The sequence below is a fragment of the Erithacus rubecula genome (genome assembly GCF_903797595.1).
Source record: "Erithacus rubecula genome assembly, chromosome: 3".
In the NCBI taxonomy this organism is placed as follows: Eukaryota; Metazoa; Chordata; class Aves; order Passeriformes; family Muscicapidae; genus Erithacus; species Erithacus rubecula.
Window position 1 is genome coordinate 21023789 of NC_136689.1, and position 288358 is coordinate 21312146.

The 288358-nt window shown below is 37.4% G+C and overlaps 1 protein-coding gene across 1 annotated transcript; it reads left to right on the top strand.

Annotated features, from left to right (window-relative positions):
* The first annotated feature begins 18270 nt into the window (after positions 1 to 18270).
* On the top strand, positions 18271 to 238113 carry ZNF804B (zinc finger protein 804B). The gene is made up of 4 exons (XM_079302814.1): positions 18271 to 19009; positions 210911 to 211051; positions 231700 to 231830; positions 234379 to 238113. The coding sequence occupies exons 1-4, from the start codon at positions 18698 to 18700 to the stop codon at positions 238064 to 238066; spliced, it is 4272 nt and encodes a 1423-aa protein (XP_079158940.1). The 5' UTR covers positions 18271 to 18697; the 3' UTR covers positions 238067 to 238113.
* The last annotated feature ends 50245 nt before the right edge of the window (positions 238114 to 288358 follow it).

Below are 288358 nucleotides of genomic sequence, written 5' to 3' on the forward strand. Positions count from 1 at the left end.
CTGACCCCAACCAATCCAAGAGTGCCAACGTGTCACCCAACATGGATGACATGGAGAAGAAGGAGGAAAAGGTGTCCACCCCCCAAATTCTCCATCTTGGCCACGTGTCCCTTATCATAAACATTCAAGAAAACCTATTTATCTACGTTCTAACATTCTAATTTACACTCTACTCATCATTATTTTTTGTGTCTCTTCTCTCAATGTGGGCAGATTCTCCCAAGGAGCCAAAGCCAAATCCAGCCCCTGCAGCTCCTGGGCAGCACTCAGGGGTCTCTGAGGGGTCTGCCAGGAGGGTTTTTGCACCCCCAAAGGAGCCAGGAAAAAACCCTGGACTCCCACACTGTGCCAGCCATTTCCTTGTTATTTTTTTATTCAGGAGATTCTCTCTTTAATGTAATTCCTTTTCTGTGGGAGGAATCACAGACAGTGCTTCTAGTCTTGATTTCCCAGTTTTGCAAAGCATATATGAGAGCCACTTTAATCTCATTAATCTTCATATTCATATTTTTTACCTGACAGAATTGAAGAAAACAGACTAAAATGTTATTGGTTACCTTTGAGACCTCTACTTTATAAAAATGTATATTTTCCAACACTGCTTGAATATTTATAGAAACTCAAATAGTCTACTTTGGAAAAAAAAACTCAAACAACCTAAAGGCCTACTAGAGTTACAAGATGTAATGGTTTAACCCCAGCCAGCAGCCAAACCCTAGACAATCAGCACTGGTTTACACCCCCACCAGCGAGATTGTATAGAGATTTGGAAGAGTACACAGTAGAGAAAAATGTTGACATAAAGACAGTTTAGTAGGGAAAGCAAGAGCCACACACACAAACAAAACAAACCAAGGAATTCAGTCACTATTTCCCACAGGTAGGTAGGTGTTCAGCCATCCCCAGGAGAGCAGTTACTTGGGAAGACAAACATCATCACTCCAAATGTCCCCCACTTCCTCTTTCTTCCCTGCATTCTGTATCCTGCGCATGATGTCATATGGTCTGGAATATCCCTTTGGTCACTTTGGGTCACCTGTCCTGGCTGTCTTTCCTTGAACCTCCCATGCACTCCCAGCTCCATTGCCAGTGTGACTATGAAAGGCAGAAAAGGCCTTGGCTCTGTGTAAGCTCTGCAGCAACAAAAACATCTCTATATTATCAACCCTGTGCTCAGCACAAATCCAAAACACAGCCCATAGCAGCTAGTGTGAAGAAAATTAACTCTAGCCCAGCTGATACCACCATATTCTAATGATGTAACTCACAAATTAAAAAGCCTCCTGTGGTACTACTAATATTGCATTACTTCTTCAGGCAGAAGACTTCCTGACAGTGTTCCTTAATTTAAATCAGGATGGTATCTTGTAATTCAATAAGACAGAACTATTTCTGCAACAGAACTTCCATTTCAGGAAAAAAATCCCACCACTGTGTACAGCTCTCATCTTTATTAGCATACTGCCTTTTAAATCCTCAAAATACAAAATACTCCTGCATACTGTGAATAACCACTTAATTTTAAAAGCTCATTATGAAGTGTAAATAAATCCGTATCCACCACATAATGATGCTTTACTGTCAATTTGAGTAAAGCAGAAATTTAACCTGCACAATCAAATAACTATTGAGCAGCCTAACACAGTGGCATCCTGTTCTTGACAAGGGCTTTGGTCATCTTGATAATTGCATTAAGGCTTAGTGCATGTGCCAAAGCAGAACTGTAGCAATACACAGTTGTTTTTCTGCTGAAATATTTCTTTAACTAACAGTAAAATTATATAAGCTCTGGGTTCTTGGAATGGTATGTAGCGTTATTTTGCCAAATGAGTTGTGTAAATGAGAATTATATTAATTTTGCAGTAACTGGTCTTCAAAGAGAGTCTTGAGATTCCTTCATTTGCAGTAGGTGAGCTCAGGAGGCCCTTGGCACCTTCCCTTGGAGTGTATGTGCAACTCATCCATATGTTTTCACGGGGGCAGTGCCAGAGGTCTGTGCACTGCTTTTCTGGCTGCTCTCAGATGTAACTTTGGGACAAAAAGGTCTTGAGTTGTGTTCTGCATTATTCCTTTGTAACCTCATGCCCTTTGGATCTCATCTTGCTTCTTCAATAAGTAATTTTAATATCATGTCTCTATTTCAGACACAGAATTCTGAGTAACAAACTTTCAAAGAGTTTACTAAGTCAAAGTCATTATTGAATTGTCTCCCATTTTTACTTTGCACTGATACTTTTATTTATTTCATAGGAATGAACAGAATTTTCTGAAAACCAAAAGCTGGTCTCATGTTGACTCTGTTCTCATATTAATTCTAAGTGATATTTCTGTACTGTAACTGAAACAGAATTCAGACAAACGTACCAAATCTTTCTTATCCTGCTTAAGTAAAATGTAAGAGGGATGCCATATCTTTTTCAGAGATGCATCAGAATAAAAGGATGATACCTAAATCCTATTCTTTCAGAGATGTGGTAAAAAAGACTTTAAAACTATCTCCAGATGAAGACATAAATCTCTTGACCTTTAAAAACCAAGAAAAATACCAGTGGCATGGTATTTTAAACTGTGTCTCAAGTTACTATAAATGTGTAACAGTAATAAAAAAGAAATCAATAAAAGAAATCTACAGAATCTATAATTCCATTTTGGATTACAGCTGGTGAAATAACTTGAGCTGGAAAACACAGTACAAAAATTTGTGTGGAACATAACAAATATTTTTTCAGCAGAAAGGTTATGTAGGTTTAAAAAAAATAATAAATGTGCAATACATGTTATTGAAATTTGACCTCTCCTCCCTTTCCACTGTGCCATACACCCCCCCATCCCCCCACAAAAAAAAAGACAGAAAGACTAATTTTGCTTTGGAAAAAAAAATAATTTTAAGAAGATACAATATCCCCAAAAAAATAAAATATTTTGTTTAATTCACATTAAAGTCTGAGAATGAATTTATAGAGAGGCGGCTGTTTCAATTTCCTACCCTGTATTTTTTACTTTCCTAAAAGTGGACCAATGTTGATTCCTTCCGCTCCTTCTGCTTCATTCTTCCCTGAGCCCTTTTAGGATTAAGTTTATAGGAATGTCTGTTGAAATGGAATAAAAATGGGAAAGAATATTAGGATTTAGCTGACTTCTTCTAGCATCACAAATTGTAATTGTGTAACTTCTGTTGTTTGTTGCTCACCTATGGCTGCCAGGAGCTGCAATTTTCATTAGTGTGGGGGTTTTTTGATAGTGAAGGGAGGCAGTGCACTTTTTTTTTTTGTAGACAAGCAAGTTGTATAACTCATGAGAAACTGCTGATGCAGACAGCTTAGCAAGTTTCAAGGAAGTGATTGCATATTTATGTGGAATAGAAGAACCTTCACATTTGCATTAGGTAGGATATAAATAAATCTGAAGGGCTTGTCTTCCCCTAATTGTATAGCATTTTATCTTTATCAGTAGAATTTAAGTAATAGAGCCCTCAATTCAGAAATTACCCTCCATTTAGAATGAATAAAAATCTTGATGTAAAGAGCACATGGTATCTATTTAATGGGAATAATCAAAACCACAGTAGATTCTCAACTATATACCCGTGCCCACACTTAGGATCTAGGAATTTATAATTCTCAAGTGGCTCGATTAATGAACTACTTGCCATGTGTTTTTGTTAACGCCTCAGTTGCAGACCACAAGAGGGTTAACTTATTTTAGATCCTGATGCTGCTTGAGTGGTCTTCTTGAGCCTATTAAACATTTCAATGGTAAAGCACATCACGGTATACCAAGAAGAATTTTGGGGAGACAGAGAGGTTGTATTCAGCACCTGAACAAGAGTCATCTTTGCCTTTGCCACAGATTTCTTTTGACAAAAAACACGTCCTTCTTCACTACTATAAATATATTTATATGCAGCAGTTTCAGATTGGGAACTACAGCGAACATGTGCCCATCAAAAATCAGTGCTATGTTTTGTGCTTTCTTCTAAACAATATGGAAAGATCTCTGCCAAATACTTTCTTAAAAACAATACAATGTTGAAAATGTAGTGTGTAAAAATCAGCTATGATAAAGAATGTCCTCTTGTAATTAGACAATTGCATAGCATATAATGTTAATGTATTTTCAATATATACTCCTTTTTGCTGTTAACTGTAATTTTTAAGTTTAGAGACTCAAAGCACTTACAAACTTCTCTGGCTAAGTTTTGTTATTTTTTGGGAAATGTTTTAAAAAATAATAAATACAGATTCAGCTTGACTAAGTTATTTTACAAGTATTTGTAGACTGAAAAATTATTCAGTATGTCAGAACACAGAATCATAGGACATTTTGAGTTGCAAGCAACCTCTGGATATTTTCTAGTCCAACCCCAGGCATGCCCAGGCGGGACAAATTTTGATTTGAAATATTTTGTTCTGACAGCAATGAACTATGCAGAATTTTATTTAGAAACTCAGTTAATCTTTCTGGATTTAGTTTATTTTCTGGAATTTTTTGGGATTAGGAGAAATTAAATGAAGTATTTGTGGTATGAGTTAAGTCATAAGTTTGCTCACCACTCCTCTGTTGTTATACAATAGATTACAGCTGAAATCTCTGATACATTGTCATTGTCATTGTCATTAATTCCCTAAATATTAATTTTGTCAGCTATACATCTGGCAATTAACATCACATTTTAAAGAACTAATTGAAAATTAATATTATGTGGTCCTACAACAGCTCTATATTGATATATTAAATAGGATGTCAATTTCCTATATATACTTTTTTCCTACAGAAAAACAGCATCCATTATTTCATATACAACGAGAAGTACATTAAGAACTTCTAATTTAATTCACTTTCACTAGTGAAGACATGCAGTAGTTGTTCTGTCTTGAGATACTGTCTACAGTTGTGACCCAGTTCCTCCTCACTGTCTGGCTGTTCCTCTGGCTTCTCTTTTACATTAGGGATCTTTCTCTGTGTTTTCAAACCATGGGATCTGTTTAAGTAAATAAATAAACAAGTAAACAAATAAATAAATAGAGAAATAAATAAACCCAAGTAAACTGCAGTCACGCAAACCATGTAACCACTAGATGGTGGCTCCAAGCAGCAAGGGACTGATGTGCAGATGAAGTCAGTATTTGCAGAGTGGTCCTAAACAGGGTGTTTATCCATGGCTTAACAGTACATCTAAAGAGATTTTCACTTCTCTGTATTATCAAACTTGTTCAATGCAAACACAGCATCACTGAGTATCAATAGTATCAAGGTCTTCATAGTCTCTCCATTCTGATTACTTCTTTGTCTGTTTATTGTAAACCAGAGGTAAACCTAAAAAAAGCCTATTGTAAACCAAAAAGTTAACCAATTACACTTATGTTTCAAATTCTCCTTAAAACAGCAAAATAATCAGTAGCAAAGAAGATGTGAGGAAAAAAAAGAATCTGCAGGAAAAAAAATTAACTTTTTTCCTTTGAAATTTTTAAAAGAAGAAAGCACAGGATAAGAACCTGTCCATGCAGACTCAAGGGATAAAGTTTTTGAGCTTTTGGTAGAGAGGAAGAGCTCCTGTCCATGGTCTGTTGGCTCATGCAAAAAGCTCAAATGAGAGCTCCCTTATTTGTCTCTGTTTCTGCATCAAAAAAGTAAACAATACTATAAACATGACTTAATAATCAATTTTAAAGTTTTTGGTGGCAAATATCATCCTGTGTTTTCTGATGGAGGTCAGAGTGCATGTCTCTGAGAACAACCAGACCTGCATCTGTTTCAGATGAAAACCTGCTTTATTTTTGTTGGCAATAAATTCCAGAAGGCTTAATATAGGGAAAGATAATTTCAGGATATTATATCCAAGAAGGTGGCACCCATCTGACTCTGGCAGCCATCACTTTGTGTGCTTTTGCAGAATATTATCAGACATCTCCACTTCTAACAGATATGTGATTCAAAACAGTATCTGCAGCTTTCAGCAATTCAAATGCAAATGTGAAGCTGCTGCATTTTGAAATAATGTTGGTTCAAAGATGGTTGGCTATGTTATTACTCAGTTGAATTAAAATAAATTAATGATACAATATGTTACAGTTGCATACCATTATTTTTATTACTTTCTTAAATACATCCATAAAATTTTACAGTGCCTGTTGTAAGATACCCACCATTTTCCTGATTCCTAAATGAGTGATACTGAGTGACAGCACCTCCATCTTGTGGTAAACTGGAGAAACAGATCGTATTTAATGCTATCTGCCAGAAAGTCACCTCTGAAAACACTATGGTAATATAGATCTATCCAGACTGGATCATTTCTTCTCCTTCTCCTTCTTCTTCTCCTTCTTTGTGTGAGGTGGTAGTGATGATGATGATGATGATGATGGTGATGATGTTGATGATGATGCTATTAATGATGATGATGGTGGATGGTGGAGCATGCATTTTTCACCCCAATAGAGGGTTTTTATTTGTAAATCATCCAATGAGCTAAAAACACAGATCTAAAAATATTTCTTCTGAACTTGTTAGAATTCTAGTTCTAGAAAGTGTTCATTCTTATGCCTAATTTACACATATAGCTCTATCTATTCATGTAAATAGTTCTATCTGTTCTATCTAAAAAATGTAAGCAATGTTCTCACTATGTTTTCATTATGTCTAGAACTAATTTCCTGAAGGTTTAACTAGACCTAAACTTTACACTAGATTCTAGGGCTTTAAGCTCTCTTAAGGTATTTAAAGCATATCCTTACTTACTTAAAACTAAGACTTACACTTCTATTTCACTTCTATGTGGCTTAATATATTTTAATTTCTCTAAAAGCTTTAATTCAATCCCTGCATTTTTTTCCTCTCTCTGAGGGACTCAGAGATGCTTCTGTTTTACACACTCCAACAGCATGCCATGTGGGACAGACCTTCTTGTCCCTGAAAAAACCCTTTCTTTCAGGCAACAGCAGGGGAACTTGTCCTCCTAAGGGATGACGGAGGTACTGTCCCTCTGTGAAGGGAGAACTAATGCTTTCAATGAATATCTGTAATTAGGCATCAAGGATTTTAAATGTTTATAATTACCTGACACAGAGGAAACTTCTAATTACCATTCTGGTGCAGTTGTAAAGGGCTTGTTTCCTGAAGATATAATATCAAAGCAGCTTTCCACTGCCACAGTTGACTATGAGTGTGAATAAACATGTGTTTAGTGTCTGTATGTTGGGTTTAAAGTTAAATTTTATAATTTGGACAAATCTAATCTGAAAAGAGAAATGATTTTCAAGTTCAAGAAGAGATCCTTCATGATTGCCCAAAACTTAGCTAATCACTGGTCCTATCTGCACTTTTGAAAGCCACTGAACACACAGTTCAAATACCTGTACTGGGTTATCAGATGAAAGTCTAATTTACTCTTTCTGCTTTGTTTCCATTGTTTTTTCTGGTTTTCTATCACTTAGATACTGTGTGCTGTGAATACAGAAAGTGAAACACTTAGCAGGCAAGTCAGCTGGCTGCCAAAATGAAAATCCTCCCACTTTGTACTGAGCTATCCCAGCAGTGCCGTGTTTTACAAGACAGCTCCAGATAATTTGTGTTATCCTACTCAGTGCCCTCACCCCCTCATGGTGCCCTGTGTGCTACAGTGCCCTCTCTTGGATTTACCCCAGTATAATAAATTCTTGCTTATTTTGGGAAGTTCAAAACTAGGCACTTGTCTGTGTGTGTCTCAGAAGAGAAAAGTAGATGGAATTAATCACATCCATTGATCTGTTGCCCATAATCTTGCTTGGGGAGGACTATGCTGGCAGTCTTCACCACCACAGGGACACACTGCTGACTCAATTCAGCTTTCTTCCCTAGGACCTTTTCTGCAGAGCTCCTTTTCAGCATTTTGGTTTCCAGTCTGTGCTGTTGGATGGGATTACTGGCTGCTTTTGTTGCTGGTAAACTTCACGGGATTTCTGTCAGATTCTGTTTTCAGTCTGTCAAAGTCACTTAAATGGCAGTTTTAACCAGTACTCACAGAAGGAGTAGCACATAATTTGGACCAAAATTATAACTGTGTATTAACTGAAGAACTTTAAAACTTCTGTGCTGTGATGTCCAGTATTTTATCTCAGGCAATGGTTATCAGAGAAAACTACCATAAACCAAGAAAATTTAAAATTATTTGTGCTCTTCTATGAGCTACTGTCCCTAGCAAATCAGTAGTTTAGGAACCTCTTAATTTGGTATGTGCATTTCAACCTTTTCTCTTCAATAGCAGGAAAAGAACTGACTTAATTTATATTTTTTTGCTGACACACCTCATTAATTCATAATTGGGGATAATGATGGATTGAGTAAAGAAACTTTTTTATTCTTTAATTTAATCTTGCTTTCTCAAAATGGTTTTCCTATACTTCTTTGTACTGAGAAGTTGGAAAAATTAATCCACATTTCAGCTCATGCACCATTCATGCTTGTCCAGTCCCAGCATATTTTCCCATTGCTTTTAGAGAAGAGTGTGTTGAAATGTTTTCTGTTTCGCTCTTCAATGCTCTCCTTGCAGTTTCCAACATCAGACTGGCATTTTTGTATAACTCTATCCAGGGGCTTTAACATTTACTTGAGGTGTGGCAATAGGTGATCAACCAGCATCTTGGGTTGTACTTTATTTTCCCCTCTACCTGTTTTCTGTTTATTGGCACTGAGTTTAACCTGCCATTCTACTGCCCTGCAGGCAATGAATGGAAAACACAATATAACCTGCCTGTTTCTCCTGTTTTTCTGGAGGCTGAACCCTTCTTCCTTACCTGTATTCAACCTGTTTCCAGCAACTGCTGCTGGCTTTGGGCTGTTCCTATATCCATAAACACATGCATGGTCTTTTAACACAGCACCAACATCACTTGTGAGGCATCCGGACACCCACAGCTGCTCCCACAGCAGGAAAACTCCTGTTCTTCCCATCCTGCATTCCTATATTCCTGGTGCTGCAGCACACTGAAGGTCCTGTTCAACAGAACTGACTTGAAATCCAGTTTGTGCTCCTGCAGTAGTCCTCAACAACCATCCTTCATAATACACATTTCTTTAGCTCTGTGCTGAGATTAAAAAAAAAAAAAAAAAAAAAAAAAGGCGGTCATCACAGGCATCTGCTACTTATATTGAGTTACACACTAGTACCAGAGTTATTTACCTCCAGGAACTCCAGTCCAGCAAAATGTTACATAAACACATAAATATGTAAAATACTATATACATGTATAATATACATATAATATATACATACATTATACATATATATACATGTATAATATACATATACATGAATATATGTATAATGCTGTGTTTAAAAAACATTATATGCACACATATAGAAATGAACAATCAGATTCAAAAGAGCAGCTGCAAACAAAATGAAGAAAATGTGTGTGTGTGTGTAATGAGACAGTTTCAAAGCACTTTGGTTCTTGAGGTCCTTTAGTTTTAACAGGATGGAATGATAGAAAGCAGAAACTTCATCATAGAAGTTAATGGTGACAATGCAATACTTTCTCTGTTCAACATGGAGCCCTTTTGCTCAATTTGTTACTTCAGGTTAGCACTTGAATGATTAAATGTAAACTGGCCATATCTCCAGTTGGTTTTACACCAGTATTACCATTTGAAAATCCTAATTAAAAAATGGCACACAGTTGCTGAGTGGACTCTAATGGCTGGATCCCAATCTCCTTTTTCTGATATACACATCCAAAAATGTTTAGTCAATGCTTGGGCGGGAATTAATGATAAAATAAGACTCATATTCCATTTTATCTCTACCCTTCTTTTTTAAAGTCAAATTACCCAAAATAAGTTTTTATATGTATAAATCCTTAGTACATTTTGCATATCCTTCATAAAATATTTATGTGTTTTCAGAAAAATTGTATGCATCATTCAAAAATAAATTTATTCCCTGTCCGGATGGGTTTGACAAAGTATTTTATTCTCTTCCATTTTAACCACAGGTTCAATGTCTCTTTCACTTTTAATAAAAATAAATTAAAAATACTGGCATATCCTTTCAAATATAACTTAATCTTTCACAGATAAAATATATTTTCTCTTACAAAAGTTCAATTCTACCAAGGGGCATTAAAACATAGCACACAAAATTTCTTGTCTTGAATTAATTCATGCTTAAGCTCTGGGTTTGCATAAATTTATCTAGAAACCATACACCACCAAATCTTTGGAGTGTTAAGTATCTGTAATTTGTATGGAGGTCAATGGATGTTGTAACATCCCTGACTGCCCGAGAGAAGGATCAGGCTATCAGTTTGGAAAACCATGATGGCTTACTGCACTTTGTGCCATATTTCATATTTCTGCTCTGGGTTTACATATGTGTTTGCATTGTATTTCACTCTCAAAACCAGAAGGTGTGAAAGGAAGTGCATTGGTGAGGATCACAGGTGGAAAAGCAAAAATATTGATTGTTTTTCTCTCATTTACTTAAAAGGCAATACTTCTGGTATTATTCAGCAGTCTTTGGCTCACTTTCCTCTTATAATGGTGTCTGTTTCCCATTGTTAAAGATTCTTCATCCAGACTAGTCTGTTATTTCTGGAATTTGTAGAAAGGTTAGTGAGTCTCTAGAGTTATGATTACTTTTTCTCGCTGACATTTATTGATCTCATTACCTTCATGCTCATATTTCAAAAAATCTTTTTTTTACATTTTGCTACCATTTCAAAGATGACAGAAATGCTGCAGTGCTCACTGTATTAGAACTGTATGTAATTAAAATTTGTACTCTGTGTTTCATCAGAAATTCACTGCCAAACCTCAGCATGTGTTGTTTACAAATTAGATTGTTATAATTAGAACACCAAATGACTGCAAAAATAGAGATTCAATTTATATTTGAAACAAACATCTATTTTATTTCTGCACAGAAAACTCTGACATTTTTGGCCATAAGCAAGTTGCTAGACACCATACTGTGGAGAAATCAGGTGATATCCATACCTCTGCAGGTGCCAGCCCGTGAGACAGTTAAGGAGATACCATGGGGGAGATGTACAGTACTTGTGCTAGCTTTTTACTAAGGAGTGAACTTCACATTTTGATTTTAATGCAGATTTCCTTTCTCTATTATCATTTATCACTTAAATGCATATGATTACAACAATATTACCCATTTTCTTTAAGGTACATAGAATTTTGCTACTACTTGAGTGGATTTTACAGAATTCTTGAAATATTTAAACTACGCTCACAAACTTCTTAGTGTATTTGTCTATTTTAGAGAAAGTATGTAGCTGTCAGTCTCAAAATAGTCAGTACTATTGCTTCATAGATACCTAATAACATGAGTGACTCCTGAATTCCAGAGGATTCCAGCTGACAAATGCTACTGTCAGTTTGAAATTTCTCCCACACCTTTCATGCATTTTCTTAAAAGCCTCTTTAAAGGTTGCCTGCTGAAGTATTAATGTGGACAGATGATGGAATACTGACAATAGGATATATACAGAGCTAACAGGGTGATCTTGTGGTAGTGCATAATAAATACTTCCATGGAAACATGAGGATCTGAGATCCCTTAGGTAGTACAGTGGTTTAATGGGTGTGAACAGCTCAGACTCAGGTTCTGTACTGCTTTACTGAGGACTGCTAAATCACTTCCCTGTCACTAAGCTCCCTAAAATAATAGAATAAATTGTCACTTTGCTGAAGTGGGGAAAAAGAAAAGCAGCACAGGAAATAAATTGGTATAGGTGTTGACATTTAAAGCATTTAAATATTTGCATTACTCCATTAATATATGGACACTAGACACATTTATGTATATACAAAAATAATCCATATGTAATAAAGATATATATTTATATAAAATATATACAAATCTATAACAATGTATTTTATTGCTGACAGTTCTGCAGAACTTTTATCTGTTTATTTCTTCTCAAGTTATGCAAAAGAGTTGCTTTCTCCTTTTATTTTTTGCACCTGGAATAGCTTAGTGAACTCCCACACTAAGTGACCCTCTACATGGAGAATACAGTTTTAGTTGCTTGTCAGTTGCTTCTTATGAGCAGCATGTATAGAGTTCCCAGATCACTGATCTTTATCCAACTTGTGTGACATCTCCCAATTCTGCCTTGACCCTCTTTTCCCAAGAAAAAGGGGATCCTCTTTTACTTTGTAAAAAGCAATATGAGTTTTTCTCTTGACATATGTGACTTAAGAGTCCTTTGTTAACTCTACATGATCTTATGTCAAATGATAGTCTTCAAAGGCTGAAGATGCAGCCAGATTAAAATGTAATTAAAAAGTATATGCTGACAGTCTCTGAATGAATTATGGCAATGGCAGTGACAGACAAAAAGGATGATGGTAACTTGCCCAGCTGGAATTGTTTGTGGGTATCACTGAGGTGTTGTGTGTATTTGCACATAGCGGGTGCAAGCATGTAAGAATGTTACTTGTGGAAGTGTTAGATAAAATACTTTACAGACAGTAACTGGAGGTGAGGAGATGTGAATGGAAATAACCACATGATGGAAGCTGCCTCCATCATTCCCTTGCAATGAGCATCCTCTCCTGTTTCTAGGCTGCTTCATTCCAGTTGTCCTTGGAGCTCTCCTTGATGCAAATGAGTTGGAAAAGGGATTGACAGCTGTGGTTATGGTAGCTACTGAAACCAACTATGGCTGGTACACAGGCTGGCAGCCTCACTGGCTGTGGATATCATGAGCAACTATGGAGAATTTAGGCAGTATTTGCTATCACTTTATTTTAAAATAATTTCAATATATCTGTTTTTCAGTTAATATTCAATTCTGATCCCTAATAACAAAAATGCAGTAACTTTACTCATCTTCTAGATTTTAAGGCCACTAGCACATACAGTGCTAAACTCAGGAGATCAGTATGATGACCATCAACAAACAACAAAAAACATGAATCACCTGTATTGTGGATGTCTAGCATATAATTAAAGTTTTGATAAGATTTAGCAGAAAGAAAATCTAACAAAACTACAAGATTTGAAATGCAAACCATATTCTTCCTTTAGAAAGAGATTGATGTATTAAATATTTATGTAAACATAGTAAATTGGCAAGTGTATGAAAACACTGCTACATCTTCATCTCTTCCATATATCATCTTCCTGAAGAAAAGGATTTGCTATTAAAATAGCATTGGTGTTCTGCTATATAATTTTCATAACAGTAGCTACTTGTCATTATTCTTTCTATATCCATTCTAATATAGGTGAAGATTATATAGCTAACAATAAGAAGAAACCAATGGATACTATTTCTGAATAGACAATGGAACACATATTTACATCATTGGTCACATACTCTGGAAATACTGAGCTGTTGTTAATACAGGATTAATGTCTTATTTGCACTACTGAGCTACAAATTGGAGTGGATGGCATGTCCAGAAACCTTCTGAAAATAATAGATCTATTGCATATTTTTAACTGATTATGAAATCAGTAATTTTTCTGATATCCCTGTATTAGTACTGATATCAGTACTAGTAATACTTAAGATTCTTCTTTATGACTGTAGTGACAGCATTGAGTAATTCTCACAAGAACTCCAAAGGAAACATTATATTGTTTTTTAGTGATAAAGTAATGCAGAGGGGCTGCTGAATGTCACATAAAAGGTGTATCTAAGTAAAGTTAGAGTAAGGATGAATCATGAGTGAGAATGAGATCCTTGTTCAACTATATGGCTTTCTTAAAACCAGTGGTGCATGAGCCTACAGGGAAAGTAGGGCATGATTTACTGCTCTTCACTGATGTAGACACACACACTTTGGTTTGACCACCATGCTGTGTTTGCTGGCTGCACAATTAATAGCAAGCTATAGACTATAAAGTGACTGTTCAGCACTTAAGACATCCCAAAAAGCTCCATCCAAAGTAAAATGGTGTCATTGATTCTGCATGGACTAGAGACGAGAATAACTTAACCATCAATGCTTTAAGTGTATAAACTTTGACAGATTCAACTTTTGTGTAACAGCAAGTTGCTTGCATAAGCAATTTACAAGACAAATGTAGCTATTTAGATTAAAATAGTCAGCCTGGGATTAAAGATGCTTGGATAAGCAGTATTATGATTACTTTAAATGGCATAATATAGGGAAGGACTAAAATATCCTAAACTAATTAATGAAATAAAGACAGATACAATGAAGATGTTTTTTATTATTTATTTCAGGAAAAAATATAATTACTGTATTTTAAGATTCAGAGTTAAAAAGAATGGAGGTTTGAAGTTGCCATTTCAATGAAAACAAAACAGAGCTTTGTGCAGATCAGCGTACCTTGTATTTTTTGCATTCACCAGGATGAAACTTCATAAAACGTTCCCTAAAATATATGGTTCACTAAAAAACAAATAAAACATTCAGACTAAAATTTATTCATGAGATCCACAGAAATGTTGACTGTTTCTAATATATGGTTCTCACTTTCAAATAATTATTACTCTTTTGGGATATTAGATTATTTATTTAAGTAAAATAACAGGACAACTAATGTTTTAAGGCAACTAATACATTTAAGACTTGCTACCATCATCAATATACTTAACAGCTGGAAGTTTCTGAAGAAACTGATTCTGTTGACCTCAAAAAGTGTCACTGGTTTCAGTGGGGTAGGAGTTCACTTTTCATGTGAACCCAGAGGAATTAGCTGTAGCTATGGACCACTGGAATGGAGAGGAGTCAGAGTCCATTATAACCCTAAGATCTGCACATATATTTCCAGGACTTAATTGACAGCTTTAAAATCTCCTTTATGTCCGAATATACTGTAAGGCTACTAAGACCTTTCTGTTATGTGTCAGGAACCTCACTGTGTGTTTTTATACCTGAATTATCTTGCCAAGATATTGATTTCCCCCACTTCCTTCCCTCCCTCTCTAACATGGGGAAGACCTGTAAAAATCACATCAGTATTAGAGTATGTTTTTACTGTAGTGTGAATTTGGATTCTTCCACATTGGAAAACGTGTTAAATTAACATAAGTGAGAATAATCAGACTGTGAAACAGTACTCAAGCTGTGTGTCAACACACCTTCTGTCCTTGTTTGCTTGTGAAAGTAAAATTTCTAGAGGTGTAGTGCCAGAAGATGCTTTGCACTCTTTGAATTTTCTCATATCTGGGTGGGGAAAGATGTCTTTGTTCTTTCTAGGCACAGCAAAGGGATTGTGGAAAACATTTTAGAACTCAGGCCCTTAAGCAGATCTAGCCTGTATCCACAGTGAGGAATGCTTAGGTTAGCAGCTGGCAAATCATGCTAACTGTAGTTTTTACCTATACAGCAGAGAATATAAATATAACGGACTTTGTGTGGAACCTAGATCAGGAGCAACAATTGAATTACAATATAAGTAAAATTCACAAAGGAGACAAGGTTTTATGGGCATGTCAGTATTGTCTAATGCTGCAAAGAAACATATTAATTAGCTCAACCATTAAAATTAATATGGCTGTATTAATATAGTTCTAATATTCAGAGTATATTTATATCAGAACTAGAATCCTTAGATCTAGGCTGGGTATTTAATTTAGTCACCACATTGTGCAATAGAGACAATCACCACAAAGAATCATTAGGAAATGCTTACAGATGTTTTGGGGGGGACAATAAATGAGAAGTAATCTTTATTAATGATAAAATGTTTGTAAACTGAATCAATAGATGAACTGGAGAACCTTTCATTATTTCTAACCATCATCTCTTAGTGACAGCTGGCCTGCTTCTCTACTTCCTTGCATCTTGAAAAGTCACTAACACTTCTGCAAAGAAAGCATAATTTTCTGAAAGGTAGTATTTTACATTCACTGTGCTCAGCTGAAAATCGCTTTATGAAATCTAAGGTAGTGAAGGATTGGACCCAGATGAAAGTACTAATAGTTAAGGCTCATATTTCTACATGACCTGTGATGAAAGACAAGAAGGTGCTACTTCTCCAGAGACTTTGGGGAATGTTCAGGGAGTGATATAATTAATAACTAACCATTCCATTTGACAACTCTTAATCTCATTTTCTCAGGTTTGCGTCCTACAGATTATTTATAAATTAGATTGGTGGTCATAGTAACTATTCCCCTGAGCTTGCAAAGTGAAGGGAGCCCAAAATGACTTCTACTTTTCACAGCAGGGTCAATTGAGCACATCATCCTCCTCAGCAGGATAAAATGAATACTGTGCAGTCTACTCTGGGGAAAATAATTTCTGTTTCATACAGTACTAGTAAATGAACTGGGGAAGATTCTGTAAGTTTAAGGAGGAAAGTACTGTCTCTTAAATCCACAGCAAAGCACTTCACCATTTTAGCTTGTGTTGAACCTTCTCTGCAGGTGGCATGGCCAATCTGACCACACTGCAGCACAGCATCATGCATCCCCAGCCTATGCACAAAGCCTGGTCCTTTGCACCCTCTCCCTCACCTTGAAACAGAGCATCAGCAGCCTCATGGAGCAAAGGAATTTTCATGCCTCCACAACAGAATAGGAACAGAGACCTCTATGCAAGTTGTTGAGATGAGATGCAAATTCTCATTCTGTTTCTATTCTGAGAAACACCAGCTGCATCATAGAGAAGCAAAGTTTTTGGAAGTTCATTTCCTTGCCAAAGAGAAAAGGTGTTTGTCTTTACTTCCAGATACATATTCAATGTGGAGTCAGAAAGTTAAGATGCAGACCAAAATTCAAAGGGAAGACAATACTTTTATCTTTAACTGGCTTGCAGAGGAATTATTTCAGGAAGAACATGCAGTTAACAAAATATATATGCCAACAAATAAATTTCAAGTCATTCATGTAGATGTGACTTCTGTGACTTGTGGGAGGAAATCATAAAAGCTCCTTTGCATTACCAAATTAACAGTGAACTATTTTTTTCAGTAGGGCATCACAATTTCTCAAACTCCATTTTACAGTGTGATTTCTTCCTTCAGAAAAGTGCTCCAGAGGTCTTTTGCAGGCATTGTATTGCTACCAGGCTTCAAAGCCTGATCTGTACTGATTCATAGGACTGTTTAATCTATGATCCACAACACCCTTTGGTAAGGAGCCCCACAGCTCAACCACACATAATGCAAAGAGCCAAGTCCTTTCATTTATTTCATACCTCAGTTTTACCAGCTTAATTTGACCCCCCACCTAAAAGTATTTTACATTGTAAAACACTATATTATGGTTAACATATGGATGTTCTTAATACATTATTTACACCTCTGGTTATTCCAGATTCAGAATTATTATGGTTTCTTTATAATATGTATTTATTAATAAAACACATAATAATATATTTGATTATTTGTATATAGGTACATATACACACATAGTAAAACAATATGGTATGTGAAACACTGTACAATGCTGAATACTAGGACTGTAAAACACTATTTTACATATGCAATCAAACAATAACATTTGATGTGTCATTATCTCTTTATCAGTTTGGTGGATTGTGTGAGATTTTCCTTTTATTTACATTAGATTAATAGAAAAAAAGCTCTTGAGAATCTAAAATTAGAATAATCGCGGCTTATCAGTTTCATTCATTAAATAACTGAAAGCATATGCTTTTAGGAGATTTAGTGAATAAACTGAAACAATTCTTATCTACAGTTTAAACCAAACTTCTTCGAAGAAATGAATGATCTGCAGGTCACTACTAAGGTTGTGTGATTTATTGATTTATTTTATCGACTTAGCAAGCAGCAGAGCAGAGACAATACTTGTGACCTGATGAGAAGAAACTGAGTCTGCACAAGCGGGTCCGAGGTACCTCTGTCTTGCAGAAGGGGAGAGGAACAACCTGTTCCAGCTATTTAGTGGTGGAAGATTTTCATACCTGCGATTGTGTGTAAATCATTCAGGTGGCAAATGACGCCACGGACCTAAATTCACGCGCTTTCGGGGGGACGATGGAGACAAGCCCAGGCACAATGCGGGGGTGTGCGGGGCCAGCCCTTGCTTCCAGCCGTGCTTCCCGGCACCGCGCCTGGGTGCCGAGCGTCCGTGGCGTTCATGTCCCCTGCCCGGGACAGCGGAGGGAAGGGGGCTGAGGGGATGCCGGCGACAGGTGGCAGCGCGGCCAGAGGCAGGCGCGGAAGGGACGTTACCTGCCGGCATCCAGGACGGGAAAGTTGGGCGAAGAGAAGGAGGGCGGTCAGCGCATCCCGCTGCCTTCCCCCCACTCCCGGCCGCTCCGCCCGGGGTTGCCGGCATCGCTGCCCTCTCCGCGGCGGCGAGGGGCAATGTCCTCCCTCCCTCGCTCCCTGCGTACCTCCCGCCGCCCCCGCTCCGGCCCTACCCCTCCTACCCCTCCTCCGCCCCCTCGCACCGCCTCCCCCCCCCCTCGGCGGAGGTGAGGGAGGCGCAGCGCCGACTGCGGCGGCCGTACGGAGGAGCGGGGTGCGGGGACCGTGCCCGCGGCATCCACCGCCCAGCCCGGCACAGCTGGGCACAGCCATGGGGAGCAGCCGCCGCTCCAGCCGCCGCGGAGAAACTCCCCTCCGGATGTCGGCTGCGGGTGGCCTGCTCTGAGCAGCAGCAGCAGGAGGAGGAGGAGGAGGAGGAGGAGGAGGAGGAGGAAGGGCCGTAGCAGCGGCGGACTGTGCAAGTTGCGCTCTGCCCTTCTTCTCGGCGGCCCGTCTGCCACCCGCGGAGCAGCATGCGGACTGGCCTCCGCGCTCCCTCAGATGTGCTCTGGCTGCCGCCGCCTTCAGTGCATCCTGCTGCTGGCAGCGCTCACCCGGGCGCTGGATGAGACGGGAGCAGGGAGATCGCTGCTGCGGTTCCGCCCGCTCCTTCATGCGGGCTTCTGCTCCGGCGGAGCGAGCACCGCGGCCGCGGAGGAGCCGGGCTGCCCTGCCGCCCCGCGCCCGCCCGCCCGGGGGGCCCGCATGGCGTGCTACCTGGTCATCAGCTCCCGGCACCTCAGCAACGGGCACTACCGCGGCATCAAAGGCGTCTTCAGGGGACCGCTCTGCAAGAAGGGCGCTCGCTCGCCGGTAACTGCCTCCTCCTCGCCCCCTCCCTCACTTGCCCCCCGCACGGTAGGAGCGGCGGGCGATGCCCGCGCTGGGGCGGCCGGCGCGGCTGCGGGGGGCGCGGGGCGTGGGCACGGCTCGGTCCCGCTCTGCGGGGCCCCGCTGCGGGCGCTGCCTCTCCGGGAGCCTCCGAAAAGTTTCTCGGTCGGCGGCTGCCGGCGCGGGGCCGCGGGGACGGGGCTGGGGGCGGTGCTGGCGCTCGGCGGTGGGACGGGGGGCTGCGGCTTAGCCGGGGTTATCCCCGGACAGCGTGGCGAGCTCCTGCCCAGGGAGAGGTTAATTTCTGACGCTTTGGTGAGAACTTGGAGGCTGGTACAGAGGAAGGCGCCGTGTCGGCTCCAGGTGTCGCGGTTTAGTACCCTGTCCAAGGTTTTGCGCGGCGGAGGAGGGAAGCGATCGTTCTTGTGGTTTCGTCTGCCAAAAGAGGCACTTGCGAGTTTGTCTGCCGCGCGTTGGGAACTACCTGTCGAGACCGACTCCTAGATAGAACACCCGCGAAGTTTGAGGCAGTCCTGCGGGGACTGCAGACCCGTCGGGCTGCCCTAGACGGTGTCTAGGGTGGCTAAGGGCGTTTCGTAGGAGCGGCCGGGGGTCCTGCGCTGCGGGGGCAGCGGGGGCCGGGTAGCGCAGGTGCCCCGGCCGGGACCATGCCCCGCTGCCTCTCCTCCGCCTCTCCGCGGTGCCTGTGCGATCCTCACCGCCTCCGCAGGCGCGACAGAACTTTCCCTGTCCCTGTGCCGGGTGTCATCTGTGTGTGACATGGATTTCCTGGGCTTCGGCAAGGCCAGGTTGTGCCCCGTAACACACCTGCACTATGAATACCCTTCAGGAACTAAAGCCTGCTTTCCCTTTCTTGACTTTCCATGACCAAAACTGACAAATACTTCACTGTGCCTCCAAAATCCCTTCTGTGCTGTGCACCAGCGCTCTGATAGAGCATCTGCAGGTTCTTCCCTTGTACTGCCGTGCCTGCCGTGTGCAGTATAACACAACAACTGTGCCGCAGGTATCATTGATCAGTCATTGGCTCAGCTACTTTGTGTTCTTTGACCCGTGAAGCTGATCCACTTTCCACTTTCATGTGTGGAACCCCCTGAAATGCAGGCAACATTTATTGAGATCTGTGTTCAAAACTAGGTCAAAAGGAAAAGATCTCAAAGATCTAAAATGAGAACAACCTTGGCTGTAAATACTTCTGATTTAGTAGACCTTTAACAACTGATGCTCAAGTTGAGTAGTATTGGAAGCATGGGAAGATGTTACCCTCCAAATGTTATGTTCCAAATACTTCACTTTCCAATTTCTTTCCCCTTTTAACTGCCTAATGAGTATGCACACCACTCCTCTCCATCTAAATACTTCATGAAATAAATTTGTCTGACCCGACTAACAAATCATCACTTCAAACACAATTCCATTAACAAATAGTAATTTTAAACATAATTCTGCTACTGGGAGGGAGTAATTTTTTGCTTGCATATAAGTAACAGAGAAGAAGACCAATGAAAATTGATATTCCTAGTTCTTTAAAGATGAATGTTTTTAAAGGATTTTGTTTAAAATTGAAGCATCTTAGTCTTAAGCCAGCCATCTAGACTTTAGAGGAAAAGGAAAAAAGCTACCAAGTTTAAAATTAATCTCAAGTCTCTTTCACTATATAGAAATTCTCTTTTATGTGAGCTTTCCAGAGTTTGGAAAAAGTAGCAAGGGCACTTTGTGTTGCTTTTTCACCAAGACGGAACATCTTGTTTCCTATATTTGTATTGCCAGGAGCTGGTATGTTTAATATGTTTTGGGGCCATTTCTACAGAAAGGACTGAATTTTAGCAATCCTTAGCTTTCATTCTGAATTCTTGAGGGAAAACTTTTATTTCTCTCTATATTTTTCTTTTTTCAAAAAAAAGCTTTCTTTTCTTTTGCCTTCTTTCAGTGGCAACTCTTTGAAGCTAGTCAGGTTTTTGAGGTCATAGGCTAAGCCCTTTGGAAAAGGAGTGTTGGACAGCTCATGAGAGTAAAGTTTCATGACAGTTTGATTAATGCTGGGTAATTGTAGCTCTGTAACTTTTTCATGTATTTGGTATTTTGAATTTCTATTTTGAATTTTGAATTTGGTTTATAGATGCTATTTTCATATTTTGATATGGAAGTTCAGATTTTAAGAGGTAAATACAGGATGCTCACTTGGCACAGAGGGTAATAGTTTGCTATCAAATAATGAAAGCAGTGAGTAATTTGCATGTGCCTATAAATTTATAACTTTCCTTCATGTTTATCCGTGTGCATAAAGTTGGGAACAGTAAACAGCAAGCAACACCACCTGGATACATTTTATATTATGGATGTGGGAGTAATACACACTGAGATTTAGTATTGACTGAGATGCCCCACACAATGCAAACAAACTCTCCAACTATTGAGTTAAACTTGGGACCTCTTCTTATACTTAAGGTAATCTTAAGCAAGTGGCATTTATTTGTAATCCCTGTGCTGTGCTTTAATTTAATCCCTCCTGACTATAACTTTGAAAGATACAAGTTATGTGTTGGAGTAATTTTTAAAATGTTGAATTGGAAGCAGCCTTGAAGATTTGATTTCATCATTTTTACCATTAAACAATCTTCTGTTTGTACACTATGAGTGATCTTATGCATGAGTCTACATAGCCTTTAATGGATAATATGTACCTTTCTATATTTAAAGTGTTCAGTATTAACAGACCATGAAATGTCAGTAGACTTAAGGCTATGCTTTAAGAATAAGAACAGTGGTGAATATTTTAAATACCTTTATCAAATTTCATGGTTTTATGAATAAGGATTTTTTCAGTCTGCGTGTTTATGTAGTATTTATTTAGCATACTTTGCTATTATTGTGGCTGAAACAATTCTGGTCCTTCTTCCTAGTATGCAGAGAGACCTTTAGCTGTAGCAGTTCTAATGAGAACAAGATATGTAGAACTACAAAGATAACACACTTTGGGTGTCTAATGAATTTGTCATGATGTTGTCATAAAATTCTTTAAAAGTTTACCTTTCCTTTGGCCACTTTTCCATATTGGAGAAGGGACTAGCTATGAATATCATTAAGTTAGTGGTAAGGACTTCAGAAAGAGTGGAATTAGCAGCAGTAACCAGTGTATCCTTTATCAGTGGAGTCTGATGGAGTTACATGGGGAAGGAAATGCTGAGTTTGAACATGATGCCAGCATTACTAAGGATAATGGACAGTAAGCCAATGAAGGAAGCTGCTTATTTTAGAGACCTGATTCTCTGCTTTAAGCTTTTATATTTTATCTGAAAAATTATGTTCAGGAACATATTATGAGCAAATTTTCTGTCTGAAAATTGCTATTTAAGGAAAAGCATTATGATACCGAGATATTACTTACACTTCAGAGTGATGATATTGTCTACAGGAATTTTGAGTCTGAATAGATTACATTGATCAGTGTACTGGTTTTAAGTTGTGATAGATAATGCTGTCATACTCACCTGTAGCTCAGCCTGCTCAGAGGTTTATTGCCATGCTTCACAAGTCTGGGAAAGCTGACACTGAGACGGACTTGCCTGCAAAACTTTTAAAGGAACTTCCAGCAGAAAATGGTACTGGGAATTCAGCAGATGGCCCCCTTGCTTCTGAATCATTTCTAAGCCAAGGATGTTATTAAGGTGCACTGTTCTTCCTGTGGCTTTTTAAGATGAGATATAAACAAAGTCTCGTTTACTACTCAGTATTTAAAGATCCCTTTGTATTTTGAAGGAAATAGAAGGCTTAGAAGACCCAGTGCCTTAGCCAATTTCTGACTTGGCTAATTATTTTCCTTCCGTTGTTCCCTGCAGCTTCAGCTGAGTACAGTATTTTTCATGTACTACTCTAAGCTGTTCTCAAATAAAGCTGTCAAGCAGCTGCTCCATTGCACTTGGTGCTTGCCTGAATTCTTTGGGTTGTTGGGGGTGGGAAAGGCTTTTCTGTTACACAGAGTTACCTTTTAAAAAGCACAGTTCTCACCCCATGGGACATGTCCAGAGGCTCCAGTAATTCTAATTAAGTACATTGCAGGTACTTGAAAATAATGATGGTTTAGTTGATACTGAGCCACGTACAAGCTGTTTTAGCACTAAAGCAAATATAATCAGGACTGAGTAGTACCTTAGCACTCTCTACAGCAGATAACAACTCCAGACACTTGGAAACTTTGAAAACTTAAGTGAACCTGAGGACTGAATGACTGTAAACACGAGAGCCACAGCACGGGCAGCTGTCTGTTTGCCTGAGATCAAGGCTAGAAACACTGGCATAACCAAATCTGCCACAAAGTGACAGTGTTGTGTTTGCCACCAGCCAGTGGCAAACACGTGCCTAGCACAGTTGTCAGAAAGCAATTTAAAGGCTAGGCATGGTGGATGTGTACCATGTGAACTATGGTTTAGGTGACAGCAGGTTAAAGGAGGAGCCACCCTATACCTGGGTGATTACTGGAAGATCAAATAAACTTGGAGTTTCTGATTGTAAGCAAGTCATCCTTTAGCACTGTCACTGCACTCTCAACAGCACTGAAAGCAGAGAGGAAGGGTATGCTGGAGCATTACAAGGAAAATGCATAGGAAGTAAAATTTAAGTTAAGAAATAGAGTCTAGAGGGGCAGATAATAAACCAGTGACTCAAATAGTCTTTCTACAATAGGAAAAGGGGGGTGGGAAACCCCAACTGCACTAACAAAATTCTGTGGAAAGAAAAAAACGGAAAAATTGTACAGAAGATAGAAAACTGTACTTTCACTATTCTGTGCCAAAAGTCTCTGGCAGCTGCCTCCAGCAGAAGTGGCTGCCTGCCAGGGGGGATTCTGTGCACTCTTCTGAAAGCTTGGAGCTGGCTTACAGAGGTATCTGCCTCACACAAACCAAGGGCATGCACTCCTGCTTAACTGTTTCTGATCTCATTGATTCCTGGCACTTTGTGTCTCAGAGTGGGCTGAGTATGTTTCCTACCAACCCTTCTGCCTCCACTGTGCTGGAGAATATGAACATTCCTGCAGCCCACACTCCACCTTACAGTGACCTTATTTCCTGATTTCATGGTTCTTATTATGGTGTTTTTTGTGCAATTCTACAACATGTGAGAGACAGAAAGAATTTTCAGAAAATGGGAATATGCTTTTTGCCACATGTAGCCTTGCTGCTCATGCCTTGTATTAAACCTGGTTTTGTGGAATGTATCATTTCTGAGCATATTTTGATTCTAATTCAGTGAGTGGGTAGCACTTTGTATATAGCATTGCAATTAAATTTAATCATCTTCAAACAATTTCTGCTGGGGCCATTTCCTTCACCACAATTAGCAGTAATGTTAAACAGGTGCTTTATGTCTGACAGCACCTTTCCAGCAGTCTAATATTTTTATTGGTCCCTCAATTGAGTTCGTAAACTCAGATCAATTTCTCTGTTATTTTGCATTTGGCAATTTTGTTTGTCCATTAGTTCCAGAATTATTGCCATTACATCTATTTGCATTCTCTCTTTCAGTTCATATGCATTTTACTCACCCAGAGCAATTAGTGGGTTTTCTTTTTTTTTTTTTTTTTTTTTTTTTTTTAATTCTGCACAGTGTACAAATTTGGAGATGAATTTAGGGACCCAGTGTTTGTGAAACAGGTGCTCCCTTGGATGGTGGCTTGAGCTGTTACCCAGGCTCTAAGCATTAAAGGCTGTTCCTCTGCCTGTTCAGCCCTGTTTTCTGGACTCTTGCCCACATGTGCTGTCCATGGTAAGCACTTGCCTGGCTTTGCTGGGGAGGATGCTCCAGTTCCTTCCTCAATCTAAATGAATGTTTTGTTTTGGCCACTTTACAACTAAAGAAACTGAGTAACTTCATTTATGCAAATGCCTGCATGTGAGATTAGATTCCTTGAAAAGAAAATGGTGGTCCGAAAAATCTCATCATCTGAATCTACTTCTTCCCTACCAAAGCTTTGCAAAGGTCCCCTGCAAAAGGTACCTAAATGGGAAGGAAAAGAAAGCTTTTAAAGGCTGGCCAGAATGTAGGGATTTTTCCCTACTTGAGCTTTTCTAGTGGACTGTGTAGCCTTTGGCTGCAAGGCTTGGAGGTTTTTAGTTTGGGAGGGGTTTTTTTGTTTGTTTATTTTTTGTTTAGTTTTGGGTGTGTTTTTCTTTTTTGTTTTGTTTTGGTTTTAGTTTAGGGTTTTTTGTGGGGGAGTTGTGGTTTTATTTGCTTTGGTTTTTGTTGTTTTGTTTTTGGTGTTTTGTTTGTTTTTGGGGTGTGGGTGTTTTGGTTTTTTTTTCATTTAACATGAAGAACCTTTGATGTCTTTTTATTATGTCACAACTGATCACTTTAGAAGACTCAATCATTACTTGCAAACATAATTTTACTCACTTGTCCTGAGGAAAATATTGAATTCTCCATGGAAAAAAAAAGTTATTCAAAATATTTTTATCTACATGCTGAAATACTTTTCTTTTTAAATGCCACTGTGGTACACTGTGATAGCTTTAGTTAGACTGCATTTTGCGTCTATCCATGAAAAACTGTATCACATTTGTTACAAAATAGAACTTAAGCTGTAGACCCTCTTTAGAGTTAGGATCTTACTAAGTTTTGTACAGCTACCATGGTAAAAAAGTGATTAGGAATAATTTACATAGAAGGTCAAATTAAAATTATTACAACATCAAGTTAATGTTAAGGAGAATTTCAGGTGCATGCATGCAGTTGGAGGAACCAGAATTCCCAACATAACATGCAGTACCATTAAAATCCAGTTTGACCCTTACAAGAATTGAGCAGTCTTCACTGGACAATAAGTCATTTTGCAAACATATGTGCATGCAGCAGTCTATATATGTAAACATTTTGGAATAGCAATAAGAAGATCCTTTAAAACAACTTTTTAGCATTCACACTGGCAGTTGTAAGCATGGTTTTCTGAAAATTCAACCTGCTCTTAGCCTTTGAACCTTCCAAACTCTGAATTAACAGTGTTAAAATGATTTGATTTATGTTGATAATCTGCATAGGTGACATGGCTACTGCAATATTAGAGCCAGATATACAGAGTTCAGTCTTGCATTTCTGTATTTTGTATGGGCACATATCACTGCTTGTCTTGTACAATCAACTGCAGTGCTCAAGTGTCAAGGGTAGTCATGGGGTAGTTACACATACCTGAAAATGCACTTCACTGTGCACAACATATTGTTTTGTGCCTAGTTATAAGCACTTTAACAACAGCATTATTATTTTTTTTTTTTTAATACTAGACTAAATTTATGTGCATACTAGATAACATGTAAACATCATCAAAATTTTGTCCTAGTTCCATAGTTATGCATAATGATAATTGGCAAGCTGGTTCAAGTAAAGAAATAGAACTATTGCTGGGAGAATGCATGCTGCTCTGAAACAATTCATACATTAATCAACTCCAGTTGATATCAATTTTTCAATTGATGCTTTCCATGGAACACATTCTAAAACAGATTTAGTGCTTTTGTGTCAACAGAAATATTCTATCAATATTCTGCTCAGACTGAACTGGAGAGCTGTATTTAGTGTCTTTGAGAACATTCTCAGTTGTAATCAGTTATAAATCTGCAGTCCTCATTTCAAACTGAGACTGCAACATGTGAGGAATGCTTGTGAAACTAGATTAGAAAGTGTAAGAAGAGAGTTCCCTAAAATACATTGTTTGATAGCAAAATATTTGCTAGAATATATTTTGGGGTTAAAATGATAAATGAAATCTGTATGAATATTATGACCAGAAGGTCTGCTAGAAATACAAATTCTTATTAAGGTGTTCTGAGTATTTTTTCCAATAAAACTTTTCATATCCGGATATTTATAGCTCTAATTTTATTAGTTTTTGTGTGTTCAAGAAGTGACCAGTATAAATTATTCATCTGAACAAATCTTCATTTTTCTGTGCTAATCATCACATTTACAGTTTAAGTAACTTCTGTGAGGTGTGTAAACTCTGACCATGGATTTTATTGGGACATCTAAGAAGAAGCAGAATGTGTATATTTATGCCACCCTTTGTTAGACACTAAAAAAACGAGTTATGGTCTTGATGTATTGAGGCTGCTCTTGAGCCCTTGTCTTTAAATGTAAGGAGCTCCTGGTGGTGCATGACAGTCGACAGAAAAAGACTTTGCAGGATCCTCACATCGGTTCCTTGGTGAGTATCCTGGTCCAAATGCTGGCAGAGGCAAGGGGTTGGTGGACTGGATGATAACAAAGATTTCTCAGCATGGGAAAGGCAGCACTTATTTCCAGATGCTGCATTGATGGCTCCTCTGTGCTGGGAGGCATTACAGTGTAGGGACACAATATCCAGGATTCCCACAGCCCAGGTGGCCACAGATCTGTGCCAAAGAGGAGCTGAGAGCCACAGGAAGTGGCTGCCTGGTGTGATGGGCACAGATCAGAAACTCACACATCTACTGAGGGCGAGTTCAGGAAATGAAACTGAAAAAAAAATCGTGCAGGTCCCAGTAGGAAACAGACTCACAAGGTGATGTGCATGCAAGTAGTTTGTGTGTATCAAATAGTAAATAAATATCCCATCACTGAATGCATATGCAGCTTCTCTGAGCCGTCTGAATGCTCAACTTCTGTCCTTACAAAGCTGCACTACTGCTCTCCCTAGCAGAAATCCAAGGCTGCTTTGTTGTATACATCTACAGCATGGACATTTTTTCCCTCCTTTAAAAATGTTTCAATATACACTTACTTCACTTTAAAGAGAGGATGGCAAAACCCATATGAGAAAATAGTTTAGTCAGACAAATGAAGGAAAATCAGGTTGGTACTACACACAAAGGTTTAATTTTCATTTGAATGATAAATATATCCTTGGCTATTAAATATGGAAAAGAGGCAATATACTGAACAATGTTGGAGACACTGCTTATTCACAAATAAGCATCACTTTTTAAATGTTCTTATTCTGGGAGTGTGTGATAACTTCTTGTGATGACTAATAATGGAAAAACCACAGATTTGTGCTCTTTGATGCAGATGTATTCATATCCTAGAAACCAAAAAGTACATTGAAATAAGTATTGAATATGTAAACTTGCTGATTTTATACTTTGTTTATCTTTTGCTGAAGACCTATATATAACCAGTGTATTCTATAACATGTGAACAGGAGATTCTTATTGTGTATATATACTGCACAATAGATATGTTTTATTGCTCAGCATTATAATCATCTTTTATAAGTCAAAAAATACACATCCAATACTGTGGTTATTTATCTCAAAAGTAAACCCTTCCAAAAAATAAACAAAAAATGGCCTTCAAATTTATTCCCTAGAGGACATCTCTTATTTGAAAATGATAACACTTGGTGGAGAAAGATATGCCTTTCATTTTGGCTGGGTTAATAAATCTGTGGACTGGGATTTTTATTATATAAAGAAGATATGGTGACTTGAAAGAGAAGGTTGTATCCATATACCATGTTATTACTTTTAATGGGAAAGGGATAATAGAGAAAATAAATTCATTGTTTGGGGTTTTTTTTGGTTTTTTTTTTTTTTTGACAGCTATCTCCTGTTTATATTATTTCTCCACCTTAAAGAATCACTGATGTTGTACATGTTTGAATTTGATATCTCTGGGTTGTGGAATCAGCCTTTAAATATTTATGTTGATTTGCATACATGACAGCTTTCATCAGTAAAGATAATTATGAACAGCAAAGTGGAAGAAGTTAGAAAATTCCTTTCCTTAAAAGGGATTTAAACAAGTTAACAGAATGACTTAACAGAGCTTGCATAATCTTCACAGTCAATAAAAACCAAAGGCAGAGAGAAGTGCTTAAAATCTTCACCAAAAATGTTTTGTTTCCACTGTGTATTCTCAAAGACTTGCTCTTTAAGCTATGGCAAATGAGGTTTACTGAATACGTACACTTAGAAATATTCCAGTAGAAAAACAAATTTCAAGGCTTTTTTTTTTTTTTTTTAAATCTGGATTTCATCTGTAAACTTCACTAATAAGGACATTCAACACCTTTTTCCTCTACTGAAATACAGTTCCTTATCCCAAGCATTTCCTGAAATATTTTTCCTGATGTTCTGAGTAACACTGTCTGAAGAACAAAATCATGATTAAAAAAGTGCTTGAAATATGTAAATTTTAAAGCTGTTAAAAAAAAACCTGCTGTGATTTATTATTGCACCAGACAATACAATAACCTTCAATAATAACATTAAAAAAAAAAAAATCCTCGACTCAGCAACACCCCAAGACTCCCCAAACCATGTCCCCAAACATAGCAAAATCACCAGCATGTGAGATCACCACGAGTTGATGAATCACTGACAGCCTTTCTTCCTATGTCTGCTCAGGTAAAGTTCAGATCTTGACCTTCTGCTCACCTGGGAGCCATTATAGAAACCCTAATGAGCTTCCTGATGGCCTTTTAAGAGTAATAACTGATTAAGTAATTGTAGCACCTTATGCTGAAGTGTTTTACATACTTAAAGGCTTCTGAGCCTCCTCCTACAGAAAAAAAGGCATGTCTGCTCAAGTTATATGATACAAAAGAAAATGTTCCTTTTCATTATTGTTAGGGTACTTCTCTATGTTTATTCTTCTAACCTCTGGCTAATAAGGATGGTGACTGCAGGCATTCGGTGTTAGCCTTAAAAAGATTGATGCTTCTGATTACAGCATACTATAGGATAAATTGTAGGGTTCAAATCTCTCACAGAGTTAAGAGAATATGTGGTATCTGAAGAAACATAAAGGTATCAATTTTCTACTTGATGGTACTAATATATTTTGATAAGATCTGCATATTAAGAATGAGCTCTCAAATACAGTGATTTAGTACTGCAATTGTACACTACTTCACAGTGAGAACAAACAACAAAAAAGTGAATCCTTGCCTCTGCTCTGAAGGACAGTGAACAAAGGCTTGTAGGCATTACACCTGCATGGAGAGGACTTGGTTTTCAGAAGTGACTGGCAAGAGGAATGGAAGGGGGTAGTGAATGTGAACAGGGAGGTTAATTGCAAAGTAAATGAGTTTGCTACAGAAAGCACTGAGGCTCAGAACCTCAATGACAGTGTTAGTGTATTAGTAAACAACACCAGGGACTGTGCCAGGCATTGGAGCTTAATCAGCTAAACAATGGAATTGTGAGTGCTGTTTCCAGTATGTTTGTGCTGTTGAACAAGTACCACTACCCCAAACATTTCCTGGAGAGAGTTTGGGAACTAGGATAGGGCAGAAACATTAACATCAATGCAGTTTCAATTCCAAGAGAGTTTAACAGCATTGATAAACTGCTCAGTGACAGGTAAGAGCCTCCTTTTTTTAACTGGCTTTGAAATCCTGCCTGTCAATGGAACTGCAAACCACCTGCAGGGCAAACTGCTCAGACATTGTTGTTCCCAAAACTGTAACTGCATTGACAGAATAGTGGGTGTCATAGGTCAAAACTGTGTTGGGAAGCACTATGAAAAAATAGAATTGATGGTGCCACTAGTGCTTGAGCCTATGTCCAGGCTCTGTTCAGTTACTAGAATAAGGGCAGCCTGGGCTCCAGCTCCATCAAGCTCTACAGAAAGTAGTGCAGTATCTTGGGCTGTTGGGACTTCTGAAGATTGAAGGGTAGTGGCTGGATCTCCTGACAGCAGTCTCTTGGTTGGATCAGAGGAAGCGGCTGTCTTTCCTCACAAATCCCATTACAAATGTCTTGTGCTCCTGACAGGATAATTCCAAATAAAAATTATATGCGTATGCTGATGGGGGAAAAAGTTCAGCTTCACCATTCAGACAGCAAACTTCAAGGATAAAGAGCAGATGAGAGAGTATTGGTGAATCATAATGAGCTTCTTGGAGTACTTTCTATAGTTTCTTCAAGCATTCTTAAAATTCACAGGAAGCAGACATGCACAGTGACTGTTCAGGGCAGAATTTTAGTTTGTGTAAATCAATCTGTTAAACTGATTGCATTTTCTAAGGCTATTTTATGCCAGCAGGATTTGGTCCTCAGATTTTATTTAGATTTTGTTTAGTAAGTAATGTGGCTAAAGTTAGTGAATACTAGTTGCTACTTGCTGCCACAATCCTTATCCTCACAGCAGGTAGGTGTTCATTAAGAAGGACAATTATGTGTTATTCACTGTGGGATAGTGTTATACTAGATATTTTAGAGGCTCATCATAGCAACATTGAGGCTACTTTTAGGATCCAGATTTCAGGTTGAAATAAATCAGATCTTAATAAAAGACCATATATACCACTTTGTATCTTTCCAGAAGAGAAAAAGCTCCACAGTGGCACCCATGGTACATACAAGGCAGTGCTCTCTGCCCAAAAGTTCAGGAGGAAACCAGCATAAGAATAATGAGGATGGAGTGGTGAAGGGCTGGGTTGTTCATCCTGACATAGAGTTGGAGTTCATCACGGTTCAGCAGCCAGCAGGGATGTGAAGAACTGCCTTGGGAAGGTCAAAGGGAAAGGAAAGAAAAGGGGAAGCAAAATATGGAAAAATATTTTTTTCCCCATTGATTTAGTTTTCATAATGCTAGCAAGCTAGAGAAAAGGTATTCATCCGTGGCCAGGGGTCTGCAACATGTTAGCAGATCTAAAATAATTGACACAAAGAAGTAAAAGCTTTGGAAAGCAGAATTTTGGCAATTTTGAATGAGGATATTTTTGCTCTCCCTGGCTAATGAATTAGTCCACAACTGCAGCTGGAAATCAAGTCAGCCCTTTCACTGTGATATTTGGCCTTCTGGCACTCGTTTAATCCCACCTCCAAAGCAACTGAAACACAGATACAGATTACATAGAACTATTTATGTGTACTTTGTGTTTATGTACAGGTTACAGGCAGTGTGATGGAAGTAGGGTTTGTTTTAGTGTGCAGATGGCTGAACTGCCTCCCCTGCATGACTGTAATTCCAGTGTTTTATCAGTGTATGTAAACTATAAACTGGTGCTCTTTTATCACCATGAGTGTGTCTATCACAAGCTAAAAGTTGAAAAAAATGCAGATTTTGTCAGGGAAAAAAGAAGACTCCCCTCTTCAGGTATGGTGCTGGGAATGGTTTTGAGTAAAGGAGGGAATGAATCAGTATATTTTCTAGTTGCAGGACCACTTTTAGTGGTAGGTATGTCCCTAGGAAGCGTGGGCTTTAGGCAGGCATGTGCAATAATTTATGTCTGAGCCATTTGTTAATATTGGCAAAGTGTCACAGGTGCTCAACTGCTGGTGGCAGGCTGGGGACAAGGAGGCAGCAGCAGGTCACTTCATCCCTGCACCAAGAGCTGGCATTTTACACAGCAAGAGGTCAGAAAGACACATTATTTACCCATAACCAGTACAGAAATGAATCTGTGCTTCTCTGAGCTCTCTCAAAGAGTTTTACTGAGTTTGAATTTCATGATTTTCAGCAAAATCTCTTGAAAAAAATGTTTATAGAGAATCCTGGCTCCCATGCAATTACTCTGCCATATGCAGTGACACATCTGACTCATTCTATGAATGTTTTATGCTCCCAAGGGGATTTAGGAGTAAATACAACCACAAGTAAAAACTTAAAATATCAAATTAATTTTGTGTTATACACACGGAGTGATGGATAATGTCAGTTCAGGGCTTGATTCTGCATATGTTGAACTAGAGAAGATTTCTTGGTGTTATTTTGGTTTATGATTGGTGCATAAAGATCTAGATTTTTTTCTAGTTGTATAAGACCCCATGTTATTAAATAAATATAGGCATAACATAAAAAGCAATGGCAAATGAGGAATGCTTCAAGTTCCTCCATAAAGAATATAATACAAAATTTTAAGCAGCATATATTTTTATTTTCATGGAGAAAAAATACATTTGCAATCCTATAATTAGGAAACAGATATTCAGTTAGATTACTTTCGGGTCATTATATTATCTGTGTTAGAAAGTAGCAATTGGGGATTACTGAGTTTCTATCAGGTTTGGCTTAACAGCAAACAAGGTTAACATAAGTGGTTGTATAGCTGAGTTAATTTTAAATGATCTTTCAGGCTGAGATATTAAGGCTGAAATGCCTTTAAAGGAAGCTAAATGGGGCTTGTGTTTTGAATGTGATCTGATGTATAATTAGATTTCTCCTACAGAAAGGTTAGAAGCTGTAATTCAATGTTCAGAATCAACAGCAGAACTGTGTCTTTTTAAATTTAGAAATGTATAAAACTTAATAAAAGTTGATTTCAAAGGTTTGCATGTATGCAAATGTGAGGGTATTGGAAGGTTCTGGATTGAAAACATGGAAAATTTGGGATTACATAGGATATTGTAAGTGATGTGAGTTTTTACTCTGCATGGTTAGGCTATTAAAGAGTGTGTGTTTGGGCAGTTGGTGTCATTATACATTAAAAATAAATATGTAGGGAAAATTATTGGGGTGAAGGGCTGTGTGCAAGAGTTAGCACACCGAACAATATCCATTATAGCACATTTAAAACTGCTGTACCTTTGCTAATATTTCATCATTTTTCAAAACCAAACAAGCTTAACACATTGCAGAGGTTGGTAAATTAATTTATTGAGATTTTTTGTGACCAATGGCTGACTATTTCTCTCTATCCTTAATAAAGAAATTTTTGAAACTACTTTTATTTTTTTTCCTTTTTGTTCTCTCAAAAGAAGGAAGGCTCAAAATGATGGCAGTTTCAGCTAAAAATTGAGGCCAGCTTCTTTTGGCCAATTGTTGAAATAGGGTTGCTGTGTTCTCTCATGAAGAGAGAACAAAGTCTTTTTCACATGTACACTTCCCATGCTAAGTCAGTTTGAATTAAAGTTGCTGAATTTTCTATGGCAGAAAGAACTTTGAACCTAAATTAGATTTTTGCTTTCCTTACTGCAGCCTGAGGATAGGAGTAGGGCATGTAGTGTTTTCACAGAACACGAGAAATCTTATGGACATTTGGCCACTTTCTTTTCTCTCTGTATTTATGCAATAATATGGTAAAAATTCACAGAATCACAGAATGACTAGGTTGGAAGAGACCTTCAAGATTGAGTCCAACCTATGCCCTAACACCTCAACTAGACCATGGCACCAAGTGTCACATCCAGTCTTTTTTAAACACATCCAGGAATGGTGACTCCACCACCTCCCTGGGCAGACCATTCCAGTGCTTTATCAGTCTTTCCATGAAAAACTTTTTCCTAATGTCCAGCCTGTATTTCCCTTGGCACAGTTTGAGACTGTGTCCTCTCATTCTGTCATTTGCTGCCTGCAGTGAGAGACCAACGCCACCCAACTCCAAACACCTTTCAGGGAGTTGTAAAGAGTGGAAGAGCAGGCGTGGAAAAGGGAAAATCAGAAGAAAAGGAAGGTTCCAGTGAATGCTGTATGAAGGAATTGTTTCCCATGTCCATAAGTCCCCCAGTTGCTCCTGGGAAGCTTCACCACGCTTTGCTGTCGGCACTCACCGCAGGATGGCTCAGGGCAGAGTACACCCATGGAGAGTGGCTGAGAGAACAGGGAAAAGAGCAGAAGGTCAGGAAAGGAAGGCACAAGGAGGCAGAGATGGCCATGTCCCCTTCCTCCAAGAACATCTGTACAGACAGGATTGCACGATGCAGCAGCTGCAGTAATGGGGAAGCTCCTCCACCGATCTTGAAGGGAAGAAAGAGGAAAACAGAGGCTGTCCTTGGCTTCCTGTTCATGAACTGCTTGCAGAAAGTAAAGGGACACTCCCTGAAGTCAGGAGAGATTAATGTGCATGTGCATGTAGACACTTAACATGATCCAGTTTCTAAGCTACAATATCTAAATACTGCTGATATCTTTACAAGATTTAAAAATAGAAGGAAGTAAATTTTCTCTAAAGCTAGAGAAGATGTGATCTAATATTCTCCTGATAAAATGTGATGCCGTTACTGGAGAAGGAGGGAATATGTGGGGGAAAATTAATGTTTAAATTAAATATGTATATTACATTTCTATACATTCATTTTATGTTAATATTAAAAAGAATAAAAATTTATCACATTACTATTACGAAGACAATTTTTCCCTGGGTCCAGTGGTAGTATATCTGTACTTCACTTGAAACATCTTGGCTCTGAAAATTTTAATGAGATTTCTTCCTTTTCCAGTCAGAGAAACTTTCTCTGCACCTAAATGTCTAGCTGGTACTTGACTTTTAAAAAAAATATTAATACATCAACCTTAATGAAGGAGAAGATTCTGACAGAACTTCAGTGTTAGTCACCTGTATTAAGCTCAGGATAAACTAAAAATGGCAGTCCACTGATACAGTTATTTATTATTCAAAATAGTTATTGTGAACAGTCTGTCTTAAATCAACGGTTTTGAGTTTTCAAGGTGGGGTGCAGTTCCAGGCTGGGGCCTTTCAGCACAGGTCCCTCAGCCTGGGACTGTGCTTGAACTCAGAAACTGCAGTTGCAGGTGGGACTAATTTGTGCAGGTGCATTAAACAGGGACTGTCTTTGAGCAGCTTGCTGGGTGAGATCATAAGGAGGGGTAGCATGTGATTGTTCCTGACCATATAGGCATCATTTTATGTTATTAAAAAAAAAAATCTACTCCCTCTTAATCAGTGGGCAAAAGAGAAAGCAGCTAGATTATGTAGAGTTTGCATGAGAATAAGTGAACGGTTTTGTAAAATCTACCAGATTTTTTTTTTCTTTTTGTTGTTGTGATGTGCTATACTTTATTTCTTCTCCAAAACAGTAGAAAAAAAGAGTAAAATTTAATGGGCGTTACAACATGTAAATGGATTGTTCATGTAATGCTACATGGCACCTATCCTGGAAATGAAAGGACAGGGGTATATTTTCTAGCCTTCTATCCTTAATTCTGTCATTTATAATGATAGGAAAGGTAATGAAAACTACTTGTTGAAGACAGCTCACAAAAATGATAAGCGAGAGCAAATAGGTGACACATTGGAAAGAAGAATTCCTGGTAGTTAGAGATGACAGAGCAGGTCTTATGTGCACTATCTATTGTGGTTCTATGCCTGCCTCCTGGATAACTTTAGCAATTCAATTAACCGATATGAGCCTGTGTTTCATCATCTATAAAAGGTAGATTATACTTACCTACCTTGTAGCATCTTTGTAATTGATTTTTGTGAAGTGCTTTGGGATTCTCAGATGAAAGGCACTATACTAGTGTCAAGCATTATTATTATTGCTACTAGCAGTAGTAACAGTACTTGTCATTTATACTGCTCTTGTCTGTTCACGATGCTTTAAGTAATGCATTCCTGCAGTGCCTCTGTGAAGTAGGCACATGTGTGCTTTTAGAGATGAGGAAATTCAACAACCATCATCTAGCTTTCCTATTTTCAGTGTTCCTAAAATCTTGAAAAGAAAAAAGGTGAAAAAAGCCTAAAGTACAAACATCTGTTAGGGCACTTGTGGGAAGCTGTAGATTAGGTTTGGGATTTGGCCTGTTAGAAGGACACAAAACACACTGCTCACAATTTCTGGCAAGTTTCTTAACCATTGAAATCCATAAAAGCTTTCCTTCTCTTCCTGTGTTTCTGAATTCTAAAATGTAGCCACGTCTTTAGGGCAGGCTGGATGGAACTCTGAGCAACCTGATCTACTGAAAGGTGACCCTGTCCACAGCAGAGGCATTGGAACTAGATGACCTTTAATGTTCCTTCTGACCCAGGCTGTCCTGATTCTATGTCTTTGTGTGTTTATCCTGCTCCCACCAAGCCTGCCTTTCCAGGCACTTTCAAGCAATGATGCCTGGTTTGGCAAACATGGGGAGCTCAGCCAAAGGGTCAGTGCTGGCTAACAGGGAGCCCTGGGCATCTTCTTGGCAATGCTCTTAGACAATCTTGAAGGTCAAGTACATTTTTGGTATCTCCATCTTAAGACTGATTAGGAGAATTTGGACTGTCTTCTGGTCCAAAAGCTTAAAATCCACTAAATTCTCTTTTAGATACTTAATACTTTGTGTAGGGGTTGCGATATTTGTTTTGTTTTGTTCTAACTTCACTAAATCTGTCTTTTATATGAGATTTTAGATTTTTTTCCCCCTCAATGTACACATTTCTCTGGTCTCAGATAACTTGGAAAACTGGATAAAATACCACAGTAAAGAATACTTGCCCTTGGTTTCATTGCTGCCTTTGGTGTGGGCTCAACAGCTACAGATGTCAGTGCATCTGGACGTGCTGTCTTCAAAAGCAGCTAATTTCTGAGATGGCAAATGGTCTTTGATTCACAGCAGCAATGGGCTTTGAGGCTCAGGCATTCTTCCCATGTTCAGCAGGTGTCTAAATGTCACTTACTGGAATTGAGATGTATCTGTTGCTGCACACATAGGCAGAGATGATATGAATGCATGGTGTGGACTCGGGCAGCAAGCCACAGTTTTCATGTATTTCAGATATAGCTATAATCAAACATAAACTCTGTTCAGCTTATGTGGATATAGTATGATTATACTGACACACCATACAGGGTGCTGAGGTATTCTGCTCTGTACAGAGACTCTTTTAAGCAAAGAATTAGGATATGAGATCTGCTCTTCAAAAGCCTTTTCTTGAGGCTTCACAGGAGGAGAGCTGCAGTGTGATCACAGGCTATGGCTTATGGCTTTATCCCATGGTTTGCCTCTACGGACTGCACTGAACTGTCCCTACTATGGACATCCTCCAGTGAGTTTCTGATACAGAATGAGGTATAAATAGTTTTCAATGCAAATAGCTTTAAGGGATTTTTTTGGTTTTCTTGCAATCAAAAACTGAAATCAGATTTATCAGAGAGAACTTCCTGGCTGCTGTAATCCAGGAGACCAGTCACAGCCCAGGATCATGCATTTGGGATATATGTGGTTTGGGGAGTGGGGAAACCTTGGTTTTGAAAACAAAAGTGCAATAGTTATTTATATGCAGACAATCTCAATGAATCATTTATGTAGCTCATTTGTAAATAAGATCTAAAAGTGACTCAGCGGTTTCTGATGAAAAGCGGATACCCAGACACATCTCATTTTTTAAGTGTTACATTCCCAGGTCATCTCTAATTAGAGCTTTGGAAATCTGGAAGTAGATGTTTCTTCCTTGTGTCCTAAACATTAAAGATTATCAATAGCAGCAGACTGCTTAAGTCAGCTTGTATGGTAAGAATGTTTTTAATGGAAACAGTAATGGGTAAAAACAGACTGAGTTTGAAATTCAGTGCAGGCACATGCTTCAGGCTTGCCTGAGAGTTGAGCTGTTTAGAGACCTCTGTGCTACTCATGATGGTGAAAAACTGGAAAATGATGAATCACAGAGCTGGTTAAATGTGCAATACACAGGCTTGGGTTCTGTGTGTCTCTGACACAGCCTTTCTGCTTTCTGCAGGCTGGCAGGTGCAGGGTCCTGCTACCTCACACAGCAGAAGGAAGGGTACAAGAATTAATGAAGTATTATGCATAGAAATCATAATATAGCCAAAACCAGCAAGACTGCCTTGTGACCCATATGGGGTCTGCATCTTCCAGCTTCCTTTCTTCTGCTCACCAGTGGAGCAGCTCCATCCGCTTCCACTGCCACAGGATTTGACTTTGTGCTTCAGAAAAGGGCATTTCTGTAACAGGTGGTTATCATATATTCTCTGCCCCTCAGGATACTTTCTTACTGTAGTTTTTGAAAATAATATTCAGCCTTGAAAATATTACCTGAATCAATAGCTTTACTGGCACAAATAAAAGTTAAATTATTACTTAGAAGCACATAGTCAATGTATGAAATCATTAGTTTTGATATAATCCTAACTCCTACTTACAGCATTTTCCATAATTTCTTTTTAAGGACTAATTATCTCCTACTTTTAAATCAGGTATATGCAAATATGTTTTAAAACAAAGTCTGAAACATTTCTTTTTCATATAACTTATAATTAACCAATTTACAAAATTGCATGCATGTGTTACAACTTAAATTTCACTTTCAAACTTGTACAGTAAGTGATTTAAAAATCTCCCACGTGTATGGATGTGCAATGTCAAGGTGTGTCATTAAACTGCAGAAAATTGTATTTGATATTTTCTTGATGCCATGAAAGATGTTCTAAAACTTGTTTAATTATTTTAAACCTCCTTTCAGGTTTAAACTTTTGAGGACAATTGATGCATTAGATCCCATTTGATGAAGTTAGGTGAAATGGAGCTGCACCAGGAGATATTTCTGTGGCTATATTCTATGGTGGGTTTTATATTTTTATTTTTATTTTTTAATATGGTTTCTCCTCCATATTGCCTAAGGAAATTAAATTAAGGCACATATTTCTGAATGATTACTTTTTAAATGTATGCTATGAAAGGAACCTCATGCAGGCCATACTTTAATATATGAGTGTCAGTAATCTGGATGTTGAATTTTACATCTTTGTTTTAACTTGCATATGGTTTTAGGGCAGCTTTTTATTTGCTATATCATAAAAATAATTTGCATTTTGCTTGTGATACAATTCCTCAGTTCATCATTTTTCTATAGCCTAACCAGCAGTGTACCTGTCTTAATATTGATGATGTCTGAGTGATTCAGATGTGGTTGTGATGTTTTCTATCTTTTCTGTTTCCAGAGAGACTTGAAACAGGGACTCGCTCATCAATTTAAATCACAATTGCTGAATATACAGAATGTTTAATATTATGAATATGAAAAGTTCTTTGTGCCAAATGGTCTAGACATTTAAATATGTAATATTTGGCAGTCATTGGATTCTTAGAAATAAACTTATGTCCAGATAGAAAACACATGTCCAGAATCTCATCTTGCTTCTTCCACTTTTATAACCTTGTATCTCTGTGGATGCACAGCGATTTTTTAAGAATATTATGACTGTGTCTTAAGTTTGGAGAGTGTGACTTGCACCCTACTCATATAACTTATATCAGAGTATTATTACCTGTCTTTAGTCTGGCATACTGGTGCCTGTGTAGCATGTGAAAAATATGGAGTGCTGCTGCTGTGCCATCATTGTGGACATTTTTACATTTTTATACAGATAATCTGTATATGCAAAACATTCTGACTAGGCTGGTTTGGCTGGGGTAGTTTGTTTTCTTCACAGTGGCTAGTATGGGGAGGCATTTTGGGTTTGTGCTGAGAACAGTTGAGCATTCAGGGCTGTTTTAATTATTGATGAGTGAGGCTTGCACAGAACCAAGACTTTTTCTGTCTCTCACCCCACCCCACGAGTGAGTGGGCTGGGGGTTCATGGGAAGCTGGGAAGGGACACAGCCAGGACAGTTGACCCCAGCTGACCAGACAGATATCCCATAGCACATGGTGTCATGGCCAGCATAAAGCTGGGGGAGGAGGTAGGAGGGGGATGACATTTGGAGTTATGGCATTTGTCTTCCCAAGCCACCATTACGTGTGATGGAGCCTGGTTTCCCTGGAGATGGCTGAGCACCTGCCTGCCCGCGGGAAGAGTAAATTAATTCCTCATTCTGCTTTGTTTGTGTGTTTGGCTTTTGCTTTGCCTTTTCACCTGATTTTATTGCAACTGATGAGATTTCCCACTTTTACCCTCGCAATCCCTCCCCTGTCCCTGGCCTGGAGCGGCTGCGCGGGGTTAAACCGTGGCACTGTCAATAAAAAAACTTCCTCCAAACGTGTGTGAAGCTCCCAGGCAGGAGACGAGCAGTAGGAGATACTCTAAGGGATTTAGATACTCTGGAGTTGGGAAAGGAGCCTGCTTCTGCCTGAGGACATAAATTGGGAACTGTACAACGTCCTTTTATGGATTCTTTGCAAGGCCTTATATAGCAGAAACATATCCATCCTTTTAAGACAGAGTAAAATACCAGCAATCTTTTCAAGTCATTCAGAGAAATTTGTAAAGGTAAGAGCTACTCCTCATACCATTTACTGTCAAGGATTTATAGCAGATACAACAAAGCCTTTTGGTGTTTTCCAGATGTAAGTTCCCATTATTTACAAAAAAAACCTCATAAGAAGCAATAAAGTCATGCTCATAATTAAAAACTGAAGTGTGTGTATTAAATATGTTTTGCAATTAAAAGAAGCAGTTTCAGTTAAGTTTGCCATCATCTGCTAGATGCTGGTAGCTTACACAAAATGGTATAGTAATTGCAGGTTGATTCTTGAGGACAAAAGCTTAGAAGTCTAGATCATTGTGCAGCACTAATTGGTCCCCTGACTGGAATACTGTTGGGGAAGAAAATAAATGGGAAAGAGGAGTAAAATAATCTCTGATCTCTTAGGCAGTTCCTAATATTCACATATATATTGCTGTGTTTTCTGTGATGGGGTAGACAAATTTCCAGGCTGTTCTCCTGAATCATTTACATCCGCTTTAATGTTTACGTAGAGGAAATAAAAATGTTGAAGTTAGTTATTAGAATCCATATGCATAGTAAAAGAGAAATTTAATACTAAAATGCACATAGATATTTTTTCTTTTTTCTTTTCATCCAACTCAAGGGATGCTTATCTGACTTATTGCTTATTGACTGATATGAAAAGCTGCTGCAATTTAAGGCCAGTCTTTTTTTTTTTTTTTTTAATTCTGTGACTCATCTCTAGTTGTACAAAATCTCTCCAGTAACATACTTGAGAACAGGCTAACTAATCAGTGCTTTTAAGAACCTCCTCTAAGACATTTTGAGGGTCATTAGCAAACTGTTGAGTGAAACCTGTCCTTCCTCTCTCCCAAGTTTACTCTAAGCCAGACCCAACCTACCCCTTCCTAGTCTCCAATTCCTTTATGTTCACTGTAGGTCACTACACTCCATCCAACCCAATTCCTCCAGACAGGCAATAAATGGTGCCTGAGAAAGGTTGAGTTCCACCCTGGCTTGCTGAGGGCAGTAATTGTTTATTGTGAGTAGGATAGTTCCTACAGAAAGAGGAAAACAGATGCAGATGCTGCTGAGTGGAGAGGGAGGTGCTGTTTGCTTTAAACCCATAGGTTGGGGGTTTTAGGGATGTACAATCTCATAAGACCAAGCCATTAATTTTTCTAGGAGTCTTTTGAAAAATGCATTTTACAATGGAGGCAATAAATAGTCTTGTTTAGCAGCACTGAAAAAAAAAAAAAAAAAGTGAGACCTTTTTTCCGTGTCTTTCTGTGTTTTTCATGCCTGGTAAATCCCATTATCATTATGAAATGAGACATCCTTACAGTAAGGTATGTTGTGGGTTTTTTTTATTTTTAATTTTTTAAAAAATTTCTTCCAGGTGATTCTATTATGTACTTGTAGTGTACTTGTAGGCAGAGTTAAGCTTTTTGTTATATGACATCAAACCAAGAAATTGAAGTGGGATGAAATCAGAATAACATGAGTTTAAAGTTTATGTATTAAAATAAATAGGAAACATTTTTTTGTCTATTAGGCTGATGGCAGAAGTAAAATTGAATTCAGCCAGAGTGCAGAAGAGCAAGATTAAATCTGTGATGCACTGTGGTTGTGAGTGTAAAAGAATGATTCCTGCATATGTTTTACAACATCTGAGTGGAACCACTGATTCTGCAGCTTGGGATAGGAAATACAATCAGTGTAGCTGAAGTCAGGCATCTATTTATCTTAAATTAATCATTCTCCAAGTAGGCAGTTGATATCCTAGTGCTGTGTGCCATCCTTTTTTACATTCATGCAGCACACATTAAACCAAAGAGCTGTTATTGTAGGAGCTGAAATAGATTGCAGCACACAGATTGGAAATGTTTAAAACTACACTAACACTTCTGTATGTTCAGTTGGCAATTAAACTGTATTAATATTTTTCTTTTAATACCTAAAATTATTAGACACTTGGAAACAGATATACTTAAAAAATTCTAGCAGCATTCACAAGAATAAAAATTAGTTTTAGTATATTTAAATAGAAAAGAAAAGCTATGGGTACATTTCAAGCGAGACCATTTTTTGTTTGTGCCTTTTAGTTCAATGAAATTTAGTTTTGATTTTCTCCAATATGTTAACAAACAAAAATCTCAGACTTATTCCTAGTGTTTGAATTTGCAAGGAACAAATTGAATAACAGAAGGACTATTTTTTTTCTGTTTCAGTTTGGATACATATAGTTTAACTCAAGAAAAACATAATTCAGTCAGTAGCAATGCTGAAGAGAGATCTGCCCTTGAGGCACAGTTTCTCCAAAGCATTTAAATTTTAATTTCATTCTAGGACAGAGCCTGAGGTTTTGTTGGATTTGACCTCAAATGTCATAAGAGCAAATGAAATAATATGATAATTTACTGTGTCCTACTGCAGATGTAGTAATTAGGAGAAAGTAAATGGACTCATCATTAAGCAAAAGCAGGAAATTAAGGAGACATTTTCTCTTAAAATATTTTTTTCTCTTAAATAATTTTTTTCTCTTAAATATTGATGATATCTGACAGTAATTGCGTGCCAACAAAAGTATTGTAACTGAAGTCTTATTTTTGTTGATTCTTAAATCATCACACCTTTTTAAAATCTTCCTCCTCCAAGTTTTCTTTGTTTTTGGTTTTAAATCAAAGATACTTTGAAAAACAAAAAGAGATAATAAGATTTAGAAATCCTAAATGGCAATTTTTTAACATTGTTTTATCTTTTAATATTTTCAGCAGCTTTTTATCTATCCCATGCAGTAGGTATGCACACAAATTCTCATTTTACAGGAAGTTTGCATTTGAGCTATATAAGCTCTCACAGATATTCACTCTCTTCCAATCCTGTCCACTCTTTAGATATGCCACACTAACAGTTTTGAAGGACTTGCCACCCCCAGATTTTTAACCTTCCATGGGAGATTTTGACTGGGCATTTGGAAGCATCTCTTTACTGAGAGGGGTGTCATTCACTGGAACAGTCATCCTAGAAAGCTGGTCCATGCTTCCAGCCTGGGACTGCTTAAAGGGTATTTGGACAATACCCTTAGCAACATGCTTCAATTTGGTCAGCCCTTAAGTTGGGAGTACATGATTGCTGTCTATCCAACTGAAGAACATTCTATTCTATTCTATTCTATTCTATTCTATTCTATTCTATTCTATTCTATTCTATTCTATTCTATTCTATTCTATTCTATTCTATTCTATTCTATTCTATTCTATTCATCTTAGTACCCAGAGTTTGGAAGCAAGGAGAGTTATAAGTGGAACTACTCTATCTGCAAAGTATTTAAAAAAAAGGGTTGTTTAGAGTTTGATGAAAAACCCAATTAAGTGAGGGGGGCGAATGTCTTTATTTTGATTTCTGGATTTTTACATGTACAAGGATGTTGTCAAAAAAAAAAACCTGAATGTGGATTAAAAGAGTAAAAATTTCCATTTGTTAGAAGCACATGCCAAGGAAGTCACCCTTTGGAAGAGATAAAACCTACAATGGAATTTTATCATCCAGGTAATCAGGCAGGCCAATTGTGACTGAGTGTGCAAAGCCATTTAAAGTTTGTCATTCTGTAGCTGTTCACTGTGGTATTTCTTTTGCTTATGCTATAGGCTGCTGTCAGAAAAGGCAGCAAACTGCATCCCTCATTGGGCTGCTCTGATCTGGTTCTGGTGTCTATATATATATATATATATATATCATACAGCTGACTGAGGCAGAGCAGAAAATGAAGATGTACTCAAATTAGTATTGCAATAGCCAAGTACACTTAAAAGCAGATTAAGATACAAGAGGTCTGATTTATGAAGACCCATTTGCTTAAAAGAGGGAAATAATGAGAACCTTTTCACCAGACTTGAGACTTTTGAAAAAAGAGACTTAAATGGAAATGATGACAGAGTTAACTTTAGCACTCTTGAATGGACCTACCAAGACATAAAGGGTGTCAGAAGTCTGCAAAGCATTATTACTCACAGTGATGCAAAGAAAAAAACTTTTAGCATCCAGCTCAAGGAAACTCCCTGTCCATTTGTAGAATGAAAATCCCGTAGTTATTCATGTGTTTAGATCCAAACTTTGTTTTTGTGATGAAAATATAGATTGAATATGTTTTGCCTACCAATGATACTTTGAAAGTAAAGGTAGATATGTAGATGTACTTTTTAGTAGCAAGAATACCCTTGGTGAGTCTATTTGCTAGATTCTATTTGAGTCTTCTGTATATAATGAAAGATTTATACCTGCATGTTCTTTGGTGCATACAGGACATAAAGCACATAGAAGACTGCAGTATGTCAAAGCAAGACAAGGTTTTGGCAGACAAGGGAGCTTAGATAGTTCAGGCTAGAGTAACTTCATGGCCACAGTCAAGTCTTACATTTCCAGGGCAACTCCTTATAAAGTTTAAAATTCTTACACTTATTAAAGACCTTTTCCTTATGTCTGAAGTATAAGTAAAGGCCTGTTCTGTGAACAGATGGACATGAAAAGACAGCTTATATCAATTTACTTTCTAAAGTTTTCATTTCAGCTGTAATTTTGTAATTTGTAATTTTACACTCCAAGGGAAAGCAAGACAGGCTTTATTTTGAAAACACCATATTTACTTTTTGTCCTCTGCTATGTACCTTTCAGACAAGCACAAGGTAATGCTTTATATATCCACAACTAAATTTTCAGAATCAGTGAGTACCCTAGATTTCTATGACAACATCTGGAGCTGTGTGTCTTAAGATCTCTGAAAAATCAAGCCTTCAGACATTATTGCTTCATTTCCCCAGGCAAATCGTCTCAGAGTACCTCACCAAATGAATCAGAAACGCAGAGTGCTGCAGTTCAATTTGTACTAACATTTATGTCTTTAGAATGTCAGGATAGCTTTTTAAATGTTTCCTCATAAAACTAAGTCCACTGTCAACAGTATTCCTCACTCTGATTAGAGGAAGTACTTTACAGCTTAATAAAATCCTAAACCAAGCAGAGCTGCCAAAGTTTCAGAAGAAAATATGTGAATGCAGCCTTGCTTTTCTCTGAGCTATGGAAAAGTCATGATGTGGCTAAATGTGTCTATTGGGTTTGTGAGGCAAGTTTTTGGTAGCCAGGGGCTATTGGGATGTTTTGTGTGAGAAGCTGCCAGAAGCTTCCCCCATGTCCAGCAAAGCCAGACCCACTGCTGGCCAGGGCCAGACCCATCCAGAGTAGTGGAGGTGCCTTTGGTGTAACACAGGTAAGAAAAGGGGGAAAAATTGCTGCACAACAGCAACTGCAGCCAGATGAAAGAGGAGTGAGAATATGTGAGAAAAAAGCAACTCTTGAGCCCCCAAAATTAAGTGCAGAATGAGGGGCAGGACGTGCTGCAGGCTCCAGAGCAGGGGTTCTCCTGCAGTCTGGTGCAGACCATGGGCAGTCAGGCTGTGCCCTGTGTGAGGTCCATGGTGGAGCAGAGATCCACCTGCAGCCCACGGTGAGCCCCATGCCAGGCAGGTGGAAGGAGTTTGTCACCCCACAGGAAGCCCATGCTGGAGCAGGCTCCTGGCAGGACCTGGTGGACACACGGATAGAGGAGCCCACTCTGGAGCAGGTGTGCTGGCAGGACTTGTGTCCCCTTGGAAGGAACCCACCTGGAGCAGTTAATGAAGAACTTCAGTCTATGGAGGAGGGGAAGACTGCAAGGGGTCCCCTCCCTGAGGAGGAAGGAGCAGCAAAGATGCTTGTAATGAACTCACCAGAACCCCATTTCCTGTCCTCCAGTGCCACTGGAGGGAAGGAGGTAGAGAATACTGGGGGTGAAATTGAGCCTGTGAAGAAAGGAGAGGTGGGGAAAGTTATTTTCTGGATTTAGTTTTATTTCTAATTACTCTATTCTGATCTTATTGTTAATAAATTTGATTAATTTCTCCAAATCAAGTCTGTTTTTCCTGTGACAGTATTTGATGATGATCATAATCCCTGTGATATTCCATGGTGTTTCGTTTTTTTTTTGTTTTTTTTTTGTTTTTTTTTTTGTGGGATGTTGTTGCCTGTTTGTTATCGGAAAAAGAATAAATGGATTCTTTATGAATAATTGTTCCTGTGAAGTCTTCCTAAGCCACTGTTTTTTCAGAAGATCAGACTGTTTCCTCAGACGGTGTAAAATGTGTCAGGCTCTCCCAAATGTTGTGAAGTATGAGAAGTTATGACTTCTGCATCCTGCTCAACTGAGTGGCATCCACACAGTGGTGCATATATAAGCCCTTTATGCTTTCTGTTAAAGGAAAAAGAAGTCCCAAAATGCTTCAATAAATATTTTTGTGATATAGATTAGGGTTTGCCTATGCTAGACCAGTGACTGTACTGCACTGGAAACCTCTTGTAGGGTAGCATTTACATTCCCCTGTCTGGTAGCTCAGATTTACCCAGAACAATATGTGAAATAATGGCTCTGGTATGATTACATCAAGTGTGGCTTTCATCCCAAGTATGTCAAAGCCTTTGGCACAGAAACTTGAATGTCATGGTGTAAACATGCCTGTGTTCTGGAATGGTGCACAGTAATATTGTATTGTGTAGGTTAGAGCCAGTCTGCTGTTGGCTGAATGTTGTCCAGAAAACAACTTTCTCCATTAAATTATCAGTGTAATAGTTGTTTGCAAACTCTCCCTTGCTTTTAAATGAGCACTTTCTGCCATTGAAGGTCTTTCACTTCTCATTCTCCAATTTCCTTCTTCCAAAAGCTGCTGTCCAGAGCCCCTTTTGAGAATATTTCCAGTGCTGGTATGAGCACCAGTAATTCTGACAGTGCTTGTGGTATGGCTTCTATAGAGTTTCAGGGTATCCAAGGCATTAGACCTAAAAGGTCTACAAGGAATCAGGGACAGTTTGGTGCTGTACAAATAATAATTTCAATGGATACAGTCTCTTTGTTCTGTTAAGTGTGTTTGTTTATTCCTTTCCCAATATCATATAGTTGCTTGAGGTCATAACAAAATCCTTGTGGTCTGACACCTTCTGTAATATAATTAATATAATATAATATAATTAGAATAGAATAGAATAGAATAGAATAGAATAGAATAGAATAGAATAGAATAGAATAGAATAGAATAGAATAGAATAGAATAGAATAGAATAGAATAGAATAGAATGTCAGGCTTGAATCCATAAAAACATAGAATGTTTTTGTATGTGATACCAGTATTGTTGTATATGTAAGCATAGATTATATATTTACTAAGGGTAGAGAGGTCAGAGTGGATAAATTGAGTGGAGATGAATATGCAGCTCTTGTTTATATGACTGAGCATAATGCACCCAAAGATAGGAGTCTGCAATATTCTGCTTGTTGTGGAGAATGTGTAATGAATAAAATGCAAATATTTTGTGAAGGAAAAACTGTACAACAGCTCAATGCTACAACTGCTGTCCAACAGTAAGGAGCCACTGTATTGCAACAGAATAAAACAGACATAATTATTTACTGATATATCAGTGCCTGTGCAAGGATAAAATTCGCAGAGTTAGAAAAGAGGAGAAAGCTCACACCTCTTATGAGCTTCTCTGGCAAGATAAATACCAGAGGAAGATTTCTCTTGTCAAAAAGTACAAAGATTCAGTCTAAATTACCAAAAATATCATAAAAGATCACACAAATTCAGGAGAATTTAAAAAACTTGGTAAAGGTGCTATTAATCAGGTTATTTTGTTTGAAAAATCCAGATAATGTTTTTGGGTAGGGTCTTGGGGGGAGATCTGTCTGGAATATCTTCTGCTGACAAACCTAAGATATAATGTAGGTTTAGCCAATGAGACAACTATAAAAACCAAAATATCCATAATTTGGCCAATCAAGTGAATTCACCAGAGAATTACTTGTTTTCTTAGTTCTCCAACAAATGGTAAGAGCTCCTTTTGTGTGACCTGTGGTTACATAGGTGAGTATGTGCATGGCACTGAGTCCTTTAGGAGTCTCTGAGATTCTAGACACACATAAAAGAATAATTTATTTGTTCATGCAAATTCTAGCATGGCAGGTTTAAAAAGGTGGATGCAGCTGTTTTTCCAGATGCAGACTGTGTTCTGTTATCAGTAAATCTATGGTAACACTGAATTATAAAGAAAAAAGAATGAAAATTCATTCTACCTTTTGAAAGTATTATTTTAAGATATAATTGCTTGTACTACCAGAAAGCCCCATTTGAGGCAAAAATATTAACTTAGGGGATAGACACATAAAATTGGGATATCCACCTGTCAAATCTTATGAGGTGCAATGGTTATTGATAGTGCACAATGTGATGCCTTCAGTGTCAATGGCTCCACAGGAAGATTCAGTTCCATAATGTGAGCCTATGTCTGGATGCACCAATGATGCTCTTCTGCCCATATGATTTTTGGTTTTTTTCCTTCCATTAGTTCTGTTTATGGAGTTGAAATGTATCCTACAAAATTGAAAAATGGAAAAAAGGACAGCATTTAAAGAGGGATTTAGAAAGATTGTCTGGATATGCAGGAGGATTTTAGGAAGAGAAACACTCAAGTGATTGAGGCTTGTCAAGGTGTCAAGCAGAGCTTCTACCACTGTATTAGTAATACTAATGAGGACTAAATGAAGAAAGTGTGGCCTGTTGCTAAAAGGATGGGAAAATTAGTGTCAGCAGACAGAGATACAGCTGAGGTGCTCACTGCTGTCTTTGAGTCAGTCTCCATTGGCTTGGTGCTAGTGAAATACAACTAATCCACCTTTGATGACTGGAAGTTCAGGATGCAGCTCATGTGGAAGTGTTTTCTAATGTGAGGAAGCTCTTGCTTTCAGAAGATGGTGTCTCACACTCTTTAAGAGTGGTGGTCTGGTGGATTTTTGTTAAAAAGATGTTGGCAGACATGGGAATACCTTAATGTTTCAGAGCTGGTGCAGCTGTCAAGGAAGACCTTAAAGAAAAAAGATTTGATTGTTGAAATATACTGTGATGCACTAAACAGAGTATTAACATACAAAATACATTTAATTTGAATGTTTATTTTAATACTGACACAATGAAAGGGTCACAGCTGGGAGTTAACTCACTGCTGTGCTCTGTATGCCCAACCAGCCTGCAAAATACACTTCTTTCTGAAAACATTATCTTTTTTCCAATTAATACTGTTCCACTTCTTGCTCAGCCTAATGCCCTACCCGGAGTAATAGATTTCTGCAGTACACATGTGTTTTTTACAGAGCATGATAAGCAATGTAGTTGATGTTTCAGTTGAAGAAATCCTTCTTCAAGACACCCATGCCATGTGGAGTGTCTTCCAGAAGCCTAACTGAATCTAGCCTAAGGACCAAGACATTTGTCACAGGAATAGGTGTGGTGTTAACTCAGTTGAGAGACTTGTTACTCTCATTCTTTATTGGGGGTGTCTGATTCAGTTCCAAGTTTTCTAATCACAATGATTGCCTTTGCCAAAACACAGCAGAATAAACCCATGGAATCTGTGGGACTCAAATGCAAATGAATCAGCTTCAACAAATATGGCATATATATATAGATGGTTAACATCTAGTTTATACAAGTAGTGTGTTCTCAGAAAAGGCTGGGTTGAAAAGAGATCATTTACAGGAGAAAAATGAAGCATTTTCAAATAAAAGCAAAATACTGGAAAATAGTCATTAAAGTTAAAGCATAAGAAAGAAGAAAAGTGTTAAGAATTCGTGGGAATATAATAGAAAGAACACAAAAGAAAAAAGATTTTGGAAGATGCAAGGCTGCTGTAGGAAGTCAAGGCATTCACCTCATATACATGTGCATATCATTTTCTTATTTGAACAGCTTGATGTTAGGAATAGCAGCAAAGGAAAGTTTAATCTGTTCATATGGATAAGACTCTGAGGATCAATCGCTCAAAAAAGTCATCTGAAAGGTGAATGCAGATCTTTTACAAGATGTAGGTCAAAATCTGGCTTAGAACTTGAAATCCTGAGATCTGCTGTAAGACCCAAACAAACATGGCAAAACACAGGAAAAAAATACAGTATCTTTTTTCTTTTTTTTTCTTTTTTTTTCTTTTGTTTCATTTTTTCTTTTTTTTTGGGGGGGAGGGTTTTTTCTTTTTCTTTTTAATTTCTTTTTTTTTTTTTTTTTTTTTTGTAATGTGCTGCAAAATTTTCGATGTATTTTGTTTTTTTAAAAAATTTAAGAGAGCCTACTCTCATGATAGCTTTGTAGTTTGCATAAGAGTCATTAATAACTTATGCACCTTCCAGCCTAGCTCCTTTGTCTGACACCTATTCAGCCGTAACTATGAAAAATTACTTTCACACAAAGCCTTTTCAGTCCCTGGAAGCACAGACTGAAGTTGAAACCATTAATTTTTCAGGAAATTTAAACTGACTACTTGGCCAATCCCAGATTGTTTTGTAAGGAAGGCTTTTTTCATGAAAAGTCTTGTCTTGCTTTTTCCTTTTCTACTTTTAGAGTGCTTTTTAACACCTGCATTTGTGTGCCTATGCTAAGAAAAAGAAAAAAAAAAGAATATTTTTCCCCCTCCATAAAGTATTTAAACAAAATATCTTTTTCTGAGTATGTCTGATTCTTTCTCATGATATTATTTGGCAGCAGAAGGTAGAAGCTATCTCCAAGGTCTGAACATTATTCTGAATCTGTCTTGTCCTTAAGGTTGATCTAAACTATTACAAAAGATAAAATGGTAAAAATACAGTAGAATCAGCACCAATAAAATAATTTGCCCCATTCCTTTTTTCTCTGGAAAACAATTGAATGACAACACTACCCAGTTGTTCAGATCTTGAAAAGGTCTGAAGCCTTGTTTTTGTCTTCGAAATAATTTTCCTTGAAATGAATTTTGTTGGTCAAGAAAGCCTTAAATTTAGAATCTGAGGCTATAAAGCTAAAATATCTCTGAAAGGGCAAGCACAGCATCATTTCAAAACCTATTGACCATGAATAAGAAATACCTTAAGAAATAAACAAGGATATCTTTTCCCCTTTCTTTGATTTACAAAGGTCTCCAGAAAACCTTTTTATTGCTCTCTCAGTATATTAAAGAAATATTTTTTTAGTAGCAAAGTTCTTGTCATTTGATTTCACTTTTTTTCCACTTTTTAAATTTACTTCCTAGTTCATACATTTTCCCATGTTGCAATTAGCATTAGAATTAAGAAGTAAGATTAGGACAAATATTAATTTTTCAGAATTACTTCTTGAAAATTTTTCCTATATTACTGTTTTTTTAAAACCTTAGAAAAGGGATTAGTAAAAAGGGATTTAATGAACTTTGCAATGACTGTCTGTAAGACTTGCTTAACAAATTAATCTGTGTGGCATAATTTTACTTACTTATGTATTGATTTCAAAGTCTGTGAAGTTGAATGGACTTAAAATTCATGTTGATCTTTTGTAATACTCTGTTGAATAGCATTGTACAATGTGTTCAGGCAGTTTGGTTCATAAGAGCCTAGAAATAAAATACTGCAGTAATCTCAAAATTTAAGTCAGTGTTGAAGGACAGAGAGTGAGTTTTGCTTGAGCTGAGAAAGTGTTGAAGAGCAGTGCTTAAAAGTTTCTTCATATTGTTGATCTTCACCATGTTCTTAAGGAATGGATATCACTTTTTACAATATATTTTATTTTAGAGGACCCCCTTCCATTCTGAGTTTTTGCTGACTGGATGAAATGTTACAACCGTGTGTTGATAGTCAGAAGTAAAATAGCACATTTAATATTATAAATGGTAGATTATATATTCAAGAGCAAGCTGATGTGGAGGTGCCTATGTTGATTTTTTCCTTATTTATTTTCTTTTTTTTCCTTTTTTTTCTTTTTATAAAATATTCTGAATTTTATGGAGAACACAGGAAAACTTTTAATTTAAACATAGGGTACGGCTTGCACCCTTTTTCTAGTCTGTTGACCTTTCCCCCCAAGCTTCATAACCAAATCCTGTACTTTTTGTGTCAGCCTCTGCGCATATTGGATGGTGGCAGAGTCAGAGAGATGCCAGCTGAAGACAGCATAGATATACTTGTCTCACTGTCCCTTGGAAAGGCTTCTCCCACATGTTAAACCAGAAGAGCAGGCTCTGGGACTAATTGTGTTAAGCCAACTCAACTATCATCTTGACTTCATCAGGGATAGAGCTACTGAAGTGGTGCAGTGGTGCCACTCTCTGTGTCCTGCTGGGATCTGAAACTGTGTGAGGAAAAACCTGTGATGCAGGTTTCAAAAGCCAGGGAGAGTTCTGATAAATGGCCTGCATTAGTTCACTGCAAAAATGAGCCACTGATCCAAAGGAATCAGAATGGTCTTTGAACAGAGAGTTTCAAATCAGATCAGCTTGGGATCTGTGAAATATCAAAATTGTAACTTCCTCCGTGGTCCTCTCTCTGGAAGAGGGAGAAGAAAATCAGAAGTCCAGCCTCAGAAATATTTCTAAATTGCTAGCAAAGTTGGTGCTGTGGTCTTTCTACCCATAGCTGGGCCTCATCCCAGTTGGGCTCCCCATGGGCTGGAAACCTCATCGCCCCAGCCCCTAACAACTCTGCTGCCTGTCTGGATGGCAGGACCACAGAGTAAGAGAGGATGGCTTGCCCTTCAGTGCTTTCCATCACTTCTTACCCACATCTCTAAATATTGCAGAGGTACTTTAGATAGGGATCTTTAATATAAAAAATAATGAAACCCAGTTTCTAGCAGGAACACAAAGGCTGAAAAGGAAATGAACTCAAGTATTCAGAATTAATTATTTTGTCTGAGTGTTGTGATTTTTTCTTAGTATGAGGGAAGAAATAGAAGACCTGTTTAAACATTTAGAATGTAAAGCTTAAACAGAAACCTCAATTAGTTGGAGTAAACTTACTTTTAAAAATTATGAATACATGTAAATATAATGGAAGCTATAGTTCATGTGAAAAGTACTTGAAGCCTGCTGCATACATAAAACTGATTTGTCAAAATATTCAACCTGAAAAAAATGTCATGCTTATAATTTTATTTGTCTGATGCCTCCTTAATGTAATGGAATTATAAGAGGAAAATTCAACAATGAAACAAAAAAATTTCAGTAAGAATTTGTTTATATAAAAAGGCTTATGTTTATAAATATGAATTGTATGAATTTCAAGAAGTCTGAGGGACAATTTTTTGTCCTTTAAGAGACAAGAGTAAAAATGCATGTACTTTGTCCTTTTTGTATCAGTTGTGCAAACATACTTCAATTAGAAGTTTTTCTAGATATTTGAGTAAATAGAAACTTACATTTTTGACTTAGCTCTGTCAGCAGGGCTATCCATGCTATTAGGTAAATTCAACATCAGTTCACTAAATTATTTTCCTGGTTTAATAACATGACCTTATGCCTTATTTTTACAGAAGCAAAAAGGGAATAATTGAAATAAGAGGTCCAATATTAAAGGCTATAATGAATGAGGTAAAAAATAAGCTTCTGGCAATATGGAACTATTTAGTGTGTTTTGTTGCATAACAAGGATCTAATTTGTGGTGTTGACAAAATATGCAAAATCTGGAATCTTTATTAGTGAGTCAGAGTCATCCTACTAGCCAAAGTCTTTCATATGAAACACCTGTGAGTTCAAGGTACATTGGAAATTGGCAAAAACATCTTAAAATACTGAAATAAATTATATTTTGCCTGGGAAAATTTTGTCAAAATTAAGTGGTTGCAGTGGAATCTCAAGTGATTATTGTTATGGGTTACTTTAGGGTTACTTTAGTTACTTTATTGTTTACCGTGAAATAATTTTCTGCTCAACTGATTTATTATGAATTGATGGACATGGCATATCCTGTTACTCACACCTGTGTTGCATTATATTTAAAATTTATGTATGATTTTTTGTATTTTTATCTTATAAAACATTTATTTGAATTTAGTGCTTTAACTTGCTCAGTCCTTTCTGTTAGTACTTATTTTTGACAGTTTTTAAACATACAGAAAGAAAAGCATCTTTCACAGGTTTGGAAGTAAGTACTAAATAATGACAAAAATGCCCCCCAAACCTATAAATATTTCAGATTTGTGTACCTATTTTATAATTTTGTTAAGCATTCAAACTCATATCTAATGCTGTTTACTGGCTGGATGCATTTTCAAATTCTTGCATCAAGAAGGATAGTCATATTGTGTGTATTATACCAATTGTACTATGGATTTTGCCAAAACTAGGAGAACTTAATTTCTCACATAATGAAATGATCAGATAATTTTATATTGGGATACTGACCCCATTGTACATGTTGTTTATAACAGGTGTCATATACTGTCTATTTATGCTGAAGGAAGTCTCAGCCAGACTCTTTTCCTTCAAATGATTAAGTATTAATATGCTTGGCTTTTGCTTCTTTGTTTTTTTCATATCTGCTCTTATCCACTAAGCTCATAATATGCAGATACTATTCTTTTTAGAAGTACCAGCATAAAATCTGATCTCTTGCTAACTTGAGCCAGCAGAGCTGCAACAGTCATATGCTGTTTGTCATTCCTCACAAGCAGGTAGCAGTGTCATCACGTGTAGTTTATTACCTTGCTGATAGCACTGTATCATGCACTCAAAACTTGCATTAAAGCAAGTTTTTAAAATATAGGACAGCATAATACTAAAGGATTTTCCCTCTTCTAGCTTATTAATTAAGCTACCAAGGCCTTTTGTACTTCAGTTCAAATTTCAGCACAGACATAAAAGTAGTTTTCTCTTCAAAGCTGCTGAAATAGCACCTTCTTTGATTTTTAACTTTTTTACCTCTTCTCCCCATTAAAAAAAATTGGAAATTGTTTTTCATATTCTGGATGATGCTTTTCTTTCTCCTCCCTCCCTTTTCTTAGATGTTGTTTCTGGCTTACTTTGTTCCAAGTTCACAGTGACATGGTAACTAAGGCCAACAATAACTTGAAGTATATGAGACCATTAAACAGCTTAAGATTTGTTTGCAATTTAAGTTGGATAAAAAGCTTTCTGTACTTTCTGCACAATTAGCCCTCATACTTGGATACTGTGCTCATTAACCCTGCTTATACTGAAACCTAATTGTTGCATTCATTTAGATCTGGAATTATTCTTTCTTCATAGAATCACAGAATCAGCTAGGTTGGAAAAGACCTTGGAGATCATAGAGCAGCCTATGACCTTGTCAACTAGACCATGGCACTCAGTGCCACATCCAGTCCTTTCCTAAACGCTTCCAGGGATGGTGTCTCAGCCACCTCCCTGAGCAGCCCATTGCAGCCACCCTTTCTGTGATGAAATTCCTCCTATTGTCCAACCTAAACCTCCCCTGGCATAGCTTAAGGCTGTGTCCTCTTGTCCTATTGAAAGTTGCCTGGTAGAAGAGACCTACCCTCACCTGGCTACAGCCTTCTTTAAGGCTATTGTAATGAGTGGTGAGTTCTCCCTGAGCCTTCTTTTCTCCAGGCTAAACATCCCCAGCTCCCTCAGCTGCTCCTTGTAGGACTTGTGTTCCAGACCTTGCTTCCTTTCTCTGGACATGCTCCAGCAGCTCAACATCCTTCCTAGGTTGTGAGGAGCACAGTACTCAAGGTGCAGCCTCAGCAGTGCTGAGTAGAGGGGAAGAATGGCCTCCCTGCTGCTGCTGGCCACCCTTGCTGATACAGGCCAGGAGCCATTGGCCTTCCTGGCCAAGTGGGCTCAGGGTGGCTCATGTTCAGCCTGTCAGTCAGCACCCCAGGTCCCTTTCTGCCTGGCCATTGTCCCCGCTCTGTCCCCAGCCCATAGTGCTGCAGGGGGTTGTTGTGGCCAAGTGCAGGACCTGGCACTTGGTCTTGTTGAATCTCCTATCATTGGATTCAGCCCATCTTTCCAGCCTGTCCAGGTCCCTCTGCAGAGCCCTCCTTTCCTCCTGCAGATCAACACTCCCATCCCACTTGGTGTCATCTGCAAATTTTCTAATGGCAGATTTAATCCCCAGATCATCAGCAAAGGTATTAAACAGGACTGAGCCCAACACTGATTCCAGAGGGACATCACTGCTGACTTTCTGCCAAGTGGATGTTATGCCTTCTAATGTACTGTCATGTCAATAAACTACAAGGCTAGCTCACAGCATAATATTTCTCTCTTTCATAGGAAAAAATATGTCTTTCATCACTGACACCTTTCCACAATGCTTTTTATTCCTGACAGTATTACTCTAATATTTTTATTATGCTTACACTAGCTGCCTTGAGGTCTGTGTCAGTAATTTGAACACCTCCATTTTGTTGCTTTTCCCTTTCAGCAGTTCAGTTACTTCCTTTAGGAAGTAGCAAATCTACCTTCTTTTCAACTGTGCAGGCTAGGCCAGCTCATTCCTTTCGTTATCTATGTTGATTGCGTATTTACTGTTCTCATCAACATTAATAGTTTCCTTCTCCTTATTGCACTTTCAAATTTTCCCTGGTAATCATTTTTCTACTGTCATATTCTGACTTACTCATTTTCCTCTTTCTGTAAACTACAGCCGTGCACAGACCTTCATCTCCTTTTAGAGCTTCATGTGTTTTCCTTTTTCCTTCCACACTGAAAAACCAAGCTAATGCAAATAAGGCAAATCTCTTTCTAATTTCCCCCTGTACTCCTTAATTTAAAACTCAACTCATTAACCCTGCTATCATGCATTTCATCTTGATTCAACCTTCTCTATGGATTCACATCCATGGAGCAGATACCCATTCAATCAGTACTCATTCTAATGTTTTCTGATCTATTACTATCATTTTTCCACAGCACTAAATCTTGATCTTCATTATTTTGCTGTGCTTCTTCTTTCGTTTGAGAAAAACGACAAGAATTTAAATTAAAATTGCCCAGGATTCCCAGAGGCATAACGTGTAGCCCCTTTAACATGAGTTTTATTTTGTCAGCTTTGCTGACATGGTGGATAGTCAGTGGGTTTTTCTGACTCTCATGAGTGTTTTTCAGATTCCCATCCTCCTCTCATGGCCTTGTTTGTGTAGACAACATAGCCTTCTTTTTCCATGTGTGTTATAATGACAAAACCACTTCTCCCTCCTAATAAGAGCAACACTAACCAGATTAGGTAGCCGGAAAACTGATTCTTTTACTATATTTTTTTATCCAACCTCCTCATCTTTTCATAATACCATTCTTAACTTCCTGAAGCTCAGGGGTTCTAATTCATACACACACCTTGACCTTTCCAGTCCTATTTCCAAGGAAGGGATTGGTGCAGGAATGTGTAATAATGTCTGTTGGGTATAACATAAAAGTTGATGTTTTTAGTTGTTCTTCATGACAAGGAAAGGAGAGAGAAGCAATTTTATGAAGTTTGTTCATTCTGCAAACCCAATATGCTCCTGTTGGTGTCAAGGTCTTCCCTAGGAGCCCCAGAAACACTTTGTAGGAAATAGGCTGTTTTCTAAAGAAAAAACTGAGGAATTAAGAGACGTAAAATCCTCATCTTGATCACCTTTATGAAAGCTTCATATGCCACTGCAACTGCAACAGCAGCTAGTTGATTAAGATATTATTTGAAGTTAAATATTTTTCCATTTTAAGGACCTTTTAAAAAAATTTTTATTAGATAATTATTTTATTTATTGTTATTTTTATTTCTTGCACACTCATGATTGAACAAAAAGTAAACATGACTTTTTGTGCACCTAATAATCCAGTATGGTAAATTACAGTGAGCCAAGACCTTTTCTTTGGCATTTACCAAACATACAAATCATACTAGGTTTATTGGGAGGATTATATATATGAAAGGATCTTGGTGAAAACACACTCATAGGCAATCTGGGATTGTTGCATGAAATATTTTTAAACCAAATACAAACTCAAAGTTTTTTCCTTTATCAACTAAAAAATAAAAAAAATTAAAGCAGAATATTTTTTTTTCTGGTGAGGCAGACAGTGCAACAAGGCAGAGATGTTTGTATTTATACTCCAGCATTGGCACCAGTGAAATTCCCTCTCTGATGCTTTGTTACAGATGATGTTTAAATGTATGATTGCTTAAAAATTGTTCAGTTGATGGTGTTTTTTTCCGTTTTGATATAAAAGGAGGAGTCATAATTTTTTTTTTTTTTTTTTGTACATTCTTTTAACACCTTACATGTATTTGCTTAGAACTTGTAGCTACAGCACCTAACAATTTCAAGACCCAGAAGGTGCCACATAACATGTGCAGTACATGGCATTATTCACTACATTGGTGGCTGTAGAGTTTTCGGACTTCATATCTCAAGAAAAATCTAGCAACTGATGACCCTTTTGAGGGGTTGATTTAGAGGGAGAATACAGCTAATGTTGTATAAGTGTGATGAAGAGATTGTGGAGGAAGATTTCAAAGTGTCTGGCCAAGTTAAGTGAAACAAACTGCTGGAGTAGTGTCCCCTGATTCCTAATTTTCAGAAAAACTTTATTCCTCTAAGGTACAGAGAATTTCTGCCATTTCATGCTTGGAATATTGCTTTGGGCTTCTTCTTCTGAAGTGTAATCTTTTTTTTTATTTTTTCATTTTTATCTGGTTGACTAGGCAGAAAGCGCAAAAATCCAATTTTCAATGGATGAAAGTAATTCTGTACAAGTGGAGAGTTATACCTGCTTCATTGGAGGAGTAAGGACTAAGTTTTTTATCTGTATCCTTGGGGGGAGTCATTCACATAGAGGGTGTTTCTAGTCCCTGGTTAGGGTGCTGTTCCTATCCTGGCTCCATCCATCGGTCATCGAGGGAGAGGCTTGTCATTTGGGATGGAGAGGATGGTTGTCTCTGTCAGTGAGGCTGTGCCTCCCTTCAACAATCCCTCCCTCACACTTCTGAGCAGCCCCATGCTGCAGTGGTGGTTCTCAGATTTGGTGTCTAACTTAGTGACTGTCCCATATCTGCTCTAATTTAGTGACTGTCCCGTATCTGCTCTATGGTGTGACAGCCTTGTGTTTTCTGCTGTATGGTTCAAAATTACTTTTGAGGTGAAGATAATCTTGCAAATGTGCCATAATACCCATTTTAGGCTATATTTAACTTCATATAAGAAAAGCAATGTCATTATATATGCATACAGAGTTTTTTTTTACCTGAACACCAAGCAAATGCACAGTATTTGTTTTCTCAATTACTTATATATATATATATATATATATATTTACCTACTCCAAATCATCATCAAATCAACAACTATAATGACTCAAAAGATGTTCTCACCCCATAAGGAGTGGTAGCATCATTTACAGAAGGTACCAGATCACAAAGCTGGGATATTCTATAGAATGCTGGTGAGAAAAATGCTGGAATGTACATGTGCAGTTCCTTATCACTTACAGCTATTATTAAGAAGGTGGTCTGACAGAACTGAAAGAGAAAAGCAAAACCTGTGTATGCTGAAGACAACTTCACGAGGTTTAAGAAAGTGAAGTGCCAGGTCCTGCCCTTAGGTCACAACAACCCTCTGCAGGGCTACAGGCTTGGGGAGAAGAGGCTTGAGAGCTGCTCAGCAGAGTGGGGCTGGGGCTGCTGGTTGGCAGCAGCTGAACATCAACCAACAGTGTGCCCAGGTGGCCAACAAGGCCAATGGCATCTTGGTTTGTGTCAAGAATAGTGTGGCCGGCAGGACTAAGAACATTCTTGTCCTTTTGTGCTTGACACTGGTGAGGTCGCATTTTGAGTACTGGGTTTGATTTTGGGTCACTCTCTTCAAACAGCTCCAGAGGGCCTGGAGCATGTCCAGAGAAGGGCAGCTAAGCTGGAGAAAGGTCTAGGAAATACATCCCAGGAACAGATGAGTTAACTGGGGTTGTTTATTCTGGAATAGACTTAGGGAAGATCTTATCGGTCTTTACAACTACATTAAAAAGGTTGTAGTGAGGTGGGGCTTGGTCTGTTGTGCCATGTCTCAAAGTGAAAGAATGAGAGAACGTTTGTGAAAGGTTCAGATTAGATATTTAAAAATTTCCAGTGAAAGTGTGGTCACCTCAATGAGTTCCCCAGAGAGGGGGTAGAGTCACATTCTGGAAGTGTTCAAGAGGCATTGAGGTGTGACACTTTGGATTTGGTTTAGGGGTCATTATGGTGGTGCTGGATTTGACAGCTGGACTCTATGATCTTTACCAACATTGGTGATTCTGTGATTCTGTATAATTTGTCTAAATAGTGAATAAATGCACCTAGAAAAACAAGAATTATGTGAATACTGGGAGGCAGAAATAATGTGGTTAAATGCTTTGCATTTATTAGGATAAGATTGTCTCTGTACTTACTGCATGTAAAATGTGCCAAAAGGAACGTAACTTGATGTAATGGGATATATTTTAGTGAAGAAACAGTTTAGATCAATAACAAGAGAACTACCTGACATGGAGATCTATACAATTTTAGAAGAACTCTCTTAAAAAAATATAAAAATTAAAAGCTCCATCCTTTAAGACATTAAAAATTATAGTAGGAAACATCAGGGAAAAATTCTATTTTGACAGGCAATGTCTCTTTCTCCTACTTTCTTTCTAAAGCACCCACATGTGTTGCTGTAATACCTGGGTGCTTCAAGATGAACTAATGGGACTTTTGTCTGTAATTCATATAATTTTCTGATATGGTTAGGCTTTTGAGTGGCCTGAGTACTTTTGTGATATAGCCTACTGATAATGGTTTTTCTCCACTGAGATAAATGCTTCCTAAACGAACCCTATTTTGAAACTGTAACAGTATGTTTCCATAATGTTCAATCAATGTATTTTCTTGATAAAATTTTTAGCTCACGTTTAATTTTTTTTTGCCAGACATATTTTTTGTAAGCATATCAGTTTTGCACTTACAAGCACTGTGAAAAGCAGTAAAAACAGTCATCTTCCTTTCTTCTTTTTCCTTTTCTGTAGTTTTTTTTCTTTTTCTTTCTTTTTTTTTTCCTTTTTATATGTGTGAATCTAGAACATGTAAACTAGTAATGTGTAAATATCAGCATGAGCTAATTTTGATAGGAAGACCTGAAATGTTCACTTGTGTCTGTTAGTTTAATAGTTGGACCTGATGATTTTAAGGGGTTTTTTTAGCCTAAATGATACTGTGATTCTTTGGAGGAGTATGAGGAGGGATAATTTCTGTTTATTTCCACTAGACTTGAAGAAATTAATAAGTTTATATCTGGAGTCTGGTATTTGTGTGTTTTCATGCAATGGTGACAAGCTGCCTTGCTTTTAAGATAATTCTCATCTCCAGAAAACAGAAAGAAAAACAGAAGCAGACATAAGGATAACTTGGGTGTACAGAGGAATGAAAGTACAGAGAGAAAGCAATGGCAGCATGAAGTGAGTGGCTTGGGCTACCAAATGTATTAATGATCCATATACACAATCCAAATTGCTGCTTAATTACAGGATATTTTTAATATAAATGAAAACATGTTAGTAGTACAACTTTTGCAAACACGGGAAACTTTCACAGTACCAGGCTTAAACTGAGGATGAGCCATTCCAGGTTGGAAAACAAGAGCTGCATTTGCCCCAGGGATATCTCCATCACTCCACTTCAGCAGCCAGGAGGGCCACTGCCTCCCTGCCAGCACTCAGGTCTCACAGCCCAGCACTGCTCACTCTCACACCACACCCACTGCCATCCTCTAGTTGTTAATGCACTCCACGACTTTTCTCTCCAGCTACTCTTGCTCTTAGACCAGGTGGTTACCACAGCAAATTGTTCCTCTGCCTCTCCTCCTTCTGTTCAGTCCTTGTCCAGCCCCTTCAGCCTGTGAAAAGGGTGACTGTTTTGTTTTCTTCTTCCAAAATACATGTTGCTACTTCTTGTTTCTTAAGTCCTGCCTACATTATCAGAATAATGCAAGAATTCTTTATATGAATCATATATATATATATATATATATATATATATATACTTTATCAAGTATTCTTAAAAAGATTAGATTTAGTTTGGTAACTTTTATTAAAGCTCTGAAGGAAAGATGGAATGAGCTCACCAGTTCATTTCATGTACTGATTGTAAAATGTGCACTTCAGAAAAATACATGTTTAGAAAATTAAATTTCTGCATTTTGTTTTCTGTCTTTGTGAAAACATCTGGATTTTGCTGCTTGTTACTTGGTGTTTGCTGGGTTTTTTTGGGGAAGTTTTTTTTAAGTTGGGTTTTTGTTGTGGTTGTTGATTTTTCTTTATTGTGTAGTTTTTCTTCTAGTGTATGGATCACTTCAACTAATTTACTACTATCTCAAGAGTAAAAGGAGAACCTATCTGTAATTTCTGAGTCTTAACCTTGAGTCCTAATATTGTTTTGCCTGGTTTGTGCAGCATTATTTCAAACATTGTAATAATCTTGCTATGATGAGGTAATCAAAGAAATAGAGTGTACTTGACACACAATGTTATTACTTTATGCACTAACACTACCATATCTTCTGATTCACTACTTCTTCCTGTAGAATCCAATTTGCCTTTGCTTTTTCCTTTATTTCTTGTTCTCATCTAAATGTCCTAATGTTTTCTTCTAGCTGTATGAATGTGTATCTTCCTGGATTTAAGATATATAATTTTCTATTGTTTTCTGTGTTTCTTTTCTTTGGCTCAGGTTTTGTGTTCTGTCCTCCTTTAAGCTCTCTGCTGTGGGTTCCTTGTACCTTGCTTTGGATCTGAATGTGTTTCTCTTTCAGTAATATAACATTTTTTATTTTGATGCTAATGAAGTCTGCTGCAGATATTTTCTTCAAAATATTTAATCTGGCCCCCCTGATCTAAAAAGCTAACTCTGTCCTAGAATAAGATGTTAGAGAAAATCAGGATTTCCTAATTGTCATCTTGTTTAAATTTGGAATTATTAAGACAGAATGGTTTTTATATACTATTAGTAAATTGTGTTTGGTTTTCAGCTGATAATAAATTATCGATTGAATTAGAAGCACAAATTGGAGAAAGGAATTGAAACTTTATGACTCTTAATTGCAGGTCTGCAAATATTGATATTATACTTAGAAATGAAGAAATTACTAACTCATGGTAATGCAAGTCAGGCTTTGGTTTTGCATGTTTACTTTATAAACTTTTATAAAAGCCATGTCAGGGAGTACTTTGCTAACTCACAATTTTATATATGATTAAAACCCAAGGATTACTAAAGCATGGAGAAAAGCTTCTGTTCTTCTTTTCTGCCTGTGAAATCTGGTGTGTTATAAGACAAAGGCCTGTGGAAGGATATATGATAACCAGCAATGAACAAAGTTTTATATCTATTTATGAAGTTTAAACCTATCCAAATTTAATCATGAACAGCTTTTTGTGTTGTTGCTGAAAAGTTTTTTCTCTTGGTTTGTTGTTTTTATAAAAAGTAGTTTTAGTATATCACCACTGTAACTAGGCATCACTAATATTGGTTGTAAAACTTTCCACAGCATTGTGAAGGTTGGAGAGACTTAGTGATTTTAAGAGTTTCAGGGACTGTTGTGCAAGCAAAAATGCTTATTACACTCACCAAGTCTTTCAGTGGTATGGAAAACAATTTGTATCAATTTAGGCTAATTCATTGTCAGCTTTTTAAGTGTAAGGTACATGATTGCTTCATACAACTTTCTGTGCTGTTTTCAGTGGATGGCAAATTCAGCCCCTAATAAACTATCAAAACAGGTATTAATATCTCTAAGGACACTGTTGTTTATGTAGATAATTAGAGGATAGCTGAGCCAGTACTGGCATAGGTTTTTTAAGAAAGAAACCAGAAAAAACAAACCATGATCAAATTATAAAATTAATGGAGGGAAGGAGTATAATAAAGACAATATATTTACATTTTAATAAACATTTTATGGTGCCTTTCTCAAAAGCTTATTTTGCAGCAAAGAGCACATTTCAGGTTACTACCTGCATTTAAATATAGGTGTGTGGAAATACACTTGTTGCTTGTTGCTAATGAATTGAAGGGAAGTGGATGCTGGGGTCTCCTGGCTGCCACAGAGCTGCTGTCTTCTGACAAGCCAGGAGAGGAAAATAAAGGAAATCAGAGTGCTTCAAGTTATGTCAGAGCAGTGCTGTGTGTGAAGGTGAGTGGCAGGCTGAAATCATGAATCTTAGGGCAGGCTTTGAAGGAAGGACAGGTCAGTGGCAACCTGACCATTGTTTTTGGAGTCCTGGAAGCTCCTTCTACATGGAGCAGGCTATTGCTGGCAGCAGTGGAAGGAGGATGCTGGAGGTTCCTTGCCTATGGTTAGGCTCTGCTAGTGAGGCAGAGGAGGAAGGAGCTCTCTTGAGTACACTCTGTAAATGGGCCTGAGCTTAATGGAACAATAAATAAGCTATGTCAGAAGCTTTATACATGGAAGATTAGCCTGGGGAAAAAAACCCCAGTGTATTACCTGAATTAAAAAGTTAGTAAAGGCATATGTCATCAACCTAGCCCTCAGGGCATGGTTTGCAGTCTTGTTGCCTGTGGTGAGTGTCCAGCATGCAGGAATTGTTTCTTCCATATAGTCAGAGCAAGATGAGAAACATTGCATTGATGGCAAATTTATAGCTTAATTGGCCTCTAACTAGGGAAATGAGGGATCAGAAGAAGAAACAAGGTATTAGAAAAATAATGCCAGTTGGATATGAATGTCTGATAACTAGTGCTGTAAAATAGAATTGAAGAAATTCTGAGTTTGAATACACCATCAGGATCATTGAATCTAATTCCTGTCCCTGCACAGGACCTATCAAGAGTCACACCATGTGCCTGAGGACATTGTTCAAACACTTCTTGAACTCTGTCAGGTTTAGGGCTGTGACCCTTCCCTGGGGAGCTGTTCCAGTGCCCAACCACCCTCTGGGTGAAAAATCTGTCTCTGAAATACAACCTGAACCTCCCCTGATACAAATTCAGGGTGTTGCCTAGAGCCTTGTCACTGGTCATGAGAGTGAGGAGATCAGTATCTGTCCCTCCACTTTCCCTCATGAGGGTATTGAAGGCTGTCTGAGGTCTCCTCTCAGTCTTCTCCAGGCTGAGCAGCCCAAATGACCTCAGCCAGTCCTCACTCAGCTTCCCCTCAAGGACCTTCAGCACATTTGTGGCTTTCCTCTGGATGCTCTCTAATACCTTAGTGTCTTTCTTGCATTTGGCACCCAAAATTGCACACAGTATTCAAGGTGAGGCTGCCCCAGTGCAGAGCAGAGTGGGACAATCCCCTCCCTTGCCCAGTTTGGGATGCTGTGCCTGATGACCCCCCCTCCTGGCTGCCAGGGCTGACTCATGTCCAGCTTGCCATTGACAAGGACCCCAGGTCCTTTTCCACAATGCACTTTCCAGCTTCTCTTTTGCAGTTGCTTCAGTAATCTCTTCATATTTTCCCAGGTTGCACTTATCTCACATTTAAGTCTGAATCAATCTGTGTTGATTACTGGCAAAGATCAAAGTAGGTGAAACACTTTGAGACCTATTTAAGATCTGTGTGAAGTATCCCAGGCCTTTCCCACAAAACTTGAGGTCAACATCAGCACCTGTGAGGAGTAAAGGATAAAATTAGAGACTTAAAGCCAGAGGTGCCATACACAGCTGAATAAACAGCCAAGCAGCTTTGCTGTGTCTTGTGATTTGGCATGCAGTTGACAAATGACAGAAAGTAGAGAGGCTGTTTCAGAGACAATTTTTAAAGTAATGTTAAAATGAAACAGATACCTGCTATTTAATCTTCTTCTCTGAGTACCAGTAAAATCAAATGAGATTAAAAATCCCTGGAATATTTATTGATACACATGGCAGCTGGAATATGTGGTATGGATGTGAACTAATCATCATGTATGTGTTACTCCTTTCCTTTGTTCCATCAAAAAAGAGGAAGACTGGAAATGTCAAACTTCAGACACCTGGAGAACAAAATACACAGAGGGAAGCCAGGGTTTCCAGACAGCTATCTTTTCCTAGCTGAATTCAAGTTTAAAACTTTATAAGATTGAATGTGATAAAAGATTCTTTTCTAAAATTTGATTTCTCCTAGAGTCTATCACTTTGTAATTCTTGGCTATTTTTCAAAGATCCAGCTGCTGTGTGTTGTGTACATAGACTTTATAATTGCAACTGATTTGCTGATAAAACTTCAGGAGTGTTTTTTGACATCTGGACATGTGATTATTTTTGGAAAACTGAACTAAACTATATTGTCCATATTTTATGGAAGAAAGAAAATGCAGAATGTGACCTAAAGCAAAAAGTGGAATTGAAATGACAGCTATTTTATGAAAACGCCATGGAAAGACTGTATTGTTGAGGTTTTTAAAATTTATGTAAAAGCACAGAAGAAATATAATAATGAAAAACTCAAATTAACTGTATGTAACATCCATCAAGCATTTCTGAAGTAGTTTAATAGAAATAAACAGTTCAGAAAAATCTCCAAGTGCAAAGTGTGAAAGGAAAGAAAAAGAATTCAGAAATTCCTACAGGGCTTATTGTAAGGCATCGTAGATGTAGATATCTACCAACTGAACTCATCATCTTGGCTTCCCTTTTTGGTTACTGGAATGGAAGAACAAGGGCTGAAATTTACTTGTTTGACTTTTACATGAAATGCATTTCATCTTAGGTACCAGTTACTAGTATTTACTGGCCTTCAGTGACTGCAGTGGATCCCTTGGTGTGAAAGGGTAATATATATGTCTGGATTGTAGAAACCTTTTTTTATTTGGTGCATTCCACCCCAGTCTTTTCAGTCTTCTTTCTTTAAAATATGATGTATTGTTTCCTTAATCTGACTCCTTACCTGTCCCAGTTCTGAGGCTGGACTACAAGGAACCTGGTTCTTCAGTGACCCTGATCCTTTAAAAACCTGATGTTTAAAATAAATTGCAGCCTATGAAAGAAGAAAACAGATTCCTGGCAACCTGATTTACTTCACATCTGCAACTAAAAAGTTGCTGTTAAAGTCTAAAGAAACACAGGCATGTAAAAGTGGAATACATAGGCAGAGGCTCATGCATCATTCAATGAAGTAATCTGATTTTGAGTCCTAGTGTTTGTGGGTAGGAGTGTAGGTTCCTGATCATGCACTTCCTGGAAATGACAGCAGAAATAAACTTGAATACAGTAAAAAATAATTCATGTGGTCCCCAGTTCTCATGGTCGATGATAAAGCCTGAAAGTTTCCAGGAGAGCTACTCACTTGTTAATGCAAGTGTCATACAGATACTTCCCATTTCCCCCAGCATGTGTCTCAATGTACTTGATCAGCTGTACAGGTACACTGAGACTTCTATGGGGACTGTTTTCAGTGCTGTAAGAACAATATCAATAACATCCCTAATGTGTTGGGGTTTTTTCAGTGTTTTATTCTACATTGCTGAGGTTAGTATTAAAACACAGAAACTTGTTTGCAGCTGTGATTGCACATTAACATTGTAGATATCCTAAATATTTTCTGTAGTAAATTTAGGTAAGCAGAAGAGTTTCATTTATTGTGTTGCAATTTAAGGAAAAGACTTTGTGTTGTCATTACAGTATGCTTATGTTTTGGGATCTGCATACACAAATGTGCAAAATTGGTTAAATATTATTTTAATTATTTTTAAGTTTATTAGTTTCTACATTTAAAAACTGTATTATGTACATTTTTTGAGTGCTTCAACACCAAGTTTCAGCCAAAGGCCAGATTTTATGGTGAAGTTGTAATATGCTGAAATGAGACAATATAATGGAAATGCATATCCATTCTTATCAGTTTAGCTAGAGGATGCACACTTGATTAATTATTAACAAGCCATGTAAAAAATAAATAAGGTCACTGACTGAATGACATCTAATTTATCTGACTGAGCCCTGTTGCACGTTGCTGGCTGAGCTGCTCACTTGCTAAACTGATTATATTAGTCCTCAGATTGGGAATTGTACAGAATCCATTGGCTCCGTGGTTCAAAAAATGTATCTGGATGAGTTATCTTGTGGAAAGCACACACTTGATCAATATAGGTAGGGGAAATTAACCCTGATTTTCTAAATGTGGTTGGAAGTTAGTGATGAAGTTTGAACACTAATATTTATTTAGAATCTTTTTATTCAAAGACTGGTCAAATGTAGGATTTGAAAAGAATCTGTACTTTAAGTAGTAATTGCTACAAATTTGGTTCACTATCTTACAATATTTGTGTCTAAAATAATTTATGTAAAAGCCCTGACTGTCTTTTACATTTAAATACCATATTGCATGTGTCCACTTGCAAAACCAGGGCATGCAAAACAGCAGGCAGCAGATCTGTATAAGAATTTCTTATACAGAAATTTGAGATAGTCTAAGAGAAGTAATGGCTGGGTGCATTTTCCTGAGATCTCTTTCCCAACAGAACTCTCTTCCTCCATTCTCCTGCTTTTCTTTCCCTCTGTCCTGTCCTTCTCCTTCCCAATCCCCATTTCTCCACCCACAGCATCCCAGGTGAAAATACAGATGGAAAACTCTGAGCTGTATTTCTCCTGGCCATGAAGTGTGGAAATGCACAGATCCTGGAAAAGGCAGGATACCACTTTTGCTCACTGTCTTTCCCTCCAAGTGATGCCCACATTGAGCTTGCAGCACTAATTCCATGAGGGAAGGGGCTAGCAGTGCAGATGGGGCATTGACCATCCTGCCCTGTAGAGGACAGACCACTCCAAACTAATATCTGTTTTATCTGTTAGTGCTGCATGCTAAGTGCATATAAGAGTATTTCCTGGGGCCATGCTGCCACAGGAGTCCTTCCAGTAGAGGTGTGTATAATTGAGTCATATATCATGCTGAAATTATGCAGGGGTGGTATTTGTCCATGGGAAGATGCAGTGTTTTACCTTGAAAGAGCCCATCTGGTTACATCTCTGAGGATTTGTGGTAGGTGGACAATGGGTAAAAAATCAAGTGTACCACATTCTGTGTTACATGATTTCACAATATCACATACCAATATTCAGTGTTTCTCCAGAGCTCCAGCTATGAAATCAGATTATGTTCTGAGAAGCCAAGCTTCCCTAGAAAATAAATAACTTTTTCTATTGTGGAAAAGAAGAACTGTAAGCTCTTTCATGGGAAGATAAGGGATAGTGTTGATTCTTATCTTTAAATCTCATGATTTTTAGCCCTATATTTTAGGGGCTGGGGCGACTTGATAATATTATTGCATATGGGACTGGCAGTGTAGCAGTCCTTTGATTTTGGAGGGTCTCTTGAGGTCTGTAGAGAGATAATATTGTATTACTTCTGCAGAAGCTGTATGGGTTTTTAAGCCTTGTGTCATAATCCATGTTGATATTTGAGGTTTAGTGATATATATTGTTCTGTTGTTGTACAAGATTATTGATAGCTATTTTGTGAAGCCCATGTTTCCCCTGTCTAATGTGTAATACAAAATACAGTTACTTCAAATGTCACAAATGAACCTGTATGCTGTTCTGGGAATATTTGGCATTATATAGTCTTTGGGGGTTTTATTAATTGCCTATCAATAATATAGCATAAATAAGTAACATTTCTTCCTAAAATAGGAAGATTTTTCAAGAGAGTTAGAAATTTGTCACTTGTGGCATTAATAATGAGATTTTTTGCTGAGATGCTGTTCCATCAGCTAAAAAAAAATAAGAAAGAAAGTTCACTATTCTTCTTTTTGACTGCTTGAAATTTTTTATACTGTTTTCCAGATGTATTGGTAAAAGAAAAACTAAGGAGGTAATGCACTGGAATAAATGGTCTGACTATTTTCAAGTGTTCCAATGTCACAGAAGAGCCTACTTTTCTGTCTGCAATAACTGGCTGCTGATTGTGAAGTGTAAACTTCATATTTTCATACTCTGAAATAACAAAAAACTGTTCAAGTTAGCTTACTTTTACCTTGCTTTACCTCAGAGATGAAACTCTGACCAGCAGTGTGTTTCGTGATCAAATTACTAGTACCAATGATAATGTTAGGGCAAAATTAAGTATAAATTATCTATATAATTTCTAATTTGTTAGTTGTGCTAACAAATCTTAAATTTACTTTGACTGTCCTAAGAAGGAGGAGTAAATAGAAACAGGGTGGTATGAAAGACACGGTGGAGCAGAGGTTTGCACTAGAGTAAAGTGTTTCAACTTGTACTAGTGGAGACTTTAACCAGCATAACACTAGCATCATACATCAGTCTCACCAAAAATCTGCTGTATGCCCTCAGCTTTTTAAGGCTGGAATGACATGTGTATAATATAACTAAGTATGCATCCCTTTTGCAGCCTGGGCAGATAGTGGTGGTGTTCTGCTCAGCTCTTGGTGCAGTGGTGTATTTCTATATCCTGCTTTTGTGTAGGTTACTATATAAGAACTCAGCGATATTCTGATAACTTCATTTGGACTTCCTATGTTTCTTTCTCCAAGGTGGAAGGGAAATATATTTTTCTTGAAAAATTTGTGGAATTTAATCTGGAGTATTTAAGAGGGGTTCCCAATGCCAGTCTCTTTCCCTCTATTCTCTGTAGGTTTAAGCTACCTGCCCATACTAAACTCAGTCCATGCTGTTAGCTTCATGTTTGTTGTCTGAAATTTTTACTTTCCTTACCCATTTGACCCTCCAGAACTCTTGTGAGTGATTTGTACCAGAACCATGGTTAGGTCTTGGGAAAGGTAGAGAAGATGGTAGTCCCTCAGCAATGCTGTTTGTATTCCAAAGAGTAGCTGTTTTGCTGGCACAGGCATTCCTGTGGTTGAGTTGTTCTGTGATGTGGACTTCATATAAAGACTGATTGACCTCCCTAATGTTTCTTCCACTGCTGCTGCTAAAGTCACATTTATATTTCTACAAGACTGGTGACTAACTTCCACAGATTCTGTCCAATTTCTGTTCTGCTGCTTCCTGGGCAAGGTTGTACAATCCCTAGAACAATGATTTTTGAAGGTTTGCACACCTTTTTAGAGAACCAGAGCTGAAATCAAGATTGTGTTGGACCTGCCCCTGAGCAGCACTGACATATGTCAGTGTATTAATTTTTCCACCCAGGTAGATATAGCAAGTCAGCTGTACATTTTTGGAATGTTTCAACCTTATTTTTATACTCTGGCCTACTGGTTATTTAACTGTGTATTTTTGCTGAACTTTTGCAGCCTTTTGAATCCCTTTGTCCCTGATCATTTTGTGTATCAGCAAAAACATTCACCTGTGTGTGAGCCAAATCCTGCCAGGTGAGCACTAAATATACTTAAACTAGTATTGAGCAAGCTTCAGTTATTAAGATTCTACCCCAGTACCTAATGATCATGTACATGATATATAAATCACAGTAAAAATAGGCCTGATATTTAAAATGTCAGACATGCAAGCATGAATGCAAAAATGTATGCGAATTTGCTTTTGTAACTTAATGATATTTTGCTAAGGACCTCCTGTACCAATGATCAATGTGATAAATTAATGGTTGGTTGACTGTAATCATGGTCATTGTGTATGCAGAGTAAATATGTAAATATGTACAGAGTTTCTCTCTGTGCATTTTCTGCCAAAACTCACGGAAACCAGACAGTTTTATTTCTCTCATATTCGGATTTCTATTTCTGGTCTTGAAGCAGTTTCTCCTTTGCAATTCAAGACACTTATAAAGGAAGTTATAAAATTTTAAAGAGCATGAAACTCCTAATAGAATGATATGAAATAGAATTAGAACAATTGATTGAAAAAGCTATTTTCTTATGTTTTCTACTTCACCATTAACAGCATTATTTGAATTCTTCATTAAAAAGGGACAAAGATTGTTATGCATCTTTAAACAGTGGAAAAGAATTTTGAATCTTACTCATTTTTATTGTCAAGAGAAGGTTTGACTACAGATCAGTGTGTACATTTCTCTGAACTATCTTTCTTCTTTTTGTAGTAGCATAGGTAAGTGAATAAAGCAAATTCTAAGAGACTAGCAAAGTTTAATGTTCTGTAGCCTGCAATAAGAATATTTTTATTAAAAATCATGATCAAGTACAATTGATATCTCAGCAATGGTATTTCTGTTGGACTACAAGTGTTTCCTACTTTCCTGATTCCATGTTTCTTTTTCATTTGGACAGAATATACATCAGATGTAGATCATAAGAGAATTTTTAGAATAATACAGCTCAAACTCTAGGCACTGTATGTGTTCCAAGAGTGTATTTTGAAGAATGAATCAGATTTGCATATTTACTCAAATATTGTTTCCAGTAGCTAGTGATCCTGTAGGAATATGTCTAGACTTCCTGAAGTATAAGAATTATTTGCATAATACATATATTTGAATATATTTGCATATTGTCAAAGCACATTGGGTCATGCTATCTGGCACAATTTTTCATACAGTACATCTGTGTAAATGAAGTCAGTAAAAAGAAATGGGGATAAAGTCCTTATTTTTTTCCTATTTCACAATCTAAAGAAAAAAGTGTGATTAAAACTGGAGAGATTTTTTCAGTGATGAGGAAACGCAAACAAACAAAAATCGCATAATTTCCTAGATTGTCTAAACATGAAACAAGACTCTTTACCCACATCAAATGACGTAGGTTTACTACTAAATGAGGTAGGTTTACTACTAAATATTTTTTGCAGAATGGAGAATATTTTAGTTCAAAAGCTTGAGAGATATATATTGTTGATTAAACACAAACTAAATTTTACCTATTTTTTTCACAAGTGAATGAGAATAATATTGTTTACCATTGCCATTTTTTGCCATTTTCTTTTCCTCTTCTAGTTACTGCAGATAAACTGGATCAGATAACCCTCATGAAATGCTTAACAAAGTTTTATGATATTCAAAAACATTTTCACTTTTTTTGCCTAGCCAAGATGTGTCACTCTACAACATGAGGTTGTTGTGACCCAAGAGCAGGACTTGGCACTTGGCTTTGTTGAGTCCCTGTCCTTGATCCCTCTGCAAAGGGAGGTGGATCTATCCTCACATTCTCACCCAACCTGGTGTGTCTGCACAATGGCTGAGGGCACACTGGGTCCCCTTATCAAAACCATTGGTAATGATGTTGAACAGGACTGGCCCCAGTACTGAGCCTTGGGGACCCCACTAGTGACCAGCCACCAACTGGATGTAGCACCACTCACCCCCACTCTCTGGGGCTGGGCATCCAGGCACTCTGTAGCCCACTGAGGAGTGCACCTGTCCCAGCCTCAGGCTGCAGCTTCACCAGGAAAGTGGCAAGCAGTATTGAAGACCTTACTCAAGTCCAGGTAGATGCATCCACAGTTTCCTTTGTCCACTAGGCAGGTTACCTGGTTGTAAAAGGAGATCAGCTGGTGAAGCAGGACCTGCTTTTCCTAAACCCCTGCTGGCTGAGCCTTATCCCATTGTTTTCAACCCTGGAAGTCCAAGGTAGAGATTTTGTTGAGGTTTTGTAGAGGTTTTCCTTACTTCACCGAGAACTGAAAACTCATTTTGTGGTGGCTATGGCCAAGACAGCCTCCCACCACCACCTCTCCCATGAGCTCTTCTCTGTTCATAAACAGCAGGTCTGGCAGTCAGCCACTCCGGGAAGGTTCCTTTGTCAGCTGTGTCAGGGGTTGTATGCAATATGCTGTGCTGGAATACACCATCAGGATCATTGGGTCCAAATCATGGTCCTGCACAGGATCCCCCAAGAATCACACCATGTGCCTGAGAGTGCTGTCCAAACACTTCTTGGACTCTGCCAGGCTGGTGCTGTGACCACTGCCCTGGGTGTCTGCTCAAACACCCTCTGGTTTTTCAAACCTTTTCCTGATACCCAAGCTAAACCTCCCCTGACTCAGCTTCATGCCATTCCCTCAAGTTTCATCACTGGAGTGATGAAATCAGTGCCTGCCCCTCCTCTTGCCCTCATGATGAAATTACAGACTACAATGAGGTCTCTCCTCAGTGTCCTCCAGGCTGAACAGACCAAGTGACTTCATCTGCTCCTCTTAAGGCTCCTCCTCCAGGCCCTTCATAGCTCTCCTTTGTACACTCTTTAATAACTTCATGTCTTTTTTATGTTGCAGTGCCCAGAACTGCAAACAGGGCTCATGGTGATCTTCCACAAACTAATAGGAGCTGTTTGCATAGTTTGACATAATGTGGCAATTTCCCTTTCTTCTTCATGTTCATATTTTTTGTTTGTGGGCTTATGAACAATTGAAGTCGCTTTGAAAAGTCAGGAGATAGGAACAGATGGTGAGCATCACTGGAGAGGTCGTCCAGATCATATAAAGCACAGAGTCTTGCCATTTGAAGTGAAGAAATAATAAGCATTTGAAAACAATTGTCTTAAATCTTGTGAAGTATGCATAGGAATTTAACCTGAGTGAGCAGTGAAGTTCTCAGATTTCTACAACAGATGATGAAAAGGTTTTTATAATTTAAGTCAAGCTCCTTTGAGCTGTCTGTATTTGCAGCTTTGATCAACAGAATTATAATTGTTCTTCTGTAATAAAGGTAATTATGTATGCAGCTGTCCTGATTTACTCTGAACACTAAATCCCACTGGGCTGGGCCTCACAGATGGTCTGACTGAGGGAAAACTGGATCTTCAGGAAGTACTGTGTGATCAGTCCACAGATGCCAATCTTTATGTGTAAGCATGCAAGACAAGGACAGAACACAGTTGTGTAAATGAAGCAGGCAGTGAAGAATTCAGTTTTTGGATGCATTGATGATTGTGCTTATATGATTACATTATTCACTGGGTATATTTTATAGGTATATATAGACACCACAAATAAAATTGACCTAGAATTTGAGCTTCCTTTTCTTCAGACCTCCTTGGCTTTTGGCACATGACATTTTCAAATTTTCAGAATTTTTTCTGAAAATAATATTAAGCATTTGACTGCTAAAGTTGTCTTTAAATTTTTTCAATTTGTTATGATTGTTTGTTTATTTGGTTTGAAAATTATTGCAATAATAAAGATTGTCTTCATTGTTTGCTGTATTTAGGTATGCTCTTATGTGATAAACACATACCTCAAGGGCCTTTCTAGTTTTGCCCTGATCACCAAGTGGGTGAAACTGTAACTTACAACTTCTGAGAAGATTGACAAAGAAAGTAACTGGCTCTTTTTCAGATCCTGGTATTCACTCGTGACTTAAAATTAATCCCCTGCTATAATCAATTGCTTTATCAAGCTGCAAATCTTGTAATTACATACTCTAATCTAGATGCAGTTTCCCAGGATGCTTCTTCCTCTTTAATTTGTTGTTTGCTGTCTGCTCAGATATTCTTCTGTTTTGTTTGCTTTTGAAGCTTTTAACATTGTCTGCTCTCTGCACCTTGATTTGATTTTTCTAATCAGTTTTCATGAGGGTATTTATCTCTAAGGCATATTTCCTCTTGCTACTCATTCATGCAATCCTTGTTTACTTATATTGTGTATATTAAATTAATAAATAAAGGTAATATAGTCATCCATTCCTCATTGCTGTTTCTGGATCTTTTCTGCTATGTTTCTCACGTGCTTGGTTCTCAGCAGTTTCACTGATTGCAAAAATAAATATTCAAGTGTATTTTCTCTCTGTCTGCAGACCAGTGAATGTAAATAACATTTTTCCTTTGTCAGTTTATAAGTTACCTATCAATTTTTTCAGTTAATTGGAAAAAAAGTCTAAAAAACCAGTAGTTAACAATTAAGCCATTCTTAACAAGTTCATCAAAACATAAAAAATCCCTGATATTATAATATAATTAAAGTCTGTTAAAATTTCTTAATATTGTGGAGTATATAAAATAACTTTTTTTATCTTTATGAGGTAATAGCACAAACATTGGAGAATTATCCTTTCAGAGTTAAGGAAAAGAATTTATCAGTTCATAAGCTGTAAAATGCTTGGTGCTCTTTCTTCAATGTGAATGAAAAGGTATCAACTGTCAGGGCTCAGTTCACCTTCTTTGCTTTCAAGTTTTACTTCCATGTGAAAAAATTATGCTCAGTCCTTTGCTCTGAAAGCCAGCTACAAAGGGATAGAGTAACTCTTTTACTTTGTGGTCCTCTTCTCCAAATCAAACTAGCTCAAAATGTCAGTGCCTCCAAAGTAAGCCAGTCTGTTCCTCATTCTTAAAAAGACATCCTATTCAAGGGATGATCAATTCACCTGAATCCTCAAGATAAGAAGATGTTTCAGGAATTTGAGATTTAGCATTTAATATTTATATGAGAACCAGCCTTAAAAAGTCCCAGAAAACCACCAATAATATTGGAAAGTGATGTACTCCTCATATATTTTGAATTACAACGCTTTAATTCTAGATTATAGCAAACAAACTGTTTAAGACAGTTTTTCCATATACTCTCTACTCAAGGTTAGATTGAATTACAACTGTTTCTGCATAGGAACTATTTTTTTTTTTCCTGCTCAATATTAGATTTTCCTGAGTGTAAAATATCTGAGCCTAGGATAATTGGATTGTACTACTGCCACCCGTGAACAGCAAAAATTTCCTGACAGAAAACTCTATTCATGTGGAGCTTGGAATGTTTGCTTTACATATATAATATACTAAAACTGCAAACAGAATGATACTGTATGGTACTTGCAGTGATTTGAAAATGTGAAGTACCTATGTTCAATGAGGGTTTTATGGAACGTTAATTTTTAGGCCTGTCTGCACCTCAGCAAGAGAAAACACTAAAACAACCTGTTCAAATATCCTTTGCCCCATCAGGAGACCATGAAATAGCACCAGTCTATGGTGATTATCCTTTTTTAAGTTTACAGTTGTGTTACTGTCTCTGAGCATCATCACTCTGTCCAAAGGGAGAAGTGCAGTCCCTGAGCCCCTAGGGGCTGTTCTTGTGCAGCAGGGGGGAGTGGTGCCCTGCCAAGCCCTGCCCTGGTGCCTTTGGACCCCACATCAAACACAATCAAACTGTTCACATAGTGCAGTGGAGAGAGTGGCTGGAAGAACATCTCTGTGGAAGAAGATGAGTGAGATTTCCTTGATTCTCTGTGGCTCTGCTTAAAGCATCTGAAGTGCTGTAGTGCATTGTGTCTACATACAGTAATTCTTAATAATCTGATTTATTTGGGGTCTAATATCTTCATACAGAGTCTCTTAAATTTCAATTAATACAAACACACAGTTATAACTGCATTGCTACAATAGTAATGGCTGGCATGTGCTGGAAAATGTGTATATTTCCATTACAGTGATATTGTTCTTATATTTTCTCCTTCCACATCTCTTTTCATGACATTATAGGAAGTTTTGGCACCTTTACCATGGTGCCAATTTTTTTTAAGCTTGATCTGTGAGCTCAAATTTATTGTTAAGAGACAAAAAGTGATATTAGATATGACAGGGTAAGTTTGTCTCCTGTGGTAAATCAAACTAAAAATCTATCTTGAAAATACATTTGGGCTGTAAAAAGATGTGCTCAGAGCAAGGACACAGTGGTGTTCCAACACTAAGGTTGTTGGGGAATCTGCAGAAAGAGCTGAGTATTTTCTTAAGCCATTCAAATCTGTCCTCTTAATGTAATAATAGGATAAAGAAATTGGGTGCCTCACCAAAAGTCTTTCAAAAAAATGTCATAAAAAGAGCTGTTTCAAACACAGTTCTGTGTCATTACTCCATCATATCTTTCCATAACTAAAATCCTTAAATGTGTAGAAAGATTCTGAATTATGACTGTGTTTCCCTGCAATTATTGTCTTTTCAATATCAATATTTTAGTAAATTTTTTGGAAGAAAAATATATACATTCAACAATGTATGTGGAAATTAATTTTATTATTTGGTGGATAATTTCCATGAACATTTTAGCAAAACTCATACTAGAAACTGGATATTCAGAGACCATGTATTTAGTTGCCCATATTTAATAGATTGTTCTAATTTTTGCTAAATGTAAGGCAAAAATGAAGAAGCATAAAATGAAAAATACTGCTTTCTTTTCAGTTTTTGCCTTGCATGGATTTCACCCCCTTTGAAGAGGCCAAAGTCTTCCCCTGGGAGGCTTGGAAAATAGAATGAGAAATGCTGTTTATTAACTGCAGCCTTCTGTCTTTTACATATGGCACAAAAATAATAATTGAATTTAGAACAGTTTTAGGAAAGACTTCAGCTAAAAATTAACCTGTTCGCTTCAGAATGGATTTTTCTGTTTCACTGTAAAACTGTAATTTGCACTGAAATTTATTTTATTTTGACAGAGCATTTCTCCTAACATTAGACTGGATCCCCAGCACCACAAACTCTTGGCTGATATTTGATTTCACACATAAGTCCCATTGTTTTTGAGGTCATCTGTGTGTGTGAACTTAGGCATGCATAATTGTTTGCACTTTTATGTGAATAATTCCCTGCTATGCAGGATGGAGGCCTGGGTTGTCTGGCTTGATCTGCTATCTGGAGAGTTTGCTGCATGCTTGGAACTCAAATCCAGGATGAAAAGAGACTTCTGAGACTTTTCTGTTCCTAGGACTCTGGCAGAAGAGATCTGGAGTGTATAAAGTGTGACTGCAGGGTTCTGGGTGATTTTCAAGGGCAGGGAGGCACAGATGGTCTCTCCTTGATCCTGCTACTGAGAGGCACGAGCTCCAGGAAATGCTGGAATCTAAAAACTGGCTGCACAACTGCAGCTGACACCAGATATTTGGGGGTGTATGACAATGGGACCATCTTTGAGGATCATGGACTGCTAGGAAAATTAAAAACTGATAATCTCAGGTTGTGACAGGCAACAAGAAGGATTTGGGGCCCACAATATATTCAGCCTCACCTGGCCTCTGGGAAGCTAATGGAGCTGATGGAAGCTGGAAAACCATGTCCAAACATATGAAAAAGGGCAAGTGACTGGAAGTAGTGGGCTAAGGTTTGTGAAGGGCAAATCAAGCTTAACCAACCTGACAGTCTTCTATGATGGGGTGATGGATGAGGAAAGAGTAGGGGATGTTTTTTATCTTTATCACTTCAGCTAGATTTTTCTCATCCTCATAGACAAGCTGGTGAAGTACAGACAAAAAGATGGTGTTTCTAGATACTTATAGTTTGGGTAAATACAAGCAAGTATAAACACTGAGATACTTTGAAACATTGAAATTGTATGGGTATAACCTGGATTTTCAGTGATCTTTCTGAGGATCTTGGAGGATTTTATGTTATAGTCTATTATCCAAGATGTTCCCTGCCTCAATATGTGCCTGTGGCATATTGCTGAGTTTGGGTCTCACACAGGTGCAAGCATGGAGCAAATTTCTGCCCATATCTGAAGACACACATTTGATGACATGTGACAGCTTTGCCTACCTTATTTATGCTCTGCATCCTAAATTTAACTGAAATGCTGACACTAGCTTTGATATTTCTGTCTGTATCTTAATAATTTATGACTAGAAGAGACATGCTTCATCTTAATGGTCAGCTGTGGAAATAAGTTTCCTTAACTATCCCATCCTGGTAAGATATCAGGATTTATGGTTTGGAGGACCTGAGATCCTCAGGTTATCTGGAGACAGGTCACAGTGATATTCCAAGAAATGCCTTTTGTTCATCCATAAGAGATTGCATTACATTCTCATTGCTGGAGATAGGATGTTATTTTGCAAGTCTTTGCAGAGAATAGCAATTTTGAATTCTCTTCAAAGGTAAGGGAGTTTTCTATTATTATTACTATAATTTTACTGAAACTAGATTGACAATCACATTAGTCATGCTTGAAACCCTTATGTTTTAGATATGATGGATTCAGCCATAGTATTTCAGCAAAAAAGCTCTTAATTCACACTCCAACACCTTCCCTTAGCTATTTTTCCTTTTTGTTACCATTGAAAATTGAAAACTATAGTCTAAATTACAAAATACATTTCCTTCTTAGCCTGGTTTTGCTCATTTAAATTAACCCATCATCAGCTGGGACAGGGATCTCTGCTTTTTGCTGCATATTGGCAGAGGGCAGTGAAGATACACATTTATTAGTTTTCACAAAACATGGAATTAACTTACCCCTAATTTGCCATGATCCTAGTTGCTTTTTCTTTACAGACATTTGCTCCTTCAGATATGTATGTTGTTCAGATGTTATACTGAAGGAATTTGTTGAATTCTTCAGAGGGAATATGGAGAGTCTTAGGTGGCCTCATTGAATCTCATTGATCTGCAAGACAGCCAGCACTTCCCCTCTCAGCTGGGCTGGAATATTGTGATACCAGTCTTGCTGGTGGCACCTGCAGGGTTTTGAGTTCTCTGAGGTTTATTTTTCCGCTGCTCCTTTTTTTTTTTTCTTTAATCATCTTGTTACATGAAATCATAAAAGGCTTCATTGTCATATACTATAATTTAAAATCTACTGCTATTTTACTTAATAATAAGTCAAGACTCTTTTCCCAAAAGTATTCTGATGGATTGGCTTCTTTTGAGCTGACTTGAGTCCCTTGTGCATTTACATGTGTTCAAGTCTTGGTACCTGAGTGTGCTGGATTTTTTCAGAACTATCAAAATGATGCTTTTCTTTTGATTTTGCTACTTTCAGAGCCATAAATAATGTTGTAGTGCTTATTAAATATATATTATTAAATATAATCAATATTTAATTAATATAATTATATATACTATTAAATTATTATAAGTATATTATTAAATATGTATTAGATATATTAAATGCATAATTTTTATTATTTGATTCCTTGTATTTTTAATTTCCTTCCCAACACTGGCTAACCACAGAAAGTTGTTTTGACAAAATAAGGAGGTTGCCTGCCTCTGCTCCAGGTTCCACATGCTAGTGATTTGGTAATGGTGGATAATTTCATCAGCAGCTGTTGAGTGTCCTACCCACTTGTGGATGTTACAATTTGCAGTGGGTGGTATCCTCAATAATATTAACACTGAGATCCTGTTCTGAGTTTATTGTTGTGGAGGACACTGAAATCTGCCCTTTGTTGGTCTGCCTTCAAATACAAGCTTCCAATTCCTTTTGTTGTCACTGTGTACCTGCAGCAGTCAGAAGATGCAAGAGAGTCTTCAGTTTCTTTACACTGCTAGTGCCAGACTGGGCCACACCACACTTCCCTGGCATTGGATTGCTGTCAGCTCTGTGTGAGCATCTGTGAGGAGATCCAGCTCCACCTTGTACTTTTGGTGAAAAAGCAGAGCTTCTTTAACCCAAATCTGTGCTCTGCCTGTCTTCTGCCTCCGAATAGGATTATCCACTTAAACCTACTTTTAGGCTGGTCACTTGCCAAAGCAAAAGGACTCAGATATGAGCTTAAACTGCTTGTCTGATTATTTTTAATTTAGTGCCTTTGTGAGCAAACCTCTAAATTGTGGGGGTCTCCATATCCACATATGGATAACCAGTCAGAAAGTTTGATGTCCTAGCCAGGCTTTGAAGATATCTTTGATCTCTTCAACATGCTCTTCATGTTTTAGCATTTCTAAATCCCTCTACTGACTTTGAACTTCAGCTTTTTTCTTGTCCCTGTTTACAGACAGTTTCTTACTTTCATCCAAGAGCAACCAGCTTTGACTATCTGGTCACAGAATTGCTCCCTTTGTTGGAGGCCAGATGTTCAGGGATCTCCTCCTTTTCCTCTGGAGAAAACATGAGAGGCTAGATGTTCTGTGGCTAAAAAACATGGTTCTTAACCTGAAGGTCTCCAGAAACCTTCACAACCAACATGCCTGATGGCATGAGGATGTGTAGCATATGGTCATACTTTATAGTTTCCTTTATTTGTTTGGTTTTGGGTTTTTTTAGAGTCCAAAATCCTAGTTTTGAAAAAAAACCCTAAAATTTATCACTCCCAGTCATAGTGGGAAATGTCTTACTGGGTGGATGATTAGACTAATTTTAGACTCTGTTCCTTGGGTATATTTAGAAATTATTTCAGGGCTGGACTCTCTGACTTATAGTATGAAAGACAGCAGCCAGAGGATCATTCAGTGGCCTTAATTAATCAGAATGTCAACCTAGATTATCTAAGAATGCCTTCTGCATTTAAAATGAAAGAAGAGATTAACCTCTAGTAAAATGTAAAGACTTTATTTTGGACACATCTTAAACCATTCTGTTTCCTCTGATACTTCTTTAATGCCACTGCAGTGTCATACAATGCTGGTGTAGTTTGAGAGAGCAAAATTTGACCTCCCATTTATTGCTTATAACTCAATTGTGATTCAATTACCACCCTTTGTGTATGGTCTCTGTCATGTTTAATGCTTTAGAGCTGCGTGTGTTAAATTGGTATTCTAGAAATAATGCAATTCTTGTTAGGTTTTTGAGCTAACCCCTTGCAGTAGAGCTCATTTTATATCAACAGGGCAGCAGATTTAATAAGTAGTTCTGACATTGACTAATACATTTTTTCTTTTTTTCCCTCACTAATTTGATGGAGAAAACTACCACAGCCTTTAAAATCTTGCTCAGCTTTAGCTGGCTTTAAAGGTATGAGTAAACTGTCAAGTCTGGAACCAGAAGAGGGTAAAGAGTTTTCATATTTGACTTGCAAATCAGGAAGACTGAAGAGTGCTTTGAATAAGTATCCAGAATATCTGTGCAACAAAGAAATGGATAGGCAAGATAAAAAATTAGTATCTACTCACAGCTGTGTCTAGATTTCATGGCTGGAAGCTGCAGAGAACTGGGATTGTAAAGTCTAATGCAAGTGGAGGAGAGTCATTGAAGCAGAGAGGGTTGTAAGCCTAGTTTCCTACTCAGCACCTACAGTCTTGTTTTTCCTAGACAGGCTCCTTGGAGTCTAGTGAGAGTCAACTGGCAAGAGTGCAAGTTTACTGTAGGACTCCAGTCCTTTTAGAGGAAAAGCATTCTGTAGAGCAGAGCACCACCTCTGAGTGAGGCTGATGGTCCCACAGTGCTGAATAATGATCCAAATGTGCACAGAATCATAGAATGGTTTTGGTTGGAAAGGACCTTAGTGATCATCTCATTCCAACCCCCTCACCATGGGCAAGGACATCACTAGATCAGGATGCTCAAGGCCCCATCCAACCTGTCTTTGAATGTTTCCAGGGATGGGGGAATATGGAATAGATGTTAAATTACAAAGTTTCATAAAATGCCCACGTTTATGTTAAGTTGTGGCTTTGGTGGCAAGATGAAGCTTTTGAGTCTTACTGTAAGGATTTTCTTTTGACAGATAATTTCAATATTTTAAAAAAGACTCTAAATAGCAAGAGAACTTGTTAGCTGATTTAATTGGTAATGACTTCCACTGGCTATTTAGAGTCCTAGTGCATTTTGGGTGGAGTTATAACTCAAGGTTACCTTTTTCTTTCTAATAAGTAGATAAGATATTGCATTAGTGGGATAGTGTTGATTCTCCTATGACTGCATTATCAATAAGTAGTTTTGGGAGCTTGTCAGAGCATTGTATCTTGGGCATTGTGATCTGGAGAATCCATCAGCTTTGTCCTTCCTCTAGCTCATGTGTTCACCTTTTTAAGAATTCTAATGTTAGTGTCCAAAAAAATCAGCAACTTGATTCAGGTTAAAACCAACTTTTTTTCTGACCAGATCGAATTTTTTTTCTGGCCATGCCTAATTCTACTAAGATTCACTCCTTGATGGCAGCACAGCTTCACAATTGCTTGTGTCAGCACAAAAAGGTGGAAAAACTAGGGATGAGGACATAGGATCCTTGCAAGGGTTTTCTGGGCTTTGGAACCTCCAGAAATCCTTCTCATGTAAACCTCAAGTCACAAACAGCTGGAAAAATGCTTTACTGGACTGGCTTGTTTCTATATAGCCATAGACTTGTCCAGAATCCTCACAGAAAGGGGAGTGCTTTTCCATCCTTTCACAGGATGTGTCACAGAACTTTTTCTTACACCCTCAAGTGAGGGAATTCTCACTGCCCAGCTCTGAAGGCTCTGGAAATCACCTAGGTATCTAGAAAAGCCTAGAATCTATGATGTGTGGTGTCTCAAAGAACAATTTACATTAAAAATAATATTGAGAGATACCCACAAACATTACAAGCATGATAAAGGAAATGGTAACAAAATTGTTGTTATTGTCATGCTTCCATACATCAGAACAGAACTGAGACTATATTCAGCTTTAGTCTGAATATTTTCTGGCTGTGGGATTAAACTGTGTATGCAGCAATGTGATGTTCTACAGAACTTGGTGTGCTACAGTCTGATTCATTACTGTAGAAAAATACCCAGGAGAAAGGATCAAATTAGTTTCTATTTTAATATCTATTTGCATTTCCCTGGAATGGAAATGAATACTAGTAGATTCACTGCCTTGATTGTAATAAGCTATTTTTTCATTAGAACTTATACTGTCAGGAAATTGGTGTTATTGATTCCTGGGTATTGTCTTCAACAGCAGGTAAAATTGAATATATTTAAAACAAGATGTTTTCAATTATTAATCCATGAAAAACTAAAAAAAAAAATTAAACATTATGATAATTTGTATTATTAAAGCCCTTTCATTTCTAATTGTCTATGCAAGTATAGAATAGATATATTAAAAAAGTCAATATGAAAGCTTTTTTCCAGATCTTTTGCTATTCAGCCACGGTACAATAGTTCTTAAGCTGAATTATTGCATATAAATTTTAGATAACTTTGGGATTTTATCAACAGTATCTGTTTATATCTAAGCTTTTTATTGTACCTTGAAATTCTGAGCACGTGTAGGTCCTGTTGCAAACATAAGACTTCTTAACAATGCATTTGACATAAAAATTTCCATTCATATTATGGTTCTCATGGTCTAACATCTGGCTGAAACAATAGTGTGAAACTCTTTTTAGGGATTAAGAAGTAGCTGATTGTACTAGTGAGTGACAGGTGAAATCAACCAGCCATAGCAAAAAGCAAGTATAATTTCAGTTTGCAATAGGATTTCTTATGTGGCTTGAGTGGATAGGAGATTCCCTGTGAAATGCAGCCATGATTAGAAATGCTCTTTTAAAAGAAAGCAATAGCATGTGTGTTTCAGGTTGTGCTTTCTCTGATGCATCAACTTTTGGTATAAAATCTTATGTATTTTAACATGGTGATTTGACAGGATTGCAGCTGTGGTACACAGGAAATGACTGAGTCGCCAAACCCTTGAAAATTAAGACATTATATACAAATTATTAAAGCATTTTAAGGTAGACCTCATGAAATAAAAATTGTTGCTAAACTTTTTCTTCACTGATTGAAATATATCTATTTAAAGAAGAATGATATTAAGCCATATAGCATCTTAGGACATGTTGACCTGATTATTAACCAAGATACTGTAAAACTATAAATGTGTACTATGAATTTATGATATAGAACACTTATTCTGGTTATGGACAGAAATTCTGTGAGTTTAAAGTTAAATTTTTCAACACTGAAATGAATACACTATCTAAAGGAAATAAGTGGTGGCGAACATGGTAATTTATAATACAATCAACCCTTTAAATCTGCATATGCAAGAACTAAAAAGCTTCCCATTAAAAAGGAATAAGCAACTATATGCAATTAACCATACTCACAATCTAGTTAAGAAAACCCTGTAGGCCCATGTTTACCTTTAATAGGTGTTTAGTTTCATAGTTATTTAGCAGAGAACATAAATGTTCTTTAAAGTATGCCTGTGGATAGTTTTTGTGGGTAGTTTTCTCTTTGCAGGCTGAAAAATTCTTCTGTAGTGCAGCTTCTAGGGAATGGGTGCCATGACTGGACCTGCAAAGATCATGCACTGATGGAGTTGGGGATTATGAGAGATATGGGTCAGGTAAGGAGCAAAATTAGACCCTGAACTTTAAGAATGCAATCTTTCAGCTCTTCAATGAGATGATCAGTAGGATTCCCTGGGAGACTTCCTTCAGGGACAAGGAATCAGAACAGAGCTGGCAGACCTTTAAGGAAGTCTTCCAAAGTGTATAAGAGCTGGCAAACCCCAGGAACAAGAAATCAGGTGAGGAAGGCAAGAGATGGGCAAGGCTGAGTAGGGACCTGCTGGTCAAAGCAAAGGGAAAGCAGCAAATGCACAGGCAGTTCAAGGTGGCCTGAGGAGAGTATAGAAGTTGGGTTGTGTAAGGATGAGGTAAGAGGACACAAAGAATAAAAGGAAAGGCCTACAGATATGTTAACCAGAAAAGGAAGGTTGGAGAAGATTTACCTCCTGGTAGTGGGTGCTAGTAAACTGATAATGAGTGAGAAGTCTGCCTCAGTATCCATTGGCAAGCTCTCTTTCCACATCTCTTGAATGGATGGACAGAGTGGATGGACAGCAGGATGGGGAATGTGGGAACAAAGTTCCCCACACCATACATAAAAATCAGGTTCATGACCACCTGAACAGTCAGAACAAACCATGGGAACCTGTGAGATGCATTCCAAAGTCCTGAGATAATTGGTTGATGGAGTTGTCAAGCCATTTTCCATGGTACTTGAAAAGTCATGGCAGTCAGGTGAAGTCCCAGGTGACTTTAAAAGGGAAAAGTTTCCACCTTCAGAAAGGGTAGAAAGGAGGACCCTGGGAACTACTAACTTGTCAACTTCACTTTTGTACCTGGTGAAATCATGCAACAAATCCTCCAAGAAGCTATGCTCAGGCACATGGGACAAGGAGATTATCCAAAACAGCAACTCTTGTGGTCCAAAACAATGCTGTGCTCTCATGGGATCCCACCTGGAGCACTGCACCCAGGTCTGGGACGCCCAGCACAGGAAGGACATGGACCTGTTGGAGCAAGTCCATGGGAGGCCACCAAGATGGTCACAGGGATAAAGCACCTCTCATGAAAAAGAACTGAGAGAATTGGGATTGTTTAGCCTGGAAAAGAGAAGGCTATGGGGTGGTCTGATTGTGGCCTTCCAGGACCTGAAGGGAGCTTACAAGAGAGATGGAGAAAGACTATGTACAAGAGGGAGTGATGGGACAAGGGGGAGAGGATTTAAACTGCAAGAAAATAGGTTTAAATTAGATGTTAGGAAGAAATTCTTTATAATGAGGGTGGTGAGGCACTGGATCAGAGGAGTTGGAACTTTTGAATTTCCTTGCAACCCAAAACATTCTGTTATTCTATGATTAAAAATTATCTGGTCCAATCCCCCTTCCATGACCAGGGACATCTTTCACTTGACCAGGTTGCTCAGACCCCCATCCCACCTGGCATTGAACACTTACAGAAATTACTTCTCTGGGCAACCTGATCCAGTGTCTCATCACCTTCATTGTACAGAATTTCTTCTCTATGTCTAACATAAACCTATGCTCTTTTGGTTCAAAACCACTGCCCATTGTCACAGCATTTTTTGATGCTTCATTTTATTCTTCTGGTTGGACTTAAAAAGGGCTCTAGTCATGAAGGAGTGCACTATCTTGCTTGCATGTACTTTACTTCTGTACAAGTTCCCCATATCTTGTGGATTCTGCTTTTCCAAGTCTAGGTTAAAACACCTGCCTGCTTTTGAAAAGGGTTTTAAACCTTGTGGGTTTCAATCACTGGGATCAAATTTGGACAAATCTAACCTCAGTTACAAAGTGATCATGTTAGTGTCTTAAGCTATTCCCATTTGAATGGATAATCATTAATATTTAACAGACTTCCCTGATCCCAACCCTTGAAGATATATGACACTGACATGTGACTGACATGTGCAATGAGGGACTAAGTGGCACAATTTCTTTGTGAGAACAACTAGAATTTAGAAGGTGTATAAAGAAAGTGTTTAAAATCGTGATAGAAAGCTGAGAACTAATATTTCAGGAAGAAAAATTTCTAATAGGAATAAAACACATAAATAATTAGGTCAAATTAAAAATGGCTTTTTTTTCCAGTGTAGCTGTTAATGAGAAATTAAAGAGGAGGCATTAGATGTAGGGCATATTAAATTCCAATTTAGACATCTATGTTATGGTGTATATGATGAAAAAACTGGTTAAATGAAAACTAGGAAAAAACATATGCCAGGACCAAATAGGTTCATAAAAAGCAGAAGACACATAGAACAGCTACTTATTACTTGTGTCAGGGTATTTGAGATAAATGCTAAATCCTCAGCTAGTGATGAACACTAAATGAAATAATGAACAAAAATAATTTAAGTCTTCAGATATTTATATCTGCTGTTTTCCAGTGTGTCTCAGTCATCGCTCTTCCATGTGACTGATACCTTACTGCACATCTTCTTTTTGTCACAGTTCTCTGGTTGTTCAGCTATATATGGGAATATAGCAGAATCACATATAAGCACTTACATATATATATATATATATATATATATATATACACATATATACATATATATATATTTGTATGCATGTGGAACAGAATATTTCTAGTGTTTGAAGGGAAAAAACCTTTAAGGAGAAAGAAAATATGGGGACTAAAGAACAGCTACTGATGAGGTAGAGGAACCTGAAACACAGAATAGAGACAGTTAAAATTTAAAAGAATATAAACTTTACTTGGAAAACACAAATTTTACTTACTGTAGACCAAGTGCTTCTGTTTACCAATTTTTAAACTGGAAATATTTAGTGACAACTTTGGAACAGTTCTTTGAATATTACTTACTAAAAAAAAAGGAACAAGTTCTTAATGTCTTGTTCATAAAAAGCATTTCTCCAAGAGGAGAAATTGTCAGAGCACAGGGCATGAAGGAAGATGGCTAATGAGTCAGGTGAGTAAGAATATAGAAGTGCTATTAGAGAGACATAGAGAACAAGATCATAAAACAGGCAAAAGGAGAAAATAAGAAAAGTAAAAGAAAGTGAGATAAGAGAAACTGGGAAATATAAACAGATAAATGATGCAGAAAAGGAGATTGAACATGGAAAATGAAGGAAGGATTAGGGAAAGGTCAAAACTTATCTTCTTAGCTGGTTTATTTTATTTAGACTATTCACAATTTTTCTAAGCTGCCTTCCTAGTTTGCTTTCAGGAACTGATTTATTGTAGAGTGTGGTACTTTCAACATTCTTTCTATTCACTCTCCCAACAGCAAATGCTTCTAAAAATGCTTCACCTCTAAAGATCCACTGCACTAAAGGTTAGGCTTTTCCTCTGAAATGTGCCATGATATCAGGACTGAATAAAAGGACTGTAGAGAAAAGTGCTCACCCCTGTGGCCTGCTTTGAGGCATGTTAGCTTGTAAAATTTGCATGTAGCACAGAAACTGCAAGAATTTAATGTTCTTCTGTAATAGGAATAAGGTTGTCAAGAGAAATAAAGCAGAGTAAGTGAAAATTGTTTTGTTTCCTCCTGTGAAAATGTTAGGTCAGTCAACAATATTTGCCATTTATAAAAACTTCTTCACACTTCCATTAGTTCAAACTTCATGTTGGGTTGCACAGGATCTACCCTGTGGCATTTACACTCTGTTAAATATGAAGAAATGTCTCACCCTCAGCCTCCCACTGTGCTGTCACTTAGTCTTTACAAGGTTAACAAATTCAGTATTTCTGAATTATAAAGTAATCCTCCTGGCTCTGTGAGGTCCTCTGGATGCTTATTGTCAACAACTTTCTTAGAAGGGCATATTCAGTTCCTGCCTTGCCACTTCATCTTCCCTGCCTTAAAAGCTTTCTTTGGAGTGACATCATGTTTCAGATTTAAATCTGAATCAATTTGATACTGCTTGATCTGTGTATTGCATGGTTGCCTGTACACTGTCATGGTCCCCTGTACCTCCCCTTTGGCTTTGTCTTTATGAAGTCTTTAAATTTTGACTACCATCAGAATAGGCTTTTTCAAAGCTCTACTCTTGAAAATGGGGATTTTTTATTCGGTGTTACTTCTTATTCCCCTCGTCACTTTTGGCCTCTCATCTTTTGACTTTTTCCTGAATCCCATTTTTTTTTTATTCAGCTGCAAGGCCCTCAAGCCTTCCCTCTTTTTATCACAGACATATATTATCTCATTTATCATGCACAGATATCAAAATTCCTGTAAATTGCAGCCCTGTATTTAATCTGCTGCCTTTAATTTGTGCATGAAAGCCAGCTTGAAGTGTGTCAGGCAGTGTGTTGTCTGCTCTCAGTTTGTAGTTCATTAAGGCTCTCCCTCGTTCTTTAGATATGCTACTGCCACATCTCTTTTCACTGGACAGAAATGCCAGATTCATTTGTCTTTTCCTAATGAATTCTCAGTGTATTTTCATTGCAAATTTTTGGATCCCAGAGCTTTATGTATCTTGAGCAGCCAGGCCAACTGGTCAAGAGCCAGAAAGTCTCTTAGAAAGGGTCTAGCTCTGCAAGGGAGCTGAGCATTTTTAGGATGTGCCTATTGATGGTACTGGGAGCTATGGTTCTCAGGACATGTGGACATGTGTGTCAACCTGTCAAGTGTTGCAGAATGTTGGTCTGAGTTTCTAAACCACTTTTGATCATATAAATCAAATGATCTACAAGGTATTTTGCTTAGCTGGAACATTGTTGATAGGTCAGAACTCAGTAGCTTGAGGCACAGCAGAAACCCTGCTTGGATATCTGACATGTGAAGATGGGGGTAAATAAATCTATGAAAAGCACCAGGAGACAAGAGAGGATGGTGAGCAACATGAGAAACAGCAGTATGGGGAGGAAATCTCAACAGAAGTAAAATATGCATACATAACAAAGGGCAAACTAAACTACTGAGCTTTCATCAGGCAAAACTCTTCTGAGAAACACCTGATGCAAATAAGATACAGATCTCTCACAGGCAACTATTTTTTTTAACATAATATCTAGAATACCATGAAAACATATAAACTGTAAAATCTATTAAAAAAAAAAAAGCCTTACATTTTTTTCCACATTAGTGGAGAGAAAAGATACATGAGCAGGGAACACTTGGATGCCCTTGCAGCTAGACAGTCAGAAGGAAGGAGCAGACAGGGACTGCCTCTCTGGTGTCTCTGACAGACACAGACCTGTCTCATATAAAGTTAATACACCCAAAATTTCATAAGGACATTGCTGATTTAGATAGATTGCTGATTTCGGGTGAAAGAGCTTTTGTATATCTTTCCCAGACATACAATTATTCTAAAGGCCAGATGTGAGAAGGGATGTATGCTGCCACACATGTAAAAGAAGTAATTAATATTCTTGAGAAATAGTATATTGATGGCCAATGGGATATTATGTAGTCACTTACCCATTGCCTTTTACAAGTGCTGCAGGAAATTCCAGATTTTTTCCCTTTGTTCACCTAGAAATTTAATTTTGTATTGCAAGCCTACAATCATGTTATAGTTCTCTATTTGCAAATGTTTCAAATTAGGGGAAAAGAAGCATGATCAGGGATCTGCATTTTTTAAGGTCACCTTTTCTGTTCCAGACCTGTAATTGTTCATCATTCCTAATTATAGACTGTAAATTATATGAGTAACTGCCTATTTTATTCACAAAAACACATGTTCCGTTCAATTGAATTGCACATTTTTGGGACTGTAACCCCAAAACGATAAATGAATGTTAATTTTTCATGCTCAATAACTTATTGAGCTTTTGATTCTCTTAAATAAATATTGGTGCAGTCTATACTGAAGCTTTTACTTCAGTGTGAGACATTCTCTATTAACTGTGTAGAAGATTGAGAAGATACATTCATTGAAAGACCTTTACCTTAAGCTCCTGTGTTTTAAGCTGTATGTAGGAATGAGAGAATTTTTTCTTCCAAAACTTCATCTAATATTGCAGCATTTTGAGATTTCTTATGGCACTTCAGATCAACAAGATATAGGTTTTAATAAAAAATTTCAGAGCAACAAGATTACCCTGAAAATTTGCTTTAGGTTTAAAGCTATAGCTTTTCCTTTGATCTCTTCTAAGTATCTGAGACTCAGTGTATGAGGAAGCACAGATGCTGCTTGAATGTTTTTGAAGTTAAATACTGAGTGGATGAAGAAACAAACCAAGTTGTGGCACTAAAATTAACAGTGTAATATACTTTTAAATAAACTGAGCTATCAAACTGCTTTCTTGTTAAATTGGGCTAGTCTGGAAAAAATGAAACATCATACAAATTTCATCAGGGAGCAATGAGGGAAAAGACACATATCTTTCCCTGAAAGTAGCTGTTAATTATTTTGCCTCTTTATAGCATGTTTATAAAATGTACTCTGGGCAAATGCAAGCTCTCTTTGAGCTGACCTGAAATTGTGCAATTGCCAAGATAAATCTAATAATTATTGGCAGAAGAGTTTATCTCAGTTTGTTAGCTTGAATTTGGAGTTGCACTACAGTGGTTGCATGGACAAGAAATACACTGCATTGATGACACTTATGTCCAACATGTAAATACATCTAAATGTGTGCTTAAACACTGCCCAACATGTAGGAAACTAGGATACACAAGATGTGGTTAAGGTCAAAGTTTTGACTGCGTTATAAAGAAAAGCATCACAATTCTTCAAATTAGATATAACTTTTGTCTGGAATTCGTTGCACAAATCTGTCATATTTAACATTATCATAAGAGATGGATAGAATTAATGAGTTTGGGTAATAAATGTTAAAAGGTATTGCTCTAATTGTACTTGTAATTAGTGCTAAAGTATTTATTAAATAAATCCAGTAACATAATGTTGATAAAACTTAAGAAAAATAATCTAGATTGTTTTCATTTGTGTGACCTCATTTGCTTTCTCTAATGCTGAGGTCTAGAGAATGATACAGTGAATCTCACCAAAAAACCTACACAGAAATGATGACAGAATTTTGTGTGTCTTTATATTGCGATTATTTCATTTTTGAAGCCCTGAATCCCCAGCAGTGAGAAAATAATATAAAATTTAGCACTCTGCCATTATTTGCTATGGCAAGCAGCCACAGTTCCACATTTGTATGTCTGTAATATTGAAATGTCAGCTTAGATGTTTTCTCTTCTGCCCTATGTTCCTTGAATATTAAAAATATTGGTATTAATATACTGGCCTCACTAAATGTGCCATATCTTTCAGTTAAAATGAGTCACTGACTTTTATACACTGGACATCATATAGCTCTAGAGATCAATTTATATGACAAATTAGCTGTCATTCAAGTAAAATAAATCTTGCCAGAAATGCCTTCCATGCTCTTGTCCATGTTGACAAGTAATATGATAGAGATGACAGATAATGTGGGTTCCCATTAGATTTGGGTGATGTAGTTGTATCTTATCTTTCAACTTTCTTCCATAATTTTATCCTGTATTCAAATCAGGTTATACTGTCTCCTCTATATCCACAGCTGCCTGGCTTCAGTCCCTGAAGGCCAAGAGTTACTGTCTGAAGTCAAGAATTACTGGCAACTCTAAGCCAAAACCAAACCTTCATGGTAAAATTGCACCTGGCTTTACTCAAGGCATGGGAAGAGCAGCCCTGAACTCCCATGGATTAAAAAGGCACTTTGTGAGGGAAAATTGCAGTAAAACAGTATTGCTCTTGGTGAAAGAAATGGTGTGTGGCTACAGCTGCCCCATGGCTTCCAGACTCTTTTCAGGCTTTGCTGAACATCCTTGCTTGGATTATGTTTCTCTTTTCATAGTGAATTTCACTCAACAATGTTAAATGGTGTCAGAGTGAGAGCACTGGGGAAATATGTCCTTTTACAGGCAGAAATCATTGGTCAGATAGAAAGATACCTTCTCTGTCAGCATGGTACAGGAATCAGCAGAGAACAGACTTGTCTCTAGCAGTGGTAGGCAATCTGATGTCAGAGATTTCCATTATGATGATACAATTGAAGCATGGCCAGAAATTTCTCAAACCTGGCTTTGATCCATCTGGTTTACCTGGATAGTAGAAGAAATGGCCAGGACTCAATTTGAAGATAAACAGCTTTTCTGAAGTGGGACAAAACATTAATTAAAACTATTTATCTTCAGGAAAGATGAATAAAATATCAAATCTTGTAAGGCATAGGCCAAAAGAAGTAGTTGAAATACTAGAACAAACAATGAAGTGGATGGTCTGCAAGTTTTTAAAGGAGATTAATGCAGAAAGGCAGTATGGATTCATAAAAATAAATCATGTCAAGCTAACTTGATTTCTGCCTTTGATGAGATAATAAGCTTCATAGAAAAGAGGAATAAAGAGGACATATCTCTTGACTTCAGCAGAGCATTTGACATTACTCCACATCAGAAAAAAGCAATGTAGTTAATGCTTTTGAAATTGTTAGACAGATGGCTGACTAACCACAATTGAAGAGTAATTATTAATGCAGTTCAGGCAAACTGCAAAGTGCATTCAAGGATTGGTGCTTTACCTAGCATTAAACAGATACAGATGTTCACCACATCCACACAGAAATGGCTGTAGAATGTGCTGGTACCAGCAAGAGATTTTATGTCACACTGTGTGTCCAGTTTCAATCTGTCCAGCACCATGCCACTCGAGATGGCAGATTACAGCAGAGATAGTGGCAGGCAGGTTGGTGAGGCAGAACTGATTAATTATTAATGTAATTGCTAAGCAATCTTTTCTAGGCTGCAGGAGACTACAGTACACTTTATTGTAGTTTTCCTAGCAGAAGCTTTAAATCAGTCTTCTGTTTTGCCTAGCTCACTTTAGTCTGCCCTTCTGCCTTGTCCATTATCTCAGACCCATGTGTTCCCATGAATCCTTTTCTTGCTGTACCACCTATTATTGTACTTCATTCCTGATTTTTCAATTATGTACTGTATTAATCTGTCCTGACTTTGTTTTCACTTGGGCCCCTCAAAGTTCTTTTTCTGTCCTATGAATTGATGCCATTAGTGGTATGGAGCCTCCCACTGCTTCAGCATGCCTTGTGCTCATGCTTTTTCAGCTGCTTTCCCTGCACCATCTGTGGTACTCCTGAACCTTCTCCAGGGGTTCAGTCCCCATGAAGCTCCAGCAAGTCTCCCAAGTCAGCTCCACTGCAATGCTTTGGGTTAGGGGACGAGATGCTCAGATGTGCTGTTCTGCTTGTTCAGCTGCTGTATCTCTCATCTGAGCCTGGTCCATGGCTTGAAAAATGCATTGTCCAGCTAAATAGAAACATAAAAGTGTTTTTGTTGCTATATTGGATTACTTTGTAGAGGATGTTAAAGGATATAGAGCTGGTTTCCACAACCGAGTCGTGGGTCAGTGCCTTGCACTGTCCAACAAAGTTTCTTTTTCATTTCAGTGTGATCACTTTAGGTTGTGACCTCCACTGTTACCTCTCACTGTTACCAAGCCTTTAGGTCCAGGACAATTATTCCTCTGGTACCCCATGTATTTTTCATTTTAAGTCATTTTGCCATTTTCTTCTCATATGACTTACTATTTATGCACTGTCACTCATAAAACATCTCAGTCAATTAAAGGATAGGAAGTTTTAATCCTCATCAATGGATACTTTTCTCTAGAAAAACACATTTAATAAGGTCAAACATCAAAGGTTGGTGTCATAAGCCTCTCTTTATTGTTCATTTTTATGTTTTTAATGTAGTTAAACATTCTTCCTCAGTAATACCACACTGCAGTATTGCTTTACTTTTCATGCTCTCCTTCAACTTTTGTTATTTCCTGTATCTCAGCTGTAAACTCATTAAAATGACTGGGTATACAGAGAAATAATTTTGTCCTTTTTTTCCCCTAAGGAGTCTTTTTTGTGTTATTACCCTCCTAAAGATCCAATTTACATGCATAAGGTACAGCATTTGATTTTGATTGGAACAATTGATTCACATGAATTCTGATATAAACAGCTGACTACCCGAGTTGGAGAAAGGCATTGAGGAATTCAAGTTCAATAAACCCCAGTGTACTTTTACATGTATGCAGATATCAGAGATGTCTGCAGGAATGATGTGATGCTCAGCTGCTGCTCTGCAGACGTGAAGGGGGCAAATACTTTGTGTCTGTGAACTGAACACAGATATTAAAACATAATCTATACATTGAAGACAAGCCTCTAGGCATAATATCCTTCTGGTACAGGACCAGAACTTACTTGTATTCTGATTACATGTCAAATATGGATTTTGTATTCTGGGTATCACTTGAAGAAATATTTATCTCTTGGATAAGATTTGAGGAGAATAATTTTTTATATGAGTTAAAAATCAAAAGTCTTCCAATGTTATGTTAAAATATTGTCTTATAATCAGCATGATGATGTTTATATAATGAATTATTTAATGGTTTTTATTTCAAGATTATTTCCAGTACTCTGTGCAAGAGTATTTTCATTGATTGATGGAATTTCATTATGTTTTGTCAAGAAATTCTCATTGCTGAATGTTTATTCTTCTGCCTGCAATGCCTTTGAGATTCTGAGATTTATGAAATTGCATTAAACTATAAAACTGGGTTTGTGCACCAGCTAGTTTAAACTATTTTAAACTGAATTTTGGCATTGAAAAGGGGTTAAAATTTCATATAGTATTATTGTGTTCATTCTTTCCCTTCACTTTTCCAGAATTTACAGGCCTCTATTCTCTTGCCTGAAGCACACACCTTCTATCTGGTATTTACTGTATCATTCTGTTTAGCAGTATCCTTAAACAAGCATTCGATAAAACTCACAATTTTTTGTCTTTTGATGATGAAGTCTTTCCCAAATAAGAAAATCTCGTTAAGGGAAAATGCTTAATATTCCACCAGCTGTGCTGGCATCACTCAAGAAAAGGTTTTATTACCTAAACTAAATTCAACTATCTAGATGAAATGCTAAAGTAAACAATTGCTTCCTGGGATGTTGTTATATTACCACTTTGAGAATTTGTCACTTGTCAAAGTAGTTTGATTGACAAACCTGATACTTAAATAGTGCTTAAACATCTTCTGTCCAAAATTCTGCAATGCTCACATATCAAATTGCCCTATACCAAAGTATCAATTTATGTCTTCACTTTGCACTTAAGATCATATTGTTGATTTTTATTCAATTTCTCACTGACTGTCTAGTAACAAATAAAGAATGGGAGTTTTAATGTAGTAAGAACTGTGTTTTAAATGCTTCTTGAAAGTTCAATTCACCTTAACTCAAATTCATTTATCGAAAAGTCTGGGAATGCTCAGACCTTTTAAATAGATTGAACTGTCATTCATGTGGTAGTTGGAATTGAGCTTCACATTTTCTGCTCACATGCAAGTAACCACTGAATGAACAACATTATTTTGTGATGTAGTAGTGCCTTTATTACAAAGGAAAATGAAATTATTGTTATATTAAATATTAAAATATATATTAAAATAATCTTTAGTTTCAAAGATGCAAGCTAAAAGTTGAAATTTTTTTGGTATCAGGATAAATAAGAACATGGAAACTTAGATGAAGTTATTACTTAGATTAATACAACCAATTTGATAATGTGTGCTTGATAAATTCTGGTGAGAAAGACATTATTAAGGGCTCTTTGCAAAATAGACCATATAGGACCATTTCTATTAGGAAAGTTCATAAAATTTTCTCTTTAATTGTTATAGTTTATTTTAAACTTAGTCTTATATATAATTTTTTTTTGCATTTGACAACTAAGTAAAACATACTAAGAAAGGGACAGCAAAAAAGTAGTTTGTGTTTCATCTCAGAAAAAGGAGAGGTGCTCAATATCTGGCCTTTTTCTGTAATCCATTTATCCAGCTAGTGACAATACTGTAGTATTTCCAATATTCCTGTGAGCTAGTTCTCTGTGTGTTTGAAATGAGAAATTAAAGGAGCAGAACATGTAATCCAGGTGCCACATCCAGGAGAGCTTAGGGAAGGGTGAGAGTCAGGGATGTGGAGACTCCCTCTGAGTCATCCCCCCAAACCACAGTGAAACAGGAGCAGGGCAGCCACCTGCAACTTCAGACAGGGATTGCACTTTGCCTGCTGCACCACACACAGAAACTGATGGCAGGGACATCTGGGGATGCTGAAAGAGAAGCCTGGACAGAGAGAAGACTGAAGTGGTGGCCAAGGTGGCTGAGGGAGTTGCCCAAGAGAGGAGTGGGTTTGCTGACCACAGATGGCAGCTAGTGGGACCAGAGCCAGAGTTTGAACATCTTCTCACAGTGCCTCCTTTCTATACCAATCTCTCCTCTACACACTTCTCCAGAATCCTCTTCCTGCCTGGACTTTCCATCCTTGCTTCTTCTGTTGTAGACAGGACAAATTAAGGACTGTTGGACCACTTGAGAAGCATGATTTTTATTTCTATTATGCTACATTTCCCTATTCTATCTTAAAGAAAACCTTCATGGCTGTCACTGGCTATAATCTGAGCCTCTCCTTCTCTCTCAGTAGTAGAGAAATGGAAGAAACTTCCTAGGGAACGTTTGGGTTGTTGTTTTTTTTTTTCCCCTTTTCATCTGTGACGATGTTAATTTTACATTTTCATCTGATTTAGTTTCATGCTTCTCAATGTCAAACTACACTGCCTGACCTGTACTGAGAAGTTGATCTCTTCCTGGATTTTATAAACTACACTCTGTATCATCCTTTTTGCAACATTCAATTTTGTTTGGTGACTGGTGCCTTTCCATCTTAGTCGTAGTACCTGTACTGTCATTTATTTTTATCACTTTTTTTTTTTTTTTTACAGAATGATGTATGTGGGTGATTTTGTTTTAATATCAAGTCAGAACACTGCAGTCACTGTTCCACCTACAAGTACCTTGCTTCCCTTTCTTTGAAGAAATGAAAGGTGCTGAATGCAGACATATGAGTTTGATAACATCTTTGCTGTCTGTACATACAGTTAGAAAAATCTGTTGTCTATGTTATTGTAATTTTTTATTTTCCAGTAATTGCATTCCAGATGTATGTATTATGACCACAACCAAAGCTGGAACCATTTTCATTAATCTCTCTTTTAACTTTACATTATCTTAGCCTGGAGTACATATATACAGGTTTCCCTAAAGCTTTCAAGAAATGAGATCTTCGCTTCCAGTTTTTCAGTTCTGCACTACAGTTTGCAGCACAGACAAGAGGAGAACATTTAAATTATTAATACAGTCAAAGCCATGAATATAAGGATTCGGGAGCAAAAAATATATATTTTTTAATATTTTAATGAAAATGGCAATGTGTGGTCCAGTTTCCATATATTGGGAAATAAAACAGAAATATATAATCTTACAATTTCATCTGTCTGAATTTCTAATTCCACAAGTGCACCCATTCCTGGTTTCCAAAGGCACCTCACATTCTGGCAATTTATTCTCTTGGTAGAACACAGCCACTGCTGCAGAAAAAGTACAGGAAGTGAGAACATTGGGTCATGAATGTTTGAGAGCCAAGTCAAACACACAATGTCAGATATTGCTAAGGTTACCTGCTCTCTGTGAATCCTGTTTTCCAATAGGGGTTTGAGGGTCTTATCTAACATCTGCACAGCTGTACACTGTCTACATCAGCAAGTAGTGAAACCAATGGGAGTGGGTTAGTGGAGTAAAGCTACTGGTACTACAGACACAATATCCACACTACAAAAATATCAGGAATTTTAAAGGAAGAAAACCGTGGTCTGGTCGAGTGGGCATGTTCATCCACCAGAGGCTGGAGTACAATACAGGCACTCCTGCAGTGTGTCTTCAAGTCCATGTGCTTTGAGACTATCAGTGAACCTAAGCTCATTCCGTGACCAGACCTGTTTCAAAAGTGCATTCCTGAACAGAATGAAAACTTGAATGCAGATGCACAGTATGAAATCTTCTACTAGGTCATGAACCTCATGAAGTTTGAGGGCTAATGACATCCTACTATTTGAGGTCGAAGGTGTAGTCTATAATATAGAAGAAATTGAGACTATACCTTAAATCATGCTACCTCTTGAATTTCAAGAGCACTTTAGAAGCTGTACAGTTTATAAGATGCATTTTGTATTGTGCTATATTTTAAGGCCTCATCCATTTCTCCATGGGTGATTTTTAAGCAGGAGTAGTAATTATGCTAAAGTGCTACAAGTATTTGAATCACACAGTAGACATTTTCATGTTTTTATGCAAATACAGATCACAGCCTATCTCTATAATTTAGAAAACTGTTTTCTTTGCCAAAGTGGTTTGGAAATCTGCGACTCCTAATGGTACATTTTTTCTGTAATTTGCATTGAGTGTGTATGGCATCTTCAAACTGTAGAAAAAAGGTAACACAATACTGGGGGCTACCTGAAAAGCTGCTCGTTTGTGGATATATTCACATCAGAAGTGTGCCCATCCCCTTGTCTCTGGTAGGGGAAGGCATAGACCTCATTCCTCTCACACAGGAACTAACACTATTGTTGCTCTAGTATTGTTTTGTTTACAGTGCAAATGTGTTGTATTTACAGGTGATCTCTCACCAGCCATTCATACCAAGTAGCTTTAATTTCCAAAGTGTTCTATAAGAAACTGGCAGGGAACTACCTCTCTTTCCTTCTACCTCAGTCACTCTCACAGGCAGTATTTGGATTTTCTTTTATTCCTACTAAAGGGGTGAGGATAGTGGAAGGTCAATCATCTAGCTCAGTCTGCAAAATGCACAATTTAAAGGCTGGAGCAAGGTTGGCAGGGCATAGGGTTTTTCAGAGCTGTAAAGCACACGGAGGGGATGTGTCAGTTCACACATTGAGAAGCCACAGCAAGTGCTGGCTCCTGTGGCCAGTGCTCAGTGCTAGCTCAGATACTAGCTTGAATCCCTGTGCCAAAGAGAAATTGGGTAGGGTCCTGGAAGAAAATCTGGGGGGCAGATGTGACAGGTATTAGGAAGAGTTCTGCCTTGGACTCATTTAATCTAAAATGTTTGGGATGAACCATGTGATTTTTTGGGAAGCTGGTGAGCCTGGATCTGCAGGGGTCCAGTTTGGTTCTGCACCTCAAATGCACATGATGAAGATGAGGAACATGAAGCATCCTTTGAGAAGACATATTAGTTTCATGGTAGATGTTTGAGACTTGCTAATGAATAGTCTTTGAGCCCATGTCAATTTTAAGAATTCTCTTCTGGCCAGTGTCAGATTTAGATGAGTTTAGGAGGTGTTTCCCCCTACTCATCAGTGAGTTGGTATTGTGATGTATTTGCTTTTACTTCAGAGCATTTTTATCCCTGCTATGAAAAGTTTGAGTGGAGGAGGGCTTCTTGTACCCTATTCCAGTTTCATATCCAATTATGGACATTTGCACTTGAGTTGCAGGGTGAGCTATGGTCCTTTATATTTCAGCCTTGTGATTGTTGGTGAAAATGCATTCTACCTTACCCTTCGGATTCCTGTCTTTCCTCATACTGCTACCCAGTGCTGCTGTATGTATGCTGCCTTTTAAAATTTATATCTAAAAAAAATAATAATGTGAGTGTTTTCTGTCAAATATTAACATTGCACAATTCCATCCAATAACTGCAAATTTAGATATGGTTGAATGCTAATGTGGTTGATTTAGATATTCAGATCCTTTAACCTCAAAAGTTGTGGGATTTTTTTCCACCCATGATCTTGAAGCTTGAAAGGACATTGAGAATATTTTTCATGCTGTTAGGAGAAGGTTTTCTGAAGATTTTTGAAGTTTTTTCATTTTCAAGTTTTTTATGCCAGATTACTTTTTGCAAGTCTTGTCTACATTGACCAGTCTGATGTTTATTTCCAGTGCTGATCTGTTACAGAGTAAGGCACAGACAAACTTGATAAGTTCTTCCAGCTTTAAAGTTTTATTTTCCAACCTGTGTCTTAATCTTCTGCATGATTGGTTGATTTCACATGTCTTGACCAGTATTTCCAGCCACTTCAGAAGTAGAATAATTGAAACAGGACTGAATAATTTTAATTCATACACACCTTTGCTAAATAGAGTTTTGGTTTGTATCTGGTACACTTTGGATAATGTTGACTAATTTTTAGTTTGTTTAGCTATGTGGAGCAGATTAAGGCTTGGTAAAATGTATGTACAATATAACAGGCTTCTAAATTCTTAGGCTAAAATCTGCAAAACTCTTTTATTCTGTAAAAGAGTAACCTACTGTGGTGATAAAAGTGACTTGGAGATAGCTCCAGATTCTTTTACAATTTTATTGCCAAAGATGATTTTTTTAGCTTCTAAGGTGACTAAATAATGTTGGAAAACTCTTAAGAAAATTATTTTGGAATTTTCTCTTTTGTGACCACATTATGCAGTGAAAAGGCAAGGCTCTTTTTTTCTCTCTTCTGGAGAAATAATAATGATAATTGATGGTTCTTAATTATATCTCTTCATTCTGGCAATGTAGCTTTTAAACAGAGAAAACAATCCTATTCTGGTTCATTTGATTTTCAGTCTTTTCAGATTCAGTCCTGAAATATATGAAAAGGATGATGTAGTGAATAGGACTGTGTACAGTGAACATAACTAGACATTTTTTCAGATGTGGGTCATGAGAAATGTTTTTAAAATGTACACTTTTGCAAATTATTTGAAAACCCCATGTATTTTTAAAAAATATTTTCTAATTTAAATGCTTGACTTACATTGTTAAGAAATAATTTATATTTTAAAAATAGCTGCTGAATAATGTTGACATGCACCAGAAAGTATAAACATCCAAAATGGTGTGATTTGGGTAGAGCAAAATATTTCCTTTGGACTGGTTATGTTTAAACATTATCAGCTAATCCAAACTGTACTCATTTGTCAACCAGAAACAATATTTTGTTATTTTTCTCTGTTATTCAAAGGGCTGTTAAATTCCTGTTTAAAGAATATACCAGGGTGCCTTTGAACAAGACATATAATTTATTTTCATTGCTTTTTCCTTTCTTTTTTAAGAGGGAAAATATCAAAAATCTGTAACTGCCAAGATTCATGAACACAATAATCTGTTAATTCTGTTAGTATTTTGATTCTTATATAGTAAATCAAGCAAATTTTACTCTGCAAAAATTGCAATCTATGTTATCTAAGTGGGGCAAGGAAAATAATGAAATGCACTTGCTTATTTGGTTTCCAGTCAGATAACATTACCTGTAGGAGAAATGGAGTTGCAGACTGATATGTGAAGAGAAGAAAGGTGGTAGCAAGGCACAGGTACATTGTTTTAATGTCAGTGAGCTACACTATGCTCTTCCTCCTAGAGCAGATTTTCAAGTGCTTCCATTCACAGCCAGTACAGGGCCTGATATTGCTCTTCTTTGAACTACTTTTTATTGGATGAGAAGATTTTAATCTGATGACTCCTGTTCACCCTTTGATATCAGTGCACTGCCATTTCTTCTGCCCTTCCTTTCCCAGTACCTGGAAGAGGCACTGAAATCACCTGACAAAGAAAGTACTGGAAGTTGTGATCATGGTGAGAAGTGTCCTAGGAGGCTGCCATTCATCCTTGGTTATGTCTCAGACGCTTCAGCAGAATCCTCAAAACATGTCAGTTTTTCTCTGGCTTTTGTAGAATGTTAATATGCTTCCAAAGGGCCTCTTTTGTTAATGTATTCAGGGAATACACATGACATATCTTCCTTGAAGAGGATTTTTCTTTTGGTTTTAGTTGTGTCAAGCACTAAAGTCAATGAGCCTTCTTGCTCCCAAAATCAATGGATGCTGGCTTCCTACTGCTTTTTGGGACCCTAATGTTGTTGCTGTTATTGCTGCCCTTGTGACTTCAGGAGCTCTCTACCAGCAGGTAATTGACTGCCCTTCTTAGTGTCAAGGGCAGGAGAGCCTTCCTAATTAGATCTGGAAGTTTATTCTGGAAGTTTATCTGGAAAATATTGTATTGGTGTAAAACATATATATATATATATAAAAGTTTTTTTAGTTTCTCCCTCTAGTTTTTTTTCATTGGAAGAAGCATTGTCTTTAAAGTTCTTCTCTCTTCCACCACCCTTGTTTTGCCACACTTTCATTAAATAAAACAAAAATATATTTTTTTGAGGTGAAGGTTTTGTTTTCATGAAGCCTTCTTTTTAACTGTTTCATTCTCAGGGTTTCTTTGCAACTGGAAAAATAACAGAAATAAGACTTTTAACACGTTGTATTTTAATTGGCATCAAGTTCTCAGCACTGAGGAATTCTTTTGAGTTGGTAACATAGCAATTGAGGGAGATGGGTCCATCATAGGTAACTGTACAAGAGGTGTCTAGTCCAGAAGGGTTTCTGGGCATGTGCCATCTCCACTGTGTTTGAAAGGAGTGATGGTTATATCATCCTATAAACACATTGTCCAGTTTTTTCCTCACTTTCAGTAAAGTGACGCAAAAAAAAGATCTCACAGTTTCCATGAAGAAAAAATATTTTGAGATTTATTTCCTAAATAATTTAAAAGGAATAAGATGGGGGTTTTTTTTCTTGCTGTCAGGCTTCTGTGGAATTTGCTTTTGGTTTTCTTCAAAGTTACCATGATCTAGCTTGAGCTGCAGCAGCACTGTGCAAACTGAGCAGGGTTTAAAGCACTTTGAGTCTCATGTAAGGGCCTTTCCCACGTGTACCATAAGAATAGGAGGTCTGGGTAAACAGCTGGATTATTTGGGCAGTGAGGATAGCAGAGCAGTTCCAGCCCTTCCAAGGCTGAGTGGTGACAGCAGGGAAGGGAATAAGGATTCTGTGCCCATTAGTCAGAAGGCAGAAATTGTAAGATAAATTATGACTGCAAGGAAAAAATGTGTACTTGCAATGTAAACTGCAGAGACTGTATCCTGGTGGGAAATGTAAAAGCCATTATAATGCCACCTCCTGTACATAATACATAAATTAATGGATTAATTTAATTATTTATCTTTCAACATTTTCTCACCTGCCAGAATGGAAATGCTCGTAGTACCTCTGATAAGCACAAAAAAATCTATGCCATTCTTCCTTTATTAATGACTTTTAGTCACTGTAAAGTCTCAGACTATTAAGATATACAGTTATCTTAGTAGGAGACATGAAAAAAGCAGATGGGATTGTTATACATTCACTGATTCAGTCCAAGGCTGATACACAGCCTCACTTTAAAGTGCTTCTAATAGTCTAATTCTTGTAAGCTCTTCTAAGCTTTCTAGAAATGCTGCTACTTTTTTTTTTTCTTCATACTGTTTTGGATTTTTTTTAATTGCCTAGTACCAGAAATAACCAATACCTGAAGAAAATGTCCTGAGAAAGACCTTATAGTTCTGTTCATGTTTTGGAGGTTTTGGTGGCTGTTTTTCAGTTACCCATTCTCTTGGAGTCTTGGAGTCATCATTCCACCCTTCACTTCTCCATGGAATCCTAATGGGATAATTATCTGGTGTAAAGAATCTGAGCACAAACTAACCTGAGTGAGGAGCTGGAACATGTGTGGCCACATTGTGTGGAACTCATAGTGCTCTGTTGTCACTTCTCAGGTCTACTTTGAATGTTTCAACAGCAGCTAAAATCTAGAGGGTATTTTTTTCTTCACTTTTTATGCATGACTATGATTTTGCTAATATTCTGTGCAGTATGCAATATCCTATAACTGTCTGGGACTGTATAAATAATAGAAGGAATTTGCATGCTGACCTGCAGTTGTGTCTGTTTAGAGCAGACAGTGAACTTGTTTGGCTTGTTAATATTCTAGTTCCCATGCAATCAATCTGCATTGATATTTATGTGACCCAATAAAGTTTATTTTCCTTGGGTTTTAAATTATGTTGTTGCATCTCACTTTATATCTCTAAAATGCAATCTGGCTTGATTTCCATTTGGATCATAAAATGTGGATATCATGCCTCTACCTTGCCCCTGTTGTCACTTGTCTGTGTGGGCAGGGAGGCCTTACTTTGCTTGCCTGGGCACCTTGGACATGGTTAATCATTTTACAGTTGCAATCTGTTGACCTCCATGTATCCCTTATGCTTGTCTTTCTCAGAATGCTTCCTCCCTTCTTTGTGTTTATGCAATTTAAAGCTCAGATCCTATGTATGGAAATTAACATTTTGGTATAAAAATGTTGCTGCTATAAACAAATACCTTAGTTACTATAAAACAAGCAGATAAAAAAAATAAACATACTGAGTCAGTGGAAGCTGATAAAGTGCAGACACTGCCTTAGGCTATCTCTGCACAGTGCAGGCTTAACCCACCCATCATATTTATCTCTTTTTTCTTTTTTTTCTGTGAGGTCACTAATGACATTCTCAGTTTCTAAAAGTAATTTTCAGTGACTGGTGATAAGCAGAGTAATTTTTCCCAATATTTCTGTTAGTTTGGAAATGTAACTGGAGGTGGTGGGATGTGAGTAGACCAGACCTGCTCCTGCTCCCAGAGAAGCAAGCTGCTGACTCTGCATCACGTGCAAGCTGATGAGCAGGAGAAGGGGGTCCCTTTCCAGACCCTGAACTTTTAATGGCTCTGGGAGGTGCTTGAGTAACTGTCTTCTTGTCTATTAGGTGAGATAAATGCTGTGTTTATCTCACTGAAATGTTATATAAGTTTATAATACATATTTAAACATGCCAACAATTCCAAAGAATAGTTGGAAAGATCTACTGTCTGTGATGCAAGAAAAACACTTGAATCATGCAAAACAGCCTCTTATTAAGTGTTTTAGAGGATGATAACAGGTTGCAAATTGTCCTCCTCTGCCAGTCTGAGGCCTGTAAAATGCTCCTCTTGCACTTTCCTTGCAGTGACAGACCCAGCCTTCTCAAGGATGGCAGCAGCAGCCACACTGGGACTTGGAAGGGGAAGGTCCTGGCTGTGGTCCAGCCTCAGACTTTTTCTCTTATTCTCTTTGTTCATTACTCTGTAGCAGCAGGTTAAGTGCCAGTAGAGACACCTGTGCAACAGGGCTGTGGTGGGAACACACCTGGGCTGGGCACCCCTTGGAGCTCCTGCCTCAGTGAACCAGCAGCTGCTATTCTGTGTGCCTGGCAGGGCTGGGCACCGACTGAGAGGCAGCTCCCCTGAAAAGGTGTGAGGCTGAGGAGCTGCTGACCCAGAGGTGGAACCAAAATGAGCATCGCACCAGCATGAGGAAAGTGCATTGTGCAAGGGACACTGTTGGAGTTAGTTTCAGGGAGAAATCAGAGTGCAGGGATTGATTTAAAGCCTTTGGAGGGATTGAAGTATATTAAGCCACTCATACATAAAGTAGAGGTGTAAGTTTAAGTTTTAGGATAAGTGAGTCAGTAAGTAAGTTTTAGTAGGAGCTCTAGTGCTTTTAGCAAGTGAAAGGTTCAAATGCCAGAGTAGCAGTGCGAGTCCTAGTGAAGGTTGAAATACATACTAGTGTTATCAGTGGAGGCTCCAGGAATATAGTTTTAGACAGCTTAGACATAATAGAGCTGTAATGAGAATATTGCTTACGTTTTTTCAGATAGAACAAGATAGGTCGTATTCATAGTTTATAGGTAACCTGGTGTGTTAAGAAACCAGAATTCTAATAGGTTAGGGAGTGGTGGTCTGAGTTTGTGTCTTAGCTTGTTGGGAAGATTCTATATAAGAGCATGCATTGGGTAGAGCTGGTGCTTTTGCTTTTTGGCACTGCTCTTTGGCACTGCCATTTGCTTTTGTTTTGCTTTGCTCTCCTGCCACCATCATCAACACCTGAGAAGTAGACAGGAGCTGCCACAGCAGCATCAGCTTCCCGGGACCCTGACAGGAGCAGTTTCTGCTTCTGTTTGGGGCTCTCTACCGAAACTTATCATGGACTTTAATGTCTGTGACTGTGCTTTTGACACTGATGTGCTACTGAAATAACTTTTCAGTTATTTAGTGCTACTAAATAACCTTTTAGCATCTATTAGCAGTTTCATTCATCTAAGAAGATAACCTGAAGAAGTTAGTGCCCAGAGCACTGGGGGTCTTAACCTCACAGGACACAACAGGTCTGCAGCACTTCACAATGCTTATGGTATTTTACAGGGCCCTCCCAATTTTCCCTGTACTAGCCCCTATGGGTCTACCTGTGAAACTTCAGCAGGAAAACAATTACAGCCTCTCTGGATCATGCTCTCCCCTTTTCCAGGCATGTGTTGCAAACTGGAAATATGAAAGGCATTGGCTTACTGTTACTGTTTTAACTTCAAAAGAAAAAGAATTTTCTAAAGCTATTTTGATCTTCTTGGGGCAGCATCAGGACAATTTATTCATCCAGAGGTATGCATCACAGTTTGTCTCAGGGAATTTATTCTTCCCACACGTTTTAACCCCTTTTTTAGCTGTAGAATGATGGAACTGTCATCTAAATTAATGGAAAGTTCTCAAAGCAGTTCACTAGAGCAGGGTACAATCCTTAACATTTATTCAAAGACCACAGAAATCACTGATGTCAATAAAAATCCTCTTACTTGCTTTGCTGAACTTCTAAACGCCCACTGGAGAGGAAGGACAGGACATTCAGCTAATGTGTATGTAACCTGTTAGGGAAGGAAAGCTTGTAATGGCATTGCAGTTTCTCCTTTTTTCCATGCAGACTCATTAATTTGCTAAACCAGATGTTTCTGAGCCTGGCAGATCTATTAATCTGTATATTTTCCAGTTTGCCAAACATTAAATTACCAGAAAAGTAAATGGAAGCACTCATTTACTTCTAGTGCTTAAAATCTCCTAACATGATCTAAAAGTGCTTCAAGCAAGAAATAAAAGGGAATAACCAAAGCCTACAACATCCTTGAGGTTCCATTCATCTCCCCATAAGGGAGTAGCCTTCCTCTTCTGGAGGAGCTCTGTGCACATGTATTAGAGTAATTTCCTCTGACAGTTCTCCTGATAGAGAGGAATATTCCTCCAGCAAGCCTATCTCCAGAGGCATCCCTGCATAAAAAGCCTGTCTGCACTACTAGAGGAATCACATTAATGGGTCTAAAATGTTTCAGTCAGAAAACTGAAAAATTTAGTGAGGAAGTATAGAAGCATTTTGTTGTTGGGATATGTCCACATGTGAGCTATTGACTCATCTGTATTTAACTTCTCACAGCCTTTGACTTGAACTTTCACTTGACCCTCTCTCCTGTCATTTTCTTGGAATGAAAAATTTTAGCCTTTCACTTGACTTGTGTGAACTCATAAATTCTGGCTGCTCACACATGTAATCACAGAGCAAACAAAGCATCTGGGAAAAAGCTCCTGCAGTAGGAAGTGAGATTTTACAGTGCAGAGGGAAAAGACCATGCAACATCCTGCTCCCCTCCAGCCAACTTCGGTTTCTCTCACAAACACCCTTCCACATCTCAGCCTGTGTGTTGTGTTAGGTGTAGCTTGAAACAGGCCATGATCTCCCAGTAACCTTGTCAACACATGAGTATATCCCAGTTTAGCCACCTCAGCCTGAAGTATTTTTTTCCTGGGCATTCATTCAACTTGTGGCCACTCTTCTGGACCACACTCTAAATAAAACTCAGGAGCATCACCCTTTAAGACATTAGTGTATGTGGTATCTCCTTATTGCTTAAATTGAAAGATGTCCTTTTATTCTGAATTAATTTTTCCCACCTAAAGAATTTTTATACATTCAGGAGTAAAAAAACCCAAAAATGTGAGAAAAGGATTCGCAAAATTTTGGAAACAACTGTTAGAAAAGCTGTTTGGGTTTTCTTCTGATTGGGAAATTCAGCTGGATAGGGCTTTTTCAGTCACTCTTGTCTTACAGACAAGGAGGGGTTTAAAATTCAAGACTGTAATTGCAGCACCTCTATGGCCACTGAACTTACTGGAAATATAGATAAAAGGAAATTCCAAGAAGTATTTGTAGCTATCTGTCTAATATCTAAGGGTTTTTATGATCCTTTTAACTGACAGTTTGAGACCTGTTACTTCTGCACTTGCCAATGTGATTATTTTTAAATTAACACCTCAGACAAGTTCAAAGGGAAGGGTTGGTACATTCAGACTATAAAATAGCTCTTATCCAAAAATTAAAAAACAAAATCTTAAAAAAAATTAAAAAGGCTTACTAATTCACTCTACATTGTTTTATCTTTGCTGTCCAAAGTAATAACTAAAATCACACCAAGCTTTGTGCATTGATTGTCCTAAACTTGCTTGGCAAGGATGGAAACTTGGGATTCATATAAGAAGAGTACAACTTCTTGGTCAATCATTTATATTATGTGGTTGATGTTTGTTCTATAAAAGCAGAAGTCTCATGAACTCTGCAATTTTTGTCTGAAAAATTATGACAGGACTGCCTTGAGTGCCTAAGGGTAGTGAAGTGAATGAGGAGATGGAGAAATTCAGTTTAGCATGCGCCTTGCTCTTTTTCTGAATGAGGCTGCTGGTAAGGACAAGAACATTAATCTTTGGCTGTCACTGTCTAAAATATGCAGATGTAGAGGCCTTTACTTACAATGGGCATTACTAGTTAATTAAGGGGATTCATTGATTTATTTTTGGCAAAGGACTGTTAGCCAATGTTCACTGTTAGGGAATTATTGAATTCAGATAGAACATAAGATAGGTGAGAAGAAATACTTTTCTTCCCTGGAATAATGTTTTTGTCTGGTACTCAAAATAGCAATTATATATCCTTAAAATTTTTTAATTATTATAATTACTAAATTGTTTTAATCTTTAAATAACTCCCTGTAATTTTATAACAAAATATTAATTAACATATTTAATAAAGTATTTATCATAGTTCAACAAGATGTTAGTGGGTTGGAAATAAGAAGTACAAAGACACAAGCCATCTTGCCTCAGGAACACTTGACACACATTTGACAGCTCCCAATTTAATGTATGCTTTTGAGTGATCTGTTGATGTTTTCAGATTTCATTGTAGCAATGTATGTGCCTGTAACCCTAACCCCCATGATGCAAAGATTCAAAAACAGAACTGGTGCTATTTGCACTGCCTATTTGGCTATGCATGAAATTGTATTGAATAAAAGGTTTATGTAGAAATCTCTTTCATATTTTCATAGCAAATAATGAGCATACATTAAGAACAAATTATACATATCTGAACTTAATGGTGAGTTGACTCAGGCTTTTACAAATGAATACTAATGGAAGGAAGCTGTAATATATATTAAACATTTAATTAACTTTTTGAGCAGGACTGTCAGTGCATGACAGAATAGGAGCCCATGTAAGAAAAGCAAACAAACAAATGAGACCCAAGCCTGCATTTACAGGTAAAAATCCAGAATGGGAAGGATGACACATTTTAACAGCTATTTTTCTGCAGAAAATCCTGATACCTCCCTGCTGCAACAGCTGGTACTTATACATGGAAGACATCCAAGTGGGATTGTTTTCCTTTGGCCTCAGTGAGTCTTCTCTTTTTCACTGGCATTGGAGCCTATGACTGAATGGTCACAGGTTTACTATGCTGTGTCACAGCAAGATTGAAATGTCTGTCATGGTGTCAGAGGATGGAGCCATAAGGTGCCTGGTTGGGGTTTCTATGTGTATAAATGTAAAACCTGAGTCAGCCTACTGCAGTGGCCTGAAGTTTTGTAAACTTGCAATGACTGCTGACGTGTAGCTGATATTTTCATTCTGTGCAAGTTGGTGTCACATGGAAATGGCAGAGAACTGAAGATCTGTGTTTGCAATCGCTCTAAATCATTGTGAATATATTACATAATCACAGTAGGAAACATATATCAAATACAACTCTGGCTAAAGCATTTGACCTTCTGTAAAACCAGCCAGTATCTCAGTGAAAGCAGGTGAACACCAGGAAACTAGGATATTTTCCCATGACTAGGCTAATTCTTTGTCCTTCAAGTAGTCCATAGCAATGTTGACTATTTCACACTATGGCAGTTCAGCCTAAGAAACTTCTTTGTGTTGTGAGCAGCACATTAAAATGTCATTAACTAGTATATCTATGACTTGTGATGCTAGAGATCCTTATGGTCTCTAATCCAGGGCAAATGAACAGTTCTTAGCCAGCTCATTACCAAATAGAATATTGTTTGCTATTCAAGAGAGTTTCTTTCACAGTCCATCCAATATTTTGGCTTAAATTCCATTTTTAGAGTTTGTTGGTGCAATAGTGAAATAATACCATGTGTTTCTAAGGAATTGTGATTATGTGAGAGGCAGCTCAAAGACCAAATAGACTGATTACTCCATATCAAAGCTGAGTTAATTCCCTGGTGTTTAGTTGGTGTACAGCTGAGAGTTGATCAGCTGGGGAACTGCAAACAAATGATAAATAGCAGCTATTCCTAAGAGCTAAATTTCCTCTCTGTGTTGAATTTTGTGAGAAGGATTGCATTCTCCATTAGTAGCTGTCAATTCCGTCTTGGCTCATTTTTGTTACTGATTTGTGTCTTGGGAAAACGGTTACATTACATTGACTATTTCTGAGTGTATGGAATTTTGGTATAGAGTTTGATCTTTGAATATAGGGTAAACTTCCCATTAAGGGTGAGGACAGTGTTTGTTGTTACTGAATATTCATTTTTGCATAAAGAAATGTTGGTCTTTTTGATCAAACCCTGTCATGTTTTGGTTGTGATGATTGCTTTTTTATTTTTTACTTTTTGTACTTTTACTTTTTCACTTTACTTTTACTGCTAATTCAACTGTAAGGTAAGTATGTCTGCCTGGCTCCACTCCATGTCCTCTAGAAAAGCTGTGGTGGTGTAGAGACTCTCCAGCCCCAGAGGTCCTGTGTCCTCTGAGGTCCCCTGGGACTTGGAGGACTTGCAGCTTTTGGACTTCCAAAAGCTGAGGAGAGGCAAGTACATCTTCCTGCACTTACCCCACTTTGCAAACACAAGCACAAATCCATGTGCACATAAATGGACACCACCTTTCTTTCCAGCTGCTGCACAATAATTGTACCACAGACAAATTCCTCTTAACAATTTGCTTTAACAGCTGTATAAACCCTACCTACCCTTCTTTTGTGCACTAAGTGCAGTGACTTGTGTTTACTTTGTGATGTCTGGAGCTTGAACTAAATCTCAGGAAATGTTCACATTTGCTGTTCACATACTCCAGACACAGCAGGTGCTGTAGTCACTGTGGGATGCAACCTCCACCCCAAGGCAGAACTTTCAGCCAGAAATGTGGGTTTGGTTTTGACACATTTGTAAGCTGAGGCACTTCCTGGTTCCCTGTTCTCTTAACTCAGAAAAGGAAAAAAGGTTTTACTTTCTTGCATTAAGTAGAACAAGTCAGAGATGAGATAAAACTCCTCAATATTTTCCTGGGGCAGGGAAAAGATCTGGCAATTTGCTGAAAACAGTGCTATTCTCAACATCAGTAGAAAGTTTCTAGATAATCATATGGGAATTGGCCCTCAACATTTTCCCATTAGCACATGAGTGTTTGGAGTGAGGCAGAGGGGCAGATTCAGTGATTGCAATGGAAATGTTACAGTTGAAGGAGATCACAGCCTCACCACTTGAAATGTGGATTGCATCTTATCAGACTGGCAGAAAAGCCAGGAAATAATAAATTGCATCCCATTTTGTTTAGCTGGCAGGCAATAAGCAGTGGTCAGCCCACTGCCTCATAGCAGTCACTTTCTGCAGAATCTGTGGTTTCACTGTCTTTTATTACCACTGGCTTTTCTGCTGGTTTCATAAAATATGATTTTAAGAGCTTGTGTGACCTCTTTAATTCATCTTGCAGTGCCTGTGTGTTTCAGGGACTTCACTATGTATATGTGATCTAACTTGATCAAATACAATGAACTGTAGATGCTGTGACACTTGTGAAGTGGGAAGAAAGACAAATATTGAATGGAAAAAAGAAAGTAAATCAAGTCCCTGCTAAACTGACAAGGGAATACAGAAAGGAGAGAGAAGAAAAACAGTAAAAGGTTGTTTAAAGGGCAAAACTTGCATTTGTGAGACACCATGGAGGTCAAAAGGGCAATGATATTTCAATGTGTGAAAAATACACATAAAATTATAGTAGAAGAGCTTATTTCTTTTGGAAAGCCTCATGTTACATTGGCCAACACAGAGGCTGGAGGAAGATTTCTGTGAGCAAATCTGACACTGCTGTCTGCATGCAGAAGTCAGCACTGGGCTATGGAAGAGACAAGTCCTGCTGGACTGTGTGTGATGCTGGAAATGATGAGGGGTAGAGCCCAAAGCATATAAATAAATATAAATATACAAATAAACCCAAGGTTGTACTCCATTTGTCTTCTCTGGGAATTATAACTACTTTTGCTGCTAGGTTCAGTTGTATCAGGACTGGATTTTCATTCTCAATTTAAGTATTTTCCATCTATAGGTATGCTAGATACTGGCTTAAAAATGTTACAAATGAGAAAACAGGCAGGATAGATTAGAGGAGAAAGTATTACAGTACTGAGGAAAAAAAAAAATAAAGTAATTGAGCTTTTCCTGTGTATTGAAAGCTGTTTTTCTTCCAATTTATCTTGGTTAATCTATAATGAGATGCTTTTGTTTTCCTCCTTCACTGTGGGTGTAGGATCCAGTAATTTTTCTCTTTCATATAAAAACATGCATTCAGATTAATTTCTGTGTGGCTTTGCAGCATGACTTGAGACTTCCATGGGATAGCCCTTAATTTGTGTCATCAGGGATGTTTTTACAAAGCATTTGCTTAAAATGGTTATGTCAGAAACATTAAAAAAACTTCATTTAATTCCTGGCAAAATATAAACCCAAACCAAACAATATCAAATCCAGAATGTTTTTACCTTAATGTGTTGAATCATTTAATGCAATGTAACTAACTACACTGTGTATTGGTCTCCCATAATCTTTACATTCTAATAGGAAAATTTGTTATGAACGTAGTGGAAGTTGATAATGTCTATTATTTCAATTAGCATATTATAGAACCATAGAATAGTTTGAATTGGAAGGGACCTTGAGACATGATCAAGTTACAAACCCCTGCATCAGCAAGGACACCTTGAGCATCTTGTTTCATGTTGGGTTTTTTTGAGGTTTTTGCTTGGGATTTATTCTACTGTGTGAAAGTTTGGCATCAAATGACATAATTATAAAATTGATCAGGTGTAATTCTCCATATTTGAAGACTCTTTTCAGCTGCACTAATAAAATGCCCTAGCCAATAGGAGCTATGGTGGAGTGTAGTGAAGAGTCTTGGGAAACAAGTGTTGATTTAGGATGTAAATGGTGGTGGAAATCTGGTTAAATGAAAGAATCATCAGGAGGAAGCTATTGCTGTCACTGACAAGGTCCCATCCATGGAACAGAGCTTTTTCATAGCACACTACCCCTGTCACTGACAGCCATATAAATCATGGAAATAATGATGGATTGGGCACCATCAAAACAGCCTTCACAAACTGGACTTCAAAAGCTTTGCTCTAGAAAGGCAGTGCAGCCTGGCACTCAGTGGAGCAGCAGCAGAACAAGGGTGGCTTTGTTCCCCAAACCAAAGGGTGCCTGGTGATCCCCAAGCCCCTGCCCTTCCTATGGCTCAAGGTGCTCTGAGCTCCCCAAGAGACTCTTCCACAGTGTTAGGTGCTCACCCTGCATCCTCAGGCACTACACATGCTGCCACTTGTGCTGCTCTCTATGTCTCTGATTCAGCCACTTAATCTATCGGCTTGAAATAGAGTTGTGCATGTCCAATCTTAAAATTTCCACTTCAATAGTGGAGTTAAAGTCAGAGTTACAACCTGATAAGCGATGAAGATGAGATTCTCACAAGTGCTTGGTATCAGTTCATCCATAACTATGGAAATCAATATGCCCTTAATGTTTTCTCTAAACAGTGAGGTAGAGTTAGGCTAACCCTAAACATCTTTGAAAATATCAGACATTTTCTGGGAGACAACATGTTTACAGCTTATACTTATATTCCAAACCATCTTTGAAGAATATGGCAATAAAATAGTAAAAAATAATTCTGGCCACTAGGTTAAATTCTGTACAATAATTTAAACTGGGCAGACTATCATTCGATAAAATGGTGCAAAAATTAATGTCAAATTAATAGAGGGTATATCTTGAAAATTCTTTCTCACAGCTTTCTCAAAACTTGTTTGCAGGTTAACAAACCATAACAGTAGGGCCCTTCTGCAAAATGTGGCTCTTCTGCACCACATTTTGAACAAATTAAGTTGCTGCAGAATGCCTGAGAGTTTGCAAGACACTGTGTGGTGTAGCTAAGTTTTCAAATGTGTAGAAAGTAACTCCTAGATTTAAAATGCTAATCTATAGTGTTTTATATCTGTCACAGGGTATCAAATTTACCATATAAAAGACACTCGAGTCCTTAACAAGTTTTACCCTCATTTTGACAAATGCTCTTCTACCTGCTGCTATTTCTGTGTGAAGAGGAAGGTGACAAAATGCTTCAAGTTAGATGACAAAAATATCTTTCCTACTGTTCAGTAACCTCCATGCACCTGGTCTCCATGGTGCTGTAGGATGGGGAGCCCAAGAAGTAGGCAGCTCAGTTATCAGCCTTCAGCATCCCTCCCTGTGTGGAGACAGGGCACGCACAGGTGAAGCAGCAACTTTCCTGCTGCTAGATCAGCATAATTTCCACTAATTCTCTTGTGTGCAGGTATGACTGAAGAAAAGAATAATGGAAAAACCCCCAGCAAAATTGTAAAGGCCTTGTCATTCACTTGCAAAGACAGCAAAAGAATCTTTGCAATTTGTTTTGCAAAATGTTTATAAGAAGAGAAAATTTCCTTTTTTTCATCCCTGTTTGTAGATTGACTGGAGGACAGAGAACAGTGCTTTTTCTCCTTTTGGACAAACACTTTGTCTGTACACTCCCACACCACACACTGTGGTGACAGACCCTTGTTCTCTCTCCTCCATGTCCCAGGGTCCAGAGCAATACTTCAGGAGCAGCTGGAGCAGAGACTGGACTTAAAACCACCTTGGAGGAAGCTGTCTGTATCAAGTGTGGGTACATGGCAGAAGCTGCTTAAACAGAGCTTTCAGCTCACCATAAGCCACACTGTTCCACCTCATCCCCAGTTCTCTGCAGCCAGAGACCTCAGAAAGGTCTGTGAGCTGCAGCTGGCCCTGGTCCCATGTCTGTGGCTGTCTTGCATTGTGACCACTCTCAGTGCTGGTCAAGCTGGCAATGACAGAATTTATCTGCTCCCAGTTGGTTTCTGCATTAAAGTTCTGTTTATTTTTCTGATAAGGTTGGGGCTTTTCCCCCCAGGGCCCTAATGGCCTGTTGTTAATGTAAAATGAAAAGCCATTCACCATGCTGGGGGGAGCAGACAGGGCTTCTATGGAAGTCACTGTTCTTCAGAGGTGTTGGTGGCCATGGATGGTGCAGGGTCTCCAGCTCTGATGGAGCACAGCAGATGCATCAGCAGATAATGCAGCTCTGCCAGAGCTAACCACTGCTTTACTTCCCAAATCTAGACAGTGGCTTGGTAAATCAACCATGATGCTTATAATTCAGTAGAGTCTGTTCTCTGCTGAGCCACTATATCAGGCAGATTTAACTTGCCTTTTTTTTCTTTCTTTTTTTAAGAAAGACAGCTGTCTTTATTCTGTAAACTACATCTACAAGATGAAGGACTCCCAACAGAAGTTGTTTCCCTTATTACATGGGTTATGCTACAAAGTTATTCCTGTCGTCTCAAATTAAACAGAAGGATTGTATGGCAGTTTTAGGGAGTATAGAAAAACATAATTCTCTTTTGTGTGGGTGAACTTCCATGGAAAGCAGCTTACTTTGCTTTGGGCAGCATTTGGCAGCATGTCAGTGTCTGTATGGGGAACTTGGCATATATTGCCTCTTTATATACTGGATCTCATTTATAAAGGGAAAGGCAAGTCCAAAAGATGATTAAGTCAGACTGAAGTCACAGAGATTGTTTAAATTATTTTAGAGAAGATTCTGTTACAAACTCACATTCCAGTTTGGGTTGACATAACATAGTTATATGTTTTCACCATATGTTTATAATTTCAAACAGCTTGGAGGAAAACAAACAAAAACTATGCCTCCTGCTAGAGGGACCTATTGGCAATATAATCCTGGGCAGAAAATTCAGATGGTGAATTGTGCTTCTCAGAACATCAATCAAACCTTTTCCTTAAAGAATGAGCAAACAATTATTTTATTAACCTGAGTTCAGTCAGTGATAGTCTTTCTTTCCTAAAAAGAAGAATTCATGAAGCAAATTACCAGTTAAATTGCAATTTTTTTTTTCTCTAATGACACACTTTCTTACTATGCTTTACACTTCTAGTGAGGTTCTTGTTTTGGTTTTTCTTTAATGCATCATTTTTTATACTCCACACTTTTTAAGCAGTCCATAATGGAGAACTTATTTTAATTTTAAAATCTTTATGGTATGTCCCATCTGCCCAAGGACAACAATGAAAATAATTTGTATCAGTATTTAGTAAGGGAAATACAATGATCAACCTTTTCATCCTCAAACTCTGAATTATCACGTGAGCTTGGTCAGTTTAGAAATTATTATCCTGAGAAACACTGAGCTATTTTTCAGCTGCATCCCCTCTGTAGTCCTTCAGGTGGGATTCTTGGCCAGTTCATCTTACCCCATGTGTCACTGCCTCTAACTTGTGAAGATGCTGTGCCTGGTCCTCACAGAAGTCATTGTGCTGTTCTACACCTGGAATAACCAGGCAGCTAAACTTCACCTCTTCATTACTTTAAGAAAGCATTTCCTGTTTGAAGCCTTTGTGGTTTTGTTCTGATAGTTTTAATGAAAAACTTGTTTGATTGAAATACACTTGCAATTTTCCATCAGCTCAGAAGGATAAGGATAAGTTGCAAGGATCTACAGAGCCCATTCTTGTGAAGCTTCTGTTTCCAAGGATAATGTTTGCATCCCTCTATTCACACAAGAGCACAAAAATTTAGAGAATTTTTTCATTTTTAATGTCATCTAAATCTTGACTTGGTGCTAGAATAAGTAATGGAAGTTGCTTATTTTTGCACTATTCCACTTCCTGATGGATGTTTCCTACAGTGGCAAAAGAGAGCTTTGAATGCAATGTTAGTGCAGTGGGATCTGAGGCAGTGGGAACAGAGAAAACCTTCTTGCAGGAGGGTTTCTATTAAGCTCAGATTAAATTTTATTTCAGAGAGAGTGGGCTTAGTATCAGTTTCTCAGCATCCCAATTTGACATTATTCCCATTGCCTTAGCATCTAGAAAATATGTCTAGAAAAAAAGCACACAGAATTAGGCTTTAGCTAGGAAAGCACCAAAGGTCTGAGGCAGGAGTTAAATGCTTTGAAAAGAACTGGGTCCTTACAACAAAGTGAAAATATATATAATATATACACACATATATATACATATTAAAGAGCTGTAACTCTGGTACCTGGCACAACACACTAATTAGCTACAATTACATACACCTATATTTGGAAAACATACAAATATGAGATGTATAACATAAGATGGTCTGACCCATTGGCAGACTTCAAATCATATTAGCTGCTCATATTAATGGAAATCAAATGTAATAATTAGTGATTCAGAGAAAATTGTGGGAAAAATCAGAGTTACTCAGAGCATTTGTAGGGAAAGAATAAAGAACTAAGATGGGCAAATTGCATTTGATGAATGCCACACTTTTCAATACACCTTTGCTGGGCTAATGGCAATAAATGAGGCTCTGAGCTCAGTGAGCGGCGCCACGCACTCTTTTAATAACAGTAATTCCAAAATAGTAGGTGAGAATGAGCTTAGAAATAAAAATGGAGAATCAAAATACTGTCTCACTCTTGTTAAAAAGAAGTCTTTAATTTTTTTTTTTTTTTTTTACATTTCTAATAAAAATGCCCTCCAAACGAATCCTGAAGAACTTTTTGCTGTATGACTTACCATTCCAAAAATGTGATAAATTTATTACCAAACCAAGCTTTGGAGGATTGCAGACTTTGAATCATACCTCTTGGTATGATTCAAAGATCTCAGGGTAATAAAGAAGAAGAAGATTTCAGGGTAATAAATCACTGACAAAGGTAAGGATCACAGAGGTAGCATCCTTGTGAGTAGCAAAGAGGATTAAAAGCATTAGGAGCATTTGGTGGTAATCAGCAATGTTCTGGTTCTTTGGAATATTTACATCTATAGCTACATGACCTGTACTATCTATGTGCTGAGATTTAACAAATTTTTTCCCCCCCCATTTGGGGGAATTTACAGACAGGTTCATCCAGATTAAGAACTCCTAGCTGAATATTTATGTTCTGCCGTTGTACAACAACTAATTTATCAGAAACTTTTGCACAGGTAATAAAGAGATGAGGAGGACAGTAACATGTTTCAACTAGCAATATGGTAAATAACTCATCTGCTTTTAGATACTGTGGATCACTATATTTCTTCCTTAGGTATCTAGTAATTTAAATTGATGAGCATATAACATCTGTTCTGCTAGTAAAGGCAAACTTTCATTTGGCTGAAGATATTTAGTATCATCACATATTTGAAACAGATAAAGGGGTGAAAAGCTGTGGATTTGAGCAGTGGGAATGTGTGGCAGTTGCTGCTCTTCAGCTGCAGATGCAGCACAGGACTGCCCAGACTCCCCCTGTGACAAGACAACAAGGAGTTGTTATTTTGATCATCTCCTCTGCCTTTCTGCCTACTCCAGGCTTCTGAATTTCACATTTTGTTCTTTCAGCAACCCCACAATTTCCCATGGGGTCTGGGGAATTCAGACTTCAGGCTCACCCGGGGTTACCCAGTTTCTCTCATGCTACTCACTTGGGGAATGCTGCTGCTCCCAGTTTGTGTCAGCTGGGGGAACAGAGTTTGTTCTGTGTGGAAAATTGTCAACAGAACCTGCACCAATACATACAGCTTATTCACTTTACAGATTTTGCTTTTGCTGAGTGCAGTATCCTCTCTCTGACTCTTCTTCAGTGAAATTGTGCAGGATTCTTTAAAAAATACATTTCTTTTGTCCTTGTAAAAATCAACTATTTCATGAAAGTAAGTACACCATCTTTAGAAGATGCTTCTTCAATTCTTTGTTTCTCCAACAGTTATAAAGCAATGATTTAGAAAGCCATAGTGGAATGGCAAATAGAGATAAGGAAACCAGCCTGCAGGCACTTGCCATCTGCATTTAACTGTAATATAAATGCCAATTAATGCAAATGATGACAATTTGTTAGATCTTAATGCCTATCTGAACAATAACCCAAAAAAGTCGGATGGAACCACATTAAAACTACATTTTATGTAAGATATAGTTAATTGCTTGCACAGAAGGATTTTCCTTCAATAGCCTGGATGCCCTCCAGGTTATGGTTCAGAGGGCTTTGCAACTGCATTGAGAAGAGGTGGTTGTGAAGAAATAACAGGAGCTGCCAAGTGTGAAAATCTCACAGGTGGAAGGTATTGGTGGACGTTTTCCAGCTTGTCCCTCTTTGCTGTCTCTTGGGATACAGCACACCTTCTGAAAATATATGGCTGGTGTCAAGAGGAGAATGGATGTACTGCCTCAGATTTGATTTTTGTAGCAGCAGGTCACAGTCCATCTGGCTAGCTCTCTGCAATAACTTTACTCACTCTTCTCTCAGTGCTTTTCCCTGCAAGAACACTGCTGATCCAGTAGCCTGAGAATGATGGAGAATATCTGGACTTGGGCTGCTGCAAACTCCCTCAGAAAAATACCTATATTATATTATGTATTATACGTGTAATAGAAGTGCCTACATGGTTCAGCACTTCCTGGTCATGTCAGCAGGGCTCTCCCAAATCAGTGGTGCTTCATCCAAAGGCAGCTGAGAGGGATCTGTCTCTGCAGCAGTGTGGCTGCTGCTGGGTACGTTCCACTTTGGTCTAGTTGGTAATTTGAAAAGACAGCAAATGAGAAATCTAGATACTGTCCTCTCTGCTCTCAAAGATATTTTAGGTGTAATCTAGAAGCTCTGAGTATATGGTGTTGTCTCAGATACACAGGAAGGACAGGTAATTTAGATTACGAAAGAAAAATGAGTTTATTGAATTAATTTGTTTAGGTCATAGGTGCTTTGTCTCAGCTAAGCTTTATTTCCAAAAAAAAAATGAGCAAACCAGAAGTTTTAAACTTCTTGTTCCTTGCTTGAGCATGAAGCTATTCTTCTTAGCTGGAAAATACTCTCATTAAAAACTTGCTTTCTTCCAATCAGAAATCTGAAGCAGAACATCAGTCATGGGTATATCTCCCATATCTTCTGTGTCTTTTAAGGACTGTGGTCACCTTTTGACAGCTCAGCCTGTATAGTGCATATAGTGTCAAAATTGTTTCAGCTTATTAACTCCAAAAACATCAGAGCATATAGTTAAATGTACCCATTTAGAGATGCTGGTTTAATTACAACCTAAGTGCATCACAGAAGTGAATACAAATGGATGTTGCAGCAGGAGGCTACAGCAGCAGCAGAGACAGTTCATCTCCCTCACTTGGCAGCTTTGAGAGGTGTCTCCAGGGACAGCAGAGTATTGTCACCAGAGTGTGCTGTGCTGCTGCTAACCCTTAGCCAGCAGGGCTTTGTTGACATGGTGCAGAGCCATGGTGTACTAGTGAGCAACCCCCTCTCTGCAGGAACCTGGGGCAGCTCCCAAAATCACTGCAGGATAAAAAGCAAATTCAATTGTTTTACCCGGAGTCTGAGGAGAGGATGTGAAAGATCAAAGAAAAAAACGTTGCCTTGAAGTTGTGCTTTCCTTGTAGATTTCCCTGACTTGCAGCTGAAGTTACTCCCATCCTAGATCTGCAAGGAATCTCAGAAAAGGGGAGCTGCATCTGACTTCCCAATACTGGGGAGACAAAATTTGCTGAAACTTGTGGGTGTTCTTGGCACCAAGGCACAGGCAAAACTGCTCTTCCTCACTCACAGGTAGAGGCAGAAGATACCTGGCATGTCTTTCTGAGTTGGTGTGCTGGAGCTGGGGACCCCAAGCCAGCAAAGCAGCCCAGGGCCAGCTGCCCTCACCCACAGTGGCCATGGGGACACAGCTCTCACCTGCTGTCCCTGTGGTGTGAGCTGCCACCACTGCCCAAGGCTGACAGAAAGCAGTGACACGTGCCATGAAAAAGACAGCAGATTTAGGCATTTGCTTTACACAGACATGGCAAAGTCAGTTAGCAATCACAACCTTGCAATAAGTTAGATTTTTGCAAGAGATAAATCAAACAGCAAACAATTCACAGGTGTACAATAAAAAGGAGCAGTGAGTCTCTACAGAACATTTTAAGATGGCAATAGATATCATGCACTTGTGGTTATTTTCTCGCTTTTTTCAGTAACTAATATGTTTTGGAGACAACATGTATAACGTGGCTTCCTATTGCCTCAACACATTAATGAAATCTTTTTTTTTTGCAAAACCTAGCTGCAAAAGATTAATACACTAATGACTGTAATTTGCATACATCTTCTTTGAAGTTTGTATTTGATACTGAACCTTGACACAAAAGCAAAATTTGTCAGCATTATGCATTAATAAACATTTCAAATATTTGTATTAAAGAAATCTGAGAGTTAATAGCATTGCAATAGGTTTATTTATGAGAATATGCTTTTTAATTACAATAAGCCTGTATTTTATCTTGGGATGATGAGTGGAGATAATTTCCATGAGCCCTATCACCGTTAAGAGTTCCTTTCTTTGTTCTGCATTATCAGGGAGAAAATTGCAGGTTTTTTGCCTCTCTTTGAGAATATATGCAAAAAAAAAAAAAAAAAAAAAAAAGGAGGTTTTCATAATAGTATCATGCTCAGCCCATAACAAGCATTTGTGTTATGTTACCAACTTATTTATGAAGGGAATCTTGGACAAATGTTCTGAATATAATTTTCTGTTTTTCTATGCAACCTATATTTTTAAATAGCACTGTTATCTTGGTCTGAAGATAAAACTCTTCTTTTCTGCTGCACAAACACAAGAACACAGGTAGATTAACCTTTTCAATGGATAATAGCATGCTTTTTAATCTAGCAAGCTTCACAAAGTAAGCCAGTACCTGGAAGCTGTGGCTTGTGAAATTCAAACTTTAAATTAGTATTCTTAACACTTTTAAAGAGTCAAGCACTGGTTCCTCAGAGAAGTCTAGATTTTTAACTGAAAATATGCCCCCAATACAAAGAAATGTAATTCCAAGCATTGGACTGTAGGTAGAGAACATAAGTTCTCTATGATCACAGTGCTATGCCTACAGTTATGTGAAGGGAGCAGATGACAAATTACTGCAGTTATTTCTTTTGCCCTCAAATCTATTTATTTTGAATTCTCAATATACCACAATATCCTGGTGATTGTTGGTTCTGCTCTCCATTCTTCTTTCGTATGAGCTCTCTAAAGTTAGTTGATCTTTCTTTCTGAAATTTTCAGGATGCAGTGGACTAGACAGTATTCCCAGCAGAGCCAGACTGGGGATTTTTGTAAGGCAGCTGCTCTTCAGTAGTCAGTGGTTCTTCTATTTGTCTTACGACTTCATGTTGCTGTTTTATATTCTATAGGAATAGGTCTACTCAAAGTTGAAGAACAGCTAGTACTTTTTCTTCAAAGCAGTCTAAATGCCATTCTCTAGTGTGATCAGTGACAGTCTGAATGTCTGTGACTTGTTACATCAGGGGTGCCCAAGCACATACAGAAGGCAAGGGAGCTGATCATGGCTACTTTGAGCTTGGCAGATAAACACAAACCAGAAAAAACAACTGTTACTTGAATAGCTGGGAAATTTACTATCTGGTCTGACATCCTTCAGCTCATTAAACATCTCAGAGTCTAGTGTTGTATGCGAGATAAATAGTGTGCAGGCTCCTAATTTTTTTTTTCCCACACATGGACAATTTTATCATATGGATCATAACAAGAAAGAATATGAATCACCAATAAATAAAACCCTATGATATAATGTAGGAATAAAAGATGCAGTGAAAGCTTAGCATAGCTAAACTGGCATAACAACATTATAGAATTTGTTGCTTTCATTACATATCAAATTTAGTTGTTCTTGTGTTATTGCAGAGAATAACTGATTGCTCTTGAAAAGTTGAAGAATTTTGAATCTCCTCATTGAGACATAAAGTACACATGCACAGGTTAAAAAGGTAAGATTGATTACTCTGCAATTGAACCTTTACCATAAATTATAGCCCTTCTCTCTAGCAGCTGCTTTCTCCAGGCCTGAATTGTGCCTGGGATTTGTGGGTGTGACTTCTGGGCACATCTAGGAGTCTGAAACCAATATTTCTAAGGAAAATTATCTCAATTTTTTCTGGGAAAAGAAAAAAAAATTTTTCTTCTGCTAGCAAACTTTAAAGGTGCATGTAATAACCAGGTAGGGAAAAACTTCTAATAAGCAAAACCTGTGGCTGGTTCTGATGGTCTATTAGAATGGGCTACTTATATGCTTTAAGAAATTTCAGAAGGTAATTCAATAGATCAGGTCTTGGCTGTGTGTGATTCCTTCTTATGCCATTATATTCCTTCCTGTTATTCTTTTATGCAATATAGATTGCCAGTAAATCACTTCATTTTCAGTGCCTGGGATTTCATGTGTGTGGAAATGTCAGATTCATAAAACACCGTGATAAACCTGCTTTCATAGATCAATTACAAAAGAGTTTCATTAAGCTCACAGAATTAAAGGAAGGCAAAAGCTAAAGAAGATCCATAAATAATGAAAAATTAATTGGAAAATATTTATATAAAAAGTAATTAAAAGTCACCAACATTTCTTCAAAACACCCCAAATACATTTTTAGAAAGCTGAGAAGTCTATAATTTCTTTTAAAATCCTCACCTAGAAAGCATCTAGTTCTGTGTGCAGCAGCACTCTTCATTTTCCAGAGTAGACTGGGATAGATGTTGGCAGAACTGGAAAAGTTCAGAAAAAGGAGTTCAGGAAGAAAGTAGTGTGGTATTTTCTAGATTGTCATGGCTGCTGAAGTGAGAATATTTCATTCTCCATTTGTACCACCTAAGCAAAGGATGCTACAGATCCATACACAGCTCTGTGTAGCTCCCCAGGTGAAAAATCATCTTCAGAGACAAGGTTGTGCTTGAGCATGTGCCAAGCTGTAGCCTGGACTCTGGGAACATCTCAGGTCACTGTTTTCTTTTTGCCAGTTCCTGTTGCTGTGTGGGAGCAGAGGGACCTGGCTGGTGCTGGCCTCTGTGTGAGCCCGTGGGGCAGCAGATGAGGTGTAGATGCCTGTGGTGTCTGAGGTTCAAGTTGCTTCTCTCAGCTTTGCTGAGGGCTTTCCCCCACCTAGCACCCCTAGGCATTTGGATGAGTACCAGCACCTCTTTGGAAGCTGTATCCTAGGCAGAGCTGTCTTGGGGACCACAGTAGATTTTGAAAACTGCTGCCATGCTGAGCCAGGGAAGACTTCTCAGGAGGTGCTGCCCTTGAGCTGGGGAGACCATTACAGGAGAGAGAAAATGCATGATAGTCCAGTGCCTGTGTGCATAGTCAACTGCTCTTCATACCACATCTGTCCTGCTCTGGGTGTGTGTCTGAATTTGGCCCTGTAAAGGTCTCTTTCTATATAACATATTTAATTCAGACTAATGCACTGTGATAATTTTTGCAGCTGTACAGGTAGAACCTGAAAATATGAATTTGTAGTTAAAAATGATGCAAGTTGTTCACTGTGCAGGATATACCAAATGCCACAGATGTCTCTTCTCTTAGGAAGATACAGACTAGCTGACCTGGTGTTCTGGCTCTGTTATACCTGAGTTACATGGTTCTATTTTACTGCACCAAGGGGAGTAAGTTAGGGTCAGGTTGTTATCTTGGCCATGTCATCTACCTTCACTTACACAAAAGTAAGCAGGTCCAAGAAATTTTCTCACGATATTATTATTCTGTATTTCATGCCATTCCACTGTAAGCAGCTCTGAATGCAGCAGTGACCCCTTTACTACTTTCAAAATGAAAGATCTCTCAAGCCACAGGTTTTTTAAAAAGGTGCAGAGCTGAAATGAAATTCCCTAAGCACAGCCAGTGTCTCCAGTGCTCCTTTGCACTATTTTCCATTTGGGGCACAAAATAAAAAGTGTATCTTGGCTGTGTATAATTAATGTCATGGAACTGTGATCCTGGCATGACACGAGCTGTATCACTGAGAGCAGAAGGTAAGAAGAATTCATGATTGCTCAGCAATTTACACGGGAGGATGAAGGGGAAAGGCATTTTAAATTAATGGTTCTAAGGCCTTGATGTTGCTCTGCCACATTTCATAAATCTTTTCTGAGCAATATCTCCTGTGAAAAGGACTTCGCAGTCGCTTAGGGAATACCAAGCAGGTACCCATTTCAGGAGGATACTGTTTTTATATTTTGCTTCAAAATGCAACCTATGGAAAGAAGAAGCATCTTATAGAGTAGTACAAAATGTCTGCTGACTGCAAAGGAGAGTCCTGCTTCTCAAAGCCATTTATCTTTGAAACACCTGTACCCTTTGATAAAAGGTCCTCCCTGCCAGGCTTGAGTACCACAGCAGAGAGTTCTCTGAAAGCTGGTCCCATGCCAACAAGGTGGAAATGTCCCTTGCCATCTCTCAGCCCAGCTGTGAGCTCAGACCCCAGCACTCCATGACCCTCACTCGAAACATGGGTGGCTTTTGGCTCTGCCTTTACAGCCAGCTCTGAAGCTGTGTGTGTCCTGTAAAGTCAGTTCCCTCATGCAAGCACTACAGCACATCTCAGCCTTCCTTTGAGACAGCTGGGGAGCAGATATGTGCACTTCTAAGGTTTGAGGAACATAGCAGGGGTGGAAAATCCCAATGTATGGGGTATATTCAATACAGAGCTTATATTTGGATTGTTTCAGAAGCAGCACTGTTTTACAGTGGGAAGTGCTTCTCTGTGGCATTCCTCATCCACCCAGACCCCTGCTCCAAAATCCCCTTCCCCTGCCCAGCCCAAAGATTTCTTTGTCTTCTATCTGGAGTAGATAAACTCACTTGTTATATATGTTCCTCTCAAAGACTTCAGTGGTGTAGATCAGTCTGTATGTGAACTGATCACACTAATTGGCATGTTTAACACAGTAGTTAGTAGATTGTGAGAGAAGGATAGAGCACATACCTTAATATATTCAGTAACTGTTCTGTCCCCCATAGTATTGCATCCCATGCAAAGAAAAGCTTTTACCTCATGAAGCCTGCTCCTAAGGACTAAAAACACTTGAGCAATAGCACAAGAGATTCCCTTATGAGAGTTACTTCCCAAAAATAATTTCTTACCCCTCCCTCATGACTGTCATTTGCTACAAAATCATTTCCACTATGATCTGTACAGAGTCACTAATGCATTTTGTGACTAAAACAACCACTGCTTAGCGCTGAAATCCTGAAAAATTCTGGAGGAAAAACAAATGGGAAAAAAGGGCACCATGTGTCCACCAGCAAAGACACAGTGAAGGGGTTGGAATTGGAGGACAAACTTTCCCCTGAGCTGGCAGGGCTGGCAGCAGCTGTGAAGAGGGTCACAGTGCAGGCACCAGGGTCTGCTGTGCCCTGATGCTCACAGCAGCCACAGCAGCCACTGCTCCTCTGGGATGTTCATGGGAGCAGCAGTATCATGCCCAGGGAGGGGAAGGGATGCTTAGAGGTTTAATTCATGTTTCCTGATAAGCCTGGGTGGAAATGGCATCTACCTAACCCTGTACAGCACACTTGAGGGAGGGCACAGCCTGTGTATAGGTCAGTGCTGCCTCCAGCCATGCCCAGCAACTTCATTTCACCTTCCCACCCTGCTAGCTGAGCAGCTGGTACAGGCTCTCCAAATGTTTTCAGACACAAGGGAAAAAATATTAATTCTCACTTTATTTAATTGCAGATAAATAAAAATAAGATCTTGGTTGAATGGTGGTCAATTTGCTCAGTGAATGTTTAATGCTTTCTATTGGATTGAATCTCTATATTATTTACTGCCTCCTGTTTTTGTTCTTGTCAGGCAGCTTTCAGCAATGGCTACCAATCTTTCTGCATTTCAGCAGCCTGTTTAATAACAGTTTTAAGTAGAGTGATCTGTTACTTGAATAATATACTAATTAAGGGTGAAAACTGAGAAGCTTATTTGAGAAATGTGAAGACTATTAAAATAAAATGAACTACCAAATGAGAACTCGATTACACATAAAAAATACTCTTTCTTTTAAAGTCAGAATTTACAAAGATATAGGAACTATGGAAATTTGATACTAGAAGTGTGACTTTTACAAGTGTGTGAAATCAGCAGGACTAATAGGGGATGACTGATTGAGAATGCACTAATACATGGAAAAAAAATATGGGCAAAACTCCTAGTGCAGGGGATCCCAGGATTATTTTTCTTAAGTGCAAGGGACAATTTGAACTTATGTTGTCTCTAGTAATAATTTCAATGACAGCAGATAAAAATAAGCACTGTGCAAACACAGTGAAATTCATCAGTGTAAGAAGGTATTTGATGTAGCATGGTCCCTGTAAATTGGAATTCTGATCTGCTACCAAAATAACTCCCCTCTCCAGTTAGAAATGCTGCCCCATGCTGTAAAACTCAAATAAATCCAGGGGGCCAATAACTGCCTCTTCCTGAATTTTAACAGGAATGGTCTTAGCAATAAAGGGTCTGCAAGGCTGTATAGTCAGATTTTAAGATCCTTCATTGGATTTGTAGACTTTGCCATCAGTATGAAGTTAAGATTTAAATTTTTTTTTGCTTAAAGTTGAAATTGAACATGATTTGGGGATAGTGCAAAAATGGGACAAGAAACATCTTGTGGGAAATACTGTCCAAAATCATAGCCATCTAGTTGAGATAGTGACTGTGCCAACACATCATGTGATGATGGTTTTTAACCTATGACAACACTGTGCAAAGGGAAAGTTTTAACAGAATCTCCATGAAGCTGCTGATGAGGCAACATGGAGTTATTCCAAAAGTTGCATTTGAAAGACAAACCTGGATGATGATACAGATTTGGCTAATCTAATTCCAGCTTCCTTTTCCCTGTTCAGTGCTGATTTTGCTGTTCTGTATCACTCTTCTGAAGCCTCTGCAGGTTCATTTGAGCTACTCTTGGAGCTGGAGTGCATAAACTGTGTCACTTGGATCTGGTTCCAGGGGTGCTTGTGACAGTGCAAGTCTAGTGAGCAGGGCTCAAAAAGGTGTGTGACCACAGCCAAAAATGTCCTGCCTGTGCATGGGACTGGCTTTGGAAAGGAGCTCTGAAACCCCATCAGGGTGTACAACAATCAGCCTTGTGCAGAGGTGAGGGTGAATATTCCTCATAGATCTGGAATGAAGTTTTTAAAAAAGTGACCTCTAGAGGAAGCAATATAATTTTGCAGAATTTTATTCAATGCCTGTGATTTCAAGAACTTTCTCAAGAAAAGATGAAATGGATCTTTACTATAAAACATATTAGGAAAATGGAATCTGTCTACATACACCTTTTTAATAATTAGAAGACTTGGTTAGATCTTTAGATCTACCACCATGCTACCTAAAAACATGGTAATGGTCAATTTTTAAAATGTTTTCTTTTACCGTCAGTAAAATGGGAATAATAATATTCGTGTCATCTTATATTTAGTTGGTTTTATTTACTGCCTCAGCAGGAGAAGTATTTTTCTTAACTAATTGCTAGTAGCAGAAGAACAGAAGCCTCAGCACTACCACTGTGTTCAAATAATACATAAAAATAATAGATCAGATGCTTCCTAACTTGTGCGAAGTGAGTTAGTACAGTCTAACATGAAAAATAATAATGTTGAAAGCCAAATCTGCAGAAAGAGTTGGCTGAATAATTAATACTTAAATTGAATCTGATACATTTTGCTTTTATCTCCATTGACAGAAAGCCTATATAAGTTGACTATTTCTGCAGATTTTTTCTGTTATTCTATGATTCATTTGGTCTACAGACCACTTTTGGAATATTGTCTGTATTGTTTAACTGTGATGGTTGCACAAGACACATAGTGCTGTTTCTCATTCATGATGGTGAAGCACAAACATTAACAACAAGGACTCTACTAATGTTTATAGAAAACAAACATAAAATCCACTTTCTATAAATATTTGAGCATAAAAACTTAGTGCTTGCTTTACATGAATATTGATAATAGTAAAATATGGTGTTATGGGTTATCCAAACGTTTATGCAAAGTTAAACAAGGTCAAAAGCAGATTGCTTGAAAATATGACTCAACATTCATGCTGTTTTTCCTAGCTCTGACAAAACTCTAAGCTGTGTCATTGTCAGCAAGAACTTTTTCTTCTTTCCTTACCTTAATGTACGTTTCTTCTATGTGCATTTCTTCTATTAGCATTGATGGTGTAAAGTGTGTGCTAAGGGCACCCAAAACACTGCAGCATTAGTTTAGATCCCTCAGAGCTTATTTTAAGGAATGGCATGATATCCCTGATGGCAAACTTGCTTCCATGTATTCCTAGAACAAGCCTGCTGGCATGTCATCTTCCCAGTTGGAAGTGGTCCCATAACCTTATTGGTATTTAGAGATAACCACTGGAACACCAGCAGTGAGTCACTGGAAAACACATTATGCCTGAGTTCACTCTATCACAGGCCCAGGAAGCCCAGCTAAGCTCTTTTTAAAATACCTCCATTAAACCAAATTTTTCTAAGTCCCCAAATAGCAAAGCAATTTCAGGAATACAACAAGATAAATAAGGAGAAAAATATGAAAGCAAAACAGTAAGTGTAGGCTGGGTATTCTCTGAAAACACCATGTGTTAATCATAGACTGCAGCAAGGAAAGGGAAACATGGGAAAAATTCTGAATAGTGACATTTGGTAATTGTAAATGGTACAGTGAGTACCAACACCCTTCATCATACTCAGAAACCTTAGAAACACTGTCTCTGAGTGATGCTTGAGAAAATGAGAAAAAATTATTTTCCTGCAAAATACAGTGCTTTTCCCTCATGGTACTCAGCTTGAGTATGAACAGGCTGATGGAGTAGAAGATGATTTTGTGAATTTATTTCAGCTCCTGTGTTGCTGATATCATGGAGCAACATGGTCCAGCTGGCAGCTTCACCCTCTCATCTGATGTGCAGAGCTCTGATGTCTCCCTTCTCAGCAGGGCACGCAGAGAGCAGCATTTCATCCGGTTTAACAGCTGCCCTCACCTGCAGATGGTGCCCAGAGCATGGGCTGGTGTCTTTGTGGCTGTCTGTGTGTGCATGGGAGTGGTGCAGGGGTCACAGGAGCTTGGGACACACATGTTTGTTCACACATGTTTGTTCACACATGTTTGTTCACACATGTTTGTTCACACATTTTTGTTCACACGTGTCTGCCTGGCACCACTAGGGCAACTGCCTCCCCTGCATCAGTCTAGCCAAAACTGGGGTCTCCTCTCTCTAGATGCAAAGGTTAGGGCACATTTGTTCACAAGCACTATTTCCCCTTAGATATTTTCTTAAAGAGAAAAAAAAGGTCTCTCTAGGTTCTTAGAAAAATGAAATTAACCTGCGGCTTTATGTTTTGACCGAGGTTATTGGATCAGTGGAGTTTTTGAGAGGTAGTTTGTGGAAACAGAATTAGAAGCTGGAGGAGCTGACATTTCAAGGATGTCTTCTGTACACATAAGAAATCAACACTAAATACATTTTGGACTCATGAATATGGAGATATCGTTGTGATATAAATGTGAGGACAGCAGCTGTATGGATCCTATGCTGAAATTCAAGACAAAGTTTCTGTTGGTGAAGAGCAGGTACTTTATCCTGTTAAAACACCTACAGCTTTAGTATGTATTAAATTATTTTCATATTCTGCTCTTAGGGATTTTTTTTGTGCAAAAGCAGTATGCATTTAAATTAGCATTCTATTTTAATGAAATAATTCCCTGTTAATAATGACAGGGTTACAGGCTCCCTTCTGTAGTTATGGGAATCCTTCCACACTGAAGATAGAAGCTTTCCTCCTCGATATTAATACATCAATCTAATTATAAAAGCCTTGGATAAATGGGCAGAACAAATTGATTTAATTCTGCCCTGCCTTATAGTCACAAGAACGTTTCTTTTCTGTTCACATATCTTTGCATTGCAGGTCATATATCTCATAAACTTTTCAAATAAATCCTGCTTATTAGTAATTACATTTGCTCTCTCAGTGCCATCCAATTCATTTTTCACTACAGTGCTGTTACAAATATTCCATTTTGTTGCTAGCACTGAATATCCTGAAGAAGTCTTTGTTAACTTGTTATTACAGTAACATGTGGCTTATAACAAGATGTCCTATATTCATTTTTGCCATGTTTAAATATCAAGTTGCTTTTACTTTGCCCTGTGTAAGAAACCACTGAATGTAAAGGAGAAGGTTAATGTAATAGGAAAAAGAAATCAATTTCACATTTCAACTAATAGCTTTAATATTTGGCTAAATCTCATCAAAGTTTACTGTTTAAGGCTAAGATTATGGTGGACCTAACATCAAGAAACAATTATTGGCTTGAAAGCAGCTCTTGTCTTTATGTCTAATTTTAATATACATCAAATGAAAATTAGAAGTAAGTGAGATGATAATATAGTTCACAGTAAACTCCTAAGCATGTGAATCAAGTTCAATATGCTTGAATGGCTTGAGAGGTCAATGAAATGTAAGAGATAATATCTGCCCTTATTGCACTGGTTTTTAGTAATTACAATTTGTTGAAATTCATATGATTGTTTAGAGCAAGAATTCTGTTGGATCTCTATGTGAGTGGATTTCTTTGTGCAACCATATCTGCCAGCTCATGTGTTCTTAAATGGAGACTTGAAGCAAGAAGCTTGTCTAAAATGAGATATAAGGATATACCATTTTTGGCTTCGTCAAAAGGTTTGCTAGTGCTTCCTCCTGATGAGCATGGACACCAATCCATGGATGCAGAGAATATTAATTATTTCAGAAATTAACAGATAAGTGTATGAGAGGTATTGATTTTAAACAGGGTCGTGTGTCTCTTCAGACAGTCAGGTGACAGTCCCAGATCCCACTGCTAGGTGTTCTCTAATGATTTTTTAACTTGGTGTTAATTTTCCGCTAAAATGGGTTTTGGGATCTGAATAATGCATAAACAGGAAGATAAACATAGCTATTTCTGGTGTGCATTCCCTGTAATGATAAACATCTAGCTGTGCCTGTGAAGTTAGGCACATCAAAATGCCCTTGTGCTGTCTTAAATTCTTAAATTCAAACTAAAATAATTCAAAACTTTTATTCAAAAGTTCAAAGCTTGGCCTCAGTTTGTTGACTACATGTATGGTGTACTGTATCACTTGCCATGCTCTGGGTAGATAGCAAATATGTCCACTTGATGCAGATTTCAAAAAAGCATGGTTAGAGCTTTCCTTGATCCCAGGACTTGGATGGATAGTTTATACAGTGCTGTCCCTAGAGTATATGCTTTTACTGGCACCAATGAACAATGTGATATTCTTGCAATAAATTTAACTGATGTGATTTGGCCTTGATGAGATACATTTGTGAGTACTGAGAGACTTGGTGGACACCATGGTGAGACAGCCACAATCATGACAAGTGCCTGAGGACTGGCAAAGAGCAAAAGTCACCTCAGTCTTCAAAAAGGGGCAAAAAAGGATGACTCATGGAACTACCATCCAGTCAGCTTCACCTAATTTCCTGGAAAAGTGAGGGAGCACCTCATTCTGGTGGTCATCTCTGCCCACGTGGGTCACAAGAAGGTGATCAGAAGTCAGCACAGCTCCACTAATGGGAATTCATGCTTGACCAACCCAATCATCTTCTGCAATGGAACAACTACCTGGACGCATGAGGGAGGAGCAGTGGATATTGTTTACCTCTACTTCAGTGAGATTTTATACACTCTCTCACAATATCCTTCTGCAGACAAATTCATTGCTTCCCATAGGAAAGCTCAGGAAGCGTGGACTGGGTGAGTTGATGCTGAGGTGATTGAGAACTGGCTGAATGGCAGATCCCAGAGTGTTGAAATTGGTGGCACAGAGTCTAGTTGGAGGCCTTGCATGGGTGGTGTCTCCCAAGGTTTGATACTGGGCCCGGAACTGCTTAAACACCTGTTTAATATCCACTTACCTGGATAAAGGGACAGATGCCTCCTCAGCAAGTTCACTGATGACACAAAGCTGAGGAGTGGCTGATGCCCCGGAGCGCTGTACAGCCCTTCAGAGGGACCTTGACTGGCTGGAGGGATTGGCAGAGCAGAGCCTTTTGAAATTCAGCAAAGACAAATGCAGGGTCCTGTACCTGGGGAAGAATAACCCCACACACCAATACTGGCCTAGAACTGACCTGCTGAGAGGTAGCTCTGAGGAGAAGGACCTGGGGGTCCTGGTGGACAACAAGGTGTCCACGAGCCAGCAGTGCCCTTGTGGCCGTGCAGGCCAATGGTATCCTGGGGGCTTTAGGAAGAGCATTGCCAGCAGGTCCAGGGAGATGATCCTGCCCCTCTACTCAGCCCTGGTGAAACCTTACCTGGAGTGCTGTGTCCAGTTCTGGGTTCATCAGTACAAGGGAAAAATGAGCTGCTGGGGTGGGTCCATCAGAGGAGAATACAGATTAAGGGACAGGAGGATCTTTGTTAGGATGAAAAACTGGGAGAACTGGGCCTGTTCATCCCTGAGAAGAGACAATGGAGAGGATACTTCACCAGTGTCTATCAGTATCTGAAATGCGAGTGCCAAGAGGATGGACCAGGCTCTTCTCAGTGGTTCCAAACAATAGGACAAGAGGCAAAGGGCAGAAACTGATGCACAGGAAATTGCACCTAAGTATGAGGAAAAGCTTTTTTATGTGCAGGTGACCAAGCACTGGAACAGATTGTCCAGAGAGGGTGTGGAGTCTTTCTCACTGGAGATATTCAAGAATCATCTGAATTCAGGCTTGTACCATGTGCTCTAGGATGATCCTGCTTGAGCAGGCAGGATGGACCAGATGATCCCTTCCAACCTAAACCATTCTGTGATTCTGTGACCTGGGCAAAGCATTTGACACTGTCCCAAACATCTTCATCTCTAACTTGGAGATGGATGGAATTCATGGAAGGACCACTTGGACTTCAAAGGGTTTCACTCAACAGATCAATGTTCAAGTGGAGACCAGTGACAAGTGTCTTTCCTCAGGGGTTAGTACTCGGACTAGTGCTGTTTAACATTCTTGTTGGCAGCATGGACAGTGGGATCAATGCACCCTCATCGAGTTTGCCAGTGACACCAAGCTGTGCAGTGCATCTGGCATGCTCGAGGGGAGGAAGGGATGTCATCAAGAGCAGCCTTGACAGGCTGGAGAGGTGGCAATGGGAACCTCATGAAGTTCAACAAGGCCAAGTACAAGGTGCCACACCTGGGTCAGGACAAATCCAAGTGCAAGTATGGGCTAGGTGGAGAATGGACTGAAAGCAGCCTTGCAGAGAACCATTTTGGGCTGTTGGACAAAAAGCTTGGCATGACCCACCAAAGTGATCTTGTAACCCAGAAAATCTACTGTATCCTGGGCTGCATCCAAAGCATGGCCAGCAAGGTGAGGGAGGGGAATCTGCTCCTCTGCTCTGTTCCCCTCTGATCTGCTCTGCCCTGCTCTGGTGAGACCCCACCTGGAGTGCTGCATCCAGCTCTGGGGTCTCAACACAAGAACATGTTGGAGCAAGTCCAGAGGAGGATCATAAAGATGATCAGAAGGCTGGAACACCTCTGCTATGAAGACGGGATGAGAGAGTTAAGGCTGTTCAGCATGCTTAGAAGAGAAAGCTCTGGAGTGACATTACTTAAACTTTTCAGTTCCTAAAGGGTCCCCATAAGATTGATGGAGAGGGACTTTTCATCAAGGCCTCTAGGGAGAGGATAAGGGCAAATGTCTTTAGACAGAAAAAGAGTAGATTTAGATTGGGTATTAAGAATAAAAATTTTACTGTGAGAGTGGTAAGATGCTGGAACAATTTGCCCAGAGAAGTTATGGATGCCTCATCCCTGGAAATGTTCAGTGTCAGGTTGGATGGGGCCCTGAGCAACCTGGTCTAGAGGAAAGTGTCCCTGCTCATGGCAAGGCAGCTAGGAATAGAAAATATTTAAGGTCCCTTCCAATTCCAAGTGTTCTATGATTCTGTGTTTTAACTCCATGTATATAAAGTCTGGAACTTCTGGACAACAGCATGTCACTTTTTTGGACTTGAATTGTTCCATAACAGATGGGATGAGCCACTGACATTCTTTTGAGATTTTGAAAAATACTTTATTCTTATTATGATAACCAAATTTGTAATCAGAGTAGCCTTTAAATCTAAGACTATTCAGCCCCTAATTAAGACCTTGAAAAAAGTTGGAAGGATACAAATGAGGAAAAGGAAAAAGTAGTCTAACTGTTGATCTTGGAAGTACAGAGAGAAATAGCATACTAAGTAGAAGGATCAAAATGAAAATGAGAATAACACATAACAAAGACAGAAGCTGACTAGAAATTGGTGACGAGTATAATGGAGTCCTACTAATATTGATAATTTTTTCCCAAAACCAGTAAAGTTTTATTTCAGTTTCTATAGGAAAAGGATAGCATCAAGATACCACTTTAAGTAACATCCTTTGAAAGTTTCTCTGGCATGAGTTAAGCAACATATCACACTGGATGATGAATCTGTTTGACCTTAAAATCTACAATAGATAAAAAAGTGTAGTTAAAAGAATAACTGAGGAAATATGTATAAAGCAGTATTACTACACAGTTTTGCACATTTTTCTTCAGTTTAATTTTTAATGATCTCTATTTCACCTCCATAACTGTCCCTCTAGGAGCATGATTCTAAAATTTAGATAATTAAACTTCTCACCATTTTACCTTAGAAGTGCCTCTATGAATAGTGGTCTGTAACCCAGTACATGTGCAGTACTGCCCTGAAAGCAGTCACACTCATGTGGAAACTGCATTTCACCTGAACTAAACAGACTGCAGGCGTTTTACAGTTGGCTTTATCAGCCCTGTCTCAAGGATTTCTACACCATCTGTGCTACAGGTACTCATGAAATAAGATTTACCTGTTATTGTTTTGGTACTGCAGATGTGTGTGACTAAATCAGAAAAAGTTTAGAAGCATGAAAGAATTTCAACATTTCCTATTTATTTTTATTTTTTCTTTAGCTATTGCTGTTTTTGTGGTTGTTCATTACCATTATTCATGGTGTACATCATCAAGGCCCATTCATTAATTTTTGTAATAAAATTTGTAGGGCTTTAATTCTTACACCTGGATTTCAAGAGAAAGATTTGACAGTTGGAAACATTAAAAAAAATATATAAAAATGAAAACTACTTTTCCATTCAGGACAGCTCAACTGTTGAAACCTATTGTAAAGTATTTTTATATAGACATATACTTTCTGAGTTTGGATAAACAGAGAAATCTGGTGCATATTAACAATAACTTTGAAAGCTCAGTAATTATCACTAGAAATCATCATTAAGCCTCCAGATAAACAATGAAATGTCACTTGGCTTTATCATACAATAGGAATAATTTCTGCTAATTATTCCTGTGATGAATTTTGCTCATTATCTTTTACTAGAGGAAAAGAAAACTGAAAAATCAATATTTCAGCTCACTTTTTTTTTTGTGGGAATGCCAGTTATGTATTTTGCACGGTTATAAAGGGAACCAGAGGGCAGTCAAGGAGACTAAGAAATATTAAACTTGGAACCAATGGTAATTAACAATAAATGCAGCTGTCATCAGCATGCAAACAACTGCTGATTCAGAGGGAATTTCTGTCCCTTAGTCTTTCTTTAGAGACTCAGTTTTTCCTTTCCCTTAAAAAGATCATCTTGATGTCTCTTTTGGGTGGATTATCTAGATTAATTTCTGTGTGCATTCAGAACTTCTTTTTTCTTCCTTTACTCATATAATGTCTAACTGTAACACTTGTTTCTTTCCACATTTTCTATTTCGTTTTGCCTTTTTCAGTATCATCACTCAATCCGACCCCTGCTGATGTGAGATCTTTGCTGTCTGAACACAGCTAAAAAAGCCAATGAGCAGTTCATACACAGACATCTTAACTGGGGAATCACTTCTGTTGGGAATGTTGGTCAACCAAGTTTTCAGCTTGAAATTCAATTAATTGTGATGCAAGAGATGTCAGGATTGTCATTAGCTGTTTTATGGTCTTTAGGGCACCTATAAGACTCAATCAAAACATTTAATCTATCTAGGATGCCTTGCAATTAATGAACAAAAAGAATCTGTGCTGTTGAAGACTAGAACTGATCAGAAATTTTCTGCTGGAATGTTTTGCTCTCCATAATCCCGATCTATCAGAAGAAATGCTCCTGTGGAGCTCCTGGGGGAAATGCTCCTGGGGGAAGGTCAGCTTGTTCACCACTGGGCACCTATCCCAACTTCAACCCCCCTGATGCTGCCTAGAATCACACCTTTGAGCACATGAAGCTCTGAAGTTTTGACCTTGAGGGGAAATTAGAGAAAGTCAAAGAACAGGATTGATTTCAGAGTGTTTTCCTTGTCTAAAGAAAGTTGACTTAAAGTTATGTATAGCACTCTTTGTAGTTTTTGCAGAAAATAGGTGTGCCAGAGAATGGTTTCATTTTTTCTTTTTTAGGGTACTTTTCTTCAGGAATTCTTTGGGAATGACTGCATCCTTCCATTTTTAAAAAAGCCTAAATTAGATATAAATATAAAACTTTTAGACAGAAAAGCTGGAACAGAAGAATTCTTTCCAAAATGACATGCAAAGTCTTATATATGTTTATACTTATTATTACAGTTACATTTGGGTATATGTTGGGAGATTTTGGTCATTGATTTTCCTTTTTTTTAAGGATATAGTTTTTTCTCAATTTCTTGCAAGTGAGAGTTACAATTTTCATAGACTTCTGTGTGAAACAAATATGTTGCTTTGTCTTTTCTGTAGATGAAGGAGTCTGAAGTCTGCTGACCACAGATGTGAATAATGTAGCATTCCAACAGAGTTTCAGGGAAAATAGAGCATGAAATTCAGAGTATTTCTGCAGATTTGATAGAAAATCAAAACAATTTTTTTTCAATGCTGAAAAATAATATTTTCAAGAGTCATACCTCACTGACCATATTCAGATGCTTTTCATCAAGACTGGACATACATAGAATAAAATTATCTAAATGCAATGCATGTATTTCAGTCTCCCAGTGTGACTATGACATTAGGAGACAAGATGTACACTAATTTACTGCTGCTAGTTGAGCTGTTTTGGTGTGACAATGAGTAATTGACCAATAGGTTTGGAAACAGATGTAAAGTGGCAGCGCAATGTTTCCAGTGGGTTATTATAAAACATTTGCTTTCTTAGTTTCCAGTATAGACAGCTTTGGACCATATAATCCATCAATGAAATTGTTAACTAAATTAAATCCTGACTCAATTTAGAAATAAAATTTGATTTATATATTTAGAAGGCCCTTTTAGTGTACTAGCTAAACACCTCACAAACCTCACAGTAGCCTCATTTGCATATAAGTTGTGAACTGAAACCTCCTGAGTGAGTTTTCCACACTCATCAGAGGGTTCTGTGTCAGCATGGTGCTCAGCTCTGAAGTCTACCTTCACCCTAATGATCTAACTACAAGCTCCTTTGTCTTTATTCCCAGTGGAGCAAGTATAGCTGCATGCAACTTAAATTATAAAGAAATTTGGTATAGAAAAGTGTAGGAGAGATAAAAGAATCGGTAAATTCAAAAGCTGAGGTTGTATCTAGGCTGAATATCTCTATGACAGCAAAGAAAATAACTGGCTGTGAGCAGCTGAAGGACATTCTGCAGTTTAAGATATGCATGCTGCTCCAGCTCCCATTCCCCAGGTTGTTTACTATTATGGCACCATGGCTTGTGATATCAAGTCATCTCATATAATGCTACTGACATTTCAGTGCATGTCAAATACATTTTAGGGCTGGATGAAAGTGTGAGATTTTTAAAAAACTTATGTCTCAATGTATTCCATTGCATTTCAAGCATTGAGCTGGAGCAGCTTTGAAAATGTATCTTTGCTGCCTTTTAAGAAACAGAAGGCTGAATTCCATGGTTACACCCTGGCATCTGCAGAGTTTTCTCTGCAATTCTGAGCAATACTGGAGCAAAATATTTTAAATAATTTATTGATAACTGGACTATTGTAAGCATTTGTTCCTATTACTGGAGCATACAGAATGTTTAATTGTGTGAGTGTCATTGGTTGCAATCTCTGCCTATTTGTATGATTATGGTGAAAATATATGGCTAGATAGGAAAAAGCATGTATATGTCTGGTACTATTGGATTTGCACTTTTGTGCTTACTTACTTGGTTACAAGTTATCCAATATATAACAATAAATTATGTACACATGACCCATAAATCCATTTCCAATATTTTAAGTTATGAAGATCAGGTTAATGAAATTAAATTGTATTTTAAGTTACTATCACAGAATCTCTGAAGTAAAAATCTATGTAAAGATGATTTTAATTTACCTGATATATAAAGAGAAGTGAGAACAAGTGTTGTCTTTTGTTGCAATGGCAATGGAAAATCTATGTTTTCAATTGTCTGCATTGTATCCACCAGCAGTACTCAGAAAAATGCACAAAATGCAGAGTTAGCATTAGATCCCAAAGAACATGGGTTACATATTTTATTTCAGAACTGAAAGGAGGATATTGAAGTTACCAGCTTATCAGAAAATTATCCATAATTTAACCTTTTAGGAGAATTTAGTCTCAGCCTTCCTAGTTAGTTGCTCAGTCACTAAATTTTTAGATGGTTGCCCTGAGTTTGGTGCCTAGTTTCAGAGCAGTGCTTTAGTAGACCACTACCAAATGAGATTTGCAAAGTGTGCTGAGCTACTCAAGCTAGCCAGCAGGAACTGCTAGGAAAAAAGGTGGGCTTAAGCTGTCTACCAATACTTACAACTTTAGTGCCAATGGGACTCACAAAACTGAAACTCTCCTACACAGGGAGCTATTATTCATTTCTCATGAAATGCACCTGGAAAAGCCAATGGTGATCCTCCCCTAACCTTTTATTCAATAAGTTGTGATTAAAGTACTCACCCAGGTCGCAGGAAGTGCAGATTCAATTGTCTCCTCTACTTAATAGGATTCAACCCACTCCCCCATGTCCCAAAAGAACATCATAATGGCCACACTATAGACTATTCTGAGTAAAGGCTTTCTCAGTCCCATGAAAGCTGTTTCATGCTGTCTGAAATAATTGAAACTAGTTCTAGTGCTTTTGCAGTGGTGGTGTTCTAAGAATAATAATGGAAGAAAAGCTTGGTGGGGAAAGGCAATATCCCCTATAAGACCATCCAGTGTAGCTGTAAGAAAAGGACAAGCTCAGGGTCATCTAAGACATTCCCCAGATCTACAGTAGAAATTTAATTTCAAAAGAATACTTTTAATGTAAAAAATGTAAGGCTAAAGAGAGAATTATTATGACACCTGGAAATGTGGACTTAGATAAGTACTTAACACCCATCACTTATTCATGGACGAGGGCTTGGCATTTAGATAGCTGAGATAGATGGCTCCAGCTCCATTGTTACATCCATTCACTGAGTAAAAATGGACAAAACAGGACAAGCAGCTGGGAGCAGTAAACTATTATATTTTTTTCTAGCACAATTATTAAATACTCTTCATCCCTGTCAGTGCACATGGCTTTATGTCCTGTAGCTTGGGAAAGATGTCCTCATCAAAGGCAATATGTCAGGTTTGTCATATGTGTTTCAGTGAATTATTTCAGATCGTCTCACCTTTATTTCATGTGGAACACTGTCTCTTTTGTGAAATTTCTCACACCAAGTGGCATCTTCCAGCAGAAAACACTTGCTTTTCACATGAGCTGCTTGAAAATCAAAAATAGTAATTCACATTCTGGGTTAATCAGTACAAAAGTTTGGTTAAAAAATAAGGTTATAGGGGAAACCTTTGGCTGGAAATTCTGTGCTGTAGACCTTTAGTAATACACAGATAGCATAAAATTCAATCTCATCAAGCCTTAAGTCTAATTTGAAAAAGAGTTAGCCTTGTAGTCTCGATTTTATTGTTGCAACAATGTTTATTAGTCAAACGCTTGTCATTAATGGGAAACATTAAAATCAGAATTCAGACTCCATGGATTGGTTGAAAGTCAGGTAATGTGTATTTATACAAAGTCCGAGGAAGCAAGGAATGCATTTCTGCTTGGCATTGTGGTGTCATGAGCAAGGTCAAGGTTTTGCACAGACCCCTGCCACTGCTGCTACAGGGCAGCAGTAAAGGAAGAACCTGTTGGTTGGCACTTAACAGCTGTTCCTGGAGCTGGAAACACTTACACCACTGGAATTCTTGTTCCATTCACTTCTCAAAATAATGATGCTTCATAACAGGGTGTGATTTCCTGCTTATAGTGATGGCAGATGCAGAAGTATTGCCACAGTTTGTGGGAGCAGTTAGAGCTGAAACATGCACCAAAAATGGAGTTTTTCTATGCAGGCAGCTGCCATCCACACAGCAAAGAGCCTTCTATGAGCTATAACCAAAACTTACTGTGAAATAGGGTAGCTTTGCACTTGAAAACACAGTTTTGTTTGCTTTGGTTTTTTTATTTCTTTATTGATAAAATTTTCAAACAAGTTTTGCAACTAATGCTCTTTGTACTTCAAAATGTGTAATAGAAAAAAGACAATTTTGCTATCATTCTTCAAACCAATATAGTTTTATTCTAGTTGCTATATTAGAAATGCTGTATCATATATTTAGAGATGATTTCACATTGAGAGACCACATTGTTCATCTCTAGTAATTTATATTAATTTTTATTTTTCCAGTGCTATTTAAATGCTTTTAACTTTCTGAGATGCTTTAAAATTAGCAAAGTGTGACAATTTGACATGATCAAAACAAACAGTTCAATATTTCTGATTCTATATTTCTTGTAGCTCTCACGCTGTGAAAACTGATGACACTTTGACATTTCTTTCTGATTTGGAGTGAAAACATATTTTTATTTGTAAAATTTTTTCATCTAAAGTAAATTCCATTTATGGATTGGACCCTGTTGTGACTCTGATACTATTGGGAAGCAGCTGGCCATCACTTAGAAGCATCAGACACCTCCAGAAAATGTTTCTGAAATAGATTTTTCACACCGTTGTGATAAATCATCAGCCAGAGATAATAACTCCCCTGCACTGATTAGGAAATGTGTTACAGCAACTAGTTTAGACTTTGACAGAATATTTAGTTGTCTGAAGTCTCATCCACTATGGACCCAAATTCAGAAATAATTTATTTATTACTTCTGCAAGTGAGTGACTCTAAGTAGTTACAATCAAAAAACTATTCATGAGATTGTTTGGATTTGAGTAGATGGTGGGAAGGGAGCACTATTTTAATTAATATTTAAATAGTGTAAATTAAAATAGTGAGAAGGCTTTATTTTGTTTATTTTCCTTCTATATTCCTTCTATTGCATTCCTTTTGTGCGCTTATATTTTAAAAAATCTAAAACACTTTTGATTTTGTCCTAATGTCTTTAGGCACATAAATCCAAGCAATTGTCTGATCTTCAGCAAACACAGTACTAAGAATCCTGATGAGCTGATGAGGATGTTGGCTTTCCTTCTTTCTGGTTGTTCTTTAAGAGTGAATTATGTTTCAAAAATAAACAAAGTCATGGGGAGACTAAGCTTTAGAAAAACATGTTTTCTGATCAATTACTCTTTTCCCAGGAGCCATATATGATAGATGTAATTTTTCTTGAACTGTAAAATTTAAATACCCTTAACCTTGTTCTACCGCTTCCTCTCTAATTCCATTCAGAAAACTCTCTGAGTATAATTGGCACCCCTGATGCCCCATTATACTCCAGAGAATTACAGCAAGAACTAAACTTCTGATTTGTATTATTCTGCATAAAGACCACATTTTGCAGTGCTATTGTCAGACTGTGACAGCAAAACTTGGGGATTTTGCCAATTATTTTCTTTCCCAGTTAAGACTTGAGTGATCTGAGCTCTGCTGAATTAAATAGAAGATTCCTGGTGGTGGTAGCAACTCAGTGACATGGAAAACAGTCCATTCTGGCTTTTTCATATAAGCAAAACCTCACACCTCCATATGTCACACGATTTTGAACACTTGCTTCAGGATACCACTAAAATATTCTTCTTGATTCAGGCATGCCAACAGAAGTCTCTGCTTCATGAGAAAAGTACATCCAGTATTTCATGTCTTTTGACTGAGAACACTCAGGGAGAGCAGGAAATTTCTTTTATCTGTGTTTTCACCAATGTCAATTGATGTACAGAAAAGGCTAAAGCTTCCCTATAAGTTAATACAGCAAAAGCAGATATACAGATGCTCCAAACCCAGCCCTGAGCCAGGCACAGTCCCAAATCTGTACAGCTGCATTCCTGTGGCTGGGAGCCATCAGCAGGGCCCAGCTGAGAAAAGGATGTGCCTGGTAAAAGCTTGGTTTCCTGATGGCCAGATTGCAGCTGTGCCATGGCCCTCAGGGATGAAATATGGACAGAAAAAGACCTGCACTGGTTGATCTTGGGTCAGCAGCATGCCCATCTGGGATTTCCCATCCATCCATGCAGTCTGTGGAGGATCTGGACCAACTCAGGCAAACCTTGTAATTTGGAGGAGCAGAATGCCCATCTGTGTTCATTGATAGTCTAGGGAAAATTACTTTAGAAAGTACTCAGCAGCTGTACAAGCCCTGAGAGTTGTTGCAGAGTGCATTTCTGAAATATTCTGTAGATGCCCTGACTTATTATGTAAAGCTATAAAAAACCAGCAATTTCAGACACGTGTCAAAGCTTTTAGGCATTATACAGTCCAAATAGAAATGTTTAGCACTACCCATTAGTGGAGTTACCTGATAAGGAAAAGGCAATCCTGGGGTTTCTTCCTCTGTTTGCTTGCCTATAATAGCTTGCAAAATTGTTGCTTAAGTAAGCAATTAACTCGTGTTTCCTAAGATGTGCTTCTAAAATTGAGGGTGTACCTACAGAACAGTCAATCTCCTGCAAATAGTTGAAACTCTTGAGTTTTTAAGTGGTACTGGTGCCTTGTTGATTTGAATAGCTTCAGTGTTTTGCCTCTTGTTTTTCCTTCCAAGACTTGCATTATGTGGGGATCTAACAGCTTTTCAGTGCAGTGGGTGACAGGACCATTGTGTTGTGATGGGGTGTGTATGTGTGTGTAACCATGGCTACTACCATCTTTCAGACCAGTTTTTTCTTTTACATCACTGCAGTCATACTTTTGGGGTTATGCTATTTGGGGTTTGTTTCTGAACAGGAGCCTTTGAAGTAGAAGTCTTCTCTGATACAGAGTTTTCCACCATCTCCTGTCTTCCTGCCTTTGTGAAAAGAGGTTAGAGTTGAATTTTTTACGATTTGACTGAACCTTTTAAAAGTTGATCACTTCTAGGCAATTCTCCAAGCTCGTGTCTACTATTGACATTGAGAGCTGCTGTTTGTGACAGCCTTCAGGAAAAGCATCCTTGCTCTGGATAAAGCCCAGCAAAGCAACCTTCACCCCTTTTATCACAGTGTGCAGTGGGAGCAGGTCCTGAGCCAAAGTCTGCCAACATCCGTTGAATCTTTTCATCTACTTCAGTGTTATTGCTCAAGCTCTAAAGTAAGTGAGTCTTTCCCACTGTTAAGCAGCAAGCAGGAGGATCTGAGTTGTGGTAAAGCAGAAGTATAGGGATAGAGTGCAGTGCTGTGAGGTCTGTCAGTACCTTCAGAGGGAATGTCACTTGGGAGACCCTATCTTAGAGTTAGAATTGGTCTCTTAAAACATGTTTTTCTTCCTTGGATGTAAAAGACACTGTCACTTATCTTCACAAAAAAAAAAAAAAAAAAAAAAAAAGCAAAACCAGTTCTTACAACTCAGTCAAGCAGCAAAGCTATCTAACCTCTGACAGAAAAATACTGAAAGCACTAAAGAAAATTCTGCTGGTTTAATGACTGCCACTGCTTCCTTCAGATCATTTAAATCAGAATGAGACTTCATGTAAACATCAGAGCAAAGCAGTATAAGCCTACAAAAAATCAGCAGAGCTCTTCCAACTGTGAATCTGGCCCCAAAGGCATACTTTGAAACCAATAACTAATTTTTTTCAGGCTAGCTATTAAGAACAATCCATGACAACAATGGCTAATGGAAATAGCCAGTTTCAAAGTGTAGAGCGATTTCCTTCTAAAGAAATTGAGTTAATCAGTTATTACCATTAGCTGCCCTGATTGGGCACAGCTTCTCCTGAAATGTGCTGTATGTATGAATTCATAAAGCATACCCTGTAAACTAAAGTGCTAAATAGATTGTAGCTTCAATTTTCATTCTGCTTTTATAGAGAACTAGTATTTACTTTATTTATACATATGTATGATTTATCGATCCCACTTTTTGACAGAACAGATGTCAGTAACCAACAGCTAGAAAAACACCATTAAAGTATTAGACCAATATGAGGTGATAATGTAGCTTATATTGGCTGGCTCTAATACCAGCTTCCTGGCCAGGGAGGTGGAAGGATTTGTTGAAGAATAATAATTCTAAATTTGCCATACTCATGAGTGCAATTAGCTGAGAACAGACTTCAGGGAATAAGGAGTCTGCTGCTCCTGGCTAAGAAGTGATTAGTAACTGGCATAAAACTTCACTGTTCGGGTAAATACAAGAGTGAGACATTAAAATGCCAGAACCATCTAAGCTCTGCTTATCACTACTTATGACTGCTGACAACAGGCATGTTTGTGATATGACACGAAGCCAGAATTAACTTTACATATAGAATTTTCTATTCTGCTCACACACTATGGAGACAGTATTGCTGTCTGAGTGATTGGTTATCAGCGCAGCTTTTTGCTTTGATGCACTCTTCTCAAGTCACATTTGCTTTTCACACAGTCTGTTTTCTCACAATTCATGCTACCTTCATTAGTATTTTAATCAATGCTCAGAAGAAGTGTAGAGAAAACCGCTGGTTAGTTAAAGCTAACTTTCAAGCATCCTGACCCTGGGGCCATGGTGAATTTGTTGCTGCTGTCCCTTGAGACCTGCTCTGACATTTGAGTCCCAGCTGTACAGACACCTCAGGCAGCAGCCCAGCTGCCTGGCCCTGATGGGCAATGTCCCTGTGTGGGGGTGCCATGTGCACACACACTACAGCACCCCAGACCCCACCACATCACAACCTCAGAGGCTGTTGAAGGCAGTCTGTGAAGTTGCTGTGGGGTGGGAGGTGAAGGAGCATTCTCTGCCCTTGCCTCATGTCTAGACTGCTCTTTAGCAGTGGTGTGGATAGAGCCAAGTAGTCTTCTAACTGTAGGTCTGTGTCTCTTTTCTGCCACAACCAAAACAATCCTTCATTTAATGCATATTATCAGTCCCAGAATGATGTGCCACTCAAGATGTTATTTTATGTGATTTTCTTTTTATTCATGCTATTGGGGAACCTTCTTTTAGTTCCACTTTCCATACAAAATCATCCCTAAATGTGTTCCTTTCACCCATAATTCCCCCTTTTTTTTCTGTCTTTGTGAGTATCCCATAATTGGCTCTTGCATTCCATATTTTTTTCTCAAGTATCTTTGTCTCCCTCCTTCTCAGAACAAAGTTTTGACTTTTCAGGCACTCGAGATGTCCCCCCTTCCCAGGTATTTCTCAGTATTTTTACTACCATCAATTTTTCTTTCAACTTTCTTTTCCGCTAGAGAAACTGTGTCTGATTTTTTTCTCCCAAAACTTTTTTCCCATCTGAGGCTGACTAGACTTTATGATTCAAGGGAAGACTAGTAAATGTTGTGATATCAGAGGGTGGATTGTAATATAAGTTTTGAGACACATGTATCTTGCAAGCACACTCTGAGTGGTAAACATATAAGTGAATAAGCACCAAATTGCTCAGTTTCCTTAAGTACAAGTTCAAAATGTTTTTGCCCAGGTATATGGAAGAGTTGTTGAGAGAAACCATGCCAAAGTTGACTCATGGCATGACAAATTACCATTTATGGAGATCCAGGGACACTAAGGTAAGAGTGCAAAGGCAGGCCAGCTGAACCTACTCTGTCCATTCATGCACAATTTCTAACTAGAAAGCATCCAGGTAGAGCTTGTAGTGCTGAATGGGCAATTCATTTAGAGCATGACTAATCTAGAGATTTGTGCAAAGGCTTTGGAGAGCATAATTCATTCAGAGCCCAGGTGGATTTGGACACTTGCCAGCTGCATAAATAAGTATGTCCTTATGATTGATTCAAGAGTGTATCTGCTTTTCAGTCTTTTCCCCTGCCACCCTTCCCAGACACAGAAAGTGATTTCCTAAGCTGTCAGGCTGAGTATTAGTTCTGCTCAGACTACCAGCTACTCCAAAGGGAGACAATATTTACCCAGGTCAAGCTGCCCCTCTACCTCAGAGATGTGCAGAAACCTTTCAGGAGGTAGAAAATTCCTTTGGTAAACTATGATGAGAGGTCAAGTTCTAAGCTTTAATGACAATGGCAGGTCACAAATCTTTGCCATTTCCACCAGAGCATGACCAAGGTGAGAGTAGACAGCAGGGACAAGGTGACCAGACAAGAAATTGCAGAGCTGGGGCATGGTGGGAGGTTTTCTGCTCATGAGAGGTGGTGGAAGCTCAAGGGGAAAAGGAGCACTGGGCTCAGTGTGAGAGCCACCACCCACACAAACCACTCCTGAAATGTTCATCAGTAGACTACCTAAGCTCAAGGTATTTCTCAGTGGCAACCATCTTTTTGTTTCATAAGTCATTAACTATTTAACTATTTTTGATGCTCTGCAGTTTGCTTAAAAAGGCATCAGTTTCAGAACACTACTACATGTGTTAAATATCAGCTTATGTCATTTTATTTCCCCTATTCATATAAATTGGGGGCTAAAGAAAAGACCAAAATACTACAGTCCTTTCTCTAGAAATCAATAGCATGTATTATTTTCAATCAATTAATTCCACTGCTCTCTTACTATAGGAAAAAAATTTTTTTCCTAGTATTTCCTGTTTTTTAAAGAGAAAAGTCCACGTAAGATTAAAAGTGATTGAAATTCCACTGAAATCAATAGAGCCATAAAAGAACTTCCTGCTTCTTTCAGGTGTACAGAATGTCATCAAAAAACTTTTTGGGAATACCTGGATGGTAACAGATTTTTTTTATACGGGAAGACACAAAGTATGTTCAAAAATATTGTCACACATAAGTCTGACCTAAAACAGTGGGGTAAGGTGTCAAAGCATTTTTTGGATCTAGGCTGTAGAGTCAGATCCTGAAATTGTTCCTGGGCTGTTTTCCTCCTTTCTTAAGATGACATTATTTTCTCAGAATATAAATTAAATTAAAAAAAAAAAAACACTCAAAAATTTAGGTGTTTGTACAAACTGGAAATTCATTTTCATGGCTCAAATTCCTTTTAATTCCTACTGACTTTATGGGAGATGTAATAGGAAAAGATGTCTATATTAAGCACTCAAAAATATGTCTTTGCATTTAGATATGAGTCACAATTTGTTTTGTCTTGCACAGGTAAAAGTATTCATTGTCCTCACTAAATCCTACTGAAGTCTTCTAAATTTCAACTTTGTATAATGAGACTCATTTTCACAAGTTAGTTTGGTTTCCTTAAAATTGCTTTCCTTGAAAAAAAGCCTCTTATTATTCAGGGAGAAAAAAAAATTACAGATTTTTTTTTTTAAAGAACCTATAGAACCTATAGAAATTTTTCAAGTAGGTGTTTGTACAATTTGGTTTATTTATTAAATAAAATATTATTAAATAAATAAATAAAACATTATTAAAGGGTTTTGTTCATAGAATTTTTTAAAAGGGCTAACCACACTTCCTGAAGAAATTTAGACTCATCTTGCTGAAAATGGGGGAATGTGTGTTATTCCTGCTTTTCATCATCACAGAAAAATCAGGAATCATGGAATCAGTACAGGTTTATTTCCTGTAGCTCTTTGATCAGTGAATGTAGATGTAATATAAATTATTACAGTTGGATATACCCTGAGAGTATATGTGTTTGTAAAGAAAAATATTAATATTTCAGTATGTCTCATGACTTGACCCTTTAGATCTATACCTGGGTAACTGAGAGCTTGTGTAATACCAAATAATAAAGATGAATCTTGCTACAGATATTAGAAGGGAAAAAATCAAAGTCAGCAAATGCCTTTTATATGGATTTTCTTGATCGGAGGATCCTGCTGCTGCAGTGCAAAATGTGACAGCACACTCATCTGTGGCTGATGGAGCAAAGGCAGTGACACTATGGATCTGTGAACTCAAACAGCCACACAGGTGCTTTTAACAGGGTTTGGTTACAACTGGTTTGTATGAAATGCTTGTCTCAGGCATGTGACATTGCTGCAGCTGAGGCCAAACACCCTAAAATGCCATAGAGCAGTCAATATGTAGTAAAGACACGCTGGACCTTAACACTATTTTCTCCAAAAAATTGACATTATGCAAGGTGACTCTGAAGTGACAGAGATAATCAGCTCTGAGGGGTAATAATAGGTGGGGTTTCCCTACAGAAAAGGTCTTTGTATAACTATCTGTTTCTTTTGGGGATCTTAACAACATGAAGAAGACAACATGAAGCAGATGTGTTATGCTCAGTTCCATAAACTCAGGGGTTTTATAACTCTGCATTCCACAGTGAACTTACTGAACTTAATAAACTTAATAAACTTACTGGTCAATAAACAATGGGCCTAAACCATAGAATCCCTGTTTTTCCTGTTTTTTGTGCTGTGCTGCAGTCTTCTGGACACTGACACCAAGAGGGGCTGGCAGGAAATCAGCACTCTTGGTCCTGACACGCAGAGCCCCTCTGCCTCTAGTGAGTGAACCAAAGCTTGGGATACCACAAACAAATCCTGAGGCTTATTAAGAATATGTGAAGATAAGTGCTATGAATGCTATGTCTCTGTACACAGACACAAAAAAGTACTTGGTGTGTGTGGCAGAGATAAGGAGATATTTCCTTCAAGATATTTCTAACCCTGGCAGTACCACACATCAGCAGCTCTTTCTTTTTGATAGGAGGAGCTGTGATAAGCAGAAAAGCTGAATATAATATAGCATTTTTGTTCAAATAACACCCAGAAAGATGACAACTATTTCATTCTGTCATCCTGAAGAAAAAGTGTGCAAGTCCATCAAAGCCAAGTGTTGCAATCTGCTGCTGCTGGAGCCTTCAGTCTTGCTTACACTAAGGAGCACTATGATTTTCATGAAAATGAGTGCTTGTACATTGCTGAAATCTCAGAAATGGCTATAAAATAGGAATGACAAGAGTTTTAGTGCCAAATCCTCTCTAAGTTTCAAACTCGCTAATTTTCATAGTTATCATGTAGTTTTCCATCTCCCATTAGAATCCAGGCTCCTCACAATAACTGGAAAGAGCTGGATGACTGGAAAGGAGATTCTTAGAAGTGAGTTCAGCTCACCAACAGAAAACTCTTTTCAGAGGGGTGTTACTTGTGTACTGGCCTCTTTAGGGAGACAAGATTGTACCTGAGTGATATTCATGGGGGTAAAATCTCCTCCATCTAAGATCACTGTTCTGTCCTCTAACTTGAGTTAGGTGCTAAAGTAATTTCTTTTTAAAAGAAACCTAAAAGAGCATATTTTTATCCCATGTAACTTGATTAGTACTTTTCCTTGAAGAGGAGTCACAGGATCAGGTCCTCACTTAGTCTGATTTAGAGAATGACTTTGACCCCAGATGTCTCATTCCACTTTGATCACACTCTCTGATACCTTTGCCTTCATTATTTGAGGACAGGCCTTACCTGTTCTACATTACAAATGCAGAATTAAAATATAGTGGAAATATTTGCTCACCAGCTGAGGCTGGACTTTCTACTGTCTACTGTTTCTACCTCTTATTGGTTTGTGTAAATGTTTCCCATTTCCATGGATGTTCTGCTGAGGGTGTAAATGGGAGCAGTGTGTTTAACTTAGGGCTATTAATTACACTGCATCAGAGTACAGGATTTTGAAATTAAGGTCCTTTGTGGATCTTTATCTCTTTAACAGGGTCAGGGAACAAAGCTATTAAGTTCAGGCTTCATATTAGTGAGAAACATGCAATTAAACAACACTGATTTTTGTGTAACTGCACAAATGCCAATAAAATCCCCTGCCTGCAGCTCGATGTGAATCTTCTAATTCTGTCCTCATAAAAATTTGAATTAATCTCTTCTTGCTTAATTCTGCCTTTCAGACAGACAGCTCTGAAACAGTCCATTTTGAGAGCAAAGTTTCAAAAAGACTAAACTTACCTTTTGCTAAAGATCTGAAACATGGTTTAGAAAAAAGTTAATAAATTCTGCAACTGCATGCCAATATACTATTCAGAAGAAGATAATAGCTATGGTTACAGTAAGTAAATTGTGTCTTCCTAAGTTTTTAAATGGCAAACTTTTGCTGCCAAGCACTTATATTCACCTATTCATGTCTCCTCTCATTTGTTTTGATCACCAGCCTTTTTCTAAGTATGGCACAGCATGTGCAAAGCAGCACCAAATTATGATTTTGATATCAAATCCTATATCAAGCGATCAAATTTAAGGACTGAACATGTGCAGTAATTTTCCATTTAATCATCTACCATAAAGGGGACACATAATTTCTTTTATGTCACTCAGTATATGGGTGTCAGATTATTTTGAAGAAGTGTTTTTCAGCTTCTGACATGCAGACTGACAGGTCTAAGGACTATTTCCAGATACTATGTGGAGAACATAAGAAAGAAACAGACCTATTAAACTTGTGTTCTCCACTCAACAGCCTCTTTATTACAATATTCTTGGAAATGTATATCAATTTTTTTGGAAGTCCAGTGTCCAGTCACTTAATCCATATACACTGTCAAAACTAAAAGACCTTATACCAATTTCCACAGGAGCCCTGAGAAACATAAACCAGACATTTTGTCTGTGTTTATACACATACAGAAAGTAGTGTCAGGAAACAGCCATAGGCACTGGATCACAATTATCTCTGCTATTAAATTTTAGAATTATTCCTGGAACCCACTTGGGCCCAGGCCAGCTTACATTTTCCTGTGCAGTTCCTGAGCACATTTGGAGAGTTATTAAAAGGAGGAGACCACATTTTTTCTGTCTTGGAGAAAAAGGTATTTGTTAGTATGAGTATGGGTGGATTCAAGCTAGTTTTGAGGGACAGAGAATGTTCCTACCACACAGGATGCCATAAATACAGGTAGTCCTTCTGCCCTACTTTACTCCAATTTGAGTAAAGTATCCAGTTCCCATCCTGTCTTATTTATGAGTATTTGTGCATGTGATTGAACACCTCTCTGGTTTTTGCCCTGAGGTAGCTTTCTCCAAAAAGCAGCAAAGATTGCAGTTAGGATAGAGATGTAAATGTCATAGATGTTTTTAAGTTTCCATCTCCTTCAGCAAAAAGATCTTGCTAGCATGGGTCAAGTCTCATATTTATATTGCATATGTTATTTTGGTTCAGACTTTTGTTCTGAGGACACTGTTTTCCCATTCTTTCAGAACTGAGTCATAAATAAATTTCAATTTATAAGTAGACATTTTTACAGTTCTCACATGTTTGTCTATCTTCAGTATTCATGCAATTTGTGCTCAGGTCTTAAAGATACCTTCATATCACCCATCACTTCTGAGCTGTTTTTCCTCTGTAAAACATCAAGAAAACACCATCTTGTGTTCCCAATAAATAATACAATCCCTATATGAAAGATGCCACACATTGCTGCATTTAGTTAGACAATCTGCTTTTTAAAATACTTTTAATACAACATTCAATTTGAAAATAACATACCAAGTTTTAATAATCAATACTGTAAATCATAATTTGAAAAATTACAGTGACAAGAAATTGTTATTCCTGAAAGGCCACAGGGAGAGGAGGGGGAGCAGGAGTGGAGGAGGGAAGGGAAGGGAAGGGAAGGGAAGGGAAGGGAAGGGAAGGGAAGGGAAGGGAAGGGAAGGGAAGGGAAGGGAAGGGAAGGGAAGGGAAGGGAAGGGAAGGGAAGGGAAGGGAAGGGAAGGGAAGGGAAGGGAAGGGAAGGGAAGGGAAGGGAAGGGAAGGGAAGGGAAGGGAAGGGAAGGGAAGGGAAGGGAAGGGAAGGGAAGGGAAGGGAAGGGAAGGGAAGGGAAGGGAAGGGAAGGGAAGGGAAGGGAAGGGAAGGGAAGGGAAGGGAAGGGAAGGGAAGGGAAGGGAAGGGAAGGGAAGGGAAGGGAAGGGAAGGGAAGGGAAGGGAAGGGAAGGGAAGGGAAGGGAAGGGAAGGGAAGGGAAGGGAAGGGAAGGGAAGGGAAGGAGAGCTCTTTGCCCAGTATAACAGGATAGCTGTTGCTCCTAAGGCTGTCCCTCAAGATTGCAGCTTGCACAAAGCTCTCCTGCCATTTCCCTTCCTCACTCCAAGCTATGGATGTGTACATTGATCAACCTAACAAGGAAAAAAATGAGACTGTCTCCTTTCTTATTTTTGATGGATTTGTTCTCAAAGATTGACATGTATTATATTACATATGTTGTTTAGCAGTTAGCAAGGAATTGCTGGGTAGTTGAAATGCAGATTTGTACATGCCCAAACCAAAACCAAAACATAATAGAGCAGACTTTTGTGTGACTAAAGTTGCTACAATCTATGCCACAAAAATGAGAGACATTAAATATCATTTGAACAAGATAAAATTTATGTAATGAGTTAATAAAATTAATTTGGTGTGAAATTCAGTCCATATAAAGGAGCTAAAATAAATCTCTGTTAGTGGTGTGCAAGCAGCACATGGGACTTCTGTAGAGAGCAACCTTCGTGCCTTGGCAGAAGTCAAAGTCCTTCATAAAGGTCAGTATTACTCATTTTTATTGGTGTTACAAAAGATTGCAAAGGGTGTTGAAATATGAAAAGACATTGTCCTGAGAAGTCTAACCCAGGAAACAACATTATGTGCTATCAAGAGTAAACTGTCAGTAAACAGTGAAAGTGCAGCTTAAAAAACTCAGTACAAACTGAACTATAGAATTCCACACAATGGAAACACGTAACAACAAATAGCAAAACCAAAAATAATGCACAAAAATGCTTTTCTAAAAATGTTTGCAGTTTATACTTCACTTGTTTTGGTAGCGAGCTTCGTCTGCAGTGTAACAAACTTGTGATACATTTTTAATATTTTTAATTCTGGAGGGATGAAAAATAATTGTAAGATGTATACGTACTGGATTGCAGATGTAATTATTCAAAAATAATTCTTCTTCTTCTTCTTCTCCTTTCTTCTTTCTTTTCTTCTTTTTTTTCTTCTTTTTAGCCTGAAAACACAAGGCCATTCTAAGCAATTTGATTTTCTTATAAGGTTGTCTGGGAAAATGTTGTTTCCTTCTAAACAGCTTATTGCACATCTAGAAAATTTTGGAGTTCTTTAGTTCAGAGGTTTTTCTGTTCTTATAGTAGTACAGTGTTTCTGAAAGAAACATCTCAGCTTTGGTTGTGTTGTGGAAATTTCCATTCCACAAACTCCTTCCTAAGAACTGGTAAACCAGGTTTGCCTTGGTATAGTAGTTTCTTTAATATATTTGTAATTACAAAAATCTAAACACCATTATTTTTCTAGACTAGTGGGCAGATTATGCACTGCAAAAGGAGATTCAGATACATTATGTAATATAGTTGTTTTCCAGAGTAGTGACTTAGGGTAAATTTTAAGGTGTAAATTTAAAAGTTCCTTACCTACAAGACTAACTCAGTATCTTCTTTTCATATTGGAAAAAGGATAGTAAACTCTATAGATTCCTCAGAGGTGACCTTTTACTTTTGCTTTTTTCTTTGCTGAAGTACACCAGATACTTGGCTAATTTTTGAAGCAAATTAATTTAATCTAGAGAAGAGACTCCTGTTTTTCTTTATGTCTGCAAATATCAAATGATTACTGCATTTCTCCTGTCCTGTTACATAAAGGATTTTGTGTGAAAAATTCATATTATGTGTCACAGTGATAACAGTAGAATCATTTTACCAGAATTGGTTTGTCAGTCTCAGAACATAAAGCAAAAAGTACATTTGAAAGAAAAATCTCAATATTATTTAAGTATAAAAGTTGGAAATACAGATCAGCTTTGGAAGAATGAGCCCTTCTTCAGAAATCCTTCATGCTTATACAGATAATACATTAAGAGGTCAACTATCAAGAAATAGGGTGTGCTATTCCTCTCTCATTAGAAAAACTTTTTGTGCCTTACCAGAGGGAGCACAATATGTGATGATTAGCAAAAATGTGCTCTGTCATAAATAGTTATTATTAATTATTTCTATAATGCCATAGGTGTGTTTACCACTGTACAGACAAATAAAATCTGACAGATTCTTACCTCAAGCAGCATGCAATCTAAATTGCACATAGCACAGTAAGGGATGGCAATAAACAAGAACAACAGGTTGGGGAATACAGAAGGCAAAACTTCCATGATTGTGAGACATGCATTTCATGAGATACCTTGTTTGTTCAAGGTGTCTTGTTTGCTCCTATTTCTTCTTTGCTGTCATTTAAAATGAGTGCATGAGTCACAGGAAAATGTGTAAACAGTGTCTGGAATGGCAGCATATTGGAATCATTTGTGTTTGAGCTGGAGAACTCTGGAAGAAGAGATATGAGATGGCCTTTGTGGTAAAAAATGGCAGAAAAATTCTGCCCTGGATGACCTGCTCTCTCAGCACAGTGGAGAGGTGTGTTCCTCATGAGATCATGTGTTTGCAACATCACCTACACAAGCCTTCCTGCCATATGCTTGGGAATTGCTTTGGGGTTAAGGGATAGGAAAAGACAATCTAAGACCAAGAACAATCAAGAAGGAAGTCTAGCACAGGTGCAGAGAGTCTGCAGGTTTGAATAAGAAGCTCTTGATTAAACTGAAACAAAAATAATCATACAACAGTGGCAGTAGGATCAAAGCAGTCAGAAGGAAACATAGACACTGTCAGAGCATGCAGGAAGGGAGTTAGGAAGGTAAAGCCCACCTGGAGCTGAATCTTGGCAAGGGTTGTCACAGACACGATCCAGTTATGCTGGAAGAAAAAGGAAGGCTGGAAAACAGAAAATAGAGGATTCTGTGAGTGGGCATGGGTCCTAGTGACAGAGGCTGAGATCCTCAGTGTCCTCCTTTAGCTCAGTGCTGGTGAAGCCACAATAGAAGTACAGTGTCCAGTTCTGGATTCCTCAGTACAAAAGAGATGTGGAAAGAGTCCAACAAAGGGACACAAAAATGTTGCAAGGACTGGAGCATCTTTCTGAAGAGGAAAAGCTGAGGGAGCTGGGACTGGCCAGCCTGGAGAAGAAAAGGCTCAGAGGGAATCTGATCAATGTGTACAAGTATCTGAAGAGAGGTTGTGAAGATAATGAAATCAGGGTCTTCTCAGTTCGTGCTCAGTGACAGAACAAAGGCAATGGGCACAAACTAAAACACAGGAAGTTCTCTCTCAACATTAGGAAAATCTTTTTCTATGTGTGGATTACTGAGTACTGGCACAGGTTGCTCAGTTGTGTCCATCCCTGGGCACACTGAAAACCTGACTAAGCACTGCCCTGAGTGTCCTGCTCCAGCTGACCCTGTCCAGAGCAGAGCACTGAACTGGATGGGCTTCGTGGGCTCTCCTGGCTTCAGCCCCTCTGTGATACACCAGGCAGTGGCAATGCAGGTAAAATCAGAGTTTTATTTCACACCATTTTGGGAACAGACTCACCTGTGAAAAGAAAAAACCCAGCATAAGTATGATTACAGTTGTAATTATCCATAGAGATAAGATATTATACTATTTGCATAATTAATTTTATGTACAGACGCATCAAAGGCAATTTAGTGTGAAGCATTTTATTAGGTTCTGTCAATAGCAATGAAGGGAATTTTATTTCATTTCACTGTAGTTCAAAAATACTCCTAAGGGTGCTGTTTCTAATTTCCTGTTTGGGAAACCAATTGTGCTATTAGCAAAACAAAATCCTCTATTGTTTTTAGCAGCAATAGTCAGTTTTTATAATGCTTATGTCTTGGGAGATATATGCAGACTTTGAAATGCAAGAGATCAGTCAAGTGACATATAAATCTTCAGAATTAAATCCTGAAAGCATGTTTAATGTGATGTTTGCTGTGACACATGGTTTACTGGTGTTTCTAACCTTGTGACACCCTTTTAGTTACATTTACAAGTAATTTGATTTCAGCCATATTCCTAGCAGAATTTTAGAAACTAACCAATGAAAATAGTGTTTCATTGGAAAATGCAACAGCTCTTCTCTCAAAATAGATACTGAAATAATATAAATATAATTATTTTTGTAAATTAAATGCTAAGGTTGAGAGAGAGAATGACTAAGACATTCTCAGGATTGATGTAATTGCCTAGATCACAAAAAAAAATTGAATTGAACCCAATATTTCATCAAAGTGAAAAATTGTTTCTTCTGCACATTTTCTACTGTGTAGATTAAATGAGTGCACTAAAATAACACATTAACATTTGCATACAAGGTAAACAGGACATATATTATATGTATGATGCAGCCAATTTAACAGTGCAGCACACATATACTAGATATCTATCTGATTAGATATTTAAATAATGTTTGTTTTTATTTCTAGTGCAGTTCTTGAGAGCTAAGTGCACTCAACTGAAGTTTATTTGCTGCTTGAGTCTCTCTAAACAGAATAATTTCTTAGAGCGTGCCTATGAGCTACCCATGCAAAAAAGAAAACATTAGTCAGTGTCAGAAAATATTACATGGTAGAGTATTATTTGTCTAAAAACATTGGTGTTTATTCTGGACATTTTGTTTGTCTTTAGCTTATGCTTTGTGTTTATTAGGAGATTTTGTCCTTGTGATAGTCTTCCTTTATAATTGCTTCAGATAAGAATCTTTCTCAGATCATTATGAAAGCTACTGATTTACTTCCACATAATTTCATTCATAAAAATTTCTCATTCTACAATGTCTCTTGAGTATCCTCTAAAAATTGCTGAATTTTATTGACTTCATGATTATAAAGTTGTGTATACTTTTGATTTTTTCATACTAGTTTAGAAAGTGTCCTTTTATGGGGGGAGGAAATGTACAGTAATTTTTCTCCTTCTCCCTTTTACTACTTTTGTTTTGTTTTCCAATTTGACTTTTTAGGGCAGCAATAAAGAACATATTTAAATACATGCCAGTGTCCTGTAGAATCCATTACCTGTGTGTGTCTGGGTGCTTGCCTAACCACAATTAATGTAAAAAGATCAAAAAAACCCCACCAAAATCTGATCTTACAAAAAATACCCCTAAAAATTATTGATAAATTATTAATATTTGCATCCTTTAAATGCACATGCTACCAGTGAACGATGAATTTGATCCTCAGAGCTTTCTAAGAGATCTGAACTCGTGGCACTGAGTCATCTCAGAAATTTATCTTACACTTAAGGGGTCTGTTTTGCTTGAACACTATTGTAAAATCAGTAAAATTGCATAATGTTTTGCACAATAGTTCTGTCCATTTTTTTCTGCTTCTTGCATTACTAATGTTTCTCATTTGGGAATCAATTTTATAAAGGAAAAGTTACTTGAAAAAAAAGTTTTGCTTTGAGTTTCTGAAGACTTATGAGATTGAATCCTGAAAGGAATTCTTGGGAGAAGTGAAAATGTTTTGAGCTACTTTCAGTTTTATTATGGGTATGTTGCATACCTTGTGTAATTGAAAAAATATTGTGGCTCTTTTCCTATCAAATTGATTAGGACTTTCTCAGGAACCATCTGTTTTATCACAGTCCTTAGCCACCAAGAAGGAAAAAAACCCAGAGAATAAAGAAACTAAAAAAAGATGTCAGAAATATTCCCGGTCTTCACTGAGCAAAGATTAAGAAACACTCTCATGAGACTAGCAGTGTTCAAAGCTCAAATTTGACAGATATGGAAGATTCCTAATGACAGCAAATAAAAACAGTTTCAAGGAGGAGATGACAAGTCTAAAGACCAAAGAAGAGATAACACAAGAAACAATAGTCTTAGGATAAGTGTCTTATGGCAGGACCCTGAGGATGCTCATAGAGAAAGTCTAAAGAGATGTTCAGCTGATGGATGTTGAAGGGTCTTGCCCATTGGGAAAACTCAACAAAACAATCAAAAATATCTTTTATTTTGCATATTCCAAAGTTGGAGCTCAGAGATCCTAACTTCCAATATTACTCTCCAAACTCTCACTTTATTTTTTTGCTCCAGAGTCACATAGGTATAATAGCATAGAAGAAAAAGTAGTAGAAATAGGAATAATTGAGCAAAAGAGATATGATCTATCTCAGCTCATTTAGAAAAATGAATTATTTTAATTGTGAGTCTGACACATCTTTATAGAGTGCATGAAAATATCGGCCTGGGGATTTTTTTTAAGGTTGGCCTACAGAGGTTCATTCAAATCTTTGCTGAACAGCTCGCTGAAGCTCTAATTGAAACATTTAATTTAGTACTCCATAAAAATACCTTGAAATACATTTTATCACAGATCCAGCAAATATTAAGTGTTACTTATTACAAGGAGGGAAAAATGATCCTGTGAAAAATTGATTTTTGCTTCAGAGGTGCCAGAAGGAAGCTAATTAACAAAATGCACACTGCATACATGAAGTAAGTCAGTTTTGATTATACAGTGAGATTTTCAGTGTGAAAGAACAGTGTATTTTGTCATTGTTTTATAATTCTCTTTTAAGCAGCATGTGGGAGGATCTGTAGCTATTTGCATGTACATAATATTGTGCACTCTTTAAATAGCAGGTATTCATTTAAAACTCAAACAAAGGAATCAAGGACAACTGTACCATAAATCAAGGACACATTGAAGAAAACTGAAGCTATATAAAATATCAATTTCTTTTTTTTTTCTTTTCTCTCTGTCTGTGTGTAATAAAAAATGGCTTTTGAAGAAATTCTCAGTTATGTCTGACATTTCTAGTGATGAATGCTTGTGTTCACTGGGGCATACTAATAGGAAAAACAAGGAACAACTGAATGTCTTGAAGTAAAATGAGGGTCATTTTAAAGATATGCATAGAGGAGTCTTATAAACTAATAAATGCAGCCTGTGTAACTCAAGGTTGATAAGGAGATGAAGAGCTACATGTCTGTGAAAGAATGTGCAGAAGTTAAATCCTTCTCCTGCATGAAAATCTCTGGCTACTTTAACTTTCCTCTAATACTACCACAAAAAAAATCTAGTACTGTTCATTCTCAAACTGCTCTGCAGTTTGCTATGAGCCCAAGAAGGAAATTTAAAGAAGATTTTTGTTCTGCAAGTGGGGGGAATGTGGGGCTCTGCAAGCCCTTCATGAAGGTGGAAAATAGCAAAGTCACCATTAAAGGTGCCAAGGAGATCTCCTGGAGATGGCCTGGGAGCAATGAGTGCACCTCATTCAGCCATTTACTACACCAAAACCTTTTATTGGCAGCATTGTCCTGTGAAGTGGTTGTGACTCAGTTATGGTGGTGGCTCAGTTATTATTGGGGAAAATACATCTTAATTATTTTTTCATTATAGCAAATTATTAATATGCTTTTTCTAGAATAAAGAGGTAATTAATGACTGAGATATTTTCATTCTACTGTTGCACTTATGAAGATTTACTTAAATAAAGTGTGAAATTCCTGTGAATTTTAATGAAATCAAATAATAATGTTTGACCAATGAATGAGCCATTATTTATGAAAAACAAGAAAGAAACCTTACCCGAAATTGCTTGCTAAAACTCATCAGCTTAATCAGAAGGAAGCTGCAATTGTATATTTTATCAGTATTTCAAAACTGCTTGGGTTAAAATAAGCCTGATGAAAGTTTCCAGAAAATTTTGACTTATGACCTTAGAATTGCTTTTGTATAAATAGTTACATTTATTTATATGGTCAGGAATACTCCTGACACTTCAAAACCCATAATCTTGCTATTACTCTGCTTAAATGTATCTCAGGTTTTCTAGTGAGAGCACTGTTTATTCTCTGCTCTAATATAAGAAAAAAAATTAAGCAGAAAGACCAGATTATGATCAAAAGACATAATTAATTTATGCTTGAAAAACAAATAGGATTAGAATGGCAGGTTTTTTGTTATTTTTCAATAGTTTCTTTTAGACAAAACCAAAGAAGTGAACCTTAATATGCAAATTACTGAAGCAGGTATAAAAGGTAGTGTATTAGTTGAACAAAGATGTTCTGTGGGCAACAGAATCATAGAGAAATAGACAGATAGATAGGTAGATAGATAGATAGATAGATAGATAGATAGATAGATAGATAGATAGATAGATAGATATTGATAAATAAGGTTGAGACAACCTAGTCTTGAACAATTTGAATGTACTGAAATAGCTCCTAAAATTCAAACAGTAAGAGGACTTAGCAACACCACAATAGTAAAAAGCAGAACAAGAAGCAGAAATTGTCAGACACCTAAAATCAAAGGGAGGTGGCTATTTTTAACAAAATAAAAGATCATTTAGTCATGGGGTGTTGCAGAAAGAAAGAAAAGTAGAACTACAACCTGCCCTGGTCAGATCAAACCCTGACCCTGCTCAGATCATACCATCCATTTTTGTGCTCAGCTCATGCCAAGATAATAGATCAAGATAAAGGCATGAATTTTGAGAGTGCCTTTTAGATGTTCTTTCACTTTTTTTAGGATTCCAGTATGAAAAGTTATATGTCTTTATACTAATGAAAATATTTTACAGTACTCTTTTATTAGAATTTTAATATTCCTGAAATTAATCAAAATGATGGAAAGAAGCATCTACTATTAATATTTCTTTGAAATATTAATAATTTTTTCCAGTTGATGTCAAAGTGATTCTATTTTCATAGAGAAATATTTACTTTGAAACAACCATAACAATTTTAAATACTTAGTACAATAATGAGCAATGCTTAATGATTTCAGCTTTTTATTTTAAGTTCAGTAATAAAATTACAAGCAGAGGATGCTACACAGGACCACAAACCATAACAAGTAAAAATATGTGCTTCAGTAAGTCAATATAGCAACTCTGAAACAAATGTATTTCTCTAAGTATTTTGAATAGTGGGACAATCTTTTAGAGGCTGCAGTGGAGAGTAAAGTGGCAAACTTATTTGTTCGTGTTTTAATCTAAAAGATAAGCTTAAATTACCACAAAATAAAATACAAAGGAAAAGCATTTTAAAATGAGTAACCATTTGGAATAAACTTGCTGAAAGACATGCAATGAGCAATATTGACAGTTTTTGCAATTGCAATAGGGGAAAAAAAATAATTTCAGGCATAGCTGCCCTTGTCCTTGAAAAACAGATGTGGACAAGATAATTTATTTTTTTTTTTTTTGTTCAGGTACGTGTCTTATTCCTTCTTTATGGGATACCTAAAACATTACAAAGTTCCAGTGTAATTTAAGTATATTAATAACCCTTTTCATGTCAGGCACAATGTTACTAATTTCTTATTTTTCAGATATTGTCTGAAAGTGTATTCTGCTAATACTGATGCCAAAGCAATTTGAGAACTATTTAAACTTCTCAGAAAGCCAACATGAGGAAAAACTGTGTTCTGGTATTGCTTTCTATAACATCAATTTTTAAATTAGGCCACCAAAACCTGTGGGCAAAAAGTAGGAAATTTATAGTATTCTGAAAAACTTCTAATGTTTCTTTTTAAAATATAGACAAAAGCTTCAAGATATGAAAATGTTATTTTGTTGGTATTCATCCCATAGATGCCATATATCATCTTATGACTTATAGTTTCATCTGTTCAAGAGCTGAATGACTTATCTACCAGCCTGTTAATCTTTTTTTAAAGGCAATATATTTCTTTCTGAAAAATGCACATAAATGTTTTCTCTCATCTTACAATTGGCAATTTAATGTACTCCTGCACAAATTAACAGTTCCAACTTCATATGTTTAAGTGCTTCTTAAAGAAAGGCATGTTTTGAATTTCCTCACTTTAAGTTCTAGTTATTCTAGTAATCATTGTGTTTGGGATAGATTTTTTAACTTATAAAAGAGTTGAATTTTGTTTTGCCACTACTATTAGTTAATTTCTCCATCATTTTTTCTCATTCTAAAGTATTTTAACATCAATATCTAACTTTCTTTTTCCCCACAAAAACTTTATTAGGCATTGGGCCTTTATTAGTCCACACATTTGGAAGTCTTCTAGCATTGCCCTTCAATTCAAATAGTTCTTATCTTCCCTTAAGGATATGAAACAGAAAAAAGTCATAATGACTCTCATTTTCTTCCTTGTGGCAACTGAAATGTCAAACTTTAATTCTGTCATTTCAATGAGGTGTCTTGAGGCAAGTAGAGCCTGCCTTTGGGTCCAGGTGGGCTAACCATTGTAGCTATTCATATAATACTTGACTAGGCCAGATGAAAATTTGAAAATTTTTCTCTGTTCCATTTTTATGTTATCATATCCAAACTGATGACAAACATAATTTATGACTGTGGCCTTTTTCTTCTGCCACAGGTTCCAAACTGTTTTGTGTAACATAGCAGCTTTTGTTTTTCATCCTGGTTCCAGCTTTCCTATCCTCAGGATAGTCCAACTGTACCATTTGGATATATATTTCACATGTCATGCACATATGTTTTTTACCTGTAATATATGAATGATAAGCTTCCAAATTTCCTTATCACATTGTTGGGCTTAATCTTCAAGTGAAGATATCTAACAAGGTCAGGTTTTCAACTGGTCCATGCTGTCCCAGTCTGGAGGGCATCAAGAGTCCTGATGTTCCTGCCCAGCTCCTGCTGGGGCTCATTTCACTCCAGGAACATCAGCCCCTGTCAGAGCCACCCTGTGGGAGCTCTGGGCTCCCTTTCCTCACAGCTCTGCCTGTGAGCTCATATCCCAGCTCAGCCAGTCCCAGCTCAGTGCCCAAAGCCTGGGGCTGCCCCACTGTCCCGAATCCTGGGGATGGGACGGGCCCAAGCTGTGGGATCCTGTTTTGCCCCTTCAGGAAAACCCTCATGGCTGCTGATCCCCATCACTCCCAGCCCATGAACACCCTGAGATTTCCCTAACACCCCCCTCCAGCCACATCAATAATTTTGGTACAACCATAATGACCAGCTTCCCTCCCACTCATGTCTGGTTTTGCTAAATATTTCTATAAACAACTGCAAAGGTATGAGCTTTAAAATGCAGTTGAACTTCAACTTTACCTCGGTATAAAACAGTGTGCCTCCTTTCTCTCCTCTGGAAATAAATTCTAGTCACCAGTTTTACCTTGGCTATGAACCACAGAGGAGGAGGAGCTGATGCAAGTGAACCTACAGAGAGACATAAGGAGTAAAACTTTTTATGCCAAAGAGCTGCCAGAAACTCTTCCTGTCAACAAAACAACAAGGCAACATTATGTTAGTTAAAAATATGATCTTGATGCATTTAGTTCCTTAGTCTCTTTCAAAGTTTGGACCAAAATTGCTGAAGTGATTGGCATTTGACAGGCCATTGCTGAACCTTTTGTTATGTCTCGTCACCCTTCTGTGTTATATCACTGCGTCTGATGGGAGCTGAGAAAGCTAACCTCCTTATCCTGAAATAAGACTTGATATCAGACATCCAGCAAGAATATTTGGGTTTTGTGCATTCTGGGAAATGGGCAGCAATTCTATGTGCACAACTTAAAAAATGCAAGATGAGATGTAAAAGTCAGTGTTGGAATGTTCACATGCTGCAACAGTTATTCCAGCCAGAAAATATTCAGTGTTTCAAAAGTTGTTAAAATCATTATCAGAAAGTTCAGAGAATACAGTTCAGTAAGCATGGTCAAACTAAGTAGAAAATTTATCTATGGAAGGCCAGCAAATTGGAGCTTGAAAAATTTGAACATGGTTTCTGCCAGATTAAAACTCAGATCTTTCCAATAAGTTAACTGATCAGTATACCTGAAATAATTCATAGGCAATCAGAAAGTGTTAGGCAACATAATTTTATTGTTAACTTTCAAATGTGACATGAAAGTTCTTCCACTGCAAAGTACATGTCTAGAGAGATGCATGCATGTAGGGAAGGATTTATGTAATATGAATTTAACCATCTAAAATTTGTCTTTAGGCATCTCTTCTGCCATGCATATAATGGTAAGAGAGCATTAAAGGGATTCTTATTACTAATGGTATTCAAAATCAGTCTTAGCACTCAAGTAAATGAGTTAACTGTAAAGGGGACCCTAATAAATAATAGTCTGGGTATTTACACTTTCATGGAGTAATATTATGTCAGAAAAATCATGCATCTTGCTGAACATGAAGCTTATCCTCATTCCCTGTTATGTGCTGACCCTTCCATCACTATCACAGTTTATGGGATTCTGATAGTGACAACAGGACAAGTGTGTTTTATGGAAAGGAACATAAGGAATAGCTGAATTACACAAAATGTATGGGTAAAGATATGTCAGCCCTTAATAGTGCATGACAGAAGTGAAATGGTGTGCAAAGTGTTTCATTTGCTTGCGAATGACTCATCTGTCCAAAAAATTGCAAGAGAGACAAATCTCAACTCCAAACCTGAAAAGGTTCATCTATTACAGAATGCTATGGGCCATATACAATGAACATGTTGCTGTGTTGGGACCTCAGTCATCTCATGCTCACTACATGTTGCACTATGTAGTTCAGCAAGGAACTTGGATATACTGAAATATTTTTCTCTGTGGAGTTGTGTGATAAAATTAAACATAGGAGCTGCATTGAGACTTTAAGACAGACAATATTTCTGACTGTCATGACAAGCTAAAATAGCTCCTCTTGCCTGTATCTGTGTTAGTTTCTGTCTTGTATTTGGGGTATGGTGACTGCATTTCAATATTGTCTTGCAGTGTGTTCTTGGTAGGTCACAGGAAGTCAAAAGCTCTGTAGGAATATTTAAATTAAAGAATAGAAAAGGAAAGAAGCCCAAATCGCACTTCAATTTCTTCAAGAAGAGTCAGGAGTATCCTCACTCACAATTTTTCCTGTTTGATGTGAAGATTAAATATTTAAAAACATTACAGGCACACTTCAGACACCTAGCTAGGTATTGAATGGATTTTTAGAGGTGTTTGCTTCTGTGTCAACTGTGTCTGGACCTTGGGCACCTGTTTCATGTTGAGTTTCAGTGAAATGGTGGGAAAAATATCTTCTCAAGCAAAGTTGGGCACTTTAAAATTTTTGAAAGACAGGTAGAGGTTTAATTTCTCACCTGTATAAAAATTACGACATTTCTGAATAAAAGAGTCTGAGCAGTGGATGACAATTTCATTGTCAGGTGATTTGGCAGGAGGTGGTAAAGGTGCTCTAGGTACAGGATCTCATTCTGTTATCCACAGAGTCCAGCCATCAAGCCACAGTTTCATCTGTGTGAGGGTCTGCTGGCTGCAGGGTCCTCACTCTCTGGAAGAAAACAGGTTCTGCAGCATGCAGCAAACTTGTCTAGTGTGGGGAAATCATCCAAAATCCTGATTGCTTGTGGTGTCCCCAGCTCCTTTCCCAACAGCAGGTGGTGGAAAGTAAGAGCAAGTCCCTTTCACAGAAGTTCAACTTAATAATTCAAAGCACTTCTTGCAGGAGTGTACATGTAGACTGGGTACAACCTGATTGCTGTTAGTGATGAACACCCTTCAGCACTTTACATGCAGATTGTTCTGTAGATTGCCTTGCTGAGCAGAATAAGGATGTTTGTCTTTGTATTTAAGATGTGTTTGAAGGGCCTAAGAAGGGCAATTTGAGTTGACAATGATGCAGGAATGAATAATTATTGATCCAGATTTTCAAACCTTTCATTATATTTATAAAACCTCAGATAAATGTCAAGCTTTTTTCCTCTGTTACTGCATGCCCTTTTTTTTTTTTTTTTCTGCCAGAGAAAGGGAAAATGTGTTGAAATACACAAAGGATGGCCACCCAGTAAATATAATGTGGTAGTGTCTGAAGACACTTTGATTTGGATTGGCCTGAATTTGTTCTTAAGAGACCAGATTTCTCAAAGAGGTCAGTTAGGACTGAGTAGGCATCTGACCTACAAAATGGTACACAAATTTAATCAGTAAGAAAAAACATAATCTATAAAAGCCCCTGTATAAATAGAAACTTTAATCCTTCTGAAGAAAAACAAAGATGGGAAGAAAACCGTCTGTAAAAAAAAAAAACCAACAAAAAAAACCAAAACAAAACAAAAAAAAAAAATCTGGCACAGTGAATCTAAAAAGATCTGTCACAGATATTTATCAGATTTCTGGTAGGGGAAAAATGTCATGCAACTCTATATTAAAACAATAGAACATGCTTTGGTGCATGAAAACTGATGTGATGGAAGATCAACAAATCCATCCATATTAGGTGATGGTTGTTAAGAGAATTCTAGAAAAAAGTAAAGGAAAAAATTATGCATGAGATAATGGAGAAATTGAATTATAAACACCCAGGATCTTTCTAGACATGTTCAAATCAAATTTTGCTCCTTGTGAGACTGAACCTTTACTAATGCCATTTGAAATAATTTCCAATTCTTCAGGATTCATAGAAAATTATTTACAGCTATGGTCTGATCTTACTGCCATTGCAATTGTGGCAAAAACCAAGTAACTTCCATCACTGGAAGGCTGGATCTATAAATCCTCTTTGCCCTCAGTTTTTAGATATTCCTCTTGTCCAGATGCTATTCTAACAGTTTCTTGTAGGATTAGGAATGAGAAATTGCAGATGAAGTAGTGCAAAATATTCTGATATGAATAACTTTGGAACTGCTAGCAAAACTGGTCCTACAAAATGGAAAATAATGTCAATATTTTTGCAGCAACTAGGCATAGTTAGACTTTATTCATATTCCTGTTATTCATATTCTCACATTATATGCCACACTTTAGTACAATTACACATTATTTTATAACTGTCATAGGGCACTTATCCTTGCCATTGTTTTGAGAGGAAATGGGATATACTAGGGAAAGTTGTCATACCTAGATCCCAGGAAGAGTTTCATTCTACAAAAGCATCTCCAGATGCTCCTGGAACACACATCTTTGATACTGTCCTATCTACTTGCTCTGTGTAGTGCATGGAAAACTCTCTGCAGTATTTGTCTGTGGAACATGTCACACAGCTAAGAGATGTGCTCCTCACCAGAACTGTGTTGTGTTTGTCTCCAGATGTTTGAACACTGATGAACAAGCTCCTCTGGGCAGTTTGAAAAGACTATGAACAGATCTCTCCAAAGCAGCTGTGAGAATACACTCAAAGCGGGGAAAAAATATTTCCAAAGGTCGTGGCATTATATGGTAAAACCAGTGAGCCACAGAAAACAACTCCTGTCCAAGAACAGAGCAAGCAGAACACTTTAAACAACCCAGGAAAGGAGAATTTGGAAGACAATGTATAGGAAAACGGGAAAAAATATAACATTGCCTACTGACAGTATTAGACACACATGATGTGATTAAAGTGAGAATAAAAGACAGAACTCCCTTTGGAATCTTACTTGAATTTATATCATTCCTTCATTCCCTTTGCTTCTTAGGTGAAGTGGAAGAAAATAATAACTCATATAAATGTTTTATTTTTTTCTTTTTGCTTGCAGGGAGATGATAATGATTAAAAAAACTTTTTTTTTTTCCTATGATGTCATAGAAAATATTTTTATTAATTGTTTCCAAAAAAATATATAATTTCTTATATCATGCAGATATTTTGTCCTATAATTCTGAGCTGACAAATTCCCACCCTGGATTAAAATACTATGTAAAGAAGTAGGATTCCATCACCTGCTTCACTGCAATACACACTTCCTTCCAATGGTTTTAAATTTTAATAACACAAGACAAATAAATTATCTGAGCAATCAATATACCTAAAATTCAATCTTGTGACTCACTGATAATCTGAAACATATTGATAGGATTTAAGTAAGGATAGTAAGAAAATATAAGGTTCTTACTTGTACTGGGTCTCAGAAACACAGTTTTTAATGCAGAAAACATGGTATTTCTTAGGTAATGCTGTTTGACCAAGAAAAAAACATCTCTGGATTATGTAAATGCCATTGCTTTCTTCCTTATAGTAAGACACTTTGCATCAAATGAAAATATTTGCTTTTTCAGATGCCTCTCACAGGAGCAACTATCAGTCTTGCAATTGATGTGATTATGCATAATTCTGAATGTAGTTTATCAGCCCTCGAGAAACTTGTGCTCTTTGATAAGTACTGGGAGAACAAAGTATCCTGACATTTATTTAGAGAGTGCAGATGGGGACTGGGGTGATGTTTTGTTCATGATTACTCTTGTTTCATCAGGGCAGATTGAAGTGGATGTAATTGAAAAGTTACAGTGTCTTAATTTTCTCTCTTAGTCACTACAGAACATTGCAAAGTCTTTTGCTTGTTTCAGAAATGCAGAATTAGTAGAAGATGAATCAGTTTGGCCATTCATTCATCTATTTAAAGTTGTAATGGTGAAAAAAATCTAGATGAATGGCAAAAAACTGCCATAATCTGTCTGAGGAAAGGACATATGTGTTTAAACATGGAACTACAACACAATTTTTCCCATTCTGAAAGCAGTTAGAGCAATTTGGAAGGAGTGTAAAGTAAAGGCAATTTGATAAAGAGGATGGAAACAACACAGAGGATGGCCACATATTATAAACACATAAGAAAGAAGAACAGCATTTTTACTGTGACCTCTTCTTTGACCTCATCTGCTAACATTATTAGTGTTAATAATTGTATTAATTGTCTAATATTAATTATAAAATACTTTGTAATGAATTTTTTTATGTTTATAACCATAAAAATCTGTGTGGACCAGGGGATGACATTTTCTTTTTCCAAGCAAAGATGCAAATTGATCTGTTGTGTTCAAGAATTTTATTTCCTCTTAATTTTTTTTTAGTTTTATTTCTTACTGTTAATTATTTTCAAGGTTAATGAACACCAAATTAATTTGCCTCTGCAATTTTCAAAATCCAGCATTGGTGGAATGTCCTGCCATGTGAAGCATTGTGGCAAAGTGTAGACAAAATAATGTCAAGGAATGAAAAACAGAGCATTTCTGCATGTGTATGCTTCTAATATTTTATGCAAATTAAAGGCATTGATTAATACACTTGCAGTTTATTCCATTTGTAATTGCTTTCTTTCTTCAGTATGATTCAGTTTTAAGGGCAATAATAACACAGAATCAGAATGCTGTGGTTAATTGCATGTTATGGCTTCTAAAATTATGTACATGATTCATTTGGAGATCTTGCAATGTACTTGCACAAGCCAAATAAATAAAAATAAAGGCTTCCTATTAATAATAATAATTTTTTGACACTTGGCATAGTCTTTTGTGCTGCCTGAAAAAATAGACACACAGCTGTTAATTGACAAGAAAAGTAATAATCCTTTGATTACAGTAGCTAAAGGCTATCCTTTAATGGATTTTACTTGTCACTTTTAATTCTTTTTAATCTTAGTCTGCATTTCATTAGGATGGCTTTATCATTCTGATGGCCCTCCTGTCGTTATGATGATTGAGTTAATGGGTTGTCGTCATACCACAGAGCTCTGGTATAAAATATAGTAGTGTTTTATTTATAGTCTTTAGGGACATTTTAAACATGATTGCTTTGCCAATCAGCTTTTCTGGTTTTACATGGTACATTATTGTAAATGGAGTGCTGCATTTTGCTTTCTCTTGCCTGGTAGGTACTCTGAGCAAAGCTTCTGTCTTAATCTTCCATGACTTAATCTACCTATAAAATTCAACAGCCAGTTGGTGAGGGAGCCAGAAAGGGACTGTTATCATTTTCTGTCCTGCTCTTCAGCTGCGATTTTGGCTTTCTGTTTAAAAGCTACATGCCTGCACTGCAGTTTTCCTAACAGATGATACAGGTACTCAAATATTATTCAAAAATTACCTGCAGTCTCATAATACCTCTATTAAATCAGATTTATTACTGTCTTGTGTTCTCAATTACAACTCTACAGCTGTAGAATGTGTGATATTTAGGCCTTTATGCTTAATTTACTTGTCTTATAAAAATCTAGTGTTTGAGATACTGTATTTTTTCTAAGATATTGAGGAGTCTGATAAACTGTTAATTTTAAAGCTAAGACCATTTAGTAATTGTGGGACATGGATTGGGGAGCTCATGATTACATTTTTAATTGCAACCTATAAAGGTTGCACATAGAATAATGTTTGGATGGACAAGAGTATTTTTCTTCTTTTTAGGTCAAGAGAAGCAATATCAGCAAATTATCACAGAAAATCCATTAATAAATTACTGATGATTATATTAACGAAACAAATCCAGCTGTGACACCAAGCCATGCTGTTGATATTAACCTAAATAATACTCTGCTGCAGAACAGATGTCACAATTAAAACAGGCAACATTTTATGATTTATTTTTGTAAAGTTACTAGAGCATGGCTTATATGGAAATCTTGCCAACAAGTTAGGAAATAAGGAAGAAATGTGGAAAATAGCTACCTAAACTCATATATTTCTATTTCAATTTCTGTGTAACCATTTCAATTTTCCCATCTCTGTAGAGACTTTCTAAAATGAGGTGAGATTTTCCAAGAACATTCGTATTTATATTTATTGTCAAAAAAATGTTGATGAAGAAACAGACATATGCTAACAATATGCTGTATCCACAGGTCAGGTTTTCAGGACAAGAAATAGAAATGCAGAGGATTTTTAAAACCTGCTTTCTAGAAAGAAAAAATGTAGATTATATTTCAGGTAGAGTTTGTAGTGTTAAACAGCATTTTCTTGGAGAGGGCTTCTTATATATCTTGAGTTTCTCAAATCTATTTCTAAGTGTAGTGTAAGAAAAGTGTCTTGTCACTCAATATGTATATATTCATATCTACATATTGATATATGGTTTTTATGCTCACTGCTCTTGCAATTAACTGTTTAATCAGAGAGGGGGAATGAAACATTTATTTTATTTTAATCAATTAAGGTTTCCTTTAAGGCACAATTTCACATGCTACATTATTGACAGACTTTCAACATATAACAGATATGGGACTGTGATCTTGATTCTTTTTCTTTCCAATGCTTTAAATTGCAGATGTTAAGAGCTTAACAAATCATGTGCTGCTGCTGGTGCTTTGCAAGTTCCAGGTACAACTATATTTAACTGTTCTAACCAGTCACTGAATCCCCAGAAGAATCACCTCTATGTTAGGTAGGCATTGCATTTGAGTTATTGGGTAACAGTAGCAGTGTCCAAATCAGCATTAGGATATTGCACAGAAGTTCATTTAAGAGCACTGTGATGAATCAAAACATTCTTTTGGTTCACAGGCATTCCTGTTCTCTTGTAATTTTTAATGATTTCTAATCTTGCACCAATTACCTAAGTTATTTTCTAAGCCATCATATGCCATCAGTTACATAGATTACTGCTTGACTTGGATGGAATCAGCCTGTCCTGTTTTCTATACCTACTTGCTTCAGAATAGCTGTCTTTATAGCTTGCCTAAAGATTGGCACATAGATCTGTATGTGTTTGCATTTCTCTCCTCTATAAACTCATGGATGTTGCCAGACTAACTCATTAAATTTACTATTTTTCTAGTCTGAGTTAAATGATGGACAAGAGCAGATGATGGTTTCATATGGGAACTATTAAAATACACTGGCCATTGAACCACTGTCATTTACCAGAAGCGTACAAAGAAATAAAATGTCTCCCAGAAATGTTTTCCTGTAGATTCACTCTGCTGAGCTGAATCAGCAGAGAAAAATTATTAAATTTAGAAGTTCTTTATGAAGGATTCACTTGCTCTCAAGAGGCCTGCTGGACTACCCTTAATCTATATCTAAAATGAGGGCGTGTTGACAAGGTTAGGTGAAATACAAAAGACACAGGAAAGACAGAATAGACATTTAGGGAAAATAGGAGGCAAAAATTGGCAGAAGGCAGGGAGGAGGGGCAAAAAAGGAGAAAGAGACTAAATCAAAAATACTTAAAAGTGACAATAGCAAATATATGCAAGCTGGAAATATCAGGATTTTTATTTCAGCTTAGATGGATGATATTTAATGCCCTAAGTCTCTAAGCATCCTAGCAATAGATGGGCTTATCTTTTTTCATCTCTCTTTGCTTCAGCACTGCACTGTGGGTTATAATTAAAGCTGGTCTAAGATAGCAACAAAACTGAATAAATTATTCATTGAAAACCAGCAACATTTTCTAAATAATGTATTCAATGAATAATATTCAACTAAAAATAGGTAAAATATACACAGTATTCTGTGCAGACTCAGAGCTGGTCCTTGGCCCACATTTTATCAAAACGAGTATGATGAAATTGAATTGGTTCTTTTTTAGAGGAGACAAGCAAGAAAAAATATTTTTCTTTCTAGCCTCACAAGATAAGCTATATTAGTGCACTTTGCTGTTCAAATTTTTTACAAGTTCATTTCAGTATCCTAATGGGCAAAAAATTAACTAATCCCTGCATGGAACTTAGTGGCAGCCTAGACATTGATGATAATGATATGATTATGGTAGGAAGAAGAAAATAAAGATCATTCTAGCCAGGTAAAGGTATATTTGGTACTTCAGAAAAGATTCCAACACCCAAAGAAAATGGAGAAAAAATTGTGAATACCAACAAAATGGTATATGGAAAATTTTGAGTGCAAGTGGGTATGAAAAAGGATTTGTCTGATAGATAGAAAACTGCATTGTCTTACTGAGATATCTTTTTCTAAAAGTCCTTTGCAGCCCAGTGGCAATAGAAAAGACAGTAATCATCAATGAAAAGCAATAGGGGAAAAAATGAGAAAAAGAGGACATAAAAATTAACAAATAAGTATGGGAATATAAATTACAGAGGCTTTTAAGGAAGATGAAAGAAGCAGAAAAAAAGGCAGCCTGTTGATCAAAGGCCTATGAGCTTTGAAATATACATTATAAGTAAAATACATTTTGTTAATGTTGTATAACATGTAAGTATACAAAAAACACATTTTGAATGTATTTTAAATTTCTATATTAAAAAATGATGCAAAGAAGACAAATATAATAAACATCTATTTGAGTAAAACAAATAAGTTGAGTATGAGGCAAGTGACAGTGAGATAAGAAAGTCTATCTGTTCTTTTACCAGTCATTAATCTAAACAACAAGATGTAATCTACAAAACAAAAGGGTATTTTTTAAAAACACCAGACCTAGCCCACTCATTGTTAAAATTCTTCAGTCTTGCTGAAGCTGTGAAATATGTAAATGACTATTGGGTGATGAGGGATATTCCAGAAAGCTGAAGGAGTCCAGACATTGTATCAGAATTCAACAAGGCTGATAAACCTAAAACCATAAAGCCAACTTCACTTCTTAGCAAATTAATGCAAAAGCCAGCGTGCAAAGATGTTCATCTCAGCTTTTCTTCTATTTTTCCTTGGTTTCTTTCCAAGAGCAAACATCACTTTGTCCAGTTTATGCTGTCACTACAGATTAACATTCCCTCTTTGTGGTTATCAGAGCAGAGGAAGAAGGAGTGGTGGAATATATTTTTTTCTAGGTTCTCCTATCCATAGGATGTTTCTGGTGGACTCCATCTAACTCCCTTTGCTACAGCTCTGGTTAGAGAAGACAATTAATTTGACACAGTACCTTGGTTAATTATTTTTTTATCAAGATTTTTAGGAAAGCAGGTCAAGTCTACCACAAGCTTCTTAGCTAAGGACAGATTTTTGCATGTGTGGACATGGAAAACATGCAAAGAAAAATTTTTTCCCCTGATAGTTTCCTCATCTTAATTCTTAAAAAAACTTCTATTTTTTTACTACATAAGCATGGAAATACACATGGAGCTCATTGTCAGTTCTGAACCCCGAGAATAATGAGGCTGAGATACATAAAGTCATGTTTCATATTATATTCTGATAATTTAGGACTTTTTTAAAGTACAAAGCCAAATGTTAAATATATTTAGAACTGCCCCTTTCCCACTGTTTGATAAAAGTTGGGCATATAGTTATAGTTAGTTTTACAGTAATATTTATAGTTTAATTACATTATAAAAATATGTGGTTTAGTGCTACCTTAAATAAATCCATATTTTTAAAGATGCTATCAAAATAATCTTGTTGAAATGTGGGATGGTGAAGGAGTTATTGAAAGAATACTGAATTTTATTCTCAATTAAATTGAATACATTGTTTGTAGCTTTATCACACAAAAACATAGTTACCATTCTGTACAGAAGTCATCACCACTCTACTTGTCAGAACTTTCTGAAATAGAATCTATTAAAAACAAGAACACTGAAAGTAATTTAGGGAAAATACCTGTGTTTTGGCTCATTCAAATTGCTTTTGTTAAAGCATTTGAACTAAATAGAACCACTCAAAAGTTTCTTGTTCAACAGCAATCACTGTAATCTGCATCCATTATAATACTGTGCAGTGTACTCCTTTGACAGCAGAGCTAAGCAATCAATATGCTCTTTTTCAGCAATCTCTGCTGAACCAATCTCATATGGTTAATAGCTGAGACAGATGCATTCTATAAGAATTTCACAATAGTACCAAATGCATGTTGGCCTCTTACAGCCTTCTGTTAGCAAGCAAATGCTTAAAGCAATACTGCAATAATGTCTTCCTTAGCTCTTAGAATAATTTAAATGGAAGAGCTAAAATCCATATTTTAAATCTAGAAGAAACAGTAGTATAGAGACGCAGTTTAAAATACATAAAAAGAAATTATTATATAGAACCAGCACTTTCAAAAATCTAAAATGTTTGTATATGCAAATACTTAGCTATGATGCCCAAACAGACTGAACTTTATGTAGGCCATAAAGAACACAAACAGCCCTATTATATACAGCCATGCTTCTAAGTGATATAGACTTTCTTTTACTAATCCATATATCTCACTAACTGTATTTGTTCCTCTTTTGTAAATAATTTTCTTTGAAGCTTAATTGCCTTTTGTATTTATAATAATGTCTCACAGAATGTATAAAAATGTCAGATAATAGTTAAGTCTACATAATATATCTGCTCAGTGCCATAGCCATGTGGGATTCAAATAGGATTGAAGGATTTATCTCAGTTTTAAGTTGCTTGATAAATTTCCTGTAGTTTCTGATATCTGCATGTGAAGGCTGGCACCACAGAATCATAGAACCACAAGATCATTCAGTCTGGAAGGGACCTCAGGAGGTGTCTGGTCCAATCTCCTGCTCAAGCAGGGTCAGATATAAGTTCAGACCAGGTTGCTCAGTGCTTGTCCATTCTGGTATTGAAAATATCAAAGATATATAACTTTCAACCTCTCTGGGTAGCTTGTGCCACAGTTTTATCCCTTTCATTGGGAAAAAGTTTTTCATTACGTTCAGTTTAAACTTCCCTTCTTTCAGTTTGTGCCCCACTGCCTTTCAGCCTCCCACCACACACCTCTGTAAGCAGCCAAATCCATCCTCTCCATCAGCCCTTTGTAAAGAACTGCAGCCAGGTACCTCCAGGGTACCAAGCCAAGGTCCTTCACCTCTCCCTACAGGGAAAGAGATCCATCTTGACCATCCTGGATGCCCTCACCCAGCAAGGAGATCTCTTGAAATTAGGTAGTGAAAATCTCTGGAATTGCCCTGGTAGTGGGATAAGCCACCTTGCTAAGGTACTTCAGCTTTATTACACAAGGACATTTTGAGAACATAGCAGTTCTTCCTATCACTTCTAGTCCCTCTCCATTGGGTGATGGCTCTATTTGTGATCCTATTTTTAATTTTGAAATTCTGAGAAAGAGAAGATTTGAACTGGTTTCAGCAATAATTGGAAAAGTATTTAAGAGATCTTTGGTTTACATTTTGGGCTAAAGAAATCACTAAGGGTGTTATGAATTACATAGATTTTTATAGCAAGTGCAATGTACAAAAATATTGAGTTGCTTAGTGTACGGTCTACTAATCCATTTTCATAAGTGAATGACTTATTTAACTAGTTATAAACTTAGTTTATAACTAATTAAATTTATCTTAGTTAGAGATACATTCAAAAAGTTTATTTTCAATGAAAAATAAAACTTTGCCAAGTATTTTAAGACTGAGCTGTACCTTATACTAAAATGATTATCAATTAAGATCATATCTTCTAGTCTAAGAGTAAAATCAATTTCTTGGTTTGACAGATGAGACAAAATCATTCCATTCATCTCACAAAATAATTCACTTCAGTGCTCAATGTCTTCTAGAATTATTCAGTAAAGGTAGCAATAATTATCATATAATATTTCTGCTATGTCAAATTTCATTGAAATTTACTCTTTGCATAGACCAAATTTATCTTCCCTTACTTATCCTAGAAAATATTATTTGCCTGGATGAACAGAAGATAGAATTTTCTCATCTACCACAGAATCCAAATTTTTAAAGATCTTTCAGTTAACTTTGATGTTTGCTGTTATCATTTTAATCCTGGATTTGCCAAAGGTAGTCTTTGCAAGACAAACAAGGAAGAATGATAAACTGGACTGAACTTCAGCTGACTGCACTTGGACACAAGTTTAAGTCTAGAGAAAATCCCAGAAAGTCATTGTGTTTCTCAAATTCCTGGAAAAAGATTCCATAGTTCTTATTCTTTCTTCAAAAATTTACCTAAGATTTCTTAGGCAAGAACACTCTGCTCATCTGTGTTTATGTCAGATTTTGATAAAGACTCTTGAGTACTGCTGCAATATAAACAATTAAATAATTAATGAGTTTAATTATGCTAATAGTAGAGTTTTGAATGTACAGGGAAGGGAACACTGATATTCAATTTACTGTCAATCCAATTAGCAATCATGCCTTCTGGAAAAAACTGTAAAATGAAAAGTATAATCAATATCATTCTTTTGGCAAAAGAGTTTGTGGTTTTTTTTTCTGCCCTTGGGGGAAAAAATCCTCCCAAAATACTAATTTCTTAAAAAGTTGCATATTTTTTTTTTTGATACGGCAACGGCATGCAGGATGAGCAATAGGTTTATGATGTCATTAAAGTCAGGCACCACAAACTGGCTAAAAATGTCTATTTTTATTTACTGTTTGACTTGCACTTCATGTGTCATGTGGTGCTTAGAACCAAAATATTTGCACATCTAATTTGATTTGGCAGTTGCAGACAGCACAGATTATGAAAGGAAATAGAAAGTTAGAGTATTGCCAGTTTGGTAAATACTCTTAACGGAAAGTCTCAAAACCTAAATCAATTAATAATGTCAGAAACACAGCAGATTCTAAATCCAAAAACATGAAATTGAAACTTCAGGCTATGGCAATTGACAAACTACACTTCATAATAAATAAGAGAATCAATGTAGCATTTTTCTCCTTTGAGAATTTCTACAGAGAAAAAATATCTGCAGTTATTGTCATGGATTAAATATTTATTTGAAAGAATGCACTGGTATTAGTCTCTTTTCAAATTTTCCTAAAACCACTGGGTATACTGAGCTATTAAAAATTGTAACAGTGGGTTTTAGTTGATTTCAGAGAAGGTATTAATCCTGCTAGAGATCTTATTGCTTTCCTGACATATTGAAGTTACATTTCTGGCCAACTTGCTCATTAATTTCTAGGCTTTCATGCACCTTTTTTTTTTAAAATATGCAAATATTGATTAGAATTTTCAGTAGAAAAAGTGCATTTACATTTAATTGCTGCAGATTACCCAGATGACAAGCTCATTATTGGTGGAAATAAATATTACTGCAATCTTGGAGGTCACAAATGAGTTTGTCATTGCTACGTTCTTCTGTTTGCCCCAGAATGATAAAGGATAATTAGACAGCCTATTTTGAACAACTTCAACAACAACAACAAGAACAACAAAGAGCTGTATTTCTGTCATTATGAATAATCTTCTTCATATCATACAGGCCATTTAAAGGAATCCCTTTACAACCACTGCTTAATGTTACCTCTCAGAGGTACTTTTACCATTTAATCAATGACTAGAACTCATATACCTATCTTCCAAAAAAATGTCCACTTCTTTATGATTGAATTTAAAACAAATTCAATCACAGAAAGTTGAATTCTCTAATTCAGGTTGGTGCTTATACTGATATCCAGTCCAAAGCCATGTTCTCCTGGATGATTTGGTCCTTCCTCACCACTGCAATCTATGAATATGTCTGTGAAGGTGCTGGTAAAGTACCAGAATAAATGGGGACAGTCAGTGTGCTTTGTCTCAGTCTCAACCTACAGAGGCCATTAAGTTTCCAAATTATGTGTTTCAACCTGCTATCCATGAAGTATTAAAGTATTACCCATTACTAACATTTTTCCAGCCCTGACATTCAACATTTATGGACATCAAGGTGTGGACAGAAATGCTGAGATGATCTATGTTTTACAACATAAGTTTTACAACATAACCATCCAGAAAGAGAGGTAGAAAATTTGAGGGTAAAAATTAATTTTTTTTCACATTTGTTATCACAGAAGGAGATATAATTCCTTACAGAGGATCAAAATTAAATACTTGTTAGATTGCAAAACTTGTTGTAAGAGTATTAGGAATTTGAAGGTTTACTGAGCTCTAGGGATAAGATATAATTAAAAGACTCTACTAGGATAAAAAAAAATAAAATAAACTGACTGAGAAGGCAGGTTTGATAACCATGTACAAAACCTAGCCGTGCAGTGATAAACAAAAAGTCACAATTTCCCTATAGAGCACAGTAAACAAAAAGTCATAATCTCCCCACAGGCCACCCTCACAACTTGACATTCAGGAACAGCACTGAAATAATGGCACACATCTTCAGGGGAGAGACCAACCCAGACAAACAACAATCCCAGAAATGATCAATCTCATTTAATTGTAGTTACCTAGAATCAAGCATTTAATTTTTTTTCATCCCAGGCCCCACACATTAAGAACAGTTTATCTCATCTATTTAAGGACGCCTATTTCACAAGGACCCATGTTTAGGGGAGAACTGTTTATTCATGTAAAGGGAGTCTAAAGTGAGTATCCACTTAGTGACAGTCTACAGCCAAATGTGCTTTTGGATGGTTGAATCAGGATGAGTAGATGTATCCATTAATTGCAATTCCCTTATAGTGGAGCAATATGTTGAATTAATTTTCACCCTGGATCTGTAGGTGTAGCATTGAGGATTACCTTCAGGACTCAGCAGTTTTCTATGAGATATGCAACTAGTAGGTAGGCATTTGTAGGGATTTGTATAGGGAAATGTCTGAAATAGTGCAGAAGTTGAACACCTCTGCTAGAGCAGTAAATTCTCATAACACCCAAGGCTCAGAAAATGTGCATATATGTAGCTCTGTGTGTGTGTACGTAAATTTTTGGATAGCCCCCCTTGTCTGTCACTTACTATGCACAGGTTCAGGAAGAGGCATAAAAACATTGAAAATTCCTGGTCTCCTCAGAGAATTAGTCTTGACAGAAAAGTCTGATCAATGCCGAGGAAGAGAGTACATCCTGCTTGTGGAATCTGTGGCTGATGCCCTGGGGAATTATGAGATTATCTTTATTGTTTTTATTACAGTACCATCTGGGACTACCAGGCTTGGAGCTGGAGCCTTCTGAGGCAAATTACATGCAAACAGCCACAAGGTGTCTGCCCTGCATTTGCTATAATTTTAATTAAAATAAAAAGGATAGCATATATATATATATATGTGCGTGTGTGTGTGTGTGCATGTAGAGACAGACAGACAGAAAAAGGAAAACAATTTTTAAAAAAGGGAGCAGGGAAAGGATAGTGAGGTAATACCTCATCTGTAGCCAAAACATCTATTTCTGCATTACAGCAAAGGAGAGGCTTCCTGAGGCAAGGTTGCTGATGCTACATGCTTAGAGGTAACCATCTCCCAACATATGGGAGATCCTGAAAGTAAGTGTGAAAGAGGTTGAAATCCAAGTAACTAAGAGATACACATTGATAAGGTCAGAATGTGGCTTAAAGCAAAGAAGAATGAGATCTCTTGAGAAACAATACCTAACAGGAGCATAAGTTGTGCTGAGCATTGACAGTAACAACTGATATTTCATGAGTTTCATTCAACTGGACAGATGTGTTCAAACACATGCAAACAAATGTCTTATTGCCACATAGTTATAAATATTTACTTTCTTTCAATTACTGAAAGAGGAATTCTACCAAACCAATACCCTGAAAGCACTTCAGCTTGTTTGCCACTTGTATAATCACAGTGAGTTATCATGCTCTGAAATTTTTTTTTGTTTTGGTTTAGGGCAAATTTGGGAGGAAACTTCCAAAGGGAGGAAACTTCCCTCTAGAAAGCAGATTCAAACAGCCCCTCCACCAGTTGGTTCGGAAAAAGATTTCCTTGGAGAACAGTGGAAAAAATCTGTTTATTTAACAAGCAAAGTATTCACAAGCATTAAAAAATGAATTACATTAAGCAATAAAACCTCTCACTGTTCTGAAGAGATGGCAAATGCAGAAAGCCCTTGCCATGGGATGTAGCTCAGTTCACTCAGACTCTCTCAGTCCCTCCTGCTCTGCAAAATGCCACATCCCAGCCCTGGTGAGACACAGGTGTGAGCTGCCAGTGATCTTCTGGGTTTTCAGTCCAGAGCAGGGCCAGTCAGTTCCAAGAAAAAGCCACAGTCCAGGGAACTAAAAAAAAACTAGATAAAAGCAAAGGAGAGCTCTCTCTCTTGATGTCCATGCTGCAGACAACACAGCCCATGACCAGAAGAAAAAATGCTGAAGCTCTTATCTCTATGTTTTTAATACAGCCATCTCAGACATTCCACTGCTTCTCCTTCTTCCGTCTTCACTCTCAGATCTACTTTTAAAGGTTCAAAACTTATTTCTGTGCTAAACAGACAAATGGGGATACAATTCAGCATCATAAAGTCACCCCAGGACAGGCAAATAAAGAAAAAGTTATATAATTGAAGGATGATTAAATGGGCCAACTTCAATAGCTTCATTATAAACCAAGAGTTTTTTTTAAAACTTACTGAAAATCTGTTCTGGTCTTCAGAGTTTCTTTAGAGAAATCCTGACAGCACGAGAATCCATTTAATGGCCTTGCATTGGAAGCTGCTCCATCACTGTTAGATTTTGTGTCATTTAATCAGTTATACCCTCAAGAACATCCTGTGACACAAATGACACAAGGTAATTCAAAGCTGTTAGATAAGGGGACCCGAGGCACTAAAAGCTTGGGGCTGAATTTTTAAAACACGCCTCTCCTATGTTGGACAATTTTGACACACAAAAGCCTTGCACATCTGAAAAAAAGGAATACAATAGAGGCCCTTCAGAAAATTATAAGCATTGCTCCTGCAGGGTGAGCTTCTGATTTTGTCTCTGTAAGTAAAGTGGTATATTAGGATGGAATGTCTAATGTGAAATAGAATATAAGGAATTACCTGTTTTACTAACAATGGCTTTAGTCCAACAGAGGCAGACCATTGTACTCTAATAAAGTTATAAACAGAAGGCATTCTGTTGCATTTCTTCTTTTTATTTTTCTCTGAATCCTTTATCTTTATTAATGACAGAGGGAAAATAGAGGTATAAGATTAGATGCCTGTAAAATATTAAAACAGAATAATTTTTTTTTTTTATATTTCTGTGTTAAAATTCTTCTCTGATTGTTAACATTGTACAAACAATGTGCAATTGAACAAACATGTAAATTAAGCAGCAGTGGTTGAAACAGCACTGCCCATTTTGCAGATTGCTATTCTCAGTCTGAACTTCCATGGCTTTTTAGAGTACTGTGTGCTACTGAAATCTGTAAAGTATGATGAAATATTATTTAATTGACAAGACTTTGATTATTAGAAATGAAATGTCAAGTTATTTAAGATTAATAAGTGACTTTCCTTCCACTGGCATTATCAACAGTAGTTCAAACAGTGAAAACACTGGAACTTGATTTAGGTAGTGTTTGTCCTCATTTTAAAAAGGAAAGCAAATGAAATTAATATTATCTTATGCAGTGTAGTTATTTTTCACATCTGAGCAGGGAAGGAAGGTGAAATGAGGAATTCAACAAAGGTGATGAAGAGATACTTGGCTCTGGCATGAACAGAATATGTAACTTTACCTTAGTTTGCTGTGTCTGAGGTTCTAGGAAAAAAAGCAGGTGAAGTCTGTGGACTTGCTGTTCATCATAGAGCAGAATAAAATACACCTTTTGGAGGCCTGGTGTGGCTCACTGTATGTTCACAATTGCAAGCAGCTGTGTTAGTCAAGTGAAGAACCCTCTGCCTGCCAACACAGGTGCAGCACCAGACATGATCCAGCCCATCCAAAGAGTGTCCCTGTGGTTTGCATCTGCTAGAAGAGCCAGAATTACAGACTGGCAGGAGGGAATTGCTACACATAAAGGTTCCATTCAGGACTGGATGGATTTCAAGAAGAGGACTCCATATTTAGGATCATGATCAGGTTCTCCCTGCTTAGCTCTTTGTAGAGACTGTGGAGTCCAGAAGAGCTGCACAGGGAGCCCTCCTTGGTGCCTTGCCATCATCTGGCTGTCGTGGTGCTGGGGGGCTTGGGTGTACACTAAGTGACAATGGCTGTGGTATTGAGGGGACCAGAAGTGGGCATGAGCAGTGGCATGGAGAATCAACTACTATTGTTTAATATTTACTTGTACTTTTACCTTGTATTTATAGGTTTAATGTTACATCTCCAGAAGTAAAAGGAAGCAATGAAATGCAGGCAAAATAACAGAAGACTGTGCTAGACTAAAATCTCACATTTTAGTTCATTAATAATATTGAATTACACAAACAACAAATGCTGGAATAATCAATTTGATTATATAGTCATATAGGTCAATGTCTTACTTGCCATTTAGCATCACTTATTGATTTGACATCATTGTCTTCATAGGCAGTTCTGAACATTCATCTAATTATAAACAAACACAAACTGTGGTAAAAGTATAGACTTCTGCATATTCTTTGCTATATTAGTATGGAAAATTTCTGGGTAGTGGATTGCTAAGGCAACAAAAAAAGATGGTTTCTATGGCAGCATTTTTTTGGTTCTGGTAGATACTTGAACAAGATTTGGCTGTGAAGTAACAACAGTTATATGAATTACAAGACCTGTATAATTTTCTGTACTGTCACCTGAATGGGTAAGTATTGCAATGGTGAAAACAAAAAGTATCAAAGAGCCAACATGGCCATATCATCACAAGGTTTCACCCATTTCTGAACACAGCTTTGTGCCTTGTATCTTTTAACTGGCTGTAAAAAAGACATTGGACTGCTGATGGTTTGACTTTGTAATTACACAGCAGCAGCATCACATAATGTTGTCCAATGTTTTCACATGTAGGAACTTCCACTGTGCCATTTTGATTATATTGATGTGTTTGATGTGCACCTAGAGCAGACTAGACATGCTAATGAAGTGATGTTTATTAATGAGTATTTTCCAAGTACTGACTCAACTGAGGTTCCTTAAATCTCTAAAAGTTTCTGACAAACTATAATTGCATTGCTAGGGTGTGTATTAGCAGTGGAGCATTGTGACCTGCTTGATTATTGATGCTAGAGGAAAAAATGCTAAAATAGATCTCACTTTTTGCAGCCCAAAAAATGTAGGTGACACAAACACATTAGAAGCTTGATAGGACCATTCCGAATGTGTGTGCTCATCCACTCTTTGTTCTTCTCCAGAAGTATTAAGAGCTGGTTCCTCTGGCATGCTGTCAACTGCTCTATGGAGCACTGTTGTAGGTCACATTTCAGTTTTAGAAATTACTTTATTGTTAAAGCTCTCATGCTTGGTCATTCATGAAAGTTCAGACATGTCTCTTGTAAGTTTGGTGGGCATTGTGGAACACATGGGGAAAAAATGTGCTTTGGGAATGTATTTTTTAGAAGCAAATATTGCTGCTTAGAAGAAAAGAAGATGGAGTTATAAAAAGCTATGAGTTTTGCAAACTGTATCACTTCAAACACTGTCTAATCTGTATGAGAGAAGTACTTCCATGTCTCTGTATGTGCTGATTCAAGCACTTTTAGTATTTTCTAAGGTACTGAAGAAAGAAATAATAGTAATCACTGCATGTTATCATGTATTCTATACTAAAACCAACAGAAATCAGCTAGTGTGTAGAATGGGAAGACTTATTTTGAAAAATATAGCAACATGGAATCATTCAGTTTATTGATCCTGTCTCTCCATTACCCTTTCTCATCAGTCCTTCTTTCTCTGCATCATAAGCAGTGAAGCAGATAGACAGTGGCAGAAACATTCATAGTAACTCTGAGACCAAATCCTGTGCAACAGAAGAGATATTGCCAGTGGAGGTTTTATTTTGGTTGGAATCTTTCCGTGTTCTGAAATGCAGATTTTTAAATTGTAATCTTTATATTAAAATGACCTTAATTTTAGTAACTGCATTCTATAAGTAAAAAGACTTTTACCAGCAAGACCAGTGAGTTTTTCTCTCTCTCTACCTCCCACCAGTGTAATGCTCAATTCAGTGATGTAAGGGAGATAGGACAGACTCTGTGAGCAGTCTAGATAAATTCTCCTTGCATGTTTTTACAATTAAGTCTACTTTGCTGGATTTATGAACCTGAAAACAGAATGGGTTCTTTATAGGGCTCTCACTAGCTGCATGCTAGTTTTGCAGTCTGCTGTTGGAAATAAACCTATGCTTACACCAAGTTGTTTGCCAGTTGTACTAAAGAGAGCAGAGAAAGTATAAAAATTGGAACCTAATAGTAAGGAAATGCTAATAAAAAACATCTGAAGAACTATCCCAGTCATGATGTAGAAGCAGAATATTCCTGTCTTGGAATCATCTGGAAGATAAGATACTTTCCTCATGAGGAAAGTAGAAAAAAATGCTTGAAAGAGCCAGAATCACAAAGGATTAAGTTTAAAAGCATGATAATATTCAGAAGTTTAAGAAAATTACTGAGTCAGTAACATCCCATTCCTTTGGTCTTTTCAGTACACTTCAGTCACTCCCTTTTTAGAATTAGATCATTTGCATTCTCTCCAGATTTATCAAATATCTAGCTATTATATGATTGAATTAACCACTACTAACTGTATTTTTTGTCCCGGGATGTGTTACTTACCCTTTTTTTTTTTCTTTTCTGTTGTTGTTGTTCCAAATAGAATTTTTACATTGTAATTTTGCTCCTGCCTCCTGGTATTAATTTGTGGTGTTTTACACACTCCTAATGTTCTACAAATGTGTATATGTAGTATTTCTGAATATATGAGAAATTAATGGGGCACAACAAATTAACACGATTATTGAATTATTGTAAAAGTTAGGTAGAGCTCCATTTGCCACAGACCACTGAAAGGCTGAGACAAAAGATTTGTCAGTGTTTAAAGCTTTTGTAGAACCAATTTTGGAAATGCTGAAGCCATTGCTACTTCACAGCTTGGAAGCCTGAATTCTGAATATACGCCCCTATTGAAACATGGGATGAAGAAATCTTCAAGTTCTCAGACAGTTTTCAACTCCATGTAATAATATTTGATTTAGGGTAAAGGTTCTAGGAAGCAGAGGTTATTTTTCATTCAGAACACAGTCACATAAAGAACACTAAAGATAGGATTTTGAGTATTAATCTCTAAATCTATCTATCTATCAATCTATTTTCTTAACATTTTACATTTTCAAAAGTAGTCTCATCATCTTTTGTTGTGTGTCAGTCTTTATGAAAAAAGAGAAAGAGTTTTCAGAGAAAATGTTTTTAGAATGTATTTGAAGAAAATATTACACACCAAGTGAGGGAAGAATTTTTAAAAAATTAAGCTGTCATACTTCTTTCTTGTTATTAAAAAAGGAAATTTGACAATGTCGTTTTGAGCAGTCAAGGTGGCTAAGACTTTAGCTGTCCATGCAGACTTCTTACAGAGTAATGCATATGAAATTGATTTTATCTGGGCTATTGTACATAGTAACTTAAAATTACCTGCCCAAAGCGTAATCACTCTCTTCATTTCTGCTCTGCTTGCAAGTATTCATAGGGGAAAATTGCAGGTATGCTGTGTGATTATATAGCACACACTGAACTCTGGCATCCCTCAAACAGTTCAACAGACCTTCATGAAATATCAGTAAAACCTGTAATTTGTTAAAAGTCCATTAGCTTCTTTTCACCAAAAAGACCCATGGATAGAATATAGCCACATCAACAAATTTATCCTTACAAACAAAAAATTCTGAAGAGTCCCTTTTTATTATCATTTACTTTACCACAATAGTGATAGCAAATTACAAGTACCTACTCCCCCTCTATTAACAGCAGGAGTTCTGGACTTTCTGATGAAAAATAACTTGCAGAACCAGCTTTCCACATTATTTGAACACTGATGGGGTCACACTGGTCATTCTCTTTTTAATCTAACATAAAAGAGAATTACATGTGCAGGACCAGCTGCAGAATAAGTGTCGTCCCTCACCCATTGTTGGGTTGACAGTTCCATTGTCCCTAGAGAAAAAGTCTGTCAAGGGACATCCCACCTGGGAAGAGATGCTTGGTCTCTACTGATGTTAGAAAATTCAAAGTAATAAATGACCTAGAAATTAGGAGTAAAAAAAAAAATAAAAAAAATAAAGAAGGTGGGGTTTTTTCTCTATTCACTGGATAGTCTGAGAAGTTAAAAGGGTAGTGCAAAAAAAAGTTTTCACTAACATGCTTTACTAGAAATACCAGCACCTGCAACCTAACACAGAAGAGGGTTTCAAATTATTAAAGTTTGGGAGTGAAAAAATGAAAAGGTCTCCAAATTCTTGTCCTAATCTGATGGGGTTGACCTCTTTCCCTTGTCAGCTACAATTGCCAGCAGAAAAGATTTGAAAAGGTCTCAGTTTTTCCCTTTGCAGTAAGCACCGGACCCACATTTCCAAATTATATTCATCTCCAGACTGAAACATCTAGAAATATCTGTTCCCTAGAACTGGGCACTAGGCAGGATTCAGTTGCCTGAGCTTCCTCATCTGGTGACATTTTCCAATGCCCAAAGATATTCCATCTGCTTCCCAGGCAACTCTTCTAGAAAATTGTCTTGAGTGGAGTCCAGTGCATCAAACAACCCTGTAGGGATGCACTGATACCACAGGATTCTCAAAAGAAACTAAAAATCTCACATTAAGCCTTTGGCCAACACAGGCCATGTAGTCTAGAGAACAGCTCTTGGTGCTCTGAAGTGGATCCTGAGTGCAGGGCTTCCCACAGTCCATGCTCTGCTGACAAGATGTTAGATGCACTCACCCTTGAGAGCATCTAAGGTAAAAGCTACTGCTCAGGTGGGAGAGAGGATCTGAAACACACTGATGCTGTGACAGAGCAGGACTAAGCACACAGCAGGTAGCTGTGAAGGTGTGTGGGCAGCAGAACCCAGTCCCAGCAGTTGACTCAGTGCAACAGGAGAGTCTGGACAGGGCACATTCAGACACCTGCCCTTGGGTGTCATAGTCAGCAAGTTAATACCTTCCCAAAGGCCTGCACTAATGACTACACAAGTTTGTGCTCAGTAGGACTATCTTGTTAAAGTCATCTTCTCTTACTCAGCTGCAAGTAATTCTTTGGCAGTCTATGGGAACAATCATTCTTACAGTGCTCTATGTCACTGCTCTTAGGAAACTTTTTTTTGGAGCTGATAATGAGAACACCCTCCAGGATAATGGGAAACTGAGTGTGGAAATGTTCTGTGGGTGCCAGAGGTCAGCATCTGTTTTCTAGCTTTTCTTGCCCTGGTATTGAATCTGCAGTTGGATCTTTTTGTGCCTAAACTGAGCAAGCTAATGGAACCATGCAAGCTTACTGCTGTGCAAATAGCAGGTGACTACAGACTGATAATGTACTGCAGCATGATTCTCTGTGGCCTTAGAAAAATCTAAAGATACAATTCAAAACTGATGATGGCATTTTATTGGTAGAAGCTTTTATAAAGAGGTAGGTGTTCTTATAACTAAATTAAGTCTGTGCTGTATCCCCTATCCATGGTACACCATTATTTACATCAGAATTCACCCCAGGCAAAACTACATCTAATGAAAATTCATTCCTATAACTAGGGTAAAACTAGTGTTATACTACCAATCAAATGTCTACTGCAGCACTGCTCCAAGCAAGAAAACACTACAGGAATGAATGGGAAACCTAAAAAAATTTCTCATTTACTATAGGCTGATGTTGTATATAGGGTATATAAGGACAGGGACTGTAAGAATAGGTCCAGGGGAGGGACACAGGAATGGTCAGAGCACTGCACACTTCTGTGAAAACAGTGAGGGAGTTGGGATTGTTCAGTTTGGAGAAGGTTCCAGGGACACGTTATAGCACCTTCCAGTACCTAAAGGGGGCTACAAGAAAGCATGTGATGTTTAGAAAAGGGGCAATGGCTTTAACTGAGAGAGGATAGGTTTGAGTTAGATTTAGACAATAGGAGGAAATTCTTCAAAGTGAGGGTGGTGAGACACTGGAACAAGTTGTCTTGGAAGTTGTGGATGCCTTATCCCTGACAGTATCAAGGTTGGATGAGACTTTGAGCAGCCTGGTCTAGTGGAAGGTGTCCCTGCCCATAGCAGGGAGTTGGAATGTGTGATCTCTAGGGTCACTTCCAACCCAAAAACATTCTGTGATACAATGAGTCTTGTATATAGCATATCTAGCTTATACTTTGTATGCTGTGAAACTAACTAAGGACAGAAAGCATAATTTGGTTAAGAAGGATTCTGCCTCTAAATGGTTCTTTGTATTGAATAATTTCAAAATCCACCTGAATCACTTCAAAATCCACCTGGCAGTACAAATTTCCTGTCTGCCTCCAAGCCAGGTTGCCAGCTTTGGACTGCAGGAAACCACTTGCCCATAGCAAGCCAAAGTGTCCTCCTGCATAAAGACATCCTGTGCTGGAGAGATTAAACCCTGAGGAAAATCTTTTGAACATTTCTAAAAATAACATCTCACTTCTTATTCTTCTCTGCCAAAACAAATTACTAGTCTTTTCCCTATGTAAAGACTTCAATAGCATTGCTATTGGGAACTCAGCTGCTCTGAATCTGAAAATCCACCCAATAAATCCAATAAAGAAAACCACAGAGGAGCAAAATGAGGGTGTTATTCTACTATACTTCAGGCACATGGCCAGGCAACTTCCATGTAGTTGCAGGGAGATGGACAAGATGACCTAGACTATATGTCTTTTCTTCTCTATCAAAAATTGTTATGGTTCTATAATTGCATCAAACAAAATCGTGGTTTTTTTCATAGTGCAAGTGGTGCCAAATGTTATCAGTATGGAAAGTCAGGACATTTAAACCACTCAACCAGGTGAAGTCAGTCACTGATATTATTTTCCTGAGTGCTGATAGCTGCTGTTCAGCTAATCCAGTTCATAGACTGCTTTGCTATATTGTAATGATATTTGCACCCCTGGAAGACAGCCACACACTATTGAAATGATGCTTGATAATGTTTCTGTACTAGTTCCACTTCAATTGACCTGACTGCAGTGCTATCAAAATGTACAGTTTATAGAACCTAAGCTATATTTGTGTCTCCTTGATGGAAAAGAAAAATCAGTCCCTAAACACAGAGACTTATTGTGTAAGTTAGAGATTACTCTTCTCTTGAGTACAAGGGGGGAAAAATTTGCTTTGGGGGCTCACATTCTTTTCAGTGCTATTTTAAAGCTACAGGCTGTTATTGGACTGTCCTTCACTTCTACACAGAGCAGCCCTAGTGTTTCACCCCATCTTCTTGATGACAGGCTGAATGTAGGGTGCACTATGGAGTGAGCTTTTTTAACATAACTCAGCAAGCTATTGTTCCTATTTTTAACATAAAACCCTGAAATCTAGAAAGGTAGGGAGAAGTCTAACAATTCAACTGTCACTCAAGGAAGAAGTGTACAATACAATATGTTCACAAATGCCCCATTTGTATGGGTGTATTTGTATGTAGCAAAACCTTTGTGCTCTACTGAGATCAGGTGAATCAGGGCCAAACATGGTAGAGAATGTGGTGGGGGAAGTTACAAAGGGGGATCTGTTCTGACTGCCATGGAGCCAGGACTTGTCTTCATGAACAAGTAATTCCATTTAGTAGGAGTGGATCTGTGCACTGAAAGGGTTGGTTTTGAGACACCTACACCAATCTTTTGCAGGCATATTGCTTTGGACAAGATTTAGGATGCTCACTAGGATCATGGTCCCCACTACACACGTGGCTCGAGGGTGTTTGCAGCATAAGATGTTAGTCTGCACCTTTATGTTCCCATTGTGGCTGAGTTACATTTAGCATGTACCCTGAGCAGTTCTTTTGCTGCAGTTTTCCTTGAAAGAAAGCCAGCTGCACACAAAGCTGCTTTGTGAACCAAGCCAACCTGCAGGAAAGGAGAAGGTTTTTGAGTTTGCTTCAGAAGATTGTTAATGCTCTGATTCAAAATATTAAGGAAGAGGTGGCCACATTCTCTAAAGAGCCCCTGCATGGCTCCTCATTGTTTTTTTATTTTGATTTTTAGTATAAATAGGTTTTAAAAATAAATAAAACACGTAGCCTCAAATTTAGATATTTTAAGTTTCTCAAGCCTGCACAGCAATTAATTTCATTTTGCTTTCAGAATCTCAAATCTTTTGTATGAAGTGCCCTGGCTGAACTACAGATGGTGTTATACCAGAGCAATGATTACTGTACTTAAACACAAGGTTCCAGAATCTGTTAAGAGCATGTGAGCAGCTTTTCTGTTCCTAGAGTCCAACCAACCCCATATGTGCTCAACAGCTGAAGGGACTAGAAGAAAGAAGCCTTATTTCAATGAAACCAAGGGGAATGCAAACATGGAAGCCACTGATGTGCATGAGATTTCAGAATTCCCTTCAGATTGTTTTGCATGAGTTTGCAAACAAAAGAGTTTAAACTCCACTTAGAGCTGTGGCTAATTCAGACAAGTTCCAGCCTTTGCCTTTCCTCCAATAGCTTTTAATATTTTTTTTTAAATCTGCACACTGACACTCATTGTAATTGGAATTCAACCCAGTGCAGAACACTAGTCAAGCTCCTAAATTTTGCTCAAGGCAGGGCAGAGAATCATAAGTAGGTTTTCTCTGCAGGGTAGAATTTATTCCAAAATTAGATCCCAGTGTCACATCACTACATTTCAGGGCTATGCAGATAATTACCAAAAGCTGGATCAGAACAGAAATGAAGTAACTTCAGAAAATGTCTTGGTGGACAATTAGTGTTTAAAAAAAAAAAAAAATCCAGGTTTTTTTTTTTTTTTTTTTTTTTTTTAATAGTTTGATATACAATAAATTTTCTAGGCAGGAGTATAATTTCTGAATTAAATAATGCCTGAAGTGGGCTGGGTTTATGCCTGCTGTATGACTATCTTGTTTGCTTTGTCACTTTAATTTTCCATTATTTTATTGTATGCTGACTACTTTTTTTGTTTATTGAAAATATAAGCATGACATTAATTTCATTATCCTATTCTGCATGCAGGCATGTACTACTTTTGCAAATGAAGAAGTGGCAAGGAGAAGCAAATTCAGTAAGAGGGTTTATTATGCATGCATAACCAAGCAATTGCTTGTTTTAGAACAGTACATCTTGAACAGTTGTGATAAGGATTGCCAGGATTTAACTATGACTTTTATGAATAGAAATTTTAAAGAAGTATCTACTGAAGAAAATACTTTAGCTCATGGACCTCTGCTTGCTTTATCTTAAGTAGCAGCCAAAATTGTTATATTTATTATTAGACAAAGTTAAAATCTGGAACAGAGAAACTAGGGAAAAATGTATTATTAAAATATTAACTTGTCATAAGCTCTCATTATTGTATGTAGCCTCTCTTTTATGACATCATCAGTAAAAATGAAACAAACTGAAAAAAGACATTTCTCAACATTACCCATAAAATCAAAAATTATGAAAACCATATTTTTTACATTTAAAATAATATCAAATACTCATTTCCATTAAATTTGCACTCTGCTGTAAATTTCAAGATATTAAAACTATACAGGAGCCATGGCACCATATGTTTACTTGGAGTGATTTGTGAAAATGCACACATTTAATTTGCACACACATTTATTAGGAGAGCCAAATTGGTAGCAGGGAGAGTAGTAACACTATTTCTAATAATGAAAGAATATAATGTTGAACTATTATTTAAATTTAGTGATGCCAAGTTCTTATCACTTATATACAATAATATCCTATAACAATTAAAAATATTACTAACATAGTAAAAAAATCTAGTAATGTAATATTAACATTAATTTGATATTATATAGAGCATATTTACATCATTATTTTACTACTGTTGCAATAGTATAATAATAGTAAAAAAATCTAGTAATGTAATATTAACATTAATTTGATATTATATAGAGCATATTTACATCATTATTTTACTACTGTTGCAATAGTATAATAATATGATGTATGTACCACATACATTAGATGGAACTATAAAATAGTTTTGTAGTTATGTTATACATACTATACTACAGACACTAAACAGAAAAATGTTGAAGAATGTATATCAACATGCTGAGGTTTCTTTTCAGTTAGATAATTAGCATGAAGGCTTTCTTTCCATCATCTTCCATTGCTATATTTTTGCCTTGTACATTTCCTCCAGTGCTTGGTCATTTGTTCCTTTATTTTCCAATCCTTGTCACATTTTCCCATGCTTTCTAGATATCTTCACTCACTAAAATTAATGAAGATGTAGTCATGCAGTTCGCTGGGCTAAGGCTGGAATATGGGGTGCTATTTCTGGCACAGCCACAAACCCACAGGCAAATCTTATTCCTATCATTCAGTGCTTGCTTTCACTTTCTCCATGGTGCTGGAAGCATATAGTGTTGTACTGAACTCCTTTGTCCTCCTGGTGATTAGAAAAGGAACATGGATAAGTGTAGTACCACATTCCCAAATTGAGCAAAAAATTCACCTTTTAGTAGGTGAGGCATGAAAGGGAGGACAAGTTTGCAAGGAACTGCTTAGCTACTTTGGAAAGGCACCCCAATTCCTGAGGAAGGACACATAAAGGCCCATTTTTTCTCATGTTGTTTCCAAATGATATCTCATTCAACATGCTGGATTTACTCTGGGCTCACAAGAGGCAGCTGTGAGGGTTAATGTAGCCCTACAGGTTCCAGGAAGGTACATACAATCCAGGTATACAAGTATAAATTGCAGGTATACAAGTAAAGGTGAGCATGATGAGGCCAAAGTTCTGGCACTGTACTCATTGTGGAATGCAGCCAAGCTTCAGAATGATGTGCTAAATAATAAATATAAGTTTATGCAACTGTATGACAAATTGTCATAAAGATGAAGACACAGATGACCATATATATCACATATGGATATAACTGGATTTTTTTTATTTCTCTCTGTTAAGCATATAGAGCAAAATTAAGGCAAAACTTGAGTTATTCTTCTAGAACAGGATAAGTATTTTGGATGTATGGAAATATCTTGTACTGAATTCATAACTGTAATTTTCTATATAGAGGTCACTGAATATGGCTAAGTGCCTAGCATTTAGGAGCTGTGTTCCTCTCAAATGGGGAAAAAGTAAATTTTCAGGCTAGCAGCAAGTGCTATGAAGTTTGAATCTTACTTGATCACACCTGTCATAATGCAAATGAAGTCCTGATTGCTTTTAAATTACTACAGACAACTTCCTGAATAAACTAGTCAAAGCCCTAATGAATAGAGTCAGAACTTTTGCTTTTAGAAATTTCCCTTGGTATAGTATTTATATTAAAAAAGGTGGAGACTATCTGCAAATACAGGCAATGAGACCTGACAAAAATATTATTCCCTGTAGAGTCCTACAGTGCACTTATGTCATTCCCCACATCTGTGGGACAGGGTTGTGAATACTTGTGCTAGTGAGAGGACGTGTCCCATCAGAAAGCTTTTGATATTAGTGTGAGCCAGCTCAGAACAATCCAGCTACACATTAATACATCACATCCCATAATGCCTGATTTTCTGTTGGGTCTTCCAGACAGTCTATTGACAGTGTAGTGAGAAGCTGTTCAGGGATGAAAGTTAAGTGCACTAAACCCAAACCACCAGACATGAAAATGCACTAGAGTAGGTTGATTTGAACCAAAATGTAAGCACTGAAGTGTCAATGGAGGAATGGATATAAAATAACAAGGTTTAAAAACTGTGGCAATAGAAAATTTGTGCTGAAGGCAAGTAATTATAAGAAAAACACCATATAAAATAATTCCCCCAGGCTTATTAATATAATTGCTATTCCAAGTTGTTGCAGGTTTTTTTTGCCCATCCACATTAATTCTTTGTTAAACTTTTCATTCATATTCTAAGCACCAACTCATTCACAGTTACCCAGTAGTTTATTAATTGCATTCAGACTGATTATGGGTTCATGCATGACTTTACACAAACCACTGAGTGTGGTCCCCAGACCCTCTTGTGCAATTCAGTGAATTCTCAGTGTACTAGAGAACTGTGTTTCTGCAAGAATCATAGAGACATATAATACCTCGAGTTTGAAGGGGCCCAGAAGAATGATGACGTCTGACTCCCTGCCCTTTTCAGGACTATGAGAAAATAAACCATATGACTGAGAGTTCAGATGAAAATGCTGCTCCTTTGCTTCTGCTTTCATACATACAGTTATGTAACCAAGTATCATTCCAGTGAAGCCAGTGGCAAACAACTGAGATTAAATTCAGGTTTTTGGTTTGTTGCATATTAGTTAAGAACAGACAGTTTAGTATGTAGGTTTCAAACACTGAAAGGAAATATCTCATCGTTAATTCATTGAGCCATCTATTTTAATTAGATCAAGAGTTAGAGAATTTACACCCCTTTATTCATATTCATTAAGGAAATTCACCACTACCTAATAAGATTGTGCATTGTTTCATGATACAAATGGTTGGACTGCCAGGTTATAAAAATCAAAGTTAGGAACTACTTCTATTCACTTATGTTGCATTAAAACCATTAAAGATTCAACACAGAATCACAGTTTAAAGAAGAATCCAGAGATTCTGTAATAGATATAATTCAGTCATTTCTTCTTCAAGACTTATTCATTGGAAACATGACACAGTAAGGCAAAAAATTTAATGATGGTACATTTAGAGCTGGAAACTCCTGATTTGTATTTATAGTAGGTGATGACGAAGCCAGAAATATTCTTTCAAGTTGAGACATGCCAGCCTGGCTCATTTTTCTGAAATCAAGCACCTCTACATTGCCCTGTGTTCAGTAAATTCGTGGGATTAATGGGCAACCCAGGAGAGCTCATTTTACAGCATCAAGCAGCAATCAGCTGCTCGAGTTGTTGTCTCAGGAAGCCTCAAGTCTCCACAGCAGCACTAGAAGTGCTCATTACATCTGGGTAACATATTCCCAACCAAGTACTTGTGACAGGATTAGCTCTATGTTATATAGTTTATTCATTTGAGGGAAGATGAGGATGGATCATCTTTTATTTGTTCAATTAAGTATCTGTTTAAGATCTTTTGAGTCCCAGAAACTGACATTTTATTTTAAATTGCATGTTGCATATATAGTTCTGTTCCTAATACCAACTATCATACATGATGAATTCAACAGCACCATAGATGTCTGCTATCAATTTTGTAATATATTAGTATTTTACTCACAAAATACCACAGCAGGAAAAGAAATGCAGTTTGTTTGGGTTTTTTTTCAAATCTGTCTCTATAAGAATGTGCTCACCCTCTCTCCTATTAATTTTAATAGTATCAGTATATGCCCCTTGTTCATAATTGTATCTTCCTTTTTGTTTGTTTTCCCATTTATTATGCTTGCTGTAACTGGATATTACAGTCTCATTAGAATCAGTTTCAAAGCTTCCATTGAGTCCAGCCATGCTGGGCCATGCTAGAGCCTGGCTGGAGATGGAGGCAGCTGCAGCTGGGGTTTGTTGTACCCTCTGGAAAGGGACTTCACCAAGACATGAGGATAGGGTAGAGCATTTTAGGCCAACGTTTTCTGATAGCCTTTCATGCTCCTTTTGCAACATGTCCTTAACCTGGGTGACAGCATAGAAAGAGGAGCTGGTAAATAGCACAACATGCCACAACTGATTGTGAGCATGGGGGTTTCTCCACATCCTCATGAAGGCCAGGAATTTACTCTAAAGCTATATTCTGGCCAGTTATGTTTTCTATGAACAAATAATCAAAACTATTGCAGAATTACAGAATATTTATGAAGATCACTAACAATTACACAGCCTGGTAAACACAGAAACTGGCAGGAAGGCCCAAAATTCAGTCTCTGTTATGGGTTGTAATATAAAGGAAAGGAAGGACTAGAAGAAAAAAATAAAGCAAGAGAAGAAAGATGTGAAGTCATGCAGGATCATCTGTAAATTGAACAGGATACCATGGGATGTAGATTCTGTTGTGTACCCCTGGAGTGATTGTACACTGAGCATGAAAACTGAAGAAAATCACTTGGCACGTGGATACCGGCGCTCCTTCCAGGCAGTTATTTCCTGCATCGTGCTTGAAGAATATGGGATGACAGAGAGTTTAACTTTAGAAATTGCTATAAGGATGCCATTAATTTACAAACTGAGTGTCCGGTTGTGTTTAAAATTCCATTAATTTTAATTGCCTTGTGTGCTCCAGGGTGAATTTCAAGCCATAGGTACTTGGCTAAAACAGAGATAGAAAAAGTATTCCTTCCTTCCTTCCTTCCTTCCTTCCTTCCTTCCTTCCTTCCTTCCTTCCTTCCTTCCTTCCTTCCTTCCTTCCTTCCTTCCTTCCTTCCTTCCTTCCTTCCTTCCTTCCTTCCTTCCTTCCTTCCTTCCTTCCTTCCTTCCTTCCTTCCTTCCTTCCTTCCTTCCTTCCTTCCTTCCTTCCTTCCTTCCTTCCTTCCTTCCTTCCTTCCTTCCTTCCTTCCTTCCTTCCTTCCTTCCTTCCTTCCTTCCTTCCTTCCTTCCTTCCTTCCTTCCTTCCTTCCTTCCTTCCTTCCTTCCTTCCTTCCTTCCTTCCTTCCTTCCTTCCTTCCTTCCTTCCTTCCTTCCTTCCTTCCTTCCTTCCTTCCTTCCTTCCTTCCTTCCTTCCTTCCTTCCTTCCTTCCTTCCTTCCTTCCTTCCTTCCTTCCTTCCTTCCTTCCTTCCTTCCTTCCTTCCTTCCTTCCTTCCTTCCTTCCTTCCTTCCTTCCTTCCTTCCTTCCTTCCTTCCTTCCTTCCTTCCTTCCTTCCTTCCTTCCTTCCTTCCTTCCTTCCTTCCTTCCTTCCTTCCCTTCCTTCCTTCCTTCCTTCCTTCCTTCCTTCCTTCCTTCCTTCCTTCCTTCCTTCCTTCCTTCCTTCCTTCCTTCCTTCCTTCCTTCCTTCCTTCCTTCCTTCCTTCCTTCCTTCCTTCCTTCCTTCCTTCCTTCCTTCCTTCCTTCCTTCCTTCCTTCCTTCCTTCCTTCCTTCCTTCCTTCCTTCCTTCCTTCCTTCCTTCCTTCCTTCCTTCCTTCCTTCCTTCCTTCCTTCCTTCCTTCCTTCCTTCCTTCCTTCCTTCCTTCCTTCCTTCCTTCCTTCCTTCCTTCCTTCCTTCCTTCCTTCCTTCCTTCCTTCCTTCCTTCCTTCCTTCCTTCCTTCCTTCCTTCCTTCCTTCCTTCCTTCCTTCCTTCCTTCCTTCCTTCCTTCCTTCCTTCCTTCCTTCCTTCCTTCCTTCCTTCCTTCCTTCCTTCCTTCCTTCCTTCCTTCCTTCCTTCCTTCCTTCCTTCCTTCCTTCCTTCCTTCCTTCCTTCCTTCCTTCCTTCCTTCCTTCCTTCCTTCCTTCCTTCCTTCCTTCCTTCCTTCCTTCCTCCTTCCTTCCTTCCTTCCTTCCTTCCTTCCTTCCTTCCTTCCTTCCTTCCTTCCTTCCTTCCTTCCTTCCCTCCCTCCTTCCCTCCCTCCCTCCTTCCCTCCCTCTGTTCCTGCCACAACCACATCATTCCCATCTCACTCTCTCTCCCTCCCATGCATTTTTTCCCAATCAGAATGCAAAAATCATACCTTCATCTTAAATGAAAATATTCTTGATGACTTTAGGTCAAGTAATGTAATTGTAGATTATATAAAATTGCAGAATTAGCAAAAAAAAGTCTATTTTAAAAATAAGGAAAGTAAGAATTTTATAATTCACATGAATACATTTGGGGAGCTGCAGAGGAAGAATATATGCAGGTGTAAATAAATCTTGTTTCTCTATTTGGACTTCATAGAGGAATTTGGAATTATTTTTCCCTTGGATAACCTCACGTGCTGAGAAAAGCCAAAGCTTTCATGAATCAGTGTTCTGGGCTTCTGTTTTAAAACAAAAAACATGAAAAACTAATGTCCAGAAATACCCTGATTTCTGCTTAAAAACTTGTCATCAAATGCTACAAAATGCAACAATGATGCAGTATCTTATAGATGAGTTTTAAGTGAGGGTGAACAATATAATATAATGATTATGATTAATGATTACACTGTAAGACATTTTCTGAAGTGGATTGCAAATACACATAATATAAGAAATAAATTGACCAATCTAGATATAATAATAGTATATTAATATTTAATCATAAATTAAAAATTATTCTCTGTTGCTATGAGCAAAGAAGTCCACTGATATTAGACATATTGCATCATTTATGATGTTGAATAAGTCTACAGGAACTGGTTTTAATGCTGCAGTATTTGGAAAGAAAGAGTCCAACAATATTAAAAGAGAGAGATTTAAATGTTTAATGCTATTGTTATTAAAGACTATAAAATGATATCTGATATGGTTAGCCTGTATTTTGTGAAAAAACACTGACTAAAAATGATTGTAACAGCCATATATGAGTTGTGTGGTAACTATTATTATGCTCACATCAAATACTTGTTTCCTACACAATTTCCTAAACAATTATCAAAATCATCATTGAAAAGTGCTTTTAGCTAGCTCAAATATGAAAGACACTACATATAAGTTATATATACATGTGTTTTATAGAGAAGCATTTAGGTCAAAATGTATAAAGATCTTTAAAAAATGTCAAGTACATTTAATCTGAAAAGAGGTGACAGACAAAGAAACACATCACATCACTCCATTAAATGCAGTGCTAGAACACACTCATTGTAGTCTGAAGATCACAAGTGGAAAAGCATGAATGGTAAGACATAAATGGAGGACTAACTCTTCAGATTAATTGATAATACCTCACTCATGAGAAAAAGAGTAAAAGAAATGATCACCTGAGAGGAGGAGAGAGAAAGTAGTATGAATCAGTGGAAAAATTGAAGGAATTGACTTTGAATAGAGGCAGAAAAAAGTGTCACAATCAGATTCACTGAAGGACTCACATTGGTGCAGAAAAGCAGGACTATAAAGAAAAAATGATTTTTTTCTTCTTCTCCATAGCAGGAACAGTTCTGTCCAACTTTAAAAAGCCATTTCTATTCTATCTACATTTTTCCACAGTCATATTGATATGTAAGATCAGTGAACCATATCTGCAGAGGAGTTGGAGATATATTGAGATCTTCTATAATTTTTACCTTTTTAATCTTACCCATAAAGCTCTTAAAATTTTCTTTTAAATGCCTGTAATATAATTCTAACTGTATGAAACCCACATCTGTTTCCAGTTACCCCAGAAATCATATCAGCCTCTACCACCAGTAATGTTGACAGTTCTGATGCCCTTTGTGTTCTCAGGCTGTCCTTGAGTCATATTTCTTCATCTTAGGGCTGTTGCTCTAGTTACTGAATTGAAAAGATTTTTTTTTTTGTTCTTTAATGGCAGTGTTTGTATTTTGAAATTGTTCTTTAATGACTTTAGGCTTGAAAACTCTTTCAAAGCCATAAGTCAAATGTTAATGCTAGCATTAATATAAGGCATAGATTAGCAATTGGGCCCAGAGATAAAAATCAAGCAGCAAGACATTAATCATTTAGCAGATTTAGTGTATCTCTAGATTTTCCTAGATCTTCAAATCAAATTTAGTCAATCAAATCACATCATATATTCCTCCTCATAAATATATCATGCTTCATCTTAAAATGGCACCTGCAACTTCAATGTGAAAATTATCCTTAAGCCTTTTCCACTGATAATGAGTAACCTTATGGATTTCAGCCTAAATATATTGCAGCATTTATAGATATCATTTATGCCTGAGTGTATTTCCCAGTGTACTTGGAAATTGTGTATTTGTTGTATTCAATTTAATTTATTTTTTTAATCTGCATTTTAGCAGTTGGCTAATACAGAGGAGGAAGATGCTTTGTCACCTTCTTTTACAGGTGGGGTTGTCCTCACTCAGGTGCAGGACCTTCCATTTGGCATTATTGGATCTCATGAGGTTCACATGCATCCCCTTGTTGAGGAATGGCATCCCATCCCCCAGGCATGTCAACCCCACCCCTGAACTTCCTGTCATCTGCAAACCTTCTGCAGGTGATTTGATCCCACTATGTCCTCTGTGATGTTCATCAGCAGAATTGGTCCTAATATGGACCTGTGGGGACATTACTCATCTCTGATCTTCATTTTCCCCTTGATTTTCTCAAACTGAACTTTCTTTCCATGTATGTTATTTCCACTCCATTTTTAATATCCTCTTTAAGCTGGCTTTATCCTAGAACTCTTATTTCTGCACTGCATGCAATTCCAGGCAGTTTTTTTCTCAGATAAATAAATTATATATTGATAATTATTCTGTCATGTTTTAACCCCAGTTGAAAACTAAACTACCATGAAGAAAATTAACTCTATCCCAGCCAAAACTAGTACATACTTCCTTTTAGATATTTCCCTCTGCAATATAAAATAATGTAAATGCCCAAATTTTATTAATTGTATATTTTTCCAAAAATTAAACTGAATACATATAATTTTGTATGCAACTCACAGTTAGGTACCAAGTTACCTTTTCAGGTCAACTCTTGATCACATTTTCAGAAAAATGCATGCAGCTCCCTCAATTCCACTGGTTTCTGAAAATGAGGAGAAAAATGTTGAATCACATTGGGATGTCTGAAAAATGCCCTATTATATCCACAACAAAGAGTTTTAGCAGTTGTATGCTCCACTTACAATGAGTTGAAAATGAGTATAGAAAATCTCAAACTTCAATTCCTTTAGAAAGTTGCCAGAAGAAACCATGTGTCTTAGAAAATATAAGATTTTCTGAAGATCTGACTAAATCTGCTCATCTTCTTCTTTTCAATTCTTCTGTCTGATAAGGTTTGTTCCAATCAGCAGTGATGATTTTGATAGTAAATAGATTAGTAATTGCTTTACATGTCCTATTATTCCCAGCAGGACTGTACTCTGAGAGACATATAGGACCTGCTAAAAGCATTGCACTTCTCAGCATTCTAGTAGCAAATGGATGTGCATATGATTGAAAATGTTACAGTAATTGGCTGAGTGTGAAAAATACGAAGATGTATTTATTTGCAGAAGTTAGGTGTTGCCCTCTGTGAGTCAGCTGAGAATGGCAGCATTTACTGCCTCTGAAAAAAAAAAATCCTGTGTACTAGATAGCTCTGTAAATCCTCAATGTAGATCCTGCAGTGGCAGAAACTATGCAATGAGTCTTCAAGGTGCAGAGTGGCAGAACCCGTGTGAGATAAATGAAAATGTTCTGTACTGCTAGCTATTGCAGCTGAACAAATCACTTGCTTTTTATTCTATCTCCACAGCTAAACTTCCATAGGAAAGTCTTCATGTAAGATAACAGCCTTCTCTAGGGAGGAAAAAAAAAATAGAGAGTTTTCAGGGAAAAGTTCATTAATTTTAGCCAGCCTGTTGTTCAGTTACATATCTTAATAACAGGACATTTTTGTGGTACTCAAATCTCATACTGCACACAAGTACTTTGATTACTTCCTGCATTCTATCACCTGCCTGCTGAGTTTTAAAGATCTTTTAAAATCTAGCTCACTCTAGCTGCAGAAGAAAATATATAAGGACATAAAAATTATGTGCAGATATCCCTAAAACTGATGAATTTGGAAGATGTGCTGAACAACCACTCAAAATGAAGGTTCTACAACTGCTGTTTCTACACATCTATGCACAACATTTGAACACCCAGAGATGTTCTCTGCCAGCCTGAGCAGTTCTATATATTTCCTTCAAAAACATTATTTACAAGTGCTCAGAGTAATGATCCAAGAAAAATATGAATTACAGATTGAGGTCTAGTTTGCCTAAGTTAGACATGTAACTTACTTTTAAACCCCTTATCCCTACACTTCTGCTCAAAGATCTCTCAAGTACCTCTATGTCTTTCTTGAATTGTGGGAAGCAAACTGTCCCAAAGGGTCCATCTACACTTCGGTCTTCCCCAAAAAGCACATACACCCCAGAGCAAACTGTCCATATAGCCCTAAGTATCCTGAAATCTGTCTGGTACTATTAGGTGTAATTATTAAATTTGTTTTTGTTTCAGTCTGTATGAAGAAGTGTAAGTGCTGTGTTAAACCACTGCTGGGGTAGTTGTTGTGTGACATGATGCTGCATGTTTTTTTATGGCATGCAAGGGTTGCTTTCTTAGAGAAAAATCATTTGGGTTTTCATAAGGCTATGCAGGGCATGGAGAGGTTGGTGGTGTCTCATCTTTGCTGCCTGTAGAGTGTGGTCCTTGCACTGAATGTTATTCTGGAACTGCAATCATTTTCATCTCAAAGGGAACTATGAAATTAAAAAGCCTGAGAATGAGCTATCACACATGGACTGGGAATGATAGAGGGCCAGATTCTAGAAGCCAAGTTATTTGCTAGTGTAGATGTACCAAATAGTATTTTACAGCTGACATTTCACCAATACTGAATCAAGTGGAATAATTACCCTCAGCATCTTACTTATAGCAGTACTATTAACATGTCAGAATGTGATTTGCCTTGACTTTCATTGTTGACTTTCATTTGATTTTCTTCTACTCCTTCTCTTGGACCTTTTTCCTTGCATTTGCATTTAGTCAGCTATTCCCAGTCTTGTATTGATGAATGTGATTTTCCCCTCCAAAGTCAGCACTTGACACACATCTTGCTGAATTTTATCTTGCTGATTTAAGATCATATCTGAAAAATATTACAGTAATTTTGAATCTTGATCCTGGTCCCTAAAGCATTTGTATGCCCTATGCTGTTAATTAGTATCATAGATTTCGTACATAATCACAATTCGTTTTGTCACCTAAATCACTAATAAAATATGTTTGAAATAATTCATGTTCTAATTCATGTGCTTGTATTTGTCCAATTTTTCCTTTAACCTCTAGCCTGAGTATCCCCAAGAGGCACTTTGGTAGTTGCTTAAGTATTTAAAACTTGCATTCATATCTAATCTGATTCACAAAATTATATTTAAGCTACCAAACTCTGATTGCTTATGTCCCTGAAGAGGGACAAGTCTGCTACTTACTGAGCTCTGCATTAGTTATTCTGTCACTAATTTTGCATTCCAATTTAGAAATAGGTAATCAAAAGCAGGCTAATGATGCTGTGTTTTTCTCATATTCTATTACAAGCACCATGCATTTGCTCCACTATATTTATAGAAATCCAGGGGTTTGTAGAAAATTGCATCTGTAATTTTTATTGTATCAAGTGACCTACTTTTCACCTTAGTCCATTTGAACACAGCAGATATATTTACTGTCAGTTACTGAGACAAGAAATGTGGTATTGTTTTGTCTAGATCAGCATCCTTTAATGGCCGTGCAGTCTATTAAATATCTATTACAGACTCTGCATTTAATAAATGGTTTTTAATTGACTAGATGTCAGTGGCAACATTCAAGAAAACTCAGTTACATGGGATTTTTCATTGATTTTCCCTATATTAGAAAATGAAATGTCAGCTACCATTAATTGCATTTTCACAATACGAATCATACTGCAAAAGTAGCTGCTAAGTGAAAGCATTTCTAGCCTAACGTGCTAGAAAAGTATTTTTTTTAAATTAACCCAATATATAAACAATTGTTACAGTTATGTGTCTCTGTGGGTCAAACTGATGTGAATACAATTGCAATCTATAATATGGAACCATTTTGGAGCTTCTAGAAAAAATGCATTCAGAGACATATTTTGATCTTGTTTATCCTCATACACTGCACTGTCTGCACCCAGCACCACAGAAGTTGGTTCATCTATGGTTTCTAGGAGTTCTTAACTACAAGGATGTTGTCCATGACTCAAGTACAGAACTGTTAACTTATATTGTGTTATAAGTGTATACATGTCTACCCAGGCCATGTGCCATTACTTAGGAGGGCATGATCCAGAATAAAGTTTATGAGACCATGACACACATATTCTTTACCACTGAAGATCCACAGTTCAATAAGTGTTGGTGCATCTTTCCTGTCTGCCTGCCTGTGTCTGCATTTGTGTGATCAGACCATCATAATCATGTTTGCTTTCTACAGGTATAATTCCATGGATTTTATTTCATGTGATCACATCTATAATGCAGGACCATCACTCTATACAATCCTAGTGAGATGAATTGGAAGTCTGGATGTGAAAATTCATTTGACTATGCACAATTTACCGTAGTGCTAGAAGTTCTTATGTCTTTGTAGGGAAAGAAAAATCCATGACCTTTCTAAAGTATGTGATGTGGCATTCAATTTCCCTGCATCTGACTGATAAGCAAGCAGGAAGTTACATCTTTTGCCATGGTAGACAAGCATAATTAAGCAATAAGGCAATGGAGGTAGTCATGATTATCTTAGGATGCACCTGGGAGCTGCCTTGTTGCTATTTTAAAACATCTTTATGTGAAGGGAACTGTATTAATTTCTGCTGAGAAAGATAAACTTGCAGTTTGGAATGCTCATGAGCAGCAGTTCCAGTTGTGCTTCACACAGTGGTGTGTTCACCCCAAACAATTAGGCTTCTCCTTCTGCAGAAGGAGACATGGAGCAGGTTGTAAACATTTTATTGACAGTTCAGAGAGAAAAAAAAAAAAAAAAAAAAAAAAGGAAAAAAAAAGAAAAAGAAAAAAGAAGGGGGAAAAAAAAAGCCAACACAGCCTCTCCTCCAAAGTAATTATGCTTTTGCTGGCTTGCAGTGAGTGCAAAACTTACATTTTTACAAGTTTAGAATAAAAATATGTTGCCTCCAACACTTGATTTTCAGGGAAGATGTCTCTGCATAATTAATACTATTGCACCCACATTCTAATTTATGCATTTTAATTATATCAAAGGCCTGGTGAATAATTAATGCAAGCAAAACAATGGGTCTGAAGCATAAGCTGAGAAGTATCACTTTTTAATGGGCTCTGTAAATTTAAATAACTAATGAAAGCTATTTAACTATTTGATTGTGAGAATATTTCTCCCTGATACAATCAAGGATTAACTACCATAATTGAGCAGACTCTCAAGTGGAGAAATGTTAGCTCAGGTTAGTTGTTTTCTGAGTGTACTATGATGTATTGATCCACCTGAGCTATGTGCTTCCAGGAAAGAGATTTATTTGCAAGTTTCCCCTCTGGGAGGAGCTGGCATGTCATTGGTATCATCTATAATATGTAAAATCAGAATTCTGGGCACAGTGTTCCCCTTTGACTTCCTGTCTTCAAGTAGGTCAGTTCTTGCAAGTTTCATAGGGAGATTTAGAATTGAATCTAAAGAAATACAAAATAGAATTTATTATCTTTGAGTTCAGCAATCTAAGAATTAAGGATATAGGCCAGGTTAGTAATTTAGAGGCTTGCAGTGGTCAGAGAGAGATAGAACTTCTAGAGAATTTAATCTCCTCCTAAAATGGGTTTTTGAAATAGATGGGATTAATAACCATTTGGCAGTGTCTAGCATTTTTCTCTTTCTTACAGAAGAGGCTTATGATACTGTCTTGCCCATACACTTAACTTCTAGACAGCCAAGTTTAGATGAAGTTAATCTCACCAACAAAGGCAGCCTCCAAAACTGTGATGTAAAAAAGACCTGCTCACAGCAGTCTGAAGGTGTGAAGACCAGGGCAAACCAGTAGGGCTCACAGCACAGAGCTGTGCAAAATTGAGTGTTTCACACTGACAGCCAGCATTGGTTCCTTGGCCAAGTCTCAGATGTGAATCATGTCACTCATTTAGAAAGTCCCTCCCCCTCTGAAGGGGTCAAAATGTACATTTTTATTAATCTGCCATACCCAAACACCATCCTCCACCTGCTCTGCTCCCTGGAGCAGAGCTGGGCAATGGGATGTGTCCCAGATGTGCTGCATGTCCTGGCTTTCGTGTACTCTGAGTTTGTCACACAGAGTGGTGAAAGCATGTGGACAGCAGACAACACTGATTGCATAGCATGGAAAAAAAAAAAAAACCAACTAACTGCATAGCATGGAAAGCCTGGCAGCAGAAAATACTCATTTCTTTGGGAGAGTAAAATGGTACAGCAAATGATGAATTACTGCAATCCCTGGCAATATATTACATACACTCAAGAAATATCAGCTTGTCAATGTGAATATAAAATTAATAGCTTCTACCAACTTTTTTGTTCTTGTTTTCCATATCAGAAGTTCGCAATTTAATGCAAAATGTTTAAGAAAGTGTCATAATAATAACAACAGCATAATGAAGGACTTTTAAAAGAAATAAGATTGACAGAGGCTGCTGCCAATTTTTCATATCAGGCCCTTTATTTAAATGCATTAATTTGAGCCCAGTGACTTTTGGCTCCTATGCTTGAAATTTTCTTTTTACCTAATATTATGTGTTGAACTGAACTATTTGACTCTATAGCCCTCACTTGTGTCACTGGGAAGATATTGAAGGCAGCCATGCAGGAATGTATTGTGTTTCCCCTGTTTTCAGCTGTGTTTGCATGAGCCTGGACATTTGCTCTCCTCAGTGGTTGTGGCCTGTGTCAGACAGGCAGGAGTAACTTTCAGTTTTGTTGGGCTGTGTCCCTTCATGCAGGTGTCAGGAAGAACAGGGAAGAACAGAAAAGGTTCTTGCTAAAGTGCCTCTGCTCCAGGGAAATCTCATCCAGCCATAGCAATCTGCTGCCTGGCCCCAGTGAATATTTCATAGAAGTCAAAAAGCTGAACACAAAAGATCTTGTGCCATAGCATCAGATTAAACCAGTTTATGTCTTGAGAGCAATAGTACCTGCAAGAGCAGACAGATATTGGGGCAGAGTTAACAGGCCAGCAGTGGGGCTGACTTGCTCACTGTCAGCTTTCCTGCCAGCAGCTGGGCAGCATCCTGATGACATCCCTCTGCACCCCACTCCTCTCTACTTTCCTTACTGCAGAACCTACAAGGGGTAGTAAGAACAAATCCCCGGGAAACACAGCTATTTTATTGAATCCTGTTTAAGACCAAATCCTCCTGAGCACATTTGGGATGGAGTCTGGTGTTCTGGCTGTCCAGTGCTTGCAGTGTGGCTGCTGAAAAGAGCAGGAGCTCACGGGCCCAGGTGAAGAGCATCCCTTTGCTTCTGCCTTTGCAGGACTACGAGAAGGAGAAAGCTGCAGCCAAGGCCCTGGAGGATGTGAAGGCAAACTTCTACTGTGAACTGTGTGACAAGCAGTACCACAAACACCAGGAATTTGACAACCACATCAATTCTTATGACCACGCTCACAAGCAGGTAAACCTGATAAATGTCTTGCATGTTGTGATGGTCTCTCTTCCCTCCTCATTGGTTGTGGGAGGTTTCTAAATTCACCCAAGTAGAAGACAATTCATCATTTGATGTTTTCAACTTTACAATGCTACTTTCCACTAAAATAAAATAGAAAATATTCACTTTTATCACAATTTATTTTAAGCTACTCTGACTGAAGGACCTCCAGCTGTAGTTTTAGATACATGCTTAATATCAATGCCTGGACTTAATTTGATATATTTAAATGTGGAATTACTTAAAAGCTGCAGGCAGGGGAAAAGATTTCTTCCTCAAATGACCTCTTTGACCCTCCCAGTCACGAAAAAAGCCTCTATTCTTCATGCTTTTACAATAAGGCCTATGACCATGCTGTTTCAAGCTAGTTGTGCTGTTTCAAGTGCAGAAAATAATTTCTTTTTTTCTTTTTTTTTTTTTTTTTAGAAACATCTGTTTCTGGAGTTAAAATCTATGTCTCATAATGTTTCTCAGGTGAAATACATTTTGCCTTGCCCACAGGACACAGATATAAAATAATCCCTAATGAGATGTTGGATTCTTGAAAAAAGATAATAAATACCAATTTTTTATCCTTTTTTGTATCAATTTTATCATATTTGTATGTGGTAGGTATATTCTACCCAAATGTGCCTATTAAATTTATTTCCTGCATCCCAGGTTTTTCTCCAATTTTAGCAAAATCCATATTTCAGTTGGCAATATGAAAGGAAAATGCAATAAGTTCATATAAACACTTCAGAATTTAAAGAAAATGGATTGCACAGGAGCGAACTTTTCTGAACCTCTGAAGTGAGGGACCACATCTGCTGACCTGGCCTGCTGAGCACACGTAACTGGATTCCACAGATGGATGTTTTTTTCCTGTGTTTCTGCTTGTGCTTGCATTTAAGTGCTCATGTATCTCGTGCATCCAACTTGCAAGGGAATTTGTGTCCTCTGTGTGATCACACTTGTGGGTTCACAGGGGGCAGCAGCTACCTCAAAAACATGTGAAACCATTAGAAGTTGCAGGCATTTCTGGCAGAAGATTAGAAATTATAATGTTGGATAAAATGAGCAACACTGAAGGCAAAACTCCTCTCTCCCCCTGAAAGCAATCTTATTGTCTTCTGCAGTATCACAGAGGAGGTAAATCCCCCTGGAATTTTCTGTGTGCATCCATCACAGCACTTCATTTAAAAACTGCCTAAGGTTTGCCCACTTATCAAATGCTGAACCACCCTGCTGAAGCATCCTAGTCAGCTACCCATGGGTAATAATGGGACTTTTTTGTCCCATCACTCCCAAACCAGAGTTACGCATTTATGTATTAAATCAAAAACAATTCTTCACATCACCATTCCATTAATTAATCCATAAAAATGTTTATAAAAACACAAAACAAATGCTTTTCCATATCCTAAACCTGTGACTCTAATTCCTATAAATCCCCATTTGCTGCACAAAAGATTTTTTCACCCTTCAGCTGTTTTTGTTTTTTTTTTTTACGTCATCAGAAATGAATCTGAACTCAAATGGAGCCATTTGTGCTCTTTCCCCTTCACACACTTCCCCTGCAAAAAGCAGTTTATGCTAAATCAAACAGCCTGCTTCATGCACCAGCTATGATTGGGTTGTTGGGCAGGGGAGGTTTTGGCAGGTTTCTGTTATAAAAGGGCTTGTTTAATCAATAAAACTTTTCTTAATTTTCAGATAAATGTAATGCTTTAAAAGATGCCAGTCATAGTGCTAGAAACTAAGGGTCTGCACAGAAATGCACGACACATCCAGAATACCAACTGGCAGTGCAAGCTCACCTCATCCTGCCCTTTTAGATGAAGTTCAGAAGCTCAGTTAGTGCAGGATTAGCTAGATACCCTCCTGATATGACAGGCTAATTCAGTCTTTTCTTCCCTCTCACTTCTTACCTGGTCAGCCAAGTCTGGGAAAAGCTTTAGTTTGTCTCTAGAAATAGTGTAGGTGTATCCTTTTCTCTGACTTTTGTAGTCAGTCACAGAAAAGCCTCTATGCTTTATGCTTTTGTTAGCATAATCCTAAAGAAGAAGAAGAAGAAGAAAAAAAGTTAATTTATGGTTTCCTGTGGGTTTAGTTAGCTTGGTTGCAAAATGTTTATTCTGGAAGGGACATTAGCCACTACAAGAGCTTCTTCCTCTGAAGGTGTTTTCTGTTTCCCAGCAGTAATTTGAGGGTAGCTTTATTAATCTGTATGGATATGTTCTAAACATCATTCTTCTAATGGGGAATAAATTAAAATGAGACACTCTTTGCATCTCAGTAACAATACAGTATAGTCCTCCATGTGATTTCCCATTCAAATGCTACTACTTCGCAATTTGTATTAAAGTGCCAATGATGTTTAGAGAAGATAGAAAGGCAGAAAAAAGGATATTGCACTGAGTGCTTAATCATGTCTTTTGTTTGTCTTCCAGAGGAAACAGATTTTATTAGAAGAATTGTGGATTTAATCTTCACATAATCATAGAATTAATTTTGTGATCCATTTTCTTAGAGATGATTTCAACCAGTTGTTATAGCAGGCAGTGCTGAGCCTTGGACCTTGCAGTTGGTGTACCAGCCATTGCCCTCCCTCTCCTCAGAGGCTGCAAAATGTTATGATGATAGTCTGGCCTTGTTTGCATAAATGGCCTTTCTGCTGTCTTTCTGTGTCAGATTATTCTAAAGCAGTATACTCAAAAATACTTTGTCTCTCTCTGCTTGCTACGTGCCTTCAAATTTATAGACACAAAAATATGATATATGTGTATACATATATGCATAAGATTTTGACAGAACATTAAAGATCAATGCCTACATCTTCATTATCTTCTAAAATTGTAATGATCCTGGAGAGTTCTATTGTTATTTATCTATTTTTGAGGTACATTGTCTCACTATTAAGCAATTCTTATTCCTGTGGTTGTTTTGTCAGCATTAGTCTCAATATCAATATATTAATATCAATATATCAATATCAATATTCCCTGACACAATACAGTAATTTTTCCTTGATATTACCAGCTATTGGAAATAAATTTCTCTCAGCTCAGTGCTGGATAAAATGAACACAGAAAATTTGTTTGACTGGAAGTTTGCACTCCCAACCAGCTTTGCCTGAGCCTTCTGTTGTTAAACCTGATCCTTAACAAGGCTGGGCAGGAGTGTGAGTGACTTTCCTGGGAGAACCTAATCTTCCATCACCACACAGACCTGTGCATACATCTCTCATTGGCCCACCACATATCAGCTAACCCACTTGAATTCACAGACTTTTACTTTCTGTTTTTTCCTATGACTTTGTAAAGTCTGGGGCAGCAGTCACGGGGAGCAGCCCATTTGATAAATCTGCAGTTTCTCTCCTCAAGCATCCAGGTGAAGGACACTTGCTCTCTCTTGCCCGCTGCATTCTCTGCAGCAAAAGTTAACTGCATCAGAACAGAGTGCCTTGGCTCTGCCAAAGCCATCTGAACACTGACAGACACAAGGACCCTGGTGTGAATTCATTCAAAAGTCATCAGGGTATAGATAACCAAGACAGGCTGCTATAGGTTAAGCTGAAAATAATATATAACTGTAGCTATTTTTAACCATGTTGTGGGCCTTTGTAAAATGAAGCCAAACTTGAGCAGAGATGTCTATTTGTTTGACGTTATTAAATGGAATCTTTTAATCACTCCAGTTCATGCACAGTGTTCATTCATTTCAGCTAACATAGAAGTTGTTGGAGTTGTAAATTTTTTGTTTAAATAATCCTCAGCAATCAGCAAGGCTTTTAGATGTCAGCAAATGAGAAAATCACAAATCTGTTCCATGTACTTCATTGTAATAGTTGTGAGGATGATAATAGTAATAATAGGTATAAGCAGTAAAGAAAAACAAGACTGTATTGCCATCTTGGGGTTTCTGATGACAAAGCAAGTATTTAATTTTGTTATCAAAATTTAACCACACAGTTATATTCTCTCATGAAAAGAAATACACAAACTAACAAAAACCTTTAAAAATCACCCCACCATATAAATTTTAGTGTCCTTGAAGCAGACAGTACTGAGCAAGTGACCAGAAGTTTCAGTCTACTCTAGTTTACATGCACATACCTGTATTTTAGTATTTACCATGCATACTAGCATTTGGTTATATTTCTGGCATGAGAGCCTGATTTAGTGTGTACAGCTGTTGGCACTTACTGTTAAGCCTTTATGGTGCTTGTGGATTTAAACTCTAATTCAGGCAGAGATTTAGCTCCTGTTAAACATCAAAGCTAGCAAATATGCTTACATTTTAGCTAGCTTTGCTGCTGCCACCCAGAAAACACACTGATAAGTTAACTCAGAGAAAACTTCAGGAGTGTAAATGCTGAGTTCATCTTGAGGGTGTTCTTCCAGCATCTCCATGTTTATTGGAGGATAAGTAAGTCTATGCTCCAAAGCACCTATGATGTACACAAATTGTTATAGGTGTGCAATTTAGAGGGTTTAAAATTAGACCTAGTCCTGAAAACTGTGAACTTTCTAAGAGGTAGCCTTATAAGAAAAAGAAATTTCCCTCAGAAAGAAATAAAAACATTTTAATTCATAAAATGAGGCATGTTTTACAAGAGATGAAAGTTATTACTATTTATATTTTCCATCTCCAGAATATTTACCAAAAATATCTTTAGCCAGATCAGATGCTTTTGACACATACCTCAGAATATTGACATCATGATTCATCAGTCAACAGTGTTGCGGATTTTTTTCCACAAAGTATTCTTTAATTTCAGTGAAATGCCTGGTCATTTGTAACTATAGACAAATCTATTACCAGTTTATATTTTAATTGTCTCCACTATACTACTATATGTTACTTATTTAGAATGATCACCTCTTCCAGTATAACATTTTTCAGTCATTTCTGCTTCTTTGCCACAATTTTTTTCTCTTGAATTTGGAGGTGTGGGGTTTTCAAATGTTACTTTATTTATTTATTAATCTACAATACAAATAACAATTCCATTTTCTCTGCTCTCTCCTTTTAAGCACATCTTTCTCTTCCCTTGGAAACAGCATACTCTTGACGTTTCTAGTCTAGTCTGGTTTCTTTTTATATGAAGACCAAAGCTAAGAGCAAAGAATTTCTATAGTCTATTCTATCATTTCAGTGTCTTTTTGCCTTAAAGAGACACATTTTCTTGCTCATTGTGAAACTAGCAATTTTCTTGTTGCTACTTATTCCTGTGCCATTTATTGCATCCTCTAATTTCTGTTATAGATTCACACTTTCTTAGCTGTTGATCATGCACTGATTTTTCAGTGCATATTCTTGTTCATACTTCCCAAAATTACTTCTACTCTGACTGTAACTGTTCCCAATGAGCAAGTTTTTGATAGTTTCTTGCTGAATAGTTATGCTTTTCTCACACTGCCTTTTCCATAATGAAATTTTAAAAGTTTTCTCACTCTTTCAGAATTATTTCATGTGAATTAACCCCTTTAATTCATCATTCTTTTATCTAAATTAGTTTTGATTCCAAACTAGATTATCCCAATGGTGCTGGATTGTTAGATACACAACTGATTGTGATACTAATAATTAAGGTTTACAAACGCTTTGGATTTTAAGAACAAGCTTTCCATTGCTCTTATTTATTGGGCTGAAATGTTGTTTATGGATCACAAGCTTTAGCAAATAACAGTAAAAATACAGTGTTTGCAAAGTCAAGAATAAAGAAGTGAGAAAGTTTCAGAATCAATGCTGTTGGGACACCCTAAAGTGATACTTTCATGTATCTGCCCTTTAATGAAATCTTTAATCTCAGATTGCATGTTGTTTTCACTGAGGAAATGTCCCTGACCCAGTACTGAAGATGGACTTTAGAATTTAACCTGTTTTGTGCAAGGGATGCAGCTGCTGCCTGCAAAAGAACTGATGATGTGAAATGAGGGGGAAACAGAAGAACAAGTGGGTTTGGGAAAGCAATTATGGGAATAGATGTGGACAGAAACTGCAAGAACAGCAAGGCATGGAAGAATTGCTCAGAAATTAGAAGACAAGGGAGAAGGAGTTACCAGAGGAAGGTCTAGGAGAAAATCAGTAAATGAGGAGAAACACCAGGATAAAGCATAGCAGGAAACTCTCAGTGTCAACCACTTAGTGCCACCAATGTCTGTTATTGCATTTAGAGATGAGGAATTGGGTGAATAGGCCACATTTCACAATTCTAAGAGAGCACCATAGATATTGTATTGGCACATAGTGTTGTATTGAAAATAATACAAAGGACTTACACAACATAAAAAATGGCTGGAGTCTGGAAAAAAAGCAAAAAATGGAATGTATAATGCTGTTTTCATATAAATTTTCATCTTTTACTACTGCTAGATAATATAACACCAAAATTTTCTTGTCCTGTTATTTAGACACAGAGAAATCCTGCCTTTCAAAAAACATGTTTGCATCACAGCTGTTGTGCTCCTGAGCACCTGCAATCCTGCAATTTTGAAATGCTGAAGTAGCAGTGCAGGGGAAGAGTTCAGGGGAACAATCAGGTGTCACACCACAGAAACTAATGTAAATAAGGGTAACAAAGCAAAACAGGATGACAACAGCATTTAGGTACAGGAACACTGTACAACATGTGCACAAAAGCAGGACATAACACAATAATTCTGCAGCTTTACTGAAATAAGAACATTTCTTTTCCCAGTTTGAAATTTTCTTAAAATTAATGCTCATTTTATAATATCATGCAATATTTTCTTAAATGGCATGAGGGGAGGCTTGTATTTATAGGCCTGCTGCACAGAGATGCTTCCACTGCACACCAGAGCAAGTGCATGTACCAGAGCAGCTGGAGAGCAGCAGAAGCAGCATTATCAAATACCACTGAGCACACTCTGGTGATTAGGAGTGACCCGAGGCAACACATTCCAGAGAAATGTCACCAGAAACAATTCTTTATTCTAAACTTACGAGGCTGAGCAGAGCAGTGAGCTTTATAAAGAACTGCTAAACATGCTGCCCTGCCAACGCTTTGCTTCTTTCTTATTACTCAGTGATAAAGTAAATAAATTGGCAGTATTCATCCTTTTTAAATTGCATGTTACTTAGAATAATGAGATTCCTTTCATCATTAGCCCTCCAAAAAAAATCCTTGCAAATAATGCAGAGCTTCTTTTAAATTTAATGTCTTGATAAGCTAAATTGTTAAATGCTAGATGCTATGGAATTACATTTGGTGTTCTTTAGAGTGAATGCTAATTAACATGTAAATTAGCAATTTAACCCTCTTTAAATTGGGAAAAAAACCCATGGGACACCTAATTTCATAGCTGTTAATGATGGTCCAATGACTGTAGAATTTTTCTTAAGCATTTCATTATATATAGAATTACAAAAGTACACTATCAGATTTTGGCATTTAAGACATAGCAATAACCAGAATGTCAGTTAGAGGAAGTGCTTTTCATTAATGCCTGTGTTATTGTTCTTTCCATTCTTCTCAGATGGTATACTTTTTAATTACTAAAGTTTTAAAAGTAATTTTCCTAGCAGGAGGAATGGTTGATGCAGTATAATGGATGGCTTATTAAAATAAGCAAGGAGTTGTATGGATTACATTTGTAACAAAACTAAAAATGATCATGCCAAACCACAGAAAAATACAAAATTACCCCTTGAAGTATCATGTTTTATTTTAATTTTGTGTAATAAATTTTTACTCAGAAAATGAAGGAATACATTCTTCTACAATTATATTTAGATAGAAGGTGCAATTAACTGGTAGAAACTCAGCATGTCTGGTTCAAATAATTTCCTATTGCTTCAAACTTTACTGTCATTTAAAATACAGACAAAGATCCCCAAACTAAATTAATCAAAACAATTATGTTATGACTTGTTTAACATGGCAATCAATGCTAATTGAAACAAAAACAAAAATTTAAACAAATGACTTCCTAAAACATTCCATTCAAATTAAAAAAAAAATAAATTGTTTTTACCAGGTCATACTTCTTTATTCTAATACAAAAAACAGTTATCAAAATGAACATATTCCTCTTTAGTTCTGAAGTGCTAATCCATACTTAATTAATTAATTAATTAATTAAATGAGCTAGACATGTAGAACCTAAATATTTATGTTTAGATTATTATTCCCTGTTAGCCTTTAGGGCAGCCAGAACGAAGCCATGCCTGTATTATTTAATAAATAAGATGATTTTTGTTGGGTGGTGCTATCCTTTTAAACATCTCTCTATTCAGGGATACAGACTGTTTCCACTTTTTAAATGCCAGATACAAGGACAGAACAAGCAGAATAAACAGCATGTTTGCTCTCTACTTCTATGCAAAATGTTACCATCCATGTGAAACTCTGTTCACCATGAACTGGGCAGGACTGAACAGTGCATTGTATTCCCTGTGCCAGCTCCAGAGACTGGCAAACATTGCATAGTGCTGTGTGAAATCCACACATTTTGCACAGTTGGTTGGGTTTTTTGTGTTAAATCAGTAGATCTGGAATACCTGGTGTCAATTTTGTGTCTGCAAACAGAGAGGTGAGAGAGGCAAAGCACTGCCAGATGCTGTGGTTGGCTTCGGTGATCGTGTGCTCACTGGAACTCACATTTGTGGAATGGCTTTTAGACTAAGGTATTGTTCAACCAGATTAAGGAACCTGTTCCCCAGGATCTGCCACACATGCACATATCTCACCTGAGGCAGTCCTGTGCCATAATCAGTATTTTTGGAAATACAGCAATTAGCTGTATGTTAAGTGTTAAATGTTCACAGACAAATTTCATTTCTCTTGCCTTCTACACAACGTTTGAACTTGTTGATAATTTTCCCTCACCTGAAAAAAATGATAATACTTTTAATCCCATTGACACACAAAAAGTATATCTGGCAGCATAAACATCTGTCTAGAATCTGTATCTATTATAGCTCTGTTCATTTTTAAAATGCCTGCACCTTCCAAGCAGTAATTAATGTGCAAGAATGAAGCTGCACAATTGATTCCTGTGGAGCTTTAAGTCATGCTTATCAGCTATGTTTGTGTTCAAGGAGCCTTACAATGTACCTTGTACATCTTTAAGGGGCACTCCTAGCAGAAAAAAAATATTTTAAAGCAAAATAGAAACATATCTATGCATCACCAAGGCAGCAGTAAAAAAGTTGAGATTAGTAATTTTTAATCCTTTCGTAGTTAAATGCATTAATTAACATGTTTTAATATATCTCTAAGGAAAAAATAAATAAGGTACCCAGACTGATTATCATTTCACATTTTTTTACAATTTTATATTATATTTTATATTTAATTCATCAGAAGCCATTAAAAAAACAAGGGTTCTTTAAGCAAATTCTTAGATTAAATTTCAAGGGAATAAATAAAGAAATGTAGGTGACATGCATGTGAATATCAAAGAAACATACTAATACAGGTGATAGGACAGTAAAAAATATATATTTGTTGAAAAGAAACCAAACCAGACCAAACAAACCTGAACAGTAATTTTTCAGGAAATGTTTTTAGAGTGGAATGGTTACTCAAGAATGTGATAAGATCATATTTCGTACAGAGTTTTACATGATTTAATTTCAATCAATATGAAATGGTTCATAAAGATTGTCATATTTTGCTTCAGCAGTGTTACTTTAGAAAAATAAGTTTCAAAATTTTTTTTAAGGTATGTAATAATACTTTCATAATATTAATTATAACACAACCACACCTTTTGTTTTTCATTCTTGAGATACAGAAATTATGAAAATTGCAATTTAAGACTTTATGCTGCAGTGATCTTTAGATGAATTAACATCAAACCACTTGATATTGTCATTTTTTATATCAATATTCAGAATTTTACTCTCTCACTGAGACTAAAAAGTAAAGAAATCCCAGATATCAAGGTTTTCTGCACAGCAGCAGTTCTTTTAACAAGTGTGTTATTATAGAGGAATTGACAGACACTCCCTGGAACCCTGTGACATACATTATGCTTATAGTTAGCATTTCTTGGCTTGTTTTCAGCTCTCAGCATGTTGTTGGATTCCAAATACTGCTTCCTTCAAAGAGACACCTAAATACTTATGTTGAAAAGTCACATTCAATTGATGTGCATTTACACTTTCCACTTAGGATCTGTGTTATTCAACAGGGTTGAATATAAAAAAATTAAATCATATCTGGCAGAAGAAAAACAACTTGTATGGTTTGTGTTCTGAACCTGCCCTGAACCTCCCATCTTAGCCCAGATGGTGTGAATATCAAATCATAAATAATTGAGAAACTATAGGGTAAAGTAATATCTGTTTGGGGTGAACCAATGCAGTTTATTAAGGAACATAGTCTCCCCAGGCAGGTGGTCACAGCACAAAGCCTGAGAGTTCCAGAAGTGTTTGGCCAATGCTCAGCTCACCATGTGAGCCTTGGGGTGTCCTGTGCAGGGACAGCAGCTGGACCCAATCATCTGCCTCAGAATATTCTGTGGGTCTGTGATAGTTACCAATACCTGCATCCAAAAATAGTGCCAAAAGGTACAGTGCAATTTCTACCTTTCAAAAGCAATCAAGAATATTCAGATTAATCCCATCTTTGCTTCAAAGCAACATTAATTCTTCTCATCAGCTCATAATGATCATCTTTTCTGAGTTCCCTGTTACTTTAATATCATTTGAGTCTGACTTACACCAAACATTCAATTCATTGACATAATCTTGGCTCTCAATAACCTGTGTCAGATTCTGATTTGGTTCCCATTTTGAAATTTAGCACACCATAATGTCCATTTTCTTAGATATAAAAAAAAAAAAAAAAAAAAAAAAAAGGGAAAAAAAGAATAATTAAGATTCTGGCTTTAAGTTTGAAAATAATAAGAAAATGGAACAGTAAACATGTCAAAAATCAAGTCATACCCTTACCCATCTAGATTTGGAGTGCATCAGAAGTATACAAAAATTGTTATAGAAATTTTGTTATTTCAGGGAAACGAAACCTTTTTTTCTTATACAATTCTTTTTATTGTTGCAGAAGGTCTCTCTAAAAGCTAAACTCATAATATGTGGTTTAGACAATCAATTTTTTTCAGAAATTATAAAATTATAACATTTAACCCAGCTGCCATACTTCTCCTATGTCTCCAGAATAGTTTCCAGTATTGTTTTAACTCACCTTGTCTAAATAATGTGAAACCACTATCACCATATAGTATCTGCATTGGTGCATATATTAAGAGGCTTCTTTTATATTTCACTACATATACTCACAGTATTTCTCTTTTTTTTCTGACAGAAAGAATTAAAATTCAGGGGTGTAGAAAAGTATGGATTACTGGGATAAGAAACCATGGTATAAATAAAAGAGCAACTTTAAATTTTACAGGAATGAAAATTTCATGGGAGGGAGTAGTAAAGTTTGCTTAACAAGTTCTTTGTGTCAAGTGACAGGAAATAATTTGAAAAGTGACATAATATTTCAGAAACAGTGAGTGATGTATCATCTTCAGACTATTAAACATGCTCATGTCTACATGAAACACATGTCTAAGTGTGTTCACAGCATCATTAGATGTAAGAGTGAATACAAACAGACATCATCTGGAGCATGGCTAAGAGGATAACATTAAATGTTACCTCCCACAACTCCAGAACATGTAAGTGGGTAAGAAAAGTAGTATAGGATTGCTTTTATAAAAGTATATAGTGTTCATTTCTACTCTTTTTTCAGGGAGCAGTTTCTAGAATGCTGTTAAAAATTTTAAATTAAAGCATCACAATTGAAGTGTGTCAAGTTTCAGCTCAGTGACATGTTACACACCAATAAGTTCAAAGGGACAAACTATAAATCACAAGTTGCAAATAAGTAATATTTAAAACACATGGCGATAAAAAGGGAGGTAGATAGGACCAAAATATCTTGGCCTTTATAAACTGGAAAATAAGGGCATTCACTCTTCATGGTTTGGTCTTCTTTTTCCATGATTCACTGAATTTTCTTAAGAAGCACTTTATTGCTCTTGTTATTTCAGAAGGAAATGCTGTTTAACTGGGAAGAGAGAGAATAAGCCAAGTAGAGGGAAGAAAAGACACTAACATCAAAGGAGAGAACACACAATAATAATGTGAAGCAAAATTTGGAAAATAATTAAATAAACTATAAAATATAATGAAAATAACCCTTATAAAAATCAGTACAATGCACAGAGATGTGTGCTCAGAAGATTGTCTTCGATAATCAAAGGCTAAACCAGGCTCTTGAATTATTATCCCTGAAAAAAACAAACCAGAAAAAAAACAAACCAGAAGAAAACAACCAACAAGAAAACCTAAAAAACAAAACAAAACAAAACAAACAAAAAACAAACAAACAAAAATTTTTAAAAAACACACAAAAAAAAAAAAACCAAACAAACCAAAACAGCAACTGGAACATAAATTTCTAATCCAATCCCATGTATGAAGAAATTAAAATTAACACATCTTCCATCTGAATGTGCTGCCTCTGTGAGCCTCCCTTATGACAAGAATAGCACAAATACACTTCATCCATATTATGGATCTCTAAAAATACTAAACATAATCATTAAAGCTGATCTTTAGTCTGCATGTTATTAGCATTCTGTTGATCAACACAGACATACAGGAAATAAAAGAGAACAATTGTATTTAGCGAATGCAAATAAAATATTTGCATATATCTGTACAAATAACAAACTGTAACATACACTTCTTTCAGGAACTTAGTTTAATAAAGGTGCATAAGCTTGTAAAATGAGCCAGGAGGAGAAAATCAAACAGAAGAATGTGAGAGTGAATAAAGAAATTTCAAAGAGAACTTGGCAGATGGTTTAAGAACCCAAATCCCAGAACAGAAAAAGACCAAATAGGTTATAAACAGCTAATCTCATTTAGAAGGAAAGTCAATTCTCTCTGTCTTAAATTTATAATAAAGGAGAGAAAGGAAGAATGGATGGTAAATACTATAAATCACAAGTGTAGAAATTGGAAAAGAAGTGATGGAGGAAGTAAAAAGGGCAAAAGAAAAATCTGTAGTCATTAGAGGTGAGGGCAAGAAAGTTTCTGAAAATGTATTGAGAACATGAAGTATCTTCTGGTCCAAACTGAAATTATTTACTTGTTAGCAATGATATAGAAAAGACTATTCAATAGAGATTTCTGTTCTATACTTGGAACAAAGCTAGATGCCTTAGCCACATCCGTGATGTCTATGGTGATTGTGAAGTACCACTCTATCAATACTTAAGAAGGACCTAAAACAACATATTCTAAAAATAGATATTTTTGTCTCAACTGGTTCAGGACATAAACTCCCCAAATACTTAATTTTTATTTTTAATGAGACTCAGAGCACTAGAACAAAAAAACATCAAGATAGATGATGCCATGGTAGGATTTAAAAAGAATAAATAAGAAAATCTGTCATTCTCACATTAGTGCCAGGGAAAATACTGGCATGACTGATGTGGGTCTCCATAAAATGTTGAAGAATTTTAATGTAATTCATTTAATTTATTATGGATTATAGAAAATAGCTCTTGTCGAAGTAACTTAAATTCATCAATTTATCTGGATGTCCCCTGTCTTGTGTTAGTGAGAAATTTTGATTAGATGATTACAAAATTCCTTGGTGGTCTTTTCTGATTGAACAAAACTGCAAGAAAATGTCATGTATTAAAGCTCCTTTACTTTGAGAAGACATTTTTTTAATAGAATTGTTGCTAGATTCCTGGTTACCTTTAACCATCCTAACATCCAGAAGAGCTGTCTACTTTAAGCAAATACAAAAGAAAGAATATTTTGATTTAGACATTAAAAAATAAAAGCCACAATCTCAAATGTTTACTGTAGATAGCTATTAGAAAAGCAATATTTTTACTTCCTTCATATATTTGATGAGGCTTCTGCTTCAAATCCCTCCAACATCCTTCACACACGTTTTCCCACTCTGTAACTTTTCATCTAATGTTCAGTGACTGTTGACTATAAGCAGGGTTACAATGATCTCAAGTTCCTATTAAAATATCTCTTTTTGGTGATGGACTTCTTCTTTTGTAGAGCACTTCAAAGCAGTGTGTGGTTGTGTCAGTGGTTGTGTCAACTTTTTCATGTAAACTATGAACATGGCACAATAACTTGGAAGAGGATTATCCTTTATAATCTGTTGTTGTCCCCTCAGCATTATCAGAATTATCAAGAATCAGACTATTATACAGATAAATCAAAATTAGGTTTAATTCACGTCTTTTTTTTTTTTTTTTAATGAGTGTACAAAGAGTTAGAGGTGATAATTAAACATATATACCTGTAAATGTTGATTCAGTTTCCCCTCTGCTCTTTCTGGAATTCACTCCATCTCTCTATGCCTCCATTTATTTATTTCTAAAATGAAGTTTTTTAAGAAATCTGAGGTCTGTCTATGACAAGTTTTATTTAAAATCCATATATGGATATTTCTACTGTCATTTTTGGTACTCTGAAAGCGTTTTGACCACATTGAAAGGTTGAGGCCAGGTTTTTAAGTGATCTGTAGAATAATATAATTTTAATTCTTACTGTTTTCATTAAAATGTTGGTGATTTTTTTAATGCTATCTGCTACAGTTAAAACAAAGATAAACAAAGTGGTGAGACAAGCTTTAAAAACATGTGCAGTCTTAAATATTTTAAAAAGAAGATTACAATAAATACCGAAATTTTTGAAAAGAGGAAGTCTTGCACAGGATCTGTAATGCCAGTTTCTTTTCTTTTAGCTGCTTAAAGGAGAAGGAAAAAGAAACAAAATATATGATGGTGATTTTGATCTAAGAAAGGTCCAAACACCCTGACAAGTGAGGTAATATATGAAGTTGAAGGGAAGATACAGACCCTGCCCCAAGTTTTTATCTTTCAAATGTGTTGATTTGTCTGGATAAACTGCTCTGTATTCCACAGTGACACTAAATACATCTAATCAAAGTACACAGTATGCAGCCAGCCTGGTGGAGCCTATGACAATATGTTTGCTGGAACTGATAGAAACATGAGTGGACAATAGCTCAGGCTCTTGTGATAGAAACTGATAGAAACTGATGGAAACAGGAGTGGGTTGCTGGCACAAAGTGCAAGTTCTGTTCCCCTCCCTATGGAAACAGCTTCCAAACACACTTTAACTTCATTTGGGGGATTCTTATGAAAAAATAATTGGATCTTTTAAAATGGGAAGCATCCACAATTGGATGCTTTCATCCAGCAATAGATGAAATCAGTTTAATTAGCAGGAATATTTGCAGATCTGGTCAAACAGTAAGAGTTTCTCTGATGACAAAAAACAAGCCCTCCAAAGGGCCATCTGTAATTTATCCTCAGGTTAGATCCATCTCATCCACTGATAGATGGATTCTCTAGGACACACCTGAGGACTGAGTTTCCTTCCTCTTGCTATCATCTCAATCCCTAATCCAATCACACCAGGATATTTTCTTTTTGTCTTTTCATTTACTTCCCCCATCAATATTGATCTGTTACAGCTGACTACAATATAAAATACTCTAAAAAAAAAATTTACATGCACACACTTCACAGAGTTCTGCAGCTATTTATGGGTAAAACAAATGAAAATTTATCAGCTAGTTTTTGAGCTTCATCTCTTATTGTTAATTCCTGTTTATAATAGATTTTCCAATTTATTTTTAGGATTTTACTTACCATAGTAAAGAAAAATTCTTTCATTGCTGTTTGCCCACTTTCACTTAGCAAGGTAACACTGTAAGCTTTACATATGGGGTTTAATTATGTTCTCTAGTGACTACCATTCTCATTTGATGATTTGCAGTGTGAAATCATTTTACAAATAATGCAGTTTTAAGGTTACAGGCAAGAGAATAATTACTGAAATTAACATTCATTTTTACCTCTATTAACTCTTCTATGGTGAATTTGGTCAGAACTAATTAAAGAGCCTTTTTGCTGAGTGGAAATAAAATCTTTAAAGCAAATTAGGCACTCAAACACTTGCATTAGTTCAAGGCTCTCTAAATAAAACAGAAGACATACACTTAATGTGGTATACCTGTAGTTAGGGGGGTGCATTTTGAATACTATTCCAGAATAAAAAATATTCTAAATGTAATGGGGGCAAAAAAAATTATTTTTTACTAAATTGACATTTTCTAGCCTAATACATAAAAAGCTATTTTTTCTCAAAAATGCTTTCTATTTCCCTCCATGCAGTTACACTGTTTGAAGAAGAGGATTTGCTACTCAGTGTAGTTGCAACAAAATCTGAATCAGTTAACACAGAGAACCTGTAAAATCTATATAATGCCATAGTCCCTGGCAGAATACTCAGAAGCAGTACTGTCTCCCAGGGCCATACTCCAATGGTCCTCAAATTGAGACACTTGCCAGTTGAGAATGAGGCAAAACAGTTGCTGAGTAGCTCAAATTTCTTATTTGTTGTTACCAGTTCACCACCCTTGTTTGCTTTCTTTATTTGGCAGTATGCCTTCTTTAACCTTAATATTTTTGGCTGAAATTACTGCTCTCTCTATTATTCTTTTTCATCCTTTGCCAAGATCAGCTCCAGTTGCACCCAGACCTTTCTGACAGCCGAGCAGCATCACTGTGCTCTTCCCAGGATACCTGTCCCTGCTTTCACTACCTTTCCATTTCCTTCTTGCCTCTTCATTTGCTGTAGCCATGCCATTCTCCTGTCCTCTTACACCAAAGATCTGCCAGCTTGGCTTTGCTCCCTTGTCCCAAAGGGCAGCTTCTCAGGTGGGATATTGACTAAATCCTTGATTCCTCCCACCATGATGCATTGATGGCAATTAGATCCCAACTTTATAGCAGAGCAGTGGGATCCAGCTCCTCTGGGTTGCTGCCCATGCTGTGCATTGGTGTAAAGGCATCTTAGCTGGGAGGTCAGCAGTGTCTCCTTCATAAAGGAACACTCTGTAGAAATTAGGATAGACACCCTTAATAATCTCTTTACACAAAAAGAAAGAGATACTTTTACATTTCACTTTATCCCTCTTGTTTTAGACAGTTGCTTTAAAAACAGGTGATTAGGTCCCTAAAATGCTTATTTCTTCCCAGTGGTTGTGAAGAAAGGCATCTGAAGGCATAGCAATCCAGGTAAACATTTACCTGCACAGGGAAGAATAGATACCAGAATCATAACTATGGACAGAAAGTAAACTCAGTGCTGCAAATGCAGCCAGCAGTGAGTATTCAGGTGCTCACAGGTCAGTGCAAAGCAAGTATTGGTCCAAATAAAGTGACAATTTTAAAAAGAACAAAACACAAACCCTCAGTCATTAAGAATGACAATAAATTGCTAATTCCAGGTATTTGACTGCTGTTATTTGATGTCTAGCAAATGTAGTGAAGATGCAGCTCCATTAACTCATTTAAATCTCCTGGTGATTCATATCAGAGTTCCAGGACGAAAAGCATAGATTCAGCAGTTTTTGATTGAGTCTTAGACAGAAGAGACAATGGGACTCAGACCAGTTCTACAAGTAAATCTTTCCATGGCAATGAACATCATTTTTTTAGTTTTCTAGTATTCTCTGTAGGTGCTTACAAAAAAAAAAAAAAAAAGAGATTATTTACTTTAGATATGGATACACACATATGTGTACAAAAAACTTAGAAGTAATAGAATATGAGTCTAAAAATGAAACATAACTACATGACAACAATGTTTATAGCAGTGAAGGATAGAACACAAAGAAGCTATTAAATAAATCATATTTTGTTACACGTGCCTGTATTTGGATGCCCTGTTAAGCGCCTAATTATGTGAAAAATGCAACTGCTGTGTAAAGCAGTGTTAATTTTCAAGCATGTCTGCTAAGCTTGGGGCTGTCATTCAGATACCTGCTCAATTGCATGCTCTTGTACCCCACCTGCAGAAAATATCTGTGTGCTTGTCAGAAGTCTGGCAGAGGTTATTAGTGAAGAAAACCAGGGCTTTGCAGGTTCAGCAGGCAGTCCCATGATCTATCCAGCACAGCTGACAAATTTCATTATGACTTCTAACTAGAGCTCTGGCAGTGCAGCTTTGTTTTGTTTTGCTGAGGGGATGTGCAGGGAGAGCCCTTTCTCTCCTTAGACTGTAGAGATTTTGATTTCTTGGATTTCAGCTCTGGTTGATGAGTTGTCTGCTATGCTTACCTACATTTATTTTTCTTTTCTCTACTCCTCTGACACATGCTGCATGCCATTAGAGAGCAAAAAATACTGCTGGAACTCCTATTCTTAGTGTTGGTCCATTTGCTTTTTTGATTATCATCCTAACTGTCAAAGAAATGAAATGGCATTGCTTTGCAGTACTGCACTCCGTAGTTTTTGGTTTCACACTGTTCTTTGTTTCCTTGACAGGTAGAAACTGTTTCTGTTTTTCCTCATGAATGCTTTATGTGTGATGCTGAACAGCTCCTGGTGACAGCTAAAACATAGCAAGCTGCCCTAAAGGCCATTTTTTAAATGTGTTTCTCTGCCCTTTCTTCACATTGGACATGTTAATAAGGCTCAAGAGTACCTATGTTTTTCTGTGGAGAATAGGATCTTTACAGCTAAAATATCTCTACACTCATGTAAATATTACCTAGATGACATAACATTTGAATTTCTTCTGGGAAGATTCTCTGATTTCTTTTTTCAGCTTTGGCTTTAATATATGATTTGAAAAACTTATTTCTTGAACCAAAAGTAGCACTGTCTTACATATTCATCCATTTGTCCATAAATTGTAGACAATGAGGTTGAGGGAATGGAGTGCTATGTGACTGCCCTGGCAAGGGACAAGTGGATAGTGAGAGAGGGTACATGAAGGGTCAGGTAAGAGCTAAACATGGTGCAGCAACCATTTCTGTCCAAGAAGCTGAAGCCTGAGAACTTTAAGGAGGACTTTGCAGCTGTCCTGTTTCACAGTCCAATGAACTACTAGATGCTGGGCCTGATAAAAGCTTTACAGAGAAACATACAGATTTGACAAACTGTAGATTGTTCTGATGAAATGTTAAATCACAGACCTTGTATGGCCTGTTTCCACCAAGTGTTTTTCCACACCTCTCTGTCATATTATGTCATTGCCAATAACTGAATTCTTTTATCTTATCTGGACAAAAAGGAAGCTGTCATTTCTTCAGATGGTGGTTTTCACCCATTTGCTTTGTTGTAATCTATTGGCAAAAGCTAGACCTCTCTCCAGATAGCAATTCTCTCGTGCATTTATAATTTTCTTGACCTCTACAAGTTGAGGACCCTGCTCCCAGCCCTGTTTCTCAGAAGCAGGTGCATGTTGGTCAGTGTACAGCTCTGTGCCATGGCTAGACTGCTCCCCACACCTGAAAGCAGTGCTTGCTTTTACAATGCTTGGTCAGCCTTCAATTTATCCTGCTGATTCATATTGGCCTTTTGGCCCTGCTGGGGTGAAACAACAGCATGAGATGATGGCAATGATTGGGGTGTTCATCTTTAGGTGCTGGTGGACAGTCTAATAGGCCTAGATGCTCAAAGATGACCAGCAGTTTTAAAATGGCTGTGATATCAAAACTCTTCTAAAAATCTATTTTGCAAAAACTGCTCCATAGAAAATTTAGCATTTCATGGTGTTGATACAGTAGCTTTGAATTAGCATGAGCACAACCCTGTCTGGACCAAGGGGAAAGGGAAAGCAGCAGTTTAGTTTCAGTTCCAGTCCTCAAAGTTTGCAGTTTGGGCATCTGGCTGAGTACACCAGAGCTCCCTCCCAACTTCTATACACTTTTTCCCAAAAAACTGGAGAGGTGGGGAAGGGGGAAGGCATTTTTACCATGGAGTCTGGAAACATGGATCTGAACTGGGGAGCTGTAATGTTAGACGTGACTTGCTGACTCCTAGACAGCACAGTGAACTCAGAGACAATTGTTTTTACAGAGGATGCTGTTGGCTCTTTCTAGCTTATGTCTTCTCCTTAGTTTTCCTTATGTTATAAGAATTGCAAAATTAGCAATAAAGAAATGTAATAATGGCAAAGAATGTTGCTCTCTCCAATAGCAAGTACCTGATTTATAGATGAGTAAGGAGATTAAAAAATTGTAAAAATAACTATAAAAGATTTTCCTGTTTAAATATTTCAGAGAGTGGTTCTTTCCTTTGAGAAAATAGCACAGCCTAAAAAAGGCACAAAAGCAACAGATAAGCCTCCACATGTCTGTGTATACATATGCAAGTAGAGAACTATAAAATACATTATATATAGGAGCTCAGAGTTATTCCAGTATATGCCTGTGGATTACATTTCAACGGGATAAATAAAATAAGAAAATGTTGACCTCATTAAATGGCTTCTAGTTTTGAGTCTGTGTTTGTACAAAACAGAACATTTGTGTATTCATAAGAAACCAAAAAAAGGTATCATTCATATGTAGGCATTTATCAGATAAATAGCAGAGAGCAAATTATGTTGTGTCCTTAAGGAAGATTAACATTTTCAATCTCTTCTCTCTATTATAGTATTTTAAGTGTACTTTTACTCTCCATTTACATACTAACTTCATGAAAAGTGAATAAATTAAGTAAGAGGAACTGTGTTTGCTATGTACATCTCTAATCTCCTCTGTTTATATTCCTTTCACACAGAGATTGAAAGATTTAAAACAAAGGGAATTTGCTCGAAATGTGGCTTCAAAGTCATGGAAAGATGAGAAGAAACAGGAAAAAGCACTCAAGAGACTCCACCAGCTCGCAGAGTTACGGAAGCAATCAGAATGGCAAGTTTTTAAAAGTTGTATGAGCTTTTAAAAGGTCCTCTTTCCTTCCTTCCAGAAGAAATTATAATATTGTCATTCCTACACAATATAATGTACAGATTGTGCGTACTGTAACCTGTTTCCAGCTGTCTTTAACACCAAATGATCCTGCTCTGCAAACCATTCATTGAACACCCCGACTTAATTATATGCTTTTTGAAAGTTACTCATTTTCTCTCCTGTAGTTCTTCTCATGTCTTCTAAATGCAGTGTTTTGAGGGTACTTTTATAATATCACCATTTTACCTTATCCAAACTGATCTGAAGAGATTATTATGACTGTCTTAACATTTGATCATAAGTTAATGGGAGAGGATAAACACTTTGTGGGGAATTTTTACTACTTTTAAGGTACTGAAATTATTCTTCAGTTTCTCTGTAGGAATATTTGAATGAAAAACAAGAAATTAACTGAATTAAATCGGCCTAATACTGTTAGCTCTATTGACTGATATCAAAATAGATAGAGGACAAAGATTACAGTAGTAAACCTTCGATTTTGAGAAATCTCCTTTGTTTAATGACACCAAATGCTTCAGTAGAATAGATTGCCATCAGACCAAATGTTTATATTAATCTATACCACAATGAGTTAATAAGATAAATAAACTGATGTTTTTTAAAATCATCTGAACACTACTGTACCCTGGAAATAACAGCATTCAGAGTTTATTATAAACTCTTTTTGGCCTATGTAATTTCTTTTGAGCAATCTGCTGAAATATAACAGTTTAGTGCCAATATATCACTTTTATGATTACGACTCCATTTTCATACAAATCTGCTGAAACAAACGTAACTGCCTGTCGGAAGCTTCCTTCATGCCCACACACTTGAAGATGCAGCCTCAGACAGACCCATAATGTTGGTGATAATTGGAAAGCCAGAACGAATCTGGGAGGGAAAGAGCAGTTTTGCTTTTAGAAAGAGCCAGGAGTGCATAATATTTTGCACAGAGTGTGGAAAGAAGGAGCTGGAAAAAAGGAGCTTGTTACTCCTCCCTGCAATCACTAATTGGCTCAGGGGAGGGTGAGTGTCAGGATTTTGATGGAGCGGTTTGGTGGCTCCTAATTGCTGAGAAAAGACAGAATATCTGCCTTGGTAAGCAGAAGTCTACACACATACAATTGTTACCATCCCTGAGTACTGTTCCCCAGGTTCCAACACAGTTCCTTACAGGAACCTCATTCAATGTGACAACAAAATTTTTGCTAATCTTGTGCACAGAAAAAAAAAAAAAATTGCTATTCCAAGAAGACTAAAAATGATTTTTTTATATGCCTTCTCCAAGAGATATTTTTTTCTTAATGTACAAATAGGGGTTAATTTGCATCTCCCTATGATGAATTTTTGGCAAATGCAGATATACTCTCTGAAATGTGCACATATTCTCATACTATGAGTTAACCCTACTCCAAAGAGTCTTTCTGCCTTTCCCATTGTTGAATATCAATGTATTTATGTAGAATTTAGAAAATATTGTTGCCAATAGCTTACATGTAGATCTTTTTTAATTTATTTACATTTAATTAAAACGTTTATATTTTTTATCAAACGGTTTATTTAATCTTGCTCCAGTTTTTTCTTGTTAGTGTACTCTAGTACTGCATTGATAGCAAATATAGATAATTAGTCTAATGACATGTGTGTTTAAAATATATCTTGGAAAAACACTTTTATGTTTAATGTCACATCTTTAATGGAAAATGGGAACAGTAATTTCAGTCTCAGTTAATTATCTGTTTCAAGAAATCAGTGGTTTGCCATTTTGGTTAAGGTCCTAGAAATGTAACTTTTTTTTTTTTTTATGACAAGAAAATGAAATCACATTTAAAATCTGAGATATTTTGAAAAGAGAAATAATGTAATTAATGGAAGTAAAACACAGAAAATGTGGCAAAGTAAAATCATTGACTTTGGTTGATAATGAGACCAGTGAAGTTGTGAATTTTTCCCCACCAATGTTTGCTGACAGTTTTAGTATTAATATATCGTTGAATATTTTAGAAATAATTTATTGTGGAATAAGAATCTACTCTCAAAAAAGTCAAACAAACACATTCTTCCCTAAGCAAGCAGAATGTTTATTTTCCACTTCTTGACTCTGATTTTGCAGATGCTCCAGATGGAAGCATCTCTTTTGGAACATGGCACAATTTCTTTTTCAGAGGCCTTTCAGAAAACCAAGACTTACCACAGATTAAGTTCCTCTAAATATAAATTCAGAGTAAAACCAATATTTGTTCTTCTTGTGCATGGCCATAACTGAAAAAGAACATTCATGTGCTGACGTTAAAACTTGCAATTTTCTATGTGTAAATACAATCTTGCCCATATAGAAGCCCAAAGTGATGATAAACTGCACATTTACCCTGTTGAATCTTAGCTTTGCCTTGTAAAAAACTGAGTGACACCTCCCTTCACAAGACAGATATTGTCAAATGCATTTTTGTCATAACTTTGTTACTTAATACAGCTTTCTTTTTTTCTTTATTTTTTTACCTTAAAGCATCACTGGGAGTGGACCATTGCTTAAAGCCCCCCGATTAGTCCTGGAAAAGCAGCAATCCCCAGATGGCATCTTCCTCTACAAGGGTGGCAAGTTCACAGCAAGTTCTCAAAGAACCATCACAAGTGAAGGACAAGGTTTCTCAAAAAGCATCCTAGAAAAACAGCAACTTATTATAAGCAGGCACCATCCCCCAGCTGAAAGACACCACGCTCTTGGAAATCACATCTCACGAATGTTCCCAGATAGAAACAATATCTCTCAAAGGGCAGGAGTGTCCTTTTCATTCTCCAAAAAGGTCCCTTTGAGGCTTGAGTCTTCAGCATCAGTCTTCAGTGAGAACTCTGAGGAAGGAAATGATTGTAGTGAGTCCCCCAACCATAAAAGAAAGCAAACAATTGAGGGCTGTCATTCTGTCACACTTTTGGAGGAACAACTGAAAGCAAGTTTGAATAAAGAGTCACCTATTACACAAGACCAAATGGACTTGGATAACAGTGCATCAAGTCACGTAGCTGCAAAACCTAAAATACTAAAGGAAAATGATAAATGTAGTGATAGGGAATCAGAAGAAAACTTCAGAGCTAATCCTTCATTTTCTAAAGTCAAAATACCACTTTCAAATTTGAATTTTTCTGCTTCACTGAAAGAAACAGAGCAAGAGAGCAAAATGAATGAATCTGAACAATTCTTAGAAACTCCCATTTCATCTTCATGCCATGCTAGCAATTTTTGTACACAGCTGAACACCCGCAAGCAGAGCAATGCCCACCTGCCAGACCAGTTATCTGAGCTCCCACGACAGCCAGCTCCTGAGCTGACCTGTTCAAGCAACATTAATGACAGCTCTGGAGTGATAAAAAGAGAAAGACCTTTGAAGATTACAGAAACCACAGGTGGAAATTTGGAAACATTTGCAAAGGAGAAGGTGGTTAAAGAAGTCAATCCCCAGGCATTGCCTTTCCTCCATGTAGTGAGCAAAGATGGCACCACTGCTCTGCAGTGGCCCACAGAATTACTTTTGTTTACAAAAACTGAGCCCCATATTTCATATGGCTGTAATCCACTATATTTTGACTTCAGACTCTCTTTAAATCACAGGGAGGGTAAACAGCATAGAACAAACAAAGCAAGCTGTAAAGAGCTCTCTGAAAATAAGACTGCAGATGAATATGAACCCTCAGGTTTAATAAAACACAAGCAAATGTCAAATGAACAAGATAATCAGTTGTTGAAACCAAAGAAGATGAAAGGTTCCCTAAACCCAAGAAAGGCCAAGCAAAAAGCTGAGTCAGATGTAGGGAAAGAAATGAATGAAAACGGTCAAAAATATGTTGCAGATTATTTGAATGAAAATATACCCAAAGTGCCTGCTTACCTTGATGTCTCACAAAAGGATTATGTAACAGAAAAAAGTCTTTATACAGCAACACTGAGAAGACCTTTAAGGAATCATTTCCATGGGTGTGAAAGAAAAACTCAGAACATTAGAAATGAAAGCATTTCCTTTTCTGCTTTTATGTCTAGGATTAAAAAGTCTGGATCTGCAAAATGTCATTTACTTGATTCTGAAGAAAAATATGAGAACCAAAGTGACTCCAGATCCCTTCAAGATGTGGTCAGCTGCAGCAGTGACATAAGTGACAGTGGAAAAGACTCTAGTGGAAGTTTCCTTAGTTGTAATTCCGGTTCAAACAGCAGGTGCTCAGATAGTGAAGGATGTGGAAGTTATACAAGATGCTGGAGATTCCCATCTCCTCAAAAGTCCTTGTCTAGCAGACATTCCAGCTATTCTGACACTTCAGTTAGCAGTACAAGTAGCTACATGAGCTACACAAGTCCCACATCAAACAATCACAGAAGAAATAATTTGCTTTGTTGTTGTAAAAGAAAAAGCAAGACAGATGAAAGGCACAAATGTAAACACAAAAAGCACAAGTGTATTTTCACTTCAGATGATACAGACGAGGATTATCTTTGTCATGGTAGAAGTCACAGAACTAAAAACTGCATTCAGAGTGGCACAATTAAATATAGAAGATGTTCAAGACATAAAGTTTTGCAAATCAGAGACAGGTCTAAACACAGCAAATGTAGATGTCAGCATTTTGGCAAAGTGCATAGTAGGAGTAGAAGCTACCACAAATCCAAAAGTGGTTCAACCAGTGATTCAAGAAGCAGTGAAAGATCATTGAGCAGCAGAATATCAAGAGGCGGCAGTGGAGGATCCTTCTCAAAACAGACTGACAACAGTGACAATAAAACAAAAGAGGCTGCTGAGAAAGGTTCTAACACTGAACCAGGAAAAGCTGAAACTGCACATTCCAACTCTCTGAATATGAATAGTAAGTCTAAAATATTTGCCACCTGCTCATCCAAAAACATGGCAAAAGACATATGGGGAAAAAGAAAGTCAATGACAGCCAAGTTGCTTTTAGAAAGAGTGCAATCTAAGAAAACCCAGGAACAAATGCATGATTCAGAGAGATTTTCAATCAGTAGTGCAGCAGAATTAAAGGATCTCTCGCAAAGTCACTTTGCTCTTCAGTTTTCATCATCAGTAGATGACATTGCAATGTTACCTTTGCCAGAGAAAGTGCTAAGCATAGGTAAAAATGACATGGGACATAATGAAATCAGTTCATTGGAAAACAGTGTGAAGAAAAACAACTGGGAAGCATCAGAGATAACCAATGTTGTTCTTTCACCTGGAACTGATTATGATCATTGTGTTCTTAAAGACATAATTCAAATTGAAACAGGCTATCAGAGCCCAAGCATAAAAAGGAACACAGCAATAAAGGAACAAACCAATCTCTTCATTAGTGAAATGCAGCCCTTTATACAAAGCTGTGATCCAGTACCAAATGATTTCCCTGGTGCTTTTCCCTCTAATAGATATTCTGTTGCTAATTCAACAGAGACCAAAGAAGAACTACATGATGTAAACATGGACTTGAACCGGGCAGAAGGCAGTTCAGACTCTTTTTGTGACAATGCTATGCAGAAGTATGGTGACACACTAAACGACCTAGAAGTGTACAGTAAACCCCTCTCCCCTCCTTTAACACAGCAGCCTATCACATTTACACCAGAAGAAGTAGACAAATACAGGCTGCTGCAGCTGCAAGCCCAGCAGCACATGCAGAAACAACTTCTGGCGAAACATCTGAAAGTTTTGCCTGCCCCAGGACCAGCTGCCTTCTCTGCAACACCAGCAGTTGCTGCCCTCCCTGCTCAGCAGCAGGCTACAGTCACCACCATCCACCACACGCTGCTGCAGCGCTTTGCTGTCTCTGCATCTGTGCACCCCCACGGCAGCCACCTCTCCCTGGCACCCCTGCACCCCCTCTCTCAGGCCCATTTTGGCCCCATAGCACTTTCCCCATTAGCACCAGCCCTTATTCCCACCCATCCTGCATTGCTGACAGGACACCCACTGCACTTGGTTTCTACCACTCCCCTCCACCCTTCCCCGCTCGCTTTCCCTGCACTGCCACACGCTGCATATATCCCAGCCTTATTTACACCCCACCTGAACACAGCCACACCTTCTGCTATACACCCAAATCACTTAGTTCATCCCTTATTCCAAGGACAAGAACCCCATCACTATTCTTGTTCTATCCAGACCCAACAGTTACCTACAGCAAAAGAAGTTTTCAGTGTTTCCAGCTACTTAAATTAGCCCAAATTATTTCATCATGGCTCCAACCCAAAATTTAAATAGAATTAAACATTCAACGTTCAATCCCATCTGAAGGGAAATCTGCTGTGTAGCTGAGAGCACAACAGCAATGATTTTGAAGTCCTCAATCTGGCTGACAGCATATGAATGTTGATTTTATTCTTGTATCACTGAGGAAAAGCTGCTATAAAGCCTCTCATGATACTGTCACAAGAAGGATGGGTGGCCAGTGACATTCTAATGTTTTAAAAGAATAGCATGAAGTAAAGTCTATGACTGTCAGTAGGAAAGGGACCACAGCAGCCAGACAAAATGGTATCGGTATTGGCACTGATGAGGGATTTAAAGTAGCACAATTTAAGGTTGAGCAGTCTTGCCACACCTCAAAGATTTGAATTTCTGAGTTTGTATATGAAATGGTGCTGGGTTTGGTTAAGGTATTTTAGACTGAGCAAAAAATAAGGTGCCTGGGACCAGCAGCAGACCCTGGGGCTCTCTCCTTCCAAAGTAAACTGGGGAGGCTGGGAGGGAGGGGTGATAAGGAAGATGAGGATCACAACATCTTGAAGAAACTTTAGTGATTTCATCCCTGTTGCTTGGACAGTGTAAAGGGACTGCAGTCGGGCCATGGGTACATAACAAACATTCCCTTAGCACAGGGAGCTCTGTGCTGGCAGAAGCAGGATGCCTCTCTTCTCCCTGAGCCAAGCATCCAAGAAGGCTCACTGAGAAGCCAAGTTCTTTGTCGCTGCCTGTGTCTGGCTGTGTCACAGGGTAAGTCAGGGTGAGCCAAAGCAGCACAGAATTGCCAATCAGCCAGTGCTGGCTTTGAACATCAGAGGTCCTTGGCCAAAACTGCAATGTTTTTCCTACCAAACTGAGCTCTGATGCGTGGAAGAATCTTTCCCAAAGAATATGTAAATATTTTCATCCCTTTCACAAAAAAAAAAAAAAAAAAAAAAAAAAACCAGAAACAATTGGCTGGTCCTATAAAGTCATGCTGATATTCATAAAGATGCAGAAGTAGCATTCTGATCAAAAACTGGGTCTACAGGTTCAGAGTCAGAGAAAAACTTGTTCAAGTACTCAGTATTTAAAATTACATTGAATCTAAACAAACATGTCAAGATTCTTGCATGGCTTTCCAAACTCTCAACAAGTAAATTGAAATTACAAATCCACAACGTTTGAATGCATGTATCCAACCTTCAGAGTAATGTGTGGCTGAAATTGTTCATAATAATTGTGTGTCTGGAAAAAGGTGAAGGCTTCAGCACCTCTTTGAATGGCATAGTTTGACATTTTTATAATGTTTCTAACTGAAAACAGAATATTTAGCATGAAATTAGTTCATAATTATGGTTAGACTGCAGGCATGCTTCCCAATAAAATTGGACAATGAGGTATTCAACAGACAGTACCTGTTTGTTTGGATTAAAACCACTTGAAATTATTTCAATTCATTTGCAATTAAGGTAATGCACAGAATGCATCTCTCAGAATCAATATAGACCATATTGAAAAAGTTTTGGAGGAATTCTATTCCATTGTATTTATCTACCTGAAGAAGATGAAAAATCTAATTGCAAATAAGTCTTTAAAATACAACAGGACCAATTTTCTTCATTTTAATCAAAATACATTGATCCATTGCAATAAAATAGAATTGTTTTAGTTTCTGTCTTTCTGGAGCTTCTTCAGCATAAACTGATAATATGCCAAACTTTTCCAATCACTTTACAAGTTGTGATTGCTAGGTTTTTCTTTTCAGAGTAGCATTAAATATTTGATGGTTTGACTGATTTTTTGGAAAAAAAAAATCAGAAAAAATATTATGGAGACTATGCAGAAGCAAAACATTTCAGTGTTGAAAAAGGTTGGTGGCACTAGCATCCTCAAACATATTTTGGTTTGACTCCCAACTTATTTTTTAGTCTTATTAACAAAATAGATTCATGCCATTTTAGTGTTACTTATCTGTATGCAAGTAGCATATAAATTATAATTATTCTCATTTAAATTATAGAATAATTATTTAATTAAAATTATTGCTTTACAGTTGAGGAAATCAAAAATTTTATTTGGGAAAAATGTAGAACTAAATGTTTCCAGAATTTAACAATTCTTCCTTTCAATTTTGGCTGAAAATTTGCTCAAAATAAGATCTGAATTTACATATAGTTTCAGTACTTCCAATACTTTATTTTCTGAGAACCAAACATATTTCAGTTATTCTGGCTTAACATCTCTAAAAGTCATTGCTTGCTTGGATGGAGATCACTCACTCAGTGGACCACTTGGAACCATTAGTCATAACTATGTAGAAACATTCTGAATTGGGCAACTAAAGTAGCAGGTCAAGCTGTGCCCTAGAAGGAGCTGACTGGGTTGCATGGCCATCACCAGCAGTCCAGGGATAACGCCAGCATAAAAAATACATTTCCAGCCCGAGAAGCTTTTAAATTTTTGGGTCCAGTTTCATTTCTATTGAAGTAAACCCAGCTGTCCTTGTTCTGTATGAGAGTTCATTTCTATCCTGAGTAGATAACACCAAAAGAAAAATATGCAACTGAAGGAATGATGGGCTAATCTCATCCTTGTGTGCATACATATTTTGTATTCCATTTACACCAGACAATGTTAATACTGTAGAAATTTCTGTGGCAAGAAAACTGAACAAATCAAACTTAACCATCCCCTACTACATAGATCATTTATAGAAACTACATGTATTTGTTTCCCTTAAGGTATGCACCATACAATGGGATTCTAGAAGAAATGAAATGATAGAATTTCCAAGCACCATTGTACATACCAACAGGCTAAGGCAAATAAATTGACAATGAAGATTAAATTTAATTCTTGGAACAATGGAAATTAGAGCTTTATGATGTTTTAATGGGGAGGAAAAAAAAGAGATTAAGAACAGGAAGAGCACAACAGAAAACCAATAATCACTGATTTCCAAACAAAGGCAACGTCCAATACCATTCTTAATGCACAGAAGGGATTTTCTTGGATAAATGTAATAAAGCTATTGACACAGCTGAAATTATCTTTGCTCTAATTGCTGCCACATTTTTCCATCAGTAATGTACTTTAAATATATATAATTATAATTAATAAAAGCATTATTGAGCCTGATGTATGGAGCCGTGCTAAATTTTGGGTTTATTTAAACAGGTTTTTAAAAGAGTTGCAGTGTCATTATGGCAGTGATATATACACACACCGAGTTCATAATCTATTTTAGCTTGATTATGTATTTTTGATACATAATCCAAGGAAAGACATCATCCACACCTTAAAATTCCAATTAAAAAAAATCCTGAGTTACACCATGATAAATTTTTGTTGTTGTTGTTGTTTGGGAAACTTTTTTTTAATCTGATGCACTTCTGGAATACATTCAACACATATATTTGTTGTGCAGATTTGCATAAAAATGCCATTTGATCAAGTTGATTTTAAAACTGTCAAGTTTATATTTAAAACTGGATAATACTCTGGCTAGTATAATATGTAAACTAGTAATTTTGTTTTGTATTCTCTGTATAAAGTGTTTTATATTATACAGTAGCTAAGTGAATTGCACTATTGTACATGCAATGCGACTTTTTTTTTAGCTTATTCAAGGAATCCCTGGGAATGTAGTTTAATGCAATAATATTTTTTTTCAATAAAAAGGCTTACTGGTATAAAGAGTGTCAGTCATGTATTTTTAATGTAAAGTATACCAAAAGGCAGCAACCTAATAAAATGCAGAAATATATTCTGTATTTTAATCTCCAGAACTGAAATACGTTAAATTCATTCCTGTGGTTATAATCCTGAAGTTTCTTAGAATGTTTCCTAAAAATTTTAGTATGTGTTACAAAAGTGGGTTGTTTAAATGGAACTGAAAATAAATATTCCTTACAAAAATTATTCTATCTATGTGGTTTTTCCAAGAACTTTTAATGAATCAATATCTTCCTGAGTATTTTTATGCACTGATCAGTTTATTAGAATTACATGTACAACTCATCTGTCAGGGTGTCCAAATAATTGTATAGCAGGTCTTTTGGTAAAGAATCTAACAGTAGGATCTACAAATGTGTCATTTATTCACTCTTTAATCATTCTTTAAATCTTCAAACAGCCATGATAAGTATCACTTCATCCCATGTTTTCCCTATTACCTTGTATTATTCCAGTTGGTTTATTGCATCCCTTTCCATCTACCTTTCATTTGTATTATTTTCTGGCACAAGACTTTTGGTCATATAGTTACCCAGCATCAGTGGTCCCAGAACTGTTATTGTACTATTTGTAAGGCTACTTATACCCATCAGTGGATAGTTTCAAAAGTGTCATGTCTCCAGCTGAGCACTGAAGAAAGACTGAAGGAAGGTAAAAAACATGTGTCAGCATGTCTGTAGCAAGTAAAACTCTTTTTATTTTTTGAGGTAAAATGTGACAGAGGTTATTCTGTCCAGCCTATCTGTGCAGCTGGAAATACCTTGGCCAATCTCTGGGACCAAATTAATCCACCATGCAGTGACATGTCATGACTCGGGCATTCTATAAAATCTTGGAACCATGGCAAATCCACAGAGACAAAATTGACACAGTGTATCTAATTCCATTCAATTGTGTTTTTCCTTCTAGCTATTTCATAATAAAACCAAAATTCATAATTAGACAAACATATTAAAAGTGTGTGTGTCTGAAGGAAATCCCCTGCAAATTAATATCTATGAAATTACTATTAAATCTAGAAGGCTTCCAGTTGAGATCAGATCCCACCTGTTTGTTGCTAAGCAAATCTTGGTACAAGCAGAGAAAAACCAAAACCAAAACCAAAACCAAAACCAAATCACCCACCTTACTTTGGCTGGGATATAATAAGTGAATAAATAAAGTTGTCCACACCTTCCTATTCTTGGCAAAGCTAACTATAACGTCAGCAAAAGCCCTCCTGCACCCTATGCTCTACTTCCCTGGTGAGAAGGAAGTATATAACCTTATTATGCAAAGTAAGCATCTTAATATGTGTTTTATACAGAAATCTAAAGAATCACAGTGAATGCAGCCCATTACCTTTCTCTTTCTAGACACTAGGCACAATGTGTGTGGGAATAACCGGAAATTGCACGTCAGAGAGCTGCTCTGCTGCCATGCTGAGTTTGGGGCATACTGTTGTGATGTGCCTGAATATTTCTTTGCCCTAGGGCTAAGGAGAATTAACTCATTAATATTTCAGGTTGTGAAAATACTCTCAGTGCCCTCAGGACCACCAGGATGAGCTGTAAGTCAACATGTTGCTTGTATATAAAAGCAAGTGGTAACGTTAACATACTTTTTACTATTCTTCAATGAACACATTATTTTCTTTAACAGAAAACACAGAAGGTACCAAACTGCCAATTACAGAAATTATAGACAGAAATAAATCTACAGTTACATTAATGGGCATTTACCTTAAACATGTACCCCTTAACAGTGACCAATCTGTTTTGTGAATGTGTTTAAAAGCACTCTTGGCTGGGATGTCAAGCAGTAGATGCACAATTGTTTTAAAAAAAGATTTAGCCCAAACTCATTTTTTATGACCTAGCTATGAAACCCTCAAAATAAAAATAAGATTGAAAAGCTTGTTATACTTCCACCAAGTGATATAAGCAGCTCTGCTGCCTCTACTTAAGAGCACATCTGAAACTTATATTACACAAAAAAATCAATATTTCGTTCTTACGAACCGATAAAAATTTAAGACCAAATAAATTTTTCATTTGCAAATCAATAAATTAAACTTATTTATAAATTTTTTTATAAAACTATTTTTGTACTCCAAGCTGTGTATGAGTAAAATCAGCACCATTGCTAAATAAGTCAACAAGAACAGAATGAGATAATTAGTTTCAGACTGTCATAAACCAACCATTCCATTAAAGCAATATTCCACTCAAAAATGTTTGAATTTTAATTCACTTTCATCTTTTTTTGCAAGTAATTTATGGGCTGTTTTCTGCCAGTCCCAGTGGGAAACCCTACCAAATTTATTACAAATAATTTTGTGTGTGTGTGTTGGGATGGGAGGCTGGACATGACCCAGCCATGGGCACTCCCAGCCCAGAGAGCCAAACGTGCCCTGGGCTGCACCAAGAGCAGCGTGGGCAGCAGGGCAGGGAAGGTTTGTCCCTCTGCTCTGCTCTGGTGAGAGAGACCCCACCTGGAACACAGCACCAGCTCTGGGTCAGCAGAAGAACATGGACCTGCTGCAAAAGGCATAGAATATTGCATGTAAATCAAAGATGTACAAGCAAGTAATATCATTTATCAATTGCCACTTATTTTCACAGGTGAAATATAGCAGAATTCTTGAAACAGAAGAGTTTTTTCTCCTGTCCCTCATGCTGAGAAGCTGTAAGCTGCTCAGGAAATGCTGTCTTTCAGCTGTACACATTGTTATGAATTGGAAATCTCATCTGCATCAAAGAAAGTCAAAACACTAGAAATGCTTGCTTCTTGCTTATACCAGGATTTCTCTGACAGTATTCTTGAAAATGCACTCCATTTTCTAATGAGTTTGCTTTCTCCAGAGGGCTAGAGAAACTACTACAAGTTTGAATGTAGAGATGCAAAAAATTTGTTCTGCTTAAATGTCAACCTTCTTAATTTAGGTTCCAAATAAAGGCATATAAATCCCAGGGTAGATGACCAAATTTGATCCAGGGATAGATAACTAAGTTAACACTACATGTTTAGTTGCTAGTTGTCCACTGAGACAAGTTCCCATTTCTTATAGGACTGGATTCTCCCCGTCTTATCCTTAGCATGTAAGCATCACCTGAAGTACCTAGGAGAGTTTTCAGTTTCTTTCTCTCTCTCTCTCTCTTTCTCTCTCTTTCTCTCTCCCTGAGACACTTGAGAAACTGGCTTTGGAAAAAAACACTGACAATAATATGAGGTGATCCTTTTTAGTTTACTAGTAATTTCTTGAAAGATTTCTGTGACTTAAACACTTAATGCTTTTATTAATATTATCTGTAATTACAGTACTGATACCTACTACTGATATAAATTTAATCCCTAGCAATGAGCTTTCCCACCATGAGTCCCCCTTTCTTAGCTCTGCACTGTGACCAAATATTTACAAATGCTACATTCCCTGATTTTGTTTTTCTTAAATGATATGTTAGATAAGCAGTTGCTAAATGATTTTTATTGGAAATTAAATGGGTCAGGATGACATTTAATAATGAATCTTATTATGGATTATGATCAGAGCTTATGAGTTCAAAATAAATTTGCCTTGCATCTCAGTGTTGCCAGCCTTCACTAACTGTTCACAAGAGAGATCCTGAGATGCTCAGGGCCAGTGAGGATGCTGCAATGGGACAGCAGAAGGAAGGAAATGAGCACAAGGACTGCCTGGAAATAATAAAGATAAAAGAATGCAAAGTCTGAAAAGCAATGTCAGATTGGTGACATCTGGAGAAAAGGGTATGTTAATTCCAAAGGGTGCAGAGAACCCCAAGGAAAGGTCAGACTTGTGATGGATAAAGCTAAATAGACTTGTAATCTCAGACAAGGCCTCAGAGAAGGAGCTGTACTTATTGAAGTCAATAAAATTTAAAAAAAACATTTCAGGTAGTTTTTTTTTACTAATAGTAGGCTGTAACTTTTAAAAAGACATTTTTTTCCATGTCTGCTCCCAGTCAAGTCCTAGGACAAACAGCACTGGATAATGCAAAATTATGAATAACTACAAGCATTTCATAATGTACACAAAGACTTGTTTAGCTACTGTTTGTTCAGTTCTTTTTTCAGAGATCACTCATCTGCATTTGGAAGCAGAGAAAGAGTTAGACTTTTGCTAAAGATCTATTTTTGAAGTGCCACAGAGAGATTTAGCCGCATAATTCCCATTATAGGCAACACATTTGAAAAACTTAGTGACCTTTACGTTAGAATACATGGGTTAATGTGGAACTTCATTTTTTCCTAAAAGTCTTTCAGGAAATTTGTTTTAGAAATTCATAGTAGGAACAGGTACGACCAGCAGTGTTGAGATTGTTATGAGTTTATATCTTAAAGAGGCCAGAGCAGTTGTTGGTTGCTGCAAAGTTGTTTATTATAAAGTCACATCAGTCTCAAAAGAAAAAGAGTACAAAGTTTTAAATTCTGTCCTAAAAGCTTTCTGGCATAGAGTCCCAATTAGAAGCAGAAACTGCAGCCTGGTCCAGATTCTTGAGAGGCAGATGCTGCCTGGTCTTTCTTCTTCTGTTCTTTTCTTCTTGTTCTTCCTCTTTCTCTTCTGTGGTGGTAGTGATGATGATGGTGATGGTGGAGGAAGAGAAAGAGCAAGAGAGAGCTCTCACTCCAATACACTGACTTTTATTTACAAATTACCCAATGAACTAAAAACACGAATCTGAAGCATTTTCTTCTAAACCCATTATAATTCTCGTTCTATAATATGAAAATATTCATAACTTGCATTTATAACCTATCTGTTCCATCTGAAGAATATAATCAATTTCTTACTATACTTTTATTATGTATAGAACTATGTTTCTGAGCTCCCACTGAAGCTTGTTTTTGAAGCTTTTTTACACCAGATTCTAAGGCTTTTGCTTTTTAAGACATTTAAAACATATTCTTACTTAAACTTACTTATTAAAACTAAAGCTTACATCTCTTACACCTTTCATGCCTATGTGGCTTAATATATTTTAATTATGATAAAATCATTGTATAATATTATTTAATATTAAAAAATTATAATATTTTTATAATTTTATAATAAAATTGAAGATTTTATTATAAATATATTTTTAACTTAAGATTTTAATTCAGTTCCTGTATTCTATTCTCTCTCTGATGAACTAAGAGAGGCCTCTGTTTTCACACTGCAACACAGCTGAATCAGACAGATTCAAACTGAGAAAACTCTTTGGCAGCTTCAGAAACTGAAGCTCCTTTCAGAAAACTGAAAGCATTGCATGAAAATTATAGCACAGTCTTATCAGTCAACTCGTTAGAAAAGTTTTAACTTTCTCTCAGAATTTATTTGTTATTCAAAAATCTAGGAATAAACTCAGCATGTTGCTGAACAGTTTTCAAGTCTAAGCATATAAGCACATATAAGCACTCAGTACTTAATGGAGAAACTCAACATTGAGTCAAATACTGGCTCAGCCTTAGGAGCTGTGATTATGGGACACCCAAGCCCCTGTGCAAGCACTGAAATACATAATGGCCTGCCCCAGTATCAGTGTCTGGTTCCTTCCATCTCCATAACCCAGTGCTTAGAGTTTTCCAGATCAGGAGCCAAAGGCACTCTTGGCTCCTGCAGGTGTGATGGAGCAGCAGGGGTCCCTCAGCACTCCCTTGGCACTCTGTGTTAACAGATCTGCAATGAAAGCTCTCTGCATTGTGGAAATTGCACACAATTTAGCATGTAAGAATCCACCCATCTAAATGGGACTGTATAAAATTTAGCTATCTACTCCCTGTATTCCCCCAAAAGTGAAGAGTTCTTAACATGGGCTCATCCCACTTCCCTCAGGATCTCTAGAATCACCCTTACCTCTCCCCAGGGAGTTTTAGATGTGGCTGCATGGCAACTTGAGCTACATTTGAGTTCAAAATAGGTCACCAGTGTAAGATACATATTGCTTTTTTTGGACATCTGGAAATTTTTGAAAGTGGAAACTGGAATCATTAAAGCTAAGTCAGTTCATCATAATGGAGGTACTACTCCTGTCTAAAGAGTAGAAGAGGAAAGCAAGATTAAAATAATGTCAAACCTTTATTTTCTATTTATAAAGAGATTGAAAGAGAGAAAAAAGCTATTTTAAAAAACTATTTATAAAAAGCTATTGAAAGCTATTTATAAAGAGATTGAGATTAAAAAGAATTATTCACTGAAATATTTTGCAAAAAATATAAGATATATTTTTAAGCATCTCATAATCAACTTATAAAATTTAAAAGGTTAAATTAAAATAGATTATTTGCTTCATATTATTTTTTTCAGGTGAAATGACAAATTCTTATATATTTGTACACAGAACCATATTCATTTCTTGCATTTAATGTTTTAATTTATGCATTTTTCTTCTTCCCATTCAGATGGAGATACTTGCTTCATCATCAGATTGGTTGGTTTCAGTGCTATTAGTTGATATTAAAAGTCATTAATATTTTTTGGATGCCACATTAACATTCTCTATAGTTTCTATTTTCATCAGCTTAATCTGCTAGAAATGAATGAGACACGCAGCTATGGAATATTTTAAAAGATTTTCTCAAAGAAATGTGTGGGACTATCCTTGATGAGAGTCCAAATAAAACCATAGTAATGAAGGTGGCTAAAATGATAACCACAGAAAGAAAATGACAGGCCAAAAAAGGGAGTCTTCAAAGATTCTTCTTTTGAAAACATGCAATCACTACAGCAAATAATAGTCAGATCGTGGTCTTTTATTCTCTGACAAACAATTAAAGCATTTTCTACAAATCCTGGACAAAGGACATGTCAGAGCATGATAGTCATAAATAGACATATGATGATGTGTCATGGTCTTCTTCCATGAATCATTATTGCACAAATCTGTGGCCCAAAGAGCACTGCAAAGAATGTTTCTCAACCTATGTTGGTCAACCCTGTACTCTTCCTGATGTAGTTCAGACTAGAGGGAATAAAGGGAAATATGGGGAATGGATGCTTTTAGAAAGTGTGAAGGCATGAGGAGTCCCCAGGGCAGCAGAGGTCCTGGAACTGAGTTTTCCATGCAGCAGGGGAAGCTGGGGAAAGCTCCCAGGCTGTAGCTAATGAGTGGAATGTGCTAAGAGGGGCAGCTGCACTGCTCAGCTTGCATGGGAAAAGGCTTTAAAGGCTGAGCCTGGCCCAGCTGAGAAAAACACAGCATGGAGATCACCAAGCAGCTTCTGAAAGCAAATTGCCCTTCAAAAGAAAGATGGGCATGTTAACCCCCTTTAGTTAATGTGAGCTGCTGTGCTTAAATGAGCATGAAGACACAATCTAAGAGAAGGACAGCTCTCACATCCACATAAATCCCATGGTGGAGGAGGCATGTAATCAGGGCTGATTGCCATAATGTCTGTGCTTTATTGTAGATGCTGTTCTTTGTATACAGACTTTCTACTGCATTAATTCATTCAACCCCATATTTCTGGAAATATTACTTTCAGAGCTAAATAACTAGAGATTTTACCTTTAAACTGTGACACTGAAGTATATAAAAATACATTTAAGCAACCTACAGAGCTGCTTATAAACTGAGTACAGCTGTAGCAGATGGTGCTCATGCCAAGGTGGGGAAGACCTTCATATAGTATATGGGACTCATTATGCCTGTCTTGGAAGAATAAAAAGCAGTTGGATATGGCATTAGCTGTAGATATCTTCAAAGCTGCCAAGCTATAGATATCTTAGGCTGCCAAGCCATTACAGTTAGTGCCTGAAGATTCAAATTTCTCAGGTAGCTCCCATTAGGACCCAACAATTCATTGGAATGTGCTCAGAGCATATATTACACCACATGAAATCTTATGTTTTGAAATAAGTAATCAAGATCATTTCCAGGCTGCTAATGCAAAGATGTAAGCATGATAATTTCTAAAATAAGGTTCAAGCAATAGGTGTGCAACAGAATCCACGTGGAAAACTTCAACAATCTAAAATGTCAACGTTCACATGCATGTCTGTATCTGTTTGCACACATATTTCTGCATCTGCTGAAGTAGATTTCTGTCTACCTTCTGTCACCCTGATTCCATAATTTGAATGGCTCAACCCCTGGAGTGCATCATCAGTCATCTAACTAAATCTACACTTGTCACACACTGAGGGGGAATTGACATTTTTGTCATTTTATGGCTGCTGTTGTCAAAACTTGATGGGGACAACTCATAAACTCTGGTATCTGAGTGCTCTGCAACTCCTGGAAGGTTCCAGGCTCCCACACTGTGCCATTTGCATGGTGGCAGCTGGGCCTGCTGTTGCTGCCACTTTAGGTGTGCAGAACAGACTTAGAATTTAGCAGTGTTTGAAGTCTAAGATCAAATTCAAATTTTGCAGCTCCCCTGCAGTTCTATTTTTACCCTTTTAATTCATTGTGACCAGTTTAAATCTCTGTCTGCCTGGCTGAGTTCCTCAGGAGATCATGTTTTCCACCTGAATAATCCTTTAACACAGACATCCACTGATTCCATCTCTCACTTGCTAGTGTAAATTGTCATAATGCAAAAATATACAGTATTTTAGATCTATGCTTAAAATATAAACTGCCAGCTTCTGTCACATTGAGGCCCTAAGGGTTTTTAGGATCAGGCTGCTACTGCCAGAAATAGGAAGCAGCAATTGAATTTGCTTTTATATTCTACACTATATCAGGCTTCCAAGTTGGGCATATTTACATGCACATTTGAAGGCATCTAATGTATGCATACAGCTAAAATAAAATTTGCATTATGGTAACTGATCACATGCAGGCTTTGATGAGTTCCTTTCCTTCTGCTAAGCTCCACATATCTTATTGAATTTCTGCATCAGTTCACATCCTGGATCAGAGTGATGCACATCATATATCTGTGAGTAAGTACAAATATACACATTCCTATGACATCAACAATAAATCAACTATGTGTGATAGCTAAAATTATGTTGTTTTATATTAGTTTTTAGGTGACAAAAATATTTTCCACTGTTTTTTTTATACCATTTCCAATCTCAATTAAATATAGAGTAATCAAGTTCATCTGTATTGTGTTAGGGATTAGAAATATTATTTTAGACTGTGAGTTTGAAGGTATTTGTGTTAGAGAGAACGGGATAGATTGGCAGGGAAAACTCACTGACCTAGTACCCATGCATTAAAATGAAACTGCTGTTCACTGACATTAAACAACATATACAAGAAACAAGAGAATTAAGAATTCTTATTTAAAAGTAAAATAACAAGCTTAACTTGTTCTAATAGGAATCTTAATAATTTCCTTCTTACTCTAGGTAATCACTGGATGGGGTCACCTATGTAGAGACACTTTAAGTGAGCTCTGAACCTCCTACTTAAAGCAGGGCAAAGGATCTTCCTTAGATTCTGCAGAAGAATGAATAATTAAGCAGTACATTTCTGTTCAATAAACAAAACTGTAATGAAACTGAAGGAAATTATAGATTTTATCATCTTCTGAAAAGTCTTACAATGAGCATCTGGGTTTTGCTGGCATGCAGATTATTGATGGCCCAAACTTATTCAGCTTTCTGGTTGCTTTGTTCACACAAGTAAATCAGCACAGCAGAAGGAATTAAAAATAGCACTAAAATAATTTCCTATTGTTCTACTCAAATGCTTTATGAATTCTTATATCTTATGGGCAGATGGAACAATTCTAAGGGCTTGTTTTCCAAAGGTATCTCATTATTTTATTGCTTATGAAAACTTCCTGCCTTTCACAACTAGTCAGCAAAGAAAGATTTTGCTGCCTGCTGTGAACTACTGAGAATGACTCCCAGGGAACAGAGAAAGATAGAAATATAAATAAACACCTCACAATGGTAATGCCATGATGACACTTCTGACATTTTTTCATTGTTCCAGATGTCACCTGTGAACCAAAATTTCATCCAAGGCACTTCGAACATTTTTTTAAACCTAACACATGTGAATACACAGGAAGTTAAAATTAACAAAACATGGTGGGGGAGGTGTTGTTTAAGCAATTCTGTTTAAGCTATTTTGTTTAAGAAGAGGCTACTTAATATAAGTTATTTCATGAGCTGCTCAAAAATCATATTCTTTGAAGAATATGTATTGAACATTTCTTCAAATACATCTCACTATTATATCCAAAAAATTTCATTTTCTTCTCTCAAGAACATGGCTAAACTTGGACTTTTAATTTAATTTCCAGAAGATATTTTGCTTCAGCAGGAACCTTTCTGCTCAGATGACTTGGTGAACAATATACCTGAGAGCAGCTGGCTGAAGCGTGGATTCCTAAAACATGGAAATTAACCACTCAAATACAAGGAGCAGCCTGGAAAATAACTCTGCAGGTCAGAAATAGCACTGAAACCCCATGGCCATGAAGAGCTTCTCTTACAGAAAAGGCTGCTCCAAATAGATACTATATCTTCCCTTCCATTATTTCAGCTCTTAAACCTAATTTTATTCCATTTTCCTTATCTGTGTCCATCTCTTCCTTCTTAATTCTGAACCTTCTGTCCCTTGTTATTTCTGATTCTATTACTCTATGACATTTTGTTATATATTTTCATTCTCTTTACATTTCCAGCAAAATGAGTATGACTCCAGACACAAGGCCTCTCGAGAATTAAACTATTTATCTTCTCTAGAGAGAAGGCTGTAGCAACTGAGCAAGTGTCCAGGTATTGCAAAAACAGTGATGTGTAGAAGCAAGAAGATGCCTGGCATGGAATTAAAAAGGTCATAGGAACCCACCTCAAGCAGAGGTGTTTGTATACTCAGGAGTCCCTTCTCATTTCTTGCACCAGCAGCCAAACCAAGCACACTGCCTAGATTGAGAATTCTGATTTACTCATACCTGGACTCTTGACATGACAGATGAGAGGATAATCTTTCTGCATTCAGTTTACTCTGGTCCTGTCTACCACTTTTTCTGGTAAAAAAAAAAAAAATCACTGAATGGAGTATGTACCTATAAATAAAAGGATTAAAAGAGAAAGAGAATCAAAGATGTTATTTTTTGGAAAAGAGAAAAGTTTGTTTTTTTCCTTCTGAAGTCTCTTTCCTACCAACAACACCTTGTATGACATTATGGGTTATCTGTTTCCTTGTTTAGGTAGTACAGGAGTGCATTGGGCTGCTCTGTGTCACACTGGAATATGCTGTACCTGTAGGATGGCATCACATAATATGATTCAAGGTGGCATTTTTCTCTAGGCTCACTGCCAGTGTTTCAGACAAACATGCACTAACCACATAATATTTAAGCTTAATGCACATGAAATGCAGCCTTGAAACTAGTGAGAAATAGGGAGAAAGAAGTGAGAAATACCTCTCTGAGACTAAGAGCACCTGTTTTCTTTGAATTTGGATGGTTAGTTTGGCAGTTTTCTACGTGTCGGTATGCGTACAATTTTCCAGTTTCCTAGAAAGTAGCCTACTAAAGAACAAGATACTATAGACTGAATCCAAAGAATTCTTGCTGAAGATGCAATTTTTGAGATAATGCCCTGAGGCATTATCTCACACAGGTCAGAATTGTGGCTCTTTTTTCCTGGTTTTATCAAAAAGTTATACTTGCTACAACTCTGTTCAACATACAAACATAGTCTGGCTTTTTTCTCTCTATTATTCTCAGTGCAGGGAAATGAGTGCATTAGGTGAAGTCACCAGTTTTAGTTTCTACCACTTTGTGAGAGCAAAGTAATTTATCTTAAAAAAAAATAATAGAGAGAAGTGTAAGCAGGAAAGAGTAGAAGATAAGTGTAGCAGCACTACCATGTTTTTAGATGGGACATATTTCAGTGCAGAATAAACCCACTGCTACTCCTCAATCCAAAGCCACCAGCTGAAAAAAGTATATTTAGTACATTAGAGCAAATATTTTGTTTTATTTTCCAATAGAAATTCCCTGTCCAAAGTCACAAATTGTTATATTTAAATTTTAAACATTTTAAACTGAGGTCATAAATCTCTTATGTCCACCATTGGACCTTACTCTTAGGCACGCAGGGTTAGAGGTTCTCATCTCAATGTTCTGTGCAAATATAATGGGACAGCTAGTCAAATTCATATTCTGAGAATGAATAATTTTATCATGTGAAAAATACACTATATGTTATATGCTATATATGTTACATATGTTATATGTTATGTGTTGTGTTAGGTGTTATGTGTTATATGTTATGTTATATATTATATGTTTCACATATAAGAATAAACAATCAGTAAGAATATGAGCTCTCTTTGTAACCTAGAGGAGTAATCTTGGGCAAGTCACTGATGGGTCTGAGCAGCCACCATGCAGGGCACCTCCATTCTGCAGTACAGCACAAGGCAGACACCATCTTGGATCCAGAAAAAATCTTACTTGTCGCCTCATTTACACCAAATTTGCTAGCAGGAGAGGCCTGGCAGGAGGGAAATAGCTGTTTTGAAATAGTTCTAAAGAAGTCAAGGTGCTTGGTTGAACCCATGTGCCTTTGGTTAGCTGAACCATCTAACTCCTCTTTAAGTCCACAATGCTGCTCTTTGTAAGGAGCTTAGATATGATCATTTGAGCTTGAACAGACCAAACAATGGCCTGCCTGTGATGGCAAAGGCTAATTTAATAGAATATGTGAGGAAGGAGGATAGGTGATATCATAGTTATCAAATAATTACTCTTCTGTTCACACCTAGGTCACCTTGCCTGTCTAAATTTTGACAATCAAATCACAGTTAGTTTCCTTGTTAATTATTTTTTTAAATTATAACTCATTACAAAGCAGATGCATACACTGAACCTGGCTTGCCAGTCAATTAATTTGTTGGAGTTTTCCATTTGTTACATATATGAACATCTGTCTCCTGCAGTAATCAAATTTAAGAACTGAAGCAACACAAAAAAAAATTTCATAGCCCTAACTCACTAAATGAAAATCTGCGCTACTTCTTAATTAACATTTCTGTAATTGTTGTGCAAATTTATCTAGCACAAGAAATACAGTGGAAAACATAATGGGATCAGATTTTGTCTTAGGAGAAAAGAGTGGAATTCCATAATGGAAAAAGAAAATAATGTATATTCCTGCAAAGTATCCCTCCTGCTGCTGAGCACTGTTGTGGTTTCAGGGTCTGAACACCACGAGTCATTGTCCCTTGGCACACACCTGAAAGGCAGGCAGCCAAGGAGCACAGGTGGACACCAGACTGATAAAACCATAGAATGGCTTGGGTTGGAAGGGACTTTAAAGACCATCTAGTCCCAACCCCTCTGCTGATGGCAGGGACACCTTTCACTAAACCAGGCTTCTCAGAGACCCTTCCAACCAGGGCTCAAACAGTTCCAGGGTTGGGGTATCCACAGCTTCTCTGAGAAATCTGTTCCAGTATATCACCACCCTCACAGTTATCCTGATATCTAATCTAAATCTGGCAAATTCTGTCATGTTGAAATCATTTACTTCTGACATACTTTCTGTGTCTTAGTGATTCCCACAGAGGCTGGGAACTGAGGCATTTCTATACAATCCCCTGCTCCGACCTCTTTTGCCAGCTGCCTCTAGACTTCAAACTGTGTTTGAGGCCCTTGAGAACCCATTCTTGTTGCATTTTGGGAAGATTATAAGTGCCTTGTCATGTGCGATTTGATGCAGTGGCTAGATTTTTTATGTCATATGGCTATGACAATCACACCAGAGGCGTATGATTTTCTAGGGACAGTGGCTGCTTCCACCTCTAATTAACTTGACTGAGAGCTGCAAGAGTGGGTGGTAAAATAAGGGTCCAGTAAGCCCTTTTGCACTAAATGGTTAGAGGTTGGCTGCCTGCAAGGTTGACATCAAATAAATTACACATATAATCCTTTACCTGGAAATGAACATAAGTGGCATATTTGCTACATGCTGTTGCCTTCTAGATTTGCAAGCTGTTGTTTCTGAAGTTGTCAGGTAGAACTCATTTAATGTATGACTAAACCCCATTCATGCAGTTTTAGACCAGTTTGGTTTCTGTGAATGCTTTCTCTTTCCCACTGCACTGATGTTCCATCCTCTGGGCTACGACAGATTGGGCACTGTCATTTCAGTGCTCACTGACACCAGGGCAACAGAGCCAGCTCTCTCACTTCTGCACAAAACAGCCTTTCAAGGCTCAGGCAATATCTCTAGGACTCTCAAAAGCACACAGCATCAGAAGCCAGAATTAGCCAGAGAGTGAGGAAGGCACCTGACATCAAGGGAAAATGAAAAAGGAAAATCTAATGACCACAGGTCAGTAGCTCAGTTTTTTAATGGCATTCTCCAAGTGCCCATCTTGTTACAGATGGGTAATTGCTGTTAGAACAACATGGTGAACACTTTATTTTTCCTACAGGAGGTAATTACTCTGATTGAAAACACTGGCTGTCAGACAATGGAATACCTACTGCAACACCTGCAGACCAGGAATGGACAGATGCATTTTTCTTGTAGCTGTGCTAACCAGGTTCCTGCAACTGCCAGATCTTTGACTGACACAACAGGTTGCCACCATGCTTTTGAGATCTCTTTTCCTTTTTACTGATTGCTTTAGTCTCAGTTTCAACCTCACTTTTTAAGACTCAAAAATACATTATTGGCAGTAACAGCAAATACAGAAAAGTGAAACTGCCAGACAAACTGATATAAATGAATCTACTGTTATAATCAGCTGAGCTCTTTAAGTATATGCAAGATGAAAAAAAATTAACCCCAAGTCTGAACAAATTCTAATTAGTATTTGATATTATCTGCAATGATTATGTGTACATCCACAAAGGAAATTTCAGATTAGACTAATCTGTTGTGCTCAGGTTAGCACTTGTCAGCTACCCAGTGTCCATTCTCAGCTAAGATAGACATTTGAAACATGCACTTATTTCTGACTGAGTTCAGTATATTTTCAAGCATAATAAAAGAACTAATAAATACTTTCTATAAATTGAGTGGAAATTATGAAAAAAATAAACCCAACACTTTCTTCTACAAATACTATGTGTTCTTCTAAAGAAATTTTATATTATTAAAAAAAAAAAAAAAGTGGATGAACATCAAGGGCAAAAATAACCTCACCCTAATACAGTGACAAGCTAAATTTGAGAGCAATGGCCTTCACAGAATCCGTCCTCAAAATGAGCAGCAAGTTTTCTCTAAAGACTTGTGGAAGTATGGGCTTATTCAGTGTACATAATTGTTTCCCTAGAATAAAAATCTCCAGGGAGGATTAGCTTTATCAGCTGTAACCACAGCTATATAGTCTTATGTCACTTTCTCCTACACATGGGTGGAGTGCTGTTTAAATTCATCTAGTTTGGCCCAAGAGTATAATGATGAATCATGCTTATAAGTAAGGATGTGTGCTGGTATTGACTGGGGTAGAGTTAATTTTCTTCCCAGTAGATAGTATGGGGCTGTCTTTTTATTTTGTGCTAGTAACAGTGGGATATTTTCATTATTGCTGAGCAGCACTTGAACTGAGTCAAGGCTGTTTCTGCTCCTCACCCCAGCACCAAGTGGGCTGGGAGTGTATGAGAAGTTGAGAAGGGACACAGCTGGGACAGCTGACCTCAACTGAATCAGAGGACTTTCCAGACTGTATGGCATCAGGCTCAGCATGTAAAACTTTGGGTGTTTGTCTTCCCAAGTCACTGCTACGTGTGATGGAGCTGTGCTTACCTGGGGACAGCTTAACAACTGCCTTCCCATGGCAAGTGCTGAATTAATGTTTTCTTTGTCTTGTTTTGCTTGCATGTGCAGCTTTTGCTTTCCCCATTAGACTGTCTTTATCTCAACCCACGAGTTCTCTTACTTTTAGTCTTGCAATTCTCTCCTCCATCCCAACACAAGGGGGGTGAGCTATCAGCTGCATAGGGCTCAGCTGCTCTCTGGGCTTAACCATGAAAGCAAGAGAATTCATAAGGACAGGCAATCTGCACTTTGAAAACTGTATAGAAATGTTTCTCTTATCATAGACTCAGCAATCTGAATGATTTTTATTGTTTTAAAATTCAGTATGGATCGAGATTAGAAGACAGGCAGTCAAATAATCACTTCTAGGGAACTGAAGAGGAACTTTAAAGAGTCAGTTAAGATTTACTGCAGATGAAAATAAAGTTATGAATTTATTAAAGTTAAATTGCATTTCTCAGCATCCTAGACATTGCAAAAAGACAGATATGACACTTGAAATGTGGTTTAACCTGGTGGCAATTACATTACTGTAGCACAACCTGAAAAGTACATATTTATTATTTGCCCAGCACTCTACTATTCTTCTTTCTTACCCAACTGCATCTAAAACTTTGAAGCCCTTGTACAGCCAACAGTGAAAAGCAGGTATTTCTTCACTGTGAATCTAACACAGTTGTTATCTACTTTAGAGGACTTCTTTGCCTCATTCCCTTCTGAGATTACTAAAAACCTGGATGACAGCTTAATGGAAAAGGCCCTAAGGGAGACAACTGAGAAAGATGCCCTGCTTGATCTGCTGCCTGTAAATAGAGTGGATCTTGTGAGTGAAGTGGAGATTGGCAGCTGTCTTAGCCACAGTGACCAAGAAGAAATTGAGTTTTAAATCTCTATTAATGGAGGAAAAGTACCAGCAAAACCTCAGCTCTGGATATGAGGAGAGCAGACTCCAGGCTTCTCAGGCAATTAGTAAGTAAAGTCCCCTGGAAATATGTTTTTGCAGATGCTGGAGTCCATCCGTGCTGGTCACTTTTTAAACTGCACTTCCTAAGGGAACCAGAGCAGGCAATTCCCAGAAGTCAGAAGTCAAGCAGGTGAGGCAGAAAGCCAGCTTGGTTGAACAGGAGTTTTCTCTTGGAAAAAAGGCAAAAAGGAAGGTGTATTCCCAGTGAAAACAGGGCCAGGTAACACGGCAAGAATGCAGACGTACTGTAGAGAGGAAATTCAGGCAGTAAAACCTGGAGCTGAAGCTGGCCAAAACTGTGGGGGACAATAAAAAGAGTTTTTTAAAATATATTAATGGTATCAGGCAGTCTAAAACTAATACCAGCTCATTACAGGATGAGGATGGTATCCTCACAATCAGGGACATGGACAAGGCAGAGGTTTAACATATACATTGCCACAGTCATCAACACCAGATGGGCCAAGGCATCTCAGTGCCCCTAGCTGGAGAATCTACAGTGCTGGGGGTGCCACAATATAAAACAGACTACAAGCAATTAAAGAGCATCCAAAGGAGGCTTTAATAAGAAGATGATGTATTAGAAGTAACTGGGGTCACTCGGTCTATTCAGCCTAGAGGAGACTGAGGGGAGACCTTACTGCAGTCTAGAACCTCTTTGTGAGGGGAAGAGGAGGGACAGGCACTGATCTCTGCTCTGTGGTGACAGTGACAGGACCTGAGCTTGTGTCAGGGGAGATTTAGGTTGGATATTAGACAAAGATTCTTCCCTCAGAGGGTTGTTAGATACTGGAACAACTTCCCAGGGTCACAGCACCAGCCTGGCAGAGCTCAAGAAGTGTTTGGACAGTGCTCTCAGGCACATGCTGTGACTCTTGGGGATGGTGCTGTGAAGGGCCAGGAGTTGGACTTGGTGATCCTTGTGGGTCCCTTCCAGCTCAGCATATTCTGTGATTCTGTGAGATCTAATCCAGTATGAAGCAAAATCCTGCTGCATGACACTGTGAGTGCAGTATGTTTTAACCTAAACCAGCCCTTGGGATTATGTTGCAGAGAAATAAAGATACACAAGTTTAATTATCCTCCCTCCTCCTTACAAATAATTTGAAAACCAATTCATAAAATGTATTACTGCCATATGGCCCTTGGGATGCTTTCCTTGTTCCTCATTTCTTCATCATTATATTCTTTTATAATTACAGCAGGAAGCTGCCACTATTGCTCAACATCAGCTCTCCATAAGAAATGTAAAGTGGGCCCATCCAAAGAGAAGAACAAGGATTCAGACAGATATTTAAGTATGTTTACTTAATAAAGGCATATTTTGGTGCACCCATGTGCTTCCCAGTATAGGGTAAGGGAATCGTACAGCAAAGAGGAAGGCTAGGATTTCATCCCTCTACTTTCAGGTAAGTCCCCTGAAGACTGTGTGGGATATTCCCATTGGGAGAAGCCTCAAGGAGGTCAGGGGTAGTTGGGAAAGCAAGAGAGGGACACAGATAACACAGTTTCACCAAGGACATGGCTCCATTGGACACAGTCATTGTGTTTTCCTGCTGAAATGGCTCAAGAGGGGAAAGATAAAACTGAAAGAAGCTCAAAGAACCAAAATTTCTAGCCTCCAATATCTCTATAGGGAAACACTGAAATACAGTGAGTGTGTCTATGTAATGAGTTTCAAATCCTGGGCTGCTAATGAGGCTAAATCACCTAAATGTTTGACTATCAAAGCAGGTGTTTTGCTCTGAGTCAGGGCACACAGCTGAGGTTCTCTAACACGGGTGCCTGGTTTAATGTCACCACTGCTATTGCCTGACCAGGTGTCTGCAGTGATGCTGAGCCATCACTGCTAACCAGCTGTGCAGTCCTCACCAGAGACACAGTTTGGGTGAATGAAGCTATTCCAGATGCTCAAGGGAAATCCTTTTGTTCTCAAGCTGCTGTCCCAAGGACACAGAGCTGCTGTGCTGTATCTGACAGGATTCTCCTGGTGTCTTGAATGCAGATGTGATTGTCTTCAATCATGTCTTCTGCCTTGTTTTTCACTTGTGAGCCATAGAACTGGTATTTACACGACCTATTAATCTGAATCTTGTTCTTCAGGATAGAACAAGATGTGCTGGTAATATGAACATACTGAATACTCCAGAAATGAATACTCTGGACTTCAATGAATATTCCACTTGTCCCCTCAGGTTCAAGCACAGTTTCCTAGACCATGCTTGAGACAAGTGAGATGTAGATGTCACAGAAGCTGAACCCTGAAAACATACCTACTAATTTAAACTTTTGGGGGTAATTCTTTGGGCACTGTGGGAACTGAACAGATGGGGAAGCCAGATGGTTTGGGCTTGCCTGTATGGAATTATTTTACACAGTGGTTGTTCCAGATCCCAGAAACAAAGTATTCCAGAAGGTTGTCCTCTTACCTATGTAACTGCTGAGGCAGACATACACATGCTGTACCAGCCTAGTCAGAACTAGAAATTTGCCTAGCATATAAGATGTGAAGTACAATTGTTTAGAATTTCTAAAAGAAATAATTTCATGGAAATGCTTTGCTTTTTCTAGATCTGACTCTTCCCATTTCTCTGTAAAAGGTCAAATGAGACCCAGTATAATAATAATACCCTGATAAGACATTAGGAGAGAAAAGAAAATCAAGTTTCCACTTGCAAACAGTAGGATGAATGGCACAGCTGTCTAAGTTGTGGCTCAAAATATGTGGATCAAAGTTACCTATGAGAAAGATCTATGTTAATGAATAGTGCATATTACAGGTAATAATGGAACCCAAAACTACATTTACAAGTTGTTAAACATTTCAGTATGTTTCTCAATTAACAGCCAATTTTTCATATAAACTCTTCCACTGCAATTTTTTTTTTAATTTTATTCATTTAGTGGTAGATACCAAAGGATTTAGAAACAGTGATTTTAACACTTTATTTGGCTACATAAAGATATTTATTTTGGGCTAGAACTAATTAGAAAACTACATTTTTCCATAAAATTTATGCTTTTTATGGAAAAATGAAAATATCAAAATACTAAAGCTAATAAAGCAAATATTTTAATTCAAAATGGAGCTGTGATTGTCTGGTCTTTCTCTTCCATCAGCAAAGTTCTTCATTTTATATAGGTGGTGATCATAACTCCTTGTTCTTCCTCTGTCTAGAAGCTTCAGCAAAGGATTTATGCTTCTTAAGTGAGCATTCTTTTAGTTCTTCATACATCACTTCTTTATTAAACAAAGATTCCACCAATCTGGAATAGAATCAAGAAAAAGGATCACATAGTTTAGGAGGCAGCCTTTGAAATTCATCAGATAATATATTTGAAAAATAGGGTCTCCTAAGATAAGGCTAATATTAGTCAAATACTGCTTCTTCCAAAGACAGTTGGGCAACAGAAAATATAAAATATTTTTCTGGGCTGGTATAACTGTGCTATCTCACTTTATTTTGCCCATATTATCGTTGGAAGGGGTAGAAGTTTTGGCACAGGGAATTTGAAATGCCTGTCTTTTGAAACTTTTTGAAATTTACAAATTGAGACAATATCAGTGAGCTTCTACTCTCTTGCCAGCAAACAAAGAAATCTGCAGGAGGTCTGAAACTCTGAAACAGTTGAGAAAGAAAAACATTTTGTTCATGTTGTACATGCAAAATGCCAATAATGGAACCTGTTTAAAATAAGAGGTCTTAACTACAGCATGTCCAATTGATTGGTGCCCAGTAAAATTCCTAATCCTGCCTATATCACCTGTCTTCTACTGATGATGAAAGATTTTTGCTTTCTATGTATTTTTCATATGTCTGCAGCTTTGCATACCATTGATACATGCTTATACAGCTCCTGGTATTTTTCCTACCTTTTCTCTTAGATTTTAGAATAAGAACCTAACCTATAACACATTCTTGAAATACTTTTTAGTCTTATTTTGAGGTAGAGGACCTACAGTAAGAGTATTTTGTTTTCTAATCAGAATCTGAGAAGACATAACAAGTGAAGCAAAGAAGGCCTGGACCAAATCCAACGGGGCAGTACCTGGGAAAAAATAACCTAATCCACTGCTCTTCTAATTGGACAATGTTTGTCAGATATAATAGTTCATTGAACTTAGAAAAATAATAGAAATCTGGGCATACTGTGTATGGCCATAGCCCATAACTGTGGACACACGGAGAAGTTTCCAATAAAGAACTGCTTTTTTATCTTGCTAGTTTATCTTTTGTTTTATCTTTTGTTATAGGTAACATTACGAAGCAAATTTCCATGGCATCTCAGGTTTCTCACTGGTTGTTTGAACAGAGATTGTCAGAAAGAGTATTGTTTAAGGTTCTTCAGTGCTGCATGCAGGTGTGCAGAGAAATTTTGTGATACTGAAAAGCCAGTGCAGACATCTCAGTGAGAGCAGCAGGAATAGAGTGAAGCTAAAATGACCTACCAAGTGCTGCTACTAGCAGCAAAAACAGAGACAAATAATAACTTTTCTGAAGCACATAACATATGCTGGGAAAGATTAGAACATATTTACCAATACTCACAAAGTCACTCCAAACATTTTGTGCTACATATTGAAAAAAGCAAAGTTCAGTCTGTGATAGCACTGTCATTGAATCTGAAAATAATTTTATAATTATTGATTAAATAATGATTAGATGGGATGTCACAAAGGGGAGTTTTGAAATTTTGAATGCTACTTAAGATTATGTAGAAAAATGCTAATTATTCAAGCTTTTTCTTTTGCTTTCAGTGCTTTCCTCAGTTTAACTTCATAATTTCACAAAAAAAAATGCTCTGGAGTAGAGCTACAGGAATAATGGTGAGTTTAGCTGCTTACAACACCAGTGATGTAAAATCTTATGCTCACAGCAGTATGAAAAGGGTAATGCTCTTTTTTACTTTTTTTTTTTTTTTTTTTTTTTTTTTTTTTTTTTTTTTTTTTTTTTTGTTGGATATTGGTGGAGTACAAGGGGAATGGACCATAAGGTGGCCAGACTCTCATGTTGACACTAGAATGAGTTTCCTAGTGGCATTGTCAGAGATAGAGCACTCCTGATGGTGGATCAAGGTGAAATCCAACAGACCATTACTTACATTCTTAAGTCTAGGATAGATCTCATTCCTACTGCCTATCCAGTTGCAGTGGGAAGGCAAGAATTTATTTTCTTTCTTTCTTTCTTTCTTTCTTTCTTTCTTTCTTTCTTTCTTTCTTTCTTTCTTTCTTTCTTTCTTCCTTTCTTCCTTTCTTCCTTTCTTTCTTTCTTTCTTTCTTTCTTTCTCTTTTATTGGTGAGAATGTGGTACATTATGGTCATTTGGAGTATCCAGTGAGGAAAGCAGTCAAACTCAAACTGCAAATATTCCCAAACAACATAACTACTGTCAAGCAAAGTCTGAGAGTACAATGTACATTTTAAGAACCTTTATCTTGTCTCCAAACACCAGCCTACTATGCCAGAAAAGTTATTTTAAAAGGCTTCTCTGCCTTGGATAGCAAAGTGACAAATGACAACAGATTTGGAAAAAGAAGTGGTGGGTCAGTCAGGAATTCAAGACCACCAGTGTGAAAGTGGTAACAAAGAATAGCTGAAAAGTTTAGCTGGGAAACTAAAAATAATCTTTTAATTGCACAATAACTTGAAAGGTAACAAGGGGTATAGGGAAGAAGACAAATCCCACAGTTGCAAATATCAGCTGAGAGTTTGTGACAATAAACAATTATTTGTGCTATATAGGAATGCAAAATCACAGACTTGAAGTCTTCTGTTTGGGAAAAACAAAATGTCTTTCAGCTGAAAGACACTGAGAGAAAAAATTGACAGAAAAGTCTAATTATGACAAATCATGACCACTTTTATAAGGTTCCTAAGGTGGGAGAGGGCAGAGCACTAAAAAAGTGTGCATATTCAAATCCAGAATTAAGTTTGAAAAGATATCTGGAGTTCACTGGCAGGAAGACATCCAAGAGAACAGAAGGGATTTCTATTACCACTGGGAGATATTTAACCCAAGTATCATTAGCTCAAATTTCTTTTTCATCTGCTCTCTCTGTACAAAGCACCTGACAGTGCTTGTAGGAAATCATGCTCAGCCCAAATCTGAGTGGCCAGAGGAGCAGAGCTGCCTCTGGGTGGGAGTGCACCACAGGACACCTTCAACCCCTCTCATCCCCTCCAAACAAAAAAACAGCTCTTGGAGTAAAATGAATTCCATTCCCCAAGTTTTACAAAAAATATTACTATAAATGAGATTTTACTAATAGCACCTCATCAGACATTTCTTATCAACTATATAAAATAAAAAGCAACCATTCATTCACAATTTAAAAAATTATGAGGCCAAAATTCTAACACACAGAAAAGTTGATAGTCAAGTTGTAAAAACCTTGGAAAATATGATTATGCTATCAAAACAACAGTAAAAAATCACTATTAAAAAATAAACAATTCTTCTATAATTACAAATATTAGCAACAATAAGAGACTGCATTAAGTGAAGAGCTAAGAGAACAGGCATTACCACCCCTGCAGTTTCTGCAAACATTTCCAGTAGCTCAAGGAGCAATGGAATGAGGCCAAAGGGAATGAGTTTCTACAAGCTATTTACTGACTATAAACCAGCAAAGGAACGGGGAATTCTAGTTACACTGCAAGCTGTTAATTTTTTTTTTTCTCTTTCTCTTTTTCTCCCCCAAATGGCTGTTCAGTATGAAAAATGACTCTCTGTCAGCAGACATTCTTTACAACACACCCTGATCAGCATCCTTCATTGTTTTATTGAGACAAACAGGCAGTAAATAACTAAAACATTTCACGTACATGGAGTTTAAAATGCAGAAACAATGTTTTGCCATGTGGCAACAGAAACTAAAGAACAAATCTGGATCCACCCTGTAAAACCAATCAGAAATGAGCAGTCTGCTCTGAACTGTTCCTTGATTCAACTCCCTTCAAGTGGAGTTGTGCAAAATTATTTATAGACTAACAGCAATTTTGAGTTTATTTAGCCAGTGATTATTGTTACTATAAAAACCAATTATTCCTACAACTGTCCAGTACAAGCACTATTTTTTTGCAGAATATGATAAACAGGGAATGGTGATCACCTTTTTTTACTGTTCTGCTTTCCTCTCCTAATGAAAGAGCCATAGAAGCTTATTCTGTCTGTTTAAGCCTTATTAAATAAGCATCCTGCAAACAATTTTTAAAGGTTTATTTTTTATTGAAAAAAATACTTTCCTGAAATGAAAACATTTTATAATACAACATCAAGTGTTACAAAATGCTTAAATCAAAATAACATGAAATGCAATTAATTCAAAGATTTTTTTCTAATTTTTCTTGATATTTTGTAATAAAAAAGTCATGCACTGCCCATGATATTTTGTTTCCTCATAATAAAAACTTCAATAACTCATATCTTGCACCATTCTTGAATTAAAATTTGACAGAATGCCTTTCTATGACATTTAAACAGTTCAGTCTTTCAGTGATAACCAGCAACCAGCCTCCATCATAAACCTCTAAAACACACAGACCTCTGGGTTTAGTGATGTCTCAACAGATTCCCAAATCCTTGTCCAATATAGGTGCTGACTTTCCATTTTTTGTGTAATTTATTCCTTCAACAAGGATTAAACAAAGTGAATGCTTTGCTTAAGCCCTTGCTTTGAGGCTGGCAGAGTAACTATGAAGCCATGAGCTGTGAAGTTCCCAGCTTGCAGCACAATGCAGTATCTGACTGCTGTGTGCTGAGCAGCCCTTCCCCAGGTTTCCTTCCCCAGGTTTGTGCATTCAGGTTTCCTGAGAGGCCAGTGAAGCACCAGCTTCTGCTTCTGCAACTGTGGCTTTAATACCAGGACACTGAACAAATACACACCCTTCTACCCTTGCTTCTGCAACTCAAGCCTTCTTGGCCACCATTAGTCGACATTTTAATATTTTCTTTTTTTTTCTCAGTCACCAGCCACCTCACCTTTTGAATTTTATTATTTCTTTTGGCTATTTTTGAAGTTTTTTTCTCTTCTGTCGTCATAATCAGTTTAAAATTTTGTATCAGATTAAATTGTGGGAGGGTTTGCTTCAGAAGAGGAAAAATAATAAGTTTTATAGTCTATCTTTTCCCCTCAAATGAACAGAAAAAAATCAATTATTAGCTAGCAGTATGCAACAATTTGTGCTTCTGTACTGATTCAGGCTCTCCACGGATAAAGAACAAAACAATACCTTGATAAACTACACAGATTAGAGCAAACCTGTAATCATTGGCTCCAGAAGCACCAAATCTTCCCAACTGGGCTAAATGGAGAATCTTTATTAGTCACCACTGGGGAGGTACATATTCTCTTTGCAGGACAGCAAATTCAAATGAAATAACTACAAAAACATGAGAAGGACTGAAACTGCATGTAGAGAAAGGTACTTAGTCTGTTTTCTAACTTTCTTATTTTCCATCTTCCCATTAGGGAGTTTCATTAAAGAATATGTGTTCTGGATGGAAAAAAATCTCCTTTTCACCTTGTGGGAAGATTGCAGAAGAATTTATTTGTATCAGTTTACTGTCAACACCTTCTTATCAGAGCCCTTCTTCCACTAGCTACTTTCCCCACAGACCAAAGACTTCCAGTTCTCTATTAACCACAGGAGGGAATAGCCATGGACGTTTTTGTCTCTATATAAGTTCACTGTTCACTGTGTCATATAAGTTCACTAATGTGAGGCAGACAGAAATACAAAAAAAAGGTATATCTTGCATTGGAAGAGCATCTTTTCATCCCTTTGAAAAAGTCTTCTACTGGAATAAATGTTGTCCCTTATTAAATCCTTTTACTTAAGAAGATTTGCTGTATCTTAACCAATGAAGTAATACCAGAGTGCCAAAAATAGACAACCAAAATTATTCCTGCCAAGCTGAATGCCAAGTGTTGAAATTAGACTGGCACAGAGGGAAAGAAGTGTCAGGACACCAAATGTGTTATGCTGAGGTCTCTAATGGCAGATTCACATCCCACAGGTGGGCACAGCCCCTTGCACATCTCCCCACCACATCTTGCTCCTCCTGCCCTTTCCTCTCTGGGTCCTGACTCTGAGCTCTGCCCTGCTGATTCTCCCTGCCCCAGCATTTCCCTTTGCACACACCTTGTGCCACCCTGCACTATCCAGCCTGTCCTGCCATGAGTCTCCTCCATTTCCATTCCCCAAACCCTTAGATTTCTCTGAGTCCTCACCCCTTCTCTTCCCCACATGTGAACATGGGGTCTGTATTCTTGGCTATAAACCCTATTTTTCACCAGATTCCAGCTCATCACAGGTTATAAGTATAGAACCAGAGCACATTATTCAACAAAGCATACTAGTTCTGGCTGCTTTCCAGCATATAAAAATACTAATTTTCAGTAAATTATATATGTTGGAGGAAAGGTACAACACCCTGTTGGGAATCCAATATGGCTTCTCTATATATAATTTTTTTCCATGCCTGCAATAAATTGCATTGTGTGAAAATATATAGAGCTCTCCAGCATTTTGATATAAATCTATTTGAAGGAAGTTAACACACATCTGAGAACATGCATACCCAGATGCATATAGCCACAGAACTACTTCCACTTTGGGGTAAAAAGAACAAAATTAAAGAGATTAAAACAGTGGTTGCTTGCTCTTTAGAATTAAGAATGAGAAATTAAAATTACATGAGTAAAGAAACAGATCACAACTTTAATTATATGCTTCCAAATTTATTTGTGCTTGCTTATTCTGTAAATGTATTTTCTACAAGAAGTGTGATACTCTGACAGATGCAAATGTTTGTGGGAGGGCCTCCAGAAGTGAGTTGGGTGAAGTGAGTTGGGTTTTGCCAATTTTAGTATATGCAGTTTCAGCCTTCATGTTTTGCTGACCTTTATTTTCATCAACTACTGCTGGTGATGTACAAACTTGCTTTACCTTTACTTAAATTCCATAGAATGAGTATATGAGAGTGACAAATGTTGTCAGAAATGTAAGTCCTCCAGAACAATTTCAGTGTGAGAGTTTGTTAACATGAATGCTCTCCTAATAGAAGTCACTGCTTCTGTCTAGCTATAGTTTACACATTTTCTGGTTTGTGTTTGATGGGGAATAAAGACATGAAATTTGCTACCAATAGCACCCGTTATTAACAGTAGTGTGTCTCTGGAAAGTGCTGGCAATTTTTCTGTCAGCATTTTCTGACACAGGTATCCCTGTGAGCAACTCTGCAGTACAGTCTGCAGCTATGCATACTATATTTTCATTCTTCAATGAATGAAATTCTTCAATTTCATTATTCTTCTTCTTCAATGTCAGAATTTATACAGCTTGGTTGCAAAATTTACAGTGGCAATTTAGCCTAATTAGCTGAACCTCATTGTCTTTAAAGCCCTCTTAGATGCAGCAGTCCTTAACAGTTTGCAGGTCTCTCCCCAACAGTACAAACCTACCTTGCAAAAGCCACACCTGCTTAAGCTACAGCATCTATGTCCACTGATTAAAACTCCTTGGGAAGAAAAGCCTGAGTTCTTCTCAGCTGCAGGATGCCAAGATGAAAGCCTTGACAAAGAAGATACAACCAGCAATTCTCAGTTCCTCCTCCTTTCAACAAGAGAAAATGTACTGTAAGATACACAGGCATGGTTTTCCACTGTTGTCTTGGGGAGCCATTGAAATTCCTTTCACCTCACTGGGAAAAATCTGGGTCTGTAGCTAGTCTGTAATGCCCTGTGATTAAATTGTTTGTTCTGCCTCACTCTCTCTCTTTCCTCTGCTTGTATCTAAGAACCTGTTTTCAGGCTGAGTCAGGAGCTCTCAATGCACCATGTGCATGAAGTATTATCATCTTAGCCATATGTACACATACAAGCTCCCACATGAGCCAGGGGTCCTGCTGCCTGGATGGGACTGCACTGGTTTCCATCACAGCTTCTGCACAGTACTGCTTTTTGTCACATAGATATACTCTCAGTGCTGGTGAATGATTAATGTGATAAAAAAGAGAGCATCCTTGTGGGAATTATTTCCTTGAAAACATGAAATCATTCAATAATGCTTTGACAAGGCTCCATCACAAACACTTCCCATCTCTCTCCTCATAATATTAGTGCTAAAAGCAAGCCAAAACCCTTCTGACAATATTTCTCTGTTCAGAAATAGCAGTTCAAGCCTGATCAGTCATCCTGTGTGCAGTGGTCAGCTGCATGTGAAGATGTAGGTACTCACCTGTGTTATCATCCCCTGCCTTTCTAATGGGCTTCCTACCACTTCTGCTTGCTGGGTGGCCTCTGAGGCTGGCAGGTACCATGTCCATCCCAGAAGCAGGCTGACAGGTGCTCTTCAGTTATCTCAAGCCAAGAAGTCCCAAGCACCAGAACAGCCCACCTGGCAGCAGCACTCCCAGGTACTTCCAAACACAGGTTTTTCCCTGTCCAGAAAAGAATCAAGTGGGATTTCCTACATCTCATTCAGTCAACCTTGCAGTCTGGACCTTTACTGGGAATTTTCTTGTGCCCCCAATGGGCAGGTTCTGACTAGGAGCAGCCCAAACAGACTAAAAGGTATAAAAAGAGATGCTGTATGTTCCTGAACTGTATTATTCCTTTTCCTGAAAAACCTCAATTACTCTGAAATGAGATAGTATCTCAAGTGCTTGAATATTCTTGCAGAATGTAAGCTTGTTTCCCACCATTGTCTGTAAAAAGAAAGCAAAAAACAAATTGTGGTCTCACAGACTTCAATTAAGGGCTGACTGAGAAGTGTTTCAACAAAATATATACATATACACATATAAACATATACAAATACCTTTCCCTTTTCTTTCTAAATAATATTGGTGTTTTTTCTTGCAAAGTCAAACATCCAAAACATTTTTAGTTTTGCCTTTGTCTTATCAGGTTTCCTGGATAATATGTTTCATCTGGTTTTCCCCTTCCTGAGCTGGGCATCTTCTTTCATATCTTCCATATTTTGTACCAAAAATTTTAGTACCTGAGGGGCCTGGTAGGTGCTCTCCATGCAGGGAAATCTGACACTGCTGGTACTTATTCACATGCCTCATGACATGACATGAACATTCATACTCTGGCACTTCTACGTTGCATAATCACTTTTGATGTCATTTTTGGTTGCTGCCATGGCACATGAAGCTGCTGGCCCTGTGAGTCACATGCAAACACACAAACTCCTGTCCATGGGGGTTAAATAGGGTCCATCACTAGGGTCCATCATTAAGGTCTTTTATTACTCTATTTATCAAATACCTTTGCTTTATTAGCTTCTCCTCACAAAGGTTGATGCCAGATACAAATGTCAGGCTCATCATGGGTTTCTGTGCACTGAACTGGCTGCTGTGCACTTACCAGTGAATAAAAAGGGGAAGGTTGTCCTGCCAGTCCAAGTGCTCCAGCCAGGCTGGACACAGCCATGTGCCCTGCTTGGCCCATGGCTAGAGACAACAGGAAGGAAAGGCTATGAATGAATCTGTGTCTACTTCAGCAAGACTGCCTGGTGCCCAAGAATTTTGTTATTTAAATGCCTGGTTTTGGCTCCTCTAAAACACTTAAATCTTTACCCCCCTTTACAAAGTCATATTTCTCTTCCACTGTAAGCAATCTCTCACATTTTATCCTCCAGCCTTATAGCAAACTTACATTTCTAACCACCTCCAAACGCCAGACCGTCACCTTTTGTCATAAACATTAATTATTCAGGCAAAACAAATAAAACCTGAGATTTAGGGCTTTTTTTTTTGCCTTTTTTTTTTTTTTTTTCCTTCTGGCCAAAGTTATAGAATAGCCTGTTTCTATGCAGCCCCTAACTGAAATACATAAGAAACCAGTCTTCCTCCTGGGATGAAGTCAAAATATGCAGAGTCTATAGTGAGGCATTATCTTCAAAAAGGCCACCCATGTTTTCCAGGATAAGCTTTTTACTGTTTCTGACAGAAAGCTGACAAGGAACAGTACTAAAACCTTCAATGTCCACTCAGAATAAAACTATTTTAAAGACATTTTCTTAGGACTGCCCTGGCACTGATGGCTCAGAGAAATACTGTTAAAAAAACAGCTGAAACAGTTGTTGTTACAGTAAACATGAATTAAGTTTAATAGCCTTCTGCCCTCCATTTCAGGCCTCAAGTGCTCTCAAAAGGTCAATAAAACATCCCCTTTATTATAGCCTGTCAAATAATGCAGACAATGCAGGTGAAAGGTTGTCAAATAAGTGCAGAGAAATGTTGTGCAAAGCAAATACACAGGAACAAACCAAAGGCACATGGACAAAGGCATATGTGCTCCTGAAAGGCTTTTCTTCCCCAGTATCAGGCAAAGCTGCCATGGTTCCTCCTGCCCTGGTGTTGGAGTTGTGCTCTCAGGCTCTCTCACAGCTACAACACACACAGCTGGGCTCCACAGCCACAGGCCAGTGGCAGCACTGCCTAAGCAATGCCTGTGGCTTATCATCTTGGTAATTAAAGGAACCTGTCAGCTGCCCACCTGTGGGTGGGGCAGGATCACAGGACAGATCAGGCTGGAAGGGGCAGGAAAGAGATCTCTAGTCCAACCTCCTGCTCAAAATCGAGGTGCCTCTGCAGGAGCCTGCCTTCACGGGAGGCAACAGCTCTCCCCAGTTTTGTCTTTTCAAAATCTGCTTAGAATCCCTTCCAGTCTGGAATCTAAGTCATTTTTGAAGATGTTGAAAAGCACAGGACCTACTCCATTAAAATGATAATTGCTTCGTTTTATATGTGCAAGATGTTATTTTTGCATATGAATCAGATAATGACTTTAACGCCACTCTCTATCATTCTTCTACTGTGCAACACTGTGAAAAACATCTCTCCATCTTTGGAATAACCTCTCTGTAGGTTTTTGATAACAACTACTTGATTTCTCATAATGTGTCCTTTCCCAAGGCTGAGCAAACCTTGAACTCACAGCCTCTCCTCACAAGCCAAATATTCCAACCCCCTTTGTTGAACTCCCAGGTTTGTTTGTGCCTGCCTGACACTGAAGGGCCCCATACTGGCCTCAGTAATCAGATGTGGTCTAGAGAGTGCTGAGCAGAAGATTTTACATTCCTGGATGCATCATCTGTGCTCCTGTTTATGTAACCCAGGGTGCTGCTGATCCCTCACATTGCTAGGGTCATGGGGACTTGTGCAGCTCCTCCTGGCCACATCCTCCAAAACTCTGCCAGCAGAGCTGCTCTTGCACAGTCAATCCATGGTATGTAGCATTATGGTGGGGTTAATCCTGCTGCTGGATTTTCCATTTGTCCATGCTGAAGTGCATGAGGTTCCACCAGGTCATTCCTCCAAGTGTTCTCCCAACCCACTCCAGGTTATTGATAAAGATGCTGAACAGGACAGGTCCCAGGATACACTCCTGCAGTACTTCACTTCTACACATTCTACTTCACTCACACAGGTTTTTACCAAGCTAGTTTTCCATTAGTTCAGACTGGAAAGCCTTAGTTTCAATAAAGAAATACCATGAGAGCCTCCTTTGGAAAAAGAGTCTCTTTTAATTATCTTACTGAGCTCGTTCTAAACAACATTCACTGTTTCCCCCTCATGCACAATCCACTTTGTCATAGAGGGGCTGCTCAGGCAAAGTCTGCACTTGGTGCATCTGTGATGACTGCTCCCAAATAAAACAGCCTTCACGCACTCAGGAATGTGCTCCAAGAGGACACGTTCCATGATGTGTCTAAGAATCAAAAGGAGGATGATAAATCTGGATAGGCCACAGGATTTTCTTTTTGATCTGTTTTTAAGATGAGAATAATATTTGACGTTTTCAGGGTCTTTAGAGGGGGCAAGAATTTATGGAAACCACTGCAAGAGTCTGACTGCCTTCTGGAATGATTATGTGGAGAGCATGCTGGTGTGGTACTTGAATGGCCAGAGGGTCACACCTGGCATATACACAGAGAATTGATGGGAAAATATTGTTTGCTTGCAGAGAACAAGTTTCACAAGAGCTCATCAACGAGTGCTCATCGAGGTGTGGTCATGACATTATCACACCTCAGCACTATGCCCTATGCTTTGGTTAGGGGATGATGGGGGAGGGAAAGGAGTGACAGCACAGTGGAGACAGCAGGTTCCAAGCTTCTTTCTGGGAGGAGATTTTGTCCCAACAACTCTTGGCAAATTGCTCTCTCCAAACTGTTCCACACAGAGTTCTTTCTGGATCCCTCAGCTGAGCTTTCCTTCATCCAAACTCCACTAGACTTGTCATTGCATTGCTTGTAAGAAGCTGAGTAGATCTAATAAAAATACAAGCAAAGTAACTGATTAAATACATCCACTTAGGCCTCACAGATACAGCTTTGGGGATAATTAAATTTGTTGTGTAAGCTAGTATTTGAGATAACTATTTCCCAAAGACTTGTTATTTTGTTCCAATTTGATGAACCAGAAACTACCTATTGGAAAATTATGCCAAGAACTTTTTCATCAGACTGATTTTAACAGGATTTTATTAGGAAGCAGTAGAAAAAGAGGTCCTATAAAGCAGAGCATGTTGTAAAATCATGGATTTAAACTGCTTTGAAGGAATTGATAGAATTTTTCTACCCAGGCAGTGGTAGAATGATAAATGAGTAAAAAAAAATCAAATAGTCAGCAGCCTTCAGGAAAAAAAAAAAAAAAAAGAAACAATGTAATGATTTAAACTGTACATAGAGTAATAAGTATGCACTTGAAGTCACTGGGGAAATTCTGCCTCTGTTTTATGACAGTAGTATTTCCAAACATTCCCTTTCTTGTGAAAAGGCATTTTTCCTGAATTACTGCACGAGTGACTCCTGGGGTATGAGTAGAAGCGTCTATGATTCAGCAGAAATGTTCAGGCTGCCTAGGAAAAAATGCAACAAAAAGCTGACTTTCATCCAGCAGGCCTGCTTTGATTTCACCATAAACTGGAACTCTGTACAAGTAAAAACACCCTCCTTCCTCCTTCTGCCTCTTCCACTAATATCATTGTCTGAGAGGTGTTATCTGAGGACTTAGTCTCAAGGAACAATACTTTCAGGGTTTTGGATTGCCAAGTGTGGTTTCATGCCTGGAAACACAACCATCACTTGAAGGAAAGTCAGCTCATCTGTAATGTGCTAAAGTAGCTGCATTGTAGTACTGCATTATCAGCTGGAGTGAGCTGCACTGATTTACCTGAAGGACCTGCTCAGTCCTTCATTTGCCAAAATACTCACACAATTATGCACAGAAGCCCTACAGACTTTTAAAAATCTGATACAAACCAATTTCCAAAAAGCTGCTCTTCCTGCCACAGCTCTCTCTGGGTGTCACCAACACAGTTCCCTTGACAAAAAGATCAGATTATCCACAAGCTATATTTTTCCCAGGAGTCCAGGCCTTTTCTCAGCTCAACCATATTTCACCATGCATGTGTTGCAAATTCTTTTCACTGTTTTCTCTTTCCATAACATCACTGGACTCTGGCAAATAAAATCTATTGAAAAGTAATCAAAGTTCATATTAAGGATGAAATGTGGAATAAAGAACAAAGGTTGTACTTATTTGATTGCATTACAGGCAGTAGGACATAAAATATTAGTTTCTAAATTAGCCAGGACAGGGAAAGCTCTTAGATTTCTACCCTGGAAAACCCTTTGGAGTTACCATTTTATTAAGGTGTTCTGTCTGTAAGTTGGAAAACCAGATGAGGTTGTACAGCCAGAGCTAAGATTGTCCTTCCAGCCATTCTGTCAACAGCCTGCAAAGCAGAGCTGCACAAATTTCTTTCCTGACTGGTTCTCTCTCTCTTTGAAGTGGGCATTTCAAGCCACATGCCCCTATAAAACCAGGCAAAGCCTAGTATGTTAGGATATATATTAGGATGTATATTGGTATATTAATATGATCATGGGTTGAAACACATGCACCTGCCAGAAATTCCTCTCAGGAATTTTCTACAGAAGAGAGCAAAAACAGTTTCTGTAATTTCAGTGACTCGAAGCCAGTATGAGGTTGATGAATTTTCAGACTCCAAAGAAAGTTAAATTGAATTGGGTGATACCCATTATTGAGGAACATGATAACCCAGGAACTCCAAGTCCCTCATATAATGATTTCTTCAACTCAGTTAACACTAGCACAAACTGTCAGGCAAAATTTCAATGGAAAATACCTTTATTTATCCTAATTCAAGGAAAAAATTGAGGAGTTATAACAGAAACAGACAAAACCATAAACCACTTAATTTGCTAGATTGGAAAACACTGAAAATATCCAGAATCATTCATTTGCCTGAAAAAAATAGCATATGTGTTCCAAAATCCTAATTTCAAAGCCAGTTTTCTCTGAAGTTTTTAAAAAAATACACAAACAATTGACATATTTGACTTCTTCCAATGATGTTGCCAAGATTCCTAAAGACCAGAAAGTTTCCACAGATGGAAAGAAAATCCAGTTGCACTGACCAAAATAAAAGTCCAGAGAAATGGATGATTATATAAATATCCCACAATGAGAGAAAGGCAATCAAAAGTGTGTAAGGTTAGGGAGAAATATACTCAGCTAAAACTTTTCTTTGCATTTCCAAAATATCCATTCATCTGCTTTGAAGCTTCTGGTGTTGCTCATTATTGGAGACAGAATGTCAGCCTAGATGGTCTATGTTTTCATCAGTATTTCAACTCTTAGGTGCATTCAAATATTTAATTACTTTTTTTCTATAGAGGCATTAAAACTTTACAGCAATATTTATTAACAAGTATTTTTGACAAGCTACTTGGCATTACAGGATGAAAAGTGAGAAGTGCTTCCTCCTACTGTCAGGATGCCTTCATGTGATGCATCAAAGGAATAGACACATTATATATATTTTATTCTCATATTGAAAAAAATAAGCTTATTAATAAAACTTAGGTTTTTAACGCAATAACAAACTAGAGTAACTCAATTAAATGGCTACTGCATTCATCTAAAATAATTCTGCAAATGGAAATACACTGAAATGCTCATAACTGGAAAACCGTTTTGTTACTCCTCACTGGGTGACTGCAGCTGCAGATGGAACACCTCACTACATCTGAGTCTGGAATCTCAGCAGATAATCTACTGCCCATACCACTGGGAATAAAACAGTACACCTGGATTAATGTCATCAGGTACTGTAGCTGTCTCTACTATGTAAAGTCTCCTGTGTGACTGGAGCATAAATTCTCATAACAAAAGAAAAGCCAAATACATCTTTCACAAGAAAAGGTTCATAATATTTTGACCTGGGTGCTGACAGGAAGTATTTCAGTAATAAGGACCTATGTTTTTTTTCTGCAGGCTATAATCATGACTCACAGTAATTTTGATCCTTGCTGAGACACCCAAAATCCTTTAGCAATTTCATACTAAATGGGACCAATTTAAGAGGGCATAGTAGGAGCACTTAGGAATGGTGAAATTAAGTTGGACTTTCCTCTGGCAAGGAGGAAATGTTCACGTGTTACATTCTGAATCATACAGGAAAGTTTAAAGAAACTAGATGTCCATGGACAAACTGCAAAGATCCTTTCATAGATTATTTTAATAGTAACAAAAAAGTTTAAACTGAGAGAATTCAAAACACGGGTCTAGTCTGAAACCTGGGCTGTATGAATTAATCATCAAACAGAGCCTATAAAGAGTTGATCAGCAGATTTAGTAACTGGTCTTTCCAGTGTAAAATAACCCAGTTTGCCCAAGGTTGGTTTCTAAATTAGCTATTACTAAGCAGGAAAGAATCTTAAAATTATTGTTTTCTGAAATCTACACCCATTAAGTTCATGCTCAGTGACTGGTAAATAGAAGAGTAGGAATGATAAAGAAATACATATAGAATGAAACTCAAAGCATCATTGTGTTACTGCAGTGTGCCCATATCTTAAATGTTGCATGAAGTTCTTGGCAAACCTCTTCTAAAAACTTAGTAGTGAAGTTAAAAAAGGACAGAGAAAGGCAACAAAGAATATCAGATTTGTGGAATGCATTCTACATTTTATGAAATTGTAAATATGAGGATTTTATGGTTTTAAAAAGTCAGTGAAGAGGATATGATGTTGCTTAATTGAATTAGGAATTCTAGGGAGAAGGGCATTTATTGTTCCCCAGAGTACACGGAAGAAATGGAAATCGGCCCTTGCAAAACCATCAGGTAGCAAATTTAAAATAAGAACTACATTTTTAATATGAATCTATTTAAATTGGAAGCACATTACCACTGACTTTTCACAGAATTTCTCAGTCATAGCATAAATAGTTCAAAATACATAAAACAAATTTACAGAAGTTAAGGTCATTAGTAGCTTTTGAAAACAGTATTTTAAATGCTGTCTCAAGCTCAAGCAGGTATTTAACTGATGATTGCCTAAATACATTTTTAAAACATGTAAAGGTCACCTTATTATTATTGGAGTGCTGTGATCTGATAATGTGCTCTAAAAGTGTGCATTTTATTGATCTTCTCATTCCAAAGATACACATTAATCACTATTCATGACAACACTGAGTTAGTTCTGAGCATACACAGGTACCTGGAGAACTTTAATGTGAAAAATAGAGACAGTTCCTCAATAAAACAGTATCTTATTTATTAAGCCTCTTCATGCACTCACTTGGAGCACCCCAGTCATATATTAGGTATCACATGTGCTTTTAATAGTGAGATTGAGGGAGCAGATTTTAGTTCAAAAGAAATCTGCAAAGTCTCTATGAGAAAAGAAAAAACAAAAAAGCCAACACAGCAACAGCAAAAACAAAAAAACCAAACCAAACCAACATAAAAACCACAACAAAAAAAAACAATCTACCCAAAAAGCACACAGGAAAAGGTCACAGTCCTAGATATTTCTGTTGAACAAGCTAACCATATACATAGTTCCACATTTTTTGTGGAAAGGTCATAGCTTCTTTACCAAAATGTTGAGTACAGTGATAGTCATTAATGCCAACTTCATAAGGGTTTTTTTCCCATACTTTCTAATGATGCCACCCCTGTATTGAATTTACAAAATCTTATTCCTTGGGAAAAATTTTAAGAATCTCCATTGATGGATTTTTCTCTCTTTACTTGAAGGACATCCAGTCTTAAAAAATTTCTCTTATGAAAAAAAAAAAAAAAATAAAGCATCTCACTAATATAGTTCATATTCTACCTTTGCAGTTGAAGCTGTTTTTACAAAACAGAAGACTCATTCTCCAGGCACATGATACAGCACCCTGAAATACAATTTAAACACATGCTTATCTAGAAAATAAAAAATTTCTTGGAAGAAAGTTGTATGTATTTCATTAAAAGAAAACACACCATCTTATAATCACAGCAACTCTCTGTTCAAGTAGGTTCAGCTAGAGGCTGTTGCCCAGTACCTTATGCAGATTTTGAATATCTCCAAGGATGAAGACTCTACTGATTTTTTGGACAACATGTGCCAGTGCTTGATAACCCTCAGCAAAGCAAGTTTTGTCTTATGTTGTAACCATTCTCCTTTATTTCCATTTGTGACCATTGCCTCTAGTCCTGTCACTGGGCATCACTGAGAAGAGGATCTCTTTGTCTTCTCTACTCTTCTCCATCAGGTATTTACATAGATGGTGAAACAGCCCTGAGCCTTCCCTTCCCTGCTGCTCATCCTCTCTTTGCACATCAGGTGCTGCAGTCCCTTGATAATATTTGTGCCCCTTTGCTGAACTTGTTCCAGTGTGTCCTGGTAGTGAGGAGCCCAGAACTGGAGTTAGGACCTCAGGTTTCTTCCTTTACTGCAGAATAGATGGGGACAATCACCTTCCTTGACCTCTAGTGAAGCTTCTCCTGACCCAGTCCAGGAGGCTGTTGGCTTTCTTTGCTGCAAAAGCACATTCCTTGCTCATGTTCAATTTGGTGTCCAACAGCACCCCCAGGCCTCTTCTTCAAAGCTGCTTTTCATCTGTCTGGCCTAAAACAGATGTAGGCACTGTGTTTTCATTGAATCACAAGATAAGGTTGGCCAGAAAATGGAATTTCAATAGAATGTGGAAAAAGCTAAGAACAAATAGTAGTAGAGGGGAGAGAAGGCAAGGAAAAGAGAAGGATAAAGTCCACACAATATTGTTCTATTCTTCTTCTGAAATAAAAAATACAAATTATACTTCTTCCTGGATGTTCATCTTTTTTGATCTAAATATGCATCTCATATCAGTAAGTTCTTACTAGCTTCTGCTTTATTCATCTATTTGTGGATGTTTTGTGTTCTCAAATAATGTTATTTCCTCTTCCACTACATTTACCTGCTACTTTTATTTTCCCTCCCAAGTTGCAGACTGAGTTCTGTGATTTCTGTGATCATGTCTAATGCTTTTCCTTACTCTGCTTTTTTCACTCCCATTAATTCTAAACTGTAGTAGCTCAGGTCTTTGCCTCTGTCCCTTTATGTGATGCTCTGGCAATGGACATTCCATCTCTGATCCAGATTATTTGCTACAAAGCTTTTTCTTCTTTTCTTAAAAGATCTAGTAACTTTGCTAGGAAAAAGTTATGTTGGAAAAATGTTGTATGTTATGCTAAAAAAAGATTTTGGTTTAGTGTTTTCTTTGTGTAGTAGGTGAGTGGGTGGGCAAGTAGCAATGATGATAAACTTCTCCAAAATATTTGAAACCTGTCACAGTCTCCTCCAAATGTACATGTCCTTTCATACTTTTAACTCCTCTAGTCCTCTCCTCAGTGTGTTTTTCTCAGGATTTCCCTTTTCACCACCCAATTCTGTGGGTGAAGCCAGGGGAGAAAGGTCTATTATAGGTGTGTTTTTTTGCTTCAGACATGACTCCTCTGTTCACATGAGCTGTCTCTCCAAGCCATCCAGTGCTGACAAGAAATCAGAATGTTTTCCTTTCTCTCCATTAAAATCTGCCAGGACCCAGGCACAGAATGTCTTCAGGCAAATTGTAGATTGTAATATCTGCTGGTGAAAATAATAAATTCTGACTATTTCCAACAAATTTTACCACAAAATTGCTGAGCTTTATTCCCTCTTTATTTCTGTACTTAATACAGCATAATGTTTCCAAAAGTATTGAAAAAAAGGATGGATTAAGGACATTATAGCTTCATTGAGGCAAATGCACATTGCCATGACTGAAAATATCTCCATGAAAATGACCAGGTAGAGGGCAGTCAGGGAAGCAGCACTTTGACACACACAGGGTGGGAAATAATTTATCTGAAGTCACAATAACCCTTGTGAAGACACAAAATAATGTCAGTAACACTAAGCTCTTAGAAGTTCTTTCTTAATATAGAAAATAGCAAAATCAGCTCAGTCATAGAGACTTGTCTGCAGTCACATCTCATCCATATGAGTGCCATACCTCTGTGGGAGATCCAGTTCTGTCAGAGAACAGACCTGCAAATGCCACTGCATTCAAAATATTCAACTCATCACACTTGAAAAATTATCAGTTGAGACCTTCTTAAATCATGCACAGATACATAGTAGTTTTCCCTAATCTAGTTTCTTCATTTCTTTTTTTTTTTTTTTTTTTTTTTTTCTAATGGAGTCAGACATAGGAAATACACTTACTGAAAATTTGGGAGATAGAAATACAAGGTTAGACATCTTTCAGAATACAGTGGATGAAATGTTTGAAATCTCTCACTTAAGATTATAGTGGCATATAGCAAAATTGAAAAAAATTGAGATAACACTTGATGAACCATATGATGGTTTTTAGATTGCTATCTAACAAATCAAGTTGATGAACTGGAAATAAGTTCATAGCAGAAAATATTATATAGGTTCTGGTTCTTGAAGGCAAAATAACCAGAGAGGTTGAAATATAATCTCCTGCACAAGATTATAGATGGGCCAGGCAAAAGTTTGAAATTCATTTACAGTATTTCTTGGGTTATCAGATTTTCTCTTAGAAATATAAATTATACAGCATCTGAAACAATAGTGGAAAATCTTAGTCTGAGAGAAAACGTAGTCTGTAAGAGTGATGAGCACATTTTGCTTTGATGATTTTTGGTAATCAATATTGATTATTTGATAAACAGGAAAGGGAGAATATAAATTATGCCTTACATTTTAATTCTGAAATATATGTAAAATTTAGAAATCATAAAATACTAAACTTCTGCCAGTAACTCCTATGTCTATTGCTAGAGATTTTTGTTATCACTACCTTTGTAATCCTTACAGCACTATTTGTACTACAGCACTTCATCTTTGAGCTTCTGAACAGTCCATGAGAAATGATTTGATGTGCACAGGCACACACACGCACATCTGAAAAATCTGCAGACAACTCTGAAAGAATCACCAGGAAATCCTGAACTGGAGTGAGGTGAGACCTGCTCCTTGGCTGGACTCCAGCAGAGTTCTTGTACGGTCTGAGCTGCTCTCATGTGGCCACAGCAATCTGCACCTGACCTTTACTAGAGAAAGGAGCAAATTGAACCCATTTATATTCATATTTATGCTGTCCTCGCCCTCTCTGCCATACACCACACTCAGGGCACCACGCCTTGAGCACAGCACAGTGCAGGTCAGAATGCACCACGTCATCCTGGTCATCCTCACCAATGCCATCAGCACTGTGGGGGTCCCAATTACAGTCAGCGGGGTTGGACTCTAAAATACTATTTTTTGCCAAAAGCGAAAGAATTTTAGGAATTTTTTTATTATTTACTAAGCTCCTTCTTGCCTCTCAGAACTCTGAAGCTAAAATAATTTATAACACTGACATTTCGCCATCCATAATTTTCCAGCCAATTTCCATTTGCCCTTTGCATTACATTTATGAATAGTTGTTGGCTTAAGTTTGATTCTTGCCTACTCCACTAACTGCATGAGAAAAATTTTGTTGAACTGTAATTTGACTCACTGTTAATTGCTGACATATGGCATATTGAATAAGGAAGGGAAGGAAAAGCACTCCTGGGGGGTAAGTGATTAGCAGTCTAAACATGAGCATTTCTGACATTCCATGATTTTCTGACAGTTCCTTCTAAAATCCCAGATTTCAGAATGTGCAGATTCACTGTTTATTTCAAAAGGAGAGTGCAGGAGACTCTACGGTGAATTATTTTATAAGAGAGAAGTCAAAAAACTCATAAATCCTGCAAGTAAAGCAATCTGCCTGAGATGATCATGCATATTTAAAAGTATTTACAAATGGGGCAGAGCATGAGCAGCTGCATCCAGTACTTTAAAGCTCTCAGATGGAGAACAGATCATTTACAAATGCCAACGAGCATTGCCTTAGAAACATGCTGTATATACACAGTGGACACCTGGAGGAGAAACTCCTCATTTACCACTCACACTTTCTCTAATGAGGAGATTATTTGGAAATGAGAAAATGGTATATCACCTACACTCTCATATCAAATAGGTTCTGTTTGAAACATCCACCCACTACTAGTCACATCAAGAGTGCAATAATGTGAAGAGCCAAAGAGCAATCCTTCTCTTAATCAAGAGAGTCAGTAGCTAGAATATTTTAAGAAATGACTCAGACATTGCTTATTCTTTTGGTGATACAGTTTAAACAGTAAAAAATACCAGAAGCCTTGCAAACTACTGCTGCCTCTTGAGCAATTCAGTCTTTAAGACATGGGCTGGAAGGATCAGATATGCCTGTTTTTAGGCAAGGAAAGATTTTTTACTACTACAGTAAAGATCTGTAACTGTGTAAGTAGAAAAAACAAAATGGATTCTTCTCTAACATAATGAAACTGTCCGAGAAAATAACAATACTAAAACACTACCAGAAATTTATTTTAAATAAATTTATCCCTATTGTTAAGGAAGGCAATTTTCTCACCTCTATTATGGCTTCTAATCCAAATTTTACAGCCTTCAATTGTGATTCCTGCTGCAGGAAGTTGTCCCTGCCCTGGGATATCACAACTCCTTATTGTCCTTTACTATCCACAGTATGAAGAAAAAAAATATCTGAGCATTTTGGAGAAGAAAAAGTGCATGTAGGTGTGAAGACTGGACATTCAGATCTACAGCTAGGCTCCAATAAATGTCATTAGCTTTAGCTCAAAAAAGGTGATAAGAAGAAGCCAGGTGTTTACCCCAAATGAAGAAACCACTTCTGCAGCTGTAATAGGCAATAAGCAGAGCTCCTTGTCAGAAACAGACCTCAGGGTCTCAGGGAAGAGAGATATTGATATTTTGTTCATCTGCACATATAAAGGAAATGAAAAATTAAGAAAAGGCAAAATAGGTATCAGCAGACAAATATATGAAATATATTAAATTAATATAAAGCAGTCATGAAATGCTTCTTCACTTATAAAGTGGCAGGTATTTTTCTTAGATGAACATAGACAGCCTTCTGGGAGCTCCACAGATTCTCCTGGAATGGGATTTTTAAAAACTAAGAGGAAAAAGTATATTGCCAGACTTGTCCTGTTCTATCAAAAAACAATTGGCTAAAGAACTTGTCCCTATTAAAGTAAATTTCTTGATGAGCTGCAGTGCCATTACCTGAAGACAGGGACAGACACTGGGGTTGCCTAAATGGAGGGGACTTGCAGTCATTTGGCTGAAATCAGACCTTTAAGGAAGAGTATGTTCTAGGACAGTTTTCAGATGATGAATTCACCCCTATCCCAGTTAATAGATCTGTGCCTATGAATGATTAAAGGGCACAACAGAGTTTATAAAGGAAATGTGAAAACATTCATACATATATGTGTGCAATTCCTCAAAATTTCAGAGAAAAGCATCACTTTTCCCTGGAAGAATAAATCTGGATTTGGAATTATTTCCTGGGTGAAAAGTATTTCTAACAAAGGCATTTTTCAAATTTGTTAGTTTCTTATGAACAATTTGGACCCTTTGACTCCAAACACAAATGTATAATACCTTTGTCTCACACACTCTGTCATTTCACTTTTTGTTTTTGTTGTTTTATAATTTCATTTGCATGAAATAATCTGCAGAGGGTTGCAAATTTTTGGGGTTTATTGCATGCTGTCCCTGGCTACAGCATAAAATGGTGGCAGTGTTTTCAAGCAGCCTGCTGGCCCTGCAGGCACAGGTTGAGCTGTGCTGCTGCCCAAGGGAGGTGTCACCAGTGAAGGAACCAAGCTCTCAAATGGGTGGCAAAGCCCCAGGCTTCCCACAGCTGAGCTCATTTCGGGGAAGACATCTAGGAAGCAATAATCTTGGAATATGGAGGTAAACTTTACATTTTACAGGGTGTGGATCCCCTAAAATATGTTATTCAATTTAGAGGATTCAGCACCAGTAAACCAGAATATAGCCCTACTTCTGACTGGAATTCAACTGAAAAAACCAAATCTACTCCTATCCATTTGACACAGCCTGAATTGTATTTATTTTTCCTTTCAGTTGAAAAGCTACATCCAGTATATATATAATGATATGACTACTCTGTTCTGAGTCTTTACATGCAAAATATGAGTTTCTGCTCAGTGGCTCTCCTACATATACACACATGGGAGAAAAGGGAGCTTCTGCATCTAACTCATTGTAAAGCTGAACCTGCCTCTTTGAACCAAGAGCATTTAGAATAAAATAGAAAGCAATATTGGGGAAGGAGGATAAAGCAAAACGATCAAATAAGTGTCCCAGATCTATTAAATAAGCAACTGAAAGGAAACAAATTATCTGAAAGGAGATAATGCCAAGGATAACTCTGACAGCTCCATGCCAGCTACAGTCAGACTAAAACATCACTCCCAATCTTCTTGGACTGCAGTAAAGGACTCAGATGCTGGGCTTTGAAAGATATCTCTTTAGCAGCAGGATCTGACTCACTGACAGACTTGCTGAACAGTTTGGCTGGCAACCTTGAAGCTGCCTCTGTGCAGCAGCACTGAGCTCGGGGAAGGCTTATTTCCCTATACACCAATCCTCAGGACAATGATTGTTCTTTCTCATGAAGCTAAGGCATCAAACTAATGTCCAGTGTGGGCATTTGTTTTTCAAAGAGTAAAAGCTATTTTTTTGTGAAAGTATTTTTTGCAAAACTAGACATGATTTTTTTCCAGTTTCCTCACATATGTGACATGTTGAGTTGCACACAAAGTCAGTGATCACATATACAGAAGTCTTGGCTATGAGGTAAATACTGCAAACTATTGTTTTGTAGCATTTATTTGGTAATGACCAATAAATGATGCAAGTAATATTTATGTCAGCTGCAAACTGCATGGAGAGCCACTTCAAGAAAATCCATTACTTTTTTACTTGCAGCAAACAAGGAAGAATATGTATTATATTATGACAGGTGTCCCCAAATAACGCTTCAGGTCTAATTTACTTGGTTATTTTTCTAACATCAAACTGAATATTTAGTTTCATGAAGACAAAGTGTGCAGCTGATTTGACTTTACTAGAGGTGTGGGTTGGCAAAGAGAAAAATGTAATCAGCAAAAAAAAAAATGCAGTATTTTCTGTGCTTTGACTATGATTAGAATTGAAATTATTCCTTACATTAAAAAAAAAAACAAAACAAACAGCATCTCTTTTAGATTTTTCTTTACATAATGTAAGCAGAACACAAATGTAGGGAAAGTAAACTCCATTTTAAATATATTGGTGCTTTTTCACATATCTCCTACTGGAAGCTGCAGACTGACAGACTCTAAATATCATGCAGGATTAATTGCACAGCATTATAGCTGGCTAAAAGCTAATTGCCTAGTCTGAGCTGGGCAGTCAGTCTAGTTATCTCTGCTCCCCACAGAGTTATCAGTGAAAGACAGGTACATATCTGAGTGCCATCCATGTGTCTCTCCAGTGATTAACCTGGAATGGTGTGTCTGCTTCTCAGTGCTGACAGTAGAAGAAGCCTGTTTAACTTAGGACAGACATCTACATTTTATTTAGGCAGCTCAACTCAGATGAGAAGGCCCCCAGCTTCCCTCCCATGTGAGCTGCCTGGGTGGTTATGAAGTGTGAAGTATTTGGAGAGCCCAATGCTAGGCTGCCTCAGGCTGGTTGGTAAGTTGGTTCTGAGAGCAGAACTGCACTGCCTATTTCCAAAAGAAAAAAAAAAAAAAAATCTGCATGCAGTTGGGATAGAAAGACACTCCCACAAGGGTTTGGGAATGCATCAAGCCATTTCTTGGTCTGATTTTAGAACCCATAAATTACTCAGGACTAGTATGTGAGCTCTTTCTGGCTGCACTCCTTCCGAAGGGTTCAGCCAGTCACAGCCCACAGGGCAGCCCCCCCAAACAGCCCAGTGAGATGGGCTCCACAGAAATCCTCAGGGCTGGTAGCCTAAGCAGAGCCTTCACAGCACTGAGCACTGGTTGCTAACAACCAGGAGCAGGCTGAAGGCTTGCTTTTTTGGTTTTTTAATTTACATTGCAGTTTGGGCTCAGGGTTGTTATCATCCTGTGAATTCCTTGGACAATCAAATTTTAGAGGGAAACATCTATGTACCTGAGCTCTACTTTTACATTGGCTTAGTTTCTAAAGCAATGTAATCACCATCTGAAAGAGGGCATTCAACAATGATTTTATAATGACATTCCTTGAATAAATGCGTTTTAGGGGGGAAAAAAAGTCAAGAGAGGATTCTGGAACAAAAACCAAAGGTGAAACAGCATTCTCCAAAAAAACTAAGAAAAAAAGATGGCCTTAAGACCATGGGCAAAAGACACACTGTGGAAACAAACAAACAAACAAACAACAAAAACAAACAAACAAACAAACAAAAAACACAATAGGCAAGCAGGCACAGACAATAAGGATGAAAAACCAATTTCCTTCCACTTTGCACTATGTCCTGGAAGACTCTTCTGCTGGACAGACATACCTGGCTACAATCTGTGCACTAAGACAATTTGTCCTCCACCAGATAAAAAGCAGAAGAACAATAAATAGTTACTCATGATCTTGAACAAGAATCAACAGGAGTTGTGGGAAATACCTCTAAGTAAAGTACTTCTTCCAGCTTCACAAAATCAACAATAAAAACATAACCATGAAGTCTAATCTGTAGTACAGTTCCAGGAAATTAAAAATCTCAGTAACCCAATTCAAACCAGAAGAAATTTCTGTAAAAGTGTAAATTGAAAATGGATCAGTTGGATAAGCAAATACTGATTTTGAAAATACCCATCTGCTTCAGAGAAAATAGATTATTCTGTAGCAGATTTCCTGGACAGAGAATATATTCAATGGCTTCAAGAACCTGTACTTTCCTAAGAAAGACCATAAAACCTTGCTGCTTTGACAGGAAAACCTGCACAGTGGTTGGGAACTGTCCAGACTGTCACAGCACGGAGAACTTGCAATATATTATGCAGCATCTGTAGAAGACTTTTATTTTAAATAGGTCACCACAAATATAAAAAGAAAAGCAAGGGACTATACAACTGAATTCTCACCGAACACAGTAATGATCACAGTGCACTTCTGGATCTCTAGCTACTTCTTAATTGGATGAAACAGTCACTGTAAGTTGTATATAAAAACTATATTATTTTTTTTCATATTTGAGGTGTTTTTTTGGGTTTTTTTGGTTTTTTTTTTTTTTTTTTTTTACTTTAAAAAGCCATCTCAAACTAAATGCTTCCATGTTTACATTTCAAAAAGAACACTGATTTTTATCCATCCCATGCACTTACTCTTTCCACAAAAAATATTTCTTCCCCAGGCAAAGTACCTTTACCAGTGTTCACCTGACACATGCTCTGCACCTTACATGAAACTGTCAAAAAGGAAGCATTTAGCTAGGAACTGAACAAAGCTACAAGTCAGCTTGGAAGGTACTATGAGATGTTCTTAAAACAAAAATAATTGAAACAGCTAATAGAGATTTCTCCATCAGTACTTCTGAATGCCCAATTTCAAGCTCTTTTCCCAGTCAGAAGAAATAAAAAACTGCTGTGCTGCTGAAAATTAAATCCAAGACTGACATGTTAT

Bases quoted from the DNA above. Each gene is read 5' to 3' on its own strand.
- ZNF804B (XM_079302814.1), top strand. From the start codon at position 18,698: ATGTGCTCTGGCTGCCGCCGCCTTCAGTGCATCCTGCTGCTGGCAGCG. The intron at 19,010-210,910 runs GTAACTGCCTCC...CTGCCTTTGCAG, and splicing joins AGAAGGGCGCTCGCTCGCCG to GACTACGAGAAGGAGAAAGC. The intron at 211,052-231,699 runs GTAAACCTGATA...CCTTTCACACAG, and splicing joins ATGACCACGCTCACAAGCAG to AGATTGAAAGATTTAAAACA.